Below are 271,890 nucleotides of genomic sequence, written 5' to 3'. Positions count from 1 at the left end.
TTGAGCAGCTTTTCATGCACCTGTTGGCCATTTGTATGTCTCCTTTGGAGAATTCAGGTCTTTGCCCATATTTAACTGGGTCGCCTTTTGTCAGTGAGTTTAAGACTTCCTTATAGCTTTGGATATTAACTTCTTCTATACTATTTGCAAAGGTTTTCTCTCCCTCTGCAGATGATCCTTCCACGTTGTTGACTGCATCCTTTGATGCCCAGACATTGTCCATTTGGATGGAGTCCAGTGTGTCCCTTTAGTTATTGCCAGTGGCTTTGGTGTCGTATCCAAGAAATCACTGCCAAACTCAGTGTTGTGGGGCTTTTTCCCTGTTCTCCTCCAAGAATTTTATGGATTTAGGTCTTAGGTTTAGATCTTCCATCTACTTTTGAGTTTACATCTCCAGGTGGTGTCAGGTGAGGGTCCATCTTCATCCTTCTCATGTGGCTCGTGAGTGTTTCCAGCAGCATTGGCTGAAAAACTGTCCTGGCACCGTTTTCAAAAGTCATCTGGCCACATACGCAAGGGTTTATTTCTAGGTTCTCCATTCTACCCTGTTGATCTATATGTCTGTCTTTTATGTCAGTATATCTCATTAATGTTTTCTAAGGAAGAGTATTTTCAAGATGAACAGTAGCTAGGTCAAAGGTCTAATACCAAAAAAAAGAAGAAGATGAGCCAGCCAGCCCTCCACTCTGGGGCTCAGACCCGAGTGGTGGACTCGTGTGCCCATCCTCCTCTGCAGCGCTTAGCATGGCCATGAGCCATGTCATCATTATTTAACATCTGCCATCTGCCCTGCTCCCATGTAAGTTCTGTGTGAGAGCAGGGATTCGTTCTGTCATATTCAGTGTGTATTCCCAGCACCAACTTCAGCTCCTGGATTGCAGCCTTCTGGTGAATATTCATGGAGTAAAGGAGGTTTTCCCTCTTCTTCAACCCAGGGCAGCGAGGCACGGGAGGGAAAAAGCCCATCGTGGTTCAACCCGGCCGAGGCCGTCCAGGTCCTGCGCTACTGCTGCCTCCTGGCCCAGAGTATCTCCAGTCAGGTGTCTGCCAGCGACATTGGCGTCATCACGCCCTACCGGAAGCAGGTACGCCCTGCCCAGGCACGCCTGGCTCTGTGAGGTCCCTGCAGTTCCACAGAGGCAGAAACAAGCTCCTTGTGAGCAGCAGCAGGTTTTTAAAGGAGCAGGACCGCACTTGAATGTCATTCAGCACGAGAGGCCAGCCGGCTGCCATCCACACGCCAGTTCCAGGCTTTTCTATGGCCGGAGCCTAGAACAGTTTTTACATTTCTAAATGGTTACATTTATATGTCCCTTGATATTTGGCCCTTTGGGAAAACATTTGCCAACCCCTAGCTCTAACCCAGTATTTCTCAAAAGGGGGCGACTTTGGTTATGTTTGAATGGGACACTTCTCATTTCCTGTGACTGCGGTGTGATTATAGGGGAGTTAGTGGCCCCAGAGGCCCAGGGACTGGTCCCAGGAAGCATCTCCACACGTTCACAGGGGTCCTGGAGCTCTGGTGGGAACGCAGGTGGCTCCCATGCCAAACGCTTTCATGAAGTATGTGTCCCTGTGGCGTTCACACCACCAAGCAGAGCTTGGAAAGAACCCCCAAAATGCAGAAGAAAGGGTGGGTCCCCTAGGCCGTCATAGTAACAGATCACCTGCACCATGGGCGTGCCGACTGCAGAGCCCTTCACAGGTGTTATGTGTCCTTTTTTCTTTTTTTTTTGGGACGGAGTCTTGCTCTGTCCCCCAGGCTGGAGTGGAGTGGTGTGATCTCGGCTCACTGCAAGCTCCGCCTCCCGGGTTCATGCTATTCTCCTGCCTCAGCCTCCTGAGTAGCTGGGACTACAGGCGCCCGCCACTGCGTCTGGCTAATTTTTTTTTTTTTTTTTTTTTTTTTTTTGTATTTTTAGTAGAGACGGGGTTTCACTGTGGTCTCAATCTCCTGACCTTGTGATCCACCCGCCTCGGCCTCCCAAAGTGCTGGGATTACAGGCGTGAGCCACCGCGCCCGGCCATGTTTCCTTTTTTCTGACCTCGGGGCCTCAAGAGGTGAGTGCTTAGCTCTCCCAGAGGTACAGAGATTACGAAGGCTTGTGGAGACAAGTAAGTTGCCAAACATCACACAGCCAGTGTCCTGGTGTCTTAACCTCAGCGTGTAGGTGCCATCCTGCTGAGACACACACCTCGGCTCTAAGCAGCAGACACCCATCTCACTTCTCCTGAAGGACTTCCTCCATTCTTGATGTGTGCTTGTGGGGAGGGAGGATTTTCCACATGAAACTTGGCTTTCCTAATAAGCATTGTCCCTCGTCCCCAGTTTAACTAAAACTGGAATTTGTCTTGTAATCAATTCAGATTGGAAGAAAACAATAAAGAATTAAAAAACAGGCCGGGCGCGGTGGCTCAAGCCTGTAATCCCAGCACTTTGGGAGGCCGAGACGGGCAGATCACGAGGTCAGGAGATCCAGACCATCCTGGCTAACACAGTGAAACCCCGTCTCTACTAAAAAATACAAAAAACTAGCCGGGCGAGGTGGCGGGCGCCTGTAGTCCCAGCTACTTGGGAGGCTGAGGCAGGAGAATGGCGTAAACCCGGGAGGCGGAGCTTGCAGTGAGCTGAGATCCGGTCACTGCACTCCAGCCTGGGTGACAGAGCCAGACTCCGTCTCAAAAAAAAAAAAAAAAAAAAAAAATTGCACATTGGCCAATATTTGGTTCACGCTGTGATGTGTAAAGAAATGGATATGTACAGGCCAGGGGCAGTGGCTCACGCCTGTAATCCCAACACTTAGGGAGGCTGAGGTAGGTGGATCACAAGGTCAGGTGTTCAAGACCAGCCAGGCCAACATGGTGAAACCCTGTCTCTACTAAAAAATACAAAAAATTAGCCGGGTGTGGTGGCGGGCACCCGTAATCCCAGCTACTCAGGAGGCTGAGGCAGGAGAATTGCTTGAACCAAGGAGGTGGAGGTTGCAGTGAACCGAGATCACGCCACTGCACTCCAGCCTGGGTGACAATAAGACTCCGTCTCAAAAAAAAAAGAAAAAATGGATTCGTACAGTGTTATCTTTAGTCTTTCTTTTAATCTGTTCTTAAGGTGGAGAAAATCAGAATTCTTTTGCGTAATGTTGATCTGATGGATATAAAGGTTGGATCAGTAGAGGAGTTTCAAGGACAAGAGTATCTGGTCATCATCATTTCGACCGTAGGTATCCATGTTCTCCGTGGGCTTGGCCGGTCAGGCGCTTGCTGCCTTGGGGGTTTTGGGGGCTTCAGATCTAAAGGGGCAGAGGCCGATTCCCAGCACAGAGAAGCAGCTGCAGGCGGAGACTTCCTAGGCCCAGGAGCCATGGTAAGCAGTGGCTGTGGGAAGGTCTTTGAAAACAGTACTCAAAAGACTAAGACAGGGAAGTAAAGAGAAGGGACCCAGGAAGACATGGTGAATGCCTTAGAGGAGGGACACGAAGTTGGAAGAACAGGCAGATGAGGAGCAGAGAGTGGGAGGGCAGGTACCAACAGGAGAGCCCCTAGGACCCCGCCATCCAGACAGCCACAAGCGTGAGGGCTCCCTGTCTGCAGGCAGAGTGCTGATGAGTCCCACCCCTTTCTGCTGCCCTTCCTCCTCCCCCTCCTCCTCCTGTTTCCTTTTGAACCAAAAAGGAGGTCATTCTGCTATTTAACATTCTAAATGTTTTCGTACGTCAAGAGTGTCTTTTCATGCCCCCCAAAAATTTAAAACGCCATTTTTATTCATCTCTGTGTGCTTTTAGGTACGGTCAAATGAAGGTAGATTTGAAGATGATCGATATTTTTTGGGTTTCTTGTCCAACTCAAAAAGATTTAATGTTGCAATCACCAGACCCAAAGCTTTGCTGATAGTGCTGGGAAACCCCCATGTTCTCGTTCGAGTGAGTTTTCAGGCACTGGGTGGGCTGTGATCACTTAAGGAGGGAGGGTCCAGGCCAGGCGCGGTGGCTCACACCTGTAATCCCAGCACTTTGGGAGCCCGAGACAGGTGGATCACGAGGTCAGGAGATTGAGACCATCCTGGCTAACACGGTGAAACCCCATCTCTACTAAAAAATAGAAAAAAACTAGCCAGGCGAGGTGGCGGGCGCCTGTAGTCCCAGCTACTCAGGAGGCTGAGGCAGGAGAATGGCGTGAACCCAGGAGGCGGAGCTTGCAGTGAGCCGAGATCGCGCCACTGCACTCCAACTTGGGCGACAGAGCAAGACTCCGTCCCAAAAAAAAAAAAAAGGAGGGAGGGTCCAGGTCACTGGGGATGAGACGCACGCGGCACCAGGAGGCACGGGGCCTTCACTTGCTCTCATGCCAGGCTAATTGTTATTGCCCACAGGACCCCTGTTTTGGTGCTTTGCTGGAATACAGTGTTACAAATGGTGTTTACATGGGATGCGATTTACCTCCTGAACTGCAGTCTCTGCAAAAGTGAGCACTTCTGCTGTCTTCCTCAAGGATAGGCTGGCTCTAGAACATGCTCTAGCCTGCTCTCCCCTGCTCCCCTCACCCCCACCCACATGCCTACCCACCCACTGCAGCCTTAGTCCTCCGCCAGCCACCTTCCTCAGCTTGTCCCCTCACCCCCACCCACATGCCCTCCCACCCGCTGCAGCCTTAGTCCTCCGTCGGCCTCCTTCCTCAGCTCATCCTAGGCTTCAGCAGTCACTGTTTCCTGGACATTCGGGGTCATGTCACCTGTCTTGCATAGGCTAACAGGGTAAACTAAGTCCCCTTGTAAAACCCACATTGGGAAAAGAATGCAGCTCCCAGCCTGCTGTGGGAGCCTGACTCACTGACCATCCGCTTCTCCTCTGTCTGCAGCTGTGACGAGGGGGTGGCAGACCCCTCCTACCCAGTGGTGCCAGAATCCACAGGACCAGAGAAGCATCAGGAGCCCAACTGATCTGCACTGGCTGACAGCAGGGAAACCATGTGTTCGGCCTGGCCACATTGCCGTTTCCATCTGCTCCGTGGCTCCTGTGGCCTGCCCTTGTCTCACAGCCAGGCAGGGCCATGTGTGGGTGTGGGGCTGCCAGGTTGAACCCAGCTACTGCTGCCCTGACTTTGGCATATGCCAGCCTATTCCTGCCACGGGGCAGTCACTGCCGCCCACCCTGAAATAAACCCTCGAGTGACCCCCAGCAGCCTTTTCACCTCGAGCTGTTGCCCATGTCAGTGATGACCAGGGTTTCATGTGGCCTCTCACCTCTGCTAGCGCAGTTTTTGGAGATGGCTTGCTGTCCATTTCACCTGAACTAGCCGTGTGCCAGGCTCCAGGCAAGGCTGCCAGCTCCACTCAGCAGAGCGCCAGGGCCATGGACCAGGCATGTAGAGCCCACAGGGCCTGAGGCTTTACATGGGGCCAGGGTTGTGGGGGTGACAGGCCTGCCCTAGGCCCAGTGCTTCTGGGAGTTTGCAGCTGGGTGGGTTCCTGGGTGCAGGCCTGCACCCTAGGGGTACTGAGTTTAGGGGTCCTTAGAACACATCTCTGGGCCAGAAATAAAACACGTGGAGACAGGCGATGCATCTCAGGCCAGGAGGAGCAGAGAAGTGGCAGGAAGAATGCTTGGGGTGAGCCCCTGCACTGTCCTCAGCCTGGTAGGCTGAGGACAACCTCCCAGGTAGGCCCAGGCAGAGCCCCCATGCGCGGAGGCTGCTGTGCCCAGCGCTCCTGCAGCCAGCATTTGCTGGACTCCCTCTGCAGAGCAGAAGTCCTGGGGCAAGGACCTCTCCATCCTGTCAACCCCAAATCGAAGGGATGCCCCCCAGGGAGGCTGGGGACTTTTCTGACCCAGGTGAGGGGAGCAGTGGGGTCAGCCCTGACACTGAGAGGCCGCCTCTCTGGGCTCAGTGGCCTGGATGTCCTGACAGGTGGGAGAGAGGCAAGAAGCAGGCGTGGGGTCCACACCTGAGGGAGTGCTCTTGGGCAGAGACGTGGGGAGCCACTCTTGAGGCTGGGCAGGTGTCCTCAGCTGGGGGACACCTCAGCAATGATCTGGCGTGTGTGCGGCGTGGCAGGAGGCCAGGCGGGGCCATTCTATAAAGACTCGGGGCACCTGCTTGCTGGTGCAAGTGTGGCAGGGAAGCTGTCAGGTGACAGGGAGGGAGGGGAAGAGAAGGAGGTCAGTGAGGAGGCTGCCCTGGAGGGGCCCAGGCTACGGGGAAGGCAGCACTGCTCAGCCACCCACACATCCCTGCAAAGCAAGGCAAGGGAAGCAGAGGCAAGTGGGGCCTGTAGACAGGTGTCGTCTGCACAGGATTTTGGACTTTTTTTGAGACAGGGTCTTGCTCTGTTGCCCAGGCTGGAGTGCAGTGGCACAGTCATGGCTCACGCATCCTCAACCTCCCAGGCTCAGGTGATCCTCCCACCTCAGCCTCCCAAGTAGCTGTCACTACAGGTGTGCACCATCACACCTGGCTGATTTTCTGTAGAGACAGGATTTTACCATGTTGCCCAGGTTGGTGTTGCCCAGGTTGGTCTCAATCTCCTGGGCTCAAGTGTTCCGCCCACCTCAACCTCCCAGGTAGTTGAGATCACAGGCGTGTGCCACCACACCTGGCTAATTTGCTTATTATTATTTGTGGAGGCAGGCTTGCTATGTTGACCAGGCTGGTGCACAGAGGTTTTCAGCTTTGGTGCTTGGAGTCCCCTAAATGAAGCCTTAAGGGAGTGTATCTCTTCCCTCATTTTTAGTTATCTAAGATTTTTCTTCATCATGTTTTTTTTTTTTTTTTTTTTTTTTTTTTTTTTTTTTTTTGAGACGGAGTCTCACTCTGTCGCCCAGGCTGGAGTGCAGTGGCCGGATCTCCGCTCGCTGCAAGCTCCGCCTCCCGGGTTCACGCCATTCTCCTGCCTCAGACTCCCGAGTAGCTGGGACTACAGGCGCCGCCACCTCGCCCGGCTAGCTTTTTGTATTTTTTGGTAGATACGGGGTTTCACCATGTTAGCCAGGATGGTCTCGATCTCCTGACCTCGTGATCCGCCCGTCTCGGCCTCCCAAAGTGCTGGGATTACAGGCTTGAGCCACCGTGCCCGGCCTCTTCATCATGTTTTAAACGTGCTTATGATGTAAGTCACAGCATATTATAAATCTTGCCATTTTATTTTTACTTTTTATTATATTTATTTTATTTATTTATTTATTTATTTTTGAGATGGAGTCTCACTCTGTCGCCCAGGCTGGAGTACAGTGGCGCGATCTCGGCTCACTGCAAGCTCCGCCTCCCAGGTTCGTGCCATTCTCCTGCCTCAGCCTCCCGAGTAGCTGGGACTACAGGCGCCCACCACCACACTCGGCTGATTTTTTGTATTTTTAGTAAAGACGAGGTTTCACTGAGTTAGCCAGGATGGTCTCCATCTCCTGACTTTGTGACCCACCCGCCTTGGCCTCCCAAAGTGCTGGGATTACAGGCGTGAGCCACCACGCCTGGCCAAATCTTGCCATTTTAAAGAAAAACAATTTAAACAGCCTTTTCAGTGTATCCAGTGGAACAAAAAATGCCATTACAATTTGATACCATCATCCACCTAGAGGACACCAGCAAGCTGTTCTTTCACAGCTAGAAAGTCTATTTCTTCTTTTCCTTGAACTCACATTTCTATTCTACTCCCCCACATATTTGTATCCCAATGCAAAATGTGTTATGTTTGAAAGGTGTGGGCATCTGGGCACAGAACAGGATTTCACCCCCACCTCCTTCACCCCACAGGTGGGTAAGGCCAGTGACGTCGCTGATGCGAAGGCCCTGAGGGCAGAGGGCAACTCACCTCCACTCCCCACTGGACACCGGGGCGAGGGCTGCTGTGCCAGGCTGAGGACAGCGGGACAGCCCCCAGCCTCCCTGGGAGCAGTGTGTGGGGCAACAACCGGGGCTGCTGTTGGCGTCTGTTACTGTGGCATGGCCTGGCCTGTCCCTACCAAACACATCTCAGCACACCCTGACCAAATACACGCACTGAGGCGTAACATGGGAACAATCTGGCCGATTGTTATTCTTATAATTATTATAAATACCCAATCAAAATGACATGCATACATTTCCAGTTTTAGTAATAAGCATAAAAATAAAATTGAACTGGAAATTTTTTTTCTTTTTTCTTTTCTTTTTTTTTTTGAGATGGAGTTTCACTCTGTCGCCGAGGCTGGAGTGCAGTGGCACAATCTCAGCTCACTGCAACCTCCACCTCCTGGATTCAAGCGATTCCCCTGCCTCAGCCTCCTGAGTAGCTGGGATTACAGGCGTATGCCACCATGCCTGGCTAACTTTTTTTTTTTTCTTTTTTCGAGATAGAGTGTCACTCTATCGCCCAGGCTGGAGTGCAGTGGCGCGATCTCAGCTCACTGCAACTTCCGCCTCCCAGGTTCAAGCGATTCTCCTGCCTTAGCCTCCCAAGTAGCTGGGACTACAGGCGCCCGCCACTATGCCTGGCTAATTTTTTTATGTTTTTAGTAGAGACGGGGTTTCACTGTGTTAGCCAGGATGGTCTCAATCTCCTGACCTCGTGATCTGCCCGCCTCGGCCTCCCAAAGTGCTGGGATTACAGGCGTGAGCCACCGCGCCTGGCCGCCTGGCTAATTTTTGTATTTTTAGTAGAGATGTCATTTCACCATGTTGGCCAGGCTGGTCTTGAACTCCTGGCCTCAAGTGATCCACCCACCTCAGCCTCCCAAAGTGCTGGGACTACAGGCGTGAGCCACCGCACCTGGCCAGAAATGCATTAATTATCTGTATGGGGCTTATTTGCAAATAATGTCTTCATGCGAAGATACTACTTAGGGCAGAAATGAAAGTTTGTCAGGATTTTTTTCCTGTTTTTCATCTTCATGGATATGGAAGCTCAGAAAGCTTGTTCGCCTAAAGAAAGAAATGGGGCCGGGCGCGGTGGCTCAAGCCTGTAATCCCAGCACTTTGGGAGGCCGAGACGGGCGAATCACAAGGTCAGGAGATCGAGACCATCCTGGCTAACACGGTGAAACCCCCTCTCTACTAAAGAATACAAAAAACTAGCCGGGCGAGGTGGCGGGCACCTGTAGTCCCAGCTACTCGGGAGGCTGAGGCAGGAGAATGGCGTGAACCCGGGAGGCGGAGCTTGCAGTGAGCTGAGATCCGGCCACTGCACTCCAGCCTGGGCGACAGAGCGAGACTCCATCTAAAAAAAAAACAAACAAAAAAAAAAAAACAGAAAGAGATGGGAATACAAGCTTTGCACAGCACTCACCATCTTCAAGATCATTCCATGTGTTGAAATCTCTTAATGTATCACCAAGAGAAAGAAGCAGCTGCTCCCACAATATGGGGATTTGGGAAGACTCCTCCAGTCTGGGCCACTGGAGTGTGAAGACCGCAGGGATGGACCTTTCACTCTCCCCACACATCCTCCTGAGGAGGGTAGCAGGCTAGGCGGCCAGGGTGTCATCACGGACCTTTGCTCATCGTTCCACTCACCTGGAATGAGGATGGCAGCCAGGGTGCCGAGTTTGAATCCAGGTCCCGGCTCTGCCACAGTCGTTCCTCTTGTCAAGCTCCCACCACTTCCTGTGCGAGACAGTGACTGGCCAGTGGTGCTCAGTGGCGCTCAACAGGCATGCAAGATCACATCCACTCAACCATCCTTGTTCACTGAAAAGCTGCTGTGGCCCAGATGCTGCCCCAGGCAGGGGGGCAACATGCCAAACAAATGCAGCAGGTGCAGTGGCTCATGCCTGCAATCCCAGCATGGCTCACGCCTGAAATCCCAGTACTGTGGGAGGCCAAGGCAGGGGGTGGGGGGACTGGAGGGATCAGGAGTTTGAGGCCATCCTGAGCAATATAGTGAGACCCTGTTTCTACAGATAAAAAAATTTTAAGGCCAGGTGCAGTGGCTTATGCCTAGAATCCCAACACTGGGAGGCTGAGGCAGGAGGATCACTTGAGCCCAGGAATTCGAGACCAACCTAGGCAACGTGGCGAAACCCCATCTCTATCAAAGCAATTAGCCAGGTATGGTGGTGCACGCCTGCAGTCCCAGCTACTCAGGAGGATGAGGTGGGAGGATCCCTTGAGCCCAGGAGACGGACGTTACGGTGAGCCAAGATCACACCGCTGCACTCCAGCTTGGACAACAGAGAGACCTTGTCTCAAAAAATAAGAGTAACAGTGTAAAAAAGCCAGGTGTGGCATGCATCTATAATGCCAGCTACTTGGAGGATCAAGGTGGGGGAATTGCTTGAGCCCAGGAGTTCAGGGTTGGAGTGAGCTCTGACCCTGATGCTCAGGGTTTGAACAGACCGTGAACACAAACCGCTAGGAATAAAGAAACTCAGAGCACCTCGAAGCTACACTCCCCGCCTCAGAATGGTAGATACTAGAAGGTGGATAGGTCTGAGAGCTGGAAAGAAGACAGGGACAGGAAGCCTTTTCACTGATGGTGTGAGTGTGGACTGGCCCAGCACTTCTGGAAAGCATGGAGAGGCACCCGTGCAAAAGCAGAAAGTGCATCTGAAAAACAAAGGCACCCACCCAGCAGCCACACCCAGAGGGGCTGGAACTCACTGCTCTGGGTTATCTGGGAGTGACTGAGTTGCCTGGGGGGTGACTTGGTTCTGTGAGGGGTGGCTGGGTTCTCTGGGGTGACGGTTATCTGGGGGGTGCCTGGGTTATCCAGGAGATGACTGGTTTATCTGGTTTCCTGAAGGGGACTTGGTTATTGGGGGATGATTATTTTATCTGGGATGACTGGGTTATCTGGAGGTGACCGAGTTATCGGGTGAATAGGTTGTGTGAGAGGTGCCTGGGGTGATTGGTTTATCTGACAGTGACTGGATTATCTGGTAGGGGTGACTGTTATCTGGGGGTGAGTTGGTTTATCTGGGGTGCCTGGGTTGTCAGGGGTGACTGTGTTATCGGGGGTGACTGGGTTATCTGCTAGGGGTGATTTATCTGGAGGTGCCTGGGTTATTTGGGGTGACTGGGTTTATCTGGGGTGAGTGGGTGGTTGGGTGCTGGGATTGGATGTAGCTGAACTGTCTGCCTTAGGACGAAGTTTGCTGGAAGCCATGGGCGGGCATCCCTCAGAAACATGCAAGAATCTTTAAAAGCACAGACAGCGTGAAAGCTCAAAGCAGACACACATCCCCTCTGCAGCGGAGGGAGGCAGGGGGACCTCCTGGTGTGCTCACGGCAGCGGCCGGCCTGCGAACACTGGGGCTCAAAATACATTTTTGGAATGAATTATTGAATGAACTTAAAACTTTAATCACGCTAAATCTTTCATATGAAAGATTGTGCACGTACGTCCTGGTATAGTGGGAAGGGGACCTGCACAAGGGAAAACCGCTGCCCCAAAGAGGACCCTGTGGGCGGGAACCACGCGGGATGCGCCCGCGCCTGAAGCCAGACCCACGGCTCCCCAAGGGAGAACAGAACGGAGGGCGGGGCTGTGGGGAGCGGAGGGGATGAAGGTCAGGGAGGCGGCGGGGACCCCCTGAGCTGGCACAGGCCCTGGGAACGCCTGTGGAACAGGGGACGGGATGGGGCGTGTGGGGGAGGAGGGGCGGGCTGCAGAAGTGGGGCCCCCGCGGCGGTGATGGGGTCACTCACGGCGGCGGGACTGGGGGGACTGGGCGGGTCAGGTGGGGCCCGGGCTGCATTGGAGGGTGTGGGGCGGGGAGATGCCCTCATTGTCCGCGCACGGGCGCCCGAGCCCGGGGAAGAGGGCGCCGGCCTCCCCACCCGTGGCCGCAGCACCCCAGGAGCGCAGGAGCTTCCGGGCCCACAGCGGGGCGCGGCCGGGGCAGGTGGGGGGCCCGGGCGAGGAAGCCCCTTCTGCGCCCTGGGCTGGGCGAAGAGCCCCGCGGTGCGGCGGGGGCAGCCCCAGCACGCGCCCGGTCCTCAAGTCGCCACCGAGCGGCGCCCCCGCCGCGGCCCCTGCCCACCCTCCCGCGGGCCGGGGCAGCCCCCACCCAGCCGCCCCGCGTTCCCAGGAAGACGGACCGGTCATTGCTCATTCATTTCATTTCATTTAAATATTTTCTGCAAAGTCATCGCCCGCGCCGCATCTGCGTGGCGGGGGGCGGGGTGGGGGCGGAGCCACGCCGCGGAGTCGCCGCAGGTAAACAGCCCCCTCCCCGCGCGGGAGCGGGGCCGCCGGCCCCAGACAGGGACAGCAGCCGCCGCCCGCGCTCCGGGCCGGGATCCCGCCGCCGCCCCCGCCGGAGGCACGCGCCAGGGCGGGGGCCGGGCTGCGGCGGAGGCGGGCGGCTCCTGTGCCCCCGACCCCCGCGCCGGCCCGGGCCGCCCGACCCCTGCCCCGGGGGCGGCGGCGGAGCGCCCCCCAAACCCCGCCGCGGGCTCCGCGCCTCCAGCGACTCCCATCCCCCGGAGCACCCCGCTCGGTCCCGGCGTCCCCTGCCACCCTCTCCCGCGCCCCCCGTCCCCATCCCCGTCCCGCGCCCTCACGCTCCCCGATCCCCGCCCCCGCGCCGCGCGTCCCCTCCCGCCCGCGCCCCCTCGCCGGGCCCCGCCCCGCGCCCCCCGCCCCGCCCGCGCCCCCCTGCCGGGCCGCGCCCCCCGCCCCCCATGCACCACCTCCTGGAGCAGTCGGCGGACATGGCGACCGCGCTGCTGGCGGGAGAGAAGCTGCGGGAGCTGATCCTGCCGGGCGCGCAGGACGACAAGGCGGGCGCGCTGGCCGCGCTGCTTCTGCAGCTGAAGCTGGAGCTGCCGTTCGACCGCGTGGTCACCATCGGCACCGTGCTGGTGCCCATCCTGCTGGTCACCCTGGTCTTCACCAAGAACTTCGCAGGTGAGGCCGGCGGCCGGGGCGCGGGGCGCGGGCAGGGGACCGTCCGCAGGTGTCCGGGCGCTGGCGCTTCCCGCGTCCCGGCGGCTCCGTCCAGCCGCGCCCACCGTGACCTGGCTGCGTCCGCGGTGTCCCAGGCACCTTCCACAGCCGCCCCCATCCTCGCAGGTGTGGCTGGTCGCTGGTCGCCCAGACCCCTCGTCTCTATTTTATTGTTGTTCTTCCTTCCATTCGTCCGCCCATGAGATGCGGGTGGGACTCGGCCTCTCTGGACCCAGGGGTCCCAAATGTCATGAGACATGGGGTCTGGTTTGGAGAATGTCACAAGCAGCGTCTGAGGGGGTGCGGGGTGGCCAGGTGGAGACCAGGAAAGGCCGGGACCGGTGTTGAGAGCAGAGAGCTGATTACAGGGGCTGGAGGAGCTGCCGGGCAGGGTCCCCAGGCTGGACTTGGGGGGAAGGAGGGCAGAGAGAGTCTCTGAGAGGCCCAGGCCTTCCATTCCTCCGGCGGCCCGAGGCCTATGCTGGAGCACTGGTGGCCTCTGAAGGTCTGAAGCAGGGAAGCTAGCATAGGGCAGGGCCACGTGTCAGAGCAGGGAGCCTGGAGCTCCTGCAGGGAGATGGGAGCTGGACCAGGGCAGGGACCCGGGCTGGTTAGATCAGGACCAGTGAGGGCACCTGAAGCCACCCAGGCGAGGCAGGAAGATGGACAGAGCAGCCAGACTGCCTGTGAGCCTCTGCGGGGTGGGGTTCTGGTGCCTCTGCCCTCCCCAAGGAGTGGGGCGAGACAGGTGGAGCTGAGAGCTTCCTCCCCTGGGGTCTGGGCCAAAGCAAGGGGGATGAGGGTCTCCTGGCCTGTGTGGCCCAGAAGGGCCGGTCTGCAGCAGGGAGGGGTGCTGGGGCCCTGGGGCCCTCTCTTCTGCAGCCTCCAAACCTGGGCGGGCGGACCCTGCCTTAGCACTGCTGCTTCCGGAATCTCCCAGGTGACTCCTTAAGGAGTCACCAGGCCTGAGGGTGGACATTGGCCAGGCTGTCTGATCCCACCCAGGGGCGGAGGAGGGCTCTGCTGGTCTCCTCTTGGACACTGGAGCCCAGACACCGGGGATTAGAGGACCCCTGGGGGGCGCACAGCACACTCGCTGAGGAGCCCAGGTGCGCGGTGGGGCCTTGGGGCAGGCCCAGCATGTCCAGGCACCATGTGTGTTCTCTGTGTTTGTGGCAATAAAGTACCACAAACTAGGCAGTTTCAAATAGCAGACATTTCTCTCTCATGGTTCCGGAGGCCAAAAGTCCAAACTCAAGGTGTGGGCAGGGCCCTGCTCCCTCCAAAGCTCTAGGGAAGGGACCTTCCAGCCTCGTGCTGACCTGCGCACCTTGGCTCGTGGCCACCTCACCCAGTCTCTGCCTCTGTGTCTCCCCTCCCTGTCTGTGTCCAAATTTCCTTTTTCTCTTTTTTTTTTTTTTTTTTTTTGAGACAGCATCTTGGTATGTCGCCCAGGCTGGAGTGCTGTGGTTCCATCTGCAACCTCCACCTCTCGGGCTCAGGTGATCCTCCTGCCTTAGCCCCCAGCCTGGGACCACAGGCATTCAACATCACACCCAGCTAATTTTTGTGCCATGTTCCCCAGACTGGTCTCGAACTCCTGGGCTCAAGTGATCCTCCCACCTCAGCTTCCCAAAGTGCTGGGACTACAGGCGTGAGCCACTGTGCCTTTTGAGACAAAGTCTTGCTCTATCACCCAGGCTGGAGTGCAATGGTGCGATGTCGGCTCACTGCAAGCTTCGCCTCCCGGATTCAAGCGATTCTCCTGCCTCAGCTTCCCAAGTAGCTAGGACTGCAGGCACCCACCACCACACCCGCCTCATTTTTGTATTTTTAGTAGAGACAGGGTTTTGCCATGTTGGCCAGGCTGGTCTCGAACTCCTGACCTCAGGTGATCCGCCCACCTCGGCCTCCCAAAGTGCTGTCATTACAGGCGTGAACTACTACACCCGGCCCAACTTTCTTCTTTAAAACAGAAAGGAAGTGAGTGCTCTGCCCCCGAGCACCCTCCCAGGAGCCTATGGGCTGGTTCCTCTTTTTGGCCTCAGCATCCTTGGTGGGCTGAGCACAGCCCCGCAGCCCTCGATGCCGCAGGGCAGGGTTGGGCCTGAGGGCCCGTGTGGCCAGCTGCTGTCTCGGGATGCGGTACCCTCGAAAGTTAGGGCCAAGTCCCAGGGTCTCCAGGGTGGGCCAGGGAAGGCTATTGGTCCCCCTCAGCCTGCAGAGACTGGAAAATGTAGCAGGTGCGCAGCCACCACCAGGATTAGCTTCCTATGGCTGCTAGAACGAACCTACAGGTCAGAAACCAGATGCGAGTCTCATGGGGCTAAAACGACCGTGTCAGCAGGGCTGGCTCCAGGGGGAATCCAGTTTCCACCTTCTCCGGCCTCCAGAGGCCTCCACATTCCTGGCCTTGCATCCCTTCCTGCATCCTGAGAGCCGGCCGCGTGGCGTCCTCTCTCCCAACCCCTCACATCTCCTTCTGTCCTCACATCTCCTCCCTGACTCTAACCCTCTTAGAGGAAACCTGCAGTTGCTGCCCACCAAGACCCCCAACCTAGGCATGTCTGCAAAGTCCTTGTGAACTGGGAAACATGACACCGCCACAGGCTCCAGGGTTGGGATGTGACATCTTTGGGGGCCATGAATCTGCTCACTGCAGACCCTGTGTGGAGGTCTGTAAGGCCAGGGGAATCGGGGAAGGACCAGGGCCTGGCCTCGGCCGAGGGCTTTGAGGATGAGGCAGTGGTCTGGGATGACTGGACAGGGTTTGGCCAGCAGGCAGGAGGAGCCTGTGCAGAGCCAGGGGGTCCTGGAGAGGTGTCCCCACTCCCCAGGTGGGAGGGGCTGTTGGGAGGGACCCAGCTTCACCCTTGGGGGTCACCTTGGGGCCATGTGCAGCCCAGACTGCAGGGGTGGGCTGGAGACAAGCTTGGGGATGGCAGAACCGAGGAAGGGCACAACTGGGGGAGGGCCGGGGGGCTGGGCTTTGGCCTGGGGCCCTGTGGACAGCATTCCAAATATGGGAATATGGGCTGTGTTGGGGTGCGTTCAGACACCCATTCAGAGATGCTCCAGGCAGCACCAGGCCCCTGGCTGCCAACTCTGACATTGTCACGGGGGCTCTGAGGACTTGGTGTGGACAGGCTTCTTGGCTGGGAAGCCAGTGTTCTCTCTTGGGGCATAGCTGGCATGACCGGGGTCCACACAGCAGTGTCTCCTGATAAAGGGGCCCCTGGTGGCGGCTCTGTCTGCCCTGTCGGATAGGCCAGGCCTTCCTGCCTCTCATTTGGACACCTGCATTGGCCAAGGCAGGGTCCCACTGTCCCTGGGAAGTCCCAGAGCAGGGCCTCGGGCAAAGGACCCGTGGCAGTTGCTGTGTGTGAGATGGGCCCATGAATTTGGGCTCAGTAGCCCCTCTCTGCTGCTCCACCTCCAGTCGGGCCAGCACCCCCGACCCTGGCAGCCCGTGCTGGAAGCTGCAGCAGCATCCACCGGGAGAGGCCCAGCTGCCCGCACAGCTTTGAGTCCATCAGGACCTGCTAAGGCTGCCAGGAGCACCCTGCGCCCTGCAGGTGCAGCAGGTCCAGGGAGGAGGGAGGCCTTGCTGGACATGCCTTGGGGCCCCCAAAGGGCTGGGCCGCTCACCTGCAGTGAGTCAGGGCAGTATCCTTGGTTGAGCAGATGAGGAAACTCAGGTCAGAGTGGCAAGCAGGACTTGTCTTCCTCTTGCTGCTGCCATCCGGCAGGGAGACAGTAACAGGAGTGAGGAGTTCGGGTCCAAGTGAGGCTACACACAGTGGGGGCAGCTCGCCAGACATGTGGGGCAGTGTGGAGCCCCTGCTTTCATTCACCCTGGAGGAGGCCAGGCCGTCCCCTGCCTCAGAGACAAGGAGCCCTCCTTCCAGTGTCCCTGCGGCCCCACTGGAGTCTGGGCCAGGGGTTCTGGGGCCTCTCCCCACCCATGTTGGCCACACATGCCCAGCAAGGGTGGCTGCCAGGGATGGGCCCAGCTCAGGACGGGACACAAACCTGTCCCTGTTCTCTTCCCCAGGGTGGACGCTCTTCTCTGGCTCCTGGGATTGGCTGTGAGAACAAAACATAAGTAAATAAAATGTGCCATTTTCTCAACCAAGAGAGTGGATTCCTTTACCTTGTCCGGCTTGCTCTTCTCTGAGCCCAGCTCATCTCCAGCTCAATGTCCCCACCGAGGACTCGGGCCGCAGGTCCCAGCTTTTCCTGCCTCTTCCCAGGTTCCCTCCCAAACCCTTCGGAGTCCCCAGGACCCTCAGGGGGATCTGATGACTCGTGGGGGCCCTGCCTTAGGGGTTGTCCTCGATCCCTCCCTGAGCAGACTGTCCAGACTGGTGGATGTGCCTCGGTGGTGATACAATGGCAGCCAGGAGCTCCATGTGGGGTCCGAGGGGCTCGTTGCTGAGCCGGGTTCAGGGCTGGAGGTGCCCAGCTGTGTAACCAGCCGTCGTGCCCAGCCCCCGGGCCCCTGTGGGGTGTCAGCAGTGAATGCGGCTCTTCTCAGAGTGGGTGGAGTCTCTAATCTGCCTCGCTTTCCGACCCTCATTCAGGCCTCGGCACAGACGGACAGGCCTGTCCCTGTTGCTTCTGGTCTGTGGGGAGGGGATTGTGCTGATGTGGGTCCTGCCCTGGGGCTGCTCTTTGGGGCTGGGAGACAAGGCCAAGACTGGCGTGGGCCCTGTCACATGTGCTGTGTGAAGGGCTCAGCCTGGACAGACGGCACAGTGGCTGGAGGCCCCCAGGCTTTGAGCCTTCCTGGGAAACATTAGCAAGATCCCAGGTGCTCAGACCCCACACTGAGCCAAGGCGCGAGTGTCCTGAATGCTTTTACTGCCGTTTGTGCCATTGTCACCTGCAGGCAGAGACACGCTCTTGAGGGAAAACACAGAGTTCAGTAATGACCATTTGCCTGCAGTTCGAGGGACTCCCTCTTTTCAATTTTAGCAGGAGATACCTCAGTCCAGCAGGTGACATCCCCAACCAGCCCCACCTGGTGTCCGGGGTCCCCAGGCTGGCCAGTCCCCAGAACAGTGGGTCTTAGGGAGGCGCCCCTCACCCACAAGGGTGGGCAGAGTCCATACTGGTTTCCCAGTGCTGTAGAAACCACCCTGCCAGCTAGCAGCACCTGAGCCATCCGCCTTCCTCCCAGCGTAGCACCGGGCTGTACATGGCCCATGGCTGGGACCTGGTTTGGGTCCGGCTGTGTGGACAGAAGAGGGACCCTGGCTGGGAGCCCCACCTGCCTTGGTCCTCTCTGGGATTTGGTTTCGCCTTGTGCACACAGCCTTTGTGACATTTGGAGAGGTGCCTGGCTCAGGTGGTTTCACAGGCGGTCATGGCTTCAACCTGCAGGTGCCTCCCAGCTGACCTCGTGGGGGTATTTAGGGCGAGACCCCCACACCACCGTGGTGGGGGAGGGGGGTGGGGTTCATTTGGGAACCACAGGCGCTGTGTGGGAGGAGGCTGGAGAGGCTCATCGGAGGGATTTGGCAGGGACGTGGTCAGGTCCAGCCCAGTTTCTTCAGCCCAGCCCGAGCCGCTTCCCCGCCCCAGCCCGTGTCTCCTCTTTGCCCCCAGAGGAACCCATTTACTGTTACACCCCGCACAACTTCACGCGCGACCAGGCGCTGTACGCCCGCGGCTACTGCTGGACGGAGCTGCGGGACGCGCTGCCCGGCGTGGACGCCAGCCTGTGGCCGTCGCTGTTTGAGCACAAGTTCCTGCCCTACGCGCTGCTGGCCTTCGCCGCCATCATGTATGTGCCCGCGCTGGGCTGGGAGTTCCTGGCCTCCACGCGCCTCACCTCCGAGCTCAACTTCCTGCTGCAGGAGATCGACAACTGCTACCACCGGGCGGCCGAGGGCCGCGCACCCAAGATCGAGAAGCAGATCCAGTCCAAGGGCCCGGGCATCACGGAGCGCGAAAAGCGCGAGATCATCGAGAACGCGGAGAAGGAGAAGAGCCCGGAGCAGAACCTGTTCGAGAAGTACCTGGAGCGCCGCGGCCGCAGCAACTTCCTGGCCAAGCTGTACCTGGCGCGGCACGTGCTGATCCTGCTGCTGAGCGCCGTGCCCATCTCCTACCTGTGCACCTACTACGCCACGCAGAAGCAGAACGAGTTCACCTGCGCGCTGGGCGCGTCCCCGGACGGGGCGGCAGGTGCGGGGCCCGCGGTGCGCGTGAGCTGCAAGCTCCCGTCCGTGCAGCTGCAGCGCATCATCGCGGGCGTGGACATCGTGCTGCTGTGCGTCATGAACCTCATCATCCTCGTCAACCTCATCCACCTCTTCATCTTCCGCAAGAGCAACTTCATCTTCGACAAGCTGCACAAAGTGGGCATCAAGACGCGCCGGCAGTGGCGCCGCTCGCAGTTCTGCGACATCAACATCCTGGCCATGTTCTGCAACGAGAACCGCGACCACATCAAGTCGCTCAACCGGCTGGACTTCATCACCAACGAGAGTGACCTCATGTACGACAACGTGGTCCGGCAGCTGCTGGCGGCGCTGGCGCAGTCCAACCACGACGCCACCCCCACGGTGCGCGACTCGGGGGTGCAGACTGTGGACCCCAGCGCCAACCCCGCCGAGCCCGACGGCGCCGCCGAGCCGCCCGTGGTCAAGCGGCCGCGCAAGAAGATGAAGTGGATCCCCACCAGCAACCCGCTGCCGCAGCCCTTCAAGGAGCCGCTGGCCATCATGCGCGTGGAGAACAGCAAGGCGGAGAAACCGAAGCCCGCGCGCCGAAAGACGGCCACGGACACGCTGATAGCGCCGCTGCTGGACCGCTCCGCCCACCACTACAAGGGCGGAGGAGGCGACCCAGGCCCAGGCGCTGCCCCCACGCCCGCCCCGCCGCCCGCCCCCGACAAGAAGCACGCGCGCCACTTCTCCCTGGACGTGCACCCCTACATCCTCGGCACCAAGAAGGCCAAGCCCGAGGCGGTGCCCGCCGCCCTGCCCGCCTCCCGGAGCCAGGAGGGGGGCTTCCTGTCCCAGGCGGAGGACTGTGGGCTGGGCCTGGCCCCGGCGCCCACCAAAGGTAGGGGCCGGGCTGGGGACTCGGGACGGAGGACTGGGGATGGGAGAGGCGCCCACAGCCACAGCGGCCCACGGGAGCCCGCCCAGGGTGCTAGGGAAGGGAGGGGCCTGGTTTGAGGCCCCCTCAAAGGGGAAGGGAGGAGGCCAAGGTTTGCACCGTCTGCGTCAAACGGACTCTGTCAAGGTGAGCCTCAGGCCAGGCAGGGCCCTGGAGCCCCCCCGGGAGGCAGGTGGGGAGGAGGCAGGCTGGGAGGGACGTGCTCCTGGTCAGCTTCCTGGAGCTCCGCGTGCGTGGTGGAGCCAAGTGCCTCGGGTGAGGAGATTCCACGGACGGCACTGCGGCTCCGGGACAGCGGGGCGGGGGGTGTGCCCAGGCCAGCTGCTGTGTGCAGGGGCGTCCAGGCCCAGCACCTCCAGGGCCCTTCAGAGCCGTGAGCCCTGCTGCCCCGCCGGCCTGCTCTGAGTGGGCGCTGAGAGGGGCGCAGTGGCGGCTGGTGTGAGATACCTGTGCTCTTGGCTGTTTGCAGATGCTCCGCTCCCCGAGAAGGAAATCCCGTACCCCGCAGAGCCAGCCCGGCCAGGGCTTCCCTCGGGGGGCCCGTTCCACGTCCGCTCACCTCCCCCCGCGCCTGCTGTGGCCCCTCTGACACCAGCCAGCCTGGGCAAGGCGGAGCCCCTCACCATCCTGAGCCGAAACGCCACGCACCCGCTGCTACACATCAACACGCTGTACGAGGCCCGGGAGGAGGAGGAAGGGGGCCCCCGCCTGCCGCAGGACGTGGGGGACCTCATCGCCATCCCTGCCCCGCAGCAGATCCTCATCGCCACCTTCGACGAGCCCAGAACGGTCGTGAGCACTGTGGAGTTTTGAGGGATGGCACCGCCCAGGCCATCAGAGCCCCTCCGTGTCAGAGGCCTCCCGGCGGACGCCAGCCCTGCGTGGACGTGGCCTCTGCTTCGACCGCACTGCCCACATCCCCAACCTCCGTCCGCATGCCTGGGGCCCCCACCCCACCCGCTGGATAGGGGAACCCGCCCCGACGGCATCACCAGGCACTGGCTGGGGCGGGAAAAGGTGGCCCCGTGGAGCCGGTGGCCAGGAAGGCTGAAGCTGGCCTCCCATGATCCTGCATCAGGTGCCCAGCCGTGGGTGGGGACCTTGAGATGAAGAGTTTATTTTTGTAGTCCGTTTTGTCCTGGCCCCAGGCTGTGGCGGGACAGCCCAGCTCCCCCAGCCCAGAGCCAGGGAAGAGGAAGGTGGAGCGGGTCCCACCAGTGGGGTGGCCACGCCCATGGGGTCACGTGCTCAGGGGTCACCCCCCTGCAGGGACCTGATGCCCTCGGGTGGGAGGGACCGAGGTCCACCCTCGGGTCAAAGATCAACATGCACTTTCTCCTTGTCGCCTGACATACATTTTATTTTACTAAGACTGCTGTACTGAACAAGCATATTTATCAGGAGACTTAGGATGGGTTTAAAGCAGGATGGTGTGTGTGTGTGAACGGGCATGAGCAGAGGTGGGCGTGAGCAAGCGGGTGTGTATGTACTAGTGTGCACGTGTGTTCATGTGCACAGAGGGTGTGGTGCCAGCTTGGGTGGGATTGTGTGTGAGCAGGCGGGTGAGTGAGCGAGTGCACGCTGGCGCGTGGCCCATGTATGAGGAGGGAAGCAGCCCAACGCAATAACCACGTCCCCTACCCGGGCCCCCTGCCGTGGCTGAGGCCACACAGCTTCCTGTGGGAGCCCCGGCTGGCACCCGGCTGGTCCCACCCCGAATACCTCAGCCGTGGAGGCCATGTGATGCAGAATTAACAAGGTAGCACCGAGCATATCAATAAATATTATTCTGATAACCGCCTGTGCTCGGCCTCCCTCCACACCCGTCCCCTGACTCGGCGCCTCTCGTGGGGGTGCTGGGGGATGTGGGGCAGGGGTCGCCTTCAAACGCGTGATGAGGGGCCCCTCTGCACCCACAGCAGGTGTCACACTTGGAGCAGGACATGCCCTGGACTCAGGCTGTGGGCACGGAGGCGATTCAGCTGTGGCCTGAAGCCCTTGGGCACACAGGCTTGGGAGACTTGTGCACGACCCCCTTAGTCTTCCTGCTCCTGCAGGGGAGCGAGGAGGGGGAGTGTGAGGCACCCTCTAGGAGAACAGAGAACTGGCAGGATCCAGGAAGGCTTCCTGGAGGAGGTGCCCTCAGTGTGGTCTGGGATGCTCAAAACAACACGGAGGTCCTGTGCAGGCGCCTTTGCTGGGCCCAGGACTCCATGGAACAAGGCTGCTCCCGTGGGTGCACCATGGAGCCACGTGCCCTGTAGACCCCGGCAGGTGACCCTGAGAGTCTGAACAGAGGCTCCTTGAAGACAGGTGGCTGGGCAGCTAGGCCAGAACCCCATGGGGGCTGGAGTGGGGTTGGTGGTGTAGGCCACTAACTGCAAGGGTGGGCTCGGCTGAGATCAGAACAGTCTCACCTCCTACCTGGCCTGGGTTTCCTGGAAGCCCTATCGCCAGGCCCCTCCTGGAGCAGCCCTGAGTGGGCAGGGCAGGGCTTCCTGGGTTCCTAGGAGTCAGGAGGAAGGGTCTCTCCAGGGTGTGGCCCCCACAGCCAGGGCCTAGTGTGAGACACATGGGGACACAAGCTGGAGGGTGTATCGCGCCCTCCACATTAAAACGGAGGTTTGTATATTCTTCCGGGCTGGTGAGGCCTCTTGCCGTTAAAAGAGCTGGGCCAGGTGCCAGGGCATATGCCTGTCATGGGAGGCTGAGGTGGGAGGATCACTTGAGGACAGGATTTGAGGCTGCAGTGAGCCATGATTGCGCGATTGCATTCCAGCCTGGGTGACTCCACGAGACCCTGTCTCTAAAAAAAAATAAATTTACTCAGATACCCCGTGCCACCCAGGGCCACGCAGGAGGGCACCGGATTGTCACAGACAGGCAATGGGGGGAAGTGTGGGCAGGGCCTTCACCGTGACTCCACCAAAGGAACGAGTGGGGTGGGGCTGCAGGCTCAGGACTCCAGAGTGGACACCCTGGTGGGTGCTGGGCAGGGGCTGTCCCTAGCTGCCAGGTACATAGCCCAGGGCGACAAGGGCGGGGGATAGGGCCTAGTGTGTGAGAGCCCACGGAGGAGGCCTGGAGGGGGTGTGGGCCCTGAACCCAGGAGCTTGCACAGGAAGTTGTTTGCTGACAGATCGGTGGGCCCTAGGAGAGGCAGTCTCACCAGGGCCAGCAAGGCCCCAGAGGTCAAAGCAACAAAGCAGAAAATAAAAGGCACAGTTTGGCCGGGCGCGGTGGCTCACACCTGTCATCCCAGCACTTTGGGAGGCTGAGGTGGGCAGATCATCAGGTCAGGAGTTTGAGACCATCCTGGCCAACATGGTGACACCCCGTCTCTACTAAAAATACAAAAATTAGCCGGGCGTGGTGGTGCGCACCTGTAATCTCAGCTACTCAGGAGGCTGAGGCAGAAGAATCGCTGGAACCCAGAAGGTGGAGGTTGCAGTGAGCCAAGATCGTGCCGCTGCACTCCAGCAGCATGGGTGACAGAGCGAGATTCCGTCTCAAAAAAAAAAAAAAAAGAAACGCAGTTCTTCATGCTCACCTAACTCGGGACACCTCCCCAGCCTGCACACCCATGTGCCCAGCATTCCCACAGATGCCAGCCCAGGCCAGCCTGGTTGTGCAGGGAGGGCTGAGCCCTGGGCCTTGGCAGCATCGCCTTGGTCCTGCACCCACAGACCAGCTCAGTGGCGAGGGTGGGCAGGACATGGCAGCTGAGGAGACCCAAGGGATGCTGGCCTCCAGTGGTAGCGTTTGCCATGGGCATCCTTGCTGCTCTCAAGCTGGGGCTGAGGTCCTACCTCCGGGGCCCTCCTCATCCTCACACATGCACCCTGCCCACCTGCACCCATCCTCCCTGCCCCAGAGGCCACCCAGCATCCTGCATGGCTCGGCTCAGAGAGGGAGACGTCCAGTAGTCCTTGGGGGCAGCTGGTCTGGATGGTGCTGAGTCCCTCAGGCCCTGCCTCCCAGATCGTGAGAGGAGCTGTCCCTGCCCAGAAAACATCTAGGCTGATGTGGGGCTTGAGCTGAGCTGGGGTACACAGGAGGCCTCAGGTGGAGCCACCTGGAGTCTTCAATGGGGCCAGGGCCACGGGCAGCAGCCACGCTGCCCATCCCCCGCCTGTGGGCCTCGGCCTGGCAGGAGGTGTCAAACCAACTCCTGTCTGGAAAGAGGTTCGTGCCTCAAGTGAGCACCCCGTCCTGTGCTGGAGCCGGCCCTCCTCGCGGCCCATGATGGGGAACTGGTGTCCATCCTGCAGTGAGACGCTGGCTCCCGACTCTCCCAGGCAACGTCACCATCTCATCCCCAGAGCTGTTCCTCTGGCTATGTCCTTGCCAGCTGTGCCATGTTCCTAGAGGCAGGCGGGCAGAGGCCTGAAAGTGTGGCGCTCACCCTTGGCACTGGGTCAGGGCTGAACCAGCCCCAACCCCCTTCCCCCATGGGGCTCCCTCCCTCCCCTTGCCCCAACGCCTGCTTCTGTGGGATCTGCTCCGAATGGGACTTGGTCCTTCCTCAAGGTCCACCCCTTGAGGACAAAGCCAGCTGGGGACCAAGACTGTCCCTCCCAGCACAAATGGCTTCACACAGTTTGTTTCTGTTCCTGAGGGCCCCCACCCTCCCTAGGACTCCTCCTCACTGCCCCCACGGCACCTCAAGAAACACCTCCTCTGGCTGCTCCATGAACAGGGCATCCACATGGCCAGCCCCCCGGGGTCGGGGCCTCAAAAGCTCTGGCACCCCAGGGTGCACGTCCTCCACCTCCACCTGACCCTCTTCCCAAGGCAAGCCTGCCTGCCCCCTACAGCGGAAGGTACAGAGCCTGCCCAGAGAAAAGCAGGCTTGGGAGCAGACCTTTAGAAGACAAGCCCAGCCTGGGGTGTGGGTGGTGGTGCAGGGCCAGCGGCTGAGGTCCTGCCTCAGTTTCCCCCACATGCTCCCCAAGGACTCAATCTCCCCCTTTTCTGCTTCTCACCCCCCACAGCCTAGTGTAGCCCTGTAGGGGACCCCCGCCGGATCGGAGGGCAGTTCTGCTTCTCCACTGTCTACTGCCCACCGGAGGCTGGGATCTCGGACACCCTCCCCTCCCCGACCGGCCACCTTGCCCAGGTGAGCCAGAGGGTCGTTCTGCAGCCCAGGGGCCGGCGTTGGTTTGAAATAGTGCCTCCTCCCTGCCCCTCACCCTCCCTGAGCATAGGCAGGCCTGGCAGGTGGATAGTACTGTTGCTCTCGTGGAGAAGGAGGGGCTCCGTGAGGACCTTGCAACCATTCCAGACGGCCAGACGGCCAGGACTGAGAACCCAGGCCTCCAGCTCCCAGGCCAGGGATCTTCCCTCCACACCAACCCAGCGCTGAGAAATGTATGAGGTAGAGCCGGGGCCACTGCCAACCGCTGCCCTCCTGTGAGGATGTGGCTGAGGTGGTCAGAAAGGCAGAATGACCGCAAAGGCAGCAAACAATGAGAATGAATGGAGAGGGTGTGAGCCAGAGGCCCTAGGGCCCAAAGTGAGTGTCCTTCACCCAGGAGGACAGTGGCCTCTTTGGGGACCAGGAAGCTGTAGGAGGGGGCGGAGCCTCTTGTGTAAGAGAGTTCAGTGGGCAGCCAGCCCAGCCTGCAGCAGGGAGCCCAGCCTGCTGCTGTGTGGACAGTCATTTTCACTCACCCCCTGGACCCCGGGAGGACCACCCACAGACCCAGGACTGGGGACCTGAGGGGACCCCTGCAGGCCACCTGAGCCAGGGTAGCTCCTCAGAACCTGGGGCTGGGGCCGGGGCCTCCCTTCCTGGAGCCTGGAAGGAAGCAGGCTCCCCAGCACGGAGTCCTGGTGGACCGCTTCAGGCAGACCCAGACCGGACCGGGCGCTGCGTTGGACTCCCGCAACCCCCGGCCTGCTGGGTCAGCCTTCCAGGGTCGCTGCAGGTTCCTGCGCGGGGCAGCCCTCACTGAGGTCCTCACCCTAGCTCCAGAGAGTAGCTGGTCCTAGGGCACTTGGAGTAGAGAGGTGCGCCCTCCTCCCTCTCCTAAAGGGTTCCCCAGCTGGGCCCCACCTGGCCCCTTTCCCCAACTAACTCATCAGCGCCTGGCAGGAAGACACAGCAGCCCTTACCTGGTGACTGGAGTCCTGGCCCCAGGGCAGGCCCCGCTCCAAGGACCTGATCCCTGGGGCTGGGTCAGCGCGGTAGAGGTGGGTGCAGAGCTTTGGGGAGCTGGCTGTGGGGGCCGCGCATGCAGCCCGCAGGCAAACCATCGCCACGCCCACGCCTGCACTAAGCCCAGCGCCAGCGCCAGGTCAGCCAAGAAGCCGGGGTCGTGGAGGAGGAAGTCGTGGGCCCGGGATGCGCGGCCTGACCATTGCAGGCGAGCGGGGCAGGCGGACGGCGCAGCAGCTGGGGGCCCAGGACCCTCGCTACGCCCAACCCCCCGTCCGCGCCGTTCCCTGAAGCGCGCAGCAACTTGGCCGCCGGGTCCTGGCCGCCCTGGGAGAGGCTGGGTGCAGCAAGGGGGCCAGGAGCCCGGGCAGGAGGGGCGCGGCGGGTGGGGCCAGACAGTCTCTCCCTGCCCTCGGGGCCGAAGGCGCACAGCGAGGGTCTAGCGTCGGGGTGGCCGCGGCCAGCCGGGTCCCCCTGGGGCCCTCGGGACGATCGGAAGTGACCGCGCGCCAGGGTCCATGAGGCCAGGGGTCGGCCCGCCCTAAGACTCCCGCCCGGTCCCTGTTTTCCGCCGGGCTGGCTGCGGGGCCCCTGGGGCCCGACCTCCCCGGGGTGCCCCGACCTGCGGCAAGGCTGAGGTCCCGCTGAGGCATGAGTCCCGGGTCAGGGACGGCTCTGGGCTGACCCCCGGAGGATGGACTAGGCCGATCCCCAGAGGCGAGGGGGTCAGGCAGAGGCCCTGTCGGCGCGTTCCCCGATCCCATGTTCTTGGCTCCTCGCTTGCCACTATGGGCTGTCCGTTTCGTGTGGGACTGACGGCTCACAAAACAGTTACATTTCAATATTATTCGACTCCAAACCACCCTGTGGACGCCGTGCGAGCATTGTCCCCATTTCACAGCTTGGGAGCTGCGACCAGAGAACGTGGGCGCGCCTCGCAAGGCCGTGGCCGCGTCGGGACTCGAACCCTGCCTCCCTAGTGCTTGCCGGTGCTTCTTAGGACCCGGGGGCGCCGAGGCGGGGCGGGGCCTCGCGCGCGGCCCCCTGGGAAGTGTAGTCCGCAGTCGCAGGCCAGGGCCAAGCGGGAAGCGCGTGGGACTACCTTTCCCGGCATGCCGCGCGGCCGCCGGCGCCCTTGGCCCGTCCGTCCCGCCCCGCCCCTCGGCCCCAGTCCGCCCCGTCCGTTGAGGTCCCGCGCCGCATGGAGGCCGGCTAAGGAGCGCCGCTGCCTCGCCTTGGTACGCCGCGCGGCGCGGACAGCGCGTGCGTGAGGACGGGGCCCGGCACCGGGCGGGGGGCGGGCCCGGGTCAGGGCCATGGGGTGACTGTGGGGGGCGGGAGGAGCCAGCCCGAGTCGGGGGGTGGGGGCCGGGGAGGTCAGGCCCGGGTCAGGTTTTGGGGCCGGGGTAGCAGGTCGTGGGGGTCAGGCCCGGGTCAGGTTCAGGTTTTGGGGCCAGGGGAGCAGGTCGTGGGGGTCAGGTTCAGGGTTTGGGGCCGGTGGAGCAGGGTCGTGGGGGGCCGGACCCGGGTCAGGTTTGGGGGCCAGGGTAGCAGGTCGTGGGGGCCAGGCTGGGGTCAGGTTTCGGAGCCGGGGGAGCAGGTCGTGGGGGTCAGGCCCGGGTCAGGTTTGGGGTGGGAGCAGGCCCTGAGCGTTCCCCACCACCGCTTCCTGGAGCGACGCTGCCGAGGAGCGGAGCCCCCAGGGCTTGGGGCCGGGAGGGTCAGCTGCGGCCTCGCGGGAGGGCGCGGGTCGGACCTGTAGTCCCAGGGCCCTCGCGGGTCGGGAGGGCCCCAACCATCCCCGCCTCCCACCTATGGTGGAGCCGGCCGAGGTGAGAGTGGAGGAAGGCGGCCCAGGCCTGCGGGTCTCTGGGGGTGCTGGGGGAGGCCAAGCGTGAGGCCCTGGACCCCCGTTGACCCTCCGGCCCCGCTGAAACCTGGGGCTTCGCTCCTCTGTGGGAGCCTTTGCCCTTCAAGTGGAGCAGAGCGGGGTTCCCATATGGGCGAAGTGGACGCCTGATCGTCCCCCGCTGTGCTCAGCCCAAGCTTAAAAGGGCTTCGTAACTGAGCTACTATGAAGCTGCCGTGTGTCTTTTTCAAAACCTTACAAGAAAAATGGAGTGGGAGCTGTCTGGGCACTGGCGTCCCAGAAACAACCAGGAACTTGCGAAGATGCTAAGGTCCGTGCGGGACTCCCGCAGCGTCGGTAGCCTCCAGATGGGCGCCTCCTAGCTTGTAGGTCCCTAAAGAGGCTGTGCGGGCCGCCAGGCTCACTGCCTTGTGTCTCTGCTCCCGGCTTGCTGCCGCTGCCCCTGCAGTGTGACTGGTGGGGCTGCTGGCCAGCCTCGCCGGAGGCCCTGATGCTGTGGGGTCCGAGGAGCGGGCCTGGCAGGGTGGGTGGGTGGCAGGAGCCTGTGGGGCCCCCTGCATGGTGGTTAGTGTGGGGGCTCTGCATTGGCTGTGACCAGGTCCCAGGAGGTTGGGAGCTGCCAGGTGTGCTAGCAAGGAGGCCTCGGGTTCTGGCTCAGGTGTGTTTCCTGTCTCCCAGTTCTGCCACACCTGCGTGAAGCGGTCCCACCAGACCCGGGAGAGGTTTCCTGTGGCCAAAGGCGCCAGGCCTCAGAAATGGGAAGCAGGGGAGGTCAGAGCTCTGGGCCACACCCTGGTCCCTCCAAGTTTGTCATTTCTGCAACCCCCAGGTCTGACCAGTTTGGAACCTGGGCTTTCTGAGCGGTCTAGTGGGTTGGTTGAGAGATGGGTTTTTTCTGGGAACTGCATTTGGTGCTAGCTAGCTTTTGGTCTGCACTAGGAAGCTAGGCTGGAGTCTGGGAGGCAGTTTCTAGTAGGGTGAAAGGGATAGGATGGGTGTCTTAGCTCTAGCTGCTGTAACAAAACATCACAGACCAGGAAACTTTAAAAAAACAATAGGCTGGGCTGGGTGTGTTGGTTCACGCCTGTAATCCCAGCACTTTGGGAGGCCGAGGCGGGCAGATCACAATCTCAGGAGATTGAGACCATCCTGGCTAACATGGTGAAACCCCGTCTCTGCTAAAAAATACAAAAAATTAGCCAGGCATGGTGGCGGGCGCCTGTAGTCCCAGCTACTCGGGAGGCTGAGGCAGGAGAATGGTATGAACTCAGGAGGCGGAGCTTGCAGTGAGCCAAGATCATACCCACTCCAGCCTGGGCAACAGAGCGAGACTCCATCTCAAAAAAAAAAAAAACAAAAAAAAACCAGGCTGGGTGTGGTGGCTCACACCTATAATCCCAGCACTTTGGGAGGCTGAGGCGGGTGGATCGCCTGAGGTCAGGAGATCAAGACCAGCCTGGCCAATATGGCAAAACCCCGTCTCTACTAAAAATACAAAAATTAGCCAGACATGGTGGTAGGTGCCTGTAATCCCAGCTACTTGCGTGGCTGAGGCAGGAGAATCACTCGAACCCGGGAGGCAGAGGTTGAGATCACGCCACTGCACTCCAGCCTGGGCAACAGAGTGTGACTCTGTCTCAAAAACAAAAACAAAAATGAGGTCTCGGCCTGGTGCGGTGGCTCACGCCTGTAATCCCAGCACTTTGGGAGGCCGAGGCAGGTGGATTAGGAGGTCAGGAGTTCAACACTGGCCTGGGCAACATGGTGAAACCCCATCTCTACTAAAAATACAAAAATTAGCTGGGTGTGGTGGCGCGCGCCTGTAATCCCAGCTACTCAGGAGGCTGAGGCAGGAGAATCGCTTGGACCCCGGGGTGGGGGAGATTGCAGTGAGCTGAGATCACGCTGCGGCACTCCAGCCTGGGCGACAGAGTGACACTCTGTCTCAAATAAAAAAAAAGAAAATGAGATCTCGCTAAGTTGCCCAGGCTGGTCTTAAACTCCAGACCTCAGACAGTTCTCCTACCTCAGCCTCTCCTGAGTAGCTGGGGCTGTGGGCGAGTAGTCTTCTCCCACCGTGCCTCACTGGTGCTGGGAAAAAACAGAAATTAATTTTCTCAGAGTTCTAGGGGCTGGACGTCCCAGGTCAAAGGTCACTGGTTGCCATCCAGCCTCCTGGCTTGTAGACAGGCCCCCTCTTGCGGCGTTCTCACCTGGGGGAGCGAGAGCTGCATGGTGTCTTTTCCAGGAGTACTAACCCAGTCACAGGGGCTTTGCACTTATGACCTCATCTGAACCTGATCACCTCCCGGAGGCCCCACCTTCTAATACCTTCATAGTGGGAGTTAGGGCTCTAACCTGTGGGTTTTGGGGGACACAGTTCAGTCTGTAGCAGTGGGGCCTGAGCAGGCAGGTGGGATGTGCCGTCTGAGACATCTGTGGAGCCTGACGCTGCGGGACGTTGGATGCAAACAGCCTGGGACTAGATGTCATGTCCTGGGACAGATGCCCTGCGGGACATTGGATGCAAACAGCCTTCTCTGATGCCAAAGGACTATAGATGCTGCTCTGATTTTGTGTCTAGGGCTTTTCTTGAGCACAACAGATGTCCTCCTGCGCTGTTGGGGACTCTCAGAGGCTTCGTCTGGACAGAAGATCATGGTTTCCAAAGCCAGATACCCCTTTTTACCGATGAGGAACAGCCCTTGGAGAACAAGTGTCTTCAGAGGCAGTGCCTAGGGTCTCCTGAAATCAGGCTGCTGAGTCTTTTCTTGCCCGTGGGTCTCCACCCTGTTCTTTGCCTTTGGGACAGATCATGCTGTGGCAGAGAAGCTCAGAGGCTGAGGCCGACCGCTAAAGCAGCGTCTGAATGTGGCTTGTGCTTGCAGCCAAGAGAGGGCCACCTGTGTGAGGCAGGTGGGATTCTGACCCCGGAGGCAAGTTCCCGCCTTAACCGGAGGCTCGTTTGAAGCATCCTGCCCAGGGCAGCGCTGGGGTCTGAGATCCGAGGACCCTGTCTGCCGGCTACCCGTGCTCAGGAGGCATCTCCCACAAATTGTGTTCAGCACCCACCCCAGTCCTGGTCGGTGGACATCTGTGCGGGGCAGTGAGGGTGAAGTGCAGCTGGTCTGATAGAAGCGTCTGGCTTCCTTCCAGGCTGCACTGCCTCCCAGCGGGTTGGCCTCACGGGTAACAAGGCCAGAAGCTGCTGTGAGGCTCCCTGGGGCAGTGCCAGCACTGGGGATTTGGGAAGGAGAGGTGTCTGTCCCCCCGCGGGGGCAGCTGGGGTCTGCTGGTCTCTGCTGATGGGCCTGAGTGTATCTGAAGAGGACAGGTAGGAAGGGGGTGGCTGCAGTGTGTGCTGGCTGGACCCCAGGTGACGGCTCTGCTGGGACCCAGAGGTTGGTTGTAGGGGTGGGATCCAGGTGGGTGGTTCTTCAGACATTGCCTCTAAAGACACTTCAGAGTCCAGGCCCAGCATCTGTGGCTTTCGGGCCAGGGCCCTTTGCTCACCGCCAGGCAGCTGGGAGAGGCTCTGGGCCCAGCTGTAAATGTCTGAGAGCATGGCTGCCTGGAGCAGGCTAGAGGGAGGAGGGCTGGTGACCTGAAATCACACCCTAGAGTTTCCAGGGGCCTCAGTGAGGAGGGAAAGAGAGTGCTGGAACTGTGAGGGTGACTGCCAGATATGTCCCCCAGAATCACGGGCTTTAGGTGCTGGAGGGGCCTCAGTGACCTTCCGCCTGGCCCCCTGCAGGCAGCACGCCTCTGCTGAGAGGCTGCAGGGGCCAGGGCTGGGGGCTGGCACTGCCTCTGGTGGCACTGACATCGTCCTGCTCAAGGCTTGGCTGCCGGCTAGGAAGGCTTCTCTGCCCGCCCCAACAGGAGACCTGTGCATGCCCACCCTGTGGCACGACTGGGGTCAGGATCAGCGCCTGCTGCTGCAACTGAGATCCTGCCCTGTCCATGGCCACAGGCGCACCCGGGGCCGGCCTCAGAGGCGGGTCTGGCCAGGCTGGGTGGAGGGTGGGGGCTGACCGCAGACCTGGGGCTGCCACACCCATGGGGGAAGGGCTGTGGCAACGTGGGCGCCTCCCGTTGGCTGGGCCGAGGCAGCCTCCCACCGGCTGCACAAGAGTTTCTTTAAGGAGTTTCCCCCGTGCGTGCCAGCAGCCTTGCGCTGCTCTCAGAGTCCTGACTTCTGTGTGTGAGTTTCCCCCGTGCTCGTAAGAAACTGCTTCCCAGACTCCAGCCTAGTGCGCCCCCGTGCTCGTAAGAGTCCCAACTTCCGTGTGCAGCTGGACCCAGGGAGGCGGCCGTCCCCCGGACCAGGTGCTTGTCTGGGCCAGCTGGCCTGGCAGCTGCTCACAACAGCTTCCAGCGGGTTTTGTAGCTTTCATCTGCAAAAGGGGAAGGAGGCAGCCCAAGTTGCCGAGGCCTGGTTTTGCTCTGACCAGTGCCAGCAGCACTTCCTGGATGTGCCAACCATTAAGACGCCCAGGCCAGGGTTGGGTCCAGACTCAAACCCAGGTGGAAAGGAGTGGGACCCCCTGCCAAAGCCGCACGGCCCCAGAGGGGAGCCTGTGGGGTGGGCTCCCCTTGCCCTCTGCAGAGGCTCAAGGCCCCCGGGGGCATGAGGACTGGGTTCCCAGGCCAGCCTGGTGTTTATCAGCTGTCTCTTTAGTCTCAGCTGACCTCCCCTACCACGGTCCCATTGCACCACCTGCTCCAAACCAGGCCAGTTCCTCTTCCAGAAGTCCCGGCTGTCCTCAGGGTGGGCTGCCCTCTTCTCGGTCAGCTTCAGATGGGGCCTCTGGTTGCACTGAGACCCCTTCCCCTGCTCAGAACTGTCCCTGCCACCCCAGCCTCTGACTGCCCTCCTAGACACTGCACGGAGAGCTCCTTCCTGTTCACAGGTGAGGACACCTGAGCTTGGAGGCATCTTAACTCGGACATGCGTGGCCAGGACCCAGCTGGGTCTGTGAGTCCTGGCTGGGGCTGGGGTCTGTGCTTGCGGCTGTTTGCCAACAGGGTTTGCAGAGGAAAGGAACCTGACGTAGCATCTTATTACTCATTGTTCCTTTTTCTTATGAGTTCTGAGAAGTGGGCAGCAGTAGTGATACGAAAATGACCCCAGATGCACACAGGCATCAGAGCAGAACCTGGCAGTGGCCTCTTCTGAAGCACACACAAGCCCTGTTGTTTCCTCCACAGATGATCGTCTCTGACTGATGCAGATACTTCAAGACAAAACCACAATACCTTGCAAGACTAGACAGCTCAGAATGGTTTCCAACGGCTCTTTTTTTTTTTTTTTTTTCTTGAGACAGTCTCCCTTTGTCACCCAGGCCGGAATGCAGTGACATGATCTCAGCTCACTGCAACCTCTGCCTCCCAGGTTCAAAGCGATTCTCCTGCATCAGCCTCCCCAGTAGCTGGGATTACAGGCATGCACCACCACACCTGGTTAATTTGTGTATTTTTAGTAGAGACTTGGTTTCACCAGGATGGTCTATGTTGGCCAGGCTGGTCTTGAACTCCTGAGCTCAGGCAATCCGCCCATCTTGGCCTCCCAAAGTGCTAGGTGTAAGCCACCGTGCCTGGCCTGTTTTGGATATTTTAATGATTCTGCCTGGCGACATATCCATCTGCCAGGACATGCATGAGCCACTGACTTTGTAAACAGTCGCTCCTGGCGTTCCGTGGCCAGTCTCAGGACAACCTGCTGGTCCCTGCCCTCACCTCAAGGGGTGCCATGGGTCTTGGCCGGCATGTGCCTCTGGTGCTACAGGAGCCTGGCTGTTTTCTTTCTCTCCCTTAGGCTCCTGGGCCCCCAGCCTGAGCTCCTGGTTTCTCTCTGAGGGTCTGTGGGGAGCTGTGATGCGTCGGGGCAGCCCCCTCGCATGGCTGCCCCAGCCTGTCCGGGTTTCTGCCATGGTTCCTTCCACACCATGTTTGTCTCTTAATCTGGGAGAGAAGGTCTTGGCTCCAAACACGTTGAACTGTGCGCTTTGCGGATTCCTCTGTCTGTGCTGACTCTGTGCTGACTCTGTGCTGACTCTGTGCTGACGTTGCCTGGGCCGTAGTTACCGAAAGGGGAAGTGGCTTTTGTACAAAGGCCCTGGGGTCTTCGCCACGCGTCAGAAGCTGCGTTCTGTGTCCTGAGATCAGGCGCAGACCCCAGGGCCACCTTCCTATGTCTGCCCGCCATGCCGCGGTGAAGGTTGGGCAGCTCTGGCCCTGTGCTGAATGAGGCCTGAGCACCAGCAACCCGCCCTAGGCCCGTCTGCATTTTGCTTATGGTGGGGTCCCCGGGGGTCTGCTGGCTTTTCACTACCCGGGCCTGGCCTGAATGGACCCTGGACCTCAGTAGCCTTTGATGGGCAGGAGGCATTTGGGGATATGGGGAAAGGAGCCCCCAGTCCCACCCAACAGATGGTTCTAGACTGACAACACTACACAGTGAGTCCTAAGCCAGGCCTGGGGCTCCAGGTGGAAACTCCACCTCTCATGCCTCTCCTCAGGCTCCCCACCCGTGCAGGAAGCCACCGCCCAGCCATGGACGGGGAGGAGCAGCAGCCACCGCATGAGGTGAGGTAGAGGCTGGGCTGGATGCACAGAGGCAGGGGTGGGGGGCCTCCCCACTGTGTGGGTTCTCGGGGTCAGTTCCTGGTTGCTGTTCTGCAAAGGTGATCTTCACAGGGCTCTCCAGGGTCAGGCAGGAGGCACCTCCGAGGGAGAGGGGCCCTGGGCTGAGGCGGCTGGTGGCCCTCTCTGCCCAGCTTGATGGCGGCCGTGCCAGTGACAGCCAAGCAGGAAGGGGCCTAGGATCCACGGAGCGGCCACAGACCCTGCTTTTCAGGGTGTGTGGTCCACGGAGCGGCCACAGGGCCCTTTCCAGGGTATGTGGTCCGTGGAATTGCCACGGAGCCCTGGCTTTCTGGGGTACATGGACCCTGACTTGAACTCTCCCTTCCGCCTGCAGGCCAACGTGGAACCTGTTGTGTCATCAGAGGCTTCAGAGCCGGTGCCCAGGGTGCTTTCTGGGGACCCCCAGAACCTGTGTATGTCTCCCTCAGAGCCCTGGCACGTTCCCCCATGTTGGGCTGTTGAGTCAAGGAGGAGGGGGAGGCAGCCAACCGCTGCCAGGGCTTGGAGCTTGTGCTGAGCAGGGTCCTGGCCGAGACCTGGGGTAGGTGCTGCTGGGCCTGGTGCTCCAGAGGGCAGACCTGCCCCCCAACAGCAGCTGCTCCTCGGCCCTGCCTGACAGTGGAGCCTCTTGGAGGGGCTGCCAACAGCACAGGCTGGCCCCTGGGCATGGAGGGGCTCTTGAGCACAAGTAGTGTGAGCGGCATGGGAGTCCCTCCTTGCTGTGGCCTCAGCCTGTCCCTCCTGAGTGGGGTGGGGGGCCTGCTTTGCCTCAGAGCCCCTCCCCTAGCTACGCCCCCTGCAGCACCCGCCCCACACTGTCCCCCACACCAGGCGTCATCCACAGCAGCCCCCAAGGTCGCCCTCATGGGGTGTGTGGGGCACAGGACTCCTGAGGCCCTGGCTTCCCGACGGCATCCAGCTCACAGAGTTGGTAGCTGCTGTTCCTATCACCAGGCAGGCCAAGCACGTGGCGTGTGATACTCGTCAGGGGGCATGTGCTCTGCACCTGTTCGATTCTCAGAACCCGGGAGGGTTCCGGAGCCCAGGCTGCCAGCGGGCCCGGTGGTGTCCCTGGGGTGGGCCCGGTGGTGTCCCTGGGGTGGGCCCGGTGGTGTCCCTGGGGTGGGCCCGGTGGTGTCCCTGGGTGGGCCGGGCTCACAACGGCCTGTGCTGCTATTGCAGCTGACGTGGACGCCTTCAATCTGCTCCTGGAGATGAAGCTAAAGCGGCGGCGTCAGCAGCCCAACCTACCGCGCACTGTGACCCAGCTGGTGGCTGAAGATGGGAGCAGGGTGTATGTGGTGGGGACAGCCCACTTCAGCGATGACAGCAAGAGGGACGTCGTGAAGGTGAGCGCCACCGCCCGCCACAGCCCGGACGCGGGTTGGTGTAAGCTCCTGTGTCCTGCACTCAAAGGGACCTCGTGGCAGGGCCCGTGTGTGTGCACCGCAGGCCATCTGCTTCAACACTCTGTGGTCCCTGGGAATGGCGCGGTGGGCTTCCTGCCTGGGAGCCATGACAGCCTCATGCGTCTTCCCACTTGACAAGTGAGCAAGCTTCACAGCTTCCTCTCTTGTTGCTTAAAGAACTGAGCTGTCACTGCAGCAGCGGGGTTAGCTAGCCCTGGGGTGATGCCAACGCTGGCTGCCCCTGGGATGGGGCCCCTGGTGTTGGTGTCAGCTGTGCTGAGGGGCCGGGAGCTGGCCGTGTTCACAAGGCGTGGCCTGTGGCTGTTGCAGACCATCCGGGAGGTGCAGCCTGACGTGGTGGTCGTGGAGCTCTGCCAGTACCGTGTGTCCATGCTGAAGATGGATGAGAGCACGCTGCTGCGGGAGGCCCAGGAGCTCAGCCTGGAGAAGCTGCAGCAGGCCGTGAGGCAGGTGCGCAGCCGCGGGTCGGGGTCGGAGTCAAAGCCACCTGTGCGCCTGTGGCCCAGGTTCCTCCCACGGCCCGTGCCCCCAGTCAGTGTGGCTGTGCCTGGCCCGCCGTGGGGATTGCCGGGTTGGGGACCTCCCCTGGGGCAGGAGAAAGGGAAGAGGCTCCATTACCCGGTTTCAGGCAAGGGAGGGGGAAACGGGTGGCTCTCCAAGCTGAGGCCGGGGCTGTCGCCCGAGGACTGGGCTGCTGAGCCTTCGCTGGGGACGGGTCAGGTCTCACTGCAAGGCTGGCCCCCCAGGTACCGCACCCAGGCCCCAAAGTGGGTGGGGCTCAGGGCTCCTCCTGTCCCCACTTCTCCAGCCTTGCAGTGACTGCAGAGGCAGGACTTTCTCATTGTTCTTTGTGATTTCGTTTTTTTGTTTTATTTTGTTTTGTTTTTTTTAAGACAGAGTCTCGCTCTGTTGTCCAGGCTAGAATGCAGTGGTGCAATCTCGGCTCACTGCAACCTTCGCCTCCTGGGTTCTAGCGATTCTCCTGCCTCAGCTTCCTGGGTAGCTGGGATTACAGGTGCCTGCCACCACACCCGGCTAATTTTTTGTATTTTTAGTAGAGATGGGATTTTGCCATTTTGCCCAGGCTCATCTCAAACTTCTGAGCTCAGGCAGTCCACCCACCTCGGCCCCCCAAAGTGTTGGGATTACAGGCATGAGCCACCGTGCCCGGCCAATCTTTGTGTTTTCAAAGGGATACCTGACCCCAGCCCTAGTCAGTTTGCCTTCCCCTTGTTCAAAGGAAACAATTGTAATGAGATCTTGTAGAAATGTCCCTAAACATTTGGCACCTGCCTTTCATTTTTTAATTTCTCCAGGTGAGGGAAGTCACCAAAGACCTCTGTGGGCCATCTTGTAAAGGGCAGTCCCCGGTCCAGCCAGGGCCCAGTGCCAGAGAGCCTCCCCACCAGAGCCTGGGGCCCAGTGATCTCGAAGGGGCATACAATTCGGCAGTGCTGTGGTGCTCAGTGCTGTGGCATCACAGAGGGAAGGGGCTGTGGGGCAGGGTCTGGGAGACACCAGATGTCCGCTTCACCTGTCCCCCCTGGGGGAGGCTCGCTGTGCCCTGGTGTCTGGGTTTCTACCAGGGTTGGTCACAGGCATAGCTGAGCTCAGGCCCCAGCCCCTCCAGAGGTGGAGTTGGTCCCAGCAGACCAAGGCCCCATGCACATCTCATCCTAAGTTAGCCTGGGCTCTCCAGGGTGGCCGGGGCCCGGGGGGAAACACGGGCCCTCCATCCGACAGGACGTTCCCAGGGCTCAGGCCCAGACCTTCCCTGGGCGTGTGCAGGGTGTGAGCAATTGCCCGGCGCTGTGTGGCCCCCGGGGCTTTGCTGCACTTCTGTGGGCAGCACATGGACACCCCTGTGGCCCCAGCCGCCCGGCGAGACCCGGGGCAGTAGGTCTCAGGCTGTGGTTGCTGAAGATGTGGGTGGCCTGGCGTCTGCACCAGCGGCAGTGCTGTGCTGGCCTCAGCAGGCAGGTGAGTGGCGAGGCCCCTTCTCCGGCCTGCCTGCCCAGCACCCAGCGTCTGTGCCAGCTCAAGGCGGCCCCTTTGCAGCACGAGACCGCCTCGTGAAGATCTTTTCTTTTCTTTTCTTTTTTTTTTTTTTGAGATGGAGCAGTCTCGCTCTGTCGCCCAGGCTGGAGTGCAGTGGTGTGATCTCGGCCCACTGCAACCTCTGCCTCTGGGGTTCAAGTGATTCTGCCATAGCCTCCTGAGTAGCTGGGATTACAGGTGCCCACCACCACACCCAGCTAATTTTTATATTTTTAGTAGAGATGGGGTTTTGCCATGTTGGCCAGGCTGGTCTGAGAGAATTCCTGACCTCAAGTGATCCGCCCGCCTCGGCCTCCCAAAGTGCTGGCATTATAGGCGTGAGCCACCGCACCCGGCCTGTGAAGGCCTTTTCTGAAGGGCGCTACCTTTGAGAAGTGACTGTTGAGCCAGCGCTCCCTGCTGTGGTCCCACCCTCTGCATGCTAGGGTGGTCCTGCACCTGTCGGGGAGGGGGCCAAGGACACAGCACGGGGCTGGGGCGGAGCTCTGTGCTGGTGCTGCCTGCCATCCCAGTCCTGCCGTTCCCCCAGCGCACCCCCAGCCCCACCCTCCAGCTGATGCCTGCTCCCTCTCTCTGCAGAACGGGCTCATGTCGGGGCTGATGCAGATGCTGCTGCTGAAGGTGTCTGCGCACATCACGGAGCAGCTGGGCATGGCCCCGGGCGGCGAGTTCAGGGAGGCCTTCAAGGAGGTGGGCGCAGGGCGAGGTAGGGGGTGACCACAGGGATGTGGCTCACAGGGGTGGTCTGGGGCTCCCACTGCTCCCCAACACCCAGCTTCTGTTCCAGGCCAGCAAGGTGCCTTTCTGCAAGTTCCACCTGGGTGACCGGCCCATCCCTGTCACCTTCAAGAGGGCCATCGCTGCGCTCTCCTTCTGGCAGAAGGTCAGGCTGGCTTGGGGCCTGTGCTTCCTGTCAGACCCCATCAGGTAGGGCTGCCCCCAGGACCCCGGCTGGCCTGCAGGGTGGTCTGTGGGAGGCTCTAGGTCCTCCTGTGCAGGTCCAAGTGCAGCCACTCAAGGCCTTCCCTGCCCTTTCCTTCCGCCACAAATCCCAAACAAACGTGCTGTGGTCCCTGCCTGGTGTCCACGGTGCCAGCCCTCCCCCAACCCCCTGCCCCATCCCTGCGGGGCTGCAGCCACCCTCTCCACAGCAAGGACGACGTGGAACGCTGCAAGCAGAAGGACCTACTGGAGCAGATGATGGCTGAGATGATCGGCGAGTTCCCGGACCTGCACCGCACCATCGTCTCGGAGCGCGACGTCTACCTGACCTACATGCTGCGCCAGGCCGCCCGGCGCCTTGAGCTGCCTCGGGCCTCTGACGGTGACGGCTGTCCCTGGGCGCGGGGCCGCCTGTGAGGCTGAGGCCTGAGCAGGTACTGAGCCCTTGTCCTTCCCCACAGCCGAGCCCAGGAAGTGTGTCCCCTCTGTGGTTGTGGGCGTCGTGGGCATGGGCCACGTGCCTGGCATTGAAAAGAACTGGAGCACCGACCTCAACATCCAGGAGATCATGACGTGAGCGCCCGCCCTACCCCGCGAGCCCCGCCCCGCAAGCCCCCAGGTGGAGGCTGAGCCCCCGGGAGGCCAACCGCAGGAGGCGGTGATCCAGACTTGGGGGCTGCAGTGTGGGGAACCCACCCCCAGCCAGGCCCAGCACCCCCTCCCTCCCGCAGCGTGCCCCCGCCATCCATCTCCGGCAGAGTGTCTCGGTTGGCTGTGAAGGCTGCCTTCTTCGGTCTGCTGGGCTACAGCGTGTACTGGATGGGCCGCCGCACTGCCAGTCTGGTCCTGTCGCTGCCCGCCACGCAGTACTGCCTGCAGAGGGTGACCGAGGCCCGGCACAAGTAGGAGACTGCTCCCCGCCCGCTAGGGCCCCTGAGGAGCCAGTGCCCCCGTGGCACTTCCTGGGCACATCCTAGCCCGCCGGAGGCCCCTGCCACCCCCCATGGGGGTCTGGGCCCGGCCTCGCCTGCCCTCCTGGTCCAGTCACCCCTCCCCCAGCCCACCCAAATAAAGGATTATTTAACTGTCTGAGCTCAGGCCTCCCGGCAGCCCCTCCCCTCCCATACTGCAGGAGCCGTTCACCGGCCTCTGGACAAGACGCCCAGCTCCAAGGGGGCAGGGGCTTGGAGGAGGAGCCGAGGTGTGCGCTGCCCTCTGAGCCCTGGTGGCGGGCGGGGGACAATGGCTACTGTCCCTACCTCACTGTGCCTTCCTGTGCTCCGGCCATGGGAGCTTCGGCCCAGGGGCGGCTCCTGGGGGCTCCAGGGCAGGCGGGACTGGGACAAAGGCCCGGCCCTTGAGCTCCAGCCGACCCTGCCATGCCCCCAGCATCCTGGCCCCGGCCGCCACCTCCCCGGTGCCGTCTGCCTGCAGGGATTCTGTGTTGTTGGCTTTTTTAATGTCTCAAAATCTTTTACTCAGGTAATTTTAATTTCAAAGAGAAAAACTGAAGTAAATGTCAAAAAAACACCAGCCTTAAATCCAGGGGGACAGAATTCGTGTTCTGGGGTCTGTCCCTAGTGGGCTTGTGTGCAGCCAAACATCAGCTCTGGCTCCAGGCGCGGCCTCCCCTGGAAGCCTGTGTCCTGAGCCCCCAGAGTGAGGGGGTGCCCAGGGTGTCCTGGCCCTCTGTGGGCAGAGAATGTGTGCGCCTATGTGGAAGGCCAAGGACATGGGCTATGGCCGGGCCTGCCCCACTCAGGCCCCCTGCCCAGCGGCCGTCTGTGTGCGGAGCCTCCCTCCTGGCTGTCCAGGACACGCACGGCCTGTGCAGCCCCAGCCTGGACCCAGGTCATCTCTGGTTGTGTCTGTCCCGACTCAGTGTTGAGTCAAATCAGGTGTGCATCAGGAGCTGGCCGTGTCCTTCCTGCCACACTCTGGGATTCATTCCTTAGAAACTGAAATAAATTCTAATTTTGGAAACTCCTGTTTTGTGACGTGTGGAAATGGGGTTCAGGTAATGAAGGATCCCGGCCTTTTCCCCCATGCTCCAGGGCAGCCTGTGCTGGTGGCCCTGCCGGGCCCTGGGGGACCTTGCCTGGTTTCCAGCGGAAGAGACAGGGTCACTGTCCCTCCATGCTGACCTGTGGGACCCTTCTCACCCACCAGGTGGGACGCAGGTGGCCTGCTGACACTCAAGACCCTCCATACCCAGTCCCACCAGGTTCCAGAGTGTGGACCAGACTGAGCCAGACTGGGGCCGGGGGTCCAGGAGATAGATCAGGAGGGCCCAGGGCCTGGGGAACAGGGAACAGGGATGCCCAGAGTGGCCAGGCGGGGGCTGCTGAGGAGGGAACGGTTGCTGTGGGCTGCAGGGGAGGGTTGGGCACGGGCACTTCACCACGTTGTCCCTCATCCAGTCACCTGCCCAACCCACGCAGAGGGTCCCGAGGGCTTCACCCGCAGCCCCGAAGGGGCAGAGCTGGGGTCACACAGGTCTCGGAAGCCCACGCTGTGGCCCCAGGAAAAGGTTCTGGATGTGGCTCCAGTAAGTGAAAGGTGGAGTCGCGCCGCTGCCGGAATAAAGGGAAACCACAGACAGGAGGGAGGCGCGTCCAGGATCCGCGGTCACCGGCCCCTCAGACGGTCCTCTGGGGCCGGGTCCGGAGGAGATGGAAAGCGGGGGCACCACAGGCTCGTCTGAACCCGCGCGTTCATTCGGACACACGGACCCCAAACTCCTCCCCCGGGGGTCGGGTCCTTCCAGCCAGCCGAAGAGCCCGGTGCCCGCCCAGTCCTCCGGGAGCGTCTGCGCCTGCGGCCTCGCGGGGCCTCTCCGAGCCCGGGCGCTGTTCCACGGGCGGGGCACGGGTCAAAGGCCCCTTCGTTCCTAGACGGCAGGCGAGGGGCCCGAGAGGCCGAGGCCAGGGCACAAGGTCCCCGAAAGGCGGCGCGAGGCTCCGGCGGCCCAGAGTTGCGACGGGGTCCGGGCGGGGTCCCGGCCGCCTGTGGGGCGCGGCGCTAAGCCCCGGCCCGACCCGAACGGACGTGGGTCTCGGTCCCTGCTGCCAGCGCCGGTGCAGCCGAGGAAATCCGGGGCTGCCCGAGCGGGGTCGTCGCTGGCGGTCTCGGAGGCGTTTCCGTCGGTCACCCGGCTCGCGGCAGCACGCGCCCCAAGACGCCGGCGGCCACCCCGGACGCCTCCGACCCTCCGGCAGGGAGACGCGGACAGACCGACAAGGCAGCCAATTAGAGCCCGGCCAGACACCGCGCCTCCCGCCCCCACACACCCCCACTGGCGATTGGGTTGCGGAACGCGCGGGGCGGGGCTTCCGGGCGGGGCCCGCTGGCTTCCGGGCGGGGCAGGTTGGCTTCCGGCGGGAGCGCCGCCGCGGATGGCCGCGTACAGGGCCGCTCTCGGGGGTTCGCTCGCGGCTGTCCGACTCCTGCCCCTCGGCCGCTGCCGACCGTCGCCCGCTCCCGGTTCTACCTTGTCGGGCGCCGCCATGGAGCCCGCGCCTTGCTGGCTGGCGGGGCTGCGCTTCGACAACCGCGCCCTGCGCGCGCTGCCCGTGGAAGCGCCGCCTCCTGGTCCCGAGGGCGCCCCGTCCGCACCGCGGCCGGTGCCCGGGGCCTGCTTCACCCGCGTGCGGCCCACCCCGCTGCGGCAGCCGCGTCTCGTGGCGCTGTCGGAACCCGCGCTGGCACTGCTGGGCCTGGGCGCGCCGCCCGCGGGCCAGGCCGAGGCCGAGGCCGAGGCCGCGCTGTTCTTCAGCGGCAACGCGCTCCTGCCGGGCGCTGAGCCCGCCGCGCACTGCTACTGCGGCCACCAGTTCGGCCAGTTCGCCGGGCAGCTGGGCGACGGCGCCGCCATGTACCTGGGCGAGGTGTGCACGGCGACCGGCGAGCGGTGGGAGCTGCAGCTTAAGGGCGCTGGGCCCACGCCCTTCTCCAGGTGGGCCGGGGCGGGCGAGGGGCGCGGGTGGGTCCTCCCCGCCGGGGCGCCCCTGCCCTCCACCCAGCGCGGTGTTGGGGGCGTCCCGAGGCCACTGCCAAGTGGGGCCTCCCCTCCACCCGCGGGAGCGCGGTGCTGACAGCCGCCCGCTGCCTGTGCTTATCAACCCGCTGAGGACCTTGGAGTCAGCTCCACCAGTGACGCCGCTCATGTTTACCGACGTTCGCTGGGGCTCCAAGTCCAGGGGCGGGAGCCGGGGTAAGAGGTTAGGTTAACCCTAACCCTAACCCCGCAGGTCCCCAGCCTTCCTCCGATCGCCCGTGGGGCGGGCCGCTTCGTCCAGCAGCCTCGCTCTGCTACTCACTTCATGGAGGTCTGGCCCTGACTTCCCTGCGGGTGGCCCTTTTTAACCCCGAAGTGAGGTGGCCATCGTTTAGATTTCGGGGGAGGTGGGCACACAGGTCGTCTAAGGCAGGATCTGGGTCCAGATGCCGCCAGGCCCACCGGGGAGCCATGCACGCGCCACCTACCTCTTGTGTACAGATAGCACTTCGGTCTGTTCTGCTCTTTTCCACTAAACAATGTACTTATTCCATATTGTTTACTGTTTTTGTGGAATGAGTAGGAAAACAATACGCACAAGTGTACATTTTATGTTCAGAGAAATGCTAAAGCCGCGTCTCATCCGGCCCCTCCCTGTGCTCTCATCACCTCCCCCTCCAGCGCCTGAAATGCCCCTCAGTCCCTCCGCATCCCTTCCCTGGGGCTCCGTCTGCCAAGCTAGCTCCTCAGACTGGGGTTTTCCTCACTCCCCCGTCTCCAAATCCGTTCTGTTCTGTGTCTGAGGGCAGCCTGGCCCTCCCTCCCCACCTCCAGCGACCTGCTTAGAGTTGACCCACCGGTCGCCCACGGGAGCGTTTCTGACCCTTGGAACGTGGTGGAGATGCTCAGCCTGGGGCCTGCTTATCCTGTGAGCGTTTTTTTTTTTTTACTTTTTTGTTTTTCTTTTTGGCGAACATCTTAAACTTTCGTTTTGGTGATATTTTAAGTTATAAAGACAAATTTTTTATGAGAGTAATCTGTCGCTGGAAGACACTTTTTATGTTTGAAGACTTGAGTATTAATTCAGTGCTTTCAGACCTGAGGTATGCTAGAATATATTTTCTCCTAAAAATTAAGGAGTCCTCTGACCTTTACTCAGGCCCTGCCTGTCATCCCCACAAGTGTCCTGGGGTCCCTGGCCTCACCAGTTCTCTGAGATTGAGGCTGACATCTGAAGTGGCTGTGAGAAGGAAGAGACTTGAACAGTGAAAACTGAAAAACATTACTGAAAGAAAGTAAAGAAAACATAAATAAATGGAAACATCCCTCGCACATGGGTTGGATAACTTTATATTAGAAAGACAACAGCACTCTTTGAAGAGATTCAGTACAGTCCCTATCAAAATACCAATGACAGTTTTTGCAAAAATAGAACAACCCATTCTAAAATTCACATGGGGTCAGGTGCAGTGGCTCACTCCTGTAATCCCAGCACTTTGGGAAGCCAAGGCAGGAGGATTGCTTGAGGCCAGGAGTTGGAGACCAGCCTGGGGAAACAGCAAGACCCTGTCTCTTCAAAAAAATGTTTTTTTTATTAGCTGGGCATGGTGGAGTGTGCTTCTCATTGCAGTTACTCAGGAGGCTGAGGTGGAAGAATCACTTGAGCCCAGGATTCAAGGCTGCAGTGAGCTGTGATTGTCCCATTGCACTCCAGCCTGGATGACATAGCGAGACCCTGTCTCAAAAAGTAATACAATTCATATGGAATCTCAAGGGACCCTGGATGGACAAAACCGTCTTGAAGAAAGCTGGAGGACTCATGCTTCCTGACTTCAAAACTTAGCACAAAGCCGCAATCAGCAAAACAGTATGGCATTGGCATAAGGATAGACGTGGACCAGTGGAATGGAATAAAGAGCCTAGAAGCAAACCTTCATATATATGGTCAGCAAATTGTCAACAAATGTGCTGAGACCATTCGATGGAGAAAGACTTTTCAACAAATGGTGCTGGGAAAACTGGATCCTCATGCAAAAGAATGAAGCTGGGTCCTTACCTACACCATGAACAAAGTTAACTGAAGAGTGGACCAAAGACCTAAACGTAAGAGCTAAAAGTCTTAGAGAAAATAGGGAAAATGCTTCATGACATTGGATTTGGCAGTGATTTCTCAGCTGTGACACAAAAGGCACAGGCAACTAAAGAAATAGGCAAACAGGACTTCACGAACACTTTAAAAATTATGCATAAAAATACAGTATTAACAGTAAAAATGCAGCCCACAGAATGGGAGGAAATATTTGCAATTCATGTATTTGGTACGTGAGTAATATCCAGAATATACAGAGAACTCTCAAAACTCAACAACGGGAAAAAAAAACCAATTCAAAAATGGACTGGGAGGCTGAGACAGGAGAATCACTTGAACCCAGGAGGCGGAGGTTGCAGTGAGCTGAGATCGCACCACTGTCCCTGGGTGACAGAGCAAGACCTTGTCACCAAAAAAAAAAAAAATGTAAGTTAAGAAGTGTTGAGGCTGTGGAGAAAGTGGAACCCTTCTGCACTGCTGTGGGAATGTGAAATGATGCGGTGCTGTGGAAAACAGTGTAGAAGTTCCTCAAATAACTAAAAATAGAATCACCATGTGATTCAGCAGTCCTGCTTCAAGAGCAGGCTCTCAGGGAGACATTTGTATACCGATATTCATAGCCAAAAGGCAGAACAAGTGTCTATCAGCAGATGAATGGAATATTATTCATCCTTAAGAAAGAAGATGCTGACATGCTACAACATGGATGAACCTTGAGGGCATGCTGCAGAGTGAAATAAACTGGTCACAGAAAGACAAATCCTGTGCGATTCCACTTACCTGAGGTACCTAGAGAGCCACATTCATAGAGACAAAGAAGAATGGTAGGTGCCAGGGGCTGGAGGTGCCAGGGCTGGAGGGAGTAGAGGAATCGGGAGCTAGGGTTTAATGGGGACAAAGTTTCAATTTCACAAGACAGTTTTCTGGACATGGATGGGGGTGATGGTTGTGCAACATTGTGGATGTATTTAATAGCAGTGATCTGTACACTTAAAAACGGCTAAGGTGGGCTGGGTGCAGTGGCTCATGCCTGTAACCTCGTACTTTTGAGAGGCCAAGGTGAGAGGATCGCTTGAGCCCACGAGTTCAAGACTAGCGTGGGCAACATAATGAAACCCCATCTTTCCAAAAAGTAAGATAAGAATTAGCCGAGCCTGGCAGCAGTGCCTGTAGTCCCATCTACTTGGCAGGCTGAGGCGAGAGGGTGGTGCTGCAGTGAGCCAGGTTTGTGCCACTGCACTCCAGGCTAAGTGACAAGAGTGAGACCCTGTCTTTAAAAAACAAACAAGAGAAAGTGGTTTAAGATGGTAAATTTATTTTGTGTGTATTTTACCACAGTGAAAATAATTGAAGAAAAAGAGGGCAGTCATCTGGCCCTCAGCTCTCACATCCCCTTCCCCAGGTGTGTCCGAGGCCCTGGCCTCAGCAGTTCTGCAGGACGTGAGGTGGAGACCAGGGCCCTGAAGATGTATGGGGAAGGCAATGCGAGACCTGGGGGTCAGAAGTGGCTGAGTGCCCTGAGGCCAGTGCTGTTGGAGCCTCAAGGGGTGGGTTTTTCGGGGCGGGCAGCTGGCTTCTCTGCCCTGCCTCCTCCCACTGTGGGTATGAGGGCTCTGGCAGGCACAGAGGAGCTCATTCCTTGGCTGGCCTATACCTGGGCACCCGTCCTGGTGCAGACAAAGGCTGTTGTGTCCCATGGGGCAGGGCTGCCCCAGGCCCTTTGCCCCCGCTGCGCAGTCACACAGTCTTGGCTTCTGCTGCAGAATCCTCGTCCTGGGCAGGAAGACAGACTCCTGCATGTGTTCAGGCCCATTTTTACCAGAGGCTGTGCCGACAGCCTGCTGGGGTGTGCCATTGCTGGAACTGGGCGGTGTTGGAGGCTCACGAGGCACCTCACGTCACCTGGGATGGGCGGTTTTCAGGGACGTGTGAGCTGCTCACGTTACATGCGTTCCCTTCTTTCCGTGTGCTGCCTGGAATCTTGGTGTTGGGTGATTCCTCCCCGGCCCACGTAGTGAGCTCTGTGTTTGGTTTCAGACAGGCCGATGGTCGCAAGGTCCTGCGGTCAAGCATCCGGGAGTTCCTGTGCAGCGAAGCCATGTTCCACCTGGGGGTCCCCACCACACGGGCCGGTGCCTGTGTCACGTCCGAGTCCACGGTGGTGCGCGACGTGTTCTATGATGGTAATCCCAAATATGAACAATGCACGGTTGTGTTGCGTATAGCTTCCACTTTCATAAGGTAATGCCGGGGTCCTTTAGGCCTGTCTACACACGCTTGCTTAGAGAGTCCTAGGAGATCTGGGCCTGTGCTGCTGGGATTCTGGTAGAAACACACTCTCAGATGACCGCCTTGGCCTCTTCTGAAAGTCTAGCCTGTCCCTGGCAGCCTCAGAAGCTGCCTGTTTGCACAGTAGCTGCGTAGCGCCCACTGGGAGGGGTCTGAGTGCAAAGGCATTTGGTGCTCACTTGGGACACTTGTGCTAAGGCCTCCCACGTGCCCGTCCAGGCCCTCGTTGTGGCCAGAGATGGGCCTGCGGGAGCTGGCATGTCTGAAAGCACCAGCAGGGGGGTCCAGGGCCACGGGCACCAGAGAAGGGTCCCTGCCTGGTGCTTCTGGGGAGGAGGGGCTCCCTGAGCCTGTGGCTGGGGACAGTGTCCAGAACTGTTTGCTGGAGTTTATGACAAGGAACTACTTAGACTTGACTGAGGAAATGGCCATTGAAGAAGCAGGAGCCACAAGTGTGCTGAGCCCGGTGTCCTGCTCGTGCTTTCTGATCTGATGGTCAGTTGCTCGTTGGTCTGGAGTCCTGGGCTGGCTCCTGTCTGACGTGAGCCATCAGTTACCAGTTTTTTTTCTTTTTTTTTTTTGAGATGGAGTCTCGCTCTGTCACCCAGGCTGGAGTGCAGTGGGGCGATCTCGGCTCACTGCAAGCTCCACCGCCCGGGTTCAAGCGATTCTCCTGCCTCAGCCTCCCGAGTAGCTGGGACCACAGGCGCCCACCACCACATCCAGCTAAGTTTTGTATTTTTAGTAGAGACAGGGTTTCTCCGTGTTGGCCAGGCTGGTCTCGAACTCCTGACCTCTGGTGATTCACCCACCTTGGCCTCCCAAAGTGCTGGAATTACAGGCCTGAGCCACTGCACCCAGCCCCCAGCCATCAGTTTTTGATGTCACCTTGTCACCTGGTGACTAGCACTTCCTCCTGAACACCTGAGCGTAGAGTTGTCTGTTGGTCTCGCGGCCCCATCCCGCCCGGGACACCAGCCGCCCACCCCTGAGGCTGCCTGTGGGCCTCTGGCCTTTCCTGTCCTGCGGTGGTGGGGACGGAAGGATCTGGGGCAGCAACTTCCTCTGAGGCCCCGCCCAGTGGCAGTGCTGGCATCATCGTGAAGTCCATCCTGTGTGGCACGCAGCATCCCTGCCCTGGGCCTGCTGGTTGCCAGTAGTAACCCCAGTTGTGACCATGAAAATGTGTCCAGACCTTGCCTGATGTCGGCTGGGGGACGGTCACCCTGGGGGCCAGCTGTTGCTGGTGTTCACAGACGTGTCCGCAGCCGCTGACTCTCCTCACACCCCTGCCCGAGGATGCGGCGGCAGGCCACGCCCCTCACGTGTAAGACCTGCAGAAAACCCTCCTCGTGGGGTGGGGGTGGGGGTGCAGGGGTGTTGGTGATTTCTAACCCTGTGGGCCTCCCCCGCGCGTGCTCCAGACTGTGCAGACAGGGCCTGGTCATGGCTGGATGTTGACCAAAAGTGGAATATGTCTGTGTTGGTGTCAGGTAGAGCCATGGTGCATTCTGTTTGGTGGTTTGCTTTTGTTTTAATCAAGTAAGATTTAATAACCGCAGCAGGCCGGGTGCGGTGGTTCATGCCTGTAATCCCAGCACTTTGGGAGGCCGAGGCGGGTGGATCATGAGGTCAGGAGTTTGAGACCAGCCTGACCAACATGGTGAAACCCCGTCTCTACTAAAAATACAAAAATTAGCCAGGTGTGGTGGCGTGTGCCTATAATCCCAGCTACTCAGGAGGCTGAGGCAGGAAAATCACTTGAACCCAGGAGTTGGAGGTTGCGGTGAGCCGAGATCGCGCCATTGCACTCCAGCCTGGGCAACAAGAGCGAGACTCCGTCTCAAAAAAAAAAAAAAAAAAATAGCCACAACAACGTCTTTTTCTTTTTCTTATTTTCACAAGGAGTCGGGGTCAGGTTTGACCTGTTGACAACTCGGGTCTTCCCTCCAGGTTTGGATCCTTTGAGATTTTTAAGTCCGCAGATGAGCACACAGGGCGTGCAGGCCCCAGCGTGGGGAGGAACGACATTCGTGTGCAGCTGCTTGACTATGTCATCAGCTCCTTTTATCCTGAGATCCAGGCTGCTCACGCCAGCGACCGCGTGCAGAGAAACGCTGCCTTCTTCCGGGAGGTCAGTGGGCTGCAGGCCGCCCCTCCCTGTGGGTGGGTGCTGGGTGTCCTCGCCTGTGCTGAAGACACCCTCATTGTGGCCGGAGGACAAAGGCTTTTACCCAGCCTCCCCACCCTTCTCTGAGCTCCCCCTCCTGTCCGCAAACCCCATCACGTGTGCCCTGGGACAAACCTGAAACTCCCCCGGGCTCAGTGGCATTGGGGGCCCCGGGCGTGCTCTCCTGCTGGTAACCCTGCAGGGCCAGCGCGGGGCGGGGGCGCGGGGTGGAAGCACCATGGGTGCTGGGCACCTCCCATGTGGGTCGACACGTCTTGATGCCCAGGGCAGCCAGTCGGGTCCTGACTGGGGAGATGCTGAGTGCCTGCCTTGGGTCTGGGTCCCTGCCCCACGGTCTGATGGCATCGTCCTTGTCACAGGGCATTCAGTGCACGGTGGGGGAACCTGGCGCCTCACCTGGCTGGGCTGGGGGCCTGCAGCATCAGTGGGGTCAGACCAAGTTGGGGTTCGGGGGACCGGGCACAGCATCTTCTTTGAGAAGCCTCAGGCTATCCCTGGAGCAGCTGCAGCCAGGGCCGTGTGGGGAGCCACTTTGCCATGTGGCTGGAGGCCGTTGAGCTGCCGTCAGCAGAAGTGGGCGCGAGGCAGGTGCTCCTGGGGTTGTGTCCTGTCCCGGCTGCGTCCCTTCAGTCCACCCCAGCCGTGCTCCGTGTCGGGGGTGACAGGGCTGCAGAAGGCCGGGAGGAGCCGCTGGGGGCAGCCTGGTACTCCGGCATAGACAGCGTGGGTGGTCAGGGCAGGTCACTCTGCCCCTCTGAGCCTCAGTCTTCTGCCAGGACGCAGGGAGGACAGCACTGACTGCCTCCCAGGAGCGTTGGTGGCCTGGCAGGAGCGGGGCAGTGTCAGGCCTGTGTTGAGCAGGGCCAGTGGGGCCTTCAGTGCACCCTGCATCTTGGGGGCTCCTGGCCCCCGTTCGTTGGCCCCTATTCTCAAGGTTGCCGGTGCTGGGCTGAGTGGGGACTGCTGTCTGGTTGGAGGGGCCAGGCCGGCAGGGTGGTGGTGGCACCGGGATGGACAGTGGCCTGGCCCTGGGGCAGGTGTGGCCCCTCAGTGAGCTGACCCTTCCCTGCTTCTTTGGGGTCTCTACTGGGCCTGAGTCTGGGGTTCCCTGATTTTTCTAGTTTGGGTAAAAGCCGAATTTTGTGAGCATATAAAAGAGTGGATGCTGTGAGTGGGCTTGAGAACCCTTGAAACACACTGCATTGCCACGCTGTGGTGGAGGCGGTGACAGGACGTCGGGACAGATTGCCCAGAAGTACCAGAGTGAGAGCCACTCAGTGAAGCACAGCTGGTTTCCGGGAGGGGAAGGATGGACACAAGTGGGGGGGTCTGGTCAGGACCCGGAGGAGGGAGCAAACACGCTGTCCCGCCCCCAGGTGACACGGCGCACGGCGTGGATGGTGGCTGAGTGGCAGTGCGTGGGCTTCTGCCACGGCGTGCTCAACACCGACAACATGAGCATCCTGGGGCTCACCATCGACTACGGGCCCTTCGGCTTCCTGGACAGGTAAGTGGCTGGGGGGGCGCGAGCTGCATGAAGCCTGCTGCCCCCAGGCACTGGCCCATGATGCCGGAGGGGAAGCCGACGGGGCTGGGGGCTGATGTAGGAAGTAGAGAGTCCAGGGCAATACTGGAGACCTTGGGCGGAAGCTGTTGAGACAGGACCCCTGTGGGACAGGGCCAGAGAGCCATGGCCACGTGGGAACTTCCTCTGGGCCTCCCCTCCAGGGTGCCTGCACCATCTCCTGGGAACTTCCCCTCAGTCAGGGCATGGCTCTCTTGCCCTGTGTGGCAGGTATGACCCTGACCACGTGTGCAATGCCTCCGACAACACCGGCCGCTACGCATACAGCAAGCAGCCCGAGGTGTGCAAGTGGAACCTGCAGAAGCTGGCCGAGGCCCTGCAGCCAGAGCTGCCCCTGGAGCTGGGTGAGGCCATCCTGGCCGAGGAGTTTGACGTCGAGTTCCAAAGGCACTACATGCAGAAGATGCGCAGGAAGCTAGGCCTTGTGCAGGTGGAGCTGGAGGAAGACAGGGCGCTGGTGTCCAAGCTCCTGGAGACCATGCACCTGACCGGTGAGTGACCCAGCCATGCCCACAGCGAGACGCTTCCTGTGCTGTTGTGGTTAGAGATGGTTTACCTTCCAGCTTCCAGTTTCCAAGTGCACAGTCACTCCTTGGGCCCGCCCCAGCCCCTGGCACCCCCATTCTACTCTCTGTCTTTATGAATTTGGTGAATCTAGGGGCCTCCTGCGAGTGGAATCATATAGTGTTTGTTCCTTGGTGACTGCTTATTTCACTTAGTAGAAGGTTCTCAATGTTTACCCAGGTTCATATCAGGATTTTATTCCATTTGAAGTCTGAGAAGCATCCCGTTGCGTGGACAGGCCACAGTTTGCTTATCCATGACCTACTGGCGTACACGTTCCTCTTCTGGCTGTTGTGTACGGTATCTTGTGTGTTGTGTGCAGTGCTGCCGTGAAAGTGAGTGCAAAGCTCTCTGATCCTTGCTCTCAGTGCTGTGGTGTACAGCTGGTAGGACTGCTGGGTTATATGGATGGCTCACTGGGGTGCCCTAGCTAGGACGTGGGTGTTGAAGAGAAGTAGCTGAGATGGGCATCCTTTTCGTGTTCCTAACCTTCGGGAAAAAGTGTTCAGTGTTTCACCCATTGAGTGTAATGTTAGCTGTGGACTTTTTAACATACAGCTTTTACCATGCTGAAGTTTTCTTTCAGAGTGCCTTTACCATGAAAGGCTATTGCATTTTATCAAATGCTTTTTCCTGCAATGAAGATGGTCATGTGATTTTATTATTTCATTCATATCTCCTTGCATTCTGGGGATAAATTTTACCTGGTCCTTTTAATATGTTATATAATTATTGGTTTTTTTTTTTTTTTTTTTTTTGAGACGGAGTCTCGCTCTGTCGCCCGGGCTGGAGTGCAGTGGCCGGATCTCAGCTCACTGCAAGCTCCGCCTCCCGGGTTTACGCCATTCTCCTGCCTCAGCCTCCCGTAATTATTGTTTTTTAATATTTTTTGAGACGGACTTTCACTCTCGTTGCCCAGGCTGGAGTGCAATGGCATGATCTTGGCTCACTGCAGCCTCTACCTCCCGGGTTGGTTCAAGTGATTCTCCTGCCGCAGTCTCTCAAGTAGCTGGGATCACAGGCACCCGCCACCACGCCCGGCTAATTTTGTATTTTTAGTGGAGATGGGGTTTCTCCGTGTTGGTCAGGCTGGTCTCGAACTCCCGACCTCAGGTGATCCGCCCGCCTCGGCCTCCCAAAGTGCTGGGATTGCAGGCGTGCGCCACCGCGCCCGGCCATGTGCTGTATGATTACTTTAATACACTGAATTTTGCGAGTATTTTGAGGATTTTCGCGTCCGTATGCGTAAGGGATACTGGCTTATGGTTTTGTCTTTTCTTTAGTGTATGGCTTTGATGTCAAGGTGCTGGCCTCAGGGTGAGTTAGGAGGTATTCCCCCATCTTCCATTTTTTTCTTCAAAGTTTGCGAAGGATTTTTTGCCATTTGTTCTTAAGAGTATTTGGTAGAATTCACCAGTGAAGCCATCTGGTCCTGGCCTTTTCTTTGTTGGAAAAATTTGGATTACTCATCAGTCTCCTTGCTTGTCTTAAATCAATTTAGATTTTCCTTTCTTCTTGAGTCAGTTTTGGTAATTTGTGTTTCTAGAAATTTTCTGTGTCATGTAGTTTGTCCATGTCTTGTATGTAATTTTGGCATACAATTGTTCATAACAGTTTTTTAAAAACAATTTTATTGTGGTAGGAACACCACATGGATCTATCCTCTTAAATTGTGGAGTGCACAGGAGGTGCACAGAGCATCATAGCTGACGCAGGAGCAGTGCTGTACAGCTGAGCCCTGCAGCTTGTTCACATCTGCAACCCAAACCCTGTGCGAGCCGATTACCAGCTCCCCGTTCCCCTCCCTACAGCCCCTGGTAGCAACCACTCTGCTCTGAGTCTGTGAACCTGACTGCTCTAAACCCTTCGTGTAAGTGGAGTTCTGCAGTGTGTGTCTCCTCTGTTTTTCAGTCTATTATCTCCCTCTAATCTTGGCTCTTCTTTCTCCAGTTCCTTAGGCGTGAGGTGAGGTAACTGATTGCAGATCTTCTTCAGTGTAGCCATTTACAGCTGTGCATGTCCTTCTGGTCACTGCTTTTGCTGTGTCCATCAATTTTGGTATGTTGTGTTTTGTGTTTTTTTGGTTTTTAGACGGAGTCTCGCTCTGTCGCCCAAGCTGGAGTGCAGTGGCACGATCTTGGCTCACTGCAACCTCTGCCTCCCAGGCTCAAGTGATTCTCTGCCTTCAGCCTCCCAAGTAGCTGGGACTACCGGCATGCTCCACCACACCCGGCTAATTTTTGTATTGTTAGTAGAGATGGGGCTTTACCATGTTGGCCAGGCTGGTCTCCAACGCCTGACCACAAGTGATCTGCCTGCCTCGGCCTCCCAAAGTGCTGGGATTCCAGGGATGAGCCACCGCACTCAGCCAGTGTGTTGTGTTTTTAAATGATTTCTAGCTTCATTCCATCGTGGCTAGAGATGTCAGCCTTTTTAGGTTTATTACAACTTGTTTTGTGGCTTATCTTGGAGAACGTCCCGTGTGCCCTGGAGAAGACGGTATGTTCTGTTCTGCTGGGCGGAGTGTTCTGTGTATATGCCTGTTTGGTCTTATTGGTTTAGGCTATTGTTCAGGTCTTCCATTTCTCATTGATCTTCTGTCTAGACGCTTTTGTTTTTTTTTTTTTGAGACGGAGTCTCGCTCTGTTGCCCAGGCCAGGCTGGAGTGCAGCAGGCGTGATCTTGGCTCACTGCAAGCTCCGCCCCACCGGTTCACGCATTCTCCTGCCGCAGCCTCCGGAGTAGCTGGGACTACAGGCGCCCGCCACCTCGCCCGGCTAATTTTTTGTACTTTTAGTCGAGACGGGGTTTCTCCGTGTTAGCCAGGATGGTTTTGATCTCCTGACCTCGTGATCTGCCCGTCTCGGCCTCCCAAAGTGCTGGGATTCCAGGCGTGAGCCACGGCGCCCGGCGCTAGATGGTCTGTCCATTTTTAATGGTGTGTTTAAGTCTCCAGCTCTTACTACAGATACAACTGTTTGTTCTCTGTCCCTTCCATTCTGCCAACGTTCGTACATTTTGGGGCTTTCTTATTGGGTGCATGCAGGTGCATGTTTATAATTTTTACATTTTATTGATGAACTGACTCTTAACTGTATATAATGCTGTTTCTTGTAACTATTTTTTTTTGTTGAGGGTGGGTGTCTCTCACTTTGTTGCCGAGGCTGGAGTGCAGTGGCACAGTCACAGCTCACGGCAGCTTCCACCTCCCGTGCTCCAGTTATCTGCTCCCGCCTCAGCCTACCACGTAGCTAGGATTACAGGGGTAAGCTACCTTTCCCGGCCCTTCCGACAATTTTTTATTTAAAATCTTCTGTGGCCAGGCGTGGTGGATCATGTCTGTAATTCCAACACTTTGGGAGGCCAAGGCGGGCCGGATCACCAGAGGACAAGAGTTTGAGAGCAGCTTGGCCAACATAGTGAAACTCATCTCTACTAAAAATACAAAGATTAGCCAGGCATGGTGGTGGGCGCCTGTAATCCCAGCTACTCAGGAGGCTGAGGCAGGAGAATCACTTGAACGCGAGAGGCAGAGGTTGCAGTGAGCTGAGATCATGCCACTGCACTCCAGCCCAGGCGACAAGAGCGAGACTCCATCTCAAAAATACAAAAACAAAAACAAAAATTAGCCGGGCCTGGTGGCAGGTGCCTGTAATCCCAGCTACTCGGGAGGCTGAGGCAGGAGAATTGCTGGAACCCGGGAGGCGGAGGTTGCAGTGAGCCGAGATTGCACCACTGCACTCCAGCCCGGGCAACAGAGCGAGACTCCGTCTCAAAAAATAGGAAACTTACCTGATGGGAGTATAATAGTCACCTCAGCTCTCTTTAGGTTACTCTTTGCCTGGGTTTCTTCATCCTTTCACTTCCAGCCTGTTCGTGTCTTTGAACATCTTGCAGATCGTGTGGTGACAGCATGGAAATGGTCTTTTCACCCACTTTGCCAAGCTGCCTTTCACTGGAGAGATCAATCCATTTGCTTTCAAATTACTGATAAGGAACTACCTCTGCCATGCTTTTCGTCCGTCACGTTCTCTGTTGCTGCCTTTGTGTGTAGTTGACTTTTTTGTAGCATGTTGCTTTGGCTCCCTTCTCAGTTTTAGACATCATCTTAGGGTCACTGTGGTTTTGAGACAGCTGTTTTCCGGAGTCGGGGAGCATCGCAGTGTCTGTCACAAGTTGGGCCTTTTGCAGGCTGGTGACAGCTTCTCCTCAACACTCGCTAGCTCCTAAAGCAGGCAGTCGTGACTGAGGATGTGAGGGCTGGGCAGCAGCCTCTGTGCCTCTTTGGTGTTAGCCCACTTCACAGGTGACTTGCAGGGCAAGAGCAAGTGGTAGCCGCCTGGGCAGTGGATGGGTGGAGGAGTGGGGTGTGGAGGGCTCAGGAGTCCCCGGACCAGTGCTGAGCAGGGCTCATGTGGCACCTGTGCTGGGGGCAGCGTTTGGGTCCATGTGGGTCTCTGTGGCATCCTTGCTGGGTGTGGGTCCGTGTGGCATTGTGCTGAGGTGAGGGTGTGGGTCCCTGGGGTAGTGTGTGGGTCTGTATGGCACCTGTGCCAGGTGGAGGGTGTGGGTTGGGGATCGTGTGGGTCCATGCTGGGGTGGGGGTGGGGGGTGGAGCATCTGGGTCCATGCAGCACGTGTGCTGGCCAGGGGGAGGGTTGGGGGGGTCTGTACGGCACCAGGACAGGGACCCTGGGCCTTCTGCTTCCAGCTCCCTGAGCAGCCTGTGTTCCAGGTGCTGACTTCACAAACACCTTCTTCTTGCTGAGCTCCTTCCCAGTGGAGCTGGAGTCGCCAGGCCTGGCGGAGTTCCTGGCCAGGCTGATGGAGCAGTGTGCCTCCCTGGAGGAGCTGAGGCTGGCCTTCCGGCCCCAGATGGATCCCCGGTGGGTACTCAGTTCCTACTTCCTTGGATTTGTTTCCAGAAAGGGAGGCACAATCAGAAACAGGCTGGAGGAGAAGCTGGAGGCAGGGCTGGTTGGTGCCCAGGTGGCTGCTCCGCTCCCAGGGACAGGCGCAGTCAGGGCGTCTCTGTGGTGCTGGGGCCCTTTGGTCACAGAGGAGAGGGCGGCGAGGCTGACACAGGTGTGAGGGGAGATGATGGTCTCTGCTGTGGTTGGGCCTCAGGGAAAGCCTCTGGGTTTCCAGGGAGGATGGGCTCCCAGAGGTCAGGCTTTCCCACACCATCTTCCAAAGGGAAGGGCTGCCCCGTGTGAAGAGTCCCGCCCATGTAGGCTGAGACGCGGAAAGTCTTGTTGCTTTTAACTTAAAAAACAAGACTAGTGGGGTTGGCTGGGAGCGCCGGCCAGCAGGCCCTGCTGAGCGTGAAACCCCCTCCACTGGAGAGAGGGTGGCCCTAGCCCACCTGGACCCTTCTGGAAATGAGGGAAGTGCTAATAGCAGTGCCCGTCCCACAAGCATTAAACTCTGGAGGCGGAGACTCTCCAGCAGAAAGCTGGGCAGCAGAGCATGGACGTGACTGGTGTGTGTCCACTGGGTCCATCCCTGCTAGTGGAGTTCAAGGGACCTTGGGGACTGGGCTGCTTGGGCCCTTGGACTCCAGGTGAGCCATGAGAGCAGCCTGGGGCAGGAGGAGCAGCTGCCTGCAGGGCAGGGACACGGTCAGGGGCCACCTCCCAGACACCCTGGCCTCCCCACAGGCAGCTATCCATGATGCTGATGCTGGCACAGTCAAACCCGCAGCTGTTCGCACTCATGGGCACCCGGGCGGGCATCGCCAGGGAGCTGGAGCGTGTGGAGCAGCAGTCTCGGCTGGAGCAGCTGAGCATGGCAGAGCTGCAGAGCAGGAACCAGGGCCACTGGGCCGACTGGCTGCAGGCGTACAGGTGAGCCCTGCATCCACGGTCACCTGGTGGGGGGTGCTGCTGGGAAAGTCCAGCCCGGCTCTGACTCCAGAGCCCGGCTGTGACTCCAGAGCCCGGCTGGACAAGGACCTGGAAGGTGCCGGGGATGCGACTGCTTGGCAGGCTGAGCGTGTGCGCGTGATGCACGCCAACAACCCCAAGTACGTACTGAGGAACTACATCGCGCAGAACGCCATCGAGGCTGCTGAGCGTGGGGACTTCTCAGAGGCAAGCACAGGCCTGTCCCTGTGGTCCTTGGGGGGGGGGGGGGGGGGGCTGGCCCTGGACCCCTCTCACCCTCATGATCCTCCAGGTGCGGCGGGTGCTGAAGCTGCTGGAGAACCCTTACCACTGCGAGGCAGGGGCTGCCACAGATCCCGAGGCCACGGAGGCCGATGGAGCGGACGGCAGGCAGCGCTCCTACAGCAGTAAGCCCCCGCTCTGGGCAGCAGAACTGTGTGTGACATGATCTTCCTAATGGCCTCGGCACGCTCCACACCCCTGGAGCCTCCCGAGGCCCCCGTGTGCTGCCGAGTGGCTGAGACAGTGCCGGGCTGCCTTCTGCACTGGGGGATCCTGCCCGGGCCCATGCACACCTGTCTTTCCATGATGGCAGAGACATCCAGTCAGGACCTGACCTGTCTCTGTTTGAGGCCAGCTCAGCAGTGCAGCCTGGTCCCTGGGGGCTGGACCCAGGCTCCTAAATAAACCAGCAGCTCCCTCAGGCCCATCTGTGGTTCTTCTTCCCCCACCCTGCCCTGCCCTCAGCCCCCGCCCAGGAGAGAGAGAAGCAGACAGGGTCTGAGGACACCCTTTATTGTGCATGTCCCCCGCAGAGCAGCCTCAGGTGTCCTGGTAGTAGTTGTTGAAGTTGATGCGCAGCAGAAAGTCCTCCAGGTGGGGCTGGTAGCCGCGGTTCACCAGCTTGGTCACCACTAGGGACCCGCGAGCTGCTCAGGCTTCTGCCCATGGTGTGAGCCCCACCCTGCCCCCCGACAGCCCTCCCAGCCGGGGTGGACCTCACCTTTGAAGAGAAAGTGGGAGTAGTACTTGAAGGTGTTGTAGGACTGCTGCATGAGTGCAAAGTTGGGGTGCTCTGCACCCCGCGGACCCCCAGCAGGGCCCCAGGCTTGGGAAATGAGCTGGCTGCGGAATTTGAGCACAAGGCTGAAGATGCTGTGGATGACGTTCATGACAGGCGCTGCCTTCTCCGTGAGCAGGCCCCTGCGGGGAGGCAGTGCTGCTGGGTGGGCTCAACCACGACCACAGGGGGACAGCCGCTGCCCGGGCCTCACCTGAAGACGGCCTTGTGCAAGTACTCTGCATGTGCACGCTGGATCTCCTCCAGGTCGCCCACGGTGGCCAGCCTGGCCCTGAACTCACACCAGGTGACGTGCAGGATCTGGTTGGCGATGTAGCCCTGGATGACCTTCACGAAGTGCTGCATTTCGTGCTTGAACAGCTGCAGCTGGCGGAACTGCACGGAGCTGGCCATGTGGCTCAGCAGGGCTGGCAGAGGGCAGAGGGCGGAGGTGAGCGCGGCCTCAAGCCAGGGGTATGGGGCGCCGGGCTCCGGTGGGGCCTCACCTGTGCGCTTGAGGTGGAAGCAGATATCCTTGAGCGCCCACATCATGAGCTTCAGCTGCAGCAGGAAGGAGAAGACGCCACTGTACTTGCTCAGGCAGCCCTCAGTGATGACAACGTTGAGCGGCCAGTCCACCTACAGGAACGCATGGCTCAGCAGGCGTCCCACGGGCAGCCCCTGTCCCATCCCCATGGCCGGGGCTGCTGCTGACCTTGTACCTGAGCTCCAGGCAGCTCAGCACATCTGGGGCGTTGGGGGCAAACACCTCGGGCAGGTACTTGAGGGCGAGGGAGAGGTTGGAGGCGTGCGGGGTGTCCCCATGAAGGCTGCACTGCAGGGCCTTGCTCAGCACAGAGTTCAGCACCAGTGGGTTGAGCAGCTCCCCGGGTGTCTGCCCGGCCCCAAGCTGGGCAGAAAAGGGACCAGTGTCCCCAGGAGTCCCAAGCACATACCTGGCACTTGCTGGCGCCCCATGGGTCTGTGGGCCTGCAGCCAATCTCCTTTCCCACGGCCTCCCCTCTACCACTGGCCCCACTCCATGTCCGGAGGTCACCTTCTCAAAGAGCAGGTCGCTGAGGGACTGGGCGAACTCGCCGTCCTCCATCAGCAGGAAGTGCCGCAGCGCCTCGTAGTGTGCCTCCAGGTGCAGCTCCACAAAGAAGTAGTCGACGGCAGCCTTGTTCACCAAGGAGATGCTGGCAGGAGAGAGCTGGATTCAGGGTGGGCCAGGACGGGCTGGGTGGGCAGGCTGGGGTGGGGGCACTCACTGGGCGGCCAATGGTGCCATGATGGAGTGCTTCATGAGCACGGGCAGCGTCAGCAACTCGCTCAGCTGCACGGCAGTCTCATCCGCGGCAGACTGGACCTGGGGGTCCACGGGAAAGGCGAAAGCCCGGGGAAGCACGGGGCGCAAAAGGTGAGCGATGGGCGGCTCAGCTGCAGGAGATGGAGCACACACTGGGAACCGGCGGCCCAGGGCTCCACCCCCACCCACAGGAGATGGAGCAAGTGCTGGGAACCGACCAGCCCGGGGCTCCCTGCCAGGAGTAGCTGCTGCACTCACACATGGACTCGTAACTGTCCGGGTACCGCTCCAAGTGGTACTGCCCTGCCAGGCCTGCCAGGTAGGCCTGCTCACTGCCCCGAGCCTCCGCCGCCACTGCCGCCTCCTCACCAGGGCCTAGGCTGCTCTGGGCAGCTGCGTTTTCCTAACAGAACACCAGCCTCAGAACCACCTCCCCACCACACGTAGCCCCAACTCCCAGCTCAAGCCAAAGAAAGGAAAATCGCATGTGGGACCCACCCACATGATAACCTGGAGGGACAGAGCCTCCCTACCTGCTGTGGGACCCCCCAGGCTGCATCCACCTAACCTGTGAGTTCAGAGGCTCCTCAGCGTCCCCGCTCCTCCCAGGGCCTGTGTGGACACAAGTGGACAAGAGGGCGTCAGGGCCTGTGGAGGGACGGAGCAGAGCTGCCCCGGTTCAAGCAGCCCCTCCCATGTCCCCCAAACAGCAGCCCAGGTCCTGGCTGACAAGGAGGCCTGAGGGGAGCTTCACATGCCACCAACCCCACCGTCTGCCTACCTCCCAGGCTCTGTGGGTCCCACAGTCCCAATCCTGGCCACCAGCCACCCTACTCTCACCTAGTTCTTCAGAGACACTGTCTCCTGGAGTGTTGGGCAACCATGGCCAGGTGGGAGCCACGTCTGACACATTCTCCCCGATGCTGATGCTCCCCTCCCCGCAGCCTGAGCTGGGGGAGGACAGAGATGGCCCCAATTCTACAGGCAGCCGTGGCCCACAGTCCAGCACAGTGCTCTGTGCTCCCGGGCTGAGCACTGACTGGGACGTGTGGCCAGGGGGGCTCTGTTGGGGCGCGGGTGTGTTGGGCCCAGCTTCTGGTGAGACAGCCCCCAGCATCATGTGGGGCGGAGGGACGGATGCACGGGTGTTCCACCGTGGCCGGGTGGGAGCCACCTCTGACACAGACTCCCCCAAGCTGATGCTGGCGTCAGACACGTGTCCATGGATGTTCCACCGTGGCCGGGTGGGAGCCACGTCCGACACAGGCTCCCCCAAGCTGATGCTCGCATCGGACACGTGTCCATGGGCGTTCCACCGTGGCCGGGTGGAAACCACGTCCGACACAGGCTCCCCCAAGCTGATGCTGGCGTCAGACACGTGTCCATGGGCGTTCCACCGTGGCCGGGTGGGAGCCACATCCGACACGTTCTCCCCGACCCTGATGCTGGCGTCAGACACGTGCCCATGGATGTTCCACCGTGGCCGAGTGGGAGCCACCTCTGACACAGACTCCCCCAAGCTGATGCTCGCATCGGACACGTGTCCATGGGTGTTCCACCGTGGCCGGGCGGGAGCCACTTGTGACACGTTCTCCCCGACCCTGATGCTGGCGTCAGACACGTGCCTGTGGATGTTCCACTGTGGCCGGGTGAGAGCTATTTCAGAAGCACAGCCCCCTGTGGGAAGACCACCTCCTGACTCGTGCCCGAAGAGCTGCTCCGTGGGCTGGCTGCTACCCTCCTTCGGAGTGGCACGCCTGGGTGGGTGTGAGGGGGACAGAGCCACCTGTAAGGTGGAGCCACAGGCATCCAGCTTCCCACAACTGTCCTCCCACAGCTGTGGTCCGGAGCTGCCCAAGTTACACTCTGCAGCCTTCAGGGGTCCTGGTGCAGGTGAAGCGGCCGCAGCTGGCCTCAGGACAGTACTAAAGTCGTACTCCTGTGGCCTGGAAGGCTGAGTGCTGGCTGCTGCGGGTGCCTCCCCAGGAGCTGAGGGGGGCAGGTCCAAATTGATGGTCTGCAGCGCCGCCTCCAGGAGAGGGACCATGCCAGTCTGCACGGACTGCTCAGCCCCTGGGCCCACAGGTAGGAAGTCTCCAATGCTGAGGCTGTCAGAGAAGGGTCCGGCCTCCTCCGCCTGCTGCAGCCCTGTGCCACCAGCCCCCATTGCTAGAGGCTTAAGGGACTGTGGGGTCAGCAGGCCTGGCCTGTTCCGGCCATCCCAGGCAGCCAAGTGTTGCTCCGCAGGCCCAGCATCACAGCCTTGGTCTCCCTCTTGGTGCTCAGGGCCCAGAGATGTGACCTGAAACACAAGTGACATCAGACCCAGTCTAGTCTCAGGCTCCCCCAGCCCTCGAACTGTCCCCCAAGTTCAGCTGTGCAGCCATGACCGACACGAGGTACCCAGGGCTATGGGGAAACCACTAGGCCCGGCACCGCCAGCTCAGAGCTAGGGCACCGTGGGTTCCGCTCCACCGCTCACCTGGGGGTGCACGCTCAGGACATCTGGCGGCTCCTGGGGCTGGTGACCCTCAGACATTGCTTTCAGCATCTCCTGTAAATTCAAGTCAGAGGGGTGACCAGCAGAGCTGGAGTCAAGCACAGCCCCTACCACCCATGGCAACCGTGTGTACTGAACCAGACAAGGCTTGTGCTGGGCTCCACTGGGACCTTGGGCCTGCAGAAAGTACTTCAAAACCACGAGCTCCTCACCACCTGTATCTGTGCAATTTGGTGGCACGCAGGGGAGAGACAGTGCTCTGCTGCAAACACGAGAGCCACCAGCCCTCTCCTAGAAGAGCACACAGGTCTGTGTGCAGTCTCAGGAGTTCCCAGACCCCCAAAGCCCAGGGAAAGAGCTGCCATCTAAAGCCACAGAGATACCTGAACGTGTTTCTCATCTTCTAAGAGAAAACGAAGCCGTGCACTCTCCAGTCGGTGCCTCTGGATTCTCCACAGCGCCTTCTGCTCCCGACGAGCTGCCTCTGCAGAGAGCTTGCTGTAGTGGTCGACCAGCGCCTGCCTGAAGCCACACCCAGAGAGGACACGGCCACAAGTCACCCCACCTCATCCACCTGGTGCCTCTCAGGCCAGGATGGTTCCCCATAACAGAGGCCCTAGTGGGCCCTTGCCCCCCAATCTCCCCCTACCAGGGACTGATAGCTCTGGACCCTCACAGCACCTGCAGGGCAGCACCAGGCAGGCCCTTCCACCTGCGAGGCTGGGAGACCCTGGTGAGTCGGTGCCCAGCCAGGGCTCAGCAACGTCTGGTGGATGAATACCAGAATGAGATCCTGTGTGGCCTGAAGCAAGGGGGGAGCAGGAGGGCGAGGGCCCCAGGCCCATAAGACGTAAGGCCTTTTAAGCCCCTTCTACAGGTACAAAGCTGAGAACTGAAGAGTAACGCAAAAAAGCACACGAAGCAAAACCAACACAAACGCTTTATTTGCTGAACTCAAAGCCTGCCTCACTGTGCTGCATGGTTTTGAGCTTCTCACCAGCAGGCAACTGGGCTCAAACCTGAACTGGCTAGCTCTAATTTGGCTGCCACAGGCCAGAGACATAGTGTCTAGGCCTGGTTTTATCCATGTGTTAACAGGGCAGTCTCGACATACATGAACACGTACGCATGCATAAATGCATACACAGACGTGCTTGCACACAGGCACGCGCACCCCTCCACACATATCCCTCAGGGGCTCCATAAACAGATCTAAGGTTGGGATAGGAGCATCGCGTGGCGCTGAGCAGGAAGCGGCCAGCCCCTCCCACAAGAGGCTCTCTCCAAAACCCCGAACAGCCCCTGGAAGGCTCCAGCACTCCTCAGCCTAGGGACAGGCTGATGACAGCACAGGGAGACAGACTCAGGTGCTGTGTGGGACAAGCACCCTGTCTCGGCCGTGCGCGGTGGTTCCCAGCACTGTGGGAAGCCGAGGCGGGCGGATCACCTGAGGTCAGGAGTTTGAGACCAGCCTGGCCAACATGGTGAAACCCCGTCTCTACTAAAAATACAAAAAATGAGCTGGACGTGGTGGCGGGCGCCTGTAATCCCAGCTACTCGGGAGGCTGAGGCAGGAGAATGGCTTGAACCTGGGAGGCAGAGGTTACAGTGAGCTGAGATTGTGCCACTGCACTGCAGCCTGGGTGACAGAGCGAGACTCCGTTTCAAAAAAAAAAAAAAAAAAAAAAGGCCCTGTCTCAGACCAATAACAGATTTAAAAATAAGTAAGAGGGGATGTTTAGAAAGAAAATAGAGACAGGACCCCAAAACAGTACGCAGGCCTCGCCTGGACCCTAATCCATACAAACCACCCAAGACAACATGCAGGACGGCCACAGCCACTCTGGGTTCAGCATATTGGTCTTTCTACCTTAATGTTGCTTGAAGGTTTTCAAAACAAAAAGTAAAATCATCAGTAAGATTAAGCCAGCGCTACAGGGCCCCTGCCACGCGGCTGCCCTACCTCGCCTTCCTCTCCAGCTCCTCCTCCAGGGACTTCAGCCTCCTCTCCCTGTCTCGGAGCTCACGGGCGTAGCTGAAGTCATCCTCCAGCTCCTCCTGCCTGGCCGCCTGGCGTCGCTATAAAACACACAGCCTGGCCTGTGAAATCAGGACTCGCAGGCCTGACCCCGCAGGGACAGGTCCTACCCACCTCCTGGTCCTTCACAAACTGTTCTTTCAGCCTCTGAAACTGCTCGCGCTTTCGGGCGTCCAAGGCCATCCGTTCTGACATCTGCCGGTCTACATTGGGACAGTAAGAGGTGCAATGTCAGAAGGAGGCCCCAGCAAGGCCCCCCGAAACTGCAGAAGGGAGGACTTGGGGCCACTCACCACTCAGTGCACTCAGGACCCTGGATGCTGCTTCCCGGGCATGAGCAATTAATTCTTGTTTTGCAATTTCCATACGTAATTCCTGAGAAAGACAACTGGTAAACAAAGCATCCTGGCCAGGTGCAGTGGCTCATGCCTGTAATCTTGGCACTTTGGGAGGCCAAGGTGGGTAGATCACCTGAGCTTAGGAGTTTGAGACCAGCCTGGACAACATAGCAAAACTCCACCTCTACTAAAAATAAAAAAATTAGCCAAGTGTGGTGGCAGGCGCCTGTAGTATCAACTACTTGGGGGGCGGTGGTTGGGGGGAGCTGAGGCAGGAGAATCTCTTGAGCCTGGGAGGTGGAGGCTGCAGTGAGCCATGTTCGAGCCACTGCACTCCAGCCTCCTGGCCCACACAGTGAGACCCTGTCTCAAAGAAAAAAAAAACCTAATTCTCTGACCCCTCACCTAGGATGCCCAGGACACCTGTGGACTCAGGGCCAGCAGGGGAGACACATGGTCCAAGGCTTCGAGGAGGGACCAGGTGATGGCAGGACACCCCCCCCGCCACCCCCAGGCTCTCAGCAGTGGCAAAGCTGGCTCCAGGCCACGGACGGGAGCTGACCGGCTCTCACAGAGACATCTGGGGCTGAGGACCCCAGGCTGTGTGCCTACCCTGGAAGGAAACCAAGGGGCCTCAGAGAGGGGGCTTCCCTGCTCAGCCTCATAGGCCTGCCCCTACCCAGGTATCCCTGCTGCCCACCAGGCACCGGGCCAGAAACGGTGTTCCTCGGAATGGCACTGACTGTACCACCGAGCCCCTCCCAGAGGACACAGGAGAGGCGTGGCCCGTCCCTGACACACTGTCCCTTCCCAGCAGAAGGGGGACTTGCAAAGGCCATCTGAGTACAGGACCACAGCCCCTGCCGCCCTGGAGTGCAGCCAGGACTGTCTGTCCACAGCCGGCGGGCCCAGGGGAAGCCCCAGCATAGTTTCCCACGCCACCAAAACCTGGGCTTCAGGCTGAGCCACCCAGACCCAGAAGGAGAGAATAGAGCCCCTGCCTGGCATCTGGCTCCAGGATATTCGTCTCAGCTCCCCCTTGGCACCCACCCAGGCCACCGCCAGGACAGAAAATGCCAGAAGGGAGACCCCCATCTTGCACAGCCCTCATGGTCCACCCCACCAACCTGAGACCCCAGGAAGCAGAGGTGGGGCAAAGAAAGCCCCCGAGACCCGTGGTGCCACACACCTTCTCCTCCTTGCTGACGGAGCTGTGGCGGGCCACCCTCTCCATGCGCCCGACATAGACGGCACAGTCCTTTTCAATCTCCTTCAACTCCTCGAGGGAGAAAATCACCGAGATCCGGGGGACGGGGACGTCAGACCAACAGAGGTAATGCTGCCAAAGGGGATGCAGGCACAGCCACCAGCATTCAGCCCCAGCCTCAGACTCAGCCCCGGGGAAGACCGTCCTCTCCCCTCCCCATGCGTGAGCCCCTCCTCACCCGGGGGCAGCAGAGCTTCAGCAGGTTAATGGTCTTCCCGCAGACGTACACGTCGTGGGCAATGTGCTTCAGAAACACGGGAACACAGTCCTCCACCTCTTTGGAGATGAGCACGTAGCCATGTGTCCAGTACGACTTATCTAAGGTGGGGCGAACACCAGGGTGGCCGGCATGGCCGTGGCCCTGAACCCAGACCCACAGGCATGGACCCCTGCCCCGCAACCAGCTGCCACCTACCTCGGAAGCTGAGGTACTCGTGGTTCACCTGAATCATGAACTCGCCATAAGCGTCTCTGAACACCCCGCTGTACACCCAGTCATGGATGAACCTGCAATAGGGGAGCAGCAGGGGTAGGCATGGTCAGCAGAGAGATGGGTGGGGCCAGCAGTGAGGGGCGGGGTGGGGGCATGGCTGTAAGGGGTGGGGTGGGGCGTGGCTGTCAGTAAGGGTCGGGGTGGGGCGTAGCTGTAAGGGGCGGGGTGGGGTGTGGCTGTCAGCAAGGGGCGGGGTGGGATGGAGTAGGGGCAGGGTAGGCGGTGTGGAGTGGGGTTGGGGTGGGGGGTTGGGGGCTCCTGCCCAGGCCACCTATCCTGCCCTCTCCTTCCTGTGTGATCCCCACGTTCAGCAGGTGTCTGACAAGGGACTGCTCTCAAATGTCTGCCGGGTGGGAGTGCGTGCCCGCCTAGCCCACTGCCCACCACCCACCACCCACCGCCCACCGGGTGTAGGGCTCGCAGCTGGTCTTCAGCAGGGACAGCAGCACAGGGTAGTGCTCGTTGCTGCAGTTGTGCAGCGCCTCCTGGTAGAGGTAGGACAGCAGCTTCACACCCTGCAGAGCGCAAAGGGGGTGGGGAGGCAGCTCAGTGCACCCAGCGCTGGGAGTCAGACGCAGCCCTGCCGCCAGCAGCCCCCCAGGGACACGCTCAGTCGCCCCCTTTCCTGGAACCCGCCAGGCTGACACACTCGGCAGGGACGCACAACTCACGGTGGGAAACGCAGCCCTGGGGCCTCCTCCGCAGGTGCCTGGGAGCACAGCACCAACGCCACAGAGCTCGGCCAGGTACCTAGACCCAGAGGCAGGATCAGACCAGATGACCGGGCTCAGGGTCCCCAGGCCTGGATCAGATCATGAGCAAAATCTCCATGTATCTTCATGCTCCCTGGAGCAACTGACTTCAGATGCAGGCTTTGAAAACCACATGCACCCCAACGACCCAGAAATGGGCTCCCTGCAGGACTTGTGCCCAGCCCTGGGCCTCTGCACTGTCCACACAGACCCACTGAAGTACCCACACCAAACAGGCCCCTCCCTCCCAGGTTCTGGCCAACACACGAATCACCCTGATCCTCCCACTTCTGGGGAATGCACCTGAGAGCCCCTCCCATCCACACACTGGCACCAAGCACCTGCCACAACTCGCGCCTTCACAGCCCAGGCTCCCCTGCCCCACGGTGTCTCAGCCCTTGGGTCTCCTCAGGCCTGCCACATTCTGCTCCTCTGCCTGGAAGGTCACCTCTCCCACTGCTCCCAAAGCCCAACTTCTCACTCTTCCTTCTCCGACGGCACTTGCCAATAGCTCCCCAGCCTGGTTGCTCACTAACCAGCTTGTGTGTACCAGAAGCCACATCCCTAGGGACCCTGTGTGCCAATTAGGAGCCATCGGGCCTGGAGGGCCTGGATGGGGCCAGCTGTGGTGGGCCCACGGCAGACACACCCACTCAGTGCCCAGCACCTGGTGAACTCGGCCAGCCAAGGGCCATCCAGTCACCTGCTGAGGGCTGTTCCCACAGGCCCTCCTTGCCAGGAAGCAGAGCAAACCCTCCATCACCCAGCAAGCCCCATGCCGCTCCTGCAAAGTCCCCTGCTCAGTCGCCATGCTGAGGCTCACCTGAGCTGCCGGCCCAGTTTCTTGAAGAGAAAACCAATGGTGAGGAGGCTCAGGGTGGGCGAAGTGGAAAGGACGCAGGCCCGGTAATACTGCAGGTACCTCCTCAGGCCACTGGTGAAGGCCTGTGGGCAAAGAGCCTGAGAGGAGGGCGGCCAGGCACATGGACGCAGCTGTGACCAGGGCCTGAGGGGCACCAGTGCTGGGCACAGCGCTTTGTTTCCTGCCTCAGCTCTGGGCTCCATTTCCAAGCAATGGGCCTCTGTGAGCCACATCCCGCCACTGGACCAGGTGGAAATGTGGCCCGTCCACAAGAAGCCAGAAGCTGTGGCCCCCCACCAACCCTTCTCATCTGAGACCAGCTGCCCCAGGGGCGTGGCATAGGGGTTGAGGGGTGAGGGGGGAAATGGCGGCTGCACTCTGTGCACAGACACTAGTGCTGTGAGGGCTGCGTCTGCTCGGACCACAGCGGCCTCAGTGGCACCAGCGTCCTGGGCAACGCCACAGCAGCAGGCCCTGCAAGTCACGCCAAGACAGGCGCACCCTGGACCAATCTCAGTCCCCCCACCCCAGAACCCGCCTGGCCACGCCTGGCAGATGAGCGGGAACCACAGTCCAGCCCTTCTCAGTGTCCCTGCTCTGACCCCTTCTCCACCATCTCCAGCCCTCAAGTGCCCCAGGGCTAAGCCTCTGCCTAGAAGCTCTTCCCGCCCCATGCAGCTCCCACCATGCCCACCTCCACAGCCCGTCTAAAACCTAAACCTCACCACATCACCCCACCCTACAGCCCCTGCTGTGACAGCAACAGTCGAAGGAGGCTGCGCCGCCTGGCTCTTCCAGTGCTCTCTGCCCACCTTCCCCAACACCCTCCTCTCAGTCCCCCAAATGACCCATCATCCGCCTGCCTATTCTCTCCCAATCAAGGTGCACCCTCTGTCCCATGGGTCTCTACTCAGCGATATGAGCCAGCTTCAAGACTCACCAAAAAGCGGCTTCTGGAGCCAGACTTGGCTCAGAACGCCCAGCAATGTAAATTCACCCAACACGAGGGCCGGGCAGTATCAGTTATCCGCAATGTGCCACTGGGGAGCAGGCAGCAAGAGCCCCACTCACGCCTTTCCTGCCCTGCATGCCCCGAATGCTGGCTGCACCTGCCTCCCACACACCCCAGGGCCCACACACATCTGCCCCAGGTTTCCAGTGAGGTAAAACATCTTCACTGACCCATCCCTCAAGAGCCACTATCGGGTTTCAGATGTTAGCAAGGAAAGAAAAGGTTTAGACTCTCTGGTCCTGCAGAAGGACTTCTGAGATTCTCTTTTCCAGGTCGTGGGCACCGTTCTCACAAAGGTGTGTGACAGTCCTGAGGCAGAGGCCATACCTGGAACACGAGGCCTTTGCTGTACGAAGAGTCCAGGACAGGTTGCAGAGAGAAGTGACTCAGGCGTGTGTAGCAGGTCCCATACTCGGCCACCTCCGAGAGCAGGCTGCTGATGCTCTCGGGAGACGCTCCTGACACGTGGACACCCCGCTTCACCACAAAGGCCTGGGCCGGCTGCACAGGGGCAGAGGACACCGGTCAGAGGCCAGGCACCCAGACCCCCAGTAAGGTGCCATCTCCCTCCACCCTTGCACCCAACTCCACACCACCTAGAGTGCCCCAGGACCCAAAAGCAAATGCCCAGAAGGCTACACTGAGGGACAAAAACACACACACCAAACAAGGCACCAATTCTCACCACACTGAAAAATGCATGTTTAAAATGCCAAGTGTAGAAAAGGGTAGGAAAAAACAGAACACCTTCCACAGGACCCAAGGACACAGACAGCTCCTGGGCAGAAGCTGTACAACATGTTTGCCGTGAGACCCGCTCATTCAACTCTTTGGGATGAAATAGTGGAAACGATGGAAGATGCACAAAGACTTGCCACAGCACATTCCCCACAATGTGTTTATAACCAGAATGGAGGCCCCCAGTAGAGGGCTCATGACAACCCAACGAATGGGTGCAGCAGAAGCCAGGAGGGAGGTTACAGCTGCAAATACCCACGTTAGAAAGGAAAAGAGATATCCCACATTACAAGGAAACAAAATACTAAATCACAACAGCACTGTGTATATCCTAAAGAGATATTTTAAAAAGAGCTGTTAGGCCAAGCACAGTGGCTCACACCTATAATCCCAGCACTTTGGGAGGCTGAGGCAGGAGGATTACTTGAGCCCAGGAGTCTGAGACCAGCCTGGGCAACATAGCGAGACCCCCATCTCTACAAAAATTTTAAAAGTTAGGCCAGGCATGGTGGCTCACGCCTGTAATCCCAGCACTTCAGGAGGCCGAGGCGGGTGGATCACTTCAGGTCAGGAGTTCATCATGAGCCTGGCCAACATGGCAAAGCCCCGTCTCTACCAAAAACACAAAAATTAGCCAGGCATGGTGGTGTGCACCTGTAGTCCCAGCTACTTAGGAGGCTGAGGCAAGAGAATCGTTGAACGCGGGAGGCGGACGTTGCAGTGAGCTGAGATCGCGCCACTGCACTCCAGCCTGGGCAACAGAGACTCCGTCTCAAAAAAAAAAAAAAAAAAACAGACTTATCTCTAGGCTGGGTGTGGTGGCTCTTGCCTCTAATTCTAGCACTTTGGGAGGCCAAGGCTGGCGCATCACAAGGTCAGGAGATCGAGACCATCCTGGCTAACACGGTGAAATCCCGTCTCTACTAAAAATACAAAAAATTAGCCGGGCGTGGTGGCGGGCGCCTGTAGTCCCAGCTACTCGGGAGGCTGAGGCAGGAGAACGGCATGAACCCGGGAGGCGGAGCCTGCAGTGAGCCAAGATCGCGCCACTGCACTCCAGCCCGGGTGACAGAGCAAGACTCCATCTCAAAAAAAATTAAAAAATTAAAAAAAATTTAAAAAAAAAGATGACTATGAAAGAGAAAAAAATCAAATTACTAAAATCAGAAATGAAAAATAGGGGCCAGGCATGGTGGCTCACACCTGTAATCCCAGGACTTTGGGAGGCTGAGGTAGGGAGATCACTTGAGCCCAGGAGTTCAAGACCAGCCTGGACAACACGGCAAGACCCCATCTCTACAAACATTTTAAAAATGAGCTGGCTGGGCCGTGTGTGGTGGCTCACGCCTATAATCCTAGCACTTTGGGAGGCCGAGGTGGGTCGATCACTTGAGGTCAGGAGTCCGAGACCAGCCTGGGCAACATGGTGAAACCCCGTCTCTACTAAAAATACAAAAATTAGCCGGCCATGGTGGCGTGCACCTGTAATCCCAGCTACTCGGGAGGCTGAGGCAGGAGAATTGCTTGAACCTGGGAGGCGGAATTTGCAGTGAGCCGAGACCATGCCATTACACTTCCAGACTGGGCAGCAGAGCGAGACCCTGTCTCAAAAAAAAAAAAAAAGAAAAAATGAGCTGAGTGTGGTGGCACATGCCTGTAGTCCCAGCTACATAGGAGGCTAAGGTGGGAGGACTGAGATGCAGGCCAGGAGGTCGAGGCTACTGTGAGCTGTGACGGTGCCACTGCACTCCAGCATGGGTGAAAGAGTGAGACCCTGTCTCAAAAAACAAGAGAAGGAGTCAGGGTTGGTGCCACACAATAAGGCTATCCCCACAACAGACAAGATGAGCCGCAAGAACGGTGTTGAGACCAGGCGCCGGCAGCAGCTGGAGCTTGCTGGTGAGCACTTTTCTGGGGCAGTCACTGGCTGTGCTTCTAGTCCATTCTGAAGTCTAAGAATGGCCACCATAAAAGAACATTTTTTTTTTTTTTTTGAGACGGAGTCTCGCTCTGTCGCCCAGGCTGGAGTGCAGTGGCCGGATCTCAGCTCACTGCAAGCTCCGCCTCCCGGGTTCACGCCATTCTCCTGCCTCAGCCTCCCGAGTGGCTGGGACTACAGGCGCCCGCCACCACGCCCGGCTAATTTTTTCTATTTTTAGTAGAGACAGGGTTTCACCGTGTTAGCCAGGATGGTCTCGATCTCCTGACCTCGTGATCCGCCCGCCTCGGCCTCCCAAAGTGCTGGGATTACAGGCGTGAGCCATCGCGCCCGGCTAGAACATTTAAGACCAAAGAAGGAGATAAGCACTTAAATGAAAAAGCTGCAGAACAAGATTTCCTATTTCTGAATAAATCCATTTACTCCTTCAGTGCCCAGCCAGAGGGCTGGCTAAACTGCAGCTGGTGCCAGAACCAGCAAGTCCCGGACCCATCCCGGATGACACCGCGGCCCAGTGAGAAGAGCAGCGCAGGCCTCAATCTTGGGACGCTCTCGGCAGGCAGGTGCTCCTCCCGAGCGATGGGGAGGCTCGGAAGGCGCCTGGCACTTCTCCAAGATGGAAATGGAAATGGGGGAAGGGACATTTCCCATCGTTTCGCCGACAGCAATAAACATGTTATTTCTCTGCAGTTTTTTAAAAGAATGTTAACACTTTTTAGAACCAAAATGGGATGACGCTGGCTATCATCACTGGTGGCCCTTGAAGATGGCCTTCCCTGCCACTCCCCACTCCCTGCACTGGGGCTTGTTCTGCCCTGTAAAGGGCTGGGCAGTGCCTGGTGGAGAGGGGGCCAGCCCCACGCCGCTGTGGCTGGGAGTGAGCAGCTCTCACCTGGCAGAGGGAAAACGTGGCAGACACGACCCCAATCAAGACGTTCAGCACATCTTTCACCAGCTCACACTCCTTCACCAGCACGGGCTGCGCGGCCTGTAGGACGCCCCCAGCAAGCAGCTGAAGCTCCCCTTGGCGGAGCCTGCAGAACTTGTCGAAAGCGTCCCTTCCCGCCTCTGTCAAGTAAGGCTCCTCTCTGTGGCCAGGGGGGCTGCGAGGGGGGCAGAAGAGAGGCCATGAGCAGATGTGATGACCCGCACCTCAGCACCAGCATGCTTTCTCTCGGGAATGGGCACGAACAGAAGAACGAAAGTGATTCAAAACAATAAACTCTAAGAAACGCAGCCACGTACAAATGCCAACCACCACCCAGCCTTTTGTGGATGATACTGCTGTGAACACCAGTACAATCAATTCTATCAGGACAACTCACTGTGGAAATGTGTCCAGGGCACCTGCCTGGGGTCCTGGGCATGGCCGGGGGTATCCGAATGGCCCAGCCCTGGAAGAGCACCCCAGGCCACGCCAGTGGCCCTTAGGGTGGTGACTCATAAAGTATTCTTCTGTTAGAAACAAAACAAGGTTTGTACACCCATGTCCACAGCAGCGTCCACAACCCTGTTCACGGCAGCATCCACACACATCCACGGCAGCATCATCGACAACTGTCCACAGCAGCATCCACACCCAGGTCCATGGCAGCAGCATCCACACCCCCTGTCCTCGGCAGCATCCACACCCATCCACGGCAGCATCATTCAAACCCCTGTCCACGGCAGTATCCACACCCTGGTCCATGGCAGCATCCACACCTGTTCACAGCAGCATCACACACACCCCGGTCCGCAGCAGCATCATCCACACCCGTTCACGACAGCAGCATCCACACCCCTGTCCAGGGCAGCATCCATGCCCAGGTCCATGAAAGCATCCACATGCCCGTCTACAGCAACATCATCCACAATGGCCAGGGGTAGAGGAGCCTGAGCACCCAGCAGAAGAGGATAAATACAGGTGGCCCATGCAGACCCCTACCCATCATTCAGCCTTAAAAAGGAAGGCAGCTCAGACACATGCTCCAGAAGGGACGGCGCTCAAGGACGCCACATGGAGTGCAATGAGCCATCACAAAACACTGACTCCACTTACATGAGGTCCCTACAGTGGCCAAAATCCTAGAGACAGAAAGTGGAGGCCGGGCGCGGTGGCTCACACCTGTAATCTCAACACTTTGGGAGATCAAGAAACACAGATCACGAGGTCAGGAGTTCAAGACCAGCCTGGCCCACATAGTGAAACCCTGATTCTATTAAAAACACGAAAACTAGCCAGGCGTGGTGGTGGGCGCCTGTAATCCCAGCTACTCGAGAGGCTGAGGCAGGAGAATGGCTTGAACCCAGGAGGTGGAGGTTGCAGTGAGCCAAGATCGTGCCACTGCACTCCAGCCTGGGCAACAGAGAAAGACTCAGTCTCAGAAAAAAAAAAAAAAAAAAAAAGTGGAGTGAATGGGAAGCTGTTTAATGGGTTCAGAGTTTCCTGCAGATTTGCTGTGCAGCAGTGAAAATACACACAGCTTTACAAAGCAGTACAACTGGTTAAGACGGTAAAAACATTATATAAATTTTACTACCCCACCTCAAAAAAACTGTAAGAGATGGATACAGAAAAAAAATTCACAAATTTTCTTTTTTTTTTTTTGAGATGGAGTTTGAGACCAGCGTGACCAACATGGGGAAACCCCATCTCTACTAAAAATACAAAACTAGCCAGGCGTTGTGGCACATGCCTGTAATTCCAGCACTTTGGGAGGCCAAGACGGGTGGATCACGAGGTCAGGAGATTGAGACCATCCTAGGTAACATGGTGAAACCCCGTCTCTACTAAAAATACAAAAAAGTTAGTGAGCCGAGATCATGCCACTGCACTCCAGCCTGGTAAACAGAGCGAGACTCTGTCTCAAAAAAAAAAAAAAGAAAGAAAAAGAAAGAGAGAGAGGGAGAAAGAAAGGAGAGAGGGAAAGGGAGGGAGAGAGAGAGAGAAAGGAGAGGGAGGGAGGGAGGGAGGGAGGGAGGGAGGAAGGAAGGAAGGAGAAACATTGATTTTTTTTTTTTTTTTGAGACGGAGTCTCGCTCTGTCACCCAGGCTGGAGTGCTGTGGCCGGATCTCAGCTCACTGCAAGCTCCGCCTCCCGGGTTCACGCCATTCTCCTGTCTCAGCCTCCCGAGTAGCTGGGACTACAGGTGCCGCCACGTCGCCCGGCTAGGTTTTTGTATTTTTAGTAGAGACGGGGTTTCACCGTGTTAGCCAGGATGGTCTTGATCTCCTGACCTCGTGATCCGCCCGTCTCGGCCTCCCAAAGTGCTGGGATTACAGGCTTGAGCCACCGCGCCCGGCGAAACATTGATTTATGAGGGAGAGTTTGGGGGACCTAGTTTGTTTAGGATGAAAGGAGTTGCCTAATTATGGTGAGCTGAAGAATGTTCCAGGTGACGGGAACCTGGTGTTGGAAGGTTCTGAGTTTTTACAAATATTAACCAAGGATGGTGGTGGATGACTGTAATCCCATCTACTCAGGAGGCTGAGAGAGGGAGAATTACTTGAACCCAGGAGGCAGAGCTTGCAGTGAGCTGGAGATGGTGCCACCGCACTCTAGCCTGGGCAACAGAGTGAGACTCCACCTCAAATAAATAAATAAATACCAAAAAAAGAGAAAATAAATACTAGTAGCAGACACGTACAGAATAAAGCAATAACTTGTAGGGCCAGTTTTTAAACATGTGAGGGAGTGGCAGAGAGCAGGACCATGAGATTTGCTGTGACTGATGCACCAGCAGGAAGTGACACAGCAGGAAGGTCCTGGCAGTCAGGATAAGGCCACACCACTGTGCTGGGAGGCAGGCAGAGAGTCACCCTGCAGGAATCTTCATGATGTCAGGAAAGCATGCCTGCCCGGGGCAAATGCTCCTGTCCAGGCTGCAACAGCCCAGGCACTGCATCCCAGAGCACTCAGCTCCCGGCCAGCCCTGACTCTTGTCACCCAACACTCCCCAAACCGGTACCCACAGGATCACCAGTGGACTGGATGTGAACAGGGCATTCCATGGCCAAACATTTGGGGAAATACGTATTCTTTTTCTTTTTTTTGAGACAGTCTCACTCTGTCGCCCAGGTTAGAGTGCAGGGGTGCAATCTCGGCTCACTGCAAACTCTGGCTCCCAGGTTCAAACAATTCTTGTGCCTCAATCTCCTGAGTAGCTGGGATTACATATGCCACCATGTCCAGCTAATTTATATATATATATATACACACACACATATATATACACACACATATATACACATACATACATATATACATGCATATATATATATACACACACATACATATATATATATATACATATTGTTTTTTGAGACGGAGTCTCACTCAGTCGCCCAGGCTGGAGTGCAGTGGCGCAATCTCGGCTCACTGTAAGCTCCGCTTCCCGGGTTCACGCCATTCTCCTGCCTCAGCCTCCCGAGTAGCTGGGACTACAGGCACCCGCCACCATGCCCAGCTAATTTTTTGTATTTTTAGTAGAGACGGGGTTTCACTGTGTTGGCCAGGCCAGTCTCAAAATCCTGACTTCAAGTGATCTGCCCACCTCAGCCTCCCAAAGTGCTGGGATCACAGCCGTGAGCCACCACGCCTGGCCAAAATGCATATTCTCTATCTGGGTTCTGGCAGTTATCAAAAGATACCACCACATTAAAGAATCTGAGGGGTCCTGAGTGCAGAGACCTCTGGACCCAGATGAGCCAAGGAGTGAGTGGCTACTGCATCCAGAGAGCAAGCTGCTGGCACCAGTCAGGAAAAAGCTGCTGCAGCTGGAGCTTCTCATCGCCCAGACTGCCACTCCCAACTCCTCCAGACACGGATAGAAAAGGCTCCTTCATCAGCACCCTGTGCCCAGTGAGCATTTCCTCCTGGCACTAACCACACAGCCTGCCAGGCAGCTCTCAGGCACCTCTGACTGGTGGTAAGGACATAACTTAGCTGCCCCGACTGCTCTGCCCGGCAGGTGTGATCTGGTTACCGGGTGGGGAGATGAGGCCTCCTTAAAGGCTGTTAGTGGCCGGGCGCGGTGGCTCAAGCCTGTAATCCCAGCACTTTGGGAGGCTGAGACGGGCGGATCACGAGGTCAGATCGAGGCCATCCTGGCTAACACAGTGAAACCCCATCTCTACTAAAGAAATACAAAAAACTAGCCGGGCGTGGTGGTGGGTGCCTGTAGTCCCAGCTACTCGGGCGGCTGAGGCAGGAGAATGGCACGAACCCGGGAGGCAGAGCTCGCAGTGAGCTGAGATCAGGCCACTGCACTCTAGCCTGGGTGACAGAGCGAGACTCCGTCTCAAAAAAAAAAAAAAGGGCTGTTAGCGTTTTCCCCTCTGCATCTCTCTTAACTCCCAGGACTCAGTCAATTTGGGACACCAGCTTAGGTTCCTAACTCACACAACTGCCTGGGACAATGCCCCCCACACACCCCACCCAAGGCCACGCTCATGCAGGGGTAAGGGCACTGCATGCCAAGGCAAAGAAGGGCACACACCAGCCAACTCGCTCCCAGCACCTCCGCTTGCTGGCCTCATAGGTGAGTGCGGCTTCCCACAGGTCCACGTCTGGGGTCATGCTGGGCTCAGACTGGGAATCAGGAGTCAGGTTGGACGCTGACTGGAATCCTTCGTCTTCCCACTGATCCACATTCGGTGGGACCTGGAGACACAAGGAAGGCCAAACCACCACTCATTCCTCTGTCCACTTTCATCCAAGGGCAAGGAGAATTCCATGAACTTTATCTACCTAGTTCCATTGACTTGTTAGAGGCAAAGACCTACCAAAACGTTTCTTCTGTTTTTCTCAAGCACATGTGTACCATACAATGTTTTCCCCCATGAGCCATTTAAGGAATTAAACAAAGTAATTTGTCAAGGCTGCCAATTTCCAATTCCGTGTAACACATAAGCCTCAGTGGAACTTACAGTGAAACTTTTTGAGATGCCTCTGACCTGGAAATTCCATTGTGGGGAACCCCGAATAAAAAAAGTCACACTAAACATTAAAAAATTACTGTACACCGGGGCCAAGCACGGTGGCTCACATCTGTAACCCCAGCACTATGGGAGGCTGAGGCGGGTGGATCAGCTGAGGTCAGGAGTTTGAGACCAGCCTGGCCAGCATGGTGAAACCCCATCTCTACCAAAAATATAAAAATTGGCCGGGCATGGTGGCGGGCACCTGTGGTCCCAGCTACTTAGGAGGCTGAGGCAGGAGAATTGCTTGAACCCAGGAAGCGGAGGTTGCAGTGAGCCGAGACTGCGCCACTGCACTCCAGTCTGGGCAACAGAGCAAGACTGCGGGGAGCAAGCCACCCAGGTGCCCAGGCGAGAGACCGAGGGCACATGCTGTTCCAGTATAATAAAGAAAATATATAAAATAAGAATTGTAGGCCAGGCGCGGTGGCTCACACCTGTAATCCCAGCACTTTGGGAGTCCAAGGCAGGCGGATCACGAGGTCAGGAGATCAAGACCACAGTGAAACCCCGTCTCTACTAAAAATACAAAACATTAGCCGAGTGTGGTGGCGGCGCCTGTAGTCCCAGCTGCTGAGGAGGCTGAGGCAGGAGAATGGCGTGAACCCGGGAGGCGGAGCTTGCAGTGAGCCGAGATCGCGCCACTGCACTCCAGCCTGGGCGAGAACGAGACTCCGTCTCAAAAAAAAGAAAAAAACAAAAGAAGAACAGTTATACTAGATATAAATCATAGATATGATTATATATGAACATTAATCATTAGTTTTTAGCAATTACTCTTTATCCCAACATTATAATAATCCTCACTCCATAATTATAACTTAGGAGAAACCAGGCCATACAGAGACAGAAGCTGAAGGCACACGGTGAGAAGTGACCAAACCAAGAGCCTTCTGTTATGCCCGGCAGGGCCACTAGAGGGCTCCTCGGTCTAGCGGGAACGCCAGCGCCTGGGAAGACGCCCGTTACCTAGCGATAGCGTCAATGTCAAGAAAAAGCACTGGCTACTTGGGGTGGGGGGGAGTTAGAGAAGACTCTGCTCCACCGCCTCTTGTGGAGGGCCAGACATCAGTCAGGCCCGCCCGCAGGTATCCGGAGGCCTAAATGTCTCCCTGCGATGCTGTGCTTCAGTGGTCACGCTCCTGGTTCGCTTTCATGTTCCATCCTGTACGCCTGGCTCTGCCTTCTAGATAGCAGTAGCAGATTTACTGAAAGTACTAAAAGTCTCTGAAATGCAGAAACAATGGCGTAAGCTGTCTCCTCTCTCTCTCTTTCTGCCTCTACTGCCAAACAGGGAAGGGCCCCCTGTCCAGTGGACGGACACGTGACCCACATGACATGACCTGTCACTGGAGATGGCTCACGCTCCTTACCCTGCCCCCTTGTCTTGTATCCAATAAATAACAGCACAGCCTGGCATTCGGGGCCACCACCAGTCTCCGCGTCTTGGTGGTAGTGGTCCCCGGGGCCCAGCTGTTTTTTCTTTTATCTCTTTGTCTTCTGCCTTTATTTCTACAATCTCTTGTCTCCGCACATGGGGAGAAAAACCCACAGACCCCGTAGGGCTGGTCCCTACACAAGACTCCATCTCGAAAAAAAAAAAAAAAAAAAAAAAATCAGGCCAGGCTCACGCCTGATAATCCCAGCACTTTGGGAGGCTAAGGTGGGTGGATCACGAGGTCAGGAGATTGAGACCATCCTGGCTAACACAGTGAAACCCCGTCTGTACTAAAAACACAAAAAATTAGCCAGGCGTGGTGGCGGGCGCCTGTAGTCCCAGCTACTCGGGAGGCTGAGGTGGGAGAATGGCGTGAACTTGGGAGGCGGAGCTTGCAGTGAGCCAAGATGGTGCCACCGCACTCCAGCCTGGGCAACAGAGCGAGATTCTGTCTCAAAAAAAAAAAAAAAAAATCAAATCAAATCAAATTTTAAAAAAATACAAATATAAAAAATACAAAAATTAGCTGGGTGTGGTGGCACACTCCTGGAGTCCCAGATACTCAGGAGGCTGAGGCAGGAGAATCACTTGAACCCAGGAGATGGAGGTTGCAGTGAGCTGAGATCACACCATCGTACTCCTGCCTGGGCAATAGAGCAAGACTTGTCTCAAAAACAAAAAATAAAACTGCTGTACACCAAAGACATTTGCTGTAGCGTCATATATGTTTATAAATCATCTAGCTATCTCATAGGAATAGAATGACTAGTAACAATGTATCCTTTTGGCAACACTGATAAAGCAATAAAATACAAAACTCATATGAGCTACACAGGACCACGGGAAAGCCTCAGGCAACAGACAGCAAAAGCATATCCAATTGCACACATCACAAAACGTGAACGCTTTTGCCACATGTGGCTACTGAGCACTTGAAATGTGGCTTGTGGGGCTGAGGAACTGAATTTTTTGTTTTAATTAACTTATATTTAAATGGCAGCTCTAGAAGGCAGAGGAGGCTTAATGACATGTCCCGTTAGGTAAAGATGAAAAGCAGCGCGTTGCTTTGGCTGGCAGGTGGGCAGCACTGTCCCTGCAGAGGAAGGTGGGCACTAGTAAGTCCACTCCAGTGGCCCCACCCCACAATGCATCCACCAGACTATCCCCCCTTTTACCATGACAAAAGGAAGGTCACTGGGCCAGGTGCAGTGACCTTAATTCCAGCACTTTGGGAGGCCAAGGCGGGTGGATCATCCGAGGTCAGGAGTTGGAGACCAGCCTGGCCAACATGGTGAAACCCCGTCTCTACTAAAAATACAAAAATTAGTTGGGCATGGTGGCTCACACCTGTAATCCCAGCACTTTGGGAGACCGAGGCAGGGCGATCACGAGATCAGGAGTTTGAGACCAGCCTAGGCAGCATGGTGAAACCCCGTCTCTACTAAAAATACAAAAATTGGCCGGGCGCGGTGGCTCAAGCCTGTAATCCCAGCACTTTGGGAGGCCAAGACGGGCGGATCACGAGGTCAGGAGATCGAGACCATCCTGGCTAACACAGTGAAACCCCGTCTTTACTAAAAAAATACAAAAAACTAGCCGGGCGTGGTGGCGGGCACCTGTAGTCCCAGCTACTCGGGAGGCTGAGGCAGGAGAATGTCATGAACCCGGGAGGCGGAGCTTGCAGTGAGCTGAGATCCGGCCACTGCACTCTAGCCTGGGCGACAGAGCGAGACTCCGTCTCAAAAAAAAAAAAAAAAAAAAAAAAAATTAGCTGGGCATGGTGGCGTGCGCCTGAATCCCAGCTACGCGGGAGGCTGAGGTAGGAGAATCACTTGACCCTGGGAGGTGGAGGTTACAGTGAGCCAAGATCGCGCCACTGCTCTCTAGCCTGGGCAACACAGCATGACTCCATCTCCAAAAAAAAAAAAAAATTAGCCGGGTGTGGAGACAGGTGACTGTAATTCCAGCTACTCGGGAGGCTGAGGTACGAGAATTTTTTGAGCCCAGGAGGTGGAGGTTGCGGTGAGCCAAGATCACGCCACTGCACTCCAGCCTGAGTGACAGAGTGAGACCCCGTCTCAAAAAAAAAAAAGATCACAGAAAGCATTTTCCAAACCCCAAGAAAGATGAAAGAGGAAAAACCAAACATTCTACCTTAATGGCCAGCCCAGACAGGTCTGCATTGTCTGGCACAGGGGGCAGGCCCAGTCGGACGTCCATGTCGTAAGTGCGGCTGTGCACAAGGGCCCCGAAGAGCGAGACACGGGTGTCTCTCTCAAACCTGTCACCACAAGGGTCACCAAATGAGAAGAGCCCGACGGTGGGTAGGCCGGTGCCTGGAGCAGCCTCCATAACCTGAAGTGTTTCCTGGATCATGCTGTGACACAAACACTCTTCTCTGGAGATCAGAGACTGAACGTCCGTCTCAAACACACTCAGGTGGTCGCAATCATAGCCGCTATACGGAACGTTTCTCCCCACGTGCTTGTTGTTGAGGAAGTAGTCTCGATTTCTCCGCAGAAGTTGAGGGGGACCACTCCCTGCCAGCTGAACCAGGAGGTCCAAAACAGACCCCACCTCCAAAAGCGGACAGCAAGGGGCTGCTTCAAGCTCCTCCACAAGCTCCTCCAGACGGTCGGCCTCGGGGCCCCGGCCACCCACTCTCAAGTCAAAGGACAACATGAGGATCTTGTTTCTCGCTGGTAGTTTTGACATGTCAAGCTGCAGCTGTTGAGTCTCATCTTGAAAAAGATTTGTGAACAGCGCACTGTAGGCCACCTTCTTGAGGTTCCGCTTTGCCGTCTTCCGGTTCACACTGCGCTGGCCCAGGTGAGTCTTGGCAGCCGGCAGGAGGGCCTCACACAGGTCGTCGAACAGCTGCGTGATGCTGGCCATGCCCCCTCTCAGCTCCGGGCCCCCGGCGTGTGGGAAAACACCTCACCCGGGCTTCACTCACGCTGCGGAAAACGGAGTGAGAGAGGGTCTGAAGGGGCTGAATGACAGGCGGCCTCTCCAACGCCGAAGCTCAGAACTGGTATTTTTTAAAGGAGGTTTTGCGGTTGCTCTACTCAGAGTAAACACGCCCTGTCCTCCCCAGCCCAAGCACGCTGCCCGGCGCCCGGCAGCCCACCAGAAGCCAGCTCGGCCTTTCTTCCAATTCAGTAGCCCTCAACCTTTAGGGAGTCCCAGAACCATGGCAAACCCGAAGAACGAAACGCGCACCCGCGCAGTACAGTGCACGAACTCGGCTTTGCCCCGTTCTTCAGGCCCCACGAGAGGAGAGACGACCAGGAGAGGGTGCCACTCCGAGACTCGTGGGCAGCGGAGAGTCTGGGGGCGTAACCCAGTCGTGGGCAGTGGGTCCTGGGTTCTGGCCTGCACGTCCACCCGTTCTCCAGGCGTCACCTGTGGAAAGAGCCCACGGCTCCCGCTCCCACCGCCTCCGTCGCGTCACAGCAACGCGAGCATGAAAAGCGCTAGGGCGGGCGCGCCGGAAATACGTCACGGGAACGCCGGCTGCGCGTGGAAGTGAGGCTGGGGCTGCGGCGCACTTCCGGCCTGAGTCCCGCACCGCGGGTGAGAGATCGAGGCCGAGCGTGTTCAGTAAAGGAGGCAGAACCAGGGTTTCGTTTGACCCATGTTTACTAACGGCGCAAGGGCGGGGAGCGAAGCGCAGTGGGCCGCAGGGGCCGGAACGGGACCGAGGGTGGGTTGCATGGGCCCGGATGGGACGGGCCAGGGCGCGATGGGTGGGGCGGGGCAAGGCGAAGTAAGGGGTGGAGCGGGGGAAGCACGGGTGGGAGGGGACGGGGGTGGGAGTGGGCGGGGTTCCGTGCCCCGGAGTCGTGGGAGCCGCGGGCTTGGGGTCCGGATCGCGGCAGCGAGGTGCTGGCGTGCGGTGTCATTTCTGCGGCGTAAATGCTCCCACCTTGGCCGATTTCAAGCCACCAGGTGAGGACGGCACTACAGGAGGAGGGGCCGGGACGAGGCGCGCAGCTGGCCTCCTGCGCCGGAGCTGGTTCAGGGCACTCAATTGCCCTGCCCTTCCCACCAACCTCTGCGGCAGAGCCGGGCCCCAGGGCAGAGCCATGCCTCCGCAATCAGCCTCACCTGCAGCATCTTCCACTGAGGCTCCAGCTGCCCTCTCAAATACATCAGAGCCTGGACGTCCTCTGGGGAGGCCATAGAGGAAGGGCCTAGGCTAGGAGGTGCCTCTCCATGCAGCACCCGGGCCAGGATCCCTGCTAGCTGGGGTGTGGAGTCCTGGGCCAGGGGCGAAGACGGAAGCAGTCACTGGTCCTTCCCCTCATCCCACCCCACAGCACCTCCACCCTGCCCAGCTTACCTCCTCCAGGAGGGCCAGGACTCGGCCCCCTGCCAGCCCCCGAAGCATGGCAGACAGGAGTGCAGCGTGGGGCCCTTGCAGGCCATGACCAGGCCCTAGCGCCACCAGCACCAGGTCAGGCTGGAAGCCATAGGCCAGGGGCAGCACCAAGCCCAAGATACAGCTCAGGAAGCCACCAGTCATCTGTGGGGACAGCAGAGCCCAGCTCCTCATCTACAGACACCTGCTGGCTCTGGCCCCCCAACCTCTTAATCTCAGGGCCCCTGGAGGAGGAGCAGGGAGACAGGAAGGACCAGAGACCTGCTATCATGACATGCCAGCAAGCAGCAGTGGCACACATCCATGGGCTCCCCAGCACCTGCCTTGGCGCGTGGCGTGGTCACTCACCACTGGCAGTGGCGTGGAGACATGGAACATGGATAGGGCGGCTGCCTCCTTGCCCCCGATGTTCAGCCACAGAGTTCTCCTTCCAGGACACATGTGCATAAGTATAAGGCCCTGCTCACCCTCCTGAGCCCAGACCACAGAGGCGGAGGTGGAAGAGCAGTCACCAGGCCATGGGCAGAGGTGCTGTGACTGCTGAGCCTCTGTGCTGGAGACTCACCTGGCATTGCCTCTAGCAGCCCTTCTCCCAAACCCCAGCTGAGGAAGGCTCCATTCAGTACCACAGTGCCCCACCCACCCATCACCCTGGGGCCCAGGCACATATCTGTCGCATGCCCATTCACATCCATGGCTGGACAGATGCAAGACGTGAGAGTCCTACCCGTCATGGGCGAGGTCTGGAGGCCGGTCCAGCTGTCCCAGGGCCACACACAGCAGCCTGGAGGAAGAGCTGGCCTCAGGACACGTGTTCCTGTTGTCCAGAGTCCATTCCCAGAGCTCTGCTTGGCCAGCCAGGATAGGGGTGCCCACAGGTCCTGCCCTCAGAGGCTCCGGATGGTCAAGTGAGGCTTACCTCTGGGCTCCATGGGACAGGCCTCTCTGAATAGCCACATCCAGGGTGGCTGCTGCAGCAGAGGCTGGAGTGGCTGCGATGCCACTGTTCACCTGTGGGATGTATAAACAGTGGAGGATGAGGCAGCAGCCAACTCCCGAGCCAGGTAAACAGATCCATGGTTCCCTCCATTCGGTGTATCTCTGTGGCTACTGTCAGCCACACTTCTTACACTCAGGTCAATCACTCCGCTTCTGTAAATAAGATGCTTATGTCTGTAATTTTTTTCTTTTTTTGAGAGACAGGGACTTGTTCTGTACACAGGCTGACATGCAGTGGCGCAATTATAGCTCACCGCAGTCTCAAACTACTGGGCTTAAGTGATCCTCCTGCCTCGGCCTCCTAAGTAACTGAACTACAGGCACACGCCACCATACTTGGCTGACTTTTTTATTTTTTGTGGAGACAGGGTCTCTGTATGTTCTCTAGGCTGGTCTTGAACTCCTGAGCTCAAACATTCCTCCCACCTTGGCCCCCCAAACTGCTGTTATTATAGGCATGAGCCATTGCACCCTGCCTAAATGTATACTTTAAATCACCCCCTTCACCTCTCTGCCAAAGAGCATTTAACTGAAGAAGCTGAGGTCAGAGGTCAGACACGCTAGTGATCCCCATCCCTGGAGCTGTTCTGGGAACCGTTCTTGGCACAAGGCAACGTTCACATCCATGTGGTTCTGCACCACCCAGCCCTCCTCTGGACAGGCCACATCTCGTTGGCAGGTCCTGGTCCCTGCCCCTAGGTCCACGGCACCCCCAACCCCTCACAGGTGCTCCCACCTGCCCATCCAGCATCCCATCTAAGAGGTACAGGAGCTTCCCAAGTGCAGTGAGGGCCTCCTCCCGGGCCAGGGACTTGTGTGGCCTGTGGTGGACAGACCAGAGGGACACACAGACACGTAGTGACTACACGTCAGGCACACACACGCACAGGTGTAGACGCGGCCCCATCCTCCCCAGGCCAGCCCTGCCCACCTGGCCCAGGCTTCTGTCTCCTCCCTCAGGGCTGACCCTTCCTGTTGGATGACATCAGGGGGCAGGACCAGTGTGGTATCTGGCGCTGTCAGGGCAACAGTGGTGCGGACAGAGGGTGCAGGGCAGAGGCATGGCTGATCCAGGAAGGAGCTCGGTGCAGGTGCAGGTGCAGGTGCAGGTGCAGCTGCCTTACACATGGGACCCCCAGGCAGCAGAGGTGGAGGCCTCCCCTCTGGGGAGTGGGTGCTGGGGCTCGTTGGCACAGGGGTCGCATCTAGGGACAGTTCAGAGTCATAACCACCGCACGGGAGCCTGAGGTGGGATCCTGCAGCCTAGCACCTGGCCACACTGACCTTGCAGCTGCAGGCTCTTCCAGTACGGGGCCTGGGCAGCACGGGCACTCTGGATGGACTCCAGGGCACTGTGGGGGAGATACAACAGTGGTGACGCCTGGTCTCACACCCCAGCCCCGCCTGCCCTCCCTCCCCTCGAACCTCTGACATGGCACCATGGGCCCTGATAGGGGTGGAGCCGGGTCGCCCAGCAGCGTCTGTACTGTCATGCACACTGACTCAGCCAGTGATTCCAGGTGGTAGCCGCCCTGGGAGGAGGGTGGAGATATGATTGGGGCAGGGATATCACTGGGATGGGGTGTCACCAGGAGGGCCCCTGCCTGCCTCTATCCCGGGCAGGATGCCCCTCCCAAGTACCCCTTTGGGCACCTGGCTCCCATGCTCCTGACCCCCAGACCTCTGGCCCAGGAACCCTCCCTATGTGCCCTGCCCAGTCACCTCCAGCATGGCGCAGACCCGGCCGCCGGCCAGCACCTGCAGCAGCTGTGTGAGGTGGGCGAAGCACTCTGGCGTGGCCTGCATTTGCCCCTGGAACCAAAGCCATGTGTGATGGGGGACCTGGGCTCCAGGACCCCAGAAGCCCTCCCTGGCCAGGCAAGGCCCTCACCTCAGGGTCCCCGATGGCTGAGTCAAATCCTGCTGAGACTAGCACCAGCTCAGGGTCAAACTACAGGTCAGGCCGGGGTGGGGAGGGTCGAGAGAGGGGCTGGAGCCCAGGTGAGGGCAAGCCAAACCCATCCCATCCCCTCCTGAGCACTCTCCCCTGCCAGGCAGCAGTGGGGCAGCTCATAACTCTCCTTCTGCCTTCACCATGGCGCTCCAGGCACCAAGTTCCCTCCCACCCAGCTGCCCTGGGGGAATCCTCCGTGCAGTCACCTCAAAGGCCAGTGGGAGCAGCAGGTGCAGGAAGGCAGCCATGTAGTCAGCATTTCCCATCCCAACCTGGCAGGACATCCCAGGCTACATCCTGAACTGTGGGGCAGGGGAGGGGGCTGGGGGGAGGGGTCTGGGTGGGAGCTTGGGGCTTGAGGGTAGGCACCTGGTTCCAGGGCAGGTTGACAGTGAAGCCGAGGCCCTGTCCCCGCCCCACTGCGTCTGCATCTGACTCTCGAAGGAAAGGCCAGAAACGCCCATGCTCATAGCGGTGCCAGGAGAAGTAAAGGACGCTGCCAACGGCCAGCCAGGGCCAGAGATCAGAGGTCAGGACCCTCAACAGCTCTACAGCTGCCCGTAGAACCCTGACCCGAGCACATCTGTATCTTGCCTTTGGATTTTCCCAGGCCAGGCTGGAGTTGCAGGAAAGGGTGGTGTCTGCACCCTTGCTCACCTGGGGTCATCCTCAAAGAGATACTGGATCCCCTGGCCATGGTGCACATCCCAGTCCACGATGAGGATCCTGGGCACAGACAGCGCTGCTGGCTGAGGGGCAGGGCCTCCCACCTCCAGGAGCCCGGCCAGGGATGGGAAGATGCTGGCTGGGTTCTCTCGCCACCTGTGCCGCCCCTTGCTGTGAGGCCTGGGCCCACACCCCTGCAGCCAGCCTGGCACACACCTGTGTAGCCCGTGCTTCTGCTTGGCATGTGCAGCTGCTATGGCCACATTGTTGAACACGCAGAACCCGTTGGCAGCTGCCCTCTGGCTGTGGTGCCCGGGGGGCCTACGGCGTGAGAGGAGGATTTGGGTCGTGTCAGAGTTGCCCTGACCCCTCACAGGGCCACCCACAGAGAAGCAGCCAGGGGAAGCGGCAGCTCTCACCTCACCAGGGCAAGCCCGTTTTGCACAGTTCCCGTGAGCACAGCATCCACCAGCTGCAGTCCAGCCCCTGCGGCCAGGCGTGCACAGTGAAAGGTACTCTGTGGGCGCAGGGGCACAGATGAACCCCCCACCTTCCCTGCTGCCCTTTGCAGGCCATGCCCACACTTGTGTCAGGCTGCAAGGCACCAGCTGCTGAGCACAACAGGCCAGTCCCAGGCTCTGGCAGTGCCAGCAGGCAGGTGTGCTGGACAATGTCACGTGCACAGACCAGGGGACGCTGGCTGGGATCGGCAGCTGTGGCTGTGAACGTGCATGTGTCTGCACAGGTGAGTGTGTCCGGGGACACGCACCGGGTGGAAGTAGATGGCGTCGAACTGTCTGGACAGCGCTTGCAGCTCCTCCTCGCCTAGGACCTGGGTCTTCCTGACCAGAGACACATACTCTGGGCTGCATGCAGATGCGCAGGCAGGAGAGGCAGGGTCACCAGCAGAAGCAGGGGGGCAGGAGGAGGGAGCTGGGATTTGTGGTGGGAGTGGCCACCCTGTCACTTCCTCAAGCCTGTGAGCCCACCCAAGGTGTATAGGGAGAGGATCTGTCTTCAAGGCTGGCAGGCTCAGGGCAGGCCCAGGTTCCCAGGTTTCTAGGTGGGTTGCCCGCTCCCCTATTATGGGGGCCGCCCCCGTCCTGACCTGTGCACCAGGCCCAGCTCCTCTTTCGAGGCCTCGCGGGCTGACAACCGCAGACACCTCTGTTCCAGGCCGCGCTGCCGCAGGCGGTCCAGGGCTGCGGTCAGGCGCTCAGGGCGCTCAATCTCGCACTCGGGGCTGGGGCAGACGAAGAGCTCAGTCCAGAGGTCCCTCCCCGCACCCCACCTCGGCCAGGTCCCACTTACTCGTCCCAAAGCAGCCGGGTGGCCGTCATGTCTTCATGGTACACAAGAGCGGTCCCCATGGCTGCGCCGTGGTCACCCTGGGTCCCCAAACGCCCTCGCTAGCGGTGCCTGCCACTGCCAGTCCCCACCTTCGGCCGGGAGCAGCCGGAGGCCTGGGACCTGCCTGGGGCGCAGGCGGGCGGGGGGCACAGGCCTGGGCGGGAGCGCACAGAACCTAGGCAGGCTCCGGGATCCCAGGCGCGCAGAAGGCGCCGAGCGAAGCTGCAGTCGAAGGGGAAGGCTCCCCGTGCACGGCTTCCGGCTTTCTCGCCTCGGACCCAGGTCCCGCCCCGCGCCCTGCTCCCGCTCGCTATCGCGAGCCCCGCCCCGGAGCGAGGAACCAGCAGGCGCGGAAGCCTCAGCACCCGGAGCCGCCAGCCCTCCGAGCTGCGCTGCTGCTCCGCCTCCCCCTCGGCCCCGCCCCGATCCCCTCCTAGAGGGGCGGGGTCCCCAGGCCCTGCGCTGGCGGTCGCCGCAGCCCCGCCCGAACGTCCGTGGCTGAGCCTGCCCAGGCGAACCCCTTCTGCCCCAGCTCCCGGGTCAGGGTCCAGCGCAGCCCCAAGGCCCACCCGGCCCGGGCGCAGGAAGAGCCGGGGTGAAGGGCGAGCGGGGCGAGGGGTCCGCAGGCAAAGGCCACGGGCGGGAGAAGCCCGCGGGGAGGCGGGTGGTGCCACGGCCGGCTCAGGGCAGTGGTCGTGGTTGCATCCAGGCGCAGCACCGCCCCCGAGGTTTAAGGAGGGAGAGTCCGGTTCTAGCTCCTAGAAGATCCCTGGCCTAAGAGCAGAGTCAAGGTCGGTGGAGGCGGGGACGCTGGACCGGAGTTGCGGTAGCGTGGCGGGGAACAGAGGAAGTGAGGAAGGCAGGAGGCGCGGGCACAGCCACGGAGCAAGGTGCCCCAAGAGGAGACCTGAGCCCCCCTGGAGCCCAGGGGCCACCCTGTCCCCGCCGGAGCTCACGTTTAGTTGGGTCAGTTTTGGGGCCCCTAGTCCTCAGGTCACCTATGGCAGGAAGCTGGGCCCCGTGTGGACAGCAGCCATGCCACACGTCAGCGCAGCTCCCGAGCCCAGGGGATCACGTCCACCATGCCCGGATGCCCTGGAGAGGCATGAGGGTCGCTGGCAGAGAAGGCCCGTCTGTGGTGGCAGCTCATCAGGTCCAATTTGGCTGGGCCAGCTGTGGGAGTGTTCACCGAGGAGGACGCCTGGCCTGCCCTGCCCCTCACTGGTCTCTCTCTACTGTAACCCCCTGCCCTGGGACAGGTTTGGAGGTGCCCATGGTCATGGCCTGTGGTCCAGCCACCACCCTTGGAAACACCGAGTGGCCTGCAGAGAGCAGCCTGGGCATGAAGATACCACTGGAGCACGGTAGTAGGTAGGGGCTAGAAGTTTGATCAAGAACTAAACCCAGCCCTCTGTGCTCACCACTCCACCACAGGGGCCAGAGGGGTCTCAAGGTGTTCAGTGTGCCCCCTCCCCCCAGGGACATGCTGGCCTTGGAGGGTGCAGAGAGCTAGGGTAGATCCTAACATTTCTCCCCATCAGGCCCTGCCCCTGGGTCTGGCTTCAGGATCCACACACAGTGGCTCAGACTCTAAGCCATTAGCAGAAGGTCACCCTGTAAAAGGGGAGGGGGCCAAGCCCTAACGTGGGGGTTTGAAGCTCACTGGCACAGGTCTGGGGAAGTGGGCACCAGCTTTGTGGCCTGGGAGAGATGGGATGCTCAGGCCCCCCAACTGGCTCTGAGGGTCTGAGCTATCAGGCCAGCCTCCTCTACATGCAGGCCAAGGGCTTGGAGGCCTTAAGACAGGTCGCAGCATGAGGACGCATAGCCAGAGCAGGGAGCTACAAAAGGGTCTATTTCATTCCAGCCACGTGGGTGCCACACAGCTGATTTACATTCCAGGCAGGGGGTGCAGGAAGGTCCACTGATGTCGCCCAGGAGAGGGGATGTCCCTGAGTTGGTGCCCTGCGCCCACCCTCTGTTCTTCCTCCGCATGGCCCAGAGCAGGCAGGGCTCAGAGGCCAGGGCCTGACCTGGAGCCCCACCAGCTCTGAAGTTTCTGAGGGCACCGGGCAAGGGGGCCCCGGTTCCAGGCATCAGAGGCCATCCCCAGGTCGGCCAGAGGTCCTGTCCAGAAAGTTCAGGTGCTCCTCCAGGATGGGCGCCTGAGAGCAGAGGCACGGGCATGGGGAGGAGGATCCATGGAACCCAGGGGTCTGCTCCGATGGATGCCTTGGGATGCAAGCCCCAGCCAAGGTCACGGTGGCAACGAGGGTCCCCTCTCAGGTGGAAGGTGAAGGTGGTCCTCACTGCCACCCTGGAGCTCAGAGATCTTCACAGAGCCGTCTCCTTGGAGACCCTGGCTCCCAGCTGCCGGGGAGGCTTGAAGCTGAGCACCTCTTTGTAAGTAACACCTGGCGGGGGCGGGGGGGCACAACAGAGACTGGGGTCAGCCTTTGCCTTCCATCCTGGGGTGTCACTCACAGACACGCCTGGCGGTGCCTCGTGGGGCCCTTCTCTAATCCTAATGTGGTCTGAACCACTGAGAGAAGGTTTGTGTGAAGAGGCCATTGCTCTAGATCCAGATTTTCCAGGGAAAGGGGAGGTGGCCAGGGCTTGGCCACGTGTCCACTACGGTCTGTCCTAAGAGCTGAGGCCCCAGCTACAGTTGTGTGGGTGGGGACTACAGAGAGCATCCTATGGCCCATGGTTTTCAAGTTATCTTTTTAGCAGGAGAAACCTTTAATCAAAGCCAAACTCATAAGCATACAACTAAGCACGCACAGCGAAGGGTGGAGGCCCTGCGGCAGGCACCCAGGGACCCGTGGCCCTAAGGAGCACAGGTGAAGAATCTCAGTCCATCCAGCCCCCCAGCCAGTGTGGAGGACCAAGGCCCTGCGCCCAAGGTAGAGCCAGGACAGGGCCTGAAACACAGCGCTGCTCCCAGTGTCCACCTGCTGTCCCCGGGCACCCCCACCACAGGTTGCTCATGCAGCCATGAAGAAGACACAGCCTGCAATTCGGGAGCAGAAATGAAGCCAGGTCCAGCGTAGCTGTGGGAGCTGGGGAGGCTTCCCTGAGTTCAGCCTGAGGCTGCACAGGCCTTGGCCAGCCCTCCAAGATGAGGGGATAGCCCCTGGTATAGGGGATGATGGACCCTAGTAGTTGGGGTTGGGGTCTGGACTGCTCAGGGGGGCTGGGGGAGACAGGTGAGGCCCTGGGGACTATCTTGGGTATATAAGACATACATGTAGGCCGGGCGCGGTGGCTCAAGCCTGTAATCCCAGCACTTTGGAAGGCCGAGACGGGCGGATCACGAGGTCAGGAGATCAAGTCCATCCTGGCTAACACAGGTGAAACCCCGTCTCTACTAAAAAATACAAAAAACTAGCCGGGCGATGTGGCGGGCGCCTGTAGTCCCAGCTACGTGGGAGGCTGAGGCAGGAGAATGGCGTGAACCCAGGAGGCGGAGCTTGCAGTGAGCTGAGATCCGGCCACTGCACTCCAGCCTGGGCGGCAGAGCGAGACTCCGTCTCAAAAAAAAAAAAAAAAAAAAAAAAAAAAAAAAAAAAAAAAAAAAAAGACATACATGTCTTGTCTAGATGGGAAGCATCCTAAAATGGGCCAAAGAGAGGGCCGGACGTGGTGGCTCACGTCTATAATCCCAGCACTTTGAGAGGCCGAGGTGGGCGGATCATGGGGTCAGGAGATCAAGACCATCCTGGCTAACACAGTGAAACTCCATCTCTACTAAAATTACAAAAAATTAGCCAAGCGTGGTGGTGGGCACCTGTAGTCCCAGCTACTCGGGAGGCTAAGGCAGGAGAATGGCATGAACCCGGGAGGCAATGCTTGCAGTGAGCCAAGATCACACCACTGCACTCCAGCCTGAGCAACAGAGCGAGACTGTCTCAAAAAAAAAAAAAAAAAAAAAAACTGGGGCAAGGAGAGGCAAGGACAGACTCACGAGATGTGAGGAGAGAGGCTTTAGGGACAAATGGACATGGTGAGGGTGGCATGGTGGCTCGGGTCTCTGGCCTGGACATGGCGGAAGGGCAGCAGGTCTGGGGGCCAGGAGGGGCTAAGTGGGTCCTGCTGCCCTGACTCACAGCTGCCCTTCACCATTCCTGGCTCCTTCTGTGCCAGCCTCTGTGCTGAGCCTGCCAGAAACACCCTCCTTTCATCTTTCAGCTCCAGCCAGAGGTCATTTCCACCAGGCCACACGGCCCCATGCTGCCCTCTGACCTCCCATTCTCCTCACCTGACCTGCATCCCAGGGACGGGGATCTAGGACTCTGAGCCTAGCCACCTGCACAGGGCCCACAGGGTCCACACAGGCCCTGCCCGGAGCCCGCCACCCACGGGTCCACACAGGCCCTGCTAGGATCCCCCCACTTACGGATCCACACAGGCCCTGCCCGGAGCCCCCTACTCAGGTCCACACAGGCTCTGCCCGGAGCCCCCCACTCACAGGTCCACACAGGCCCTGCCCGGAGTCCCCAGCTCACGCTTCCATTCATCCAGCGTGCGGTCCACGTCATCAAAGGAGTCGTCATACTTCTGGACCTGGGGCTCATCTTCTGTGTCGTGCAGGGACTCGAAGTAGGGATGGGCCAGTGCCTCGGCTGCTGTCACCCGCTGCTCCGCATCCAGCACCAGCATCTTCTCCAGGAGGTTCACAGCTGCAGGGGAAGGTGTGTCAGGCCAGACTGCGGGAGGCCCCACACTCCAGCACCTGGTGGCCCCCACACTAGCCAGCCCTACCCAGAGGGCTTGCATTGGTCAGGATGGAGGCAAAATCCTTCTTCTCCAACTCGGGGAGGCCCTTCATGTAGTTCTTGGCCTGTGTGGGAAGAAAGGGTGAGGGGCCAACACCGAGGCCTGGGTCCGCCCCCACCCCCCACCCAGCTCCCCACTCACCACTGACCTCATCACTCTGCAGCCGCTGCACAAACTCAGCTGGAGGCGTCCCTGTCACCTTCATGATCTCCTTCAGCTGGTCCAGGTCTGCACCGAGGTCAGGAGCACAGCTCGGGGGCCAGAGATCAGGGCCCTCACTGCCCCCACCTGGGAAGGAGCCATTCCCACCTCCCCAGAATCCCCCACCTGGGCAGGAGCAATCCCCAGCCCCCACCCCCCAAGAACCCGCGACGTGGGCAGGAGCCATCCCCACCCCCCAGAACCCCCCACCTGGGCAGGAGCCATCCCCACCCGCCCCTGGTGCTGCCCTGCTGCTGGAGGATACGGTCGCTGCCCTTGAACAGCGTCTTGCCTGTGATCATCTCCGCCATGATGCAGCCCACAGACCAGATGTCCACTGAGATAAAAGCCATGGTCAGCCCCGTGGGCAGGGGGACAGGATGAGATGGGGAGGGAGGAAACACAGACTACAGCCCACCCACCCGGCTCCCACCCCAGCTCAACAGCCTCCCTGGGGAGCGGCCACCACAGGGCTCTCTGTGAAGAAGTGGAGAAGCAGATAGTGCAGCCCAAGAGGTCCAAATCTCTAGGCAGCTTCTCACCCGTCTGCGTGTAGCGCATCCAATTCAAGATGACCTCGGGTGCCCGGTACCACCGGGTCACCACATACCCAGTCATCTCACTGTCTGCCTGCCTGGCCAGGCCAAAGTCCAGGATCTGCGGGAAGAATTGGGGAAGTGGGTTCTAGGGGACTCCCAAGGAGCAGACAGGCCACCCATGGTCCAGGAGACCCCAGGGGGGTTGGACTTGAAGCCCCAAGCTGGGGCCTCCTGACAACCTTTGAGGACTTGAGGCCATGCCCTTGGACCCCAAACTGCCTGAGCTCCTCCCTTTGGCCAGTGCACTGAGCCCAGCTGCCCTTCGGATGGAGCAGGGGCCCTGGGGCTCCCCTCTCCCTGCTGTCACCTGCTGCCCGCCAAGGCCTCAGCCCTGTCCTGGACCAGGCAGGGGCCTGGGGGCGCCTCCCACTCTCACCCGCTGCAGGTATGGCGTGTGGTATACCACTGCCTCCTGGGGCTCACCCACCCACCAGCTCCTCAGCCACTGCCCAGAGCCTGGGGCCTTGGCCCCCTGCCCAGGCCTGACAGGTGGATTGGTGGGCAGATCCGGAGGGGCCCCTGCCAGGTGGCACACACCTTCAGCTCACAGTCTTCGTTCACAGCCAGGTTGCCAGGCTTCAGGTCCTGGGGACAGAGGAAAGGTGGCCACTGTGCCCCACCCTCCCGAGCATAGGCACAGCCAAGAGCCTGGGTGGCACCTAAAGATGGGGCCACCAGACCTGGCCCCCTTGCTCTCTGCAGCCCTTCAAGGACAGAGCCAGGTACCTGGGCATCCAGGCAGGCTCCCACCAGGGGCTGTGCATGAGGCGTGGCTCAGCCCCCCCAGACCCCATCAGCTCCCCCAGACCCCGTCAGACCCTCACAGGTAGGACGTGGAGGCAGGGGATTGCGCTGGGGGAGGGCTGATGGCTGGCTCCTCCACCAGGACTCACTCTGTGGATGATGCCGGCAGCATGGATATACTGCGGGGACAGAGGATGCGGCAGGTTTCAGCGTACCAGGGCCTCGGAGCCACAGGGCCCTCCTCTGCCCAGCCCTGAGGCCCCGCCTGCCTCCCTGCAGCCCCCCTGGGGCCATACCCTCAACCCCTTCAGCATCTGGTACACGAGGAACTGGATCCGGTCCTCGCCCAGCTTCTCATGTTTCATGAGCTTGCCCAGGTCGGTGCCCATGAATGGCATCACCAGGTAACTGTGGAAGGGGCCGGAGCACCGTCAGTGGGCAGAGCCAGCCTCTGCATCCTGGAGGCCTACCCAGCAGGCCCAGGCTCAGACCCATCCGGGATCCAGCAGGCGCCCCCGGGAAGGTCACCCTGCAGCACCCGTCCCCACTGGCCTCGGCATCCTCACAACCCCGCCTTGCAGTGCCAGGCTCCATCCTGCCCCAACTGTCACTGCCAGCAACGCTTACACCTCCCTCCCACCCTGAGGACTGTCAGACAGGGAGGAGGCTGCACTTCGGGGGTTTTGTTTTTGTTTTTTTTGAGACGGAGTCTCACTCTGTGCCCCAGGCTGGAGTGCAGTGGCTGGATCTCAGCTCACTGCAAGCTCCGCCTCCCAAGTTCACGCCATTCTCCTGCCTCAGCCTCAGCCTGGGACTACAGGCGCCCGCCACCTTGCCCGGCTAGTTTTTTGTATTTTTTAGTAGAGATGGGGTTTCACCGGATTAGGCAGGATGGTCTCGATCTCCTGACCTCGTGATCCGCCTGTCTTGGCCTCCCAAAGTGCTGGGATTACAGGCTTGAGCCACCGCGCCCGGCCTCCCTTTGGGGTTTTTGAATCCTCTGCTAAAGCGCCCTGCGTGCCAGGCTAGGGGCTGAGGCTGTGTGGTGGAGGCAGCAGGGCTCAAGTCTTCACAGGCAGGGGAGGGAGGCAGTCAGGTTTCAACTTCGGAACTTTGTGCCAGAGATGAGGGAGGTGCCTGGGGGCGATGGGGGCACGGCAAGGCATCTGGGTCAGAGGAGCTGGCTGAGCCGGTGGAGACGGACACAGGGGAATGGTATTTAGCACCTCCCCAGAGGCCACTGAGGCCAGCGTGGGTCCTTGACCTCTGCAAGTCAGGCGGGAGGCGCCTGCTACCCTCTCCAGGCCTTCCTCAGCCTGGCCCTTCACTCTTGGCCGACAAGGTGTGAGTCCCGGGGTGGTCGGCTGCAGGGCAAAGGGCAGGGTGGGTCCTCCCTACCGCTTCTCCCCCACCCGCTGGAAAAGGTCAGCAGCTCCAGTTACCGGCCACACACTTGGTGCCAGGGTCCCGAGCACGGGACCTTCCTGTTAACAAATGATCAGGTCCAAGGTTCACATCCTCCGGTGCCGGAGAGCCCAGGGGCCAGGAGTGAAGGGAGGCAGCAGCCCCAGCTCTGCCCAGCTGTGCCTGTGGGTCCCAAGACCATGTGGGGGAGAGTGTGGGGCAGACAGTGGAATGGGGGGGGTCGGCAGTGTGCATCCCCCACTCAGGCTACAGGAAGAGAACCGCGTGCCAACCTGGAACCTGAAGCCAGCGCCCAGAGCTGCCCACCACCCCTTGTGCCCAGCAGCCAGCCCAGGTCGGCACTCACAAGTCTGTGAAGTCATCCAGGGTCTCATCAGGAGTGAATACGTCCAGCAGCCCAATCACCTGGCGGGCCAGGTAGGGTTGAGAGTGCAGCAGAGGACACGGGCTGGGGCACCCCCCAAGAGTGGCACAGCCCTCTGGGCAGGAAACCCCCTCTGCAGCTGTCGTCATGCCCCACTGTCCAAAGGGCCTGGCTCTGCCCACTGGCAGTGTGGCCCAGCCCTGGCACACATACCCACAGACAGGTTATTTTTGGATGGTGACAGCCGGGATCTTCTGGGGGAAGGGCAACCCACAGTCTGGGCTGGCTCTGAACCATGCAAAGCGTTCCTGCCCTTTTTCCCCTCTTCTCCCCAACCAAACACCCACGCCCAGGGACGGGACAGCGCTATGAGGAGAGGCCAGGCCTCTGCTGGTAAGGCCCAGGTGGACAGCACCATGACCCGCCATACCTGGTCCCCACAGCACCCCTGGTTGGGGAGATGGACAGTGGATAGGTCATGTGATAACTGCTGCCTCAGCATTTTGGGGTGACAGGGTCCCAGGGAGGCCTGGAGGAGTTCTGCACAGCCAAGGATAGAGGGGCAGGTAGACATGTGGGCTGCGGGACACCGGGCAGAGGGCACACGCAGAGTGGCCAAGGCAAGAGGGAGAACACTTGGAGAGTTTGAGGAACACAGGGAGGGAGGCCAGGTGGCCAAGGCCCAGGCCAGGGAGGGGCTGAGGAGAGGCCAGAGGGAGCTGGCAGGGCAGCACACACCAGGTGAAAGTTTGGCTTTGATCCCAAGAGACAGGGAAGGATTTAAACAGGTGTGATGCTAAACGCATCCTGCTGGCCGTGGTGTAGGGACTGGCCAGAGTGAAGCAAGAATGGACCTAAACTGGAAGGATAGCTCTGCCAGAGCCATGGGCAAGAATGTGGAGGGAGGAGGAGAAGGAACAGAGGGGGCGTCCAGGGAGGCCTGGGAGCAGCGGGGTCTGTGGACAGGACAGCTGGAGGGTGCCTGGGAGAGCGCTTTGGCAGAAGATGGAAAGCAGGGTCCTGTGGGCTAGGGGCCACAGGACTTGGCTTGGCCTCTGTGGTATGGGGGCTGGCCTGGAGAGGGAGGTGGCATGGGGATGGCAGGACTGGGGCCTGTGGCAGAGCCTCCTCCCCCGCTGAGCAAGGCATGTGGCCTCACAGAGCTTCAGTCTCCCAGGAAGATGGGGTTCCAGGGAAAGAGCCTCAGCTGCAGGCTGGAAGCCCAGAGGGTGGACCCCCAGGCACAGCGGGGACCCCAGGACAGCAGGGCAGTGGCTAAAGAAAAGCCCTGGTGGAGCCCAGCGCGGTGGGTCACGCCTGTACTCCCAGCAATTTGGGAGGCGAAGGCAGGCAGATCACGAGGTCAGGAGTTCAAGACCAGCCTGGCCAACATAGTGAAACCCCGTCTCTACTAAAAATACAAAAAGTTAGCTGGGTGTGGTGGTGGGTGCCTATAGCCACAGCTACTAGAGAGGCTGAGGCAGGAGAATTGTGCGAACCCAGGAGGTGGAGGTCGCAGATTGCGCCATTGCACTCCAGCCTGGGTGACAGAGGGAGACCCCATCTCAAAAAAGAGAAGCCCCAGTGGCCGGGCGCAGTGGTTCATGCCTGTAATCCCAGCACTTTGGGAGGCCGAGGTAGGTGGATCACTCGAGGTCAGGGGTTTGAGACCAGTCTGCCCAACATAATGAAACACCGTCTCTACTAAAAATACAAAACATTAGCCAGGTATGGTGGCACGCACCTGTAATCCCAGCTACTCAGGAGGCTAAGGCAGGAGAATCACTTGAACCCAGGAGGCAAAGGTTGCGGTGAGCCAAGATCGTGCCATTGCACTCCAGCCTGGGCAACAAGAGCGAAACTCCATCTCAAAAGAAAAAAAAAAAGGAGAAAGAAAAGCCCCTGCTTGGGCAAGGCACGAGCAGGTGAGTGAGTGGGTGGGTGGGGGCAGGGGGCCGAGGGGAAGGCTGCAGTCCTGGGGCAAGGCCTTGGTGTGACGGGTGGAACGGGGGAGTGCGGTGGTGGCAAGGTGGGGGCAGGGCTGGGTGTGACGTGGGTGTCGAGGTGGGGGCATGGCTGGTGTCCACCGCAAACATTTCACAGGGCCCGGGGTGGTGAGCTGGGGTCAGGGTGGGCTATGGGAAGCCTCAGAGAAAAGGACCCACTCGAGGGGCTGAGGGAGTGGCGGTGGCCAGGAACCAGGGGGCGGGCGGTTTGCTGGTGGACGCAGGGACTCATTCTCCCAGGGCACCAGTGGCTTGGATGACCCAGGAGGGTCCAGAGCATCTCACCCTGGAGCTAGGGTCCAGGCGCCCAGACCACCTGCCTTCAGGCTGGGCCCAGACCAGGGGCAGGACAGGAGGGACGTGGGGGGCAGTGGACAAGTGGGACTGTGTCCAGAAACCAGAGTGCCCCTGGCAGAGAAGTCAGGCTCTTAGCAGCCAGCCATCCCGTGGGAGAGGCCCAGGGCAGCTGTGCATGGCATCTCACAGGCAGGACTGGAAAGGATGGGCCCCCACAACAAAAGGGAGGGTGTCTGTGAGATGGCCACCACGCCCAGTGCCCCCCAAACAGCAGCTCCCTAAACCCTTCACTCACCCCCCAGGGGCTCCAGAGGGTTCACCATACTCCCTACGTTCTGGCGCCCCCCTCCTCCCCCTACACCGGGTCGGAAGACTCGGGAGATGGACAGCAACAAAGTGGGCTCCACAGAGGGGCTGGAGAGGGGCCCAAATGGGAAAGAGAAGGTGCCCCTTCCGGGAAAATCCTCCTGCCGGGAGCATCCTCTCAGCGCGGGCTTCCTGGCTGGGAGCAGGGTTTGGCGTGAGACCTGGAGGATCCCCTGGGCCTGGCCAAGTCGTGTCCCCCGACCAGGGCCTCGCTGAGGCGCCAAGTCAAGGGGCTCTTTCTCGGGCCTGGCAGAGGAGGGGGAATGGCCCTTGGGGGAGTCGTCTCCCAAGGGGAGACGGACCTTGCTCTCCTCCTCCCCTGGGGACCCACGGCCCGACCCCCGCCCCGCCCCACAGCAGGTTGCCTGGGGAAGGGGTTGCCAGGTGGAGGAACCCAGCCCAGCCGGACCGAGCCGAGGCCGGGGCGCCATCCCGGAGCGGGGTCGCGCGACTCACGTTCTCGTGACGCATGTGTTTGAGCAGGCGCAGCTCGCGGTAGGCGCGCTTGGCGAACAGCTCGGACTGGAAGGGCCGATACAGCTTCTTGATGGCCACCTTGGCGCCGGTGCGGCTGTCCACGGCCGAGCTGCGGGGCGGACCGCTTAGCGGGAAGGCCGGGCACCCCGCGCAGGCCCCGCCCGCCCTGCCGGCCGCCCCGCCCGGCCCGCGCTCACCACACCGCGCCATAGGCGCCCGAGCCCACCGGCTGCAGGTCCCGGTACACGGCGCGCACCTCCCAGGCCGTCTTGGTCACCTCCTGGCGGTAAAAGCCACTGCGGGCAGGCGGCGGAGAGCTCATGGCAGGCCCGGGAGCCGCCCACCCCGCAGAGCCTGCGGGCGGTGCCCCCAGGACCGGGGACCCGGGATCGGCGGGGCTTCCTCGGCGCGCGCCCCGGGCCGACTTCTTGCTGCTCGCCCGCCCGCCGCTGGGGCGCTCCTGCTCCCGGCCCTTCCCTCGGGGATGTCCCAGGTGCCGACCCTGGCCCGACCCCGACCCAGGCAGCGCACGGCCCCTCCCCCGCTCGGGGACCAACCGGCCCGCGGGCGGCGCGCACGTGACGCCCTCGCCCGCCCTCCGGCCCCTCCGGAAACCCGAGGCGGCCGCCGCCGGGGGAGGGCCGGAGCCTGGGGGGAAGCGCAGGGGGAGGGGAGCGCCGCCCCGCGGCTTTGTCCCGACCTAGGGCCGGACGCGGCGCGGAGATACCCCTGTCAGCCTCTCCCCTTTGGCTGAACTTCCCCGCTCTGGGGGTGGAGTCGGGGGAGGGGGGAGCTCCTGCTGAGACCCTGGGCTCCAGTCCTGACTGCCCATGGTTCCAGGGCGCAGGGCCCATCCTTGACAGCCTCAGCGCTGACTTCTATTGGCAGTCCCAAGTTGGGCTGAGTCCTGTGTACCTAGGGTCAACTTGCCACGCCACCCCCAAGGATGCCCTACCGCTGCGCCTGATCCATCCGTCCCCGAATGGGGGGTCCATCTGCACCTGTCTTGCCTGTATCCCTCTCTACACGGAGGGGTCTGTCTCCCAAACTCCTCAGGCTGCATCCCCAACCCCATCCCTGTGGCCACTGACCCCAGGCCTCTCAGTCCCATAGGTCCCTGAGGGCCCTTTTGGACACCCAACTCCTCCTCCTGCTCCCCCCATCTGTGGGGTGCCTGCTGCAAGCGTTGCAAGTGCTGGTGCCCCTGCCCATCCCACCCCTGCCTGTCCTGTCCTGCAAAACCCAGGCTGAGGGTGACTGCACTGTCTCCAGCAGGGATGGGGACCTGCTGGGGCCCTCAGCCTGACCCCTCTGTGTGGGCACTATCCTCCCATAGGTCTGGCCCCATCCTAGACCAGATGCTCTGGTGGGCAAAGCCCCACCCTGACACCCTCTCCGCAGTCCAGAAACCTGGGTCTGAGGAGGGATGTGGGTGCACCCCGGGATCCCACCAGGCTGGTGGGTAACAGGATCCCTAGGGCCCTCTGCCCCGCCCTCCGGCCATGAATCAGCAGCTCAGCCGCTCAAGGGCGGGAGGAGCTTTACACCTGGGCTTTGGGCCGTGCTCCGTGGCATTCATCAGCTCGTGCCCAGTGAGCAGGGGCAGCCCGGGACTGCCCAAACCACAGCTGCCTGTGGCCTGCACCCTTTGTGCCCTGGGCTGCCTGTGGCACTCTATCTACCTCTTCCAGGAGGCCCAGCTTCCACTGCTGTCCCCCTTAACTCCCCGTGGTGGAGCTCAGGGGTCCAGAAGGCCCCACACAGACCAGGCTTCTGAGGTGGGGCTGTCCCCCATTCTGCTCCCACCCCCAACCGCCAACACTGGACTTCCCCAGGACGGACCACTACACTGACGAGGCCCCAGGAGGGCCCCCAACTCCCAGACGGTTTCCACCCCTACCCAAGACCCAAGGAAGGGCACAGACTGTCCCTGGCCCCTAGAGACACTGCCTGACCCCAAATGGTCTGGACCGTCCCCCACACGTAAGCTGCAGAGCATAGTGGGAATGGGACCAGTGCACACATTCCCTGGGTTAAAGTGGCCTCTTTTTCCTTCACCAGGAAGGAAAGGAAAGCTATTTTCCCTAGCCCACCCAGCCCCCGCCCAGGGATGGGCAGACCCTTGCTCCCTTGACACCCAACTTCCCCCCAGCCAGCTTGTCTCACCACTGAGGGGTAGGGGGGTGGTGTCTGGATCTTGGCCCGAAGCCAAGCCTGCCCAGTACATCCCCACAGGGCAGCTGGGGTCACCATCTGGGTGGCCGTCCCACCCTGTGCCCTCAGACCCACCCATCAGCCACGTCCTCCCCTGGTCCCCCTGGGCTCAGACCCTCCAGGGAGCAGGGAGGGTGCCAGAAGATGGCCACTGGTCTGACTGGGGGCCTGAGGGATCTGGCCAGCTAGAGGTGAGTGATGCAGGGTGACCCAGACACTCCCCCCATGCCCAGCAGTGGGGATGGCGGGGGCAGCAGGGCCTGGAGTGGCCTTTGGATATGAGCTGAGCGAGAGAACTCCCTTTATTGTGCACCCCTGGTGCAGGCACTTGAAACCCAGGCTTCCCTGGGCCCCTCGAGGCAAGAGGTCACCCCCTTTCCAGGGCAGAGCCATACCCCCAACTCAGCTCTGGGCAGGGTCCTGTCTCTGAGGTTACTGGATCAGCTCCATTGTGGGACAAGGAAATAGGACTGACCCGCAGACCAGAGCACCTCAGATCTCCGGCTGCAGGGCCACAACGGTGGATAGAGGTAGAGAGCGGGCCAGGGTGTGGCGCACAAGTGTCCAAGTCCAAGTTCACACCCGCGTGTGCTGCCTGCCTTAGTGTCCTCAAGGCCAAACCACCCAGTCACCCCCAGCCTCAGGAGCCTGCTGTGGGTCACATATCCGAGGAGAAAGCCCCTGCTGGCGCTCATGTGGCTGCCCTTTCACCCACTGGAGCCCCCAGTCTGAAACACCCCTCACGGCATCAGGAACTGAGGAGAGGGAAGGCAACAGCACGCCCGCCCCAGCTCCAGCTTCTTGCCAGGCATGGCTGCTGGCCCTTAGGCGCCCACAGATTCACATGCACCACATCACATGTGCCCTGACATACGAACACGAGGAGTGCACGCTCATCCACATGTGCCCACACACACCCACGGGTGAACACAAGGCTCCAGCAGCTTTTCTCATTTGACACCTGGTGGTTGTCTGTGCCCAGCCTGGTGGCACACTGGCTCTGCCTCTCCTCTTAGACCTGTGGGTCTCAGCACTGACCAGGACAGCCCCCTACTTCCAGGCTGAGCAGCTCTAACCACTGAGACCTCTCCCTTTGAGTCTCCCAGGGTCCCGGCCCCAGCGTGCCCTCCAGAGAGCCCTGGGACAGAAGAGACCCCAAGGCTGACGCTCCCCAGTGGGTCGGCCTGAGACAGACAGGGGAACTCCGCAGGGGAACCCCTTTGGCATCCAGGACCACACAGTCAGGTCCCAATGGAGAGCGCAGTAGCCAGAAAGGAGCAGGAGGACCAAGGTAGGCACAGAGACACTTGTGCCCAGACTCCTACACATGGCAAGCACATGTACACACATGTTTGTGCATGCATACATGTGTGTAGATTATCCTGAAGGCGAGGGGTCCTAGGCCAGGAGTCAGTGACCATAGGAGTGTGGGAGGTGCCTCTTGAGGAAATCAGACCAGCTGTGGAAGGGTGCAGGCCCAAGCCCCTCCACAGGCTCTTAGGGGCTGCCGGGCAGCACCTCACTGCTCAATCTCCAGGCTGCCAGGTGGCTTCGGTGGCTCTGGGGGCTTGAAGCTGAGGACTTCCTGGTAGGTGAGCTCTAGAAGGTGAAGGGAAAGGGTGAGCCTGTGCCTCCCACAGCCCAGTCCCCAACCTGCTTGTCTGGCACCTGCCACCCAGCCCAGGCCCACCACCCTGTGACAGCAGCCTCAGCACAGAGTCTGGGAGCCAGAACTTGCCCTGTGCCACTCCCCCACCCCACCCACCCCCAGCCTGTACTGGACACCTGAATGCCCTTCCACACCTGACCAGTCTGGAGAGGAACTGGGGCATTTCCTGCCTCTGGGGAAATGGAGCCTGCAGGCCCCTGGACCCACCCATAGCCACTGCCATGCCCACCCTTCCACTCCTCCAGCGTGCGCTCCTTGGCCTCAACGCTCTCATCATACGGCTCGGCCTCTGGCTCATCCTCAGGGTCGTGGTACTGGCTGAAGTAGGCGTGGGCCAGTGCCTCGGCGGCACTGACCCTCTGGTCACTGTCCAGCACCAGCATCCTTCCAAGGAGGTCTATGGCTGCAGGGGAGCCAGTGGCAGGGAGGGGAGGGTCAGCTCTGCATTCAGGGCCAGATATGGAGCCCAGTCTAGCCCCAGGGCAGTCCTCACCCAGGGGGTTGGCTCCATGGAAGATGCTGCTCAGGTCCTTCTGGGGCATGGGGGGCAGGGACTGGATATATGTCCGGGCCTGGAGGGCACACGAGAACACCTGGGGAGGCTGCTCACTCTCTGCCTCCCTGGCCCCAAACTGGGGCTTCTCTTGGCAAGCCCCCAGACTCAATTCACTCCAACAGGCCAGGACAAGGGCACAGGCAGACCAGTGACTCCCTCCACATAGGGTCCGGTGACTAGCTCCTCACTTGGCCCCTAACGCCTGCAGGAGCTGGGTCCAAGTACACTCCCTCCACCCAGCCCAACCCCACTGCCCTGGCCAGGCACTGCTTGCTGGGCACCCAGCCCGCCCCCACTGCCCTGGCCAGTCACTGCTTGCTGGGGTCATGGTTTTGCACTCACTGTCCCTGGTGTCAGGACCGTCTTCCCCCTTCTCCTGTTTCCCCTGCAGGGATTGGGCACCTGACGTAGTCTCTATCCCACCACATCCCATGTTCCCCATATCGTCCCCACATTTCCACACCACCCTCTCCCCGAGAGCCTGGGGACTGGACCAGCAGAGGGAGCTGCCGGCTGGCAGGCACCAACTCACGTGTTCTGAGGAGATCTTTGCCAGAACCTCGGGGCTGGGTGTGCCCACCACTTCCATGATGCGCTTCAGCTGGTCAATGTCTGCATCACTCAGGAAACACCCACCGGCCAGCCAAGGACCTCTCTTGGGCCCCCAGACCCAAAACTTTGGGGCACTGCCCAGAGCCCGCTCTCCTAGAGCTGAGGATGGCCAGCCCAAAGTAGCATGGCATGGGGGCAGAAGAGGCATGACCCACCAGAAGGGGCCAGCGCTGGTCCCTACCCTACAAGACAGGCCCTGTTTGACCCTGCTCCCCAACCTGGGCCAAGGATACAGTCGCTTCCCGGGAAGAGGGCCTTGCCCTGGAGCAGCTCAGCCATGATGCAGCCCACGGACCAGATGTCCACTGTTTGAGGGCAAGGGGGCCTCCATCAGTGTGCCCACCCCACGTCCCTCCTCCAGGAGACCCACAGTCACATCCAGACCCTGAGACGGGCAGACCCCCTCCTCCGCCATACCCAACACCCCTGGGCAAGGGGGAGGCCTGTAGCTGCAGGGCCAGAGGAGGCCAGTCATGCTCTAGTGGCCTCTGAAGGGCTGCTTTTGAATGTGGGTCCCACATTCTTGGGGACCTTGCCTGCCCCCCAAGACCTGGCATGCAGAGCCAGTCCAGGGCCAGACGAGGCCCTCAGCCTTCGTCCCCCCAGGCCTTCCCCCTGCACCTGTCTGGTTGTAATGCATCCAGTTTAGCATGATCTCAGGTGCCCGGTACCAGCGCGTGGCCACATAGCCGGTCATCTCCTCGTCCGCCTGGCGCGCCAGCCCGAAGTCCAGGATCTGGGGCGACCACGAGGTGTTCTCAAGCTCCTCACGGGCTCCGCCACCGCCCCGCCCACCCCTGCCCGCGGGCCTCACCCTGAGCTCACAGTCCTCGTTCACAGCCACGTTGCTGGGCTTCAGGTCCTGCAGGTCACGCGAAGCGTGAGCAGAGGAGGCTGGGACGGAGCCCTGCTGGACCCGACCCTCACCCTGCGGTCACACCTACCCGGTGGATGATCCCCGCCGAGTGGATGTACTGCGGGAGGGGGATCGTGGTGAGTGCCAGGCCCGGCCCGCCCGACCCCCGCGAGGGGACCCGCGAAGCCCCGGGCGCCCCACCTTTAGCCCGCGCAGCAGTTGGTAAACCAGGAACTGAACGTGCTCGTCGCTCAGCGCCTGGCACTTGACGATGTTGTTCAGGTCGGCGCCCATGAGGGTGGTCACCAAGTACCTGGGGTGGGGTCAGGGGGTCAGGACAGGGCCCCACCGCCGCTCCGCGAACGTGCTCCCCGCTGCCTGGCCCGCCCCGCCGCTCACACTTCGCTGAAGTCCTCGATAGACGTGGCCGGCGTGAAGACGTCCAGAAGCCCGATGACCTGAGTGGCGGGGGGCGTCAGGGCCGGGCGGCGAACCCCCGGCTGTGGTTCAGGTTCCCCCCACCCCGGTCCCGCCCCGCAGCGCCAGGCCGCGCCCCCCATGGCCCCGCCCCCATCGCCAGAGCTCACCCGCCCATTGGCTGCGCCCGCGGCCCCGCCCCCGGACGCGCCCTCCGCTCACGGCCCGTCCCCGGCTCACGTTCTCGTGCTTCAGGTGCTTGAGCAGCCGCAGCTCCCGGTACGTCCTGCGCGCGTGGATCAGCGACTGGAAGGGGCGCGACAGCTTCTTCACCGCCACCTTCTGGCGCAGCCGCGCGTCGTAGGCCGAACTGGAAGGCGGGCGAGTGAGGCGGCGCCGGGAAGGGTCCGAGGGCGGCCGCCCGCGCGCACACGCGCTCCCGTCCGCACGCGCGTGGACCCGGGCGGCGCCGCTCTCGCCGCTTCTCTGTGGGGATGGGGCAGTGGAGCTTTTCCGCCCCGGCCCCAGCCCCGCCGCCCCAGCTCGGCCTCCCGCCTGGGGCCTACCCTCTCCGTGCTTGCTGGGAAGGAGCCCCTGGGGCTGGACCGCCATGCGTGTGTTCGCCCCTCAAGGTCCTGGACCTTCTCTGTCCCCTGACCCCACTGATTCCCACTCCCAACCAGGGGCCCCCATGCAAAGCGAGGCTGGGGGAGAGGCCCACCACCCAGCGTGGAAAAACACAGCAGGAAAACAGCCACTGGCATTCACCTGCAGCAGACCGGCCTCCCTCTGCCTCATAGACCGCATGGTCCCAGGAGGCTCATGGAGGGGGATTCTAGAGCCACCTCAAAGCCCCTGGACCCCCAGTGCCTCCGAATGTTCAAAATGCGGAGGAAAAGTTGGTCAGAGGTGCTTATTGCATCATTATTTGGAACAAAACCTGGACAGAAGGTGATGTACAGCTGAGAGCGTGTGCTGGACCCACAGAACAGCCCTTCGCGCAGCCCCACTTCCCAGAGGTCCAGACCCTCCACCCTGCACCAGCTTCCTGAGCCCACGCTCCCTTTGCCAGTGACGCCTCATCCCACCCTCCCATGTCCCACTGCCCTCAGCCCTGCTAAAGGCAAGGCCTTTGCACAGCCTGTTTCCTCTCGCTGATTCTTGCCCCTTCTCTCCCTCCTACTTCTGTCTCTTGGGATCCTGTCCCAGAGAAAATGGAGGCTGAGGCCACCCCCCATGCCCACACAGCGCGGAGCAGGGGCGGTTCCCCCTGGGTCTGGGATGCTCATGGGCCCAGGTCGAGGTGCCTGGGGCAGCCATGCTCCCAGCCTACGATCAGGGAAAGGTGCTTCTGAGGTGGTGAGTCGAGTGGCCCTGCACGTGGGGCAGCAGGTTCTTTTGGCCAATTGCATCTATGCGGTCAGGTGACAGGAAATTGGCACCCGGTCCACACCCTTGGCAGTGGAACTGAGAAAATGGGCCAGGGGTGCCAGGGGGGACACCAGGCCTCACTCGGAGAACCGGACACCCCTCGGCAACTCCCAGAGTCCAGCCAGGCCCCGCCCTAGTTCCCTATGGCCACTCCCACACTGTCCCAGACCCTTTTCCTGCCCTTGAGGTCTCAGAGAGGAAGACAGATCTGTGCTGGCATGATGGCTAGCAGACCCACCTGCAGCTTCTGACGGAAGGCTAGGGACCACGCCAGAAGACAGCCTGCCCTGAGACCCCCAGCCCTGATGCTGGCTCCTGAGCTCCGAATCTGGTGGGCCTAGAGATCCCACTTCCAACCTGCAAGTGCCTGGGACAACGCCCTGCCCTGGCTGCCTCTGCCTTCGGGCCCCACCAGGACCCCCCAGTGGGCAGCAGCTAAGGGGCATTGACCATGGTGAGGACTCAGCTGCACCTCTCAAAGCCTGTACCCATGATTGGCCTCCCAGTCAACATGGAAGCTGAAACTTAGGACTCTTGGTAATAACCTCACCCTAAGCCCCTCCAACCCTGGCTGCCCTAGTAACAGAGGCCTTGGCCCAGTCGACCCCCCTCCCCCACCCAGATTCTGTCGTCTTCCTGGGCCCCAGGCCAGGTCCTCTGGCCCCAGGGCCTAAGTGGGGTTTGTGGTCTGAGGGGGAGCCTGAGGCCATCCCAAGGGGAGAGGTCTTGGCTTCCGGAAGCGGGGCTTCCCTTTTCAGACAATAGCCCCCAACCAGGGTGGGGGAGGGGCATCCGCTAGACCCCGGGGGCTGCCCGACCCGACTCAGTGAATCCCAGGTGGGTGCTCAGACATTTAGGGGCCCGGACATCAGGGTGGCTCGGGGCTCGGTCGCGTGAGACCCACCCTCACGTCGGCTGTGACCCCCCCAGGCCTCAGGCCTGGTGGGCGGCGGTCCGAATCGGGCGAGGCCGGAGGACCCCCCTCCCTCCCGGTAACGGTGTCTGCTTAGAAAGTTTCTTTACGCCGCCCCCCCCATTCATTCCTCAGATCCGCGCGGCGCCCGGGGGCGGAGGCAGGGCGAGGCCCCTCCCCACGCCGAGAACCTCGCGCGGGCTAGGAGGGGACGCGCTCTCCGGCCCGGCCCGGTCCCCACCCAGCACCCCCTCTGCCCCGCCCCTACCAGACGGAGCCGTAGGCGCCCGAGCCCACCGGGCGCAGCCCCTGCAGCCGCTGCGGCACCTCCCACACGGTCTTGTTCAGCTCCTGCCGGTAGAAGCCGGCGCTAGGGCCCGACATGTCCGGAGCGGCCGCTGCTCCGCCCGGGGCCAGCCCCGCGCCCCGCGCCCGCGCCCGCGCCCGAGCCGAGCCCCAGCGGAGCGGAGGGCGGCGGAGGCGGTGGCGGCGGGCGGGGCAGGGCTCCGGGGCGGGGCCGGGAGGCCCGGGCGGATTTCCCGGGCTGGGTGGCTGGGGCGTGGGGGGGTTCCCAAAGACAAATGCGCTGCTTCCTGCGCCTCGGAGGCGGCGGCGGAGCGGAAACCAGCCCTCCCCTTCCCGGGGGGGGGCGCCAAGGGCGGACACCTCCCTCCGGCTCTCACCTCCTGGGGGCTGCGCGCTTCTCCAGATTTGCGCCCGCGTCTGGGCTCGACCCGGGCTTCCCCACCCCGGCGGCGCCCTCCCCAACGAGGAAGAACCGTCAAAACCGAAGAAGCCTTGGGTGAACCATGGGAAGTATTTTTCATCAAGACAGAAATAAGCATAGCACCTGCTAAAGACTCGGCACTGGATAGGAAAATAAGCCGAAAGGCGTTGGGACAGGGCTGGCCTGGCTTTCTCAGGCAGGAGCTGCAGGCCTTGGTCTGCGGCGCGCCTCGGAGAACCTTCCAGGCCTCCTGCCCCGGCTCGCCCTGACCTCCCCTCTGGGAGAGGCGCGACCGCTGGACTGTCAGGACCAGGGACAGCGGCGTCACCGCGGGCCTTCCTACCCACAAACAGCGGTCCCAAACGGATCCTTTTTGCTGCCCAGAACCTTTCCTCCTCCTTAGCTGCCACTTCTAGGAAGCCCACCCTGACTATCCCAGGTCCGAGAGCCGCCTTTGGGTGCAAGGTCCTTGAAGTCAGCCCCGCGGGCGGCCAGGCGCGGGGGGCTGCCTTGGCGGGGACGGGGGCAGGGCTCCACTCCTCGGCGTCTGTGCGGCGCTCGGGGCCGCACAGCTACTTTTATTCCCACTGGAAAGTGACCGGGGCTTGGAGGAGCATTGCCCCCTGGAGCACCGGTCACCGATCTCCGCCCTGGTAGAGCGGTGGGTGGGAGGCTTCGTGGCTGGGCGGCCCCCTCCAGCGAAGTGAGAAATCAGGATCCCAGTGGCCCAAATAACTCCTTTTTAAAAACATTAAAATCCGAGTTTTAATGTCAAATCTGATTTTTATATATCGGCAACCAAATTAAAACAGCCAGCGCGGTCCTGGCCAACGGACCCATGCGGACCGCGGCGAAGGAACGGGTCTCTCAGTCCCAGCCGCTCTGGCCCCTTTTGCATGACCAAGCCCTGTGCCTCAGTTTCCCCACTGGAAGCCGGCATCCGACTTGGGGCCTGGCGCGGGCCCGGGGATGGCCCCTCTCCTCGCTGGGGCTGGGTTGGGGCGAGGACACGGGCGGCCTCCCGGAGGGCCCCCGCCCCAGGGCGCCTTTCACTGGGCCCGGCCGGGTTTTGTGCGGAATTAATGGAGCTTCAGCTAAAGGAGTAGGAGGCGGGAGCGCAGCCCGGGGGCTGTGGGAACCGCGGCCGCGGCCGCCGGGGGAGGGGAGCGGCCTTTGTCTGCGCCGCGGCCGGGCGGGGCGGGAATCGAGTTCCCATGGCGACCGGCCCCGCCCCTGCGCCTCCCGGGGGACTGGGCGGCTCGGTTCTCGCCCCTAGGGTAGGGGACATGGAGGTGGGGAGGTGTCAGGCTTCCCCCAGGCGCCCGCCCGCCCGCCCGAAATCCTCGCGGCCAGGGAGGCCCGGGCGGCTCAGCGGGTCAGGTGAGCGTGTGTGTGGGGGGGGGGCGGGGTACAGGACCCTCTCACCACTGAGCTGACCTGCCCCATGCATTAGAGGTCCCACCCATGTGCCTACCGGGGACAGTGTGGGGTCGTGGCACTGCCGGGGAGTGACCACTGAGGAGTTTCGGGCGGCGTGAGGGCCTGGAGGCCACCTTCCAGCAGAGGCACCGTCAGCTCAGTGGGGGCCAGGGAAGCCCCCCTGGAGGGAGCTGCCAGTGGAGGACAGTCCCAGGCCCAGAGGGGAAGCCGGCTGGTGGTGACAGGACTGCCCTGGGTCAGGGGAGCCGGGAAGGGCAGGTGGCAGGGCAGGAGAGAGAGGCCCTGGGCCAGAGGCACCTCTTACCCAGCTGATTCACTGTGGTCCCTGAATACAGTAGACTACCCCTTCTCCGTGCTCATCCCCCCCACCCCACCGCCTGCTGGTCCTGGCCACCCCTCCTCACTGGAGGGGTGTGACAGCCCCTCTCTGGTCCCCCTGGTCCCTCCCAGCTGGCCTCTTCCTGCAGTCAGTGAACTTCCTAAAAGGCAAATCTGGCCTTGCTCACTGGGGGACCAGGCGATGGTGGGCGCAGAGCTGATTTAGCAAAGGACTTGTCCTGCTGGTAAGAAGCAAGCAGGATGTAGCCCTGGGCTGGTGAGCTACCCACCGCCTCTCCTCCCACCACTCTGGGAGGAAAATGGGACTTGGAAAGCACCAGGAAGGACAGGCCACCCCTCGTCTGTCGCCAGCTGATCACTCCAGCCCACCCGTGTGCACCCCGGCAGCTATGCCCAGGTTCTACCTGTGCCAGCCCCCACCTGAGTGCTGGACTGCTGGGCCTGCAGCCTCTCCCCAGCCCCAAGTTTCACGTGTGTGGGGTCTCACTGAACCTTCCCTTCTTTCCTGATGGCCCAGTGAGACAGGGGTCTAGTACAGAAGCCAGGCCTCCAGGTCCCCAGCCCCCTGCCCGAAGGTCTACAGGGATGGAGTACGGAAGCCAGGCCTCCAGGTTCCCAGCTCACTACCTGAGACCTCCCACTCTGCACTTCAGACATTCGGTCCACCCCCTTGCTCTGACCTTCTGACCAGCCATGTCTCTGGGAAGGGAGGAACCCAATGTCATTTCAGGGGTCCCTAGAGCAGGGGATGTCAGTTTGCCTTGTACCCCTTTCTCCTGTGGGGGAGAGAAGGCCACCCGTTTTTCGTCGTGGCTTGAATGGAGCTGCCCTAGTCCAAAGGAGACTCGAGCAGTGTAGGCCTTGCCCATCAAGAGACCCTGGCCTTGATGTGCCCCAGTCGGGGAGATAGGCTGGGGCTGCCTGAGAACAGATCCTCATGAGTGGGTTAGCAGTGCAGACCAGCAGAACCTCAGGATGTGTGCCTAGATCCAGCCACATCTGAAACTGGGCCTTCACTTTGTGTCTGGAGCACTGAATGCCCCTCTGCCTGGGCTGTCTGTATTCTTGGCGCACAGGGGAGGCTCCGAGCCCTGCCTGTCGTGGTTGTTGCTGTTCCTAGCGCTCAAGACAGTGCATGCGTGGTGTGCAGTGGGCATTTGGTAAGAATGTGTTGGCCGGGCGCAGTGGCTCAGGCCTGTAATCCCAGCACTTTGGGAGGCTGAGGCGGGCGGATCACCTGAGGTCGGGAGTTCGAGACCAGCCTGACCAACATGGAGAAACCCCCGTCTCTACTAAAAATACAAAATTAGCCGGGCGTGGTGGCACATGCCTATAATCCCAGCTACTAGGGAGGCTGAGGCAGGAGAATCGCTTGAACCTGGGAGGCGGAGGTAGCAGTGAGCCGAGATTGTGCCATTGCACTCCAGCCTGGGCAAAAAGAGTGAAACTCCATCTCAAAAATAAAAAACAAAAAACAACAAAAAAGAATGTGTTGCATGAAAGAAGCAGGAGGCCATGGAAGCCACCAGATGGCACCAGAAGCAGTCCCACCTTCCAGCACCCCCCACCTCCCCCAAGCATCCCTATTAGCCCCCTCCACCTCCCCCTAGCACCTCTCCCAGCCCCCTTCACCTCACACGAGCACCCCTTCCAGCCCCCTCCACCTCACCGCAGCTCCCCTCCCAGCAGGGCCCACAGAGTCCAAGGAAGGGGTGGTGAACAGGGGCACCGCAGCCCCAGTAGGAACTCAGCCAACCCACAGAGTGAAAAAGACGGCTGTATTTGATTTACAATGAACAAGATTTACAAAAAGGGGTAGGGTGGTCTTGGTGGAACTGCTCCCAGTCCCACTGGACTGGGTGGGGCTCTAGGGCAGCCTGTCTGACAGACCAGGACCCCAGGATGTCTGGGCCCCGACGTAGGACTTGACCTACGACTCACTTGACCTTTGACGAGGGGCCCAGCAGCCGTGAGTCCACCCAGAGTGCCGGCACCCTTGGGAGGCCGGTGAGGTCAGGAAGGCATCGTACCGCTTTTTCTCCTCCTCCCATCCCGAGGTGGACAGACAGACACAGGATCTGGGAGCTTGCCCTGGGGGCCACAGGCCCTCAGATCCCCAGGGGCCCAACCCAGGGGCATGGAGGCGGCTGCTGGTGCGTGGGCGGAGGCGGAGGCCAGCTGCCCCCAGCGTGGCAGCGTAAGGCACATTTTCAAATCACTCGAGACTCGACAGTGAACACCCGATGCTGGTTCTGCCGCCGGAGGGAGCTGGAGCTGGGGCTGGGGCTGGGGCTGGTGCTGGTGCTGGTGCAGCGCCCGGGCGGTATTGCTCAGAGGAAGATGCTACAGTCTAGACGTTGGGTGGGTTCCTGCTGCACCCACTCCCGCATGGGGCGTGTTCTCCAGGGGAGGGTGGGGGCCTCAGCCACAGCCACTTGGCCTCCTCCCCAAAGGGGCTCTCAGGTACCTTGGGTACCTACGCCCCAAGGCAGCGCTGGAGATTGGAGGTCAGAGGTCAGTGACCTTGTTCTCCAGTGCAGCCGCAATCTGCTGCAGGCGGAAGGCCAGCTGCATCTTCTGGGCGGCGGGGTCCTCCTCCAAGGCATTGATGATCTGAGGGAGAGTCCCATCAGAGCACATTGGGGGATTGCCAGGCACCCCCCCGCCCCAGGGGCCTGACCCTACCTCGTCATAGTACTTCTGTGTGTACTGGTAGAGCTGGTGTAGTGCCACGAGCGTGTTTAGAGAGTCCGTGTGCGCCTGCGGGGTGACGGGACGGTCAGGGCAGAAAAGGGGCTGTGGGAGCCCCAGAGCTGGCAGGGGTAGTGCAGGACGCCCAGGACAAGAGGCCTCCCTGGGGCAGCAGCTGGGGCCTTGGGCACAGGCGGCACTTAGGGTCCCCCATGTGGCGTGGCCTCAGACACCCACGCAGGCAGAGTCCTGCACACACAACCATCTCAGTGTCTTCCTGTGTGACGCACAGCTGTGGATGGACCCACAGGGAGAGGCACTGTGGGCACGGCCGTGGGTGAAGCCACAGGGAGGGGGCGCTGTGGGCAGGGCCGTGGGTGAAGCCACAGGGAGGGGGCGCTGTGGGCAGGGCCGTGGGTGGAGCCACAGGGAGGGGGCACTGTGGGCAGGGCCGTGGGTGGAGCCACAGTGAGCTGGCACTGTGGGTAGGGCCGTGGGTGGAGCCACAGGGAGGGGGCGCTGTGGGCATGGCCATGGGTGGAGCCACAGGGAGGGGGCGCTGTGGGCATGGCCGTGGGTGGAGCCACAGGGAAGGAGCGCTGTGGGCACAGCTGTGGGTGGGGCCACAGGGAGGGGGTGCTGTGGGCATGGCCTGGCTTCAAATAGCTCACACTCCCCACACACAGCTGTGGCCACACAGCACGCTCAATTCACATGGCTGGGCCCATCTCGAGGTCTCACCCCACCCTCTCTCCCCCTCAACACCATTTAACCCCTGCCCTGCAGCTCAGGGCCAGGCTCAGCACAGGGTAGTAGGAGCCAGGAGCAGGGGAGGGCCATGGGTGCATCCCTGGTGGTCTCTCCTTATCCTTACCCGGGAAATCTCTGCCAGGTGTGTGTTCATGTCCTGGTCACTGACCTGCACCATCTGCCGGATGCCCTTGTAGTAACTGCAGGGGTGGGAGCATCACAGTGTGGGCAGCGGGGGACACAAAGGGGGTGGTGGGAGAAACCAAGGCCTGAACCTCCCCACAGGGGGTCCAGGGTGGGCATGGGGGCCTGGCCTGGAGGGCGGGCAGCACTTACTCCTCCACCATCTTCTTGTAGGTGGAGATCTCCTTGGCATACAGCAGCTTGTTGCTGGGAGAGTCCTGTCGGGGAGAAAACCCAGTGACGCCTGGCCAAGGGGCCCAGGCTGGGGCCACTCAGAGTTCCCCTGGGTAGCCTCCCCTGCCCTGAACTGACACTTTCATCAAGAAAACTATGGGCCAGGCACAGTGGCTCATGCCTGTAATCCTAGCACTTTGGGAGGCTGAGGCGGGCAGATCACCTGAGGTCAGGGGTTCAAGACCAGTCTGCCCAACATGGTGAAACCCCGTCTCCACTAAAAATACAAAAATTATGGCCGGGCGCGGTGGCTCAAGCCTGTAATCCCAGCACTTTGGGAGGCCAAGACGGGCGGATCACGAGGTCAGGAGATCGAGACCATCCTGGCTAACACGGTGAAACCCCGTCTCTACTAAAAAATACAAAAAAAAAAACTAGCTGGGCGAGGTGGCGGGCGCCTGTAGTCCCAGCTACTCGGAGGCTGAGGCAGGAGAATGGCATAAACCCAGGAGGCGGAGCTTGCAGTGAGCTGAGAACCGGCCACTGCACTCCAGCCCGGGCGACAGAGCAAGACTCTGTCTCAAAAAAAAAAAAAAAAAAAAAATACAAAAATTAGCCGGGCGTGGTGGCGGGCACCCATAATCCCAGCTACTTGGGAGGCTGCGGCAGGAGAATTGCTTGAACCCAGGAGGTGGAGGTTGCAGTGAGCCAAGATCACGCCACTGCACTCCAGCCTAGACAACAGAGCAAAACTGTTTCAAAATAAAAAACAAACCAAAACTACTACTTATTTTGCGATCTGTAGTAAAACTCATTTCTCTGCTTGTGTACTGTGGTGAGAGGGCAAGTGGTCTCGGGATCTCCCAGGCTCTGCTGGGCATCTGTGCCCCCAGCCTCGGCCACGCGCCACCCCCTCATCAAGGGCTCCAGCCCAAGATGTGCAAATCCACACCCCAGACAAGCTCCCAGCTCACAAGATGCTCCTGGGGCAGACCCAGGCCTCCCTGCCCCGACCTGTCCCCACCCTGTCCCCACCCCACTCACGCGGCTCAGCTTATGCTCCGTGCGCGTGCAGGCATCCATGAAGGTCTGGGCGATGACTGACAGCGAGGCGTCCACCACCTCGTGGACGTGCACGTCGAAGATGAAGTGGGGGTTCTTGAGGATGTTCACCCAGAACCGGAGCGGTAAGCTGAGGCAGAGCAGCGGGAATGAGAGCGGGGCTGGGCCTGAGGGGGTGCGGAGCCTCCCAAGAGTGAGAAGTGGAGCCGGACTCGGCTGTGGGGTGGGTGCGGAGCCTCACCTGTTCGTCTTCCAGATGTGGATGGTGTCCTCATCCTGGATGTTGTGCTTCTCCGCCTGCTCGTCCAGGAAGTCGAAGAAGTACTTGACTGCAGGTGGCACCGCGTGCCCGGGTGCCAGCACGCTCTGGAAGAAGTTGTCCACAAACTGCTGCAGTGTGCCCTGTGGGGGGGAGGGTCTCAGCGTGGCGCCGTGGGCCTGGCTCCTGGGAGTAGGGTCTCAGCGTGGCACCGTGCGCGCGGCCCCTGGGGGAAGGGTCTTAGCGTGGTGCCGTGGGCGCGGCTCCTGGGGGGAGGGTCTCAGCGTGGCGCCGTGGGCCCGGCTCCTTGGGGGAGGGTCTCAGTGTGGTGCCGTGGGCGCGTCTTCTGGGGGGAGGGTCTCAGCGTGGCGCTGTGGTCACAGCTCCTGGTGCCAACCCACACACCCACGGGGGCCCACCTTGACTGAGAGCAGCCGCGTCAGGTAGATCTCAGTGATGGCCTTCGTCCGCTCCTTCTCCTTCACACTGCCTCGCTTGGACTTGCCCTCATCTACCTCGTCAGTCGGCCGCACCAGGTGCCACACCCGGTTCTCCTCCTCCAGGAGGGCATGGCCTGTGGGGAGCAGGCACTGAGGGACCCCCACCCAGGTCTGGGGCATGAGTCCCACGGGGAGCAGTGGTGGCGGGATGGGTGGGGGTACATGTCTCCAGGGCGGACGTGGTCCACGCTGACCACACGGGGCTGAAAGGAAATGGGCAAGAGGGAGGGACTCACGCTCCCCAGGCAGGTCCTGCTGGCTGTCCTCTGGCTGCTGGGAGACCCCCACCTTGGAAAGGATGAGGGTGGCTCCGTCCCGGACCTGGGGAACACGGTGGTGAGAGTGGGCTGCGCCCCCAGGGTGCCCAGTTCTCGCCCGCCCCGGCCCAGACGCTCACGTTGTAGTGCATGAGGGTGTTGACACGCTTCCACCGGCCCTCCCGCTGTGACGTCAGGTCCAGGTCCGACAGGATCTGGGCTGTGGAGCCCGGACGCCACTCTGGGAAGAGACAGCCCAGCTTGGGCCCTGGCCACCGAGGTTCCTCCCACTGCCCACCACTCCCACATGAGAAACCTGGCCAGGCAGGATCCTGCCCCAGGACACGGGCCAGGCACATGGGCGCCTGTGTGCAGACGGGCAGGGGCCGGCACTCACCCAGGACCACGCTATCTGGCCTGGGCCAGCAGGAGCAGGGCTGCCCGCGGTACACCTGGTCAATGATCTTCTCCTTGACCTGGGAGATGGTGTCACAGTTGAGGACCTTCACCGGGATGGCATCAACTCCCTCGTCCTGCACGATCACGCTCACCGTCTGCCGAGACATCCGGGATGAAGTCCGACGGGGAGGCCCTGCTCTCACCAGCACCACGTAGGAACCACTGTCCACCCCACCAGCTTTGCCCACCACAGCGGCACCGTCGGACAGCAGGCCTCCGCCGGCAGGGCTCCGAACCCCCGAGGCTTCCCAGATGACCACACTCTGCCCTTCCCCTGCCTGCTCTGGCTCAGCAGAACAGAAAGATGGGGGACAGCTCAGAACCGCTCACTCAGGCTGACATACAAGCTCACGGAAGCACATGCACAGACACGGAATACACGTCTCACACGTGCACAGGCTCCTGCCACACCCACCGGTCACGTGTACGGAACCCTGGACACACCTGGTGTGCCAGGCCCCTCATATGGCCTCCAGGAGGTGGGGGTGCCCAGGAAGAGCTGATGGAGGGCCGCACACTTAAGAGCCTCCAGAGCCCACAGCCACCAGCACCCAGGCCCCTCCCTGAGCCGGAGGAAGAGCAGGCTGTAACTCAAATCCACAGAGGAGGTGGACGGCCTCTAGCCTGTGGGTCCCGTCTGTGGCCAGGGGATGCCCAAGCTCCTTAGCCCAGATCCGAGGCGCCCATGGCGGCCCCCACCCCAGGAGCTCACCAGGGGCGCATACTCCACATCGTCCCCCAGCAGCCCCGTGTCGTTGAGAGTGTACTTGGCCTTCTTCTGTACCGCATCCACCGGGCCCTTTTCCACCTGATGTTTGATGGCCTTGAAGAGCTTGTACAGGGGCTCGCCGGCACTGTCCTGGAGTAACACAGAGGGGAGGCTGGGAGGTCAGGGGACTTGGGGCCTGGAAGGGCCCCCGGAGCCCTGGCCAGAGGCATGGACAGGGTTGACCATGTCAGGGGCAGGAAGCAAACCTGTCCAGGCAGGCCCCACCTAAAGGTGCTGTACAGATAGGGGGGACACTGGAGGAACGGCAGCAGTCTGCCTCACCCCTCAACCCCCAACCAGGCTGCACTGTAACCCACCTTGAGATACTGGTACAAGCAGATGGACATCCAGTTGGACAGCATCCTCTCCACCACAGTCTCAGACCTGGGGGTGCAAGGAGGCCTTGTAGCAAGAGACCCCGTAGTATTTCTGAGGCCCAACTGACTCCTCCAAGCACCCGGCCACCCTTGCACCAGCGTCGCCCGTCCAGGCCTGGGTGTGGCCTGCAGTGAGGACTGCCTGGTGGCAGCACCAGCCCTTATGAGAAGTCTGCCACCTTCCTCCTGTTCTGCAGAGGGCTTACACTGTGACCAGCTGAAACCGCTGGACAGGAAGGGCTAGAGTCTGCCTTTGTGTTTGCTGCCAGGGACATCACCCCTAGGCTGCCCCCCACCACCACTGCTGGCTGGAACCTGCCGGCTTCTGGGTGCCCAACAGGCCTCTGTGCCACCCACCACCAGCCCCAGAGCCCCTGTGGTTGCCCCGCCTGTGGGACGTCCCGCCCATGTGCACCTGCGCAGCATCAGCTTGGGGTTCTTGGCCACCACATACTGCTCCAGGAGCTCCAGGAAGAGCGTGCGCATTATGTCTGTGTAGTACTCCAGCTTCCCATGCAGCGCCACCGTCAGGAGGGACGCGAAGTAGACCTTGGCGCGGGCCGAGAACTCCCGCTGGTTCTCCAGGGTGTGGATGAACTGTGGGGGCCGGCGGTCAGAGCCTGCCCAGCGCCGCCTGTGCGCCCTCCCGCCCGCCAGCCACCCGGCTCACGTTGATGAGGAAGGACTTGCTGTTCAGCAGGTTGGAGAACTGGTAGAGGGCCTGCTCCACCACCGGCCGCCGCGGCTCGGGGATGTCCAGCTTGCCAGTGATCATCACGTCTTTGTCGCCGTCCTTGGAGGGCAGGAAGAAGACGCGGTCGGTGTAGGTCTTGTAGTCCAGCACGGGGATGCCAGCCTCGTGCACATCGTTGGTCTGGTCCTCCATCTCGATCATCAGGTCTAGGGGGAGGCTGGCGTGAGACGTCCCTGGCCACCTGGGGCCCTGATCCCCACACCACACACAGCATTCCCGCCGCAGCGGCCGCCCCCGAGCGGTCCCTACCCGTGAATTCCTTCTTGCAGCGGTCCCGCACACTCTCCTCCAAGCCCTCCAGCTGGGACTTGATCTTCTCATACTCTCGTTCGGCCTGCTGGCTCTTCCTCCTGCGGGGCACAGGGAGGCTCCTGGGTCCTGCCGGGCCGACTGCTCAGCTGCCCGGATGAGGTGGATCTACACGCCTGCCTGTGCAGGGCGGCGGGTGAGGCCAGAGGGGCCGAGGCGGGAGGGCCGAGGGCTGGGGGTGTTGGCACAGCCGCGGGGCGGGCTCACCAGTAGCAGTAGACAGACACTGCGATGACAACCACCATGGGCACGATGACCAGCGGCAAGATGAGGCTGAGTGGCACATCGCTCACCCGTGTGTCGTACTCCACGCGGCCCAGCACCCACTCACGAGAGCCGAACTTCACCTGCGTGGGGGGCCAGGTTCAGCGCGGTCCCGTGGAGGCACCTCCCGCCCGTCCCCGTGCACGCACAATGAACTCAGGCAGGTTGTGTGTGGTGTCTCGTTTCTGCCGCCGCTTGGGCGGGGGCTGCACCTCCGGGGGCTCGCAGTACAGGTCGGTCTCCGTCAGCGTCTTCATGGTGCAGCGCTCGGCACCCACAAAGGCCTCGGCCTCCTGCAGCGTCATCGCCTTGTTCAGATTGGTGCCCTGGGGAGGGGGCAGCGATCAGGGTGAGCAGGAGGGAACTAGGGACGCGTGGACCAGCTCTGAGCCCAGACCCAAGCGGGACCCAGAGCCCCAGGGCTGCACCATCCTCACCCGGGCGTGGATGAGCTTGTTGACCTGCTTCTTGACACCACCTGTGAAGTTCTCAAAGGTGGGGTCAGGCACGTACTCGAAGGCCCCGGCCTCCGTCCTGAGCAGGGCACGGTGCCCGTCCATCTCAATCAGCACCGTGAGGTTGTAGGCCTCTGGCTCCTCGGGGACAGCCGGGGACAAGAAGACAACCTTGGTGTCGTTGTGGAACACGTAGTCCATGCCCACCACCTGCAGGCAAGTCCCAGCCGTCAGCCCCCGGGTGACGACCCCGCCCTTCCTGGCACAATCCCACTGGCCGGTGCCAGAGCGGAGCCCACACGAGGACTGACCGTCACAGGCTGCAGGGATCCAGCCTCCCGCGGCGGCTGCCAGGACTGCAGGGGCTCCGCGATGACCACCATGGCAAACCTCTGGATCAGGCTGAAGCCCTGGCCCGTGACGTTGATGCTGCGGCCACCACTGGGGAGGGCAGTGCCGCGGTGGGCTCAGCTGGCAAGGGTGGTCCCCGCAGGCTCTGCCCTCCCGTCCCCACCCACCCTGGCTCTGCTCACACAGGGCTTCCAGGTGCATGTGTGGGTCTGGGTGGGCAAAGGGGCAACACGGTAGGCCGTGCTGAGCGCGGGACTGTGCCACCGTGGGCGGGGGGCACGCAGCGCCTGGTGAGCATGGAGCCTGGTGGTGTGCCCGTCTGGGTTTCTAGGAGGAAGTGGATCTGGGGTGCAGTGGGGTTTTCCAGAGGCTTCTTCCCGCTGCACAGACCAGCCCCACCACATTCCTTTCAGCACAGTCAGCCAAGGGCACTGAGGAGGCAGCTAGGTGTGGGCAGCAGAGTGGGGTGGGGCAGGGGGCACCAGCCTCACCTGGCAAAGCTTCGCAGTGGCTCGAAGGCTCGCAGTACGGGGTTTTCACGGTAGGTGAAGAAGATTTCGGGGCTGGGCACCGAGGTGCCCCCATAGGAAACCTCCAGGGGCATCTGGCCCCGGGTCGCCTGGGGGCCTGTGACACACTGGAGCTGCGCCCCAAATTTCGTCCTGGGGAGGGAGGGTGCTAGTCGGCATCAGCCCCTCCCCCGGGACCCCCCCAGCCCGACCAGGCCCCGCCGTCCCCTCAGGGCCACTCAGGTGTCAGTAAGTGCCCCCCTCCATACCCAGGGCCAGGGCCAACCAGAATCAGCAGCTTGGCGGTGACACCCACACTTTACACGGGATGCCGTTGAGGGTCACCCGCACGTCCTCCTGGGAGCCCGTGTCCAGGTAGGTGCCATGGATGGTCAGTGTGGTGCCACCTGCCTGCGGTCCCTGCTGCGGCTCCACACTGAGAGGCTGGGGCTGCTGAAAGAGCCGCAGGGGTACTCAGGTGAGGACAGGGCACAGAACGCCCTTAGCCCTGGGCTGGATGGTAACTGTCGTGGGAAGGTGGCGGGCAGAGCCCTCCTCTCGGGTTCGGCAGGTCCCCGAGGCCAGGTGCTTACTTGGAAGGTGAACTGGACGTTGGGAGGCGAATGGCCGAGTTTCCCGAAGACGTCCACCTCGACACCCCCAGTGAAAGGCGCCTCTGCAGCCTCAATCACACACACGATCCTGGCGGACGACAGGCAGGGTGGCCCAGGCCCTCCCCGACCCACTACTCTGACACCCTCACCCCCGCAGCCTCTCCAACCACCCTGTCACCCGGAACCCCAGCGTGGGTACTGACACGGCTGACAGGGCCCAGGCCAGGGCCGTCCACTCACCGGGTGGACACCGAGTAACGTTCCGGCTGAAAAGCGCAATTCCGGCCAGCCACGGAGATCTTCTGGATGTCCTCTGCTCGGACACCCAAATTGGACCCCAGGATGGTGATGCGGATGCCGCCACCGAGGGGGCCTGTCTCAGGCTGGATCTGAAACCGCAGAGCCGGGTGAGCAGGGAGGGGCTCAGGCCAGGGGCGTGAGGGTGTGGGCCAGGCTTCGAAGGGCTCACCCTGGTGATGACGGGCGGCGGGCACTCGGAGGTGGCGTTGCACAGGGCCTCATACACGCACCTGCTCTGGCCCCCGCACCACGCACACCTGTAGTCAGGGTTAGCAGCCCGGCAGAGGCTGCAGTCGCTGCGGCCAAAGGAGCAGTTGTAGAGGGTCACTGCGGGGAGAGCTGCCGTCAGCGGTCACCCCGTGCCTGCCCGGCCCCCACCTGCTCCCCACTGTGCCCACCTGTCCCCCCACCCACCCCCTTGTGCCCACTCGTCCCCCCGCCCGCCCCCCACTGCACCCGCCCGTGGCCCCCACCATGGAGCTTGCTGTCGATATTCTTGCCGTAAGACTTGACGTAGAGATGCAGAGGCAGCGTCTCGTTGGCATCGTGGGACAGCTGGGGAACATGCAGGGGCACACTGCACTTCCTGCCCCCACAGAGGGGCGCGGGTCAGGGGTCACAAGGGCAACCACCCTGTGGCCACCGGGTCCCTTCGCAGCCAAGGGCAGCAGGGGAGGCCTTAAGGTGTCGGAACTTGGGGAACCCCACAGACACTGCTCTGCGCCACTCTGTCCCCAGGGAGGCAGAGGGCAGAGGGGGCTTCTCCAGCAGCATAGGGCACGGCAAGCCCCTGGCTGGGCTCTGGTCCCGGGGGTCTCCCTGCTGCCCCTCCCCTCACAGTCCTGGAGGTAGCCCGCCACCCCACCCTGGACCCTAGGGTCCAGCAACTGAGCCGGCCTGCCCTGGAGCCGTACCTTTGGGGTCCGAAAAACGAAGGTCCCGGATTCCTGCATGCTCACCGGCTCCATGAACTTGAGCAAGTCACTGCCCACGTGCAGGGAAGAACCCTGCAGACCAACCCGTCAGGACCCTGGACAGGCGGCTCTGGCACCCTGGCCCTCCTCCCAGAACCCCCGCAGTCCCTCCTCAGTGCCTACAGTGTGAGCCCTCTCCTCACCCCACACGTGCCTGTCCCTCAGACTCTCCCACGCCAGCTGACCCCTCCGCCACTCCGAAGTCCGAACACCTGTGTCTGCAGAAGCCTCTGAACGTCCTGTGTGGGTGTCCCCTGGTCACCTCCACCACTCATCCACCTGAGGGCATCGCCCGGCCCACCCGGCATCGTGGCCCCCACAGCTCCCTCCTCGGGAGGGGCACGCCTGCCTCCTCCACCGCCTCTGCTCAGTCCCATCCAAAGGCCCCCGCATGCTCCCTCCTGGCCTCTGTCCCCGATATATCCTATGCCCTTTATCTCATGGGGGGGTCCCGAGTTGGGGAGCACGGGTGGAGCTCAGGCTCCCACACACCCATCAGCACCGGCCTGCCGCAGCCTCCTCCGCATCTTAGCCTGTCACCACCCGGCACCCCTCCCTCTGCACCTTAGCCTGTCGCCGACCAGCACCCCTCCCTCCACACCTTCACAGTGTCCAGGTTCTTGCCCTGGAAGGTCACATCTGTCTCGTGGTTCATGGGGATCACCAGGGGGCTGGGTTCCAGGAACTGGGGACAGCTGTCCTCCTGGGAGAGCAAGGCTGGTCAGGTGCTGCCTGGGCACAGCAGAGCAGCCGTGCCCTGAACAGTCCCCCGAGGCCCTGAAGCCCCTCACCATGTCCCCGAGGCCCCTCACCATGTGGGCACGGACGATGCCGTCCTCGGGGTTGGGCGAGGCCTCCCGGCACTCATGGTAGCGCAGGTCCCACTGGCAGGTCCAGCGGTTGCTCACGCAGGAGATGCACCTGTGTCCAGAGAGGGTCGTAAGCAGGGCTGGGTGGGCGGGTGGGGCGGGGTCGAGGGGCATGAGACACTCACGGCAGGTTCTCCTCCAGGCTCATGGCCTGGCGGCAGTCGTAGAAGGGGTACTCGTAGGAAGTGAGGAAGATATTGTCTCGTCTGAGGAGGAGCTGGATCGTCACGGCCACGTGGTCTGCAAACAACAGAGGGGACGGCATCAAGGTGGCGGCCACAGGGCTGAGGGCCAGGCTGAGCCTCCCCCGGGGCTGACTCCTGGGGCCCAGGTGGAGACGCCTGGTCTTCAGGTGGCGCCTGCCAGGACGCCCGTTCATGCTGGGCTGGGCCTGCCACCTGCTATCAGATCTCGGTTCGGGTGTCGGGCCCAGCGCGGGGCCTGCCTTCCTCCCCAGGGCCGGGTTAGTTTCATACCCTCTGTTCCCGCAGGCAGTGAGGGCAGCGGCTCCTTGGAGTCTGGGTAGGACCTGCCAGGTCCCTGCCCACGTCACTGCGTGGCCCCACTGCCCCCAAAACTCGGGATATGGGCGTGACGCCTGCCCTGACCCACATGAGGCCCTGCAGCCTCTGGGAACCGCCCTGCTCTCTCAGGCTGGGCTGGATACGGCAGGGAGGGGTGAGGGGCATCTGCCCAGACGACGGGGCCTGGCACCTGGCACCCAGATGCTGCTCTGGACGTGATGAGGGAGCAGGCTGAAGACAAGTCACCCTCACTACAGGCCTGGGTGGGCGTGGCTGCGGACAGCCCTGGCGGCCCTGCAGCCTCTGGGAACAGCCCCCACTGTCTCAGGCTGGACAGGGCACCCGGATGCTGCTCTGGACGTGATGAGAGAACAGGCTGAAGACAAGTCACCCTTGCTTCAGGCCTGGGGGGCGTAGCTGCGGACAGCCCTGGGGGCCCTGCAGCCTCTGGGAACAGCCCTGTCTCAGGCTGGACAGGGCACCCGGATGCTGCTCTGGACATGATGAGAGAACAGGCTGAAGACAAGTCACCCTTGCTTCAGGCCTGGGGGGCGTAGCTGCGGACAGCCCTGGGGGCCCTGCAGCCTCTGGGAACAGCCCCTACTGTCTCAGGCTGGACAGGGCACCCGGATGCTGCTCTGGACGTGATGAGAGAACAGGCTGAAGACAAGTCACCTTTGTTACGGGCCTGGGGGCGTGGCTGCAGACAGCCCAGGAGGCCAGAACCTCCCCCACCAGGCACAGCAACCCCACCACAGGCTTCATTCAGGCTGGGCCCCCGGAGTGGCCGCAGAGCGTGCCTGTACCCAGCTTGCACCCAGGGGCCAGCAGAGGCAAAAGCCCACGTGCACAGGGCCCCGTGTGACCGAGAAGGGCCACCTGGGGGCTTGGGAAGGGGCCTCACCCTGGCCTGGCGGCGTGATGGGGATGCTGCTTGGGGAGTTGCAGATGACGGTGCCGCCCTCCACACGGGCGGGGTGTGGCGGCGACTCCCCAAAGAGGCACAGCAACTCGTCCTCCTTGCTCAGGGCGGGGAGGGGGCTGACGGTCAGCTGCACCTGAGGGAGGGGCCCTGCAGCTCACACCGGGAACCCCAAGTCCTGTCTGCCCACCTGCCCGTCACTCGACCTCACTGCGTGTGTGGGCGCACGTCCCAGAGGAGCCTCCAGAACCTGACTTCGCATCTTCCAACACAGGCCCCTCTGTGGTCACCCCAGCAACTCCTGGGACAAGGCCTGGGTCTACCCTGGATAGGGACAAGCCCCACCCCTACCCACCCAGGTCACAGGGGGCCAATGGAGGGCAGGCTCCATCACGAAGGCTCAGTGCCCGGAGCCCAGGCGGGGGAGATGTGGGGCCATCCCCTGCCTGTCCCAACAGCTCCTAGCCTGGGGGAGCCCCCACCTGGCCGAGCCTGGGTCCGAGGACCCCCACCCCAGCCCCACCACGCACCTCCCCCTGGGCCCGCCGGCTCATGTTCTGCGGCTGGGTGCTGGTGATGGCCACGCAAGACTTGCTCCGGCTCCACAGCCAGTGGCTGGCCTCCTCAGCCCGCGGACACTCGGCTTTCCGGGTGCATCTGCAGGCGCAGGGGGCGGCCTCAGCACTGGGACTCCCTCAGCCCAGGGTGGGGTCTTGTTCTCCCAGGACAGTGCAGTGTGTCCCCCGACCCAAGCCATGACCTACCCGGATCCCAGAGGCAGGCCGTGTCCCCGATCCCCCCCAGGCACTCACCGTCCCTCGACGACGCACCAGCCGCAGTAGGGGTCCTGCGAGTCGCGGCACTGGGTGCAGGTCGGGTAGCTCAGGCACTCCTGTACTGGCAACCGGAACACCTGGGGCAGCGGGACCGAGAGTGGGACCATGGCAGAGGCCACATGGGCCTTCCGCAGACCCCGGATGTCCCCAGACCGCCAGCTTGACCCAGCTTTGTCCCGGGGCCTCGAAAGCCTCAGACACCTCAGACTTGTTGTTAAACAGTTCTGGCTCTGTGCGGCCATGGCCTGCTGGCCATGCTGAGCCCAGGGAAGCCGGGAGGTCTTGGCTGTGGGGTCTCCTGGGGCAGCTCCCGTCCTCTGTACTGGTTCCCTCTGAGGGGTACTCCTAGGCCCAGCCTGAGGGGCTCTTGCACCAACCCCCCACAAGCTTGGGGCCCAGGCCCACGTACCCCACTGACTGAGCTCACAGAGGCTGTGCCGGGACCCCGTCTTGCCATCCACCCTCAGGAACAACCCTCAGACACCAACCCAGGTCCCTTCCATCAGGACGGGACACAGGCGGGGCCGGAGGGAGAGACCTGGTTGAGACCACACAGGACAGACCGAAGGAGTAGCAGAGACGGGGCAGTGCCAGAGACACAGGATGGAGACACTGCCCGGGACCCATCCAGCCGCCCCTCTTCCAGCCCAAGGAGAAGGGCCTGGCTCTGCAGCACCCAGTCCTCCTCTGGCCCCCAGGCCTGTCATAAGGGCACACTTGGCCTGGAGTGCTCTGCACAGTGCGTCTGGCTCACCTTGTCCTGGGTCATGGTGTACAGGCTGGCCAGGTCTCCAGACAGTACCAGGTCGCGCTTGACCCTCTTGTTTATCTCCACAAGGATAGAGTCGTACTCTGAAGAGGTGCCGTTTGGGGTGAGGTACACCTGTGTGCATGAGGGCAGGCTGGTGAGGGTAGGGGCCTTGTGCACAGACAGGTCCTCCAGAGCCTCCCTGCCCCAGCCTGGGCCAAACCTTGAGGATGCGGCCGTCAGAGGTGCCCAGAAAAGCCACAGTGTGGTTGTTCTCGGCGGTGACCGTCACGGCCGTCAGGTTCAGGCCTCCACGCTGCAGCACAGCTGTGGCTTTGAGCCCATCGCGGCTGCCCAGTGGGTAGGGCAGGTGTTCTGAGCCACACGGGAAGCTCTGGCTGGAGCCCTGCGGACCACAGCGTGTCAACGGCAGGCAGACCCCCTGTTCTGAAGGGCCCACCCCACTCGGGCTCCAAGGATTGGGACAGGCCCTTCCCTTCGGCACATGTGCCCCACACACGTCCCCAAGAACAGGGCCCACAGGGCAGGGAGCCCCACCGTGCTGTTGTATGACCCAGTGCCTGACACAGGCCTGGGACTGGTGCCGGCGTGAATGGCACTGAGACATGCAGCACCCACCCACGCGAGCACCCACGCTGGCGAGAACCACGGCCACACTGCTCATGTGCACCCTCCCCAGCAGGCTGGGACACGCAAACCCACACACGGACGCCTGCAGTCCGGGCCCCGCAAGAACACACTGAGGCCCATACCAGCGCGTGGCCGCCGCACAGGATCTCGCCGTGGAAGGGCTTGTAGAAGATGTCACGGGATGATTCCCAGGTGCCTGTGTAGCAGGCGTTGCGGTTGGCCTCCATCTTGGCGTGCACTTCGTCCAGCGGAAACAGGCAGAGGCCCGCACCGGGCCCTCCACTGCTCCGGCTGTCTCTGCTGAAGACAGCGTACAGCACCCTGCCAGAGCCAGGCGCAGCCACGGAGGCTGCCAGGCAGGTGCCAAAGGCCGCGGCATTGGCGTCGGGGTCCCGGCACTGCAGGTCCATCTCCAGGTAGGAGTAGTAGTTGGGGTCCTCTCTGCACATGCGGGCCAGCAGCGTGCGGTTCTGGGCCGGGTGCTTGTCCTGCTGGTTGAAGACAAAGAAGACGTAGGGGCCGTCCTCGAAGGCCGCCACGAACTGCTGTGTGTTGGTGGACAGGTAGCCGGCCTTGTAGGTGGCGTGGTCCGTGTAGGCTTCGAAGGCCTCCCTGCTGTCGGTCCGGTCCAGCAGCCGGGTGCTCACGATGATGCCGTTGTCGTGCGGCCCGTTGCCTTTGCCCACAAACAGCACGCGGTCGCCGGGACCCGTGGAGCTCACCAGCCCCACCGTGGCCACGCCCTCGTCATTGCTGGCCACGAAGGACTTCTCGCCGCTGCCATCCTCGTAGAACAGGCGGAGGGAGATGTTGCTCAGGGCACGCAGGGCGCAGATGCCCTTGAAGAGGCTCCCGCACTCCACCAGGCGCTTCCTGGGAGGGTCGAGCAGCAGCAGCTGGTTGACATTGTCGGTCATCTCAGCCTCATGGCACTGGCTGGCCTCGATGGGCGGCGTGCACTTCTTGTTGTCCAGGGCCGGGCCCGTGGCCACCTGCTGCTCCAGCTGCAGCTTGGCATCCAGCTGGTAGAGGGCATTCACCGCCCCCAGGTACACCACGCCTGAGGCCTCGTCCACAGCCAGGTGGTTCAGCTCTCTCTCGCTGCGGAAGAAGTCCAGCTTGCGGGACCTCAGGCTGGCAGCCGCGCCCAGCAGGCCCAGCAGGGTCAGGGCCCAGAGCCGCAGTGCCATTGCCCCCGGCACCCTGTGGGAAGAGTGAAGGGTCAGGGGAGCCCCGGCCCAAAGGACCCCCCATCAAATCCCTCTCCGGTCCCTGCCCCAAACGTCAGAACATGGGACAGAGAGGATCGTGCCACTCCACGAACTGAGGAACCCGGAGCTCCGCCCCTTCCTGCTTCACACCCCCGCCATCCTCAAGATCTTGCTGGAGACCACCTCCCAGCCCTCCTCAAGGCCACCTTGACCAACCACTGGGGCCAAGGCACTGCCACTGCCCGCTCCAGGATCCCTCCCAGAGGTGCTCACAACACCAGCAGGCCTATTCCCGAGGCAAGGAGTCGACGCCCCCAGAAAGGCTCTCAGGTGCTCACACACATGCCCCCTGACCTGTGACCCCAAGGAGCTCCAGGTGGTCGGGAGGCACTGGCCCCAGCGCACAGGCTCAGGCTGACAGACAGACCCCTGGACGTTAGAACAGGCTGCTCACACATGGGGCGGAGGCAAAGTACACGGGAAACTGGAGGCTCGGGTGAGAGCGAGGGGTGAAGGAAACGGGAAACCGGAGGCTCGGGTGAGAGCGAGGGGTGAAGGACACGGGAAACTGGAGGCTCGGGTGAGGGCAAGGGGTGTACTGTGCATACCCCAGCAAGTGCACATGCTGTTTACAACTGCCCACCAGAGCCCCAGGCAGCCTGACTGCCCACCAGAGCCCCAGGGTCCCTGACCGCCTCCAGGCCCCCTGCCCTGGTGCAACAGTGGAAGCCAGCAATCACCAAGCGATCACCCACCACTCCTCACACTTGGCCCATGCCGCCCCCAGGGCAGAGCCTCTGATGTGGACACAGGGGAGGCAAGAAGGGGACCTGGGAAGCCGTGAGCAGCTCCAAATCCACCAGGTCTCAGAAGGGGAGGCCCCCATGTCTGCGGGCTGGACAGGCTGTGTCCATATGTGTGTGTGTAACTGAGCACGTTTCGGTGTGGTGTCTGTGCCTGGGTCCGGCCCGGGTCCGGGTGGATGAGGGGAATGTGTGATGTGACAAGTGAGCTGCTGAGGACCAGGCTGAGTTAAGGGTCTCCCAACAGGATGATCCAAGGCCACCCAGGACATGCGTGGTCCTCCCTCCTTCCTTCCCTACCAAACTCAGGTGCATCTTAGGGGCTCAGACACAAGCGGCAGACAGGACCCTTCTGCCTCTGAGCTCTTCCTCAGGGTGGTCCGTCCCTCTCACGCTAGGGACCCTGCTCCATCCTGGCCAGTGATCCCTGCATCAGCCTCCCCACCAGTGCCCCCTCCTCATGCTCCCAACAACCCCCACTCCTGGGCCCACCGTCATCTTCCCTGAGTGCACCAATACTGGGGGCTCCCAGGTGTACAGGGCAGCCCTGCCATGGCAGGTGCCAAGGGGGTCCAGACCTGATGGCAAAGGGTCACGAGGGATGCAGGCCCTGGCCTCCCCCACCTCCCTGTGCAGGCCCACCCCGTGCCTCTAGAGGGACTGCCACACCCTCTCAGGCCATCGCAAGTGTCACCTCCCTGCATACGTCTCATCCCTTCAAAACGCAATCCTCTTTCTCACCACCTATTTGAAAGTTCTGCTGGGCCTGGTGGCTCACGCCTGTAATGTCCTGTAATCCCAGCACTTTGGGAGGCCGAGGCAGGCGGATCACGAGGTCAGGAGATTGAGACCAGCCTGGCCAACGTGGTGAAACCCCATCTCTACTAAAAACACAAAAAATTAGCCGAGCATGCTGGCACCCGCCTGTAGTCTCAGCTACTGTGGAGGCTGAGGCAGAGAATCGCTTGAAGCCGGGAGGTGGAGGTTGCAGTGAGCCGAGATTGCGCCACTGCACTCCAGCCTGGGTGACAGAGCGGAACTCTGTCTCAAAAAAAAAAAAAAGTTTTAAGTGTGGAAAGAACAAGTCACAAAATGCAAATGTTTCCACAGCCCTGTGTCTCTGACGGCCAGGCTGAGCCATGACAGCCTTGTGACCCATTTCTCAGGTGAAGAAACTGAGGCACGGAGTGGAATTTGCCCAAGGCCACACCGTGGGCATGGGTGGGGCTGGGATTCTGACCTGCAGTGGGAGCAGCTTGGCCTCTGACCACTGTGTTTCTCCACCCTTTGACAGCCCCCCGGCCCCTGTGGCCTCTGTCCTCCCAGGAGGGCAAGGAAGCCCACTCTGTTGCTCTGTAGCCAGGGGAGGTGTTTCTCCCAAGCCTCAGCTTTGGGTGAAGCTGCATCTACTGGCACAGCCGCCCTCCCCCTGCCCGTGGCACCCGGTTCTGACTGCCCTCACGCTTCCTGAAATCTCTTGACGTGCGACCAAGATGCAACCAACCGACAACATCTGAACCACCCCAGGGCCGGCATGAGTGAGACAGGGCTGAGTGAGACAGGGCTGCACTGGCCTTCCTGCTCCGTGGGGACGCGCCCATCAGACAGGCAGCTCCTGCGCGGCACAGAACCCCCTCCCTGCACTGGGGATTCAGTGCTCAGCTGCTGCCCAGCTCCTGAAGCCCCCTGCCCAACCCCTGGAGCCCTCAGGTGCCCACGAGCGCAGCAGCTACTGGGAGAGGTGACCACCCACAGGCTAGGGAGTTCCTGGCCACTTGGTGGCAGAGAGGCTGGGCAGGGCCAGGGGACCCCAGGCTTCACCCCGATAGGGGTGATCAGCCAGAAGATGCCGGCTTTAGTGAGAAACAGGAAGATTCTACAAGCCCACGGGAACCTCTGGGCGTGATCTTGGGGGAGGGGGTTCTATGCCCAGCTCAGCCAGGTTCCCCCGCTGTGGCTCAGTGGCCTGTCCGGAGAGGAGAGGAGGGTACAGAAGTCCCAGGCCTCCAGGAGAGGCCCGTAGGCAACAGCTCCAGCCCATGGCCCTACCAGGGAGGAGCAGCGCCTGCCCGAAGGCCCCCCAACCCCTGCCGCGCCCCTTTCCCACCCACGGCCATCCGGGGGCAGGTCCCGCAGGCCCCCGCCTTCTAAGTACACCCAGTGGCGCCAGCGGGGGCAGGCAACGACCAGGCCCCTCGGCCCTGCGCCCAGGCCTGCTGCCCTCCCCTGCCGGCCTGGCTCACCCGGCCCTGTGCAGCTCTCGGGAATGAATGGAATGCAGCCGGGAAGGGAGTGCGGGGGCGGCGTGGGGGCGGGGCCCACGGTCCCCTTGGATCTGACCTGGACTGCGGTGGGGCAGCCTGGAGAACCCTGCAGCGCCCCCAGCCCCAGGAAAAGCAATGGCTCTGGGCCCCCACCGGCCACCCCTCACCCGTCCCCATCAACTTCCACCCAGGCAAGCGACTCACCCACCCACCAGGGCTGTAGGGGCCCCGGTGCTGGAGGAAGGCTCTCCTGTCCCTGCCAGGGGCTGGCACACCATAAGTGCTCAATAAACACCACTGTGTGCCACCAGGGAAAGCCTGACTCGGCCTGTGCTCCCAGGGCCCCGCCGGCCCAGGCCTTCCAGGGTGGCAGGTGCGGCTGGGGTGACACCCTACAGGTAGCAGCTGCCTTCTCGTTCCTGGACAAACAAGGCCTCAGGTGACCTGCCTGCCCAGGCCCAGGAGCAAAGGGCAACCCACCGGACCAGCAGCAAAGCTCAGGCAGTGCAGGAGGCGCCCGGCACAGCCAGCTCCGCTTCCTGCTGCCTGTGTTCCTGGAACAGGAGGGAGGGCTGGCGGCAGGCACTTCCTGTTTTGAAGCCCTCCTGGGACCCCCACTTACGGGGCTGGCGGGGATTTCCTCAGGCCCTCTGGTGCCTTCCTCCTGGCTGAAGCTTGGAGGGGCACTTTAAGGAGGCCACACCGACTCAGGCTGCTGCTGGCCCACCAAGCGTCTGCATGGGCACCCCCATCACCACATCTCCAACGCCCAAATTCCCAGCCCTAATGTCCCAGAACCCGGTGCCCCAGTCTCACTGCAGACCACTCCACCTGAGCGAAAGCTTGGCCTCAGAGAACCAGGGAGGCCTCACAGCGTGCTGTGGGCAGGGAAGCTCCCTACTTCCATCCAGGCCAGGCCATGGGAGGAGCAGCAGAGTGACACGTATGGTTGAAACCTGGCTGGACAGAGGCTTGCAGACACCACATAGCAATTCTAGATACCTCCAGCCTCCCTGTCCACATGGCCCCAGCCACCCACTGCCTTTCCCAGGTGGGGTGCAGCCCCCTCACCGAGGCTCCAGTGATCCAGCTCAGTTTCTGCTCCAGGCCAGCATCGAGATTCTCTAGGAGGCAAAGGAGAGATGCCGGTCACAAGAGAAGCCCCACCAGCTGTGGAGCTCCCACCTCTGTCCCATGCTGGCGGGGGCTGGGGGAAGAAACAGCTCACAGGACCCCATCTGGCCTTTGCCTTCTCTGGCTCCTGCACAGCCCCTTCCTCAGACACCTCCAGGGCTCCTGGCACTCCCCTCTGTCAGAGGCTTTCTGCCTGTTTAAACTAGGTATGGCTATTACTTTGCTTAAAATAAAAGTTGCTTTCTGAGGTCTGGCGCAGTGGCTCACACCTGTAATCCTAGCACTTTAGGAGGCCGAGGCGGGCGGATCACGAGGTCAAGAGATGGAGACCATCCTGGCGAACACAGTGAAACCCCATCCCTACTAAAAATACAAAAAAATTAGCCAGGTGTGGTGGCGGGCGCCTGTAGTCCCAGTTATTCAGGAGGCTGAGTCAGGAGAATGGCGTGAACCCGGGGGGGTGGAGCCTGCAGTAAGCGGAGATCGCACCACTGCACTCCAGCCTGGGTGACAAAGTCAGACTCCGTCTCAAAAAAAAAAAAAAAAAAAAAAGTTGCTTTCTGAAAAATACACACACCCATGACCCCGAAATTTCACTTACTAGCTGTGTGACCTTGGGCAAGTTACTTAACTTCTCTGTGCCTCATTCCCCATCTGTGGAATGGAGAGAGAATAGTAAGCTACCCCCAGGGGTTTATAAGGACTAAATGAATTCATTCACAAAAAGTCTCAGGGGGTTTATAAGGACTAAATGAATTCATTCACAAAAAGTCTCAGAGTGTTACACTGTAGCATTCAGCAATGCTTGCTATTGTATTTTCCCTTGCTATTGTATCTTCTAGTTCTGGATAAACACCCACTATACCCACAGGGAGGCACAGACCCAGGGTGCTTCTCGGCATGGTTGGCTTTAGCGAAAATGTGGCAGCCACCCAGCATCCCACCAGAGGATACTGTGGAAGACTACATGGTAGATGCACGTGTGTCTGTGCTGACTCTGATAGGGAAGTCTGAGTGCAGGGTTTGGCCCCATCCATCTCTGAGAGGCTCCAGAAGCCCTCAATCCAAATTCAAAATAGTGGCCGGCTGCGGTAGCTCACGCCTATAATCCCAGCACTTTGGGAGGCTGACGCGGGCAGATCATGAGGTCAGGAGTTCAAGACCAGCCTGACCAACATGGTGAAATCCCATCTCTACTAAAAATACAAAAATTAGCCAGGTGTGGTAGTGCGCGCCTGTAATCTCAGCTACTCGGGAGGCTGAGGCAGAAGAATTGCTTGAACCAGGGAGGCAGAGGTTGCAGTGAGCAGAGATCATGCCACTGCACTCCAGCCTGGGCAGCAGAGCGAGACTCCAGTCTCAAAAAAAGAAAAGAAAATAGTGGTGAACTTTGGGAGCAAGGAGGAGGCCACTGCACTCCAGTCCAGGCTGGAGTGATACTGTCTTAAAATAACACACACACACACACACACACACACACACCCCCACAACAAAACAGTTCAAGGAACTTGGACTACACCATGAACTGGCCGGGTGTGGTGGTGCAGCCTGAAGTCCCAGGTACTGAGGAGGCTGAGGCAGCATAGCTTGAGCCCAGGAGGTTTAGGCTCCAGTGAACTGTGATTGTGCCACTGTACTCCAGCCTGGGCAACAGAGCGAGACCCTGACTCTAAGATTAAAGCAGAACACAAGTTTAAGACTATATTTACATATTGCTTGTCTAAAAAAACCTGAGCCAGGCACGGTGGCTCACACCTGTAATCCCAGCACTTTGGGAGGCTGAGGCGGGCGGATCACCTGAGGCTGCAGTGAGCCGAGATGGTGTCACCGCACTCCAGCCTGGGGAAAGAGCAAGACTCTGTCTCAAAAAAAAAAAAAAAAAAAAAAAAGGAAAAGGAAAGAAAGAAAAAAAAGAAAGTAGGCTCCACTCTGCCTCAGGACGTGACTCTCCAGGCCCTCAACAGCCACCGCCACAGCCAAGGTTCAGCTACTGAATCCTGCTCAGGCCCGAGTCCACTCCAGCCTGGCTAGGTTGGGTGCCAGCAAAGCGCGTCCTCCGGCACGGCCAGGCCCCGCTCTCCTCCCGCCCCACTAGGATCCTCATGTGCCCTGTGCAGCAGGACCCAGGGTTGGACACGCAGTGACACCAGCAGCGGGGAGGCGGGAAGGGAGGTGAGCGCCACAGCTGTGCATGGATTGTGCTACCGTGCTGCACAGGTAAGGGTTAACCCAGCCAAAGGGCTGGGGGAGGATGAGGTTTGATAGGCAGAGAGCGTCCTTTCGACCTGAGACTCAACAGCGCCTTTGTGAAAAGGGCAAACTCCTCTGGCAAACTCAGAAGCCAAAGCACAGGGCAGCACCAGGCCTCCCAAGAAAGCCGGGACCCGCTGGGACTGGAGTGGAGACTGAAGCTCCTGATGGAGGTGGCAGCCATGGTGGTGGCATGGTGCCCCCAGACCTGCCACCTTGAAGGGACGCCATGCCAGCCTGTGTGCCCCTGTGCCCACTCCCTCAGCCTCCTGCAGCCCCCAGACTTCTCCCTGCAGCACACCCCCAGGCCCCAGCCTCCACCGGCCCAGGCCCTGGGGTTGGGAGGATCAGCCAAGGTCAGGGGAGGCTGGCCTCCTCCCTGCCCACCCCACACCCCCAGAACAACCTCCTCTGAGAGATCGATCCACTCAGGAAGCCAGAGGCAGGGCCCATACTTCAGTCTCCTGGAGGGGGCTTCCTGCTGTCCTCCTCCCTGGCCCTCACAGTGGAGGAAGGCCATGGATTACCCCTCCCAGAGAATACAACCAGGATCCCTCCACCCTCAGCCTGGGGCCCTTCCTGGCCCAAGTCTACCTCCTCTGCCCGGCCTCTGGCTTCTCCCACCTCCATCCATCTTGCCCTCAACACTGAGCCAGGCTCCATCTCCCCCTCACAGGATTTCTGCATAGCTATCCCACAAAAAGGAGTTTCTTCCTTAGGTGGCTGTGGTCACACCCGAGGCTATTGCACGCAGGGACCTCAAGGCCTGAACTCCAGAGCCAGACCAGTGAGTTCACACCCCAGCTCTGTCACGTTCTGGCTGGCTCACATGGGCCATTCAGAAAGCTGCTCTGTGCCTCAGTTTCCCCATAAGTAGTCTGGGGGTCATTATGGCACCCACCTCAGAGGGCTGCCTTGAGGTTGAGTGGGTGTGGAAATCTTTACAGCTGTGCCCACTCAGAGAAAGCACCCAGGGAATGCTGCCTCACGACATTCCCAAGTCTGTGTTCACTGTGCTCCCCAGAAAGCCCCTGCCCATCCTTTAGACCCCGAGACAGCCTCTCTAACCCAGCCCCTGAGGGACCGGCCTTGCTCTGTGGTGTGTGGTCTTCACCCACAGGGCCTGGCCACACACCCCCACCCCCCGCCCCAACAAGTCTAAACACTGGATCTGGCCACTGGGCACCTGCCGGTCCAAGCTCAGTGAGCCAGGAAGGGGTGGCGACATGCAGGGGCGGGAGCTAGAAAGTACACCTGCCCCCTTAGGTCACCCCCAGGCCAACAGAGCAGAAGGGTCTCCTCACCCAATCAGAACTCCGATGGGGGCCAAGGGCAGCCCAGGGATGCTGGGCCTCCCCCCTCTGCCCTAGACAGTCTGGGAGGGAGCAGGAGCTGCTTGCTGGCTGGGTGCCTGTGGCCCCCTCCTCGGGTCCCCTTTTTTTTTCTGACCAGCAGCCCCAGGCCCCTTGTACAGGCTGAGTCTGTCTCCCACCCCTCCCACCAGGTAAACGTAAACAAGAGGCATCTAAGGGGGAAGGACAGAGCCCTACTCCAGATGAAGCCAAGAGTGGGGGCTTCCAGGTCCCCCAACTCCTGCCAGCCTTGGTTCTGAGACCGCCCCAAGTCTTGGCTGCACTGGGAGACGGTTCGGCGGGGGGGGCTAAAATTGGGGGTTCTCTGCCTTTCAGTATTTTCAAGCAAACAGACTGAGCCATTCTTTTCTTTTCTTTTTTTTGAGACAGAGTCTCACTCTTTTTTTTTTTTTTTTTTTTTTTTTTGAGGCAGAGTCTCACTCTGTCGCCGGGGCTGGAGTGCAGTGGCCGGATCTCAGCTCACTGCAAGCTCCGCCTCCCGGGTTTACGCCATTCTCTTGCCTCAGCCTCCCGAGTAGCTGGGACTACAGGCGCCCGCCACTTCGCCCGGCTAGTTTTTGTATTTTTAGTAGAGACGGGGTTTCACCGTGTTAGCCAGGATGGTCTCGATCTCCTGACCTCGTGATCCGCCCGTCTCGGCCTCCCAAAGTGCTGGGATTACAGGCTTGAGCCACCGCGCCCGGCAAGACAGAGTCTCACTCTTGTCACCCAGGCTGGAGTGCAGGGGCACGACCTTGGCCCACTGCAACCCACGCCTCCCGGGTTCAAGCAATTATCCTGCCTCAGCCTCCCGAGTAGCTGGGACTACAGGTGCACGCCACTACACCTGGCTAATTTTTTGTATTTTAGTAGACATGGGGTTTCACGGTGTTGCCCAGACTGGTCTCCAACTCCTGAGCTCAGGCAATCTGCCCGCCTCGGCCTCCCAAAGTGCTGGAATTACAGGTGTGAGCCACCACACCCAGCCAGACTAAGCCATTCTGAATGCTAAAATCAAACCAGCACAAAGCAGTCAGGCCCAGTGGGAGGAGGGGCCCAGCTTGGGGGCTGCTCTTGGCCAGGCCAGGCCAGGCTGTGGGCTCTGGCAGGGGAACCAGAGAGGGCAGGGGCCAGAGGAGGGGGCAGAGGAGGTGCATGGGCACCGGGCCAGACCGGGGCCAAGATGGGGACCCAGGCAGCAGCAGCCATGGAGAACTAGGACAGCTCAGGCCTAGGCCTGGGAGGACGGGAGGGGTGACATGAGCACGCAGGGGTGCTAAGGCTGTGCGGCCCTCCAGGGCTCAAAGGACTGGGGTGGGCACAGGCCCTGCACTGGGGGACCCCGGTGCGGGGGCGGGGGAAGCAGCCTCCACAAAGTGGGCGATTGGCGGCCCCAAGGCCAAGACGCATCTGACAGCGGCTGTCCCCGAACGGGGAGACAGGCGTCAGAGAAGCCAGGGAGCCCCCGCAGCCAGCAGCCAGAGGGCCGGGCCAAGGCTAGCGACACACGCAAATCTCCAATTAGCCCAGAGCGCTAAACAAATCAGAGGAAACAAAACAGGAGCGCCGGCGAATCCCAGCCTCCGCTGTTTTCAAAACAAGCTCGAGGGGGGCGCCGCGGGGCGGGGGCCTGGGGGGTCGGCAAGGACCCCGGCCGCCCCTCCCCGCAGCACCGCGCCCGTGGGTAGACGCGCAGAGGGACTGGTCCGAGAGCGCGCGGGAGACCCGGCGAGGGCGAGCCCGGCGCCGCCACCCAGCCTCACCCGCCGGTGACCCGGGCCAGAGTTCAGCCCAGGAGGCGGGGGCGGCCCCCCGGAGCCAGAGGGGCGGGGAGGGGTGCCTCCGGGTGGGTCTGCGAGCCCGGTACCCGGCCAGAGCCAAAGGCTGGCACCCCGGCCTGTTCCTCCGGGACAGACCCAGGTGGCACAGCCCCTCCCCCGGGCGCCGGCGCCGCCAGGCTCCCCGGAGGGCGCAGAACGGCTGCCTGGGAGCCAGGGGCAAAGCGCGCCCGGGGCCAGGAAGCGCGGGGACTAGGCCCGGGCCTCCTCGGCGCCGCCCACTGCCCCCCGCAAGCCCGAGCTCCGCAGCCACCTCCCGGGGACTCCAGCGCCCCGTCCGCCCCTCGACCCCGCGCACCTGGAGGGAGCACGTGGCCGCCTCTGGGACAAACCTCACCAGGCCGGGAACCCAGGGGGCGGGTGGGAGCCTGACCCGAGTAACAATGACGGCGGCGGCGACAGGAGACATCGTCCCCGCGGGGCGCTCACCTGGTGTCAGGCACACCGGAGCGCGCGAACGGCCATTACCTAGGTCCTCCGGGCCGGGGAAGGGGCGCGGGGAGCGGCTCCGCCCCGCCGATGGTGGCTCCGCCCGTGCCCCGGTCGGTCTCAGGGCTCGGCCCCTCCCGGCCCAGCTGCGAGTCATGCACGACCCTGCCCAGAACAGCCTCCCGCAGGACTCTGGACCCAGGGTCAAGGCCAGACTCACCCGGGGCAAAGGCCGAGCGCTCCTGGCACAACCCGACCTAGGAGCTGGGGTGGGGCGGGGCGGGGCTCCAGGGACACACTGACGTCGCGGCCTGAGCCTCGCGTCAGCGTCTACAGCCTTCCCCGCTGGACTCTCGGCCGAGGACCCCTCCCAGGTGGAGGCCGTCGCACCTCTTCCCGGCCAGCCTGGTTCCAGGGCAGGGCTCCTTCTTTGGGCCAGCCTCCTCTGCAGTCTGGGCTCTGGGTCCCAGCAGGAAAAGTCACCCTGGCTGGTGGCAGCGACAGGGTCACCAGCCCAGGATCCTGGGGGTGCCTCAAGAAGCCCCAGCTCCTCCTGTCACCTGCTCCAGCCGGGTTGGTCACAGGCCCCACTGGTCCACACCTCCTGATGCACCCAGGCCACCTGGTACCCAGGGCCTCTGTATCTAGCCCTGGCCCTCAGGCACCCCCTGAGCTCACCTGGCCAGTGCCCAAGGGGCCCGCCCCAGCCCCCTGCCTGCCTCACCCGCCCCAGCCCCCTCCCCGCCTCGGTACCAAGTGCAGCCCCTGTATATGGTGGGTTCCCTAGACCAGGGCCACAGGCTGCCCTCCCATCCCACACGCAGCTTCGAGGCCCTCCTCAGCCTCCTCTCTGGCCACCGCCCACTGGCGCATCTGGAGGATGGTCCTCGCCAGCCCTGACAGAAGGTGGGATCCAGTTGGCTATGGTGCCCTGTCCCCACATGCGCCAGGCCTGCAGAACCACTCTCCTCAGCCATCCCTTTTGGGGTCCCAGCCCCCATCCTGTCCAGCCTGGGCACGGCTGCAGCCCCCTCTTGATACACAGCGGTCCTTCGGGTCAGAAATCTGGGCAGCGCAAGGCACCCACCGGTGTCCCTGTGCTTCCTGAGGACCTCCTGCGGGAGGGGCGGGCACTGCCAGGCGCTCGGGGCACACACATGAAACTGGTGGCCACCGCAGGAACCACCAGCTCATCAGGACAGGACGTGTGGTCAGACAGCTGGCGGCCACGGAGGGACTCTCATGGGATTCTGGGGCTCAGTCACTTTGAGTCTCTCCTGAAAGGAGGCCTCCCGGCCCACCGGCGCCCAGCCCCACCGGCAGGCTCTCCTCTGAGTGGCCCCCACGCATCTCCCCCTTTCCAGTTCAACCCCACAGCACCCAGCTGCTCAGAGACCAGGTCCTGCCTGGATGCAGCTGGCTCAGGACCAGCCCCCGCCCACAGCCCCCTTCTCACCCCTGGGGTGGGTGTGGGGGGTGGATGGGTGAGGCCCCAGCCAGTGAGCAGTAACCAAGGCCTGTAATCTCCCCGTCAGCCTGTCAGAGCCTCAGCGGTCACCCCAGCCCCGCCTCTCCCATCACTGCTGAACCCCACAATTAGCTTGGGGCGCCGCGCCAAGCCTGTGTGCCAGACACCACTTGCACACATGACCACACATGTGCAGACACACACGGCTGGGTGCTGCCGGAAGAGCTCTGCCAACAGGGTCTTACCCCAACACCCAGAACTCGTCCCCAGTACAAAGAGCCTGGGAGAGATGCCTCAGGCTGGGGCACTTGGGTTGAGAGGGGCAGTGGGTGGCTGGGATCTTGGCAGTGGGGTTCTCAGAGCCTGGCATGCCTGGAGCCCCGAGGGAGGGGCCGTGTGTGGCATGGGGAGGGGGGCGGGGGCAGGGCTGTCTCAGCAGGGGAGAGGGGCTGCATCTGCCCAGGATGACTTGGGGGTGGCATGGGGGAAGGGAGGGCAGAGGTAGGGCCGTCTCAAAAGAGGAAAGGGGCTATGTCTGCCCAGGATGAATTGGGGGCTGGTGAGGCACAGGGTGCTGGGCAGGATCTGGGTCCAGGCCAAGGGTGAGCCGCCCCAGGATGTGGGCTGGGCCCCACAGGGGCAAACACTCAGGGCTTTGGGAGGCCAGAAGGACCGGGATTTCCCAATGAGGAAATGCCCATCTCAGAGTGGGGGCAGGACAGTGAGTGGGAGGTGAGGCCCGTGGCCGGCGCTGTGTGGGGAGGTGGGTGCCCCTGGAGGTCAGGTCCAGCCCCTTGCTCCACGCGGGGGCTTGCTCTGTTCATGGTGGAGCTGAGGACTTCGAACCCCCCAGGGACTGGTCAAGGGTCACTGGGCCCCAGGTCTAGATGCGGAACTGGGGGACCCACCGGCGAGCTTTGCTGGGCCTGGGTGGCCTGCCTGGGGCGCCCCGCCTTCCCGCCCTCCTCCCTAACATCCTTTTCTCCTGAGGTCCCTCAGGGTGGTCACCAGATCAGGCCTGGTGCCAAGATGGGAGTGGGGAGGCCAAGCCCCTCAGCTCCCCTGGCCAATGTCTGAGGCTGAGAGGGAGTGCGGGGGCCATGGTGGAGCACCTCCCTCCCACCACCTGCCCCTCGCCCCTGTCAACTGCTGGCTCCACTTATAATAGCTTCTCCCCCTCGCTGGTGGGAGGGAGGCCCTGGTGTCAAGCCGGTGAGGCTGGAGCAGGGCTGGGCACAGGGCCTGGGCTCAGGAGTGTTCTGCGCCCTCCATCTCCTCCAAAGCAGGCCCCAGCCCTGAAAACACACCTGGCAGGGCTGGGATCCACAGAGTCCTCACCTCCTGCTGGTCCTCAAACCCCATTCTCCATGGCTAGGTCCCTGAAAGACTTGGATTACCCCCAAGCCCCCCGCCATCCCGCCAAGCTGTGGCCCCCATGCCACCCTACCACCTCTGAGTCTCACAGGCCCAGGCCTCCCTTGCTTCCCCCAGAAGAGACCCCCCACGCTCCTGCTTCTGGCCTGTCCTCAGAGCCCCAGAACTCACCTAGGTTCAAAGCCAGACCCCAGCTGAGGACGGAGCATGGGCCCCAGGCAGGTGCAGTGAAAATCACAGAGCAGGCTCCTACGCCGGGCACTCATGCGGCCTGAGGCATAGCCCCCTGGAATCTGCCTCAGCCTTCAGCACCCCGCCTCGGACCAGCAGGGCAGGCAGGTTCCTCCTCTGAGAAGCCCTCAAAGCTGCCTGGAAGGAGTGGGCAGTGCCCCCAGCCACCAATCTGACCGGTGGTCCAATCTGTCTCTGAGCAGGTGGCATGCTGGCTCGGGGGGTCCCAGACCACAGCAGAAGGTCACCTGGGAAGACAGCCCCAGCCCTGCACAGGGCTTGTGGGCAGGAACCGTCCCAGCCACGGGGCAGATGCCCTTGCCTGGCCCTTCGGGGGGCCGTGTTCACACAGGAGGCTTTCTCAGAGGTGGACACCAAGCACTTTTCCTCTTTCTCACTCTTGCTGTGGGGCCCAGCTGGCGCAGCATCGGGCCCAGAGGTTGGTGCTGGACACTGTGACTCTACCCAGGGCCCCCCTAGGGAGGCTGCTGACCAGCTGTGCCAGAGGGGCCAGGGGTCCTATCCCGAGGGCCCAGTCCCTGCCCCTGATGCTGCTGCTGCTGGCAGAGCTGGGGGCAGAACTGGGGCAGCACCTCCCTCTCCTGCTCCAGGCCTGGGCCAGGACTCAGCGGGCACTGGAATGAGGAACTATTGGCTTTCAGAAGCCAGGAGACCTCAGGGGGCTGAGGAAGAGAGCCGGACCTGCCCCCAGGTGCCCTGATCCCAGCCCAGGGCAGTCTCCTCCCTCACCTAGCCTGGGACATGAGGCAGCTCAGGTGTGGCCTCGGCCAGTCCTCGGGGGCCACCCCCAGGGAAGGCCAGCAACCATAGTGGGCCCTCGGTGTAGGCCCGCCTCTGGATGTGAAGGGCTCCAGGATCTGGGCTGCAGAGGCAGGACTGTGGGAAACAGAACCCCCAGCTCCTCCGCCAGGCCAGCCCCAGGCTCCTCCCCAGACACAGACATCCCCAGGGGGTGGGGCAGACCTGTAGCACCACCAGGGGCAGCCTGCCCCACCATCCCTGGCTCCACTGGGCCTGGGGCCAGTCACTGTCACAGGTTCCTGAATTTCACAGAGCAGGGCGGATCCACTGGGGGGGTGGGGTGCCAGTGTTCAGGGCCAGGCGGCAGGGGCCCAGCCAATCCCTTCACACACTTGGTCTTCAGAGAGAAGGCTTCTGAGCCAGGAGGGCCACTGTGTCAGGGCCTGGCTTGAGGCCACACCTGTGGCTGGGGGAGCCCAGAACAGCACAGGATCCTCCCCTGGTGGGCAGAGAGAGGCAGGGGTCCTTACAATCTGGGGGTATGAGAAGAAGCAGGCTCTGTGTCAAGGGATGTGAAACCACGGAAAGGAAGAAGGTGGAGGAACCTCGTGTAGCCCAGAAAGAGGGAAGCGAGGGCAGCTGCCCTCCCTGGGGCCCCAGAGCCTGAGCACCCCCTACCAGCCGTAGGCTCTGACCCACACTCCCCATCCTGTAATTAGTCAGAGACCCAGTCCCACCCCACCCACAGCCCCACCCCAAACACAAACAGCCACTACCCCTAAGGGAGGGAGGGGCTCTGCCCAGCCCCAACCCCACCGAATCCCCCACCCCCAGAGAACCTGGATCCGCCTCACAGAAGGGAGGTCAAGGCTGGGGGGCCCCTTGCTGGCCACTGGGTGAGTTCTGAGCAGCTCACCACCTCATCCTCAAACCGCATCCAAGGAGGGCTCTGGGTACAAGAGGTTCCCCACCAACTTCCAAGGAGGGCAGCCAGGCTGCAGCCAGAGGGACAGAGGCATGAGCAGAGTGAGAACTCCCAGCTCAGGGGAAGGCAGCCCTCGTGGCAGAGGCCTGGCATCCAAGTGCCTGCCTAGCTTAGAGAAGGCACAATATGAGGGGCTGGAAGACACAGCCTCTCCCAGCCAGTGCACCCCTGCCCACACCCATGTCCCGGGGGACCATCAGTTGTGGCTGACACAGCATGAGGCAGGGGGCAGGACATGGTGAGAATGGACGACGTCCTGGGCTGGGAGGAGGACTGTGCCATATGGGCCCTCCCCAGCACCTTCCAATCCAATCTCTTCTGCTCCACTTCCCTGGGCCAGGGCCAAGCCCCTGGGCTTTCTGCACTTGGGGCCAGCTGCCGGCTCCACCTCCTCGATGTGGTCCCCATGCAGGCTGCTGGGCACACGCCCCGGGTGCACACACAGCATGGACCCAGAGGGCCCAGCAGCCACAGCCCTGGGCACACAGTGTCGCAGATGACTCCTCACACAGACCCTCACAGAGACTGAAGGGGCTTCAGTCTCCCCACCTGCGGGATGGGCTCACAGGCGCCATATCCACCGGGGGTTGTAGGCGAGGCCTGGCTGTCAGAGGGGCTTGGAGGGAGGCTGATCCATTAGTCAGGAGCTTAACAGGGAGTCAGTTGGGGCAGGAGGGCCCCCTGAGGAAGACCCCAGTGCCGTCCCTAGCAGCCTGGCCTCGCTTCTGCCTGTTCCTCCCTGGCACGCATAGGTCACCGGCACAGGGTGTGTCCCTGAACTTGGGTCTGGAGGGTGCCTCAGAGGCTCTTCAGACTACCGTTGAGGCTTCTCGGGGCGAGGGGGTCCCTGGGGAGGCCCAGAGCTCCTCCCATCCCATGGTCTCCCCCAGAGGGGCCTGGGCCCACTGCAGGCTCAGCAGGGCCTGCTGGGGCCAACCTTGGGGCCTTCTTCAACCCAAAGGTGACGCATCTCCTCCCCGCCCAGTCTGGGCAGCTGCAGTAGAAAGTGGCAGAGCTGCCCGGACTTGCCTGTCCTCCTCCTGGGGCCCTCAACCCACGGCCCGGAAGTGGATCCCTCTCCCACGCTGCAGCCTCCCGCTTCGGGTGACTGGACACGGCTGGATAATCCAAAATAATTCCTTCTTGGCAGGCAGCCGGTGGGGGAGGGGGACTCACATTCCAAACCCTTGTTTTTCTCAGTAACTTCCCTCTACTGGGGCAAGGAACCCCTGGCCAGACCTCAGGCCTCCCAGACCCCCCAGACAGAGGTGGGCCCCCCATAGGAACCTTGAAAGGACTCAGATGTGGCAGGCCCACCTGCTTGCTCCTCAGTCAGCTCCGGGGATTTCTATGCAACATGTAAAAAGCTAACTCGCCACAAAAAAATGCCTGCTGGCCCTGCCCTCCGGGGGACCCTCACCTCTGCGCAGGAAAGGGAGGGCTCCTCCCACCAGCTGTTCAGCTGTTCCGTGCCAGGGTCATCTGGGCATGGGGCAGGCTGACAGACCCCAGTTCCTGGCAGCCTCGCTCTCCCACCCGCAAAGGGCTCCTGAGGAAGCTCAACTTTAAAGCCTCGCAGGCTGAGCGGAGCCTCCAAGCAAGGGCCGAAGTCAGACATTAAGTGTGGGGGGCGGTCCAGGGAAGGTGGGGCCCAGGGAGCCCTCCAGGCCCCCCGAGACCTGCCGGGTTTGGGGCCCACCCTCACCCTCACCCTCACCCTCACCCTCACCCCCTGTCCTGACTCTGCCACAACCCACAGTGGGCAGACAGACCCCTTTCTTCCTTTCCCAGGGAGCTTCGGGAAGAGAAATCAAGGGCCTGGCAGGAAGCTCCAGGGCTCCCGGGCTCTGAGACCCCCAGATGACAGTGAGGCGGGCTCCCCAGATCTGCCGAATAGCCCGACCAGGGGCGCTGGCAGGGCAGGGGCTTCCTGCATGAGCAGGGTGCGGAGGGGCACGGTCAGCAGCGGGGAGGCAGGGCCCGCGCCACCGCTTCTAAGACTTTCTGTGTCTCGGGGTGTCCACCCAGACGCCACCCTGGGAACCGCGAGGAGGCCCAGGACGTGGGGTCTCGCCAGGTGCGGGTGTTCTCCGCCCTGGTCCCCCCGCGCCAAGCAGGCCCCAGGGGTGCGGGGACGGCCCCCGGGAGCTCGGGCAGAGCCAGGCTCCTGTGCCGCTGAGCCTGGGGCCGGCCCGGAGCGCCTGCACCGCGGGACCATCTCCGCTCGGCGCACGGAGCTCGGCGGCTGAAGAGTGAGAGGCGGGCGCGGAAGAGGGATCCGACGCGGCTCCGGAGGGACGCGCAGCCCCCGCCGGCCGGGCCCGTCCCCCGAGTCCCCACCGGGAAGGGCGTGGGGCGGGAGCTGCCCGGGCCTCGCCGGATGGACCGACGGACGGGGCCCAGGCCCCGGGAGCCCTCCGCGGAGCCGCAGCCGCCGCAGGTCCCCGGGCCCAAGCGCGGCAGGCCCGGGCGGAGCGGCGATGACGGCGAAGCCCCCCGCGCCCTGCGCGACGTCCCCCGCAGCCCAGTCCCCCGAGCTCGGTACCTGCACGTCCGCCGCCAAGGCTCGATGGCGCCCGGGCCGCGCTCGGCGCTGCGCTCTGGCCCGCGCTGCTGCCATGGAGACGGGGCCTTTGTGTGGCCGAGGAGGGGCCGGAGCGCGCGGGAGCTGCCGGCCCCGCCCCCGACGAGGGAGAGGAGGGGAGGGCGGGGAGAACAGGAGAACGGGGGAGAGGGAGAGGAAAGCAGAGGAGAGGGGGGGGAGAGAGAGCGGGGAGGGAGGGGAAGGGGGGGAGGGAGGGGAAAGGGAGGGGGGAGGAAACGAGGGGAGAAGGGAGGGGGAGGGGAGGGCAGAAGAGAACGGGAGGGGAGGGCACAGGAAAGGGAAAGGAGAACGGGAGGGGAGGGAACAGAGACGGGAAGGGAAGGGAGAATGGGACGGGAGGGGAGGGGCTGGGCCTGCGCCCCCTGCGCCCCCCCCTCCCCGGCCCCAGCAGCCACAGCATCGTTGGGTAGGTTTGGGTACCCCAGTTCAGACCCAGGTTCAGCCAGGGCAGCACCCTGCCCACCATGCCGCCATCCAGGAAGAACGAGCACCCACAGAGGCCCCCTGGCCTGAGCACCCCCACAGGAACCCCACAGGTTTGAGGGGAGCCCAGGGCTTGGCGCTAGGGGAGGGCATTACGGGCGCACTTTTGCCCGGCCAGAGGAACAAGGGTCCCTGCCAGTCTTGAGATGGGTGGGCACCAGACCCTCACCCCCAGACAGGGAGCAGAGCAGTCGCTCCCCGGCAGCTTTCAGAGGTGGGGGCTGCTGGGCTTTGGCCCTTTCCCAGGAGTCTCAGGTCCTCAACCTCCCAGGGTAAACTGGGCACCTGGAGATGGCCTCCCAGCACATCCCTGGCCTCCAGCAGCACCTCGGGACGCTGCACCTGGGACCCCACACTGATCCTTCAGGGCCTGGAGGTGGGTGGCCCGAGATCTCTTTCTGGAGTTATGGTTTCTGGGACAGAGCTGGCCCCACTTCTGGCATGCCAGGCCTCAAGTCCCAGCCCCAGTGCTCCTGGGGTCCCCTGCGCTTGAGAAAAGGTGGAGAACCCTCTGCAGGGCTAGACCTTGGAGCATGCCTCCACTGCCCTCCCAGGACTGGATGTGCTAAGCAGGAGATGGAAGCATTCCCCAAGCCCTCACCCTTGCCCCCACCCTGGGTCACCCCTCCCTGGGGCCAGGCCTTCCACCCAGGCCTGCCCCATCCTTGCAGCTGGTCGGCTTCCTCCTGTCCCCAGCCAGGCATCCCCTCCTCCCCTGCTTCCCCGACTCGGGATCTGCCCTGCCACATCCTGACAAACTCTCCCAGCCTGACTTAGTTCTTTTGGTCTCTGCCTTCTCCCACCCTGCAAGCAGCCAGGCCTTGTTCCTGCCCAAATCTTCCCTTGGGCCTTGAACCATAATCCACATTGCGGCCACCCTCCCCTTCACTACAGAGGACCCCAAAATTACCAGGGTCTGACAAGGTTGCCAACATTTTATCAAAAAAGGAAAAGACAAGCCCCTGTGTCACAAAGGGACATTTTAATACCCAACCGTGGGAAGGCCTCTGTTCTAGACCAAAAGGGAGTCTTTAAATAGCCGACAGGAAGTTTGAGGGTGAGCAGCTGTCCTTCCTATCCCTGAGCAGGCCCTGTGTGCACCCTCAGGCCCCAGCCCCACTCCAGACCTGCTCCCAGCTCTCTCCACCCTCTGGGTTCTGTGGTCCCTGTCCTTCAGGAGGCCTGTAACCACAGCAGTCCTCACCCTTGCCAACTAAGTTCTGCCCAGCAAGCCCTCTTGCCTGCGGGGGCTGGCGCTGTGGCCAGGGGTAGAGCTGTCTGGACCTTCCTGCCTCTTCACTGCCTGCCCCTAGCCTGGTGTGCGTGGGGAGGGGAGGGCCATGGCCCAGCCCTGGACAGAGGCTCAGCCAACTCAGACCGGCCTTGACACTGGGGGGCCACCAAGAGGCATCGGGACAGATGGAGCTGGCAGGTCTCCATGCCCAGCCCCCACCCATTCACCCCAGGCCACATTCCACCCCAGGCCTCTTCTGCATAGGTGGGGACAGGCCCTGAGAAAGAGGGGCTGGGACACTACCCTCCACCTTAGCCTTGGCTTCTGCCCAGGGCAATGCTGGCCGCCTGGCCCAGTGCCCCCCACCAAGTCTCCCACCCACCCACCTATGTGGCCTTACCAGAGCCCTCCAGGGAAATGTGCTTGCGCATTTCTGGACAGACAGTGGCCAGGGTCCCTGGGGGCTTCTGAGACCAGCCTGAAGCCCCTCCCTGCAGCCCTCTGTGCTGTGGGGCAGCCCTCAGAAAGCCAAGTGAGGTGAGACTGTGGTGTGGGGAAGCACATGCCACCATGGGCCTTGGGTGCACTCCCCAAAGTGGGGCCACAGTTGTGAGAGAGGCGGACTGTCTTCCCAAGCTTCTTCGACACCTTGAAGTGGTGGTCCTCAGGGGACGGGTCACCAGCACAAGGCTTTTGCAGAGGGCCCTGGTGGAGGGCAGCTAATGGCAGGGCCTGTACTGGCCCCCAGGCCCCATCTTACGGAGGTCAGTGTTCAAGCTGACCACACAGGAGGTGCCAGTGTCTCTGCAGACCCTCTAGAGACCAAGCCCTCAGTAGGGAGGCTGGTCCCCCCATGCTACAGTTGGGAGGCCCAAGCAGAATTTGAGGCCAGGACCTTTCTCACCCTCAGGTCCCCGGCTTGCCCCTGCCACAGAACAGGTTTGCCGCCTCAGCCTCTATGTGTTCTGTTTAACGTGGTCACGTCCTTGGACCCTGCACCAGACATCTGGGCTCAATAGCTCCCCTTTGTCACCCTCCCGGCTGCCTCTGTGTCCTTGTCTGTAGAATGGCGACAGGGACAGGCTGTCCTGGGCGCAGTCCGGCGGGACAAGTTGACATGTACCAAGTTCTGAGAACTACCTGTCGCCCGGACACCTGACTCCACTGTCCTCGTGGCTCGGTCACGCCCTGCACTGAAGTGGCTGGCAGTGCTCACTCTACACTGCCTGGCTGGAGGATGTGGTCCAAGACCACCAATGAGAACACAAACAGTACCTCGCGCACGCGTGCTGAATGAAGGCTACCTTCTACCGACTGAATGGGGGCCTCAGAAGAAAAAGAAAAGTCCTTCCCCCAGCCCTGTGTCCCCTGGCCAGCACCTGCCCGGCTTTGCAGGGTACAAAGCCCATTCTCCATGAGTGACCCTCCCAGCACCATGTCGGGCATCTGCACGGCTGGGTCGCTCAGGCAAGGAGTCTGAGGGTCTGAGTGGTCAGGGGACCTATTCCTGGGCACACAGTGTGTGATGCTGAGCGGGGCTTGGCTGTCCGGAGCCCTGACAGTACCGTCACCGTGTGCTGCACAGTGCCAACACCGTACCCATGGGCCTCAGTGCCTGCAGGTGTCACGGGGGGAGCACATGACCTGGAGGTGGCTCTTAGGGACCTTCACCCCGTACCAAGGAAAGGGAGACACACAGGCTTCAGCCAGAGGCAGGGTCAGGCCAAAGTCCAGAGCCCCTTGGGCTGCATGTAGGGGATGGACGGACAAACTTGGACAACAGGAGCCTTGTCCACCTCCTAGGAGGGATGTATGGAGCTGGTGCATGGTGGGGGCTCCAGGACTGGGAACCAGGAAGGTACTGTGGACCCTCCGAGGGCCAGGCTGAGCCAGCTCTCCTAGCAGAGGTGCTGGGCCCCACACCGCCCCCTGCCCAACCCCTACCTCCCACCAAACCACAGCTCCAAGCAGGTGGGGGCCCAGAGGGGCATCGGGGTGGTGGGCAGAGCTCTTCACACCGCAAAACAGTCTCTCCCCTTCTCAAGTTGATGACTGTGTGCAAAACAGCCTCCCATCCCCAGATAAGACGAGTGAGTCGGGGGCTGGTCAGGAGAGGGTCCCTCCTGTCCCGGGCAGCCTGTTGGGCTGCAGGAAACACCACACACAGTGCAGGGGGCTTGGGGGCCAACAGATGGGCACCGGGAGGGGCAGACGGTAGACGCACCCACATCAGCGAGGGCTCCCAGCCTGTCCCCGCCCCGGTCCCAGCCTAAGGTCTGTGGAGGCCAGGTGGGGCCCAGGAGGAGGCAAGGCTCCGCCGGCACGGAATCCCTATGGTCAGGGCCATGCTGTGGTTCCAAATGTCGCCTTTACTGCTGAGACAATGGTGGAGCCTGCAGTCTGGGCGGGGGGCCAAAGAAGGGGAGCGTGTGCTTGGCTCAGTGCCGCCGCCACTGGAGAGCAGGAGGCTCAGGCAGACCTAGGGCCCTGGGACCGTGGCCCTTGGGTCTGTCCTAGGGAGGGCACAGGACAGCCTGCAGGTCTTTGGGCAGGGAGCCGATGACCGTCTCGATGTACAGCTGGGCCCGCTGCAGCGTTGCCTCCTTCACAGGGAGCTGGTGGCCCTGAGCCCGCACCTGCAGGGGCAGCTGTGGTCAGGGCAGGCGCAGCTCCATGCCAGGCTGGTGGCGCTGGGACAAGGCTGGGGCATCTTACCAGCTTCTCACGAAGTTTCAGGACCAGGTCCACGATCTCCACCTCAGACTTGTCTTTCATCCAGGTCTCGATGTTCTGCAGGGAAAGATGGGGTCTGCTGTCAGCAAGGCCCCCCGCTGCCCAGGGCCTGTGCCCACCCCCACCACGCTCTGGCCCTCCCCAACCCCCAGCCTCCCTCACCGCCTCACAAATAGCCTCCAGGTGCAGGGCCTCCAACTTCAGGGCCATCTCCTTGTGCCGCTGCCGGTACCAGCCGTCAAAATGGGGGGACTTGAAAAACCGCCTGTGGGGATTGACAGGCGGGGCCGCGGGGCTGACCCTGGGGACTGACAGGCGGGGCCGCGGGGCTGACCCTGGGGACTGACAGGCGGGGCCGTGGGGCTGACCCTGGGGATTGGGGATTGACAGGCAGGGCCGCGGGGCTGACCCTGGGGACTGACAGGCGGGGCCACGAGGCTGACCCTGGGGACCAAGGAAGGCTGAGGCTGCATCCGCAGTCCACCCACCTGTAGAGACCCAGCCAGTCGCCCTTGAGGATGCAGGTGAGCTGGGGCCCGGCATGCTCCAGGCTACGCAGGAAGTCATCCTGGCTGAAGGGCCGGATCTGGGGGGGAGTCTGATTGGGGGTGGGTGAGCCAGCACGTGGGAACCCGGCCTCATGGCCTGCACCTGGTACACTGCCCAGATATGCTCCTCACCACTTCTGAATACCCCCAGCCCCCACCCTGCCTGGCACAGATCCCAGGATAGCCCTTCCCAGGGCGCAGGCCCTGAGCCCCTCCAAGGGTCCTGCCAGCCACCTGCCCTGTGGCCCTCAGTTTCACAAACATGATGGCCTTGACCCCTGTGTCTCCTACACAGCCACGGCCTCCTGCTCCAGACCTTCCCTTCTCCGGGGGAGGAAGGGAACCCGCCCTCCATGGACCCCACAAAATCCCCACAGGACCCCACCTTCCAGGGTGTGATGCTCTTCTGCAGGGGCATGAGGCTGGCCATGTAGTGCTCCTGGGTGGGGAAGGGAGGGGAGTGAGTCTGGGGACCCATCCCCCCAGCCCCGTGCCCCCCAGTCCCGCCCTCCCCCGTCCCATCCCCCCCAGCTCCGTTCCCCTCCAGCCCCTTCCCCCCAGCCCCGTGCCCCCCAGTCCCGCCCTCCCCCGTCCCATCCCCCCCAGCTCCGTTCCCCTCCAGCCCCTTCCCCCCAGCCCCGTGCCTCACCAGAGGGATGATGAAGCTCTGGGTGAGCTCCAGGAGGTGCCGCCGCAGCAGGGCACTCTGTACATCTGACGGCCGCTTCTTCTGCACGCCCTGCAGGGAAGGGGGGCCAGGCCCTTGCTGCACCTCACACCACCCCAGACTCCCTGCGTCCCCAGCCCCCTCCCGCCACAGCCCATACCTTGAGCAGCCGTTTAAGCAGCGCCTTGTCGCGGTGGAGGTGGGCTGTGTACGCGGTGTAGAGGCCTGGCGGGAGGGCACAGCTGGCGCCCCGCCCTTCAAGGGCCTCCCTCCCACACTCCTGCAGCCCCACAGAGGAGCCAGGGTGGGGGTCTCATCTGCCTGCAGCCCCATGCCCTTGGCCGCACCTGAAAATCTCACCCACCCCACCCCAGACACAGGGACCCACCGAAGAAGACAAGAGGGTGCCCCCTCCCCGAGGGTCTGAGGGTCCGAAGGTCTGAGGTTCTGAGGGTCTGAGCTCTGCTGCTGAGTCCTGGGAGAGAAGCAGGGGTCGGGGTGCCGCGCTGCCCCACCTGGGAGACCCACCAGGTACAAGACAGGCCCCTCCACTGTGGAGGGGCTCCAGGTCAAGGGAAGCACAGACCTGGCTTAGTGTCCAGGGTCTTCAACCTTGAAGGCTTTTTCAGCTTGACTTGCTTAGGAAGGTCTCCTACGAGACATGCCCGGTGGCCAGGCCTCAGTGCCCGCAGCTCTGGCCATGGGCTCTGAGGCAGCCCCACACTCAATAAGGCTTCTGAGCATCACCCCCTGCACCTCCCTGGGAGCCTGACCTGACATCTTGGGCTCCCCGACTCGGAGGATGTGGGGCCAATGCTGGAGTGTTTTGATAAAGAAAGGGTTTGTGACTCCCAGGACCACGTTTGGTCTAGACAGAGAGAGAGAGAGAGAAGAGGCAGACACAGAGGTCCAGGGAGGTGCAGCGAGGACGAGAGAGGCGGGGCGGAGGTGGCACTTACGGGGCCTGTGTGCGTGTAGTGAACTCCTTGAACTCGCTGTCATGGATGGTGAAGTAGGGACGGAAGTCGCAGCAGAACCTGAGGGGCTGCAGGCAGCTGTGGGCAGGAGCACAGGAAGCAGGTGAGGCAGGGGCGGCCCAGGCGCAGCTGCGATGGTCCAGCGACCCCAGCCGGGACCGAGCCAAGGTGGTACCTGGTCAAGGCCAGCACCATCTCTGAGGACACATCGGGCGAGGGTGCCAGGACCAGCAGGGGCTCCCCGAGGAGCACAAGCTCCCACAGTGTCTGCACGTGAGTCAGCACAGGCCGGAAGCACCTGGGGCCGGGCAGGAAGGTCGGGGAGGTCGGGCAGGAAGGTCGGGGAGGCCGGGCAGGGGCTGAGACTCCTGGCCCTGGCTCTACTCTCCCACGTGTTCACCCAGGCGCTGGTGAACACGGCACGCTGCGCCAGGTGAAGACAGATCTGTCGAAGATGTGAGTGTCTCGGGTTATCATGGCCACCCTGAGCTCCGACAGTCCACCTGTGCTGGGCCTGGGCCTGGGAATGGGGGACTCAACCTGGACCCACCTGTGAGGGACCAGCCGTCCTAAAGTGGCCCCAGGGCCGGGGGGAGTACCCGCCCAGACCCCTCTGGTCACCCTGGGCCCATCCCAAGTGCAGCCCTGGCTCCTGTTGGGCCCTCCACAGAGCAGGATGGTCTCAAAGCCCAGCCTCCCTTGCAGACTCGCCCAGAGGCAGTGAAGGCAGACTCAGGCAGCCTCTCCTGACAGCCTCTCCTGACACTGTCTTTCAGGACCTCCTGCCCACTGTGCCCATTTCCGCTGGCTGCAGCCATGTGGCACTTGCTTCCTCTTCTACACAATTCTCCCTTCTTCCTTCCAGAACTGTCCCAAGGATTACTCAGGATGAGCGCTGCCTCCCTTGGGCAGTCCCCACATGGCACTGGCCATACACACACACACACACACGTGCACACACGCACTCAGACACACACGCACACACACGTACATGCACGTGCACACAGTGAGCTCCCCCAAAGCAGCGTGCAGAACCCTAGGGGACTCACCTGAACAGGTCCAGCTCATGGACACTAGCAAGAACCATTGGGGCTGGCAGCAGGTTCTGAGAGGAGGGGAGTGTAGGTCAAGGCCAAGGGGGTGCTGGCACCCCTTGGGCCCCAAGCAGGCCCTGCCTCACAGCGCAGGGGAGGGTGGAGAGCGCCCAGCCCTACACCAAGGCACAGCCTGTGGCTTTGCCTGGGTTTGACCACCCCGCAGGGTGGACCAGGGAGGCAGGTGTGGGACTACCCAGCCCAGGAGCAGGACTCAATTGGGTGAAGCCCTCTCAGCTCCGCCTCCACCTCAGTTCCCACCTCTTGATCACACTGCTTCGGAGGACTGGACTCGGACTTGTCCACCCTGGATGGGATGCGCACCTGGGAGAAGGAGGGAGCAGCTGCCAGAGGGAGTAAGGCCTCCCCACACACCTGCAGAGCCTGCTCCCCAGCCAGCTGACTCTCACCTGGACAACAACGCCCATGACAGGTAGGTTCAGAGTCTGCCCAGGTGCAGGCGCCGGCCACTGGTCGATCTCACTGCACACTGCGGATGCAGTAGCCGGCGTCAGGACCCTCCCCAAGGAGAAGCTGCTGTCAGGCCCACCAGGGGCCACAGCTGGGATGATAAGACCGCGATGGCCATGCCTGATGGCCACTCACCTGCTTCCAGGCAGGGCGCCAACTTGTCAAAATACTCAGGGGCGATGAGGCTTAGCAGAGCCTGGAACAGCCGGACAAAGGGCAGGCGGGACACCAGCACCAAAGACTGCGGGGCCACGGGGCCAGTTAGAGGCCCCCAGCTCCAGGCCTCACTCACCCCAGCCACTCAGGAGCCCATGGGGACCCCTGAAGCCACGCTCACCTGGAGCTGGCCCACCAACTCCGCAGGACAGCTGCCCCGGGAATGGCCTGACTCAGACCCCAGAATTATCAGACAGGAGAAAACCCAACACTGAACTCCCTGGGTGGCGGCCGGGGCAGCTGGACCCTAGGGCCTTTGGAGGGAAATGCATGGTGGCCAGAATCTCTGGAATGATCTCCCCAGGGGCTGAGCAGCTTTTACTCTCGGCCTATGGCTTCCAGGCTGGGTTGTCTTGACCCTGACATGACCCTCCAGCCATCAGTGCGGGGCAGAAATGTCCTGGACCGGGACATAAGGGCCTTGGGTGCCACGCCAGGCAAGGACAGGGCAGGGGGGGGCTGCAAGGAGAGCTGGACACAGCCCAGGTGGGGCTGCAGGAGGGGTGGGCACTGCTGGAGGCTCAGGACCCCTTGCCCGCCCCACAGTCCCTCCTGTTGCCTGCCAGCTCCTGCCTCTCTGAGGCGCCAGCCCCGAGTGGCCAGGCAGCGTACCTTCTGGAAGTAGCCCCTCTTCACAGAGCTGTCCTTCACCTGCCTGAAGTACACGTAGCCGAAGTAGTGCGCTGGCTCCCTCTGGAAGGAGCAAGGGTTAGCCAGGCCGTGCCCCACCCAGACCACCTGGCCAGCCCCACGGCTGGGAGTGGCAAGCAGCATGCAGGGACTGCAGCAGATGGGAGCCTGGAGAAGCAGGAGGCTCCTGGAGCTTCTGTCCCTGCCCTCTGGCCACCAAGGCAGAGGCCAGGAGGTCCTGGGCTCAGAAGGTGGGTAACAGCCCTGCTGATACAGCAGGGAGTCTGCTGGTATAGGGGAGAGGGGTTCAGGGTGCTGGGGGCCCTGGGAGGTTCACGTGGGCCCCTGTTCAACTATGCAGATGCCCAGTGATGGAAGTGTGGTGCCAAGGGAAAGCCCCAGGGACCCTGAGGAGACCCCGGAAGAGCTGGCCCATCCTCAGTTGGGGCTGGTGCCTGGGACTGCAGGGTCAGCGGGGCATGGCCAGCTCCTCTCCTGCCAAACAGTGCCCAGGCACTCCAAAAGGGCTTCTCCCACCAGCCTGAGCCTGGCAGGACCCGTGGGGAGCAGGGGAAGAGAAGCAGGCCAGAGACGCAGCCCAGTGCTCACCTGTAGTGCCAAGGGCGCCCTGCTGTTGTAGTGCCTATCGTCGGCATGCCAGGGGCTCCTCTGCCCTCCACACTGGCGCATGCGGAAGCTGAACTGAGTGTCTCCAAGGCAGCCTGAGAAGGGGGCAGCCCACCACACGTCAGGGCCGGGAGCTGGGGACTGGGGACCAAGGGCCCTGCGAGCCTGGCCTCTGCTATTAGCCAGAAACCAGCCTGGCCAACACAGTGAGACCCCGTCTTTACTGAAAAGACACAAATCAGCCAGGCACGGCAGCACACGCCTGTAATTCCAGCTACTTGGGAGGCTGAGGCGGGAGAATCACTTGAACACGGGAGGTGGAGGTTGCAGTGAGCTGAGACTGCGCCACTACACTCTAGTCTGGGTGACAGAGTCAGACTCCGTCTCAAAAATTAAAAAAAAAAAGCCCCAGAAAGAATGCCCAGCTGTAGGGGCCTGTGTTTCCCAGTGGCTCCTATTCTGACTCCTGCACACCCTGCACCTACAGGTCTGAGAATATGCTCGCACAGAAAAGCACCTCCAACCTATCCGGGAGATTGGCTCAACATGCTTGAGACAGAAACCAGGCACTAGAAAATGGTTACCCAGACGTCTATGCCCCGGGGCAGGAGCAGGAGGGAGGCCCAGCTCCTGGTGGCCGCTCTGTGGGGTGTAGGAGACTGTTGGTCTCTCTGCAGACAGACACCCTTTCCACGTGCATCTGGGGACCTGCCTGACCTGCTGCAACGCGGAGATCTGGGTGCCTCCACTGAGTGGGCATGGGGCTGGTGCTGCCCACCCCCTGTGGCACTCTGCACCATGGGCAGCCTAGGCAGCCGTGATGCCCCTGGCCTGGGCTACAGGGATGCCCAGCTGGCTTCATGTCCAGCCCCAGTAAAGATGGGGTCACCTACCTGAGTGTGAGTCGGGAAAAGACAGGTAGCAGATGCTGCTTTTCTGAAACATACAAAACCCGGTGAGGGCCGACCCACTCCTGGGTCCCGTCCACTCCCAAGAGGGCCAGGACTCACCTCCTTGTCTGTGAGCCGGAAGTCATTTGGATACACCAGCTGCAGAGGAAGACAGAGCGCCTGGTGACGCCATCTGCCCAAGGAGGCAACACCCCTTGATGGCATCCGCTGGACTGGGACCGTCCCAGCAGCTGCAGCATCTGTCTCTGGGGTGCAGATCAGTGCCATGGTGCTGGCTCGCCCCCGGCTCCCTGCTCCAACAGCGGGCTGCGTCCTCCCCACACCATCTTCTCTGGCTACTGTGCCCAGCTCCTTGCTGACCCGCCCCTCTCTCTGACCTCCAGGCACCAGGCCCCAGGCAACTCCCCTGGCAGCCGGAGGCTTCTCTACTCCCACCTCCCCAGGTCCCTCTCAGTAAGAGGCCAGCACAACGGAGTGGGCTTCCTGACCCCTTTCTCATACCCCTGGTCCTCACAGCCACCCTACCACCTCTTGCCCAGACTGCAGTTGGGCCCCCCTGCCCCTACACACCCGGACATCAGTTCACAGCATCAGACATCAGAAGGGTAGTGCTTCAGGGATCCAGAGGCCCCTCACCCGGGACGGTCACAGGGCCCCGCCTGGCTGGTCCTCCATCTCCATCACCACCTGCCAAGCCAGAGGGCCCCGGACATGCTGCTCCCCGAGCTTTTGCTCAGATGCAGGCCCGGAAGCACACCTGCTCCATGATGGCAGCCTGCTGTCAGACCCTCTCCCCATCCTGCTCAGCAGTCTTCATCCAGCCTCCCCCTGCCAGGGCCTGTGCCCCACCTGCAGTGCCCAGTGAGTGCCCAGCCGGACAAGCCCTGCACCCCCAGGAGTGGACAGTGGGGGAGAGCATGACACTAAGCAGGCGCTGAATGACCTGGAAGACAGGTGTGCACTGACAGAGGCGGCAGGTAGGGCAGGTGAGCCTGGGAGCCCAGTCCAGCAGGTCCATGCACACGTGGACCACTTTCCCTCTAGGGACCTCCCAGGGCCCCCATTCCCAGTGGACCCTGCAGTGTCTCCTGGGCTGTCTGAAGCCTGCTGGGAGGGCCTCTGCACACTGTCCCCTCCTCATCCCATCTGCCCAATTTCTCCACTGAGTTGAATTTAGGCTATAATAAGGCTTCTTCCAAGATGTGCCCTGAGCCCCCAGACAGTGAGGAGCCAGGCCCTGGATGAAAGCATCTGCCATTTTGTTTTTGAGAGACGGGGTCTCGGTCCGTTACCCAGGCTGGAGCGCAGCGGTGCAATCACAGCTCACTGCAGCCTTGAACTTCTAGGCTCAAGCAATCCTCCCGCCTGAGCCTCCTGAAGTGCTGGGAGTGCAGGCGTGAGCCACCGTGCCCCGCTTGCTCTGTGAAAATAGCTCTGCTTTTGTTTGCTCTGGGCTTGCTACTGTGGTCCTGCTTTGTCTCTTCCAACACAGAGCAAATCTCTTTAAGGCAGGGACCCTGTCCTGGTTACTTCTGCCTCCCAGCACCTGACACAGAACAGACCCTCCCCATACAGTGTTTGTGGCATGTGTGATGAGGTCTCTGAGGTCTACTAGGACAGGTGGGTGGAGGGGAGCTAAACAGGCACCAAGGAATGGTCAGGAGGAAGACGAAGGAGGAAGCTGGGAGTAGGCTGGACGCACAGGGGCGCCTCAGGATAGCTCCGTGAGGGGCTGGGGATATAGGGCCACTCAGTCTGAGCCTTCATGTGTCTGCACTGAGGAGGGCTGAGGAAAGGCGGGTACCCTCTGCCTGAGGTCAGGACTCTGTACCTGGTCTGCTGGTCACGGGAGCTTGTGGCCTCTGAGCTCCGTGCCCATGCCCGGGGGCCCTCAGCATGTCTGACCAGGGAAACCCACATTCTCAGGCTCACCATCTTTGGGAGTGGCCCTGGGGCCCAGTTACAGCCTGAAGCTGAGTACTAAGCCAGGGGTCAGGCTACCTGGGGTTGGGCATGCCAAGGTGAGGGGACACATGGAGCTGATCCTGAGGGCATGCAGGCCTCCCAGGCCAGGCTGTGCCCTGCTCGGGGTTCCATGAGGGTCCTGCCCTTTTCGCCTGAGGCAGCCTGCACCGGTCTCTGCTCCTGGTGAGCAGTCACCCAGGAAGACTGCGGGTGGGAGCTTGGCTTGGAGAAGGCACATCCAGGGAGCAGTTTTGAAGGTATGGCCTGGCCACCCTCGGGATGCCCGGGGTCAAAGCTGTTCTCCTATGCGAGAGCCTCCTTGTCTCTCATCTTCACCCTCATGTACAGCACAGCTCCCGGAAGCCAGTGTGTCCTGTCCTGCTGGGCTGAATGCAGTGCTGATGAGAATCCATCTATTTTCTATTTGGTTGGACTTTTTTTTTTTTTTTAGACGGAGTCTTGCTGTCACCAGGCTGGAGTGTAGTGATGTGATCTCCGCTCACTGCAAGCTCCACTTTCTGGGTTCAAGCGATTCTCCTGCCTCAACCTCCTGAGTAGCTGGGACTACAGGCGCCCACCACCATGTCCGGCTAATTTTTTTTTTTTTTTTTTTGTATTTTTAGTAGAGACGGGGTTTCACCGTGTTAGCTAGGATGGTCTCGATATCCTGACCTCGTGATCCGCCCGCCTCAGCCTCCTAGAGTGCTGGGATTACAGGTGTGAGCCACTGCACCCAGCTTGTTTTTTGTTTTTTAACAGACAGGATCAACCTCCAACTCCTGGACTCAAGCAGTTCTCCCACCTCAGCCTCCCAAGTACCTGAGACGACAGGTGTGTGCCACCATGCCTGGCTCTTTTTTTTTTTTTTTTTTTTTTTGAGAGCTGTGCTCCAGTTCTGTCACCCAGTCTGGAGTGCAGTGGCACGATCTCATCTCATTGCAACTTCCACCTCCCAGGTTCAAGCGATTCTCCTAACTCAGCCTCCAGAGTAGCTGGGATTACAGGCGTACAATGCCTGGCTAATCTTTTGTATTTTTAGTAGAGACAGGGTTTCACCATGTTGCCCAGGCTGGTCTCAAACTTCTGAGCTCACATGATCCCCCTGCCTCAGCCTCCTAAAGTGCTAAGATTACAGGCGTGAGCCACCACACCCGGCCATATTTTGTATTTTTTATAGAGATGTGGGTCTTGCTATATTGACCAGGCTGGTCTAGAACTCCTGGGCTCAAGCGCTCCTCCCACCTTGGGCTTCCAAAGTGCTAGGATTACAGGCATGAGCCAGCACGCCTGGCCTTTTTTTTTTCTTTTAATTTTGTTTCGAGACAGGTTCTCGTCGTAACCCAGGCTGGAGTGCAGTGATCATGGCTCACCACAGCCTTGAATTCCTGGGCTCAAGCAATCCTGCGGCCTCCGCCTCCTGAGGAGCTGTAACTACAGGTGCACACCACCACACCTGGCTAATTTATTTTTATTTTTGGTAGAGACAGGGTCTCACTATGTTTCCTAGGCTAGTCTGGAACACCTGGCCTCAAGTGATCCTCCCGCCTCGGCCTCTGAAAGTACTGGGATTATAGGCAGGAACCACTGCGCCCAGCCCAAGAGGTGAGTTTTCAAGAGCTGAGAAGGCGGAGCCAGGCCCTTTCCTAAGCTGACCTGTACACTCCAGTCACCCCACAGTCCTGCCCAGCCCCTCTCAAGCCAGACCCCTTGTCACCCCACAGCCCTGCCGGCCCCTCTCAAGCTGGACCCCTCATCTCACAAGCAGGCTGCACTGCACTCATTTCCACGGTGCCCCCATGTGTACAGTTGCGGGGGTATCCTGTGAGCACTATGGACCCTGAACCACTTACTCCCCGTATCACTGGCATATAGTGTGGGCTCCTAGAGGGCTAGAGCCTTGTCTTCTCATGTGCTGGGCACCAGTATTGTGGGGCTGGGCTGGTGGTAGCTGCTCAATGTGATTTACGGTTTTTTGTTTTGTTTTTGTGAGATGGAGTTTTGCTCTTGTTGCCCAGGCTGGAGTGCAATGGTGCAATCTCAGCTCACCACAACCTCTGCCTCCTGGGTTCAAGCGATTCTCCTGCCTCAGTTTCCTGAGTAGCCGAGATTACAGGCATGCACCAACATGCCCGGCTAATTTTGCATTTTTAGTAGAAACAGGGTTTCTCCATGTTGGTCAGGCTGGTCTTAAACTCCTGAACTCAGCTGATCCGCCCACCTCAGCCTCCCAAAGTGCTGGGATTACAGGCGTGAGCCACTGCACTCGGCCTTCAAAGTGATTTACTGAATGAGTAACTGAATCACCAGCTCTTTGCCTTTTGCTTATATTGCCATTTTGGGAGAGGGGTTACCTGAAACAGGATCCCCTCCCGTCTCTTCTCAGCGTACAAGACTTATTTCCCTAAGCCCATTCCATCCTCTGAGCTGCATGCATCCCAACTAGAGTCTTCCTTCCACGTTGCAGAACCAAGCACAGCCCTGGGACTTTGCGGTGCTTAGCTGGGCTGAGCTGTGACTGAGTGCACAGTGGGTGCTCCCTAAAAGTCTGTAAGTGACTAAAACGGCCTTAATCTTCCCCGTGACTTCCAGGGGAGGGAGGAAAAGCAAGAGTCATGTGCTCAGGCCCCAGTGGATCCACTGCCAGGTTTCTGCACAGACCCAGCGAGCTGTAGGTGTCCAGGTCACTGCTATGGAGGCTTAGGACATGGACCCGGGTCCCCAGCACTCCGCCAGCTGACCATGCCCCCGGTCCGAGCTGGGTATCCCAAGCACACACAGCCTTCAACAGCTCAGAAGTAACTTTCCAAATGGGGTTTAGAAAATAACATGAGAATGCCTTAAGGAACAGACGAACTTCTTAACTTTTTTTTTTTGAGATGGAGTCTCAGTTTGTCACCCAGGCTGGAGTGCAGTGGTGCGATCTCAGCTCACTGCAACCTCCTCGTCCTGGGTTCAAGCGATTCTCCTGCCTCAGCCTCCCGAGTAGCTGGGACTACAGGAGCCTGCCACCACGCCTGGCTAATTTTTGTATTTTTAGTGGAGATGTGGTTTCACCATGTTGGCCATGATGGTCTCAAACTCCTGACCTTGTGATTCGCCTGCCTCAGCCCCTCAAAGTGCTGGGATTACAGGCGTGAGTCACCGCATCGTGCCAGGAACTTTTTAACTTCTTTTTTTGTTTGTTTTTTGTTTTTTTGAGATGAAGTCTCACTCTTGTCACCAGGCTTGAGTGCAATGGTGCAATCTCGGCTCACTGTAACCTCCGCCTCCTGGGTTCAAGCGATTCTCCTTCCTCTGCCTCCCAAGTAGCTGGGATTACAGGCGCCCATCCTCACACCCAGCTAATTTTTGTATTTTTAGTAGAGACAGGGTTTCACCATGTTGGCCAGGCTGGTCTTGAACTCCTGACCTCAGGTAATCTGCCTGCCTCGGCCTCACAGAGTGCTGGGATTACAGGGGTGAGCCACTGCATCTGGCCGGAACCTCTTAACTTCTTTTGTGATTTTGTGGGTAACAATCTGGGCAACAGTATTGAACTAAGAAAGTGGGCTCTCAACCCTGGACAGGTCACATTTCTTGGTACTCAGCCCCCACCCAGTGATGTGTTTGAGACGGTGCACCTGCTGGAGACGGTGCACCTGCTGGGGACGTTGTGTGGTGGGAGGGGCTCCAGAGAGTGCTAGAGTTAACGCTTTTCTGTTTTCTGTTTAGAAGACTATAGGCTTCGTATGGCTTCTTGGAGTTCAGCAGGGCCTTAGAAAGCATCTCCCAACCACAGAGACGTGCTGCCTGGCTTTCCTGATGAGGACAATTGGGCCTCATCTTGGACACCTGCAGTAATGGAGCGCTCACTACCTCTCAGGAGGTTCCTTCCGCCAGTGCGGGGAAGCCTCCCTCCACCTGCAGGTGGGCCTCCCCTGTGCTGGTCAGCTCTCCCGTGTGTGTCATACAGGACACAGAGACGATCATCCTGCGGGGCCTCCCTGGAGGAAGGGAGGCTGCGTGTGTGGGTAGGTGAGTGGAGGCCTGCAGGCAGTAGGAAGACCACATCGAAAGCCCATGGGCACAGCCGATGAACAGACCCCCAAGGGCAAGACCACCACAAGACGCAGGTCGAGGGACAAGGGCCCATGGGGTCTGGATCCGATTCTAGGTGAACAAGGAGGCGCTGCAGGGTTTTAAGCAGGAGAGCAACAAAGATTGAACTCTGGGGTGCAGCTGGGGCGGGGATGACATCAGTGATCGCAGCAAAAGAACGGATCCGAGACCTTTGTTGCAGAAGGAGCCGCCAGCCTTGCCTATGCCCAGAGACGGGACGCGGAGCAGAAGGTAAGCCCAGGACTCTGGCGGGAGCCACTGAGGGGATGAAGGTGTCACTACTCCGGTGGGGAATGGAGGGGGGAGATGTGAGATATTTACTCAGAAAAATCGAAAGAGTACCACTCAGGTGATGCAAAATTCTCCATCCCAATGTGAAGACCAGATCCGACTCCGAGTGGCTGGCCTTCCCTCCTCGGCCTGGGAAGCGCTTCTGGAGCCCGAGGAAGAGGCCCCTCCAGGAGGCGGCGGCCGAAGGCCACGGAGAGTGCGGGGCGGCCGAGGGCCCCGAGCGGCCCAGCCCTGCCCACCCGCCCGCGCCCGCTCACCTCCAGCGCCTGGCCCAGCTCCAGGTCGAAGGTGACCACGCACACGCACTCCAGCCAGGCGGAGAAGCGCGCCCAGGGCGCCGCGGGGGTCCGCGCCGCGCGGCCTGAAGACCTGGGTCCAGCCGCGCCCAGGCAGCCGCGAGCCCGGGGAGGCCCTGTCCCCGACAGCGCGTCCATGGCGGCGGCCGCAGGTTGCCGGGGGAACGCGGGCGGGGGCGGTGCGCGTCCGGAACGCGCCTCAGAGCAGTCGAGCGGCCGCCGCGGCCCAGTGCGTCTCCACCGCGGCCGCGCGCCCCCTAGCGCCGGAGAAGCGCCAGCGGCCGGGCGCCGCCCAGGGCACCAGCGAGCCGGGCGCGCGCAGGCCAGAGCGGCCGAGGCCCACTGGGGGACTTCCGGGGAAGAGGCCGCACCGGAGTTTTCCACGGCCCACGCCGTCTGAGGCCCGAGAGAGTCGGGTCAGCCCCGGTGCTCGCGGTTCCCGGCTTGCGGGAGCCTCGCGGCCAGGCCGTGGAGGCAGAGCAAGGCCGCAGCCAGCCGGCGCCGAGCTCGTGGGGCTTCGCAGGTCCGGCCAGCCCGCCTCGCCCCACCGCGGAGCGGCGTCGCGGGCGTTTTCGTGGCGGAATGGCGTCTTCACTGAGCGCCCAGCCACCACCGCCCACTCGCGCTCCCGCCCGTGGACTCCCGCTAGTTTCCTCTGGGGCCGGTGCGGCCTGGGGTCGCGTCTGACCGCCGGTGTCCACGTCGCGCCTCTGCAGTTTCACTTTCCGGGGGAATCGCGGGAACCTGGAGCGCCTTCCCTCCCTCGCGAGGGCCACGGGCTCCGCCGTGGTCCACAGAGCACCTCGAGGCCTGGCGTGGAAGGGCGAGTTTGGGGCTATCGGTAACTTAATGGAGCACGCCTTTGAGTCGTGGGCCTCGTGACGTTTCGGTGGAAGGCGGACCGCATATACTGGGGTGGACCCTTCAGATTACCACGTGTTGGCCAGACGCGGGGGCTCATAGCTGTCATCCCACCACTTTGGGAGGCCGAGCGGGGGTGGCGGATCATGAATCCAGGAGTTCGAGACAAGCCTGACCAACATGGTGAAACCCCGTCTCTACTGAAAATACAAAAAGTAGCCGGGTGTGGTGGCTGGAGGGCGCCATAATCCCAGCTACTCCGGAGGCTGAAGCAGGAGAATCGCTTCAACCCCGGAGGCAAAGGTTGCAGTAAGCCGAGATTGTGCCACTGCACTCCAGCCTGGGCGACAGAGCGAGACTCCATCTCAAAAACAAATACATAAATAAATACAAGATTACCACGTGTTCGGATTATCTGGCCTAGGTGTGGGGTAGGCTGTCTCATCTAGGTTTGTCACAACAAAATCGCCTAATGACACATTTCTCAGGACGTAGCTTCACTGTTGAGCAGCACATGAACGTGTTGTATTTTTGAGACAGAGTTTTGCTCTTGTTGCCCAGGCTGGAGTGCAATGGCACGGTCTCGGCTCACTGCAACCTTCGCCTCCTGGGTTCAAGCGATTCTCCTGCCTCAGCCTCCCAAGTAGCTGGAATTACAGGCGTGCACCACCACGCCCGGCTAATTTCTGTATTTTCAGTTTTAGAAACAGGGTTTCACCATTTTAGCCAGGTTGGTCTGGAACTCCTGAGCTCAGGTGATCTGCCCCTCTAGGCCTCCCAAAGTGCTGGGATTACAGGCGTGAGCCATTGCACCAGGCCAGACCATATTGCTTTTATTTTTATTTTTAGAGGAAAGGTCTCACTCTCTCTCAGGCTGGAGTGCAGTGGCCCATTGCAGCTCACTGCAGCCTCGATCCCCTGGCTCAAGCTATCCTCCCACTCAGTCTCTTGGGTAGCTGAGGCTACAGGCACATGCTTCCATACCCCATTATTTTTTTAATTCTTTTTTCTTTTTGTGGAGATGGGGTCTCATGTTGCCCGGGCTCGTTTTCATTTCTCTTGGGCATATGTAGAAACCAAATTGCTGAGGCATAGCCTGGGTATATGTTTAGCATTTCCCAAAGCAGCCATACATTTAAAAACATTCCTAACAGGCCAGGCGAAGTGGCTCATGCTTGTAATCCCAGCACTTTGAGAAGCCTAAGCGGGTGGATCACCTAAGGTCAGGAGTTTGAGACCAACCTGGCCAACATGGTGAAACCCCGTCTCTACTAAAAGACACAAAAATTAGCCAGGCGTGGTGGCAGGCACCTGTAATCCTAGCTACTCGGGAGGCTGAGGCATGAGATCGCTTGAACCTGGGAGGCAGAGGTTGCAGTGAGCTGAAATCGAGTCATTGCACTCCAGCCTGTGTGACAGAGCAAGACTTTGTCTCAAAAAAAGATAAAAATAAAATGATAATAATAAAAAAAATTCCTACCAACAGTGTATGAGTGTTTCGTTTGCTCCACATCCTTCCCAACATTTGGTGTTGCCAAGTGTCTTCATTGTAGCAGTCAATGAGTGGGTAGTGGTATCTCGTGATTTTTAAAATTTTATATATATTTTTAGAGAAGAGATCTCATCCTGTCACCCAGGCTGGAGTGCAGTAATGTGATCATGGCTCACTGCAGCCTGGAACTCCCAGGCTCAAGGGATCCTCCCGCATCAGCCCCCCAGGTAGCTGCAACTACAGGCGTGTGCCAGTGTACCTGTGTATTCTTGTGGCTTGAATTTGCATTTCCCTGATTACTAATGGTCTTGCACATTTTTTTTCCCTGTGGTTACTGCATGCCATCATTGTAAGATGTATTCTGATGTTGAGGTAGGAGGCCAAACTTTATTCCAGACCAGATTAAAGACTGGCTGAAGGCTGGGCGTGGTGGCTCACGCCTGTAATCCTAGCGTTTTGGGAGGCCGAAAAGGCGGGCAGATCATGAGGTCAGGAGATCGAGACCATCCTGGCTAACACGGTGAAAACCCATCCCTACTAAAAATACAAAAATTAGCCAGGTGTGGTGGCTGGTGCCTGTAGTCCCAGCTACTCAGGAGGCTGAGGCAGGAGAATCGCTTGAATCCAGGAGCTGATCGCGCCACTGCAATACAGCCTGGGCGACAGAGGGAGACTCTGTCTCAAAAAAAAAAAAAAAAAAAAAAAAAGACTGGCCGCAACCTCTCCATGAGACACGCCTGCTAGTACCATCTGTTTCCGTTGCCATGGCAATGCCCACAAGTTTCTGCCCCTTCCCATGATAACTACCCTAAAGTTAATGCCCTTTTTCTAAAACTTTTTGAATAACTTGCACCTTAATTTGTATATAATTAAAAGTAGTTGGCCGGGTGTGGTGGCTCACACCTGTAATCCCAGCACTTTGGGAGGCTGAGGCGGGCAGATCATGAGGTCAGGAAATCGAGACCATCCTGGCTACATGGAGACCATCCTGGCTAACACGGTGAAACCCTGTCTCTACTAAAAATACAGAAATTAGCCAGGCATGGTGGCAGGTGCCTGTAATCCCAGCTACTCAGGAGGCTGAGGTACGAGAATCGCTTGAACCCAGTAGGCAGAGGTTGCAGTGAGCTGAGGTCGCGCCACTCCAGCCTGGGCGACAGAGGGAGACTCTGTCTCCGGAAAAAAAAAACAAAAAAGAGAGAGAGAGAGAGGTAGGAGGCTTAGAGTCAGAGAAGTCAATGTGATGCCGGGATCTGAGAAAAAGAACCTGGAAGATGTTCGGCTGCTGGCTTTAAAGATGGAGGAAGACACTATGAACCAAGGGATGCAGGGCAAGCTGGAAAAAGCGAGGATACAGATTTTCCCTGGAGCTTTCCAAAGGAAGCCAACACCTGGATTTTAGTCCCGTAAGACTCATCTCAGATTTGTGAGCTACAGGACTGTAAGGTAATAAATGTGTGTGGTTATAAGCCACGATGTGTGTGGGGACCTGTGTCAGCAGCAACTGGAAACTAATGCATAGACTAGTTTATTCTGCCTGGTTTCTTGCACCTCGCATTATGTTTTTGGGCTCATCCATATTGTTGCATGTCGTTCATTCCTTCTCATGAATAGTATTTTTATATAATGGTTTCTTGTCTATTTACCATTTGAAGGACATTTGGATTGTTTCCAGTGTTTACTTATTTTGACTCATGCTGCTGTGACATTTGTGTACAAGTCTCTGTATGGACACACATTTCCACTTTTGGGGGGTAGATACGTAGGCGTGAAAGTGTTGGGCTGTATGGTAAGTTTATGTTCAAACTTTGGAGCAATTATCAAACTTTTCTGAACAGTTTTACATTTCCACTAGGAATGCATAAAGGTTCCAGTTCTCCATATCCTCCCCAATGCTTAGTATTGTTCCAGTCATTCAAGGAGGGGGTCTGCAGCAGTACTTTATTGTGGGTGAGTTTGGCATTTCCCTGATGATTATTGATGTTGAGCATCTTATCATGTGCTTCTAAGTCATTTGTGTTCGCTTTTTTTTTTTTTTTTTTTTTTTTTTTTGAGACGGAGTCTCGCTCTGTCGCCCGGGCTGGAGTGCAGTGGCCGGATCTCAGCTCACTGCAAGCTCCGCCTCCCGGGTTCACGCCATTCTCCTGTCTCAGCCTCCGGACTAGCTGGGACTACAGGCGCCGCCACGTCGCCCGGCTAGTGTTTTGTAGTTTTTAGTAGAGACGGGGTTTCACCATGTTAGCCAGGATGGTCTCGATCTCCTGACCTCGTGATCCGCCCGTCTCGGCCTCCCAAAGTGCTGGGATTATAGGCTTGAGCCACCGCGCCCGGCCTGTGTTAGCTTCTTTAAACAAATGTTTATGCAGATCTTTTGCCTATTTATTTATTTATTTTTGAGACAGAGTCTCGCTCTGTAGCCCAGGCTGGAGTGCAGTGGCATGATCTTGGCTCACTGCAAGCTCCGCCTCCCGGGTTCACGCCATTCTCCTGCCTCAGCCTCCCGAGTAGCTGGGACTACAGGTGCCGCCACCACACCTGGCTAATGTTTTGTTTTGTTTTGTTTTGTTTTGTATTTTTAGTAGAGACAGGGTTTCACCGTGTTAGCAGGACGGTCTCGATCTCCTGACCTCGTGATCCGCCCGCCTCAGCTTCCCAAAGTGCTGGGATTACAGGCGTGAGCCACTGCACCCGGCCTATTGATTTATTTATTTATATGAGATGGAGTCTTGCTCTGTTGCCCAGGCTGGAATGCAGTGGCGCGATCTCGGCTCGCTGCAACCTCCACCTCCCGGGTTCAAGCAATTCTCCTGCCTCAGTCTCCCAAGTAGCTGGGACTACAGGCGTGTGCCACCATGCCCAGCTAATTTTTGTAGTTTTAGTAGAGAATTTTTTTTTTTTTTTTTTTAGAGACTGGGTCTCACCATGTTGTCCAGGCTGGTCTCAAACTCCTGGCCGCAAGTGATCCTCCTGCGTCAGCCTCACAAAGTGCTGGGATTATAGGTGTGAGCCACCACACCTGGCCTGTTCCTTCTTTAATTGATTAATTTAGAGACAGGGTCTTGCTCTGTCACCCACATTGGAGTACAGTGGCATGGTCACGGCTCACTGCAGCCCCGACCTCCAGGGCTCAAGCAATCCTCCCACCTCAGCCTCCAGAGTAGCTGGGACTACAGCTGTGTACCACCATGCCTAGCTAATTTTAAAAATTTTTGTAGAGACAGGTTTTTGCTGTGTTGCCCAAGCTAGACTGTCCTTTCTTGAACACAAACTTAACTTTATTACTTTATAATTAATCCCCTCTTGTTTATAATATATTTTATATATATGTGTATTTTTTTTTTTTTTGAGATGGAATCTCTCCCTCTGTTGCCGAGGCTAGAGTGCAGTGACATGATCTCAGCTCACTGCAAGCTCCGCCTCCTGGGTTCACACTATTCTCCTGCCTCAGCCTCCTGAGTAGCTGGGACTACAGGCACCTGCTACCACACCTGGCTAATTTTTTGTATTTTTAGTAGAGACGGGGTTTCACCGTGCTAGCCAGGATGGTCTCAATCTCCTGACCTCATGATCTGCCCACCTTGGCCTCCCAGAGTGCTGGGATTACAGGCGTGCGCTACTGCGACCAGCCATTGATAATATTTTATATCAAACTTTCCCTGTTGAAACCATTGTGTGGTTTCTGTCCCTTTATTGAACTGTGACTAGTGATACAATTTTGAAGGAGGAAAAACCAAGCGGGGAAGGTGGTGATGATGTGTGTGTGTGCGCGTGCATGTGCACGTGTGTGGTGTGTGTGCAATGTGTGGTGTGTGTGGAAGGTGTGTGTGCTGTGTGTGGTGTGTGTGCTGTGTGGGTATAGTGTGTGTGGGGGTATGTGTGTGATGTGTTGGTGTATGTATCTGTGTGTGTGGTGTGTGTGTGCTGTGTGTGTGGTGTGTAGTGTGTGGTATGTGTATGCGCATACATGTGTGTGTGGCGTATGTGTGTGGTGTGTAGTGTGTGGTATGTGTGTGCGCATGCATGTGTGTGGCGTATGTGTGTGGTGTGTGCGGTGTGTGTGTGGTGTGTGCGATGTGTGTGGTGTGTGTGGATGTGTGTGTGCACTGTGTGGGGTGTGTGTGCTGTGTGGGTATAGTGTCTGGGGTGTGTGGTGTGTTGGTGTGTGTGTGTGTGGTGTGTAGTGTGTGTGGTGTGTGGTATGTGGTGTGTGTGCGTGCGCTTGCATGTGTGTAGTGTGTGTGTGTGGTATGTGTGTGGTATGTGTGTGGTGTGTGTGTGTCTGTGTGTGGTATGTGTGCAGTGTGTGTGGTGTGTGATGTGTGTATGGTGTGCAGTGTGTGTGGTGTGTGGTATGTGGTGTGTATGGTGTGCAGTGTGTGGTATGTAGTGTGTGGTGTGTTTGTGGTATATGTATGGTGTGGAGTGTGTGTGGTGTGTGGTATGTGGTTTGTGTGGTGTATGGTGTGTTTCGTGTGTGGTGTGTGTGTGGTATGTGGTGTGCGTGGTATGTAATGCGTGTGGCAAGTGGTGTGTGGTATGTGGTGTGTGTAGGGTGTGTGGTGTGTGTGTGGTATGTAGTGTGTGTGGTAAGTGGTGTGTGGTGTGTGTATGTGGTGTGTGTGTGTGGTGTGTGTGTGTAGGGTGTGTGGTGTGTGTGGTGTGTGTGGTATGTAGTGTGTGTGGTATGTAGAATGTGTGCTATGTAGTGTGTGTGGTATGTGGTGTGTGTGGTGTGTGGTGTGTGTATGGTGTGTGTATGGTGTGTGGTGTGTGTGTAGTGTCTGTGGTATGTGGTGTGTGTGTGTGGTAGGTGGTGTGTGTGTGTACGGTGTGTGGTGTGTGTGTAGGGTGTGTGGTATGTGGTACACGTGGTGTGTGGTATGTAGTGTGTGTGGTAAGTGGTGTGTGGTGTGTGTATGTGGTGTGTGTGTGTGGTATGTGGTGTGTGTGTGTGTACGGTGTGTGGTGTGTAGGGTGTGTGGTATGTAGTGTGTGTGGTAAGTGGTGTGTGGTGTGTGTATGTGGTGTGTGTGTGTGGTATGTGGTGTGTGGTGTGGTATGTAGTGTGTGTGGTAAGTGGTGTGTGATGTATGTGGTGTGTGTGTGGTATGTGGTGTGTGTGTGTAGGGTGTGTGTGGTGTGTGTGCGGTATGTAATGTGTGTGGTATGTAGTAAGTGTGCTATGTAGTGTGTGTGGTATGTGGTGTGTGTGTAGTGTGTGTGGTATGTGGTGTGTGGTGTGTGTGGTATGTGGTGTGTACAGTGTGTGGTGTGTGGTGTGTGTGGGGTATGTGGTGTGTGTGGTATGTGGTGTGTGTACGGTGTGTGTGTGGTATGTGGTGTGTCTGTGGTATGTCGTGTGTGTGGTATGTGGTGTGTGGTGTGTGTGGTGTGGTGTGTGTGGTGTGGTGTGTGGTGTGTGTAGTATGTAATGTGTGTGGTATATGGTGTGTGTGGTATGTGGTTGTGTCGTATGTGGTGTGTGTGTAGGGTGTGTGGTGTGTGTGTATAGGGTGTGTGGTGTATGTGGTATGTAGTGTATGTGGTGTGTGTGTGGTATGTGGTGTGTGTGGTATGTGGTGTGTGTGTGGTATGTGGGGTGTGTGTGGAGGGTGTGTGTGGTATATAGTGTGTGTGGTATGTGGTGTGTGTGTGGTATGTGGGGTGTGTGGAGGGTGTGTGTGGTGTGTGGTGTGTGTGATATGTAGTGTGTGTGGTACGTGGAGTGTGTGTGGTATGTGGTGTGTGTGTGGTATGTGGGGTGTGTGGAGGGTGTGTGTGGTGTGTGGTGTGTGTGATATGTAGTGTGTGTGGTACGTGGAGTGTGTGTGGTATGTGGTGTGTGTGTGGTATGTGGTGTGTGTGGTGTGTGTGTGGTATGTGGTGTGTGTGGTATGTGGTGTGTGTGTGTGGTATGTGGGGTGTGTGTGGAGGGTGTGTGTGGTATATAGTGTGTGTGGTATGTGGTGTGTGTGTGGTATGTGGGGTGTGTGGAGGGTGTGTGTGGTGTGTGGTGTGTGTGGTATGTAGTGTGTGTGGTATGTGGAGTGTGTGTGGTGTGTGTGTGTATGATTGTGAGTTGAAACACAGTGACCAGGGGAACCCCCACAGGGAAGGGCACAGTGAAGATCCCGGAGGACAGTCCCAAGCACAGCAATGACCGAGGATGTCCCTGCGGGGATGCAGGGACATCACCAGCCAACCATCTGTGGTGGGAGGTCGCGATGGGAGCCATGAGCAAGGGGAGTAGGAGAGGTGAGCTCAGGTCATGTAGGGCCCTGTGGGCAACAGCAGGGACTTTGTCGTTCAGCCTGTGAGGCAAGGGTTCCTGGGGGTAGGGAAGATGTGATCTGACCTATTTCATTTCATTTCATGTATTTATTTAGAGACAGAGTCTCGCTCTGTCGCTCAGGTTGGAGTGCAGTGGCGCAATCTTGGCTCACTGCAAGCTCCGCCTCCTGGGTTCACGCCATTCTCCTGCCTCGGCCTCCCGAGTGGCTGGGGCTACAGGTGCCCGCCACCACGCCTGGCTAATGTTTTTGTATTTTTAGTAACAGACGGGGTTTCACCGTGTTAGCCAGGATGGTCTCGATCTCTTGACCTTGTGATCCGCCCGTCTCGGTCTCCCAAAGTGCTGGGATTACAGGCGTGAGCCACCGCGCCCGGCCAATCGGATCTATTTTAACTGGACCCCTCTGGGTGCTTTGCTGATTACAGCAAGCTGACCTACAGCAAGTACTCCAGGATAGAAGCAGGGGCCCCGTAGGAGACTATTGGGAGTCAGGAGAAAGAAACTGGTTTTGAACCAGAATGTTGGTAGTGGAGCTACCACACGTTGCCGTGGAGGGAACACACTTGCTGATGAATCCAGTGTGGGTGAGAGAGGAGGAGAGGGGCTCTTGCTGACCCCAGGTCCACTGGCTGAGCACAGGAGGGGTATCAAGATCAGGCAGATAGTTGAACGTGCTTAGTGTAGCAAATGGGAGGTAGGAGCATCTCCCGCATCTGGTGCCCCTGGCCCCAGTCCCCATTCCGCAGCTCAACTCAGCAGCGCCTTCCGCTCCTGCAAAGGAGACCATGGCGAGGGCATGAGAAGGGCACAGCCTACTGAACGCAGGACGTCTCTCCTCTAGGTTGTGAGGCTGAGGCTTTTTTAACCCCACTTCCTGGAAGTTCTCTCAATGGAATCTGCCGGAAATCTGACCCTTAGAATGCTAGGGGAAAAGCTGTTGCTGGGGAAAGGCTCGCCAGAGACATCTGCTATCAAACCGCCGAGGAGGGTGCTTCTGACCAGGGGAGGGGACAGGCGTCGGGGAAGCCCGGGGCCGCCAGCCGCAAGGCCAAGCCCTTTTCTCCCGCAACGTCTCTCTGGCGCCCTCTACCGCCAAAGCCTAACAGCGCCAGCTGGCAAAGGAGAAATACCGAATATTCGAGCCGCCCAGATCCGCTTTGGCTGAGAGCATCGGTGAATCCTGGGGAATACACTGACAACTGGAAACAACGTTTAGAGATCCCTTAAGTGCTCCATGTTTTCCCAACATTTACCCACAGCTCGCTCTGACATCTGAAATAATAGTGATTATTTTTTGAGATTAGTTTGATGGAATTAAACAATTCCAGCACCTGTTAAATAGGCACATACTTAATTTCCAAAACGCCGAGCAAGAACCCGTAGGGCACCTGGAGAAAAGTGTCTGGAGGCGGCTCAGGCGCTCCGGATCCAGGCAGGACGCGGGACGGGGAGGGGCGAGGCCTGGAGCCGGGGGACTGAGCCTGCTCCTGCTGCTCCGGGCGTCCATGCCCCGCGGCCTCTGGGAGGGGCCTGTGGCAGGAGGGAGGCCCGAGAGAACAGGCCCTTTCCTGGGCCACGGGGGAAACCCCTGTCCCAGGTGTGTGGCTCTCAAACTGCGTCGGGCCTCTCGAGGATTGTTTTGCGTCTACAACAAAATTAACTAGGCTTGCACAAAACTTTAGCCATACCTCAAAGGGGAACGTAGAAGGGGAAAGACGGACTCTTACCCCACCCACTCCAAGACGGTGGACACCCCTCCGTGGCCGGCACTCAGCACACCCAAGCCCTCGTGCTCCCACGCGGGCGGCACGGAGTGCTCCGGCTCCAGGGGTCCGGGAGAGCTGGCCCAGGTCCCGGTCCCGCCCACCCGCGCGGCCCCGCCCCCGGCCGCGAGCGTGCGCGCCCCACGCGGAGACCCCGCCCCCGGAGCGCGCGCCCGTGTGCCGCCGCCGCCATTTTGGAGCGATCCGAGTGCCGCCCGCGGCCCGGAGTCGGTCTCGAGCCGCCGGCCGGCCGCGCCGGTGTCCGCAGGCGTCGCGCCCCGGGCCGGGCCCATGTGTGTGCGGCCCGCCCGAGGCCGCCCGGGCTTTGCCTCCACCAGCGCCCTGGCCTCCGTTCGGGCCTCCACACGGGCCTCCGAGGAGCTGCCGCGACGCCCGGCCCGCAGGGCAGGTGAGTGCGGCCGCCCGCCGCTCGGACCCGGCCCCCAGTCAGCCATTGGCCCCCAAGTCACTTCCCCCCCAGTCAGTTCCCCCCCAGTCAGTTGCCCCCCCCAAGTCATGCCCCCCCAAGTCAGTCAGTGCCCCTCCAGTCATTGCCGCTTCCAGTTCCCCCAGTCAGTGCCCCCTCTAGTCAGTGCCCCCCCAGTCAGTGCCCCCTCCAATCATTTCCCCCAGTCACTGCCCCCTCTAGTCAGTGCCCCCCCAGTCAGTGCCCCCCTCCAATCATTTCCCCCAGTCACTGCCCCCTCTAGTCAGTGCCCCCCCAGTCAGTGCCCCCCTCCAATCATTTCCCCCCAGTCAGTGCCCCCTCTAGTCAGTGCCCCCCCAGTCAGTGCCCCCTCCAATCATTTCCCCCCAGTCAGTGCCCCCTCTAGTCAGTTGCCCCCCCAGTCAGTGCCCCCCAGTCAGTCAGTGCCCCTCCAGTCATTGCCGCCTCCAGTTCCCCCAGTCAGTGCCCCCTCTAGTCAGTGCCCCCCCAGTCATTGCCCCCTCCAATCATTTCCCCCAGTCCGTGCCCCCTCTAGTCAGTGCCCCCCCAGTCAGTGCCCCCTCCAATCATTTCCCCCCAGTCAGTGCCCCCTCTAGTCAGTGCCCCCCCAGTCAGTGCCCCCTCCAATCATTTCCCCCCAGTCAGTGCCCCCCCAGTCAGTGCCCCCTAGTCAGTCAGTGCCCCTCCAGTCATTGCCGCCTCCAGTTCCCCCAGTCAGTGCCCCCTCCAATCATTTCCCCCCAGTCCGTGCCCCCTCTAGTCAGTGCCCCCCCAGTCAGTGCCCCCTCCAATCATTTCCCCCCAGTCAGTGCCCCCTCTAGTCAGTGCCCCCCCAGTCAGTGCCCCCTCCAATCATTTCCCCCAGTCCGTGCCCCCTCTAGTCAGTGCCCCCCCAGTCAGTGCCCCCTCCAATCATTTCCCCCCAGTCAGTGCCCCCTCTAGTCAGTGCCCCCCCAGTCAGTGCCCCCTCCAATCATTTCCCCCCAGTCAGTGCCCCCTCTAGTCAGTGCCCCCCCAGTCAGTGCCCCCCAGTCAGTCAGTGCCCCTCCAGTCATTGCCGCCTCCAGTTCCCCCAGTCAGTGCCCCCTCCAATCATTTCCCCCCAGTGCCCCCTCTAGTCAGTGCTCCCCCAGTCAGTGCCCCCCAAGTCAGTCAGTGCCCTCTCCAGTCAGTGACCCCAGTCATTCGGTGCCCCCCCAAGTCAGTCAGTGCCCTCTCCAGTCAGTGACCCCCCAGTCAGTTCCCCCCAAGTCAGTGCCCCCCCAGTCAGTTCCCCCGTCTAGTCAGTTCCCCCCAGTCAGTCGGTGCCGCACCCCAGTCAGTGTCCCCCTAAGTCCGTCAGTGCTCCCTCCAGTCAGTGACCCCCCAGTCAGTTCCCCCAAGTAAGTTCCCCCGAAGTCAGTCGGTTCCCCCCAGTCAGTGCCCCCTTCAGTCAGTGTCCCCCGTGTCAGTCAGTGCCCCCAGTCAGTTTCCCCCGCAGTCAGTTCTTCCCGTCAGTGCCCCCTCCAATCAGTGACCCCCAAATCAGTGCCCACTCCAGTCAGTTCCCCGAAGTCAAGGCCCCCCAAGTCAGTTCTCTCTCCAGTCAGTTCCCCGCAAGTCAAGGCCCCCTCCGGTCAGTTCTCTCCCAGTCAATTCCCCCCCGAGTCGGTTCCCTCCCAGTGTCCCCCCAGTCAGTGCCCTCCTTCTGTTCCCCCACCCTACACCAGTCAGTGTTCCCTGCTAGCCAGTCATTGCACCTCACCCATCAGTCCCCACCCCACCCATCAGTGCCCCCCCACCGTCAGTGCCCCTTGCAAGTCATGCCCCTCCCTTCGGTCAGTGCCTCCCCACTGGTCAGTCCCCACGCTGGTCAGTGCCTCCACTGTTGGTCAGTGCTCCCCCACTGTCAGTCCAGTCTGCCCCCCATCAGTGTTCCCCAGTTAGAGTCCCGCATCCCTGTCCCCCATCAGCCAGTGCCCCCGCCAGTCATTTTCTTTCTGTCACGTCCCCCCATCCATGTCTGCACCCCCACCCATACCCATCAGTCACTGACTGCATAATCCCTCGCTTGCCAGTGCCCTTCCTTGTCAGTCCCAGCGCTCTGTGACCCCTTCTGTCAGCAGTGCCCCCACCTGTCATTGATCTTCTCTGTCAGTGCCCCCATCAGTGCCGGTGCCTCTGTCGGTGAGCCCCACTGTCAGTAAGTTTCCCTCATAAGTGTGTCCCCCGTCCTGCCTGTTGTGGCCTTTCCCCTCTTTGCTGTCAGCCCGTGTTAGTGCCTGTCAGATGCTCCCTATGAGTTCTCCCCTGTTGTCAGCGCCTGTCCCCTCTTTCATGCTTCCTCCTTTCTCCCTTATCTATCAGGGACCCATTAGTACCCTGCCCTGCTGTTAGGGACCCCGCCTGTCAGTGTCTCCCCACTGCTTCTCTCCCGCCTGTCAGTGGGAGAACTTTCAGTGCCCGCTGTCATCACCCTTCTTGTCCAATCACTGACTCCCCTTTCCGTCATTCCCCGCTCTTTCCAACACCACTCCTCTTTTCCTGCCACGTTCCCCGTCACTGCGTCAGATATCACCAGTCATCTACCCTCACCTTACCCTGCACTGTCCTATTCCTTCCATCCCCATCATCTCTTCCTCACATCTGTCACCTTCCCCCATGCACCTTACTGTCCTCCCACCTGCCACTCTGTGTACTCGCAGCTTCCCTATCTGCTTCGTCCACTTTCTTGTTACTGACTCCTCCCAATTTGCTGCTCATTCCCTGACCTGTCAGCACCAGCTCCCCCACGTCTGTCACTTCCATTTATTTAGTCCCTACCTCTCACTGCAGCCCCCCCTTTGTCGCTGATTTTGTTCTAGACCCTTCTCCAGTGTCTTGTTCTTTCGTCCACCCTTCCCTCACGGCCTCTCTGCCATGCTCTTGGCTTCTCTGTGCCCCGGCAATTGCTGACACCGTCGGCTGTTCACCTCTTTTTGGTGTTTCTTCCTTTCTGGTTTATCTTGCCTTTATTTTTATTTTTTACTTTGAAATGTTGTGGGTACATAATCAGCGTATATATCTCTCCCCTTTGACTTTTCTGACTCATTTCAGTTAGTCTCTGGAATGTGAGAGGCAGCTGGCTTTTGAGACGAGCTGGGGGACAGAGTCTCCCAGGCTGAGAGGACAGCACATGCAAAGGCCCTGAGGTGGGAAATTTCGGGTGTGATCTCCCCCAGGAATCTAGATAAGACTGATGTGCTTACCGGTAAGGGGAGAGAGAGCCAGGAGCCTGGGCTGGAAAGTTGGTCTTCTTACTAAGCCGTTCCTTGCAGCTGTTAGTAGGTAGTTGAACCTTGAGTCTGAGTTGTAGGAGAAACTTGGCCTGAAGGTTGAGTTGGAGAGTGTCATGATCATATAGACATTGGTACGTGAACAGGAGGCGGGGGTGAGATGAAATGTTGGGAGGTGGGTGTAGTGATTGTAATGGTTTAGACCTTGGTGGTGGATTTAGGGAGATATTTTGGAGGTAGAGATGTTGGGACTTGTTGATAAATGAGAAGAGAGGTGTGAGAGAATGAGCAGACTCAGGGTAATTTCTGGGCTTCTTTTTTCCTCCCAGCCCCGTCAACCCTTGTAGGCTTTTTGATGGAACAAAGAACAAAAGGGTGGATAGTGGCACTGTTTATCGAAACAGGGAAGCTGAATTAGGGTGGTGTCAGGGCTGGGGGCGTTACTACAGTTTGGAAGTAGAAAGCAAGGCTTTCTCTTGGCTGAAAGTAGTGGACGTCTGAGAAGTCCAAGGGTCACTATGGAGAAAGGGATCTGGAACCCAGAGGAGAGGTCAAGCTGTAGGTGTACAGCGTCATCGTGGGGATAAGGTTTAAAGCCTTGGGAATGGCTATTTATTAAAAAGCACATGGGCTGGGTGCAGTGGTCCACGCCTGTAATCCCAGCACTTTGGGAGGCTGAGGCAGGTGGATCACCTGAGGTCAGGAGTTCGAGACCAGCCTGGCCAACATGGTGAAATCCCGTCTTTACTAAAAATACAAAAAGTTAGCCAGGCGTGGTGGCAGGTGCCTGTAATCCCAGCTATTCGGGAGGCTGAGGCAGGAGAATTGCTTGAACCTGGGAGGTGGAGGTTGCAGTGGGCCGAGATCACGCTGTTGCATTCCAGCCTGGGCAACACGAGCGAAACTACGTCTCAAAAAAAAAAAGAAAGAAAGAAAGAAAAAAAGCAGCTGGGCGCAGTGGCCCACGCCTGTAAGCACTTTGGGAAGCCGAGGTGGGTGGATCACCTGAGGTCAGGAGTTGGAGACCAGCCTGAACAACATGGTGAAACTCCGTCTCTACTAAAAACACAAAAATTAGCCAGGCGTGGTGGTGCATACCTGTAATCCCAGCTATTCGGGAGGCTGAGGCAGGGGAATCGCTTGAACCCAGGAGGTGGAGGTTGCAGTGAGCCAAGATCGTGCCACTGCACTCCAGCCTGGGTGACAGAGCAAGACTCCATCTCAAAAAAAAAAAAAAAAAACCGTTTTCTTGGCTCATTCATTAGAAGCAATTCCTCATCTCTTTTATCTTGAGATTGCAGCAATTCAGTCACATCTTCAGGCTCTACTTCTAGTTCTGTTACTATTTATTTATTTATTTATTTTGAGGCGGAGTTTTCCTCTTGTTGCCTGGGCTGGAGTGCACTGGTGTGATCTTGGCTCACTGCAACCTCTGCCTCCCAGGTTCAAGCGATTCTCCTGCCTCAGCCTCCTGAGTAGCTGGGATTAAAGGTGCCCACCACCATGCCCAGCTAATTTTTGCATTTTCAGTAGAGACGGGGTTTCACCATGTTGGCCAGGCTGGTCTCGAACTCCTGACTTCCAGGTGATCCACCTGCCTTGGCCTCCCAAAGTTGCTGGGATTACAGGCGTGAACCACCATACCCGACCTGAAATGTATTTCTTAAATTATAAGACTTGAGAGTCAGAATTACTCCTTGATCCGTGGGCTGCAGTATGGAGTATGTTAGCAGGTATGACAACATTAATCTCCTTGTACATCTTTATCAGAGCTCTTGGGTGACTAGGTGCATAGTCAGCAGTAATATTTTGAAGGGAATCTTTTCCTGAGCAGTAGGTCTTAACAGTGGGTTTTTTTGTTTGTTTGTTTGTTTGTTTGTTTTAAGATGGAGTTTTGCTCTTGTTGCCCAGGCTGGGTTGCAGTGGCGCGATCTCGGCTCACCGCAACCTCCGCCTCCCAGGTTCAAGCGATTCTCCTGCCTCAGCCTCCCTAGTAGCTGAGATTACAGCTGAGATTCTCAGCTGAGATTACTGAGATTACAAAGTACTGTAATCCCAGTACTTTGGCAAACCGAGAGGGGTGGATCATGAGGTCAGGAGATTGAGACCATCCCGGCTAACACGGTGAAACCCCATCTTTACTAAAAATACAACCTGGGAGCCACCACGCGCAGCCAGCATTTGCTGTTTCACCTTGCATTTTATTATGTTACAGAGGTGGCTTCTTAAACCTCATGAACCAATCTCTGCTAACTTCCAGCTTTTCTTCTGCAGCTTCGTCATCTCTGTCATCCTTTGTAGAATTGAAGAGAGTGAGGGCCTTGCTGTAGGCTATTTAAGCCTGGTTTGATCTTCTCTCTAAACCATTAAAACTTTCTGCAGGCGCTGGGTGTGGTATCTGACCTGTAATCCCAGCACCGTGTGAGGCTGAGGCAGGTGGATCACGAGGTCAGGAGGAGACCATCCTGGCCAACGTGGTGAAACACCTTCTCTACTAAAAATACAAAAATTAGCTGGGTATGGTGGCGCGCACCTGTAGTCCCAGCTACTCGGGAAGCCGAAGCATGAGAATTGCTTGAACCGAGGAGGCAGAGGTTGCAGTGAGCCGAGATCGCGCCGCTGCACTCCGGCCTGGTGACAGAGCGAGACTCTGTCCCCCCCCCCAAAAAAAAAACTTTCTGCAGGCTAGGCACGGTTGCTCACACCTCTAATCCCAGCACTTTGGGAGGCTGAGTGGGGAGGATTGCTTGAGCTCGGCAGTTTGAGACCAACCTGGGTAATATAGTGAAACCTCATCTCTACAAAATATCAAACGTTTAGCTGAGTGTGGTGGTGCATGCCTATAGTCCCAGCTACTGGGGAGGCTGAGGCCGGAGGATGGCTTGAGTCTGGGACGTCAGAGCTGCAGTGAGCTATGATTGTGCCACTGCATTCCAGCCTGGGCAACAGAGTGAGACCCTGTCTCCAAACAGAAAGCAACCTTCTCCTTATCAGCAATAAAGCTGTTTTGCTTTATTATTATTTGTGTGTTCACTGGAGTAGCAGTTTTAATTTCCTTTAAGAACTTTTCTTTGGCCTTCACAACTTGGCAAACTGGTGCAGGAGGGAGGGCTAGCTTTTGGCCTGTCGGCTTTTGACATGCCTTCCTCGCTAAGCTTAAGCGTTTATAGCTTTTGGTTGAAATGAGAGACGTGTGACTCTTCCTTTCATACAGGATTAATTGACCTAGTTTTATGACTGTTGTGTCTCAGGGAGTAGGGAACCCTGAGGAAAGGGAGAGACTCAGGGAAATGGCTGGTCAGAGCATACGCGGCATTGGCCGGGCGTGGGGGCTCACACCTGTGATCCCAGCACTTTGGGAGGCCGAGGCAGGCGGATCCTGAGGTCAGGAGATCGAGACCAGCCTGGCTAACACGGTGAAACCCCGTCTCTACTAAAAATACAAAAAAAAAATTAACCAGGCATGGTGGCGGGCACCTGTAGTCCAGCTCCTCGGGAGGCTGAGATGGGAGAATGGCATGAACCCGGGAGGCGGAACTTGCAGTGAGCCAAGATCACGCCACTGCACTCCAGCCTACATGACAGAGTGAGACTCCGTCCCAAAGAAAAAAAAATACGCAACATTTATTAAGTTTGCCGTCCTATATGGGCACGGTTTGTAGTTCCCCAAAACAATTACAATAGTAACATCAAACATCACTGATCACAGGTCTCCGTAACAGATAAAATAATAATGAAAAATTTTCAAATATTGTGAGAATTACCAGAATGCAACACGGAGACACGAAGTAAGCACATGCTGTTGGCAAAATGGTGCCTGTAGACTTACTCGACACAAGGTTGCTACCAGCCTTTAATTTGTAAGAAACCTGTGAAGCACAATGAAGGGAAGCATGTTAGACAAAGGACACCTGTATTGTTTTCTGGTTCATAGATGAGGAAACGGAGATCAACAGCAAGTAGGTGATAGAGGCCAGGTTTGTGCCCCAGGTAGTTTGATTCAAAAGCCTCTCCCTTTTTTTTTTTGTTAAGGAAAAGGCTAACTTAAAATATTTTTTAAAATTTTTAATAGATTTCCTAGAAGAATAGAGGAAGACTAAAGAAAAGCGAATAAATTTTGGAATCATAACGATAACTGATTATGTATCAGGCATTTGTGTGTGTGTTCCTGTTTATGTTCCAACACAATTTTATTTAGAAAAGCTGACTGGGAGGCTGGGCGCGGTGGCTCACGCCTGTAATCTCAGCACTTTGGGAGGCTGAGGTGGGCAGATCACCTGAGGTCAGGAGTTTGAGACCACTGTGGCCAACATGGTGAAATCTTGTCTCTACTGAAAGTACAGAAATTAGCCGGGCATGGTGGCACGTGGCTGTAATTCCAGCTACTCAGGAGGCTGAGGCAGGGGAATCGCTTGAACCCAGAAGGCAGAGATTGTAGTGAGCCAAGATCACGCCACTGCACTCCAGCCTGGGCTACGGAGTGAGACTTTGTCTCAAAATAAATAAATAATAAATAAAATAAAATGCTTGGGACTAGCGGAGTTTCCGATTTCAGATGTTCTCGGATTTACCAGTGGAACATCCCAAATACGGAATCTGAAATGCTCCAGTGAGCGTGTCCTTGGAGCACCATGTAGATGCCCAGCAAGTTTTGGATTGGAGTGTTTTTTTGTTTTGTTTTTGTTTGTGTTTTTGTTTTGCCTAGTCAAGGGAAACACTGGGAGTCTGGGAGTGGAGAAGTGACAAAAACATCTGTAGCCAGGCACAGTGCCTCACGCCTGTAATCCCAGCACTTTGGGAGGCTGAGGTGGGTGGATCACCTGAGGTCAGGAGTTTGAGACCAGGCTGGCCAACATGGTTAAACCCCGTCTGTACTAATAATACAAAAATTAGCTGGGCGTGGTGCAGGCGCCTGTGATCCCAGCTACTCGGGAGGCTGAGGTAGGAGAATCGCTTGAGCCTGGGAGACGGGTTTCAGTAAGTTGAGATCATGCCACTGCACTCCAGCCTGGATGACAGTGAGACTCTCTCTCATACACATACACATACCACACAAATCTGTAACTGGTTTTGATCAATTAGTTGTAAAAGCCACTGCACCTGGATCAGCCTTTGTTTTTTTTGTTTTGTTTTGTGTTTTTGAGATGGTCTCATTCCGTGTCACCTAGGCTGAGTGCAGTGGCACAATCACGGGTCACCACAGCCTTGACCTGCCAGGCTCCTGAGTAGCTGAGACTACAGGTGCCTGCCACCATGCCTGGCTAATTTTTTATTTTTTGCGGAGACAGGGCCTTGCTCTGTTGCCCAGACTGATCTTGAACTCCTGGACTCAAGCGATCCTTCCGCCTCAGCCTCCCCAAGTACTGGGATTACAGGCGTGAGCCACTGTGCCTGGTCCAGGATTTCAGTTTCACGATTTTTGGATTAGAGATACTATATTGGAAATCATGTTATATCCACATACAGCAAGCAGCTTTTTTTGAGACGGAGTCTCACTCTGTCGCCCAGGCTGGAGTGCAGTGGCGTGTTCTCGGCTCACTGCAAGCTCCGCCTCCCAGGTTCACGCCGTTCTCCTGCTTCAGCCTCCTGAGTAGCTGGGACTACAGGTGCCTGCCGCCATACCTAGCTAATTTTTTTCTATTTTTAGTAGAGACGGGGTTTCACTGTGTTAGTAAGGATGGTCTCGATCTCTTGACCTAGTGATCTGCCCTGCTCGGCCTCCCAAAGTGCTAGGATTAGAGGCATGAGCCACCGCGCCCGGCCCTCTTCTTTAAAATGAAAAAAAAAAAAAAAAAAAGGAAAAACACCTTTTTTTTTTTTTTTTGAGGCGGAGTCTTGCTCTGTCGCCCAGGCTGGAGTGCAGTGGCCGGATCTCAGCTCACTGCAAACTCCGCCTCCTGGGTTTGCGCCATTCTCCTGCCTCAGCCTCCCAAGTAGCTGGGACTACAGGCGCCCGCCACCTCGCCCGGCTAGATTTTTGTATTTTTAGTAGAGACGGGGTTTTACTGTGTTCACCAGGATGGTCTCGATCTCCTGACCTTGTGATCCGCCCGTCTCGGCCTCCCAAAGTGCTGGGATTACAGGCTTGAGCCACCGCGCCCGGCGGAAAAACACCTTTTTAAAAAATTTTTTCTTTTTAAAAAAACGTACACATAACACATAATAATTGTACGTATTTATGGGGTACATAGTGATGTTTAATACCTATAGTGTATGTCCCTCTTTTTAGCACAGAATGTACAGTCTATCTTTTTTTTTTTGAGGCAGGGTGTCACTCTGTCACCTACGCTGGAATGCAATGGAATGATCATTGTTCACAGCAGTCTTAACCTTCCCAGGCTCAGGTAGTCATCACACCTCAGCCCCCCAAGTAGCTAAGACTGCAGGCACACACCACCATGTCCAGCTAATTTTTTAGTCTTTTTAGTAGAGATGCATTTTTGCCATGTTTGCCAGGCTGGTAAAAATTCTTACATTAATACAAGTCTTTTCTGTGGACATATGTTATTTCTTTTGAGTAAATAGGAATAGAAGTGCTGGGTTATAATATAGATGTATGTTTCACTTTTTTAAGAAACTGCCAGTGTTCGGCCGGTTGTGGTGACTCACCTATAATCCCAGCACTTTAAAGGAGGCCGAGGAGGGTGGATCACAAGGTTGGGAGTTCGAGACCAGCCTGACCAACATGGTGAAACTCCGTCTCTACTAAAAATACAAAAATTAGCTGGCTGTGGTGGCCGACGCCGTAATCCCAGCTACTCCGGAGGCTGAGGCAGGAGAACTGCTTTAACCCGGGAGGCAGAGGTTGCAGTGAGCCAAGATTGCGCCACTGCACTCCAGCTCGGGCGACAGAGGGAGACTCTGTCTCAAACAAAACAAAAACAAAACTGCCAGTTTTCCAAACTAGTACCATTTTACACTCCTACCAGATGTGCGAGAGTTCCTTTTCTTCTTGTCTGTGACGGCACTTAGTCTTTTTAATTTTAGCCGTTCAGGCAGAGTGGCATCTTACTGTGGTTTTCATTTGCTTTTGTCTGATGAATTATGGTGGTGACCAACTTCTAAGGTGCTTGCAGGCCATTTGTGTATTTTTTGTGAAGTATTAACATCCATGCTTTTACCCACTGTTTATTGGATTGTCCTTTTATTCATTTTTAGGAGTTTACAAAAATAATTTCTGGTTACAAGTACTTTGTGGTGTGTGCATGTGTGTATGTCTATACATACATAGTGAGGGGAGGAAGACGAACGGGGTTAATTTTTTTTGTAATACGAGTTGCCTATTTATTTTCTTTTTCTTTCTCTCTCATCTCTTTTTTTCCCTTCCTCCCTCCTTTCTTTCTTCCTTTCCTTTCTTTTCTTTTTTCTCTCTGTTTCCCTCCCTCCCTCCTTCCCTCCCTCCCTCCCTCCCTCCCTTGCTTCCTTCCTTCCTTCCTTCCTTTCCTCTTTTCCTCCCTTTCTGTCTGTCTGTCTCTCTCTCTTTTGATGAGGTCTCACTCTGTCACCCAGGCTGGAGTGCAATAGTACAGTAATGTCATCATAGCTCACTGCCCCCTCAAACTCCTAGGATCAAGCAGTCTTCCCACCTCAGCCTCCCTGGCTAATTTTTTTTTTTTTTGAGACGGAGTCTCGCAGTGTCACCCAGGCTGGAGTGCAGTGGCACGATCTCCACCGTGACCTCCGCCTCCTGGGTTCAAGCGATTCTCCTGCCTCAGCCTCCCTAGTAGCTGGGATTACAGGCTCCCAGCACCATGCCCTGCTAATTTTTTTGTATTTTTAGTAGAGACAGAGTTTCACTATGTTGGCCAGGGTGGTCTTCAACTCCTGGCCTTGTGATTCGTCCTCCTTGGCCTCCCAAAGTGCTGGGATTACAGGTGTGAGCCACTGTATCTGGCCTCTGGCTAATTTTTTAAAGTTTAATTTTTTGAGACAGGGTCGCACTTTGTTGTCTAGGCTGGAGTGCAGTGGTGTGATCATGGCTCACTGCAGCTTTGACTTCCAGAAGCAGTCCTCCCACCTCAGCCTTCCAAGTAGCTAGGACCATAGGCACAAGCCACCACACCTGGATAATTAAAAAAAAAAAAATTATTGGTAGGGATGGGGGTCTTTCTATGTTGCCCAGGGTGGTCTTTAACTCCTGACCTCAAGTGATCCTCCACCTTTAGCCTCCTGAGTCGCTCAGATTACAGGTGTGAACCACTGTACCCAGCTTCTATTTATTTTCTTTTTTCTTTTTTCTTTTTTTTTTTTGAGACAGAGTCTGGCTCTGTCACCCAGGCTGGAGTGCAATGGCGCAATCTCAGCTCACTGCAAGCTCCACTTCCCTGGTTCACGCCATTCTCCTGCCTCAGCCTCCGGAGTAGCTGGGACTGTAGGTGCCCGCCACCACGCCCGGCTAGTTTTTTTGTATTTTTAGTAGAGACGGGGTTTCACCGTGTTAGCTAGGATGGTCTCCATCTCCTGACCTTGTGATCCACCCGTCTCGGCCTCCCAAAGTGCTGGGATTACAGGCGTGAGCCACCACGCCCGGCCCATTTTTTCTTTCTTTCTTTTTTTTTTTTTTTTTTTTTTTTTTTGGTGACGGAGTCTCGCTCTGTCGCCCAGGCTGAGTGCAGTGGCCGGATCTCAGCTCACTGCAAGCTCCGCTTCCCGGGCTCACGCCATTCTCCTGCCTCAGCCTCCCGAGTAGCTGGAACCACAGGCGCCTGCCACCTCGCCCGGCTAGTTTTTTGTAGTTTTTTTAGTAGAGACAGGGTTTCACCGTGTTAGCCAGGATGGTCTTGATCTCCTGACCTTGTGATCCTCCTGTCTCGGCCTCCCAAAGTGCTGGGATTACAGGCTTGAGCCACCGCGCCCGGCCCATTTTTTATTTCTTAATGGTATCTTTTGATGAACAGAACATTTTAATTTGGATAAAGTAAAATTTTACCAAATTTTTCTGTTACGATTATTTTGTGTCTTAAGAAAATTTTGCCTGCACCAGGTTGTGTAGATGCTGCCCTATGTTTTTTGTAGCTTTACAGTGGTAGCTTTTGTATTTAGGTCTGTCATCCATCTTTTTCTTTTTAACAGTTTTATTGAGATAAAATTAGCGTATGGTACACTATACATGCTTAAAGTATAAAATTTGGTAAGTTTTGGCATATGTATACATTTGTGAAATCATCACTATAGTCAGGATAGTAAACGTATTCATTGTCCCCCAAATTTCCTCATGGGCCATTAGGAGTCTTTCCTTCCGCTGGTTCCTTTCCCTCTTTCTCTAAGCAACTGCTGATCTCTTTTCTGTATGATCCATCTTGCTTTAATTTTTGTGTGTGATGTGAGGTGGGGTTGGGATACATTTTTCTCCGTATGGATAAGCAATTGTTCTACCATCATTTGTTGAAAGGACTCTCTTCTCTGTTTAATTCTGTTGGAACCGTTGTTAGAAATTAATTAAACATGTCTATAGGCTTATTTCTGTTTTTTGTGTTCCATTGGTTTATTTTTCTATCCTGTGCCAACACCACAGTGTCTTGATTATTTTAACTTAATGGTGTATCTTGAAACCAAGTAGTGTAAAGCACCGCCCCCCCCCCCACCCCCGCCTTTTCTGAGCCGGAGTCTCGCTCTCTTGCCCGGCTTGAGTGCAGTGGCGCCGTCTCCGCTCACTGCAGCCTCCGCCTCCTGGGTTCAAGCGATTTTCCTGCCTCAGCCTCTGAGTAGCTGGGATTACAGGCGCCAGCCACCACACCCAGCTAATGTTTGTATTTTAGTAGAGATACGGTTTCATCCTGTTGGCCAGGCTGGTCTTTTTTTTTTTTTGTTTGGGGGGATGGAGTCTTGCTCTGTTGCCCAGCCTGGAGTGCGGTGGCGCTATCTCGGCTCACTGCAAGCTCCGCCTCCCGGGTTCACGCCATTCTCCTGCCTCAGCCTCCCGAGTAGCTGGGACTACAGGTGCCTGCCGCCACGCCCGGCTAGTTTTTTGTATTAGTAGAGACGGGGTTTCACCGTGTTAGCCAGGATGGCCTCGATCTCCTGACCTCGTGATCCGCCCGCCTCGGCCTCCCAAAGTGCTGGGATGACAGGCGTGAGCCACCGCGCCCGGCCTGTGGAGTGTTTTTTTGTTTTTTTGTTTTTGTTTTATCATGAAAGAGTGTTAGATTTTGTCAAATGGTTTTCTGTGTGTATTGAGATGGTCGCTTGGTTTTCGTCCTTTATCCACATGTGATATGTTAAATTAATTGATTTTCAGGTGTTAAAGCAACCTTGCATTCTTGGGATTAACTCCCCCATGGTGTGGTGTATAATCCTTCTACATGGTTAGATTTGGTTTGCTAGTGTTTTGTTGAAGCTTTTTGCATCTGCCTTCTTTTTTTTTTTTTTTTTTTTTTTTTTTGAGACGGAGTCTCGCTCTGTCGCCCAGGCTGGAGTGCAGTGGCCGGATCTCAGCTCACTGCAAGCTCCGCCTCCCGGGTTCACGCCATTCTCCTGCTTCAGCCTCCGGAGTAGCTGGGACTACAGGCGCCCGCCACCTTGCCCGGCTAGTTTTTTGTATTTTTTAGTAGAGACAGGGTTTCACCATGTTAGCCAGGATGGTCTCGATCTCCTGACCTCGTGATCCACCCGTCTCGGCCTCCCAAAGTGCTGGGATTACAGGCTTGAGCCACCGCGCCCGGCCAAATCTGCCTTCTTAAGAAAGATTTGTGTGTGACTTTCTTATCTTTTGATGTCTTTGGTTTTGGTATCAGGGTAATACTGGGTACCATAGAATGAGTTGGGAAATTTTTCATTTCTTTTACAGACCAGATTTCTCTCTGGGATCATTTTCCTTCAGCTTGAAGCACTTCCTTCAGGATTTCTTGTAATGTGGGAATGATGAGGACAAATTCCCTCAGCTTTTGTTTGTCTTAAAATGTTTTGATTTATATTTCTGTTTTCAAAGGATATTTTTGCTTGATATAGAATTATAGGTTAACAGCTTTTTTTTTTCCCTTTCAGCACTGTTTTTTTTTTTTTTTTTTGAGATAGAATCTTGCTCTGTCATGGAGGCTGGAGTGCAGTGGCACAATCTCGGCTCACTTCTACCTCTACCTGCCGGGTTCAAGCGATTCTGCCTCAGCCTCCCAAGCAGCTGGACTACAGGTGCGTGCCACCACGCCCAGCTGATTTTTGTGTTTTTAGTAGAGATGGGGCTTCACTATGTTGGCCAGGATGGTCTTGATCTCTTGACCTCATGATCTGCCTGTCTTGGCCTCCTAAAGTGCTGGGATTATAGGTGTGAGCCACCATGCCTGGCCTTTTTTGTTTTGTTTTGTTTTTTAGGAGAGACAGGGTCTCCTCTGCTACCCAGGTTGAAGTTCAAGTGGTAGGAACACACGATCATAGCTCACTACAATCTTGAACTCTTAGGCATAAGAGACCCTCCTGCCTCAGTTTCCTGAGTAGCTAGGACTCCAGGTACACGCCACCGCACCTGGCTAATTTAAAAAAAGGTTTTTAGGCCGGGCGCGGTGGCTCAAGCCTGTAATCCCAGCACTTTGGGAGGCTGAGACGGGCGGATCACGAGGTCAGGAGATCGAAACCATCCTGGCTAACACGGTGAAACCCCGTATCTACTAAAAATACAAAAAACTAGCCGGGTGAGGTGGCGGGCGCCTGTAGTCCCAGCTACTCCGGAGGCTGAGGCAGGAGAATGGCGTAAACCCGGGAGGCGGAGCTTGCAGTGAGCTGAGAACCGGCCATTGCACTCCAGCCCGGGTGACAGAGCAAGACTCCGTCTCAAAATAAATAAATAAATAAAAATAAATAAAAATGGTTTTTAGAGATGGGGTGTCTCTGTGTTGCCCAGGCTGGTCTTGAACTCCTGGCTTCAAGCAGTCCTCCTGCCTGGGCCTCCCAAAGCATGGGGATTATAGGTGTGAGCCACCATGCCTGCCCAGGAGATCTCAATTTTAATCCCTGTTTACCAAGGAGCTGCAGAGAAGCTGGCAGTTAGCTACATTGTTAGAACTCACCTGACACCTATTGGGTGTGAGCCAGGGAGCTGACCTGTGCTTCTGCCCACTGTTGCTGCTCACGCCAGTCTCTCTCAGGTTCGGCACTGTGTGGAGTCTGTCAGTGTCTGTTTTCTCTGCTAGACGTCAGCTTCCTTGGGGCATGACTAAGTTTGTCCCACTGTTAGCTACATTTGTTGCTGAATGAACTGACTGATGCCCAGTGTCCTTTCTCTCGGCTACTATGGACAGTCAAACCTTTAGGAGCTCTTCAGGAATTTGACTGTCACTCATCCCGTTGACTGCTCCACTTCAAAGACTTAATTTCTCTCTCTTCATGATCCCACCATTTCTAAGCCTATGTAACTCTGCTCTGACCCTTTCTTAGCTCTTTGCTGTGATGTCCTTCCTGGACTAGTTCGGTCCTGGGTGGTGCCTTCCTGTCATCACCCTCAATCTTGGTCATTCCTTTTGGATTTCCTTTGATAACTCCTTTTTTTCTTCATTGACTCAGCCAGAATCTGGTTATCATATGGAGACTGAAAACAGGGGCTTTGCTGTCAGCCAAACCTGGGTTCAAGTTCTAGAACGGGTACTTACTAGCCCATGATGTTGGGCTAGTCATGTAACTATTGAGACCTCTGCTTTTTGCTTGTGAACTGAGGTTGGTGGGAAACTATCTGCTGCATTAGGCTTTGAGCTTTGAGTGTGCGGATGAAGCCAGCTACTGCCACTCTCTTCCTGTGGCTGCTGGAATCCTAAAGGCAGTTTCTAGGCTCTTGGTTCTTCTGTGCGTCTTGTTTGGACTTGAACTGTTGTTCACTGCCCCAGTTTCCTCCCTGCTGCTTTTTGGTGCTGTTTTCTGCTTGTTTGACAATGCTTTTTATGTAGCTTGTCTTCAGCTATTTTTCCTTCAAGAGTCTCAGCCCAGAGTATGCCCTGCCCGTCTGCCCTTGACCCAGTGACTGTTTGTTCTGGTTTGTGTTTTCCCAGGAGTATATTATTGACAACAAATATAACATAGGCACTCTGTTTGTCTGTTGTGGTGCGGATAGGTGCAGGCTAGGGTCTTGCTGTGGTTTCCTACAGTTGATTTTCTCTCTAGGCCCCTTGGAGGCATCTGGTATTAGCCACTGTCCTAGGGCAGTGATGGCAGTCATGAGTGCTGTCTGTCTTGGAGTCACACTTTTACCTGCAGTGTACATGCAGCAGGCACTTGCCCAAGGTTCCAGAGCTGCTCAGTGATGGAACCTGGACTTTATGCCCAGACCTTTGTGGTCGGGGAGTGCCCTGATGTGGCCAGGGCTGCCTGGCTCAAGAGGTTCTCTGGCTGCTTGGGGGGGTCTGCGTTGGGCTCCAGGAAGGGGAGGACTGGGGGCCAGGGCCCTTAGCACTGGTGATGAGGAAGGTGCATCCTCAGAATGCTGGCCATCTCTGTCCTTAACTGGGAGAGCTGCCATGGTTGCTAGTGGTGAGCAGATGGAGGTTTTCAGTTTTCACTTTAGCCTTCATCCTCTGTAACAGCCAGGAGGATACTCTTCTGAATGCCAGGAGACACTGAGAGCCTGGCGTGGGCCTGACAGCCGTCTGGTGGGGCTGTGTGTTCAAGTCACCTTTCTGAGACTTTGGTGGGAGACCAGCTGGGCCTCCATTGCTGGGAGGAGAATTGCTACCTTGGGAGCTTGAAGACTCTTGGAATGTGCAGCGACATAAGCAGGCTGTTCTCAGCCCGTTGCTGGGTCCTTACTGTGTTCCCGTTGCAGAGCACATGCTCTACGTGGAGGCCTCATCCCATGCGCAGTTACTGGAAGGGCTCAAAGGCAGACAGGGTGCTATGGACTGAATTGTGTCGTGTCCACCCCACATTCCTATGTTGAAATCCTGACTTCCATTTAGTGGTATTTGGAGGGAGGCCTTTAGGAGATGATTAGGTTCCGTGAGGTCACCAGGTGAGGCTCTCAAGATGGGACTGGCACCCTCATACAGATACACCAGAGAGCATGCTCTCACGCTCCCTGCTGTGAGGACGCGGTGAGAAGGCAGTGGTCTGCAAGTGGGGAAGACGGGCTTTCTCAGAAACCTCATTGGCCAGCACCTTGACCTTGGATTCTAGGCCCCAGAACTGTGAGAAATAATTGTCTGCTGTGTAAGGTGTTGTGTTCTGGCCACGTAAGCATAGGAAGACACCAGGTCAGTGGAGGGAGAGAAGGCGGCTGGCTCTCTGGCAGAGCAGTCATTGCAGACTGGCTCCTCAGCCACTGGTGGCCTGAGGATGTATTTGGCTTGTCCTGCATAGTATTGGCCCACATAGTGTTAAAAAGTTAAATTATAAACGTGAAGATTTGGGATTTACAAAAAAATTAGGATTTTTGTCATTTCTTGTAGAAGCAGACGTGTCCTGGTGCCCTGTGTCCTTGCATGGCTGTGATTGCTGGGGTCGGCCTGTCTCTGCTCCCTTCAGTGGGCACATGCCTGCTTGTGCTGCAGCCTTCACTCTGCTGCTGTCTTTTCAGCCAGCTTCCTTCCTTACGCTTAGTGTCTTGCCTTGTTTTACAGGCCTTTAAGTTACAATCTGTGCTTTAGGATGTGGCAGGAGAATCAGCAGTCGGGTGACTGGGCACCTCTCCATTGCCACAGTTAAGAAAGGCCTTTACTTCAGAGGTATAATGCTTTAGTATGTTCATTTCTGAGTAGAACAAGCTTCCTTTTTTTCCCTTTCATATTCCTGGTGTCTGGAATTAGCCTAGGCCTGAGTGCTTCCAGTGCTCATGCAAAGCTTTTTCCTGAGGAAGATTCTCCACCTTTTCACTGTGTTTCTTGGCTCTTCTTCTTGAGGGCATATGGTAGAGTCAGGAGCTGGCAACCTGCAGAATGGAGAAGCTAGCGCCACTGTCCACAGCTGTTGCTCATGAGCCTGTCGATCTCTCTCCTGCTTCTGTTCTTGCAGAAGGACCTGGAGCCCTGCTAGAGCTGGGCTCATCTGACCATTCAGCGTGCTCCACGGGAGCCAGACTCGGGGAAGGAACCTGACCATTCAGCTCCACGGGAATTTGTTCCAGGATCCAGTCTCTGCTGTTTCCTCATCAGTTTGGTTCCATTTACTTATTTTACTAGAAAATTTTAAAGGGTGAAGAATAACCAAGACAAGTGTGAAAAAGAAGAAGAAGGAAGTTGCCATAACAGATTTTCAAACTTTTTTTTTTTTTTGAGATGGAGTTTTTGCTCTTGTTGCCCAGGCTGGAGTGCAGTGGCGTAATCTCGGCCCACTGCAACCTTTGCCTCCCGGGTTCAGGTGATTCTCCTGCCTAAGCCTCCTGAGTAGCTGGGATTACAGGCATGTGCCATCACGTCTGGCTAATTTTTTTGTATTTTTAGTAGAGACAGGATTGCACCATGTTAACCAGGCTGATTTCAAACTCCTGACCTCAGGTGATCTGCCCACCTCGGCCTCCCAAAGTGCTGGGATTAGAGGCATGAGTCACCGTGCCTGGCCCAGATTTTCAAATTTATTGTGAGGCCAGTGGAATGGATGACCTGGAAAAGGACCCTGTATAAATGGGAACTTGATATATGAGAGAAGTATCATACTTGAAATATGTATTTAAAGCAATATGCCTTTTTTGGGAATATAAGTCGTAAAATAATGAAATTATGGATACTGCAAGTTAGTGATTGTCTCTGAAGAAGGGGATTGCTTGAGTTGCTGGGTTCCTCAGTGTCCTAGAAACATTAAGAAAGAGGCACATACAAACAAATGTTAGTGTTTGTTAAGTCTCATCACATGGATATTATACCCTTCTCTAGACTTCAATGTATTTAAAAAGTTTTATAATTAAAAATAAAAATATTTAAAACTGAGTTATTTTAATTCTCTAAAAGGTATAAGTAGTCTTGTGAGAGCACTGAGGCGGTACTCAGAAAGTTGACAAAGGTAGATGTAGATGAACTTCAGATAGGAAGATCAGGCACGAGTTTGTCAAATAGAGAAAGTGGGAAGAGGGCATTCCAGTCAGAGGGACTGTGTGTGCAAAGGTGTTAGCTGGGAGAGAGACTCAGCCTATTTAGATGGTGCGTTTTGGTTACAGAGTCAAGTGGGGATGAGGAAGGAGTACCAAAGTTATATTGTGTGGAGGTCCTACGTAGTGTGTCGTCGTGTAGAGGCTTACAGGAGAAGTACAGTGTATTCTTTGTTCCCTGTTTGTCTTTTTCTACCTTCTTTTGGATTAAGAATGTTTTATGTGTGATGGTATTAGAAGGTGGTGCATAAAAAGAAAAAACATCTTCTGTGATTCCCTTTAGGTCTTTGTATATCTTCCATGTCTCTACTTAATCTTTCCTTTAGGTTTTTGAACATATGAGGTACATTTTGTTTTTTTTGAGACAGAGTTTTATTGCCCAGGCTGGATTGTAATGGCGCAATCTCGGCTCACTGCAACCTCCGCCTCCCGGGTTCAAGCGATTCTCCTGCCTCAGCCTCCCGAGTAGCTGGGATTACAGGCATGTGCCACCACACCCGACTAATTTTATATTTTTAGTAGAGACGGGGTTTCTCCATGTTGGACAGGCTGGTCTTGAACTCCCGATCTCAGGCAATCCGCCTGCCTCGGCCTCCCAAAGTGCTGGGATTGATTACAGGCGTGAGCCACCATGCCCGGCATGAGATAATGTTTATTTTTTATTTTTTATTTTTTTTGGTGAGAGAGTCTCGCTCTGTCGCCCAGGCTGGAGTGCAGTGGCCGGATCTCAGCTCACTGTAAGCTCCGCTTCCCGGGCTCACGCCATTCTCCTGCCTCAGCCTCCCGAGTAGCTGGGACTACAGGCGCCTGCCACCTCGCCCGGCTAGTTTTTTGTAGTTTTTTTTTAGTAGAGACAGGGTTTCACTATGTTAGCCAGGATGGTCTTGATCTCCTGACCTTGTGATCCGCCCATCTCGGCCTCCCAAAGTGCTGGGATTACAGGCTTGAGCCACCGCGCCCGGCTATTATGTTTTTTTTAGAGACAAGGTTCCGCTTGCTCTGTCGCTCAGGCTGGATTGCAGTGGTGCGATCCTGGCTCACTGCAGCCTCAAACTCCAGGCCTCAAGTGATTCTCGCACCTTGCTCCTGAGTAGCTGGGATTATAGGCATGAACCCCTGGACCAGCATTATCTGTTAACTCATCTGTGTCGTTTCTGGGTTGGTTTTGTGTTCTTCTCCTCATTGTGGTTTATGATTTTTCTTTTCCTGCTTCCTTGCATGCCTAGCACTTTTTGAGCAGATGCCCAGACATTGTGAATTTTATCTGGTTGGATATGGAGCATTTTTGTGTTCCTGTAAATATTCTTGACCTTTGTTCTGGGATGAGGTTCAATTACTTGCAAACAGTTTGATTCTGATAGGTCTTGCATTTCAGCTTTGTTAGGTGGAACCCGGGTAATTTTTAGTCTGGGGCTAATTTTGCCCCACTACTGAGGCAAACGTCTCCTGAGCGTTATGTCCAAAGCCTTGTGAATTACGAGGTTTTCAGCTGTGACTGGCAGGAAGAGGAAGCATCCTCGGCTCTGTGTGAGCTCTGAGGATTGTTCCCTCTCATCTTTTTTTTTTTTTTTGAAATGGAGTCTCGCTCTGTTGCCCAGGCTACAGTGCAGTGGTGCACTCTTAGCTCACTGCAACCTCCGCCTCCCAGGTTCAAGCAATTCTCCTTCCTCAGCCTCCCGAGTAGCTGGGATTACAGGTGCCCGCCACCACGCCCAGCTAAGTTTTGTATTTTTAGTAGAGATGGGGTTTCACCATGTTGTTCAGGCTGGTCTTGAACTCCTGACCTCAGGTCATCTATCCGCCTCGGCCTCCCAAAGTGCTGGGATTACAGGTGTGAGCCACCGCACCCAGCCCCTCTTGTCTTCTTGAGTGATGCTTTCCCTGGCTTGAATACCTTCCTTACACACATGCACTGATGAGTGCTTGGCTGGAGACCGGAGCGGGAGGTGTCCTCTGTAGATCTTCAGCATTTGCTGTGAGCTCTGCCCTCTCTGCTGTTCTGTCTGTGAACTTTAGCTACCTTGGACTGCCTGGACTCCCAGCTTTGAGTTGTCAAGTCAGGAGACTGCCATCCTCCACCTGGTTCTTCTTCCTTGGGCTGTGGCCTGGCTTTTCAGGCTGAGACTGGACGATTACGGGGCTCCCTTCTGTCATTTGTCTCCCTGTTTTCAGGGACCATTTACTGCCAGTGTCGAGTGTCTTGAAAACCATTTGCTTCCCTGTGTTTTTTTTCTTTTCTTTTCTTCTTTTTTTTTTTTTTTAGTTATTGCAGATGGGAAGGTAAATCTGGTCTGTTGGTCCATCTTGACCAGAAGCAAAAGTATTAAAAAACAGAGGTTTTTAGTGAAAGCTTAAGTTTGTGTAGAAATACTCATGGGCACCTAGAAGAATGCTGACCCATTTCCTGGTTGGGATGTGGGATGCTTGGACAGGAGAGCAGAGGTTGCCTGGATAGGAGAGCAGAGGTGGCTTTTTCCTGGGTAGACATCAAAGCATTTGGTATATTTAGTGAAGATGGTGGGGATAGGGCTTGGAAGAAGTTTCCCTAGAAAAATCAAGGGCTGTAGAATGAGCTGCTGAGGGAATGATGAGAAGAAAGTGATTGAAGTCTCCACTCCTGAGACAGAATCTTGGCTGGAGGGTACGGGCGAAAGAAGACTTATAGCCTGCAATAGGAGAGTGTAGGAGGCTGTGATGTTGCCGGGGGAGCAGTGAGCAGAGGATGGGGGTGGATGCTTAGGATCTATCCGTTAAGGAGTGGGCCTAGAGCTGCCCATCTCTCCTACGCTGTTACAGTTGCCATTCAAGGCACACAGTTAAGTAGAAGACAAAAAAGGGAGGGAAGGACCTTTGCCTCCAGTATTATTGGATGCTCTCACCAGGCTCTCCCATTACAGTCCAATTAAATGCTGGATAAATTACAATAAATATAATTTCTTTATTTTTTTTAATTTTTTGAGACAATGTGGGGTCCAGCCCTACAAGGCCTGTGGGTTTTTCTCTTCATGTGCGGAATTTTTCTATGAGAAGAATTTTTCTAATGAGATCATAGAAATAAAGATGCAAAACAAAGAGATAGAAGAAGAGACAGCTAGGCCTGGGAGACCACTACCACCAAGACGCGGAGACCAGTAGTGGCCCCGAATGCCTGGCTGTGCTGTGATTTGTTGGATACAAGGCAAGCGGGCAGTGTAAGGAGTGTGAGCCATCTCCAATGATAGGTAAGGCCACACGAGTCACGTGTCCACTGGACAAGGGGCTCTTCCCTGTTTGGTAGCCGAGGTGGAGAGAGAGAGAGAACAGCTTACGTCATTATTTCTTCTATGCATTTCAAAGACTTTAGTACTTCCACTCATTCTGCTACTGCTATCTAGAAGGCGGAGCCAGGTGTACAGGGCGGAACATGAAAGCAGACCAGGAGTGTGACCACTGAAGCACAGCATCTCAGGGAGACGGTCAGGCCTGCGGATAACTGCGGGTGGGCCTGACTGATGGCTGGCCCTCCACAAGAGGTGGTGGAGCAGAGTCTTCTCTAACTCCCCCGGGGGGAAAGGGAGACTCCCTTTCCCAGTCTGCTAAGTAACAGGCGCCTTCCCAGGCCCTGGCGCTACCGCTAGACCAAGGAGCCCTCTAGTGGCCCTGTCTGGGCATAACAGAAGGCTCACACATCTTCTGGTCGCTTCTCACCATGTCCCTTCATTTCCTGTCTCTACATGGCCTGATTTTTCCTAGGTTATAATCGTAGAACAAAGATTATTACAATATTGAAATAGTAATGCTACAAACTAATGATTAATAATATTCATATATAATCATATCTATAATGTATTTCTGGTGTAACTCTTCTATATATTTATTGTACTGGAACAGCTTATGCCCTCGGTCTCTTGCCTTGGTACCTGGGTGGCTTGCCGCCCACAAGACAAGGTCTCACTTTGTCACCCAGGCTGGAGTGCAGTGGTGTGATCATAGCTCACCACAACCATGCACACCTAGGCTGCAGGGATCCTCCCACTCAGTCCTGAGTAGCTGGGACTGCAGGCGTGCACCGCCACGCCTGGCTAATGCTGGTGCTGTTTAGGGACACAGACAGCCATTCTTCCCCCAGCTCACACTGAGTAGAATTTGTTAAGAAGATGCATGCTACAAAATCATTGACTCAAGATTAGAATAAACAGGCCCAAGGTCAACATTATAAAAACTTTTCCTTATTTTGAAAACTGTGTATAAAGTTTTAGAAAAGTGGGCTGAGAAGCCTATTTTGAGTTATTTAGCTTAGTAATTTTTATCATGAAATGTTAGGTATAAAAAATATTACCTGTTTTAGAAGGTGGTAACTGGGCTACTGGCACCACTTTGAGTATCTTTTTGTTTGATTTTTGTTTTTTGTTTTTTAGAGGTGGGGTCTCACTCTCTTGCCCAGGCTGCAGGGCAGTAGTGTGATTGTGGCTCACTGCAGCCTTGTATTTTATTTTTTGAGACAGAGTCTTACTCTGTTGCCCAGTCTGGAGTGGCTCACTGCTACCTCTGCCTCCAGGGTTCAAGCAGTTCTCTTGCCTCAGCTTCCTCAGTATCTGGGATTACAGGCATGCGCCCGGCTAATTTTTTGCGTTTTTAGTAGAGACAGGGTTTCACCAAGTTGGCCAGGCTGGTCTTGAACTCCTGACCTGAAGTGATCGCCCATCTTGGCCTCCCAAAGTACTGGAATTACAGGTGTGAGCCACTGCGCCTGGCCTTTCACTGCCACCTTGAACTCCTGGGCTCAAGCAGTCCTCCCACTCAGCCTCCCGAGTAGCTGGGACCACAGGTGCATGCCACCACACCCAGCTAACTGAAAACTGTTTTTTAAATAGAGACAAGGTCTGAATGTGTTGCCCAAGCTGGTCTTAAACTTCAGCACTTAAGTGATCCTCCTGCCTTGGCTTCCCAAAGTGTTGGGATCACAGATGTGAGCCACCACATTCCGCCTTTTGTTTGATTTTTATATGAAATGTAAAAATATGCAAAAGTAGAGAAAACATAATTAACATCTATGTACTCATCACCCAACTTCAACAGTGACTGACACTTTTTACTTTGAAAGATCTGATTTTATGTTCTGAATCAAAAAGAAGTGTATTCATGTTAAATTTAGAATGTTTAGCTTTCCATTGATCTCTCAAAATGCTTTCCAGATACTAACAGTGCACAGAACTATGCGCCACGTCTTGCTTGTTTGTTTGTTTTTGAGACGGAGTCTTGCACTGTCGCCAGGGCTAGAGTGCAGTGGCGCGATCTCGGCTCACTGCAGCCTTCTAGGTTCAAGCAGTTCTCCTGCTTCAGCCTCCCCAGTAGCTGGGATTACAGGTGCCTGCCACCATGCCCAGTTAATTTTTTGTATTTTTAGCAGAGATGGGGTTTCACTGTGTTGGTCAGGCTGGAGTGATCCACCCGCCTCGGCCTCCCAAAGTGCTGGGATTACAGGCGTGAGCCACCACGTCCAACCACACCATGTTTTAAAGAACAAAGTTTGAATGTAGGACCTATTTCTTTCTTTTTTTTTTTTTTTGAGATGGAGGAGTCTCACTCTGTTGCCTAGGCTGGAGTGCAGTGGTGCGATCTCGGCTCACTGCAACCTCCGCCTCCCGGGTTCAAGTGATTCTCCTGCCCTAGCCTCCCGAGTAGCTGGGATTACATGCGCCTGCCACCAAGCCCAGCTAATTTTTTGTATTTTTAGTAGAAACGGGGTTTCACTATGTTGGCCAGGCTGTCTCGAATGCCTGACCTCGTCGTGATCCACTCACCTCAGCCTCCCAAAGTGCTGGGATTACAGGTGTGAGCCACCACATCCAGCCACACCATGTTATAAAGAAAAAAGTTTAAATGTAGGACCTATTTCTTTTTTTTCTTTTTTCTTTTCTTTTCTTTCTGTCTTTTTTTTTTTCTTTGAGATGGAGTCTCACTCTTGCCCAGGCTGGAGTACAGTGGTGCGATCTCGGCTCACTGTAACCTCCGCCTCCTGGGTTCAAGTGATTCTCCTGCCTCAGCCCCCCGAGTAGCTGGGATTACAGGTGCCTGCCATTTAGCCTAGCTAGTTTTTGTATTTTTAGTAGAGACAGGGTTTTACTGTGTTGGCCAGGCTGGTCTTGAACTCCTGACCTCATGTTCCACCTGCCTCGGCCTCCCAAAATGCTGGGATTACAGGCGTGAGCCACTGTGCCAGCCACAAATGTAGGACCTATTTCTAAGAAATCCTTTTTAAAGGTCAGGGTATTGGCAATCCTGATTTTAAAGTATTTTTAATCATTATTGGAAATTTAAGTGACGGTGGGTTCAAGAGCTAAAAATCAGACCTTTTAAAACAGAAATTTTATTTTCTGAAGGACTTCATACCTGACAACACCAATTAAACATAATACTCCACCCATCCCACAAATTATTAAATACATTATTTCACCTGGGACTAGGATAATTATAAAATGGAATTTTAAAGTTATAATATAGCCAGGGACAGTGGTTTGTGCTTGTAATTCCTGCTACTCAGCAGGCTGAGGCAGGAGGATCACTTGAAGGCTGTAATGTGCTGTGTGAACTGGGTGTCCACACTAAGTTCGGCATCAGTTTGGTGACCTCCCAGAAAAGGAAGACTGCCAGGTTGCCTAAGGAGGCGTGAACCAGCTCATGTTGGAAATGGAGCACATCAGAAACTACCATGCTGATTAGTAGTGGGACTGGAACTGTGAATAGCTACTGCTTTCTACCCTGGGCAACATAGTGAGACCCCATCTCTGAAAAAAAAAAACAAAATCTATCTTAATATATCATTTCAGTGTCATGTTTGTTAGTTGAATTATGAAATCAAAGACAACATTTATATTCAAGGGACAGATGATAAATGTTCTTCCATTGCTCTATTTTTTAAATGTTGTAATTATTATTTTTTTTTGAGATGGGGTCAGTCTCTGGTCACGGAGGCTGGAGTGCAGTGGCATAATCTCAGTTCACTGCAACCTCTGCCTCCCAGGCTCAAGTGATCTACCTCAGCCTCCCGAGTAGCTGGGACTACAGGCGTGCACCACCACACCCGGCTAATTTTTGTATTTTTTGGTAGAAATGGGGTTTTTCCATGTCACCCAAGCTAGTCTTGAACTCTTGGACTCAAGTGATCTGCCGCCTTGGCCTCCCATAGTGTTGGGATTTTAGGTGTGAGCCACAGCGCCCTGCCTCCTTTTTCTGTTGTCTGGCATTTTGATAAGTTAACTTTACCAAGGAAGAACTTAAAATAAGATTTTTCCTCTTACTTTTCAGGTAAAGAGATTATAAATCTTCCACTGAATGAAAAAAATTTTCTTAAAGCTGCATATACTCCAAGAAAAAAACTACAAATGTTTTTCTATTTTGCCTGAATACATGATTTAAACAAGAGATTTCCATAGAAGGTAAGCTAAGTTTCTTTTTCAATTTGATTCTGTTTTATTGTGTAATTTATACAAAAGGTCTATATAGGTGGAAGTTCGAAGATGGGTCACAGCAAAAAATGTAGTTTAGAAGATGTGCTGGCCGGGCATGGTGGCTCACACCTGTAATCCCAGCACTTTAGGAGGCTGAGACGGGCGGATCACGAGATCAGGAGTCCGAGACCAGCCTGACCAACATGGTGAAACCCCATCTCTACTAAAAATACAAAAATTAGCTGGGCGTGATGGTGTGTACCTGTAATCCCACCTACTCAGGAGGCTGAGGCAGGAGAATTGCTTGAACCCGGGAGGTGGAGGTTGCAGTAAGCCAAGATCATGTCACCGCACTCTAGCCTAGGCGACAGAGCGAGACTCTGAAAAAAAAATAGAAGGTGTATTCATGGTCTCTTGTCTTTTGGTGGTTTTTGATCCTCCTGTGTCTGGTTTTGAGATGCTCTGTGTGTTTTTGAGCAAGTTACTTGGTCTTTCCAAGCCCAAGTTTAATTCCTTTTTTTTTTGAGACGGAGTCTCGCTCTGTTGCCCGGGCTGGAATGCAATGCTGTGATCTCGGCTCACTGCAACCTCCGCCTCCCAGGATCAAGCAATTCTTCTCCCTCAGCCTCCCAAGTAGCTGGGACTACAGGCGCGTACCACCACACCCGGCTAATTTTTGTAATTTTAGTAGAGATGGAGTTCCACCATATTGCCCAGGGTGATCTCAAACTCCTGACCTTGCAATCCGCCCTCCTTGGCCTCCCAAAGTGCTAGGATTATAGGTGTGAGCCACTGCGCCCGGCCCAAAGTTTAATTCTGACAAAATGGGAACAGTTTTGCGCATATGTAATGAGGTATGTATGCTGTCTCATTTGTGGGGAACATGTGAGATACAGCATATACATGGCCACGGTTGCTATTCAAGCCACACAGTTATGTAGAAAATGAAAAACGGAGGGAAGGACCCCCGCTTCCAGCAGCATTAGATTCTCTTACGGGGCTTCTCCATTGCAGTTCAGTTAGACGCTGGATAAATTCGAATAAATATAATTTCTTTTTTTTTTTTTTTTTTTTTTTGAGACGGAGTCTCGCTCTGTCATCCAGGCTGGAGCGCAGTGGCCGAATCTCAGCTCACTACAAGCTCCGCCTCCCGGGTTGACGCCATTCTCCTGCCTCAACCTCCCGAGTAGCTGGGACTACAGGCGCCCGCCACCTCGCCTGGCTAGTTTTTTGTATTTTTTAGTAGAGACGGGGTTTCACCGTGTAAATATAATTTCTTTATTTTACATTTTTTTGTCACCCAGGCTGGAGTGCAGTGGTGTGATTGTAGCTCACCACAGCCATGTACACCCAGGCTGAAAGGATCCTCCCACTTAAGCCTCCCAAGTAGCTGGGACTATAGGAATGCACCACCATGGCTAATATATATATATATATATATATATATGTATTTGGTGTGTGTGAGATGGAGTCTAGTTCTGTTGCCCATGCTGGAGTGCAGTGGCACGACCTTGACTCACTGCACCCTCCGCCTCCCGGGTTCAAGTGATTCTTCTGCGTCAGCCTCCCAAGTCAGCTGGGATTACAGGCACCAGCCACCATGACCTGCTAATTTTTGTGTTTTTAGTAGTGGCGGGGTTTCACCACATTGGTCAGGCTGGTCTTGAATTCCTGACCTCAAGCAATCCAGCCGCCTCAGCCTCCCAAAGTGCTGGGATTATAGGCGTGAGCCACCGCACCCGGCCCACCACGGCTAATTAAAAAAACTTTTTTAGAGATGGGGTCTCATTGTGTTGTCCAGACTGGCCTTGAACTCCTGGGCTGAAGTGATCCTCCTGCCTTGGCCTCCCAAAGTGCTGAGATTATAGGTGTGAGTTACCGTGCTCGGCCAAATACAATTTCTTTGAACACTTTGATGCATTAAAAATTAAGATAACTCAGCTGGGCAGATGGATGGCTTGAGTCTGAAAGGTGGAGGTTGCAGCGAGACAAGATCGTGCCACTGCCCTCCAGCCTGGGTGACAGAGCCAGACCTGGTCTCAAAAAAAAAAAAAAAAAACCACCAAAATTCAATATATGGATTAAACAGATTAAACATAGATGAAGATGGAATTAGTAAAGTGAAACATAGTGGAAGACATTATCCAAAGTGCAGCCCTGAGAGATCAGTGATGGTAGTAAATACGTAGTTGGAATTCTCGAATGAAAAATTCGGGAATACTGAAGAGAGGTATTATTCAAAGTATTAATAACTTTGAACTTTCAGAAACTAATAAAAGACATAAATTCATAGGTTTAGGAATCACAGTATGTTCCAATCAGTATTTTTAGAAAAAAACCCAGCCGGGTGTGGTGGCTCAGGCCTGTAATCCCAGCTCTCAGGGAGGCAGAGGCGGAAGGATAGCTTGAGCCCAGGAGTTCGAGACCTGCCTGGGTAATATAGCGAGACCCCCGTTCTCCACAAAAAGGAAAAAAAATAAAAAAAAGACAAAAAAAAAAGTAAGCGCAAAAAACAGATTACTTAAAATGGAACGTTAGCTAGGTTGACAACAGATGTCTCATCAGCATGAATGGAAGCCAGTAAAGAGTAGAATAATTCCTCAAAGTGACGAGAGCATATAAGTTTCATTATAGAATCGTGTTATCAAATACATTTTGCAAGAAAAATGGCAAGGTTTTATGTTTTTGAGAATGTTAGGCTAGGTTATTTAGACTACCTTTTACTCCCCCACCCCCACCCCAGAAAAACAACCACAATTGTTAGATTAAAAAAAAAAAATAAAAGAACTAACAAAAAAGTAAGGAACTTTTCGATCAAAATCTGACTGAAAATAACGTAGAAAGATAATTTAAACACCTTCAAACCCCGTAGAATGGAGTCTGCTTTTGCCCTGAGGGCGTTTGCTGATGTAGACAAAGTGGGGCTTTGATTTTAGAGGATTTGTAGGGTGAAAAGAACAGTAGTTAAGCTGGACTCCTCTCAAGGTAAATAGCCTAAAGGAGACCCTCCCCACACTGATGGAACTCTGAAGGGCTGTATCCTCAAGGTTTGAGGGCAAACTGGAGACACATGTGCCTCACACCATTCCTTGTCCCCGCCTGGTTGTCTTTTTACTAAATGTAGCACAAAAAAGATGAAAAGGGAAAAAAAACTGTGTCTGAGAATTGTGGCTATATATTGGCCTTTGTGAGGATTTTTAGCCCAGGTTACATTGCCTGGTAGTTAAGGGAAATCAGGCATGAATTTAATTCAAGGTGTTTCTAGCTTGTCATCTGACAGAAAGAGAGAGAAAACCTCACTGGAAGAAGTTACCTGCATCCTAAGATACAAAGAATCCCTGCAGATTTTTTTTTTTTTTTTTTTTTTTTTTTTTTTTTGAGATGGAGTCTTACTTTGTAACCCAGGCTGGAGTGCAGTGGCACAATCTCGGTTCACTGCAACCTCTGCCTCCCGGGTTGAAGTGATTCTCCTACTTCAGCCTCCCAAGTAGCTGAGACTATGGGCTTGTGTCTGTCTAATTTTTGTATTTTTAATAAGGACGGGATTTCACTGTGTTGGCCAGGCTGGGCTTGAACTCCTGACCTCAGGTGATCCGCCCGCAGTTATTTTTTAAGGACAGTGATTAATAGTACACAGACAAAAATGACTAAGCACACAAGGAAATAAGCCACCCTGAGTTAAACCAGTACAGTTCAGGCGTGGTGGCTCATGCCTGTAATCCCAGCGGACTGGGAGGCTAAGGCAGGAGGATGGCTTGAGTCCATGAGTTGGAGGCTGCAGTGAGCTGTGATTGCACCGCTGCACTCCAGCCTGGGTGACAAAGTGAAACCTTGTCTCAGAAAAACCCCCAGAAAACCAAAACAGAAAAACCAGTAGAAACGCTTTCTCAAAGACTTTAGGTATTGGAATTGTTAGAAACAGACCATTAAAAAAGTGTGCTTTTTGTGTGTGCATGAGAAGATCTTACTCTGGCACCTAGGCTGGAGTTGGAGTACAGTGGTGTGATCTTGGCTCACTGCAACCTCTGCCTCCTGGGCTCAAGTGATCCTTCTGTCTCAGCCTTCCGAGTGGCTGGGACTACAGGCACACACCACCACACCTGGCTAATTCTTTGTATTTTTTGTAAAAATTGGTTTTTGCCATGTGACCCAGGCTGGTCTCGAATTCCTGGCTTCAAGCCATCTGCCCACCTTGGCCTCCTAAAGTGCGGGAATTACAGGTGTGATCCAGCATGCTGGCTGAGTGTGCTTCTTGTTTTTATTTTATTTTTTGAGATGGAGTGTCGCTCTGTTGCCCAGGCTGGAGTTCACTGGCACGATCTTGGCTCACTGCAAGCTCCGCCTCCCGGATTCACGCCATCTTCCTGCCTCAGCTTCCTGAGTAGCTGGGACTACAGGCACCCGCCACCATGCCCAGCTCATTTTGTGTATTTTTAGTAGAGATGGGGTTTCACTGTGTTAGCCAGGTTGGTCTCGATCTCGTGACCTCGTGATTTGCCTGCCTCAGCCTCCCAAAGTGCTGGGATTACAGGTGTGAGCCACTGCGCCTGGCCTATTTTTAAAGAAATAAATATTTAACAACATAAAAATATTTGTAGGAAACGATAAAAGGTGATCTGGAATATTTGAAAAAGGAGCAAATAGAACGTCTAGAAATAAAGAATAAAATATCCAGTATCACGAATTCAGGCCAGGTGTGGTTGCTCATGCCTGTAATCCCAGTACTTTGGGAGGTAGAGGCAGGGAGATCAGTTGAGCCCAGAAGTTCAAGACCAGCCTGGGAAACATGGTGAAAACCTGTCTCTACAAAGAATTTTAAAAATTAGCCAGCTGTGGTGGTGCACATCTGTAGTCCCAGCTGCTTGAAAGGCTGAGGTGAGAGGATCACTAGAGCCCAGGAGGCCAAGCCATTAATGTGCAAGTGCACTCCGGCCTGGGTAACAGAACGAGACCCTCTCTCGATAATAATAACAATTCAGTGTGTAGGGGTTTAATAAAAAATATATATACAGTGAAGTGAAAATCACTGAACCAGAAAACAGGTCAGGAGGAATTACTCAGAATGAAGCACAGAGAAAATGATGGGATACATAGACTAGAACATGGGACATCGAGGGGGAGTGTCTAATGAATGTTTACTTAATGTTCTGTAAAGAGAAATGAGAGAACGAGGCAGATTTATTATTAGGAAAGATGAAGACTAAAATTTCTCAGAATCAGTGAAATCTACAGTTTTAGGTCAGGCGGGAGGATCACAAGGTCAGGAGTTCGAGACCAGCCTGGCCAGCATGGCGAAGCTCCATCTCTACTAAAAATACAAAAATTAGCTGGGCATGGTGGCGCATGCCTGTAATCCCAGCTACTCGGGAGGCTGAGGTAGGAGAATCACGCGACCCTGGGAGGCAGAGGTTGCAGTGAGCTGAGCTTGCACCACTGCACTCTAGCCTGGGCGAGTGTCTCAAAAGAGGTCTACAGATTTGAGAAGACAAATGAATGGTAAGCAGGATAAATAGAAAATTTATAGCTAGCCAAAGGAGTGTAAAACTATAAAGCACCAAAGACAGAGGGATCTTAAAATAAACTAATAAGACAGATCAACTTTATCTGAGCAGCAGTAAGAATGATGGCTGACTTCTTAAGTGCCACAATGGAAACCAGAAACCAGTGGAGTAATATTTTCATTGTGCTGAAAGTAAAATAATTCCTGACTTCTAACTTTATATCAGGAAAAATTATCTTTCAAAAAAATTATCTGCTGTAGGCTGGGTGTGGTGGGTCACGCCTGTAATCCCAGCACTTTGGGAGGCCAAGGCAGGTGGATCACCTGAGGTCGGGAGTTCAAGACCAGCCTGACCAATATGAAGAAACCCCATCTCTACTAAAAATACAAAATTAGCCGGGCATGGTGGTGCACACCTGTAATCCCAGCTACTTGGGAGGCTGAGGCAGGAGAATTGCTTGAACCTGGGAGGTGGAAGTTATGTTGAGCTGAGACTGGCGCCATTGCACTCCAGCCTGGGCAACAAGAGCAAAACTCTGTCTCCAAAAAAAAAAAAAAAATTATCTGCTGTAGTTGAATGTTTGTGTCCCTCCAGAATTCATATTGAAACTTAATCCCCGATGCAATCAATAGTCTTAAGAGGTGGCGCCTACCAGCCTGAGCAACATGGTGAAACTCTATCTCTGTAAAGAAAAAAAATTAGCTGGGCATGGTGGGGCCTGCCTGTAGACCCACCTACTTGGGTGGCTGAGGCAGGAGGATCACTTGAACCCAGGAGATTGAGACTGCAGTGAACCATGATTGCACCACTGCACTCCTGCCTGAGCAAGTTAAACCCTGTCCCAATTAATAAAAAAAAAAAAAAAAAGGTGAGGCCTAGAAGATGATAAGGTTGTGAGGGCTCCACTCTCATGAATGGGATTAGTGCCTTGTAGAAGGGCTTGAGGGAGTCTGTTAGTCCCTTTTGCCATGTGAGGACACAGTGGAGGCACCATCTATGAAAATTAGGTCCTCATCACACTCTGAATCTGCTGCTGCCTCGGTTTTGGATTTCCCATATCCCAGAGCTGTGAGATACAATTTTCTGTCATGTATAAATTACCCAGTCTAAGATATTTTGTTATAGCAGCAGAAACAGGGTAAAACACAGTGCTTTACTAAATATAATTCTCAAGAACAGGGGCCAGGCACAGTGACTCAGGCCTGTAATCCCAGCACTCTGGGAGGCTAAAAAGGGTGGATTGCTCGAGTCCAGAAGCTTGAGACCAGCCTGGGTGACATGGTGAAACCCTGTCTCTACAAAAAACAAACACACACAAAAGTTAGCCAGGAGTCGTGGTGCACACCTGTAGTCCCAGCTACTTGGGAGGCTGAGGTGGGAGGATCACTTGAGCCTGGAGGTGGAGGTTGTAGTAAGTTAAGATCATACAACTGCACTCCAGCCTGAGTGACAGAATGAGACCCTATCTCAAAATAAAATAAAAAATAGAATGGACTTTAGGCAGAAAACTGATCCTAAATAGAAGAACTGAGATTCAAAGAACAATGCAAAGCAAATATGTGAGAAAATTCAAATTAACATTGGCTGGGTGCAGTGTCTCCTGCCTGTAATTCCAGCACTTTGGGAGGGTCACTTGAGCCCAGGAGTTTGAGACCAGCCTGGACCACATAGGGAGACCTTGTCTCTACCAATAATAAAAAAAAATTAGCTGGGCATGGTGGCACATTCCTGTGGTCCCAGATACTTAGGAGGCTGAGATGGGAGGATCATGTGAGTCCTAGAAGTTGACGTTGCCGTGATCACACCACTGTACTCCAGCCTGGCTGGCAGACCGAAACCCTGTCCCCTCCAAAACACCCCACTAATTGTTTAGTAATGTAATAATATCTATGGGGTAAAATCAAGGTAGAATTGCATCATACATGAAAATAGTAACATGTAAGTCATGAAGGAGAGTAAATGAAGTTAAAACATTCCAGTCTTTGTAGTTGCTGTGTCTTAGTCCATTTGTGTTGCTATAAAGGAATACCAGAGGGTGGGTAATTTATAAGGAAAAGAGGTTTATTTGACACAGTTCTGGTTCTGGTAAGAGTTTCAGACTGCTTCTGCCCATGGCGGAAGTTCAAGGGGAGCCGAAGGGAAGCTAGCTTGTAGAGACCCCGTGGTGATAAAGAGGAAGAGAGAGAAAGAGAGGGTGCCAAACTCTTTCAACAACCAGTTCTCTTGGGAACTAAGAATGATAACTGGCCGGGCACAGTGGCTCACGCCTGTAACCGCAGCACTCTGGGAGGCCGAGGTGGGTGGATCACCTGAGGTCAGGAGTTCGAGACCAGCCTGGCCAACATGGTGAAACCCCATCTCTACTAAAAATATAAAAATTAGCTGGACGAGGCAGCAGAATCGTTTGAACCTGGGAGGTGGATGTTGCAGTGAGCCAAGATCACGCCATTGCACTCCAGCCTGGGTGACAAGAATGAAACTCTGTCTCAGAAAAAAAAAAGAGTGAGAACTCAGTTACTCCCTCAAGAATGGCACCATACTATTCACAAGAGATCTGCCCCGATACCCTAAACACCTCCTACCAGGCCCCACCTCAGCACTGGGCATCACAGTTTAACATGAGGCCTGGTGGGGCCAAAGAAACCATATCCAAACCACAGCAAACTAGGATAGGGATTAGCTGTAGATTTTAATAAGTGCAGTTTACAAGTTCTAAGGAATTATTGTAAGAATAGAAACAGTGTACAATTTCCAAATTAGTGAAGAGAAAGTAGTAGACCTTCCTTTATTCTTGTAAGGAAAAGTTGCAACAGTTTTTTTAGCAACCATTAAATAAATGATAATATATTGAAAACCTGTGAAAATGGAAAGAAGACAGGGCATGTGCTTTTACCACTTGAGAATATAGTGACGGAAGTCTTAGCCCAATAAATCAGAAAAAGAGGATAAGGAGATAAAATAATTAAAAAGGAAGAAACTATTATTCATTGATGATACTATTATATATGTAGAAAATCCAAAATGATCCAAAGCTACAATACAGTCAGTTCTTTTTTTTTTTTCTTGAGATGGAGTCTCACTCTGTCACCCAGGCTGGAGTGCGGTGGCGCGATCGCGGCTCACTGCAAGCTCCACCTCCTGGGTTCACGCCATTCTCCTGCCTCAGCCTCCCGACTAGCTGGGACTACAGGTGCCCGCCACCATGCCCGGCAAATTTTTTGTATTTTTAGTAGAGACGGAATTTCCCATGTTAGCCAGGATGGTCTCGATCTCCTGACCTCGTGATCCGCCCGCCTCAGCCTCCCAATGTGCTGGGATTACAGGCGTGAGCCACTGCACCCGGCCTATTTTTTTTTTTTTTTTTTTTTGAGATAGGGTCTCACTCTGTCACCCAGGCTGGAGTGCAGTGGCACAATCTCAGCTCACTGCAACCTCTGCCTCCCAGGCTCAAGTGATTCTCTTGCCTCAGCCTCCCAAGTAGCTGGGATTACAGGGATGTGCCACCACACCTGGCTAATTTTTGTGTTTTTAGTAGAAATGGGCTTTTACCAGATTGGCCAGGGTGGTCTCAAACTTCTGACCTCATGTAATCCATCTGTCCTGGCCTCCCAAAGTGCTGGGATTACAGGGTGAGCCACCGCACCCAGCCTGATTTTGAAATTATATGAAAACGAAGGGGTCCACGAATCCTCAAGATGTGACTGAAGGATTCCAATTCATTCCACGTGTCAAACATCTTAAGATGCTGGTGTTTTCGTGTTGGTAGGTGCCCGTCAGCCCTGGTTTGCCCAAGTGTGCTGGTTTTTCCGGTGGTCCTGTTCTTATTAAGAATGTGTTTACATCATGAGTCCTTTTGGAAGTCTTATTCTGCTGTTTGGGTAAAGAATTGACTGTATTTTTTAGTTTTTAATTTTTGTTTTTAGGATTGCCCACGTTTTCCCAAATACAGAATTCCACACCAGAGAGTAGCATCTTACCGTAGTAGAGGGATTGCTTCTCTTTTGTAAGTGGTGGCCAGGAAGGAGCGCCAGGTAGCGTTAAGTCCTGGCCCCCAGGCATGTCTTCTTCCCTCTCTCTTTGCTTTCTGTGAGTTCCTTGGGCCTTCTTGTTTATGATGGAGAATATGTAGGACTTAGCCTCCTCAGCTTCCTTCTTTCTTGCTGTGCTTAAGACAAGCAGCCATATGGGGCTGTTATCTTTCTGCCACTGGGAAATGAGAGGGTGGGTGTTAAAAATTAACTTAAAAAGGAGAAGGATGAGGCCGGGTGCGGTGGCTCTGACTGTAATCCCAGCACTTTGGGAGGCCGAGGTGGGCGGATCACCTGAGATCAGGAGTTCAAGACCAGCCTGGCCAATGTGGTGAAACCCTGTTTCTACTAAAATACAAAAATTAGCCTGGCATGATGGCGGGTGTCTGTAATCCAAGGTACTCGGGAGGCTGAGACAGGAGAATTGCTTCAACCCGGGAGATGGTGGTTGTGGTGAGCTGAGATCACACCACTGCACTCCAGCCTGGGCGGCTAAGCGAGACTCCATCTCAAAAAAAAAGGAGAAGGATGAACGCTTTTGAGCTCATGCGTATTAGTGACATCACATCCCTTCTTTCACTCATTTAGTAAATTCAAGTATGATTTGATGAGCACTGAAAATATGCCAGGTGCGTTATGTAACTCCTGTAGCCTTTTGAAGAAAATATTATTTTTTATGAAGCCCAGTGTCTTAACCTGTTTTCTGCTGTTTAGAATACCTGAAACTGGGTAATTTATAAAGAAAAGAAATTTCTTTCTTTTTTTTTTTTTTTTTTTTGAGACGGAGTCTTGCTCTGTCACCCAGGCTGGAGTGCAGTGGTGCCATCTCGGCTCACTGCAAGCTCCACCTCCCGGGTTCACGCCCTTCTCCTGCCTCAGCCTCGCGAGTAGCTGGGACTACAGGCGCCCGCCACCACGCCCAGCTAATTTTTTTGTGTGTTTTTAGTAGAGACGGGGTTTCACCATGTTAGCCAGGATGGTCTCGATCTCCTGACCTTGTGATCCACCCACCTCGGCCTCCCAAAGTGCTGGGATTACAGGTGTGAGCCACTGCGTCTGGCCAGAAATTTCTTTCATATAGTTACGGAGGCTGAGAAGTCCGAGGTTGAGAGGCATATCTGGTGGGGGCCTTCTTGCTGCTGGGGACACTGTGGTGGCCCAGGGTGGCATGGGCATCTCGTGGCAAGGGAGCTGAGTATGTTCATGTACTAGCTCAGGTCTTTATTCCTTTTTTTTTTTTTTTTAAGAGATGAGGTGTCACTCTTGTCCAAGCTGGAAGTGTAGCACAATCACGGCTCACTGTGGCTTCAACCTCCTGGGCTCAAGCGATCCTCCCCGCTCAGCCTCCTGAGTAGCTGGGACTATAGGTGCCCAGCACCATGCTCAGCTAATTTTGTTTTGTTTTGTTTTCCATAGAGACAGGGTCTTGCCATGTCTAGCAGGTCTCAAACTCCTTACCTCAAGTGAGCCTCCTGCCTTTAGCCTTGCACAGTTCTGGGATCACAGGCCTGAGCTACCGTACCTAACCTCTTCTTTTTATAAAGCCACCAGTTCCACTCCCATGATAACTCATTAATTCACGAATGGATTAGTCCGTTCTTGAGGGCAGAGCTCTCACGATCCAATTACCTCTTAAAGGCCCTACTTTTCAATACTGCCACACTTGAATTAAGTTTTGTTTTGTTTTGGAGACAGAATCTCACTCTGTCACCCAGGCTGGAGAGCAGTGGTGCAGTCTAGACTCACAGCAGCCTCTCCCTCCCAGGTTCAAGTGATTCTTGTGCCTCAGCCTCCCAAGTAGCTGGGATTACAGGCGGGCACTACCATCACGTCCGGCTGATTTTTATTTTTAGTAGAGACAGAGTTTCACCATGTTGGTCAGGGTGGTCTCAAACTGCTGACTCAGGTGATCTACCCACCTCGGCCTCCTAAAATGCTGGGATTACAGGCATGAGCCACCACACCCAGCCAGGGATTAAGTTTTTTTTTTTTTTTCTTGAGACAAAGTCTCGCTCTTCTCCCGTAGGCTGGAGTGCAATGGCACAGTGACTCACTGCAACCTCTGCCTCCCGGGTTCAAGCGATTCTCCTGCCTCAGCCTCCCGAGTCGCTGGGATTACAGGCACCTGCTACATGCCCAGCTAATTTTTGTATTTTTAGTAGAGACAGGGTTTCACCATGTTGACCAGTCTGGTCTTGAACTCCTGACCTCAGGTGAGCTGTCTGCCTCGGCCTCCCAAAGTGCCGGGATTACAGGCATGAGCCACCGCGCCCAGCTTTTTTTTTTTTTTTTTGAGACGGAGTCTCGCTCTGTCGCCCAGGCTGGACTGCAGTGGCCGGATCTCAGCTCACTGCAAGCTCTGCCTCCCGGGTTTATGCCATTCTCCTGCCTCAGCCTCCTGAGTAGCTGGGACTACAGGCACCTGCCACCTCGCCCGGCTAGTTTTTTATATTTTTTTTTAGTAGAGACAGGGTTTCACCGTGTTAGCCAGGATGGTCTCGAGCTCCTGACCTCGTGATCCGCCTGTCTTGGCCTCCCAAAGTGCTGGGATTACAGGCTTGAGCCACCGCGTCCGGCCACTTTTTTATTTTTTTATTTTTTTGAGACAGAGTCTTGCTCTGTCTCCCAGGCTGGAGTGCAGTGGCTCAATCTAGGCTCACTGCAAGCTCCACTTCCTGGGTTCATGCCATTCTTCTGCCTCAGCCTCCTGAGTAGCTGGGGCTATAGGTGCCCACTACCACGCCTGGCTAATGTTTTGTGTTTTTTTGGGGTTTTTTTGTTTTTTTTTTTGAGACGGAGTCTCGCTCTGTCACCCGGGCTGAAGTGCAGTGGCCGGATCTCAGCTCACTGCAAGCTCCGCCTCCCGGGTTTACGCCATTCTCCTGCCTCAGCCTCCCGAGTAGCTGGGACTACAGGCGCCCACCACCTCGCCCGGCTAGTTTTTTTTTTTGTATTTTTTTAGTAGAGACGGGGTTTCACCATGTTAGCCAGGATGGTCTCGATCTCCTGACCTCGTGATCCGCCCGTCTCGGCCTCCCAAAGTGCTGGGATTACAGGCTTGAGCCACCGCGCCCAGCCAATTTTTTGTATTTTTAGTAGAAATGGGGTTTCACCGTGTTAGGCAGGATGGTCCCGATCTCCTGACCTCGTGATCCACCCCCCTCGGCCTCCCAGAGGGCTAGGATTACAGGCTTGAGCCACCATGCCCGGCCAAGTTTTTTGTTTTGTTTTGTTTTGTTTTGTTTTGTTGAGATGGAGTCTTGCTCTGTCTCCCAGCTTGGAGTGCAATGGTTCGATCTCGGCTCATTGCAACCTCTGCATCCTGGGTTCAAGCGATTCTCCTGCCTCAGCCTCCTGAGTAGCTGGGATTATAGGTGCCTGCCACCACACCCAGCTAATTTTGTATTTTTAGTAGAGATGGGGTTTTGCCATGTTGGCCAGGCTGGTCTTATACTCCCAACCTCAGGTGATCCACCTGCTTCAGCCTCCCAAAGTGCTGGGGTTACAGGCGTGAGCCGCTACGGCTGGCCTTAAGTTTTTTTCTCTTTCTTTTTTTTTTTTTTGAGACGGAGTCTCGCTCTGTCGCCCAGGCTGGAGTGCAGTGGCCGGATCTCAGCTCACTGCAAGCTCCGCCTCACGGGTTCATGCCATTCTCCTGCCTCAGCCTCCCAAGTAGCTGGGACTACAGGCACCTGCCACCTCGCCCGGCTAGTTTTTTTGTATTTTTTAGTAGAGACGGGGTTTCACCACGTTAGCCAGGATGGGGCCTTAAGTTTTAACATGAGTTTTGGAGTGGTTATTTATTCAAGCCATAGACTCAGGGAGGTAAAGAACCTTGCTCAAATTACAGTAAGGTACAAACCGAGCTTCTGCAGAAAGGAGGTCCCAAAGAACAGCGGCTTGAGATGCAAGCATGTTTCTTTCTCCTCTAACAGTCTGGTTGGCCAGGTGGCCTTCCTCAGCTTGTGGCTTCCCCTCGTGGATGTAAAAGGGTCTTTATGGTTTTTGGTTTCCCACCAGGCGGAAAAATCAGAACCAAGGAAGCTCACAACAGTAAGAGCTTGAGGTTCCAGTGTCACTTCTGCTCCCAACCCATTGACCAGAGTTTAGTCACATGATGATAACTGGCTGTAAGGAAGGCTGGAAAAGTTAGGCTAAAGGAGGGTGGCCATGTACCCAGCTGACCTCCATTCTGTTGAAGAAAGGGAGACTGGAAACTGGGGACAAGTAGAATTTCTCCCACACATGCCTGCAGTCGCACAGGTGGAGGGTGTGGATCCAGGCCCTCTCTTCCTATCTGCCCTGCTCTTCCGCAGTACCTTGCTACTGTTTTTGGGAAGAAGCAGCCTTTGAGAACTTTATTTATGTATTAAGTTAAAATCGTTTATTTATTTTTGAGACAGGGTCTTGCTGTATCACTGAGGCTGGAGTGAAGGGGTATGATCATAGCTCACTGCAGCCTCAGCCTCCTGGGCTCAAGCAATCCCCCTGCCTCAGCCTTCCGAGTAGCTGAGACTATAGGTGCACACCACCATGCCCAGCTAATTTTTTAAAAGTTTTTTCATAGAGCTGGAGTCTTGCTGTGTCGCCCAGGCTTGTGTTGAACTCCTGGGCTCAAGTGAACCTCCTCACCTCGGCCTCCTAAGTTGTTGGGATTTTACAAGCATGAGCCATGTGCCTCGCCTCTTTTCAATTCTGATTTTGGATTTTTATTTAACCTGTTTGCCCCACTCCACCCTGTTTTTAAAGTTAGACTTTTTTTTCTGTCTTTTTTCAGTGGACTATGCCCAGGATCGACATAGTCTTGTTTGTTCCTTGGTTGTACAAATAGTCCTTGTGCTTCAAGGGCTCACGTTGCCATTTTTTTCTGGGCCAAATGGAAATCAAGCATTCCGCCTGTCCAGTGGCATGTTGGTAAATGTTTAACAATGGGCTTTCTGGGGAGGAAAAACCCTCCTGATTTGTAACACTTGCTGATTTCCATGGTGTCAGTTCTTCTACCAGGTTGCAGTTGAGCTGACAGTGTGATGTCCTGAAGGTGGAAGAGGGAGAGAGGTATGAGGGCACAGGTTGGGCCACCACGGAGCATGCCCTCTGTGGGCACAGTGAACTTATCTCTGTTTCCATCTTTGCGCTGAGGGTCTTTGAGGATGAAATGTGCTGGAACTGCTCGAGAGCCTTTATGTGGCATAACTTAGTAATCCTCACCACAGGGGATGTTGATTGCTGCATTTTATAGGTGAGGAAATCAAGGCATGAGAGATCATGTAAGTGGCCTCAGGTCACACTGCAGAGCTAGGACTTTGATCATAAATCTTTAGAAGAAAAACAGTGGCCAGGTGCCAGTGGCTCGTGCTGTAATCCTAGCACCTTGGGAGGCTGAGGCAGGTGGATTGCTTGAGCCCAGGTGTTCAAGACCAGCCTGGGCAACATGGCAAGATATGATCTCTACAAAAAAAATTTTTTTAGGGTTAAAAAAAGAAAAAAAAAAAAAAACAGCCAACTTGGGTAACATGGAAAAACCTTGTCTCTACAAATAAAAGTACAAAAATTAGCTGGGTGTGGTGGCGCATGCCTGTAGTCCCAGCTATTTGGGAGGCTGAGGAGGGAGGATCACTTAAGCCTGGGAAGTTGAGGCTGCAGTGCGCCAAAATCCCACCACTGCACTCCAGCTTTGGCAATAGAGCGAGACCCTATCTCAAAAAAAAAAAGCCAAAATACTGGAGGTAGCTCATGCCTGTAATTTCAGCACTTTGAGAGGCCGAGACAGGAGAGTCGCTTAAGCCCAGGAGTTCGAGACAGCCGTGGCTCAGTTCAGGCCTCTGCATTCCAGTCTGGCTCACGGAGTAGGACCCTGTCTCAAAAATAGACAGATTTTTTAAAAAGGGCCAGCCACGGTGGCTCACACCTGTAATCCCAGCAGTTTGGGAGGCTGAGGTGGGCAGATCACAAGGTCAGGAGTTCAAGACCAGCCTGGCCAATATGGTGAAACCCCGTCTCAAATAAAAATACAAAAATTAGCCAGATGTGGTGGCGGGTGCCTGTATTCCTAGCTATTCGGGAGGCCGAGGCAGGAAAATCGCTTAAACCTGGGAGGTGGAGGTTGCGGCGAGCCGAGATTGCGCCTCTGCACTCCAGCCCGGGGACAGAGTGAGACTCTATCTCAAAAAACAAAAACAAAAACATAATCGATTTGTGGCCAGTTAATAGGGCATTTCAGATTCTGATTTTCTCTTAGCAACAGTCTCTATCACAGAATGTTGTTTTTTAAAGGGCTCTTTCATGGAACTGTATGGTCATGTGGGCAACATTTCTGTTGAAATCTACCTTCTGTCTGACGGATACGCCATCCTGAAAAAGTAAAGAAGCTGAACTTCAAGTTCCTTTCGTTTAGCATTGGGTAAGAATCGAGAAGACGTTGATCATACTGTGCTAGACATCCCAGACGGACCACTGAGGATGGGAATCAGAATGTGAGAGGATCCTTATGCTCTGTTGAGACTCCCGGTGTAACCAGAAATGCCTTAAACCGACAAGCCATTGGCCATGACCACTTGTTTGTTCTGAAGATGCTGCCGGTGCTGACCTTGAGGTCATGTAGGGAAGGAAATGAAAGGTCTTCCCTGTAGGTAGGGCCAACCAGGAAGATGCTAGCATCTCTTTGGAAGATAGATAGGGTGTGGTTGTGCAGATAGGAGAAAAATTTGAAAAAAGAAGTCTGCCATATTATCTTAGTAAATGTTCTGGAGTCCGTTTCTTCGACAGTGAAATTAGCTGTAACTGAACCAGTGCCATTGCAGTGAGCTCTTAAAGGATGCCTCTCACGGAGTCTAGCTCTGTTGCCCAGGCTGGAGTGTAGTGGCACAATCTTGGCTCACTGCAACCTCCACCTCCTGGATTCCAGTGATTTTTCTGCCTCAGCCTCTGGAGTAGCTGAGATTACAGATGTGCGCCCCTAAGCCTGGCTAATTTTTATATTTTTAGTAGAGATGGGGTTGGCCAGGCTGGGCTCAAACTCCTGATATCAAGTGATCCGCCCGCCTTCCACAAAGTACTGGGATTACAGGCATGAACCACTGTGCCCAGCCTGATGTGATCATTTTTGAGTGTTTCTTATAATGTGGGGAGAGGTAATAGAAACATAGAAATGTTCTTGTTATGCAGAGATTTTTTTTTTCTTTTCTTTTTTTTTTTTTGAGATGGAGTCTCACTGTCACCCAGGCCAGAGTGCAGTGATGTGATACTGGCTCACTACAACCTCCGCCGCCTCGGGTTCAGGCGATTCTCCTGCCTCAGTCTCCCAAGTAGCTGGGATTACAGGCACGTACCACCACACCTGGCTAATTTTTGTGTTTTTAGTAGAGATGGGGTTTCACCATGTTGGTCAGGCTGGTCTCAAACTCCTGACCTCAAGTGATCCACCTGCCTCGTCCTTCCAAAGTGTTGGGATTACAGGCATGAGCCACTGCGCCTGGCCCATATGCTGTTTTTCAAGAGAAACATTTTAAATATAAAGACACAAGTAGGTTGAAAGTCAAAGGATGTTAAAGGACATACCAAGCATGAGTCACAAGAATGGTAAGAATGGTGTACTATGTTAATATCAGACAAAGCCGACTTCAAAACAAGGTATATTGCCAGAGATCATGAAGGACATTTCAAAATGATCGAAGAATTAATCATCAAGAAGACATAACAGGCCAGGCGTGGTGGTTCACACCTGTATTCCCAGCACTTTGGGAGGCTGAGGCAGGTGGATCGCCTGAGGTCAGGAGTTCCAAGACCAGCCTGGCCAACATGGTGAAACCCTGTCTGTACTAAATACAAAAAGTTAGCTGGGCGTGGTGACACATGCTTGTAATCCCAGCTACCTGGGAGGCTGAGGCAGGAGAATCGCTTGAACTTGGGAGGCAGAGGTTGCAGTGAGCCAGTTTGCACCATTGCACTCCAGCCTGGGCAACAAGAGCGAAACTCTGTCTCAAAAAAAAAAAAAAGAAGAAGAAGAAGACATAACAATCCTTAAATATGTGTCAACTAATAAAAGAAATTCAGGGCCGGGTGTGGTGGTTCACACCTGTAATCCCAGCACTTTGGGAGGCCAAGGCAGACAGATCACGAAGTCAGGAGTTCCAGAACGGCCTGACCAACATGATGAAACTCCATCTCTACTAAAAATACAAAAATTAGCCGGGCATGGTGGCACTTGTCTGTTATCCCAGCTACCCAGGAAGGTGAGGCAGGAGAATCGCTTGACCCCGGGAGGCAGAGATTGCAGTGAGCCAAGATCGTGCCACTGCACTCCAGCCTGGGTGACAGAGTGAAACTCTGTCTCAAAAAAAAAAAGAAAAAAAAAATTCAGGCCGGATGCAGTGGCTCACATCTGAAATCCTGACACTTTGGGAGGCCAAGGCACTTGAGACCAAGAGTTCAAGACCAGCCTGGGCAACATAGCGAGACCCCATCTCTATAAAAAATTTAAACATTAGCCAGTCGTGGTGTTGCTCGGTTATACTCCTAGCTACTTGGGAGGCTGAGATGGGAGGACTGCTTGAGCCTGCAGTGAGCTATGATTGTGGCACTGCACTCCAGCCTGGGCAACATGGTGAAACACCATCTTTAAAAATAAAATCCCGGCCGGGCACGGTGGCTCAAGCCTGTAATCCCAGCACTTTGGGAGGCCAAGACGGGCGGATCACGAGGTCAGGAGATCGAGACCATCCTGGCTAACATGGTGAAACCCCGTCTCTACTAAAAAACACAAAAAACTAGCCGGGCGAGGTGGCGGCGCCTGTAGTCCCAGCTACTCTGGAGGCTGAAGCAGGAGAATGGCGTGAACCCGGGAGGCGGAGCTTGCAGTGAGCTGAGATCCGGCCACTGCACTCCAGTCCGGGCGACAGAGCGAGACTTCGCCTCAAAAAAAAAAAATAAAATAAAAAAATAAAAAATAAAATCCCATCTGACAATGTTTATCTTTAATTGAAATGACTATTTGCATTTAATGCACTTATTGAAATGGTTGAATTTATGTCTGGTATCTTGCTGGTTTTTTAAATTTATCTCCTCTGTTTTTGTTGCTTATCTCCTTGTATTTTTATTTTTAGCTTTGGTCTTTTGGATTAATCCGGTTGTTTTAAATGATCCTACTAGAAAAACTCTTCTAACAGGATCCTATTTCGTTGATGGTCTCTTGTAATCCACCCAGCCTTCCATCTTCTCTGTGGCTAGAAACAGGACTGTCCACAAGTCACCTCTAACTGCCCTATCTTGCAAGTTCTGATTTTGGAGGAAAAAAAAAAAAAAAAGCCTTGACAAGGTGGGATTTGCTTCTTTTCCTGGGTTGTGTGTCATCCAGGTATGTGAGACGTAGTGCATTTCGAAGAGAGGAGCATCCCGTATGTGTGTGGAGGCAGCCATCTTTTCCTGAAAGTCCTTTTAGGAATCATTATTTCTGGTCCTCTGAAGTTGGCTGCTACCACTCATAAATATCTATCCACACACCTTACAAGAAGAATAAGGAAGATCTTAAGACCCAGAAGGAAAATTGAATGCAGACCAGGTGTGGTGACTCAACGCCTGTAATCCCAGCACTTTGGGAGGCCAAGGCAGGCAGATCTCTTGAGCTCAGCCGTTCAAGGCCAACCTGGGCAACGTAGTGAATCCCTGTCTCTACCAAAAAAAAAAAAAAAAGAACTCCCCCACACCCCAGAATCAAAACTGAATGTAGTGTCAGTGTATATATGGAGTCCCTTGTGCTGAAAGTCAAAGCAGCTTCATTTTGGGGCCTTAAGAGCTCCACCTCTGGGCTCTTCACATCTAAGTCCATGAGAAGGGCCCACCCCAGTGGTGTGGATAGGTTAGGGGCTGCAGGGCCACACCCTTAGCTGCAGCTGGTACGGAACCTGTGCAGAAGGATACAAGTAGGAAAGGTCAGTTTGCATGGGAAGAAAAATGCAGTGTCCTTGTAGTGCAGATGGGGTCCAGGAGACCCAGGAGGTGCCCAGAGGACCTGGTGGCATGCTGTAGAAAGTAGCCTAGTGGACATCTGGGGCCAGGAGAGGTTTTGAAGCTGAGATGAGAAGATGTGCAGACATCAAGTGAGTTCAAATTAGCAAAAGCCAGAGGCTGTGGGAGTATGGCTGGACGGTGGAGGCTCCCATATCAGGGGTCCTAGAGCAGCACTGGCTTTACAGACAGACAAACCTGGGCATTTACATCTGTGGTCAGCCTTTTATTTTTCTAAGTAAAAATATTAGATAAGATAAATTCTACCTACTATTTATAATTTTAAAAATAATGTTTCATGTAACATTGAAAAGATTTGTAATCTCACATAAAGTTTTAACTTTGTTAAAGATGTGGGCTTTATGTTTTCACTTTCTATCAGAATAGTGAAAACTTTATTGCTAACCAGCCCTGGCCTACAGAGTGACATGTAAGACCCTAGGGAGGACGAACCTTGTCTGTCCAGACAACGATAGCAAGAGCCGGGATGTTCAGGAAGCAGAGGAGGGGCTGGATCAGTGGTGATTCATCAGGTGCCTGTGGCAAGACCTAGTGCCCGGTTGGTGTACGTGTGAGGAGGTGCCTGCTTCAGAGATAACCCTGGGTGTGATTCAGCAAGATGGGGACGATGAGTGGAGGGGCCGGGTGGCTGGGGGGTGGCAGAGGAGTGAGCGCAGGGTCAGGCGGCATCATCTGTCTTGATTTTGACTTGCTGAGTTTGCTCACAAATGTGAGACTTTTGGAGGGGAGGTGTCCAGTGTTCACTCAGGACAGAAGGCATCCCTGACACATGGGGGAGAGACACCTGGGTGCATTTTCCGAACAGAACCACAGAGCAAGAAAGAACACTGAGGAGCATGTTGAGCGTGCTGGTAGATGGGGGACAGTGTGGGGAATGAGGGCAAAGGAGGGGCTTAGCCCAGAGTAGAACCTGGAGAGGCAGGTCCTGGAGCTGGGGTGCAGCCTCAGAGCTGCCAAGCAGCTGGGAAGTCTGTGTGAACTTTGTGAGCCCAGACCATTCCTGATGGGCATTACTATCCTGAGCCCTGGGAATCGTGTGTGTTCATACTGCAGATGGACTTCTGGGTCTTGGGTCTAGTGCTGCTGAAGCTGGATTTGCAGAGGTGAGAGAAGTGACCCCTTTGCCCTCGCTTGCAGCTCCGCGGCCGTCACAATGTTCTGGAAGTTTGACTTGAACACCACGTCCCACGTTGACAAGCTGCTGGACAAGGAGCATGTGACGCTGCAGGAGTTAATGGATGAAGATGACATCTTGCAGGAGTGTAAGGCTCAGAACCAGAAGCTGCTGGATTTCCTGTGCAGGCAGCAGTGCATGGAGGAGCTGGTGAGCCTCATCACACAGGATCCGCCCCTGGACATGGAGGAGAAGGTCCGCTTCAAGTATGTACCAAAGCTGTGATGGGCCAGTACGCCAGGCAGTACTGCAGGGATGCCGCGGGCAGTGTCTGAGGATGGCCAGAGTTGGGGATTTCTGGTGAAGAAGCGAGCCGTAAAAATCCACCTCGTGAGAAGTGAGGAGGGCACTCCCGTGGGGTGTGATGTTGAGGAGTTTGGAGGTTGGGTGCAGTGGCTCACTCCTGTAATCCCAGCACTTTGGGAGGCTGAGGTGGGTGGATTAATTGAGCCCAGGAATTTGAGACCAGCCTGGGCAACATAGTGAGACTCTGTCTCTATTAAAATTTTTTAAAAAATTAGCCGGATGTGGTGGTGTACACCTGTGGTTCCAGCTACTCGGGAGGCTGAGGCAGGAGGATCCCTTGAACTTGGGAGGTTGAGTCTGCAGTGAGCCATGATTGTGCCACTGCACTCTAGCCTGGGCGACAAGAGTAAGACCCTGTCTTAAAAAAAAAAAAAAAGGCTGGGCGCGGTGGCTCACGCCTGTAATCTCAGCACTTTGGGAGGCCAAAGCGAGCGGATCACTAGGTCAGGAGGTCGAGACCATCCTGGCTAATACGGTGAAACCCATCTCTACTAAAAATACAAAACATTAGATGGGCATGGTGGCGGGCACCCATAGTCCTGGAGGCTACTGTACTCAGGAGGCTGAGGCAGGAGGATAGTGTGAACCCGGTAGGCGGACCTTGCAGTGAGCTGAGATCATGTGACTGCACTGCAGCCTGGGCGACAGAGCGAGACTCCATCTCAAAAAAAAAAAAAAGAGTTTTGGCCGTCTTGTGCCTGCATTTTCTCATTCTGAGTTATAAGTAAATTTTAGGTTGGTACATGTCAGAGTGTTTTGAGTGGCAATATGTCGGGGAAAAAAGACGGATCCCATGCTAGAGATGCGGGTGTCATTGCAGCGTGAGGCAGCACTGTCACCAGGGTTGGCTCCAGGCCACGGAACGGCCAGGCAAGAGAGATGTGCAGTGTCTGACCCACAGTCCTGGGACATGCTTCACTTTAGGGTCTTCAGCTTGAAGGACATACATGATTGTCATTCATGGTACTGTCCGTTCTCAAAGGTTTCCCTGAAACATCCATTCAGCCCTGGCCAGGATGCTAGGAGATGACACAGAGGAAGGGGGCAGTGGGGCAAGATGGCTGGAGCTTCAGGGCCTTGAGTCAGGACAGAAGGGTGAGCAAGGATGGGCCTGGGGCAAGAGGGAGGATGGGGCAGAGCCAGCCTCCCAGCTCCTCACAGTGCCGCTCTGCGAGGAGCACATGGCCCGCTGTGTCCCCAGGTGACGCCTCAGGAAGTGGGAGATCCATTCAGGTCAGCAAACCTCAACCTGCAGGTCATGTCCTGTTTCTGTGTGGCCTGTGAGTGAAGAATGGTTTTGCATTATTTTTTATTTTAGTTTTTTGAGACAGGGTCTCACTCTATTGCCCAGGCTGGAGCGCAGTGGCATGATCTCGACTCACTGGAGTCTCTGCCTCCCAGTCCCAAGTGATCCTCCCGCCTTAGCCTCCCAAGTAGCTGGCACTACAAGTGCATGCTACCATGCCTGGCCAATTTATTTTTATATTTCTTTTGTAGAGATGGGGTTTCACCATGTTACCCAGGCTGGTTTCAAACTCTTGGGCTCAAGCAACCCACCCACCTTGGCCTCCCAAAGTGCTGAGATTATAGGCGTGAACCACTGTGTCCAGCTGGTTTTACCTTTACCTTTTTAAATGGTTGGGGGGAAAAAATCAAAGGAAGCTAGGGCATGGTGGCTCACGCCTGTAATCCCAGCACTTTGGGAGGCCAACGGGGGCGGATCACCTCAGGTCAGGAGTTTGAAAGCAGCCTGGCCAACATGGTGAAACCCCGTCTCTACTAAAAATACAAAAATTAGCCGGGCATAGTGGTGCATGCCTGTAGTCCCAGCTACTCAGGGAGACTGAAGCAGGAGAATGGCTTGAATCCGGGAGGTGGAGATTGCAGTGAGCTGAGATTGTGCCACCGCACTCCAGCCTGGGCGACAGAGCGAAACTCCGTCTCAAAAAAAAAAAAAAATCAAAAGAACAATATTTTGTTACACACATGAAAACGACATGAAACTCATGTGTCAGTGTCCACCAATAAAGTCTTGTTAGACACATCCACACACATCCACATCTCATGTAGCATTGAGCAGCTCCAGCAGGGGCCATGGGAAATATTTCCTCCCTGGCCGTTTACAGAAACTCTTTGCTGGTCTTTGTCTTAGAAGGAAAATAAAGCAGGATAGGGAGCCAGGGTGTCCTTGTGGCAGGGGGTGGTCAGTACTTCATTTAGGGTAGTCAGGCAGGTCCTCTCAGGTAAGGGGAACAGTGCTGGGATGGGGAGGAGAGTTCTAGCCTGAGCAGGGCCTTTCCTGTAAGGAAACGAGGGCTTAGGGTGGGGCGGCTACAGCCAGAAGCTACTGTGGCTTCTGGTGTGCCGGTCACACCTGCTGTGTCAGCATCACTGTTGATAGCCCCCATCCCTCCCACTCCCAAATGTGGCCCAGTCTGGTGACAAATTAGAGCTGAGAGACAGGTATGGGGCTAGGAGAGTGGGGAGGCGTCTTCTGGATCAGGACAGGAATCCCAGAGTAGCATCAGTGAGCCAGGAGAGTCTTACAGAGTTTGGGAGAAATCAGTAGTAGATAAGTGCAGAACCGAGCAAACAGCAAGAGGACTGTGAACTTGGGGGAGACGTCCATAAGTAAGCAGAGATGCCCGAGTGAACAGTCCGCTTGGCTGTAGGCAGTACACGCAGGATATCCCTTAAATTACCCTGTAACTTCGGAGGGAGGGAAAGGGAGAGGGAAGTTGGATGGTGGGAAAGCTTTGCCTTCCATTGTAGGAAGTTAATTCATAATGTATAAAATTGATGAACGAAAAAGAAATGTATGTATGTATTATTTAGAAACATGGAGGTTAACATTGGAGAAAACTGCTGCAAGAGTCCAGTCGTTACCTCTGAGGAGCGTGACTTGGGAAGGGGGGAGCCTTTCCTTACCAGCCCTGTCAGCTCTCTGAGTTTTCCTCTGAGCATTGTGACTTGGGGTGGGAGTGGGGGTGCTGTCCTCACCAACCCTGTCTTCTGTCTTGAGTTTTCAAAGCACGTGCACATATCAGTTGTATAAAAAACATTGAAGTCAGGTGTGGTGGCTCACGCTGGTAATCCTAGCATTTTGGGAGGCTGAGGTGGGAGGATCACTTAAGCCCAGGAGTTGAAGACCAGCTTGGGCAAAATAGTGAGACCCCATCTCTTTTTTTTTTTTTGAGACGGAGCCTCACTCTGCCGTCCAGGCTGGAGTGCGGTGGCACGATCTCGGCTCACTGCAACCTCTGCGTCCCAAGTTCAAGCGATTCTCCTGCCTCAGCCTCACAAGTAGCTGGGATTACAGACATGCATCACCATGCCCAGCTAATTTTTTGTATTTTTAGTAGAGATGGGGTTTCGCCATTTTGGCCAGACTGGTCTCGAATTCCCGACCTCAGGTGATCCACCTGCCTCAGCCTCGCAAAGTGCTGAGATTGCAGGCATAAGCCACTGCACCTGGCCCCCATCTCTATTTTTATTTAAAAAAAAATTTTTTTTTTGAAACATATTAAGACTTTTTTTTTTCAGAAACCATCTCTTTCTGTCAACCAGGCTGGAGTGCAGTGGCGCGATCTTGACTCACTGCAACCTCCGCCTCCTGGGTTCAAGCAGTTCTCCTGTCTCAGCCTCCTAAGTAGCTGGGATGACAGGTGCACACCACCGTGCCTGGGTAATTTTTTGTATTTTTAGAAGAGATAGGGTTGGCCGGGGGTGGTGGCTCAAGCCTGTAATCCCAGCACTTTGGGAGGCCGAGACGGGCGGATCACGAGGTCAGGAGATCGAGACCATCCTGGCTAACACGGTGAAACCCCGTCTCTACTAAAAATACAAAAAACTAGCCGGGCGAGGTGGCGGCGCCTGTAGTCCCAGCTACTCCGGAGGCTGAGGCAGGAGAGTGGCGTAAACCCAGGAGGCGGAGCTTGCAGTGAGCTGAGATCCGGCCACTGCACTCCAGCCTGGGAGACAGAGCCAGACTCCGTCTCAAAAAAAAAAAAAAAGAAGAGATAGGGTTACCATGTTAGCCAGGCTGGTCTTGAACTCTTGAGCTCAGGCAGTCTGCCTGCCTCAGTCTCCCAAAGTGCTAGGATAGTGCTAGGATTACAGAAGACACTTTTTTTGAGGCTAGTCCAAATGCAGCAGTATTTGCACCTAATTGGTCACAACCGGTTAAGATTTCTTTCTTCCTTCTCCAGTCTGTCTGCGTCACATGACTAGCATTGTAAATAAAATGAAACAAAAAACACCTTTTTTGAGAAATGGAATAGGACAGACGGATGGATGGATGGAGTGAGTGGTAGCTGAAGGAAGAAGAAGGGTCAAGATTATTTTTCAGTGATGAGGAAGATCCAGGCGTGGTGACACATGCCTGTGGTCCCAGCTACTTGGGAGGCTGAGGTGGGAGTTGAGATCCAGGAGTCTGGGGACTCATGTGTGTGCTGTGATCATGCCTGCGAAGTGTAAGTGCACTCCAGCCTGCGTGACACAGCAGGACTGTCATCTCTCTAAAAAATAAAGAAAGATGGAGAAGATATAAGTATGCGTGTAGACCAGGAGTCGGCAGTCTGTATCTGTGAAAAGTCAGAGAGTAAATACTTGAGGCTTTGCAGGTCATAAGGTCTCAAGTTGGAAGGACTCAACTCAAGTTGTAGCATGAAAGCAGCTACAGAAAATAGTAAACAAATGGATGTGGCTACATTCCAAGAAGGTGGCAACACCTGTGCTTCTGAGACTCTGCTATCCCTGCCTCAGTGGCACTGCCAGGTTAAACACCTCCTCCCGCAACCTGTTAGCCTTGGAGGTCAGGGTTCTGCAGACCTGGCAGGACACCGCCATGACCACAGGCTGAATTATGGGAGGACTCTTCTTGAAAGTGGATAATTTGGCTGAGCTGTCCATGCTCAAGAGAAGCTGCACTTGGTTTGGGTGGTTTGGGATCAGGTAGCAGCCACTGACCCTGGTTAATTAAAGCCAGGGACTGCTCCAGGCAGGTGAGGCCCACATGCTGCCTCTTCTGAGGCCTGACGTGCAACTCCCCTACCTCTATGAAGCAGCCCTTGGCTGAAAAACCACTGTGGCCGTAAGACGGCTGGTCACCTTCCAGAGTCAGAGCCCTGCCTGCCCAGGCCACAGCAGAGGGTGCCACCCCGGGGCTGGAGGCAGCAGCAGTCCCATGGTCAGCCCTAGAGCCTGTGGATGCTCCTGGTCTCTTTGTGAGCTCTTGCCCAGTTTGCTTGCCAAGATCTGGGTTATTTGAGAAACAAGACAGAAGAGCCAGTAAGAGACACCAAGCTGTCGCTTTCATTACTCATAAAGCAGTGTCATTTATAACTCTGAGCTGTGGGCTTCCTGATTCCTGATTGCAGAATTAGAACTGCTCACCCAGTGGGAAGCAGCAGTGGGTCACAGCAGGCCCCCAGCAAGCACCCCCTGCCCCAGAGAGACTTGCTGCACTCGGCAGAACTGAAAGAAAGACGGCATCTCCACTAAAGGAAACACTGGGAGGAAGGGAACTTCACCGTAGCAGTTCATAGGCCACTGTCCATCCCCTCCACATCCACTGCCCACTTCCTGTGATGGCTTCTTCCTCTTCTTTGGTTGACTTCCTGTGGTAAATTGTACTCTGTTAAAACAGCTTCCTGAGACGGAGTTCGTGGGCAGTGATGTTTAGGTCATTGGGCCTGCGTGTTTGAGACCCTCTGATTAGAAGTTCAGACTGGGCATCACCCCCTGGGCTTTGGAAGCCTCCGTGTTGTCCTCTAGTCTAACAGGTCTGGTGTAACAAGCTCCCAGCTCACGTGTGTCACCTGTTTTCTCCTCTCTGAGGGCATTTAGGTTCTTTTCTAAGACCTGTTGTTCCTGAATTTCGCAATAATGTGGAATTATTCTCTGAGTCAGGACAGAGGATCCCAGAACAGCATCATTGAGCCAAGAGAGTTTCATGAAAGTCAGAGCTTGGGAGAATTTAGTAATAGATAAGTACAAAATCAAGCAAACAGAGCAAAGAGAAAAACTAACTCTAGGGGAAGAGTTTTATAAGTAAGCAGATATACCCCAAGTAAACAAATCAGCTCAGCAGTAGACAGTATGTGCATGTTCACACTGAGGTCCACAGTGGATATCCATTTCCTTCATGTGTCGTGCTGGGCTCCCTGAACCCTTTTGGTCTGTACATTTATGACATTAGCTGAGGGAAATTTCTCATATTATTTCTTTGATATTTTCCCTCTTTTCTCTTTCTGGGACTTCTAATCAGGTGTTAGATCACTCAAATTAATGCTTTCCTTATTTTTGCTTTTAATGTTTTGTACTTTGCCTTTTTGGCCTACATCTGAGAGATTTCTTCATCTTTTAAGTTCTCGTCCTTTTACTGACTTTTCAAAGTTCTACCATTATTTTTTGATTGTATTTTAGACATGAGGTCTTGCTATGTTGCCCAGTCTGGACTCAAACTCCTGGGCTCAGGTGATCCTCCCATCTCAGCCTCCCAAGTAGTTGGAACCAGAGGCACTCACCACCATGCTTAACATCTGTCATATTTTTAATCTTTTTTTTTTTTTTTTTCTGAGACAGAGTCTGTCTCGCTCTGTTGCCCAGGCTGGAGTGCAGTGGCACAGTCTCGGCTCACTGCAGGCTCCGACTCCCGGGTTCATGCCATTCTCCTGCCTCAGCCTCCCAAGTAGCTGGGACGACTGGCGCCCGCCACCACACCCAGCTAATTTTTGTATTTTTTAGTAGAGATGGGGTTTCACCGTGTTAGCCAGGATGGTCTTGATCTCCTGACCTCGTGATCCGCCCGCCTCGGCCTCCCAAAGTGCTGGGATTACAGACGTGAGCCACTGCGATTGGCCCATATTTTTAATTTCTAAGAGCTGTTTCTTATTCTCAGATATTTTAATAAAAGCTTCCAGTTCTTATTCATGTGTACACAGTCTTAATGTGTCATCTCTGAGAACGTTATAGTTTAAAAGAGTTTCCTTCTGTTCTCTACGCTCGCTCTCTTCCGCGTGCCTCGTCTTCTGTTCTCTACACTTGCTCTCCTCCTTGTCACTCGCTCTCCTGCGTGTCACTCGCTCTCCTCCGCCTTGTTTTCTGCTTGGTCAGCACCATGCTGCTTTCCTGAGTGGGGCCCTAAATCCTGTACAGAGTTTGGGATCTGCCTGGGGCTTACTCACCACAAGCTTAGAGGCCACTAGTTGACTTTAGTTGACTTTTCTCTTTGTCTCATTATTTTTCCCAGAAAAGAATCCTTCTAGCTCTCCCCTGTGGGGCATGGACCTGTTAGTATCAGGAGCTGAGTTGGGGAGAGGGCTGGGGGCACCCCAGTGTTGTTTTTTTTTTTTTTTTCCACCAAGTCCCCTATTTTTGGATGGTGTCTGATCACCCTGTGGCTGTGCCTGTCGTCCCTGGCCCACCGATCCCAGGAGGCCATAAGGGAGGGACATGTCCCACTGCCCTGGCCTGAGAGTTTTCAGCCCACCCTGCCCTTGCTGACCGCCAAATCAGTGTCCAGGCCTCTCTGGAGTTCTGTGGCCTGAATTCTCATCTCTAGTTGGTGCCCCTTCTGCGGGCTCCTGAAACTCAGCCTTCCCTGTGCCAAGTCAGTCTTCACGTGGCCAGCTGGTTCGGTCCTCCAGGCCTGGTTTGTCGTTTCTGCCACTCTTTTCTTGTCTTTTTAATTCTTCATGTTATTTGAGATGGAGTTTCAGAGGGAATATCAACAAGCCTGTGTGCTCCATATGCTGTGGAATTTCTGTAACTTGTGTAAGTTTTTAAAACTACTAGAGCAGCACCTGTTATTTGAAGAATAATTGTAAAATGTTGATAGAGGGAAAGAAGGAGAAAATCTTAGTCCCTCCATCTAGAGAATCAGCGTCTTCTAGCTTGATTTGTGCCATGTGTGCATACGTTTGTCTGTGTGTAGACAAGATGAGTTTGGAGCTGGGCTTGGTGGCTCATGCCTGTAATCCCAGCACTTCGGGAGGCCGAGGCAGGCAGATCACTTGAAGTCAGGAGTTCGAGACCATCCTGATCAACATGGTGAAACCCCGTCTCTACCAAAAATACAAAAGTTAGCTGAGCATGGTGGTGCCTGCCTATAACACCAGCTATGCAGGAGGCTGAGACAGGACGTGAACCCAGGAGGCAGAGGTTGCAGTGACCTGAGATAGCACCATTGCACTCCAGCCTTGGTAACAGAGCAAGACTCCATCTCCAAAAAAAAAAAAAAAAAAAAAAAAATCAGTTTGTTCCCTGTGGTATTGAGATACTTCTTCAAGGAATGATTTGGACGTTTCTCTGCTTCCTCACTTTTGATCTTCCTCCTCACCCCATGGGATGTGACTTCTTCCCCCTGCCCAGCACACCGGTCTTAGTGTTAGAGATCTGGTAGACTTGGGGCCTCGCTGTGGCCTTTTTTTTTTTTTGAGACGGAGTCTTGCTCTGTCGCCCAGGCTGGAGTGCAGTGGTGCGATCTTGGCTCACTGCAAGCTCCGCCTCCCGGGCCCACGCCATTCTCCTGCCTCAGCCTCCCGAGTAGCTGGGACTACAGGCGCCCGCCACCGCGCCTGGCTAATTTTTTGTATTTTTAGTAGAGACGGGGTTTCACCGTGTTAGCCAGGATGATCTCGATCTCCTGACCTTGTGATCCGCCAGCCTCAGCCTCCCAAAGTGCTGGGATTACAGGCGTGAGCCACCGCGCCCGGCTTCGCTGTGGCCTTTGAGGCTGCCAGCCTGGCCCTCCTCTCCTGCTCTCTGGTCCTCCTGCCCTGAGGGGCCGTGTGTTGTCCACTGTGCCAGGTACTTGTTGGCCAGCCCCTAAGACATCCCACAAGGTGGGTACTGCCTGCCTCAATTAACAGACAAGGAAACTAAAGGCCAAAAAGGTCGGCTAGTGAAGGGATGAGCCCAGGCCTGCCCCAGCACCCCTGTGCCCACCTCTCAGGCCCGCTATCTGCCCACACATCCAGCCTGCAGCGCCCCTGTGCCCTGATGCCCTACTCCATCAGGCCCCAACCAGGTCCTCTCTCCCCAACCCACGCCTGCTGGGCCACTCTTTGACCCTCTGCATTGCACCTGCCCTTACAGACGCTGTTCTTCAGAGCTCTAAAAGTGGCACTTTCTTGTCTGGGCTGATGAGGAACACCCACCCCGCAGCCAGCCGAGGTCATTGCGTTTCTTCCCCATCCACACTTGGTTGGCCGCCAGGCCTGGCCAGCTGTTTCCTATAGAGTCTCTCAAACCCAAACCCCTCTAGCCAGTCACAGCGACCACCTTGGCTTAGGTCCAGTGCTAAGGCTGCCTCTGCACCTGGCACCAGCCACATGTTGGCAAGAGAAGGAAGGTCATCGCAGCTGACCTTGAGCACACATTTGCTGTGCGACAGGCATGGGCAGGCACTGTCACCTGCACGTTGTTTTTTTTTTTTTTTTTTTGGAAACAGTCTTGCTGTGTCACCCAGACTGGAGTACAGTGGCACGATCTCATCTCATTACAACCTCCGCCTCCCAGGTTCAAGTGATTCTCCTGCCTCAGCCTCCCAAGTAGCTGGGACTACAGGCATGTACCACCACAGCTGGCTAATTTTTGTATTTTTAGTAGAGATGGGGTTTCACCATGTTGGCCAGGATGGTGTCAATCTCCTGACCTCAGGTGATCCACCTGCCTTAGCCTCTCAAAGTGCTGTGATTACAGGTGTGAACCACCACACCTGGCTTTTTTTTTTTTTTTTTTTTTTTTTTAAGTCAGGGTCTTACTCTGCCACCCAGGCTGGAGTGCAGTGGTGTGTTCTTGGCTCACTGCAAACTCTGCCTCCCGGGCTCAAGCCATCCTGCCACCGTAGTCTCCCCCGTAGCTGGGACCACAGGCACGCGCTGCCTCGCCTGGCTAATTTTTCCTTTCTTTTCTTTCTTTTTTTTTTTTTTTTTTTTGGAGAGACGGGGTTTCACCATGTTGCCCAGGCTGGTCTCCCACTCCTGAGCTCAAGTGACCCACCCGCCTCGGCCTCCCAAAGTGCTGGGATTACAGGTGTGAGCTGCCACCATGCCTGTCCTTACCTGCACATTCAGATGGGAAAACCCAGACACAGAGAGGACAGGTCACTTCCTGGTGTCAGGACAGGCCTGTTCTGAGACAGCCATTCCTACGGGATGCTCCCACTGGGTTCCACCTGCTGGGCCCTGTGCTTCTCTCCAGCATTCCCAGAAGCAGGGTCACCTGCCAGGCCTTGCTGTGGGGGCTGCTGTTGAGGGCTGTGTGGGCTGTGGGGTGTGCCTTTCCTAGGGCGATGGCCATCACCCACCTCTGTCTACCAGGTGCAAAAGAGGGAGCACAGTGATGTCATCATGGGATCACATGCACTGGGCTATAGATTGTTTTGTATCTGGTCATTTTAATCAGATGAAAAGTGCATTATTCACAGGTGTTGGTATTTCCTAGTCATAAAGTTCTTGCATAGTGCCTCGTCCCTCACGCTACTTCCCTAGTGCATAGTGCCTCGTCCCTCATGCTGCTTCCTGACCTGCTGAGGGGTGTGTCTCCCGTCTGGGGATGGATTGGGTCTGTGTGTCTTGATGGAAGAGTCACGGCTTAGAGGGAGAGGAGAGGCTCAGTGGAGGGGAAGATGGAAATGGTCACAGACATGGCCTCGCGGAAACAGTGTGATGAGACGGGAGGTGAGAGACCTGGCAGGTGAGTGTGAAGGCCTGGAGAGAGGAGAAGCCAGAAGACTGAGAAAAGTTATTTAAAGAATGGGAGCAGGGTCAGAAAACGTCGGCTATCAGCATGTAGGGCATGAGGAGCATAGAAGGTATGTTAAAAAACAACTTCTAGCTGGTCACTCACTTCTAGGTAGTCACGTTTTTATTCTGTTCTGAGGTCTATAGTTTTTATCACGTGGGTCTGCTTCCTAAGAAACAGACTACGTAAGCAGCTTCCTAAGAGTTGGAGAAGTCTAATTTCACCTCCAGTGCTTGGACTGTGCCCTTTTAGATATCCAAACACAGCCTGTGAGCTTCTGACTTGTGATGTGCCACAGATCAGCGACCGCCTCGGTGGGGACGAGAGCCTGCTGAGCCTCCTGTATGACTTCCTGGACCATGAGCCGCCTCTCAATCCTCTGCTCGCCAGTTTTTTCAGCAAGACCATTGGCAATCTCATTGCAAGAAAAACTGAACAGGTAAATAATGTGCAAAGCCCATGTGATTTGGGGCACTGTCATGGTGGATGCTGACGTGTCCTGCTGTGGGCCTGGCTGTGCGACTCATCCTCAGGCAGTAGGAACAGCATTTGTGACTCTTCTGTGCAACACATGTGGAGCAGTGGGGGTTTTGCCAATCTGGGAACTGGAATTTGAAGGAGTGTTTCTGGCCGGGTGTTGTGGCTCATGCCTATAATCCCAGCACTTTGGGAGGCCGAGCTGGGCAGATCACTTGAGGTCAAGAGTTCAAGACCAGCCTGGCCAACATGACAAAACCCTGTCTCTACTAAAAATACAAAAATATGCCGAGCGTGGTGGTGTGCATCTGTAATCCCAGCTACTTGGGAAGCTGAGGCAGGAGAATCTCTTGAACCTGGGAGGCAGAGGTTGCAGTGAGCTGAGATCGTACCACTGTACTCCAGACTGGGTGACAGAGTGAGATTCTGTCCCAAAAAAAAAAAAAAAAAAAAAAAAAGGAGGTTATAACTGGCTCTGGAATAAGCACCACTTCCTGCCATCCCTGGAAGCTGCACGGGGCCCCAAAGTAGGCCATCTCGTGCTGTCACCTACCAGGTGAAGGTATGAGGTCCTGGGGCTTCATGGCAGGATGTTGGACATCCACCTTCTCAGGTCTGCAGCTTCGTCTGTGTGGGTGGCGTGTCTGTCTGTCCAGAGCATTTATTCTTTCAAAACAAAGATAACTTCTCGCATTAGACTTCTGCAAAAGCAGTTAGTGAATTCATCTCAGCCAGCTGTAGCGGGGTCTTCCTGGAGTCCATCCTTGCTCCTGCCTCACATGTAACCTGACCCGGGCTTCTGCCCCTCCAGGCTGTGGACACACAGGTAGAGAGGTGTGGTGGCCCCTGTGCCTGCACCCTGCGGTCCGACATGCCCAGTCTTCTTTCTGTGTCATGCCCCACCTGCCCATCCCCGACAGGAGTATTTTAAAACAAATCCTAGACATCAGATTATTTCTTATATAAAGATTTCAGTATGTGTGTATATTTATTTATTTTTGAGACAGGGTCTCGCTCTGCCCAGGCTGGAGTCCACTGGCTGCATCACAGCCCACTGCAGTCTCAACCTCCTCAAGCTCAGGGGATCCTCCCACCTCGGCCTCCTGAGTAGCTGGGACTACAGGCACGTACCACCACACCTGGCTAATTTTTTTAATTTTTTTTTAGAGATGGGGTTTCTACATGTTACCCAGGCTGGTCTCGAACTCCTGGGCTCAAGTGATCTGCCTGCCCAAGCCTCCCAAAGTCCTGGGACTACAGGTGTGAGCCACAATGCCCAGCTATGTATCTCTAAAATAAAGACTTTGTTCTTTTAAATATAATCAGAATTTTATGATCACACTCCAAAAATAGTAACCATAATTGTTTCATACCATCAAACATTCAGTCAGGGCACAAACCATTATCTCACATCTGCTTTGAGCTCTGAGAAAGTGCAGCCCCAGGAAGGCCGCGGTTCACCTTGACGACATTCAGTGTGCATGTGAGTGTATAGTGGAATGCCGTTTTCCCTTGTGCCATAAATCTGAGAGTTGCAAGGGCCCCCAGGGGACCGCCTCACCTCAGCTCCTTCTGAAGCTGTGTGTAAGTGAAGGGCACCAGCAGCAGTGGGTGGTGCTGGGTGGGAGGCTGCTGGCAGAATGGGAGTGGGAGTGGAGGCAGCGGGGAGCTGTGGTGTGGGCTGGGGGGTTGTCGAGGCTGTGGGGTGGTAGTAGAAGTTGTAAAAACCTTTACTACCTAGCCCTTGCAGCCCAGTGACTAGATGCATGTGTCTCATAATTTGCCATAAGCTGATCTTATTCCTCTGCCACTTTCAGATATTTTCTTAATAATTTTACTGCTTCATATAATATTTTTCTCCCATTCCCTTACCCAGTACTTAAGGCGTTAAAGTAATATGAACTGAACTGTTATAATTTTATTCTATTGGCCGGGCGCAGTGGCTCACGTGTGTAATCCTAGCACTTTGGGAGGCCGAGGCAAACGGATCACCTGAGGTCGGGAGTTTGAGACCAGCCTGACCAACGTGGAGAAACCCCGTCTCTACTAAAAATGCAAAATTAGCTGGGCGTGGTGGTACGCGCCTGTAATACCAGCTACTCAGGAGGCTGAGGCAGGAGAATCGCTTGAACCTGGGAGGCAGAGGTTGCGGTGAGCCAAGATCGCGCCCCTGCACTCCACCTGGGCAGCAAGAGCAAAACTCTCCATCACCCAGCAGCTGGTTTGTTCTCAGGGTCAGCCGTGAGGCAGGGATGCCATGAGCCGTCCTCCTGTGTTTCCTGAAATTGTGGGAGTAGCCCAAAGGTGGGGCTTCCGTGAAACGGCTCTCCGCATTTTCCCCGCCCTTCGTTACGAATTCTTTCAAATGTCTACAAATTAGAGAAAATATTTCATGAACCCCCATGTCTCTGTCACTCAGATTCCACGTCATTTGTTCATGGCTAATCACATTTCTTCTATATCTCTTTGTTTTTCTTCAAGATTGTTTTTATGATTCTTTGCCTTTTGATTATTATTAATTTTTTCTTTCTTTTTTTTTTTTTTGAGGCAGAGTCTTGCTCTGTCGCCAGGCTGGAGTGCAGTGGTGCAATCTCAGCTCACCGCAACCTCCGCCTCCTGGGCTCAAGTGATTCTTCTGCCTCAGCCTCCCCAGTAGCTGGGTCTACAGGCGTGCGCCCCCACGCCTAACTAATTTTTGTATTTTTAGTAGAGATGGCGTTTCACCATGTTGGCCAGGATGGTCTCAATCTCTTGACCTTGTGATCTGCCCACCTTGGCCTCCCAAAGTGCTGGGATTACAGATGTGAGCCACTGCACCTGGCTGATGATAATGATGATGATTTTTGAGACGGAGTTTTGCTCTGTTGCCCAGGCTGGAGTGCAATGGCATGACCTCAGCTCACTGCAACCTCTGCCTCTGGGGTTCAAGCAATTCTCCTGAGTAGCTGAGATTACAGGCGCCCGCCACCACGCTGGGGTAATTTTTGTATTTTTAGTAGAGACAGAGTTTCATCATGTTTGCCAGACTGGTCCTGAACTCCTGACCTCAGGTGATCCGCCTGCTTTGGCCTCCCAAAGTGCTGGATTATAGGCATGAGCCACTGCACATGGCCTATTTTGTTTTTTGTTTTTATTTTTTCTTTTGTATTTTTTAATTTTTTTTTCTTGATTGTTTTAGAATCAGCACATTTTAGAATGAGTTTGTCAGTTTCTACATTCTCCCTCTCCATACCCTGCCCCCCAAAAATAAACCTACTGAAATTTTGATGAGGTTTGTGTTGGCTGTAGTTGGGTCTGGCAAAGTGTGAACAGGCCAAAAGCAGCCACTGATGGTGTGAGCGAGGCAGCCATGGAGGGTGTGAGTGAGGCCTTACTGTAGCACAGCCACTTCCATTTCACACCACAGCAGCACAGCCGGTAGCTCAGGCTGCTTTGATTTCTCAGAAATACACTGCAGTTCTCTGTATGGCAGTCTTGAACATCTTTCACCAGATTTTATTCTTAGGTATTTGATATCTTTGTATTATTCTAAGTGTTTTGTGTTTTTTTTTTTTTTTTTTTGAGACAGAATCTTGCTCTGTCATCCAGGCTGGAGTGCAATGGTGCGATCTTGGCTCACTGCAACCTCCACCTCCTGGGTTCAAGCGATTCTTGTGATTCTCGTGCCTCAGCCTCCCTCCCGCCTGGGGGATAGAGTGAGATTCTGTCTCCAACAAAAGAAAAAAGAACCTCTATTTTTCTCAAGCCCATAATGATCAATGTATCATACTCATATACATCAATATTCTAGTTGTGATATTATGCTGGTGTTTTAGAAAATGTCACCATTGGAAGAAACATGTCAAAGCATACAAAGATTTTGTTTTTGTTTGAGGCAAAGTCTCCCTTTTGTCTCCCAGGCTGGAGTGTAGGGGCACAATCTCAGCTTACTGCAGCCTCCACCCCTGGGTTCAAGTGATTCTCCTGCCTCAGCCTCCCAAGTAGCTGGGATTACAGGTGCCCACCACCACGCCTGGCTAATTTTTGTATTTTTAGCAGAGACGGGGTTTCACCATGTTGGCCAGGCGGTCTTGAACTCCTGACCTCAGGTGATCCACCCACCTGGGCCTCCCAAAGTGCTGGGATTACAGGCATGAGCCCCTACACCCGGCCTTTAAATGGTATCTTTTTAATTGAAATTTTGATTGAGATTATTGTATTTACATGAGGTTGTATGAAATAATATGAAGAAAATCCTTGGCCAGGAGCAGTGGCTCACTCCTCCCAACAGTTTGGGAGGCCAAGGTGAGTGGATCACTTGAGCCCATGAGTTTGAGAGCAGCTGACCAACATGCCGAAAGCCTGTCTCTACTAAAAATATAAAAATTAGCTGGGTGTGATGGCACATGCCTGTAATCCCAGCTACTTGGCGGGGCTGAGACAGGAGAATCACTTGAACCTGAAGGCAGAGGTTGCAGTGAGCCAAGATCGCGCCACTGCACTCCAGCGTAGGTGATAGAGTGAGACTCTGTGTCAAAAAAAAAAAAAAGGCCGGGCACGGTGGCTTATACCTGTAATCTGTAATGCCAGCACTTTGAGAGGCCAAGGCAGGTGGATCACAGGTCAGGAGATTGAGACCATCCTGGCTAACACGGTGAAACCCCATCTATAGTAAAAATTAAAAAATTAGCTGGGCATGGTGGCGGGCGCCTATAGTCCCAGCTACTCGGGAGGCTGAGGCAGGAGAATGGCGTGAACCTGGGAGGCGGAGCTTGCAGTGAGCTGAGATCGCACCACTGCACTCCAGCCTGGGGGACAGAGCGAGACTCCGTCTCCAAAAAAAAAAAATCCTTGTATGCTCTGACATGTTTCCTCCAGTGGTGACATTTTCTAAAACACTAGTAGAATATCACAACTAGAATATTGATGTGAATATGTGAATATGATCCATTGATCATTATGGGCTCAAAAAAAATAGAGGTCTTTTTTCTTTTTTTGGAGATAGAATCTCACTCTGTCCCCCAGGCTGGAGTGCAGTGGTGCGATCTCGGCCCATTGCAACCTCTGCTTCCTGGGTTCAAGCAATTCTCATGCCTCAGCCTCCCGAGTAGCTGGGATTAACAGGCACCCACCACTACATCTGGCTAATTTTTACCTTGTTAGTGGAGACCACATTGGCCAGGCTGGTCTTGAACTCCTGAGATCAAGTGATCCGCCTGCCTTGACCTCCCACAAGTGCCATGATTACAGGCGTGAGCCACCACGCCCAGCCTAGGGTTATTTTTCTTAAATGTTTGGAAGAATGTATTGGTAAGGCCATTAAACCTTCTCTGTATAGAGAGCCTATTAATTCTAGATTCTGTGGGGTTTTATTATGTTCTGGAATTATTCTGATTTTGTTTCTTGTCAGTTTAGATAAGTGCTTTTTTTAAGGAAATTTCTTTTCTAAATTTACAAAAACTGGCATAAAATTGTTTCTATTAATTTCTCATAGTACACCAGGTGTGGTGGCTCCTGCCTGTTATCATAGCATTGTGGGAGGCTGAGGTGGGAGGATCCCTTGAGCTCAGAAGATGGAGGCTGCAGTGAGCTGAGATCGCACCACTGCACTCCAGCCTGGGCGACAGAGTGAGACCCTGTCTCAAAAAAAAAACAAAAACAAAAAACTACAAACCTCTCATCGTGGTTTTTATTTCTGTAGGATCTTTAGGGATGTCCCTTGTTTCATTCTTGATATTGTTATTTGCACCTTCTGTTTTGCCCTTAGTCTTTCTAGAAGTTTAATCATCCTTTTCGAAGAGCCATCCTCGTCTCCTCCTCCCCTACCCCTCCTCCCCTCCTCTTCCTTCTTCCCCTTCTCTTTTCCCACCAATCCTTTTCCTACTCTCCCTCCTTGTCACAGCACTGGGGAGTGAGACTGAGGCCCTGCAGCCAGGTGGGCCTTCTCTATGTTCCCGTTGTTTCCAGTGGAGGGCTGGGTCTACCCCAGCCCCCAGCCCAGTAGCCTGGACATAGCAGACATTTATCTCTGTAGGCTGAGTTGAGCTGAATTTGCAGCACGCCCAGCCTTCAACTCTCCCACTGTTACCTCAGATCCACCCTCTGAGCAGCTCACTGCGTCTGTGATGGGTGCTGTGCCTCCCTGTGGCCTCACGCTTTGCTGTCTACACTTTGTTGGCACTGGTCATCAGCCAGCCACAGAATGCCTCTTTTTCTTTTCTAAAACCTGAGTCTTCTTTCCCCTTCAGCTGCTCACTGGTTTTGGTCAGCAGCTGGCATCTTGTGCACTCTGTGCTCCCTGGGTGTGTGTTCTAGGCCTGAGGCTGCCAGCAATGGCCATCAGCTCAGCTCAGCTCTGTCTACACCATTCGTTTCTGTTGGAAAAACCCGAACCAGTAGGTATTGAATGGCAGCTTCTCACGCAGCCTGTGGTGCCCCGCCTGGGACAGCTGTGTCCTGTCAGTGCAGAGCCATAGCTGTCCCTGTGCAGTGGCCTCCCCCTACCAGGCCCTCGCATACACCACTGCCTGGTAGAATTCTCTGCCTGTCCCTTGAGAGAGCTTTCTTACAATCTTGTCTGGGTCTTTCCATTATTTCTGCTTGATATAATTAACGGTTCAACTTTCCCATGAGAGTTTTTGAAGGAGGAGTCTCATAGTTGTCAGGGTCAGCCCTGCCTGCCTCTCAGGTGTGTGTGATTTCAGGTGATTACATTTTTGAAGAAGAAGGACAAGTTCATCAGCCTGGTGTTGAAGCACATCGGCACCTCAGCGCTTATGGACCTGCTGCTGCGCCTGGTCAGCTGTGTGGAGCCAGCTGGGCTCCGGCAGGAAGTCCTGCATGTGAGTCTGGGAGTCCCCCCAGTTCCCGAGGGCAGGGGTGCTGCAGGAAGCCAGCTGGTTAAGTGCAGAAGCTCAGGGCACCAGGGCGCCTGGCCCTCCTCTCTTCACCTAGCGTGCACTTCTCCATGGGGCTGTTAGGGGTTCTTGTCAAGGATTATGGCCTGCACCTTTTCCACTGTTCTGACTCAACTTGCTCAGAAGCGCAGAGCAGAGAGGTCCCTTCTGTCTGCAGTGTCCAGCCTCCTGCTCTGTGAATAGGCTGAAATGGACTTACCTCGCCTCCTTTTCCCCTGCCAGCGCCCACCTCTGTGGCTTAGAGCAGGAGGTCAGTGAGGTGCTGGCCCTGCGTCCAGGCCTGTGCCTGCCAGGAGAGCCCTGGTGGATGGCAGTTACCTGCAGAGCCCCCTTGTTTACCCTGGAGTGTGCATGCGTCTGTTCTGATGGTGTTTAGTCAGTGAGAGAAGGTGCTATAGTTCCCGAAAAGCGGAGGATGCCCCCCAGAGAAGCCCGGGAAATCCATGCCGCACAAACTTCCGCTCACTGTTCGGCCAGCTTTGTTTGTGGTGAGATTTAAAATAGAGTAGAGGCCGGGCGCGGTGGCTCAAGCCTGTAATCCCAGCACTTTGGGAGGCCGAGACGGGTGGATCGCAAGGTCAGGAGATCGAGACCAACCTAGCTAACACGGCAAAACCCCGTCTCTACTAAAAAATACAAAAAACTAGCCGGGCGAGTTGGCGGGCGCCTGTAGTCCCAGCTACTTGGGAGGCTGAGGCAGGAGAATGGCGTAAACCTGGGAGGCGGAGCTTGCAGTGAGCTGAGATCTGGCCACTGCACTCCAGCCTGGGCGATAGAGCGAGACTCTGTCTCAAAAAATAAAATAAAATAAAATAGAGTAGAGGCCGGGCGCGGTGGCTCTCACCTGTCATCCCAGCACTTTGGGAGGCAGAGGTGGGCGGGTCACGAGGTCAGGAGATGGAGACCATCCTGGCTAACATGGTAAAACCCCATCTCTACTAAAAATACAAAAACTAGCCAGGCGAGGTGGCGGGCGCCTGTAGTCCCAGCTACTCAGGAGGCTGAGGCAGGAGAATGGTGTGAACCCGGGAGGCGGAGCTTGCAGTGAGCCAAGATCACACCACTGCACTCCAGCCCGGGAGACAGAGCGAGACTCCTTCTCAAAAAAAAAATAAATAAATAAAATAAAGTAGAGTAAACTGTGAGGCCCTCTGCCTGTTTCCCGGCTCCTAGGATCTGGACTCATCCAGGCGGTCCCTCGCACTCTGAGGTTCATATGCCTCCTCAGGGAGCAGCTTCTCACTGGAAGTGACCTACCGTCACCCACCTTTGCACAGTGGACACAGGGTCAGCCCTCGCTGTGGCCACAGCTGTCCATGGGAAGCCTGCAGAACTGTACATCAGGCAGCCTTGAGCTGCTCTGCTGGATTCGCTTCACAAAGGAGCCACATGGGGACAGGTCATCCCATTCTGGGATAAGGAATTCAGGGCGCAGCAGTGCGGTGTGGGAGCCAGGTGTGGCCCAGACCTGCCGGACCCCAGCACTCACACTGGCCCCGTTGCCCTGGAGCCTGGCCCCGCAGTGTCCCGCGGCGGCGCCGGGGTTCACTCATCCTCGTCCTGGGAAGGCCCCGGTGCTGCAGGGAACGGCGGAGGCTTCTCTGGCTTCAGCATCCAGCAGGTTCCTGAGCTGTGGCCCGTGTGGCTCATTTGCACCCTGGTCCTTAGAGAGAGATCCTGAAGACAGAGCTTACAGGGGCACCGTTAGGACAGAGGGATGGTGGTCACCCCTTACTATCTTTCCAGCTACTTCCAGGTCCTCCCAGAACTCAGTCATTGTGTGTTATTTGTGTTCTTTCTGGGTCTGGGACGTGTTAGGCAGAGTCTCTATTCTAGAAAACGGGTGCAGTGCTGCACTGAAGGGGAAAGGTTCCTGCTGTTTACTTAGACTTGAGCAGCGACACTGAAAGGCCTCTTTTTCTCTTTCAGTGGCTGAAGGAAGAGAAAGTCATCCAGAGGCTTGTGGAGTTGATCCACCCGAGCCAGGATGAAGATGTGAGTGTGCTGCTTACCAAGCTTCATGCATGCTAGCCCAGGCCTGTGGCTGCTGGACCACCCACTGCTGCAGGCCAAGGGAGCGAGGAAGGGGCAAGTCATCCCTTTCCTAAGATGAGGATCCGTTGGGTACTTTTCTGTCTTTAATCAAGCACTGACTTCTAGGCTGGTTTTTTTTGTTGTTGTTGAGGTGGAGTTTCGCTCTTGTTGCCCAGGCTGGAGTGCAGTGGTGCGATCTCGGCTCACTGCAGCCTCCGCCTCTCAGGTTCAAGCGATTATCCTGCTCACCCAGGCAGGTGAGCCACCACACCTGGCCTCTAGGCTGTTTTCTTGTTGTTTAAATAGAGATGGGGTCTCACTACATTGCTCAGGCTGTTCTCAAACACCTGGGCTCAAGTGATCCTCCTACCGCAGCCTCCTAAAGTGCCGTGGTTACAGGAGTGAGCCACCATGCCTGGCCTAGGCTTTTTTTCCTTAACTGAAAAATAATATATGTGTATTATAAAAACAATTCTAGGACGGGCGCGGTGGCTCATGCCTGTAATTCCAGCACTTTGGGAGGCTGAGGCAGGCTGATCACTTGAGGTCATGAGTTTTGAGACCAGCCTGGCCAACGTGGCGAAACCCTGTCTCTACTAAAAATTAGCCAGGCATAGTGGAGGGTGCCTATAATCCCAGCCACTCAGGAGGCTGACGCACGAGAATCACTCGAACCAGGGAAAGGGAGCTTGCAGTGAGTCGAGATCGCACCGCTGCACTCCAGCCTGGGCGACAGCGAGATTCTGTCTCAACAAACAAACAAACAAACAAACAGAAGAACAATTCTAATAGAATTGTATTGGTCGTCTGTGACTGAATAGCAAATTACCCTGAAACATAGTTGCTTATGGCAAGTATTTTTACCTGTAGCAGTATCAGTTTCTGTGGATCAGGCATCTGAATGTGGCTCAGTGGCTCTTCTGCTCATTCTCTCACAAAGTGCAGTCATCTCAGAGTGCCCCTGGGGTAGAGGCCAGCTCCATGGTCACAGATGGCTCAGCAGCATCCAGTTCCTCAGGGCTGTGGGCTGAGGCCACCCTCGTCATTGCACCACATGGGCCTCTCCACAGGGCAGCACATGACGTGGAGCTGAGCTTTCCCCTCACTCTGACTGTATTTGGCTCTTTAGAGCTGGGTGGCTGGGTCCAGCCCACACTAAAAGAGATGGGGGCTGTAGGGGCATGAACTCCAGGAGGGGATTGTTAGGGGCGCCCTAGAAGCCACCCACCCTGGAAGCACCTAAGGTGACAATGGGGCTCCCTGTGGTGATCCCTGTTGAGAGTTTGGGGTATATCCCAGCAGACCTTTTCCTAGCATTACACTTATCTATCTGTACATACAACCACACATCCTTGGCAAATGGGAAAACAGTGGTGCTGACTCGTGTCTGAGACCTTCACCGCTGCCTGGCCAGTCACCCTACTTTGTTCTCCATCAGCCCACAGGGCTGATCAGACAGATGGGAGAGGCCACGCTGGCGTCTGTAGGAAGCAAGGAGGCCACCCTGCCTGAGAACCAGAGTCCACCCATGCATGTGGGTGTTGTGGACTGATGGCCTGTCCTGGGTCCCAAAGGCAGACCTCAGAGCTAATCTGGCTGCTTTCTTTTCTCCCTAAAATACTCCTGTGAGTGTTTGCTTCCCCTCAGTCTTCCCACAGCATGTGAAACAGTGCTGCAAGGAGTCAGGGGTTGTGTTTCTCTCTGAATCACATTTGTCTTCCCTAGAGAACAACCCCTGCATTGTCAGCAGGCGCAGGTTCCCATCAGGGATTGTGTCTTAATGTATCCCTAGAAAAGTTGAGTCCTCTGTTTTCTTGGTAGCAACTTCCCTGTTTTCATCACCTTACAGGACTCATTCTGAATAACAGCAGCTACTTATTACCACATTTAAAATACAGTATCAATAACATGGCCACATATTCAGTATATTTCAAAACGTGGATCACAGGTATAGCCCAGTATCTGCATTGCATATCTGACCATTATTAGCCCTGTTTTGAATTCCTAAAGATAGTTCAATGCAGCTTAAAAAAAAGAAAAATCTAACCAGATCTACATTTTGACGACAGAAAAAGCATACTCGGGCTTCTTTGAAATGAAGCTGTTGCCTGGAATCTTTGTAGAAAACTGATTTAGAGAAAGTCTCACGCCTTTTTTTTTTTGGAGACGGAGTCTTGCTCTGTCGCCCAGGCTGGAGTGTAGTGACGCGATCTCGGCTCATTGCAGGCTCCACCTCCTGGGTTCACGCCATTCTCCTGCCTCAGCCTCCTGAGTAGCTGGGACTACAGGTGCCCGCCACCACGCCCAGCTAATTTTTTGTATTTTTAGTAGAGATGGCGTTTCACTGTGTTAGCCAGGATGGTCTTGATCTCCTGACCTGATGATCTGCCCGCCTCGGCCTCCCAAAGTGCTGGGATTACAGGCCAGAGCCATTGCGCCTGGGCAAAAGTCCCACATCTGAAAGAAAGAGAGAGAGAGAGGGCAGGGGAGGGGAGGGGAGGGGAGGGGAGGGGGAAAGAAAGAGAAAGAAAAAGAAAGAAAGAGAATTTGAACATGATGATGGAATTGAATAACAACAGAAGTCTAGCATCTGCTAGAGAAGCAGGAGGACTCGTGCCCTGTGTGCCCACCAGGGCTGGTCCTGCTGTTTCTTCTCCATACTGAGGGGCTCTGTGTTTCCCTTGTCTTTTCAGAGGCAGTCAAATGCTTCTCAGACTCTCTGTGACATAGTTAGGCTGGGCAGAGACCAGGGCAGTCAGCTGCAAGAGGCTCTGGAGCCAGACCCCCTCCTCACAGCGCTGGAGTCGTGAGTGCTGGTGGGCCGTGGTGCTGGTGGGCCTCCCTTTCTGGGTCATGGGGACATCTCTGAGCCTTGCTCTGAGCACCAGGACATGCTGCCACCTCCTCTGATTCACATTCGAATGAACCCCAGGTTCAGAGCCCATGTTAACTTGGGGCCTATTTCCAGAGGGAGGGGTCTCCAGAGGAGTCACCTGGCGGGTCTAGAGAGTGGGCCAGCAGCAGCAGGAGTGTCCTGAGGACCCTGGCTCCTGGCCTTGAGCCTGAGCAGGTTGAGGGTTTTGCTGGGGTCCTCCACGGGGAGCAGGGAGCATCCTTGCATCCTTTGTGTGTGTGTCTGCTCTGCCAGGCAGTGACCTCTGTGTGTCCAGCAGGCAGGACTGTGTGGAGCAGCTTCTGAAGAACATGTTTGATGGAGACCGGACAGAGAGTTGCCTCGTCAGCGGGACTCAGGTGTTACTCACCTTGCTGGAAACCAGGCGGGTTGGGTGAGTCTCAGGAGGAGAAATCGTATGGAGCTGAACTTGGTGCTTCCGTGACTGGCAGCCCACATGAGCAGTCTGGATTATGTCATTTGTGTTTTTAATTTTTGATTATGCAAGTAATAACACAGATAGATTTCCCTTGTTGAAGGCTTGACTTTATGGCTGCGGCCAAGTCCCCTTGGACCCTCATCATCACTGGTGCTCCCTCTCCAGCCTGAAGCTGCTCGTCGTGGCCAGTTGGCGATGCATATGTCGACATGTGTGGAACAGGTGTGGTTAGCAGGTTTTCCCCAAGGACTATTCTGACAAGTCCCCACAGCTCCTGTGTGTGTGTGTGTGTGGCAGGGTTTCCACTGTGACGCACAGTTATATATATATGTGTTTATCTCCCAGGCAGACACTGGCCCTCACAGGGTGGGGCTGTGGCATTAGCACTTGGTTCCCAGGCGACTGTCCTCCATTGCACTTTCTCATTGATCAGGTGTCATTTCTGTACCCACCGTGCAGTAACACAGGCCCGAGGAGTCAGAGAACTGAGATACAGCCCCTTCCCTTTAATTGCTCCCATCTGGCACAGGAGGCCAGCGTGTGGACAGCAGGGTGATGCAGAGTGGCGAGTGCCATAGACATGCACCCTGTGCCTCAGGGCTCACGAGAAGGGACCCACATGGGGCTGGTGGGTGGAGCCTCGCAGTCAGGGATGTTTTCCCCGAGAGGCCGCATCTGGCAGAGACAGCACCTGGGATGAGGCAGTGAGGGGATCCCAGTGTGGACACAAGCGTGGGGCAGTATGTGGCAGAGGAGAGTGGAGCTTGCTTGGAGGAGCTCCTTTGCTGTGACCCCACACCACTCTCCTCAGTTGCAGCTGTTGGAGGCCTGTTGAGGCACGACAGTGAATAAGCAGAGACAGAGGAGTCAGCAGCAGAAGTGAGTTCAGGTGAAAGTTGAATTTGTTTGAGGATATAGGTGCTGGACACCCTTCTCTGACCCCAGGTAGAAATTTCAGGAAGTGTTTGAAACTGTTTCTCTGGATCACAGTGTGGCCTAGAAGGTCCTCAGGTCATGGAAGGCTAGGCACTACCAAAGCTGTTCAAGCAGTTGAAACTCCGAGGAGGACGCCCATGAGGCGCACATGGAAAGACAGTCGAGTGGAGAGTCTGTGAGGGAGGCACTGGGACGGGGGGTATGGCTGGCCTGCCAGATGCCCAGGAGATCCTATGGGTGTGTCTCGAAAGGGCCATATCAGTGTTCTCTGGGCACTTCCCCTCCTGGCCTGCCCCTGGCCCTTGAACCCCACCATCTGTGGATTCAGGTTCCCCACGTGCCAGCGGGAACCTGATATCTCCAGGACATTTCCGTCGTCTCCGTTCCATCACATGCGACGATGTCTAACTCTCCCAAGGTGACTGTAGCTCCCTTATTTCCGCATTCTGGGGAGAATGTAATTCAGCCCCCAACACTGATAGCCTGTGCTTTTTTAAAGTGAAAGAAAAAGGAACAAATAAGAAAATGACAAGAAATTGACTTAACCCTGGTGGTGAGGTTGTTAGGACTGTCTGTCTCTCTGTGTCTCTCTCTCTCGTACTACCTAATACTTATTTGTTAGTTTATTAACCAAAAATAGTGTTAAAATGTTACCGCTTTTCTCTAGTTAGGCAAGTGGAATATTGATATTTTAATCTTCATAAACCCAGGAAAGCTGAGCCACTTCTGAGGCCCAGGCTCAACCCTACATGTGATGGAGGGGACTGTGTACAAATCAGGAAAACAGAGATAAGCCAGCTGTTTCTCTTTGGTTCTTGTGCTGCTGCTGATGATGGTTTTCAGATGGTGTCTTGCTCTGTCACCCAGGTGGGAGTGTGGTGGCACGATCATATCTCAGTGCGGCCTCAGAGTCCTGAGCTCAAGCCTGTCCCTTGCAAAGTGCTGGGATTATAGGTGTGAGCCACTGCACCTCGCTCTCTGATTTTTAAAATTACTTTGCTTATTACTTTAAAAAATAAGTGATTATGTATTATTTTTACAGCTGGAAAGAGTGTTGAAATAAATATCTCAGAAGACTTGCTTGAAAACACCACAGGGGCTGGGCATGGTGGCTCACACTTGTAATCCCAGCACTTTGGGAGGCCAAGGTGGGCGATCACCTGAGATCAGGTGATCGAGACCAGCCTGGCCAACATGGCGAAATCCTGTCTCTACTAAAAATACAAAAATTAGCCGGGTGTGGTGGTCCATGCCTGTAGTCCCAGCTACTCAGGAGGCTGAGGCAGGAGAATTGCTTGAACCCAAGAGGTGGAGGTTCAGTGAACTGAGATCGCACCATTGCACTCCAGCCTGGGCGATGGAGTGAGACTCCAGCAAAAAGAAAAAAAAAAAAAAGGTCCACACAGGAACAGTGTGAAAGATACAGGGATAGCGGTGAAGGCTTTCAAAGCAGGAGGACGGAGCAGCACCCCCACCGGTGCTGGGGACAGTGAGTCCTGCGCCACTTCCCCGCCTCCATATTCTCGGATGTCACAAGCAAGCATCTTCCTGAGGGTCTTCAGTGCCTTTCTCTTCTACCTGTATCAGTCACCAGATCACGTGTGGAGACCTTGGGTAGCTGCATTCCTCTAGGATTTATTTTTGGGAAAGTTAAGAGGGCTCTTCCTGGAAGAAGAGGGTGCACTGAGTTGCTGGTGAGGTTGGACAGGGCCCTGGTGTCCCCGGTCTCCATCTGCTTTCCTCATCCACAGGACAGAGGGCTTGGTGGACTCCTTTTCTCAGGGACTGGAAAGGTCATACACTGTCAGCAGCAGTGTACTACACGGCATCGAGCCTCGGCTGAAGGACTTCCACCAGCTCCTGCTCAACCCGCCCAAGGTAAATGGCCGTGGTGACTGCTGAGTGCCTTTGGAGGCGTCGCAGGGGAGGTTGATTTGCAGGGAGGAGAACCCACAGGTTGTGCCATAGGAAGCAGAGTGTGGAGTGAATGTGTTCTAAGACAGCCGTTCCCACACCCCCACTTGAGAAGCACCGGGTAGGTGCCAAAACACATTTTCAGGACTGCTCTCCCAGATCTGCAAATGCTCTTCTCTGCCTCTGCAACTGACCTGGAGGTCACCATAGGCCTGGCCTCCAAGTTGAGGGCACCTAGCTAAGGGATGCTCGGCTCCTGAGAGAGGGGACCAGGGGGTGGCAGGGAAGGGGCTCCTGAGAGAGGGGACCAGGGGGTGGCAGGGGAGGCCCTTTGCCCCGCTCAGCAGCACTGGGCAGTGCGTGGGTCATGTTGAGGAGGGTGAAGCACACAAAGGCTCCTCCCGGCTCAGACTGCCAGCCAGGCGACTGCCCATCCTGTCTCACCCTCCCCAGACACAACCCTCCCGCCCCGCTGCGTAGCGCCCTCCTTACCTACAGCTCAGTTCCTCTCACTTGCCACCTTGGTAAGATCCACCTGCCCCACTGGCGAGCCCTGGGGGGGCTGGGATTCTGTTTTGTCAGCCTGGAGCCTTCAGTGAAGAGAAGGCAGACTCATTATGCTGAGTGTGGGGGATCAGAAAAGACCTGCGGCCCATCTGAGGAGGCATTTCCGTCCGTCTCCCCAGAGTGTGTTCATGGGACACTTGTGAACTTGGTGTTCTGAGGTCGTGTCCGCAGAGGGAGCCCCACTGGGCATCCTCAGCGAGGCATCATGCCAAGGGCTCTGGCCTCAGACTGGTGCCACTGGCCCCATCTTGGACATCTCACCCACTGAGGTGCACGGCTCTCTGGCCCCACAGGCTCGGACTGGAGTGCCCGTGAGCATCCTGGGAGCACTCTCGGAGGCCCTGAGGGGAGCAGCAGCCTCTTCACCCCACTGATCCCTTCATTTCTTCTGGCAGACAGCCCTCCCTGAGGAACCCCCACCATGTACCTCACCACCCTAGGCTGGGTCCCAGAGACTCCAGCAGTGGCCTCATTGCTCACAGGGCCTAACTGGGTGGTGCCTTCTGTGTTTGCAGAAGAAAGCGATCCTGACCACCATTGGTGTGCTGGAGGAGCCCCTGGGGAATGCCCGTCTGCATGGCGCCCGCCTCATGGCAGCACTGCTGCACACAAACACACCCAGCATCAACCAGGAGCTCTGCCGGCTCAACACCATGGACTTACTGCTGGTGAGTGGGCCCCTTAGCCCTGCTGCGTGTCTGTGAGCGTGCCGGGCCCGGCTGTGGACTTGTCGGGAGCTGCAGAGTGGGGCCCCAGCATTTGGACAAAGCTCTGCCAAGGGGAGGTTCCAGTCCCAAGTCCCAAGGCTGGACCACAGGTCTCTGGTGGGGCACAGAGCAACAGTGAGGTGTGTCTCAGCTGCAGGCTCACGGGAAGTGACAAGTCTACTGTAGAATTGCCCTGAAAGCAGAAGGCGGATTGCTAGCCCTGTTTGACGGAATGGAGTGACATGTCTGCATCCTTTCTCATGTTCTGACTGAACAACGTAGAACTTACACGGTGGTTATTAAGTATAAAATGTGCTCAAAGAGAAGGTTCCATCTTCCACAATCGAAGGTCAACCTGGCAGTTTTTGTCAAAGCCAGCGGGCAGTGCTTCTCCATCCTGCAGACGGCTTGCATGATGCTCCAGGTGTCTGGGGAGAGGAGAGGGCAGGCGGTGCTGGCGGGCAGTGCCAGTGAGCAGCCCTGGCTGTGGGCAGCAGGCTCCTCTGCAGAGAGCACGGGGCTGCTCCCCTGAGGGCGAGGGGCACTGCCCTAGTGGGTCCTGTCGGCAGACACAGCCTCCCCTCTTCTGCCTGGCTCTGGGGCTCTGCTGGAATCTCCCTGCAATCTTAGTCCCAGGATGAGCCGGCCTCAGAACTGGGCTGGAAATGCTGTCTGGCTCAGAAGTCCTGTCAGCATGTAGAAGTTCTGGGGCACTGCTTTGGCTGTGAGATCCCAGGCTGCTTCAGGGAAGCAGTTACAAAAGACCTACTTTCCTTTTCCCTCTTTTTTTTTTTTTTGACACAGTCTCGCTCTACCGCCAGGCTGGAGTGCAGTGGCACAACCTCGGCTCACTGCAATCTCTGCCTTCTGGGTTCAAGCGATTTTCCTGCCTCAGCCTCTGGACTAGCTGGGATTACAGGCATGCGCCACCACGCCCAGCTAATGTTTTTTGTATTTTTAGTAGAGACGGGGTTTCACCATGTTGGCCAGGATGGTCTCAAACTCCTGACCTCATGAGCCACCCACCTTGGCCTCCCAAAGTGCTGGGATTACAGGCATGAGCCACTGTGCCCGGCCCCTTCTCCCTCTTTAAAAGAATTCTCTCTTCCACTTTCTTCCTGTCTTTTATATTTACTGTGGTAAAATATCATAACATAAACTTGGCTGTTTTAACTATTTTGTGTGTAACTCAGTGCATTCACCATCTTGTACAGCCATTACCATTATCCATATCTAGAAGTTTTTCATTTTTCCAAACAGAAACTCTCTCTCTGTTAAACACTAACTCCCCATTCATTCTCCCTCTCCACAGCCTCTGGCAAACCACCTTTCTCTTTGTCTCTGACTTTGACTGTTCCAGGTATAGTTTATGAGTGGAATCATAAAGTATTATCTTTTTGTGACTGACTGACTTCACTTAGCATTATGTGCCCAAAGCTCATTCAGTATTGTAGTGTATGTCCAAATTTCCTTCCTTTTTAAGGTTGAATAAATACTGTGGGGGGGCCCCACGTTCTGTCCATGCATCCGTCAGTGGGCAGCTGGGTTGCTTCCAGCCTTGGCTGTTGAGAATAAGGCTGCTGTATATGTGGGTGTACAAATACTTGTTTGAGTCCTTACTTTCAGTTCTTTTGGATAAATACCTACGAAGCCAGGTCATGTGACAATTCCATGGTTAATTTTTGAAGCCAGACCTTTCCAAAGTGGCTGCACCATTTTATCCTTCTGTCAGCAAAGGCTCCCCTTTCTCCACATCCTCACCCTCATCCCGCTGACACTTGTCTTCCTTCTTCTGGTGATAGTCATCTGATGTGGATGTGGAACGGTGTCTCTGTGGCTGATGATCGTCATCTGATGTGGATGTGGAACGGTGTCTCCGTGTGGTGCGTGTGGAACGGTGTCTCTGTGTGGCTGATGCTCGTCATCTGATGTGTGTGTGGAACGGTGTCTCCATGTGGTGCGTGTGGAGTGGTGTCTCCGTGTGGCTGATGCTCGTCATCTCATGCGCGTGTGGAACAGTGTCTCCGTGTGGTGCATGTGGAACAGTGTCTCCGTGTGGTGCGTGTGGAACGGTGTCTCTGTGTGGCTGATGCTCGTCATCTGATGTGCATGTGGAACGGTGTCTCCATGTGGTGCGTGTGGAGCGGTGTCTCCGTGTGGTGCATGTGGAACAGTGTCTCCGTGTGGTGCATGTGGAACAGTGTCTCCGTGTGGTGCGTGTGGAATGGTGTCTCTGTGTGGCTGGTGCTCGTCATCTCATGCGCGTGTGGAACGGTGTCTCTGTGTGGCTGATGCTCGTCATCTGATGTGCGTGTGGAACGGTGTCTCCGTGTGGTGCGTGTGGAACGGTGTCTCCGTGTGGTGCATGTGGAACAGTGTCTCCGTGTGGTGCGTGTGGAACGGTGTCTCTGTGTGGCTGATGCTCGTCATCTGATGTGCATGTGGAACGGTGTCTCCGTGTGGTGCGTGTGGAACGGTGTCTCTGTGTGGCTGATGCTCGTCATCTGATGTGTGTGTGGAACGGTGTCTCCATGTGGTGCGTGTGGAGTGGTGTCTCCGTGTGGCTGATGCTCGTCATCTCATGCGAGTGTGGAACAGTGTCTCCGTGTGGTGCATGTGGAACAGTGTCTCCGTGTGGTGCGTGTGGAACGGTGTCTCTGTGTGGCTGATGCTCGTCATCTGATGTGCATGTGGAACGGTGTCTCCGTGTGGCTGGTGCTCGTCATCTCATGCGCGTGTGGAACGGTGTCTCTGTGTGGCTGATGCTCGTCATCTGATGTGCGTGTGGAACGGTGTCTCCGTGTGGTGCGTGTGGAACGGTGTCTCCGTGTGGGTGCGTGTGGAACGGTGTCTCTGTGTGATGACTGATGTTGAACGTCTTCTGCTCGTTGGCCATGTGAATAGCTTTGTTGGAGAAATGTCTAGTCTACCTTCCTTTGACCATTTTTGAATTGAGTTTTTTTGTTTTGTTTTTTAGTTTTAGAAGTTCTTTACATATCCTGGATATTAATCCTTTATCAGATATATACAAGTATTTTCTTTGGGTTATCTTTTTACATTAAAAAAATTGTTTTAGACATAGGGTCTTTGCAGTACAGTGATCGTAGCTCCCTGTAACCTTGAACTCTGGGTTCAAGTGATCCTCCCACCTCAGCCTCCTGAGTAGCTAGAACTGCAGGCGTGCGTCACCACATCCAGCTAATTTTTATATTTTTTGTAGAGATGGGGTCTCACTATGTTTATCAGGCTGTTTTTGAACTCCTGACTTCAAAGTGCTGGAATTAATAGGCGTGAGCCACCAGCCACCTGCCTTTACTCCTTTGACACACAAGTTTTAAATTTTGATGAAATCCAATTTTCTTTTTTTCTTTGTTGCCTGTGCTTTCGGTGTCATATCTAAAAACGTCATTTCCAAATCAGTACCATGAAACTTTTCTTCTGTGCTTCCTTAGAAAAGTTTTATGTTTTCTCTCTGATGTTTAGGTCTTTGAGCCATTTTGAATTAATTTTTGTATCTGGTGTAAGATAAGGGTCCAGCTTCATTCTTTTACGTGGGGTTATCCAGTTTTCCCAGCACTTGTTGAAAAGACTGTCCTAGGCCAGGCACGGTGGCTCACGCCTATAATCTCAGCACTTTGGGAGGCCAAGGCAGGCAGATCACCTGAGGTCAGGAGTTCGTGACCAGCCTGGCCAACATGGCACAACTCCGTCTCTACAAAAAATATAAAAATTAGCCAGGCGTGATGGCGGTGCCTGTAATCCCAACTACTTGGGAGGCTGAGGCAGGAGAATCACTTGAACCCAGGAGGCAGAGGTTTCAGTGAGCCGAGATCGCGCCAGTGCACTCTAGCCTGGGTGACAGAGTAAGATTACGTTTCAAAAAAAAGAAACACTGTCCTTTCCCCCATGAATGCTCTTGGCCTAATTGTTATAAAAACCAGCTGGCTGGCCGGGCGCGGTGGCTCACGCCTGTCATCCCAGCACTTTGGGAGGCTGAGGCAGGTGGATCATGAGGTCAGGAGATCGAGACCATCCTGTAACGTGGTGAAACCTCATCTCTACTAAAAATACAAAAAAGGTAGCCAGACGTGGTCACGGGCGCCTGTAGTCCCAGCTACTCGGGAGGCTGAGGCGGGAGAATGGCGTGAACCCGGGAGGCGGAGCTCGCAGTGAGCTGAGATTGCGTCACTGCACTCCAGCCCGGGCGACAGAGCCAGACTCCATCTCAAAAAAAAAAAACAAAAACCAGCTGGCCGTGTGTGCAATGGTTTCTTGCTGGGCTCCGTTCTATTTCGTTGGTTTGTGTGTCTGTCCTTATGCCAGTGCCACACTATTCTGGTGACTGTAGCTTTGTAGTATGTGGTCAGTGTGAGTTTTCCAACTTTGTTCTTTTTCAAGACTGTTTTGGCTATTCAAAGTCGTCCCTTGAGATTCTGTGTGAATTTGGGGATGGGTTTTTCGATTTTCGCAAAAATGCTGTTGAGATTTTGGGAGGAGTTGCATTGAATTCATAGATCACTTTGGGTAATACTGTCTTCTTAACAATATTAAGTCTTCAATCCGTGAACACAGGTATCTTCCTATTTGTTTATTTATATTTTTGAGACAGAATCTCACTCTGTTGCCCAGGCTGGAGTGCAGTGATGCAATCTCGACTCACCGCAACCTCTGCCTCCTGGGTTCAAACAAGTCTCTTGCCTCAGCCTCCCGAGTAGCTGGGACTACAGGCGTCCCCCCACCATGCCCGGCTAATTTTTTGTATTTTTAGTAGAGACGGGGTTTTACCATGTTAGCCAGGATGGTCTTGATCTCCTGACCTCGTGATCCACCTGCCTCGGCCTCCCAAAGTGCTGGGATTACAGGTGTGAGCCACCGCGCCCAGCCTAGGTCTTTAAATTCTTTTATTTATTTATTTATTTTTTTTTTTGAGACGGAGTCTCACTCTGTCGCCCAGGCTGGAGTGCAGGGTCTTTAAATTCTTGTAGCAGTGTTTTGAAGTTTGCAGTGTACGAATCTTTTATCTCCTTGACTTAATTCTTTTGGATGCTATCAGATATAAAATTGTTTTCTTACTTTCCTTTTTGGATTATTCAGTGCTAGTGTATGGAAATGCAACTGCTTTTTTGTGTGTCAATTTTGTATCCTAGAACTTTGCTGAATTTGTTTATTATCTCTAGCAATTTATGTGGAATATTTAGAATTTTCTATGTGTAAGATCATATCAGGCTGGGTGTGGTGGCTCACGTCTGTAATCCCAGCACTTTGGGAGGCCTAGACGGGAGGATTGCTTGAACCCAGGAGTTTAAGCCCAGCCTGGGCAACATAGTGAGACTTCATCTCTACAAAATAAATGAGAATAAAAATTAGGCAGGTGTGGTGGCACAGATCTGTAGTCCCAGCTATTCAGGAGACTGAAGAGGGAGGATCGCTTGAGTCTGGGAGGTCAGAGCTGCAGAGCCAAGATCACGCCACTGTGTGCACTTCAGCCAGGACAACAGAGCAAAACCCCTGCTTAAAAAAAAAAAAAAAACAAAAAAAATGTCATTTGGGAACAAAGATAATTTTACTTTTGCCTTTACCGTTTGGATGCCTTTTCTTTCTTTTTCTTGCCTAATTGCTCTGGCTAAGACTTCTAAGAGAAGATTGAATAGAAGCGGTGAGAGGGGGCATCCTTGCCTTGCTCCTGATCTTAGAGAAGTTTTCAGTCTTTCAGCATTGAATGTGTTGTCACCTATGAGCTTCTCATAGGTGCCTTTATCATACTGAAGATGTTTCCTTCTGTTTCTAGTTTGAGCGTTTTATCAAGAAAGTACGTTGATTTTTTTTTTTTTTTTTTTTTGAGACAGAGTTTCACTCCTGTTGCCCAGGCTGGAGTGCGGTGGCGTGATCTTGGCTCACTGCAGCCTCTGCCTCCTGAGCTCAAGTGATTCTCCTGCCTCAGCCTCCTGAGTAGCTGGGATTACAGGAGCCCACCACCACGCCTGGCTAATTTTTGTGTTTTCAGTAAAGACGGGTGTCACCACGTTGGCCAGGCTGGTCTCAAACTCCTCACCTCAGGTGATCCACCCTCCTCAGCTTCCCAAAGTGCTGGGATTACAGGTGTTGAGCCACCGCGCCCGGCCTGGCCGTATGTGGAATTGTATCAGATTTTGTTTGTATGAGTTGAGATATCATTTGGCTTCTGTCCTTTACCCTGTTAATGTCGTATATCGATTGATTTTCATATGTGGATCCATCCTTGCATTTGAGGAGCAAATCCCACTTTATCCTGGTATATAATTCTTTTTGTTTGTTTTGTTTTTTGTTTTTGTTTTGTTTTGAGATGGAGTCTCGCTCTGTCGCCCAGGCTGGAGTGCAGTGGCCGGATCTCAGCTCACTGCAAGCTCCGCCTCCCGGGTTTATGCCATTCTCCTGCCTCAGCCTCCCGAGTAGCTGGGACTACAGGCGCCCGCCACCTCGCCCGGCTAGATTTTTGTATTTTTTTTTAGTAGAGACGGGGTTTCACCGTGTTAGCCAGGATGGTCTCGATCTCCTGACCTCATGATCCGCCCATCTCGGCTTCCCAAAGCGCTGGGATTACAGGCTTGAGCCACCGCGCCCGGCCTATAATTCTTTTGATAAGATGCTAAGTTTGGTTTGCTGGTATTTTGCATCCATGTTCATATGGAATATTGGTTTGTAGTTTTCTTTTCTTGTAGTGTCCTTGTCTGGCTTGGTATCGGGGTAATGCTGTCCTCACAGAATGAATTAGAAAATGTTCTCTCCTCTTCAGTTTTTTTGAAGAGTTTGAGAAAGATTGGTGTTAATTCTTCTTCAAATGTGTGGTAGAACTCATTGCCAGGAAATGAAAAACAAACGGCAACAAAATAAATGTTCGGTAGAACTTCCCAGCAAAGTCATCTTGTCTGGGCTTTTCTTTCTTGAGAGGTAGGTCTGACTCCATGTTATAGATGAGGTAACACAGTCAAGCCTCCTCCAGGGTTGCTCAAGGTCACGTGGGCAGAGAAGGTGAAGCTGAGATTTAGGACCATGTTCCTGTGGAGAAGAACATGAAGCAAATGAGCCTCCCGCCTTTCTCTAGCTCCAGCCCCACTGTGTGGAACCAGGGGCTCAAGCTGGAATCCTGGTGTGGAATATCTGCCTCCCCCATTCCCTCCCCACACAGTCCTGCTCCTCCACGGAGGCGGAAGAGGGTCTGAGACACAGGCTGCCGTGGCCCCTGGAATGTAAGAGGCAACAGTGGGGGTGAGTGGGTCAGACCTATGTCCCCCTGTCTGTCCTCGTCTGGAAGAGGCTACATGGGAGGTGAGAGACAGCAGCTGTCCTCGCTCCGCCACCTCTGTCCCCAGGGGAGTGCCTAGGTGGCCAGAGCCTCCTCTGGGCTTCAGCCCGTGCTGCTTAGGTCTGGGCTCCCTTAAGGGGTGTCTGGATATGCCCCTCCCAGTCTCCTGTGTGTGTGGTGGACGATGTGCACACGCCTGCCGTCCTGGGTGGAATCCTCGTGTGCTCGAGAGTCTCACACACTTCCAGTAACTCACAAGAAAGGCAGAATCATAAAGGAACTTTTCACATACTTAGAACTGAAGAATAATAAAAATACTACTTAGCAAAATGTGTAGAATGTAGTTAAAGTTGGTTGTATACGGGGAAATGTAGCCTTTAAAGATAGACTGCAAAAGAAGAAAGGCTACAAATTAATGAGTTCAGCTTCCAACTTAAGGACAGAAGAAGCCAGGCACGGTGGCTCCTGCCCGTCATCCCAGCTCCCGCCCATCATCCCAGCTCCCGCCTATCATCCCAGCTCACGCCTGTCATCCCAGCACTTTGGGAGGCTGAGGCGGGCAAATCACCTGAGGTTGGAAGTTCAAGACCAGCATGACCAACATGGCAAAACCCCATCTCTACTAAAAATAGAAAAATTAGCTGGACATGGTGGCGGGCACCTGTAATCCCAGCTACTTGGGAGGCTGAGGCAGGAGAATCACTTAAACCCAGGAGGCAGGGGTTGCCGTGAGCCGAGATTGCGCCGCTGCACTCTAGCCTGGGAACAGAGCAAGACTCTGTCTCAAAAAAATAAAAAATAAAAAAAATAAACCCGCAGAAAGTAGAAAGAAGATGATGACTCAGATCGGAGCAGAGACTGACGGTCACCCACAGGCAGGAGACGGAAGTGCCCCGTGGCTATTTGAATTTGAAGAAGCTCTGTAACAGAGAGATGAGCCTCAGGAAAACGCCTAAAACTCCTTCCTGGCTGCCCAGACTACTCATGAGGAGTTAGGACGCCATCTTTAGGAAGGGTTTCCCTCACCTTTGTGGTGTAGCTGGCAGGAGAAAACCGACCTAAGACTGTCTTCTGTCCTCTTTACCCAGGACTTGTTCTTTAAGTACACCTGGAATAACTTTCTGCACTTCCAAGTGGAACTCTGCATAGCCGCTATTCTCTCCCACGCTGCCCGCGAGGACAGGACAGAAGCCAGCGGGTCCGAGAGCAGGGCGGAGCCTCTGCATGAGAACGGGAACCGGAGCCTGGAGACCCCCCAGCCTCCCACCAGCCTCCCTGATAACACAATGGTGACCCACGTGAGTCCAAACAGCATCCAGCTTATCAGCGCCAGCTGCGCCCCACTCAGACCGCGTCCACGTCAGCACTGACGTGTGCCAGTCCTCGCTGTGCAGCTGACACGGGGGCAGGGCTTGGAAAAGGGTCCCAGGTGTCTGGTCGGAGGCTCGTAGACAGGGGGCAGGTGTCTGGTCGGAGGCTCGTAGACAGGAGACTTGAGTGGGTCTTGCAGGTCTCATTGCCTTCAGCAGGGTGCTGGTGCCTTCTATGTGCAGGCCTGGCAGGGGTTAGCACTGCAGGGGATGAGTCCAGTCTGGCCTCCAGCTGGACGCCCGGAGAATAAATGCCCAGGGGGCCGGCAGTGTCAGTGGTGGGAACTGCATGGTGGGGAGAGGGTGTTGAGGGACCTGCAGGCCAACCAGGGACCGTCACCCAGATAGCAGGGCCACAGGTGTATCGTAGTGTGAGATGGAGCCCAGGAAAAACATCTCAGGTACAAGAAGTGATCTGTGTCAGGGCCTGGAGGTGAGAAAGTGCTGAGGACACACTGCCCTAGTTGTTCGCTCTGGACACGGAGGAAGAGGGTAGGAGAGTGACCAAAGTCGGGGGCAACTGAGAGATGCGGAGAAGGCCCAGAGGAAGGCAAGGGTCAGGGGGCAATTCCAGGAGTCAGAGGAGAAGGGAGAGGGTCCTTTTCTCAGGCTTCATCTTCAGGGCGCTCAGCAGTATGAGCCACTGAACAGCACCCTCCTCTGGTGTTTGGTGAGGACCATGGAGGCGGAGGCTGTGCGTGTGCAGCAGTTAAGGGCCTGCAAAGTCCACACAGACGTGGTGGCTGCCAGCCAGCCCTGCCCAGTCCAGGGATGGGTGGAGGAGTGCCTGCCTCCTTCAGACCCTGACTCACGCTGCCCCCTACCCCACCCACCAGCTGTTCCAGAAGTGCTGCCTGGTGCAGAGGATCCTGGAGGCCTGGGAAGCCAACGACCACACACAGTAAGAGCCACTCGGACATGGAGGGACCCCGCCTGGCCAGTCAGGGATGCAGAGACGCACCTCACCCAAGCCCTGGTGGCACTGCGTGCAGGACTGCAGGAGCAGGCGGAGTGTCGGGTGTGCGATGTGGCCCCACACTCTGGGGCTGCCGTGCAAGGGGCCCTCCTACTGGGCGGACAGCTGCAAATGCTACTTGGGGAGGGGACACGGGGAGCTGACAGGAAGCGGTCCCGTGCCCACCAGGCACCTGCTCTGGGCCCCGCCCAACCTGATTTGCCTAGGCTTTGCCAAACTCTTGTGAGTCCCCTGTCCATTCCTGATCTTCCCCGAGAACTCAGGCCCTCCATCAGCACTCGCACGCGGGGATACATTATTTTGGTCTTTCCGTGTCTGCTGCTTAATGGGTGCTCCCTCTGGTCAGAACACGTCCTGCTTATTGTCCTTGGCCCAGAGCCATCTGTGGGGGAAGCAGAGCCTGAGCTGGGCTGCACAGCATGGAGGTCCTGCCCGCCCCTCCCTGCAGGGTGCTGAGCCTGAGCTTTGTAGCTGACAGGGTGCGCTCACCTCCTGTGCCACTGCCGCCACTAGCGGGGCTTAGGCCATGCCACGGCCTTTCTGCCTCCGTTTCCCTGTCTGTAAAATGGGGTGAGAGCGGTGTCTGTCTCCTCGTCTGTCTCAGTGGCACTTTTGGTGTTGAGGTTGGGGTGAGCCTCTGCACGTGGCAGGTGCTGCTCAAACAGAAGCGTCCTGGAGGGAGGGCCGGGGGCGCGAGCACTGGGCAGAGGCTGGGCACTTGCTCTGGAAGTGAACCTGGAGGCCTCTGCCACTTGCTTCTCTGGGTCGTGGGTCTGGCAAGGTCGGGACTAGGAGGCTGCCCTGATGGTGCCTGTTGCTTTCAGGGCAGCGGGTGGCATGAGACGTGGGAACATGGGCCACCTCACACGGATCGCCAACGCGGTGGTGCAGAACCTGGAGCGGGGCCCTGTGCAGACGCACATCAGCGAGGTCATCCGAGGTGAGCCCCCAACCCGATCATCCTTCTGCTGGTCACGGGCACCGGGGCCCCAAAGGAGCTGCCGCCTGAGGCTGCCCTCTGCCCGTCAGCAGGTGCTGACTGCACTGACAGTGAGAGACCCCGTGGCTGCCTCTGCCTCTCACTTCACACATCAGATATCTCCTCAGGAGGGCCTGGGTCTCATGGGTCAGTTCTGTTGGGCGGACTTCTGTGGAGACCCTGCCAGGCGTCAGCATGTGGCACAAGAGACAGTCCTGCCGGGGCAGTTGGTGACTCTGGAGCTGGTGCTCAGTAGCCATTAGCACCGCCAGGCTCCTTGCAGCTCATGGAGCCCCGCCTGGCTGGGCTGTCCTGGCCGCGTGCTCTGCGCTCAGGTGATCCGAGAGTCTCCTTCTCACTCAGGTGTGAGACTTCCTAGCACAAGTCTCAGGGGAGCAGGGAGCAGCCTGTTTCTTAAGAACACAGTGGGTTAGATGGGCACAGGCACAGCACATGTGTGGCAGAGGCGGGCCCAGCACATGTGTGGCAGAGGCAGGCACAGCACATGTGTGGCAGAGGCGGGCCCAGCACGTGTGTGGCAGAGGCAGGCCCAGCTGTGGCCCCTCCTCCCTATACCTGTATAAGGTGAAGAAGCTCTGGATAGCCCTCCCTGCACCCCAGGACCATAGTGAGGGGTCTCCTGGGTTGGGCTCCATTAGGCCCTGGCGAGGTCAGGCCCGCCGGCAGCTGTCATAAATAATAAAAGGGCAGGAGGAGCTTCCCGACATCCTGGAGGGCAAAGCACATGGGTAGAGGTCAAGGCCAGGAACGGCTCTCCAGGGCAGGGGCAGTGTAGGGAGGCGAGGGGCAAGCAGGAAGCCCTTGGGTCATCCCACACGATCTCCAGATTGTGAGTCCTTCCAGGGCTCTGACCTCCCCGGAAAAATAGACACGACGCGTGCCTAGGCCTGTGGGCTGCTGCTGAGTTTGGGCCTGTGATGTGGGGAGAAGGAAGCTGGCTGCTTTCTCAGATTCTGTTCCACGGCTTCTGCATTTCTGGGAGTTCCTCACCCTGGGCTTCCGCACCAGCAGACTTGGAACTCGGATGCCCGTTGGGGTCTCCATAGGGGCAGATGTACCCACCACCCTTCCCACAGTTGCTGCACCTCAATCTCAATGGGGCCCCAGGTCCCTCCGGACACATAGCTATGCTGCCTCCTTCCCATCCAGCAAAGCCCATGCTTCAGGCCCTCAGACAGACTGACTGCAGTAGCAGCGCCCCATCCTCCTGGACCCGCGATGTACCTGCCATAGCTCCCGCGTGCCCTGTGCCATCTGCACGGGGTCTCCCAGGGCTCACCAGGCAGCACTTCCCTTGCAGGGCTCCCTGCGGATTGCCGTGGCCGCTGGGAGAGCTTCGTGGAGGAGACACTGACAGAGACGAACCGCAGGAATGCTGTGGACCTGGTGAGGAGGCCCGGGGCTGCCCCTCGGCACGTGCACGGTGCTGGGACGCCGTCCGACGCTCCTGCCTTTGCCCTGAGGCAGAGGCCAAGGGAGGCACAAGGGCCGCACACCTGCCTGCTCCTGTTGCACGCGGTGGCCCTGCGTAGCCCGCAAGTGTGCAGTGTGTCCTCTGGGCTGGTGTCCGTAACAGGGACCCTGTCCTGTGCCACACCAGGGCTGGGTCTCTGAGGACCTGTGCAGAGCCGGTGTTGGCCTCAGGTCCCTTCCCTCCCACTCCAGGAGCTGTAGCTTATTGGCAGAGGGCCCCTTTTGCCTGAGACCCACAACCTGCCCCCTGCACATGGAGGTTGGGCTGTCACGGGGCCTTGGCCTCACCTGGGCACCTTACACAGCACGGCCTCCGGGGCCCAGAGATCTGACGAGTGACGTGCTGGGCGGGGTCTGGGAGCTCTGGGCTGGGCAGGGTCCTGGGCGCTGGGCTGGGTGGGGTCTGGGGCGCTGGGCTGGCTCACACGCCCACCCCGTCTGGCCTGTGTTTTAGGTGAGCACTCACCACCTTCACTCCTCGAGTGAGGACGAGGACATTGAGGGTGCTTTCCCTAACGAGCTGTCCCTTCAGCAGGTGAGGGCGTGGCCGGCACCTGTGTGCGCTGCGCTTGGTCCTCCAGACGAGTCTGATGGCATCTCACTAGCAAAGGGGAGAGGGGGCTCGTCTCCGAGCACGTATGGGGCGGGGTGGGTCTGAGGGGAGAACCCCAAAGTCACTCCACCTTGATGAGAGCACTGAGAACACAGCAGATGGACTCCAAAGTCAGAATATGGGGCGTATCTCAGATGTGACCGCAGCGGGCGCGCAGCCTGAGTTTTGGTAGAATCGTGAGCCCTGAACAGTCAGAGTTGACTGCCGGCTTTTGCTGGAGGAGAAGCTCCTGAACAACTAGAGAGCCTGTGGTTCCAAAGAACAGCCTCCAGGCCTGAGGCTGCTCCATGACCGGCGTTCCTCCCTCCCTCCCAGGCCTTCTCTGACTACCAGATCCAGCAGATGGCGGCCAGCTTTGTGGATCAGTTTGGCTTCAATGATGAGGAGTTTGCAGACCAGGACGACAACATCAAGTGAGTCTTCTTGGACGCCCGTCCTCGCCGCTGGGGTCCCATGGGGGCAGCTCCCTGAGGCCTTGCCGGGAGTGCGGCCTGATGTCCGCAGTTAGCACCGGGGGAGGAGCACTGCGGCCCCCGACGAGCAGCGAGGAGGCAGGAGCGCTGAGACCACTCTCCTTGCTCTTGCAGTGCCCCATTTGACAGGATCGCAGAGATCAACTTCAACATCGACGCTGACGAGGACAGTGTGAGCCAGCGGGGCTGTGTGGGACTGTGCGGGGCTGTGTGGCGTGCGGGCACCCTTTTCCCAGGCAGCTCAGGCCGCGCCCATGGCTCGGTCTCCCGTGGGCCTGTGGTCTGCCGTGGGCCTATGTGGTGGGGCTGGGAGAGGCCCCTCTGTGGAGCTTGGAACAGTCGCTTTCCTTGCCCCTCCCCATCCTGCCCTCCAGCCCGGGGCTCCCACACCCTGAACTAAGCCCATCTGGGAGCCCTTTGGGGAGAGCACCTCCTGTCTCCCCCAGACCCTCTGGAAACTGACCTTGGCGTTTTACTCTGCAGCCCAGCGCAGCTCTGTTTGAGGCCTGCTGCAGCGACCGCATCCAGCCCTTTGATGACGATGAGGATGAGGACATCTGGGAGGACAGTGATACTCGCTGTGCCACCCGGGTGATGGCCAGAGCCAGGTGCGGGGCCCGCCCATCCCCCAAAGCCTCTGCCGAGGAGGTGCAGCCCCCAGGACACCCGTCAGATACCCCGACACCCTGCTATTTGTTACTCTGGCTCGCGGAGCAGGCACACCTGTCCTGCAAGTTCTGGGGCCCAACGCAGCGGGTGACCCTGAGGAGCCCGGAGCTGAGGCCTAGAGCGACTCCTGCTCCTCTCTCGAGACAATCTGTGCTCACCCTCAGCCCCGAGCCTGGGGCTGTCCCTGACCCTCAACGTTAGGCGTCCGTCCTGGGCCACCAGGCATCTGACTCTGAGTCTCCCCCAGGTTTGGAGCCCCCCATGCTTCAGAGAGCTGCTCAAAGAATGGCCCAGAGCGCGGAGGCCAGGACGGGAAGGCGAGCTCAGAAGCACACGGAGATGCACCTGGGGCAGGTGCCCCCCCGGCCCCTGGGAAGAAGGCAGCCCCCCCTGTGGAGGGTGACTCAGAAGGTGGCGCTGGGGGCCGGAGCCGGGGCCGTGGGTGTCGGGGACAGGACATGGTACCCTGGCCTGGGTGTTGTAGAGGCTTCATTTAGGGCTCACTGTGGCCCGGAGCCTGCATCCCCAGCTCTTTCCCAGCCATCCTGAGTAGGGGTCTGTGCTGCCCTGTGCCCAGCACAAGGTGGTCTCCTGGCCCTGCCTCTTGATTGTGGTCACTCAGCCACGTCGCCAAGGCTGGTGGGTGGTGTCCACCTAGTCTTCATCGTCCACCCGGCCCCCACGAAATCGGGCACGGGCCTGACGCCCTTCCCAGCACAGCAGCTCAGGCTGGCCACCACCCTCACAGCCTACGTTTGTGGCAGGAGCTGGTCCACCCCACAGGCCGCACGGCTGATAAGATCCCTCTCCTTACTCCTGCCTTGGAGGCAGCACTGAGGCACTCAGGACTTTGCGGAGGAACAGGAATCTCTGTTAGGAGGTGCTCAGCTCTTAGCTGAGACTGACAGAGCAAGGGTGACACCCTGGGGAAGCAGGAACATCCCAGATAGGAGGGAGGCACCCCATCCTCGAGGCCAGGGAGGGGCCCGTGGTGCTCGGTGAGCTGCCATCTCTGTCGGTTGCTGGGTAGGGCAGGGCAATGGTGTCACCTCCACAGTCAGTTCAGCCCTGCTGGAGGCCTGGGGGCCCTTAGGCGCCTCCCTGAGCCCCGGGTCACACGCCCCATGGTGTTGGCAGCTTGTCAGGACCCTCAAGCTGCCCCATTGCTCTCTGAGGGGCTGATGGGCACTGCCCAGCCCTCCGTCCTGGATCAGCTCTATGTTCCTGTCAACCTCTGTGGGGCCCCCGGGGTGGGGGCGCTGCCTTCCCTTTGCCTGCAGCACCCCAGGCAGGCCTGCCCACACCTGACCCGTCTCTCTCCCCCAGCAGGCGCCATGTGGACGGCAGTGTTTGAGGAGCCAGCGAACTCGACACCCACAGCCCCAGGAGTGGTGAGGGACGTGGGTTCCAGCGTGTGGGCAGCTGGCACCTCAGCTCCAGAGGAGAAAGGCTGGGCCAAGTTCACCGACTTCCAGCCCTTCTGCTGGTAACAAATGCGCTGGCAGGAGGGGGCCGTGCCAGGAAGTGCCCGTCAGGGTCAGGAGGCGCCCGTCCCCCGGGACTGACCCTGTCCTCGTGCTTGCCTGCAGCTCCGAGTCAGGGCCCAGGTGCAGCTCTCCAGTGGACACAGAACGCAGCCGGGCTGAGGGCAGCCGAAGCCAAGGCCCTGAGAAAGCCTGTGAGTAGGAGTAGTGCAGGCAGCACCCAGGCTGCTGCAGAGGCCCAGCCTTGCCCAGTTTAAGGCCTGAGGCCAGCTGGCCGCCCTCCTTGGGGGCAGTGGGAGGTGGTGGCCAGGGCCCCGCATGCTGCTGGGCCTCTGGTGACATTGGGGTTTGATACAGCAGTGGGACTGGAGCAGCCACGTGCAGATGGGGAGGCCCCCAGAGGGGAGGCAGCAAGGCCATCGGGCTGGCCCCAAGCCCGGTCTGAGTAGGTGGCACAGCCCAGGCCTGCACCCTGGGTTCTGGCCAGCAGCCCCAGGACCCCAGTATTGAGATGTGTGTGGGTGGGGTGCTGGCAGGAAGCCGTTCTGGGGCCTGATGAGAGCCCCTGGCCCCTAGCCCCCTAGTCAGGCTCAGAAGCTCCCCCAGATAAGGCTGAGAGCTCCAGATGAGTGACAGCTGGCTGCCAACACTGGTGTCCCAGGTGCTTGAAGGAGCTGTGGCAGGACCACACGAGGCGGAGCGGGCCCCTCCCTGAGCCTCTGCGTCCTCCTGTGAGACCAAGGCGTGTTGCCCTGTATCATGGGGGAGGCAACAGGGTTGCTTGTGTGGAGACCCCATGGCAGGCGCGTGAGCCTGTCTGCCTCATCATGTGGCTCCCACACGGGCACACGTGTGCAGGCAACAGGCTGCATGTGAGAGGCCACATGTATGGGGGCCCTATGGCCAGGGTGGCCGTGCCTCATGGCCCCTCCTGCCTCACTGGACAGCACAGGCCTCCTCCTTTGCAGTCAGCCCAGCTTCTCCATGTGCCTGGAACGTGTGTGTCACCAGGAAGGCCCCCCTGCTGGCCTCTGACAGCAGCTCCTCCGTGGGCTCCGACAGCGAGGACGACTACCAGAAGGCAGCGAGTGCCGTGGACGCCGTGAGCAGGGGTCCCGGCCGGGAGGCCCCCCCGCTGCCCACAGTGGCCAGGACAGAGGAGGCTGTTGGCAGGTGTGTGGGGCGTGGGGAGCGGGGCGGGCCTGCCCAAGTGCAAAGGGTGCGGCTTCCAGGCTGTCCCCAGGTCTCAGCTCCCCCCAGAGCAGGCTGAGGCCAGGCCAGAGGTCTTCCCCACACTGCTTCCCCCATGGCCTTGTGACCCCTCAGAGGCTGGCTCAGGGGTGGTGATGCCTACGCATTTAAGTGGAGGCCGGATGGGAGGAGTGTGGGGGCTCGTTTCTCAGACAGAACATGTGTTCTCCGTCGTGAGTGGTTAAGACAAGAAGACAGGGCCTGGATGGCCCAGACAGTCCTCCAGGGACTTGAGGGAGCAGCCCCTACCCCAGATCCCAGTTGGAGAGAACAGCCCAGCTCTTGGGGCTCTGGGCCTGGCTGAGCCACCTGGGATCTGGGTACCCTGGGTGGTCAGGGAGGGGCACAGACAAATTTAAGTCCGGCAGGCGAGCAGGCATCTGTGGAGCTCACGCAGACCTCGCCCGCTGCTCCGCTTCCACGGGAGGCCTGAGATCCCCAGACGCCTCAGAAGCAGGACAGTAGAATGGGGGCGGGGGCCTCAGGACTGCATTTGGGGCGTCCAGACGCTGAGAGTTGGAGGCAGCTTGCAGGTGGGCAGAGGCCCAGGCTCCCTTGAGCCCCCAAGAGCCATTCGTGGGGAGAGAGTGGAGAGGAAGGCGCTCCCTGTGAGGAGGCTGGAGTCTGGCCGGCCCTTCCAGCAAGCTGAACCCCATCCATCCCTCCACAGGAAGAAGGTCCCTGGCATTCTTCAGTGAACAGATACCACTCTGGCCTCTGGGGTCAGGGGGTGGGAGATTAGCAGGAGGGCAGGACAGATGGGGTAGATGCCAGGGCCAGGTAAACCTAAGGGGGAGGGTAGGACTGGGCTTGATGGGGGGAGGAGGGTGCACCTGGCAAGGGGACAGCTATGCAAAGGCCCTGGGGCCTGAGCTCCCAGTAGGTCCAGGCAACAGTGGGGAGGTCCTTGGACTGGATTTCTCTAGGAGGGGACAAGGTGCCTGTCACCTGGTGGTATATCCCAGTCCCTCCTGGCTCTGTGGTTGTGAAGGGCCTGCCTGGAGCAGGGTGAGGATGCCCCCCAGCCTCACCGCCCAGTGCAGCTCAGCCTGCATGCGTCCCACCTGTGCTGCCCTCCCCTCACATGTGGAACAGGTCTGACACCTCAGAGCGTCTTGCTCGCTGACCCCCGGCAGTCCTGGAAGGTCTGTGTGGTACTGGGGCTCCGGGCATCTCCCCCAGCCAAGCTGCAAGCTCAGCACCAGGCTGGCTCTCCCTGCCCTGTTGACCGGCAGGCCCCGTCTGTGCTCACAGCTTCTCCCCGTTTGGCCACCCTGTCCTCAGGGCATCTGCAGCAAGTGGGGGGCATAGCACGGGAACGGGGCCAATGCCACAGCAGTGGATGTCCTGATGCCGAAGTCGCTGGGAAGCCCAGGCCAGAGCCCCTCGGGTTGAGAGTCATACAGAGTTTCTGCGTGGGCTTCAGTCCTTCTTAGTCACTGAAAATAATTTTTTTTGTTTTGTTTTTGAGATGGAGTCTTGCGCTGTTGCCCCGGCTGGAGTGGGTATGATCTCGGCTCACTGCAACCTCTGCCTCCCAGGTTCAAGCGATTCTCCTGCCTCAGCCTTCCGAGTAGCTGGGACCACAGGCGCCCGCCACCACGCCCGGCTGATTTTTGTATTTTTAGTAGAGATGGGTTTCACCATATTGGCCAGACTGGTCTGGAACTCCTGACCTCGTGATCCACCTGCCTTGGCCTCCCCAAGTGCTGGGATTACAGGCGTGAGCCACCACGCTCAGCCTAGTCACTGAAATTCTTAACAGTCTTTACCCAGCCAGGCACAGTAGCTCCTGCCTGTAATCCCAGCAGTTTAGGAGGCCAGGGCAGGCGGATCACGAGGTCAGGAGTTCCAGACCAGTCTGGCCAATATGGTGAAACCCGTCTCTACTAAAAATACAAAAATTAGCTGGGCGTGGTGGCGGGCGCCTGTGGTCCCAGCTACTCGGAAGGCTGAGGCAGGAGAATCACTTGAACCAGTGAGCTGAGATTGCACCATTGCACTCCAGCCTGGGCGTCAGAGACTATGTCAACCAAAACAAACCTTTACCCACTTTTCCTAAACAACCCGTAAAAAACTTTGCTCTGAAAAGCGGGGAATATTATTGTGCAAAGTAAGTTGCTTTTTTCCACGGGGCTGTCTGCATAAAACTTGCCACACTTAGAGCTCTGCCTGCACCGTCCTGACGACCCAGCCTGCAGGTGAGCTTCCTCGCACCCCCACCTGACCTGAGCGCCCCTCGCCGGGTCAGACACTCAGTGTCCTCGCCCAGCAGGAGGCCAGAGGGCCCATCTGCTGCTCGTGGCCAGGCTGGGCCTTGGGGTGCCTGACCCCCTCCAGAGCGAGCCCCTTAGATACCCGGCAGGATCCTCTCTCCCCTCCCGTCCCTCAGGCGGTTTCCCCACACTGCCCAGTGTAAGGCTGACGTTGAGATCACGGCACAGGAGCCTCAGGGGCCCTTGGAGAATGAGGCGCTTGATGAGCAGGATCTGAGCGCCGCCTGGAAGGAGGTTTGAGGTCATCAGTGGACAGGCAGCTTGTCCCAGTACTTGGAACTCGGGGCCGCAGAGCTGCCTCGCTGGGCACAACCTGGGCCACCCCACAGAGGGCAGGAGTGGGAGGGGCCAAAGATGGTGCTCCAGGCCACCTGGACCTTTTTGTCCAGCTGGTCCTTCGGCATGCGTTGGGGTGGCACTGAGGGTGGGGGTGCCCATAACCAGAGCCCATGTCTGCCACGCAGGGCCGAGTGTCCTGACAGCCGGCTGTTAGACCCTGCCTGCCCCGCGCCAAAGGAAGTGACCGCTGCCCCAGCTGTGGCTGCTGTGGCCATCACCACAGCATTGAGCAAGGCTGGCCCCGCCATACCCACCCCAGCAGTCTCTTCTGCAGTGGCCGTGGCGGTCCCCCTAGGGCCCATCATGGCAGTCACAACAGCCCCAGCCATGATGGCCACCCTGGGGACAGTGACAAAGGACAGGTGAGCAGGTTGAGTGTGGGGGTAGGGGGTGCCCGCAGCCCGCACGGCTCCAACCCCACCCCATTCCTCCAGGAAGACAGATGCCCCGCCGGAAGGAGCTGCCTTAAATGGCCCAGTGTGATGCTGCTGCCGCCCGGCCACGGCCCGCCCTGGTCAGGCTGCATCCTTAATCGAGAAAACTACCTGGTGATGCAATCTTTTTTTTTTTTAATTTAATTTAATTTTAAAATAAATGCTGCATTGGTAAAGCTGGCAGTTGAAACCAGTTGGACGGCCCAGCTTGCGTCTCTTCTGCCTGAGTGGGCCTCTCAGGTCACTCGTGCCCTGCTGGAGGACAGAGGGGCACCTCAGCCACCCCCAGGCCCGGAGCACAGCAATAAGGTCTGCCTGCAGGAGCCGGGTGGGGGTGGGGGGCAGGACCCTGAGATGCCACCAGGATCTGATGGGCCAGGAAGGGCGTGGACTTGGAGGCTGTTTTTAGAGACTTTTTTAAAGAATACAGAAGGAGCCAAGCTTTTTTGCACTTTGTATCCAGCTGCAAGCTCAGGGCAGAGTCAAGGGCCTGGGCTGGGGACACCCGACTCACAGGAATGCATACGGGCCTCAGACCCTTGCAGCTGCCCAGTAGCCCTTGGAGCTGGCACTGAACCAGGCTGCAAGATTTGACTGCCTTAAAAACACAAGGCCCTCTGGGCCTGGCAGGGATGTCCCTGTGCCCAGCACAGGGTGCCTGGCGGGGGAGACCACAGGTATGCAGGTGGGGGGGCCATGGCTTGGCACTGGGGGCTTGAAGACTGGTTTCTAGCACTACTGGTCATGGCCATGTTGTCCTAAAAGGGTCCAGAAGATTATTTTACGTTGAGTCCATTTTTAATGTTCTGATCACCTGACAGGGCACCCAAAACCCCCAACTCCCAATAAAAGCCGTGACGTTCGGACAAACCGCGTATTGTGAACCTTCTGGCCCCAAAGCCCCAGTCCGGCCAGCGGTGGGAGTGTCTTCTCCAGCGTCTCTTTTGTGGCCCCCCCACATCCCCCAGGATCATCCCCGTGTAATGGGTGGAGGTGGAACAGGCCACATCACACCAGCAGGTCTCTATATCTGAGCAAATACTGAGCTTTTTCCTGTTTGTTTGGGGGATGGGGGGGGCCACTTCACCTGACGCTCAAACACACCAACCCCAGGCCTTGCTTTTGTTCCAGCTCCCCCTCCCGGAGGCCTGGGCCCCATCTTGTCCTCACTGAGTGGGAAGGGCAGGTGGAGACCAGACTGACCCCCCCCCCCCCCGCCCCGCCACTGGGGGGCTCGTCTGAAAAATGACTCAAGGGCCTCCTTCCACCATGGTTGGAGAGAACCTGCTCAGCTCCCCAGAGGCCGTCTCCGCCCCAGCTACACACACTGCCTTGTTCTCACCCCCTGCCCTGTGCCTGGCATTTGTTCTCTCCCCCCACAAACGTGGAATAGGGAGGGCAGGGTCCTTTCTCCCCTTACTCTGACCTGTGGGTTTTCCAGGTGCCAGGAACTTTGGTCAGGCTCCATCTGTCTGGCCTGAGCGAAGACCTGGCTGGTTTCAGTGGCTCAAGTGAGCCCAACCTCACGTCTTCCCCCTGGTGTCCCAGCACCACCTGTTTGTTTGGTGGGGGAGGTGGTGGCATCATGCTGGGCCTGACAGGGTCCAACGCTGTCCTTGGCTTCAACATCCCCCCAGGGGAGGGTCTTGGCCCCTCCACCTGCCAGCACCAGGCCCTACCTCTGCAGCGATCACCAGAACCCTCCCCTCACCCACACCTGCTCACCTCCCACCTGAGAGGGGCCTCTAGCTGGGTCCCCTATCCCCCACCAGCCCCTCTGGCCAGGTCACCAGCTGCCACTCTCAGATGTTCTCTTGGCCTTGGCAGCATCTACACCCCTCCCCACCTTCTGCTCCCACACCCCTGGCCAGGCCTCACCAGGCCACAGACAACGACACAGCAGCTCAGCAGGCGAAGCCCTGGGCCAGGTGGGACTCAGGTTTGAACAGGAAGAGCAGTGAGGGACCAGAGTGACACCAAGAAGGGAAGGACCGGGGCCCTCTGAGACCCCAGGGAAAGGAGAGGCAGAATTCCCAAGAACGGAGAGGATCTGTCACCCATGGGCACTGGCCCCCTCACTCTGCCAGGTGCCGTTTGCTGCCTGAAGGCCACGTGGTTGACCCGCATTCCCCTGGGTGCCCGCTGTCCCCCTTCCTGGGTCTGGCCTCCATCCCTTCAGTTCTGGTCTAACCGGAAGCTGCCGTCCACCTCAAGTGTCCTCTGGACCTGCAACAGCCTCCTGGGGGCAAATGACCACCCACCCTTTCACCCCCCAAGCCTCCGTGATGCCAGCTTCTGCACCCCCTGGGGAGGGATGGGAGCTTCCTCTCCAGCCATGCCGGCCCCTAGACCAGCCCTGAGGCCTGGGGGGAATCA

At 57.0% G+C, this 271,890-nt stretch overlaps 11 protein-coding genes across 69 annotated transcripts in view; 5 read left to right on the top strand and 6 right to left on the bottom strand.

Annotated features, from left to right (window-relative positions):
- Positions 1 to 5,174, top strand: part of MOV10L1 (Mov10 like RISC complex RNA helicase 1) — a 67,982-nt gene extending 62,808 nt beyond the window's left edge. The window contains 4 exon segments of the mRNA XM_030915297.1: positions 936 to 1,085; positions 3,110 to 3,217; positions 4,370 to 4,461; positions 4,855 to 5,174. Coding sequence (XP_030771157.1) covers positions 936 to 1,085; positions 3,110 to 3,217; positions 4,370 to 4,461; positions 4,855 to 4,936 — 432 coding nt within the window. The 3' untranslated portion in view covers positions 4,937 to 5,174.
- A 7,378-nt stretch (positions 5,175 to 12,552) lies between these two features.
- Positions 12,553 to 21,783, top strand: PANX2 (pannexin 2). Of its 3 annotated transcripts, none has more exons than XM_010361216.2 (4): positions 12,553 to 12,817; positions 18,467 to 19,930; positions 20,457 to 20,658; positions 20,744 to 21,783. In XM_010361216.2, exons 1-4 carry the CDS (start codon positions 12,592 to 12,594, stop codon positions 20,781 to 20,783), a joined length of 1,932 nt encoding a protein of 643 aa, XP_010359518.1. In that variant the 5' UTR covers positions 12,553 to 12,591; the 3' UTR covers positions 20,784 to 21,783. The 3 variants fall into 3 exon arrangements, with proteins under 3 accessions (XP_010359518.1, XP_010359517.1, XP_030770265.1); XM_030914405.1 differs by adding an exon at positions 16,911 to 16,961 and having other exon boundaries at positions 12,680 to 12,817; positions 20,457 to 21,783; XM_010361215.2 differs by having other exon boundaries at positions 20,457 to 21,783.
- Positions 21,784 to 27,296: 5,513 nt separating this feature from the next.
- On the top strand, positions 27,297 to 41,081 carry TRABD (TraB domain containing). 6 transcript variants are annotated; one of them, XM_030914423.1, is made up of 10 exons: positions 27,297 to 27,385; positions 34,539 to 34,605; positions 35,000 to 35,078; positions 35,848 to 36,014; positions 36,405 to 36,545; positions 38,733 to 38,843; positions 38,941 to 39,080; positions 39,305 to 39,477; positions 39,557 to 39,668; positions 39,827 to 40,636. In XM_030914423.1, the coding sequence occupies exons 2-10, from the start codon at positions 34,573 to 34,575 to the stop codon at positions 39,999 to 40,001; spliced, it is 1,131 nt and encodes a 376-aa protein (XP_030770283.1). In that variant the 5' UTR covers positions 27,297 to 27,385; positions 34,539 to 34,572; the 3' UTR covers positions 40,002 to 40,636. The 6 variants fall into 6 exon arrangements, with proteins under 6 accessions (XP_030770283.1, XP_030770282.1, XP_030770285.1 ...); XM_030914422.1 differs by having other exon boundaries at positions 27,299 to 27,410; positions 39,827 to 41,074; XM_030914425.1 differs by lacking the exon at positions 27,297 to 27,385 and adding an exon at positions 30,053 to 32,221.
- A 1,319-nt stretch (positions 41,082 to 42,400) lies between these two features.
- Positions 42,401 to 58,397, top strand: SELENOO (selenoprotein O). Of its 2 annotated transcripts, XM_010361223.2 has the most exons (9): positions 42,411 to 43,050; positions 47,219 to 47,422; positions 49,424 to 49,604; positions 51,038 to 51,168; positions 51,457 to 51,737; positions 56,546 to 56,696; positions 57,471 to 57,656; positions 57,746 to 57,902; positions 57,988 to 58,397. In XM_010361223.2, exons 1-9 carry the CDS (start codon positions 42,491 to 42,493, stop codon positions 58,150 to 58,152), a joined length of 2,016 nt encoding a protein of 671 aa, XP_010359525.2. In that variant the 5' UTR covers positions 42,411 to 42,490; the 3' UTR covers positions 58,153 to 58,397. The 2 variants fall into 2 exon arrangements, with proteins under 2 accessions (XP_010359523.2, XP_010359525.2); XM_010361221.2 differs by having other exon boundaries at positions 42,401 to 43,050; positions 57,746 to 58,397.
- A 72-nt stretch (positions 58,398 to 58,469) lies between these two features.
- TUBGCP6 (tubulin gamma complex associated protein 6) lies at positions 58,470 to 82,395 on the bottom strand. 10 transcript variants are annotated; one of them, XM_010361228.2, is made up of 25 exons: positions 81,558 to 82,395; positions 77,485 to 77,648; positions 72,896 to 73,106; positions 69,654 to 69,827; positions 68,276 to 68,397; positions 67,372 to 67,450; positions 67,106 to 67,215; positions 66,623 to 66,714; positions 66,386 to 66,525; positions 66,130 to 66,279; positions 64,896 to 64,977; positions 64,717 to 64,805; positions 64,528 to 64,643; positions 62,948 to 63,086; positions 62,547 to 62,855; positions 60,905 to 62,366; positions 60,633 to 60,676; positions 60,323 to 60,467; positions 60,027 to 60,216; positions 59,813 to 59,954; positions 59,471 to 59,665; positions 59,262 to 59,394; positions 58,970 to 59,183; positions 58,699 to 58,898; positions 58,470 to 58,609 (listed from the first exon to the last, which is right to left on the bottom strand). In XM_010361228.2, the coding sequence occupies exons 1-25, from the start codon at positions 82,296 to 82,298 to the stop codon at positions 58,518 to 58,520; spliced, it is 5,535 nt and encodes a 1,844-aa protein (XP_010359530.2). In that variant the 5' UTR covers positions 82,299 to 82,395; the 3' UTR covers positions 58,470 to 58,517. The 10 variants fall into 10 exon arrangements, 8 of the variants coding, with proteins under 8 accessions (XP_010359530.2, XP_010359531.2, XP_010359533.2 ...); XM_010361229.2 differs by having other exon boundaries at positions 60,027 to 60,195; XM_010361231.2 differs by having other exon boundaries at positions 60,027 to 60,195; positions 62,547 to 62,618.
- A 632-nt stretch (positions 82,396 to 83,027) lies between these two features.
- Positions 83,028 to 89,129, bottom strand: HDAC10 (histone deacetylase 10). 12 transcript variants are annotated; one of them, XM_010361235.2, is made up of 20 exons: positions 88,718 to 89,129; positions 88,515 to 88,649; positions 88,176 to 88,272; positions 87,826 to 87,923; positions 87,623 to 87,727; positions 87,398 to 87,466; positions 87,110 to 87,236; positions 86,947 to 87,012; positions 86,678 to 86,737; positions 86,509 to 86,598; positions 86,212 to 86,318; positions 86,071 to 86,138; positions 85,718 to 85,991; positions 85,523 to 85,607; positions 84,707 to 84,798; positions 84,515 to 84,571; positions 84,136 to 84,214; positions 83,749 to 83,931; positions 83,514 to 83,666; positions 83,028 to 83,366 (listed from the first exon to the last, which is right to left on the bottom strand). In XM_010361235.2, exons 1-20 carry the CDS (start codon positions 88,774 to 88,776, stop codon positions 83,343 to 83,345), a joined length of 2,028 nt encoding a protein of 675 aa, XP_010359537.2. In that variant the 5' UTR covers positions 88,777 to 89,129; the 3' UTR covers positions 83,028 to 83,342. The 12 variants fall into 12 exon arrangements, 10 of the variants coding, with proteins under 10 accessions (XP_010359537.2, XP_010359541.2, XP_010359542.2 ...); XM_010361239.2 differs by having other exon boundaries at positions 83,514 to 83,575; positions 88,718 to 89,126; XM_010361240.2 differs by having other exon boundaries at positions 83,028 to 83,331; positions 83,514 to 83,575; positions 88,718 to 89,126.
- Positions 89,130 to 90,590: 1,461 nt separating this feature from the next.
- MAPK12 (mitogen-activated protein kinase 12) lies at positions 90,591 to 100,641 on the bottom strand. Of its 5 annotated transcripts, none has more exons than XM_010361242.2 (12): positions 100,212 to 100,641; positions 99,994 to 100,123; positions 96,851 to 96,909; positions 95,376 to 95,487; positions 95,160 to 95,258; positions 94,873 to 94,920; positions 94,279 to 94,393; positions 94,002 to 94,073; positions 93,684 to 93,763; positions 93,521 to 93,599; positions 93,265 to 93,438; positions 90,591 to 91,170 (listed from the first exon to the last, which is right to left on the bottom strand). In XM_010361242.2, exons 1-12 carry the CDS (start codon positions 100,334 to 100,336, stop codon positions 91,091 to 91,093), a joined length of 1,173 nt encoding a protein of 390 aa, XP_010359544.1. In that variant the 5' UTR covers positions 100,337 to 100,641; the 3' UTR covers positions 90,591 to 91,090. The 5 variants fall into 5 exon arrangements, with proteins under 5 accessions (XP_010359544.1, XP_010359547.1, XP_010359548.1 ...); XM_010361245.2 differs by having other exon boundaries at positions 100,241 to 100,572; XM_010361246.2 differs by having other exon boundaries at positions 100,271 to 100,572.
- Positions 100,642 to 102,517: 1,876 nt separating this feature from the next.
- Positions 102,518 to 109,149, bottom strand: MAPK11 (mitogen-activated protein kinase 11). Of its 2 annotated transcripts, XM_030914427.1 has the most exons (12): positions 108,951 to 109,149; positions 106,579 to 106,708; positions 106,321 to 106,379; positions 106,123 to 106,234; positions 106,010 to 106,039; positions 105,880 to 105,927; positions 105,687 to 105,801; positions 105,299 to 105,370; positions 104,986 to 105,065; positions 104,391 to 104,469; positions 104,127 to 104,300; positions 102,518 to 103,827 (listed from the first exon to the last, which is right to left on the bottom strand). In XM_030914427.1, exons 1-12 carry the CDS (start codon positions 109,064 to 109,066, stop codon positions 103,748 to 103,750), a joined length of 1,095 nt encoding a protein of 364 aa, XP_030770287.1. In that variant the 5' UTR covers positions 109,067 to 109,149; the 3' UTR covers positions 102,518 to 103,747. The 2 variants fall into 2 exon arrangements, 1 of the variants encoding a protein (XP_030770287.1); XR_004052616.1 differs by having other exon boundaries at positions 102,519 to 103,827; positions 104,391 to 105,065; positions 108,951 to 109,146.
- Positions 109,150 to 112,947: 3,798 nt separating this feature from the next.
- Positions 112,948 to 146,509, bottom strand: PLXNB2 (plexin B2). 4 transcript variants are annotated; one of them, XM_030914372.1, is made up of 37 exons: positions 146,396 to 146,497; positions 133,099 to 133,151; positions 127,872 to 128,952; positions 127,322 to 127,504; positions 127,105 to 127,233; positions 126,327 to 126,427; positions 126,045 to 126,171; positions 125,497 to 125,650; positions 124,194 to 124,308; positions 124,012 to 124,120; positions 123,801 to 123,902; positions 123,140 to 123,232; positions 122,699 to 122,780; positions 122,395 to 122,552; positions 122,166 to 122,314; positions 121,905 to 122,013; positions 121,628 to 121,764; positions 121,294 to 121,464; positions 120,763 to 120,892; positions 120,434 to 120,661; positions 120,146 to 120,322; positions 119,940 to 120,079; positions 119,673 to 119,773; positions 119,340 to 119,569; positions 119,085 to 119,266; positions 118,610 to 118,676; positions 118,236 to 118,382; positions 117,462 to 117,618; positions 117,205 to 117,305; positions 117,044 to 117,128; positions 116,727 to 116,881; positions 116,290 to 116,450; positions 116,031 to 116,178; positions 114,966 to 115,030; positions 114,754 to 114,829; positions 113,874 to 113,948; positions 112,950 to 113,801 (listed from the first exon to the last, which is right to left on the bottom strand). In XM_030914372.1, exons 3-37 carry the CDS (start codon positions 128,937 to 128,939, stop codon positions 113,697 to 113,699), a joined length of 5,517 nt encoding a protein of 1,838 aa, XP_030770232.1. In that variant the 5' UTR covers positions 128,940 to 128,952; positions 133,099 to 133,151; positions 146,396 to 146,497; the 3' UTR covers positions 112,950 to 113,696. The 4 variants fall into 4 exon arrangements, with proteins under 4 accessions (XP_030770231.1, XP_030770232.1, XP_030770233.1 ...); XM_030914373.1 differs by lacking the exon at positions 146,396 to 146,497 and adding an exon at positions 139,031 to 139,148; XM_030914374.1 differs by lacking the exon at positions 133,099 to 133,151 and having other exon boundaries at positions 146,396 to 146,509.
- Positions 146,510 to 150,521: 4,012 nt separating this feature from the next.
- DENND6B (DENN domain containing 6B) lies at positions 150,522 to 163,934 on the bottom strand. Of its 6 annotated transcripts, none has more exons than XM_030914411.1 (21): positions 163,658 to 163,934; positions 157,146 to 157,184; positions 157,029 to 157,071; positions 156,118 to 156,230; positions 155,491 to 155,571; positions 154,798 to 154,903; positions 154,602 to 154,681; positions 154,453 to 154,515; positions 154,147 to 154,202; positions 153,273 to 153,395; positions 153,080 to 153,175; positions 152,894 to 152,988; positions 152,707 to 152,772; positions 152,509 to 152,595; positions 152,281 to 152,345; positions 152,103 to 152,192; positions 151,839 to 151,892; positions 151,394 to 151,503; positions 151,068 to 151,170; positions 150,888 to 150,962; positions 150,522 to 150,808 (listed from the first exon to the last, which is right to left on the bottom strand). In XM_030914411.1, the coding sequence occupies exons 1-21, from the start codon at positions 163,832 to 163,834 to the stop codon at positions 150,686 to 150,688; spliced, it is 1,845 nt and encodes a 614-aa protein (XP_030770271.1). In that variant the 5' UTR covers positions 163,835 to 163,934; the 3' UTR covers positions 150,522 to 150,685. The 6 variants fall into 6 exon arrangements, with proteins under 6 accessions (XP_030770271.1, XP_030770272.1, XP_030770273.1 ...); XM_030914412.1 differs by having other exon boundaries at positions 151,394 to 151,491; XM_030914413.1 differs by lacking the exon at positions 152,509 to 152,595.
- A 10,341-nt stretch (positions 163,935 to 174,275) lies between these two features.
- Positions 174,276 to 270,379, top strand: PPP6R2 (protein phosphatase 6 regulatory subunit 2). 18 transcript variants are annotated; one of them, XM_030914386.1, is made up of 25 exons: positions 174,276 to 174,513; positions 201,088 to 201,218; positions 217,033 to 217,159; positions 221,920 to 222,162; positions 233,264 to 233,450; positions 240,172 to 240,309; positions 242,314 to 242,379; positions 245,112 to 245,224; positions 245,592 to 245,705; positions 248,438 to 248,564; positions 249,683 to 249,835; positions 258,245 to 258,454; positions 259,363 to 259,427; positions 260,327 to 260,442; positions 261,803 to 261,888; positions 262,430 to 262,510; positions 262,904 to 263,001; positions 263,176 to 263,233; positions 263,545 to 263,669; positions 263,978 to 264,141; positions 265,057 to 265,216; positions 265,320 to 265,408; positions 266,183 to 266,387; positions 269,206 to 269,442; positions 269,515 to 269,707. In XM_030914386.1, the coding sequence occupies exons 4-25, from the start codon at positions 221,936 to 221,938 to the stop codon at positions 269,561 to 269,563; spliced, it is 2,868 nt and encodes a 955-aa protein (XP_030770246.1). In that variant the 5' UTR covers positions 174,276 to 174,513; positions 201,088 to 201,218; positions 217,033 to 217,159; positions 221,920 to 221,935; the 3' UTR covers positions 269,564 to 269,707. The 18 variants fall into 18 exon arrangements, 16 of the variants coding, with proteins under 16 accessions (XP_030770246.1, XP_030770245.1, XP_030770247.1 ...); XM_030914387.1 differs by having other exon boundaries at positions 174,290 to 174,513; positions 265,060 to 265,216; XM_030914385.1 differs by lacking the exon at positions 217,033 to 217,159 and having other exon boundaries at positions 174,280 to 174,513.
- The last annotated feature ends 1,511 nt before the right edge of the window (positions 270,380 to 271,890 follow it).

Source organism: Rhinopithecus roxellana, chromosome 13 (assembly GCF_007565055.1).
Source record: "Rhinopithecus roxellana isolate Shanxi Qingling chromosome 13, ASM756505v1, whole genome shotgun sequence".
NCBI classification, from domain to species: Eukaryota; Metazoa; Chordata; class Mammalia; order Primates; family Cercopithecidae; genus Rhinopithecus; species Rhinopithecus roxellana.
This window is presented reverse-complemented; position numbering and strand designations above follow the sequence as displayed.

Coding starts and splice junctions, on each gene's coding strand:
- PANX2 (XM_010361215.2), top strand. CDS start 12,592: ATGCACCACCTCCTGGAGCAGTCGGCGGACATGGCGACCGCGCTGCTG. Junction 12,818..18,466: donor CTTCACCAAGAACTTCGCAG/GTGAGGCCGGCG, acceptor CTTTGCCCCCAG/AGGAACCCATTTACTGTTAC. Junction 19,931..20,456: donor GGCCCCGGCGCCCACCAAAG/GTAGGGGCCGGG, acceptor GGCTGTTTGCAG/ATGCTCCGCTCCCCGAGAAG.
- TRABD (XM_010361218.2), top strand. CDS start 34,525: ATGCCTCTCCTCAGGCTCCCCACCCGTGCAGGAAGCCACCGCCCAGCC. Junction 38,844..38,940: donor TCAGGGAGGCCTTCAAGGAG/GTGGGCGCAGGG, acceptor CTTCTGTTCCAG/GCCAGCAAGGTGCCTTTCTG. Junction 39,081..39,304: donor TTCCTGTCAGACCCCATCAG/GTAGGGCTGCCC, acceptor CCCTCTCCACAG/CAAGGACGACGTGGAACGCT.
- SELENOO (XM_010361221.2), top strand. CDS start 42,491: ATGGCCGCGTACAGGGCCGCTCTCGGGGGTTCGCTCGCGGCTGTCCGA. Junction 56,697..57,470: donor CGGCCCCAGATGGATCCCCG/GTGGGTACTCAG, acceptor GCCTCCCCACAG/GCAGCTATCCATGATGCTGA. Junction 57,657..57,745: donor GACTGGCTGCAGGCGTACAG/GTGAGCCCTGCA, acceptor CTGTGACTCCAG/AGCCCGGCTGGACAAGGACC.
- TUBGCP6 (XM_010361224.2), bottom strand. CDS start 82,298: ATGGCCAGCATCACGCAGCTGTTCGACGACCTGTGTGAGGCCCTCCTG. Junction 62,856..62,947: donor AAGATGAGAAACACGTTCAG/GTATCTCTGTGG, acceptor GTGCTCTTCTAG/GAGAGGGCTGGTGGCTCTCG. Junction 58,610..58,698: donor CTCCCACTTTCTCTTCAAAG/GTGAGGTCCACC, acceptor GCGGGTCCCTAG/TGGTGACCAAGCTGGTGAAC.
- HDAC10 (XM_010361234.2), bottom strand. CDS start 88,776: ATGGGGACCGCTCTTGTGTACCATGAAGACATGACGGCCACCCGGCTG. Junction 87,924..88,175: donor ACGCCATCTACTTCCACCCG/GTGCGTGTCCCC, acceptor CTGCGCCCACAG/AGTACCTTTCACTGTGCACG. Junction 85,608..85,717: donor GAGACAGAAGCCTGGGCCAG/GTGGGCAGGGCT, acceptor TGTCCACCACAG/GCCACACAAGTCCCTGGCCC.
- MAPK12 (XM_010361242.2), bottom strand. CDS start 100,336: ATGAGCTCTCCGCCGCCTGCCCGCAGTGGCTTTTACCGCCAGGAGGTG. Junction 96,910..99,993: donor AACACATGCGTCACGAGAAC/GTGAGTCGCGCG, acceptor CTGGCCCGCCAG/GTGATTGGGCTGCTGGACGT. Junction 93,764..94,001: donor GCTGTTCAAGGGCAGCGACC/GTATCCTCCAGC, acceptor ACCTCGGTGCAG/ACCTGGACCAGCTGAAGGAG.
- MAPK11 (XM_030914427.1), bottom strand. CDS start 109,066: ATGTCGGGCCCTAGCGCCGGCTTCTACCGGCAGGAGCTGAACAAGACC. Junction 105,928..106,009: donor CGGCGGGGATCATCCACCGG/GTAGGTGTGACC, acceptor CGTGACCTGCAG/GACCTGAAGCCCAGCAACGT. Junction 103,828..104,126: donor CACGCTGGAGGAGTGGAAGG/GTGGGCATGGCA, acceptor TTCACCTTCTAG/AGCTCACCTACCAGGAAGTC.
- PLXNB2 (XM_030914374.1), bottom strand. CDS start 128,939: ATGGCACTGCGGCTCTGGGCCCTGACCCTGCTGGGCCTGCTGGGCGCG. Junction 122,315..122,394: donor CGCCGCCCGTCATCACCAGG/GTGAGCCCTTCG, acceptor CTGCGGTTTCAG/ATCCAGCCTGAGACAGGCCC. Junction 113,802..113,873: donor CACAGAAGTACTATGACGAG/GTAGGGTCAGGC, acceptor ACTCTCCCTCAG/ATCATCAATGCCTTGGAGGA.
- DENND6B (XM_030914411.1), bottom strand. CDS start 163,834: ATGGACGCGCTGTCGGGGACAGGGCCTCCCCGGGCTCGCGGCTGCCTG. Junction 154,203..154,452: donor CGAAGCAGTGTGATCAAGAG/GTGGGAACTGAG, acceptor CCCTCCTCTCAG/AACCTGCTGCCAGCCCCAAT. Junction 152,596..152,706: donor GACCCTGGACACTAAGCCAG/GTCTGTGCTTCC, acceptor CTTCTCTCCCAG/GACTCAGCAGCAGAGCTCAG.
- PPP6R2 (XM_030914386.1), top strand. CDS start 221,936: ATGTTCTGGAAGTTTGACTTGAACACCACGTCCCACGTTGACAAGCTG. Junction 264,142..265,056: donor TGTGGAGGGTGACTCAGAAG/GTGGCGCTGGGG, acceptor TCTCTCCCCCAG/CAGGCGCCATGTGGACGGCA. Junction 269,443..269,514: donor GGGACAGTGACAAAGGACAG/GTGAGCAGGTTG, acceptor CCATTCCTCCAG/GAAGACAGATGCCCCGCCGG.